The sequence below is a fragment of the Rutidosis leptorrhynchoides genome, chromosome 10 (assembly GCF_046630445.1).
Source record: "Rutidosis leptorrhynchoides isolate AG116_Rl617_1_P2 chromosome 10, CSIRO_AGI_Rlap_v1, whole genome shotgun sequence".
NCBI classification, from domain to species: Eukaryota; Viridiplantae; Streptophyta; class Magnoliopsida; order Asterales; family Asteraceae; genus Rutidosis; species Rutidosis leptorrhynchoides.
This window is the reverse complement of record NC_092342.1, coordinates 160,284,146-160,572,503: the sequence shown is the minus strand read 5'-3', so window position 1 is coordinate 160,572,503 and position 288,358 is coordinate 160,284,146. Positions and strand designations below refer to the sequence as shown.

Below are 288,358 nucleotides of genomic sequence, written 5' to 3'. Positions count from 1 at the left end.
GTTAATTCTTCATAACTCGTTGATACAATATACACGTTATTGATTCGAAATGATGTCCACAGTGATTCTTGAACTGACGGATTTTGTGATGTTATCGGTGTTGTTGATTCGGATGTTGACTGTACTGACGATGCTGGTAACGCTGACGGTACTGTTGATGCTGTTGGTAAAGCAAGTTTAGCTTGTTAATCACACACCATTTTTGTCAGGGTTTCTACTCTTCCTTCTATCATTTTGGTTCGCTTAACTGATTTATGGTTAGGGCTAGATTAGATAATCTCTAAGACTTTAGAGATTACATAATCGCCGCGGAATGTTTCTCCAATGAAGTTATGAATTAATACTTCGTCAGTTATTGTTGTTGGTACTCCTTGGTATCTATGGTGCGTATGTCGTTGATGCTCGTGGGACAGATTGTGAAGTTGAGGTTTACGACGCGGTTGTGGTTGGAGGTGGTAATGGTACTGTTGGCATTGATGATGGTGGTACTGGTTATGCTGCTGCTGGTGTTTGTAATCTCTGCACCATATTCTCCAAAGCCACTACCCGAGCGCGAAGCTCGTTGACTTTTTCTATTACACTGGGGTTATTGTCGGTTCGGACGAGCGGATAAATAAAATCTAAAATTTGATGTAATATATAATCGTGACGAGATACTCTGGAAATGAGCGAGAACATGGTGTTTCGGACAGGTTCACCGTTAAGTGCTTTAGGTTCTTCATCAAGAGGGCAATGTGGTGGATGGAAGGGATCACCTTCTTCTTGTCTCCAATGATTGAGGAGGCTACGAACCCATCCCCAATTAATCCAGAATAGGTGATGACTGATTGGTTGATCTATTCCGGTCACACTGCTTTCGGAGCTTGAATGAGATTCCATTTCGGAATCTGAGTGACTTAAACTGATGACGAATTCCATTTCGTACGATTGGATAAAGGATTTTTTTTTTCGATATGAAATGATTTTGGCTAACGGATGGTATTCTAATTACATAGAATATATATATATATATATATATATATATATATATATATATATATATATATATATATATATATATATATATATATATATATATATATATATATATATATATATAGATCAAAAGATTTCGTATATATGATTTAGCAGATATGCTAAGATATGAATTTTTATCTATGCACTATTCATGCAATCAATGAAGCAAGACGTGTCTTAGACTAAAAATGAAAAGCAGGTAATTTCCTGAGGATGATAAGTAGTTAATTTTCGACACAAAATGATAAGCAAAACTTTTCACATGCAGACACGGTCGAAGTCCAGACTCACTAATGCATCATATCGACTTATCAGTTAGACACACTAATGTTGACCTGGTTCGCTAAGACCACCGCTCTGATACCAACTGAAACGACACGTTCATATACATTATAAATGATTCACAATAGTTGATTACATTGCGAGGTATTTGACCTCTATATGATACATTTTACAAACATTGCATTCATTTTTAAAAGACAAAATTTCTTTACATCGAAAATTGACAGGCATGCATACCATTTCATAATATCCACTATCCAACTATAACTTAATTTAATAATAATCTTTGATGAACTCAATGACTCGAATGCAACGTTCTTCGAAATATACTATGAAAGACTCCAAGTAATATCTTTAAAATGAGCAAATGCACAGCGGAAGATTTCTTTAACACTTGAGAATAAACATGCTTTAAAGTGTCAAGCAAAAGGTTGGTGAGTTCATTAGTTTATCATAATCATTTATTTCCATCATTTTAATAGACCACAAGAATTTCATTTCTAGTTCTCATAAATATACGTCCCATGCATAGAGACAAAAATAATCATTCATATGGTGAACACCTGGTAATCGACATTAACTAGATACATATAAAAATATCCCCTATCATTCCGGGATCCTCCTTCGGACATGATATAAATTTCGAAGTACTAAAGCATCCGGTACTTTGGATGGGGTTTGTCAGGCCCAATAGATCTATTTTTAGGATTCGCGTCAATTAGAGTGTCTGTTCCCTAATTCTTAGATTACCAGACTTTAATAAAAAGGGGCATATGATGGAATTTGACAATCTTTTAAACAAACATGTTCTACATATTAACAAAGTTCATAAAACCCATTTTATGAAGATTAAAGTAAGCGGAAGCATGCAAAGCACATGTTATATTTTATCCATTTTAAAATACAAATTCCATAAATATATCAAGTCTTGAAGATATGCTTACAAGTATAAGAGCTAGTAAGAAGGTTATACCTACTCCAAGTTAGGAGGTAAAATTGGGTGAAGATGATGAAGAAGATGATGAACAAGAAAGCTTCTTACTTGAAGCCTCAAGCCTTGTATACCCACAAGCTACCAATAATCAACACCACTCTTGAAATGGTTAGGATTTTAGACACCAAGTATTAGCTTCAAACAAATTTTTGAACCCTTTTTCTTGCTTGAAATTTTCGGCCAAATGGAGCAAGAGAGGAGAGAAATGTTTTGCTAATTTTGAATATTACTTGTGAATGGATTTGAAAGGACCCGTTCATATACATTATAAACGATTCACAATAGTTGATTACATTGCGAGGTATTTGACCTCTATATGATACATTTTACAAACATTGCATTCGTTTTTAAAAGACAAACTTTCTTTACATTGAAAATTGACATCCATGCATACCATTTTATAATATCCACTATCCAACTATAAATTGATTTAATAATAATCTTTGATGAACTCAATGACTCGAATGCAATGTTCTACGAAATATGCTATGAAAGACTCCAAGTAATATCTTTAAAATGAGAAAATGCACAGCGGAAGATTTCTTTAACACCTGAGAATAAACATGCTTTAAAGTGTCAACCAAAAGGTTGGTGAGTTCATTAGTTTATCATAATCATTTATTTCCATCATTTTAATAGACCACAAGAATTTCATTTCCAGTTCTCATAAATATACGTCCCATGCATAGAGACAAAAATAATCATTCATATGGTGAACACCTGGTAACTGACATTAACTAGATACATATAAGAATATCCCCTATCATTCCGGGATCCTCCTTCGGACATGATATAAATTTCGAAGTACTAAAGCATCCGGTACTTTGGATGAGGTTTGTTAGGCCCAATAGATCTATCTTTAGGATTCGCGTCAAGTAGGGTGTCTGTTCCCTAATTCTTAGATTACCAGACTTTAATAAAAAGGGGCATATTCGATTTCGATAATTCAACCATAGAATGTAGTTTCAATTACTTGTGTCTATTTCGTCAAACATTTATAAAAGCGCATGTATTCTCAGTCCCCAAAATATAAAGGGTAAAAAGGCAAATGAAACTCACCATACTGTATTTCGTAGTAAAAATACATATAACATCATTGAACAAGTGCAAGGTTGGCTTCGGATTCACGAACCTAAATTAATTATATATAATTATGTGTTGGTCAATATTTGTCTAACAAATTAGGTCAAGACATAGAGTACCACAATCCTAATGCTCGAGACTAATATTCAAAAGTCAACAAAAGTAAATTTGACTCAAAATAATTTCCAAAAATCTATACATGATTAATATATAGTTTAAATATCATCATTTTATATTTTTAAATATTTTTAAAAGATTTATTAGAGTAATAATATAATTTATTTATTAATAAATAAAATTTTATATTAAATTTATGTAATAAAATATACTTTTATATATATTAAGTAATAAAATTTATAGGGTTCATTTAATGTCATAAAGATAATATGATAGGTATTATTAAAGTAAGTTATTACACGTAGTAAAATATGTTTGTATCACATATTTATTTGATAAAAATAATATCTATAATGATAGTAAGTAAAAGTTATATTATTTTGTAATAATAATTATTATTATAAAAATATCAATATTTATAATTACTAAGATGACATTATGATAAAACGATAATTCTAATTATGATAACTTTAATATTTACGATAATTTTTAATATTATCTTTAAAATAATAATAATAATAATGATATTTTATAGTAACAATGACATTTCTATTAAAATGATAATTTTTGTTAAAATGATAGTTTTAATACTAACGATACTTTTAATAATAATAGTAATGATAAAAATAATAAGAACGATAATTTTATCTAAATCAATATCTTATAATATTTTAATTTCATCATGATACTCTTACTCATTATTTCCTAATCGTTTCGTTTAAAAGCTTTTAATCGTCTTTTATATCGTGTTCATAATAATGATAATAATAGTAATCAAAATAATTAGGTGTTACAAATATTTGTTTTAATTACACTTATATTAATAATGATAGTTACTATAACATTATTAACGATAATACTAATAATTATCTTAATGATAATATAGTAATTATAATAATAACAATAACAATAACCATTTTTAAATAATGATATATATATTAATAATGATAATAATAATAATAATAATAATAATAATAATAATAATAATAATAATAATAATAATAATAATTGGATAATAATAATAATACTAATTATAACTTTAACGATAATAACGATAGTAATAATAAAAAAAATAACAATTTTTAATGATAAATCCCTTTTATTGATAAAGATAATAATAATGATAATAATAAGATAAAACTAGAACGATGATAAAAAACGACGATAATAATTATCATTTTTAATAAAAATATCGAAAATTCAATTGATTATAACTTCTAATCCGTTCATCGAACCCATTCGATATCTAAAGGAAAAGTTCTTAATTTTTTGCTAGCTTTCCAAGGACATGCATATCTTATACCTTATCTCAACCGCAAGTGTAACTAATTCAATATTCAACCTAACCTGTCTAAGGGCAATATCAAAAGTACAAGCATGCATAATCCTAAATACTTGAGCACTAGTCAGGGATACCCTATTAGTATGTAAAAGTTAAAGTATGAGTACTCACGTATCAATATTGAGATTCAATATTGCAGGAAAGGTACGTAGACGCAACGGAAATGATAAACACTATATTGACCTCACGAGCATACCCATGAACCATACTCAATCACCTCCATAGCTATAACCCATAATTTACTTAATCCTATCCTACTCGAAAAACAATTTCGAAATCACTCGGACAGCACTCCATCGTAATATTTTATGTATACTAATAATATCTTGAAATAATACGGAGTAAATATATATGTAAATCGATTGAGAGAGTTTAGACAAAAATATTTTCAAGTTTCTATGAAATAATGAAACCTATTGAATTCTATTTATAATAGATTTTTGAATTATTAAAGTGAATTATTAAAGTATGAATTATTAAAGTGAATTATTAAAGTATGAATTATTAAAGTGAATTATTAAAGTATGAATTATTAAAGTGAATTATTAAAGTTAAAGTAAAGTAAAAATAAAGTAAAGGTAAAGTTTAAGTATAGTAAAAGTATAAAACTATGTACGTATAATACGCGTATAAATATATATAATATTAATTTAGATCGTTATATATATTTAATAAAATAAAATATAAATATCGTTATCTTTATCATACTAGTTAAGTAATGAGTTGTCAAAAGTGGTTCTAGATATTTATAAAAGTTATATACATTTTAATAATAAAGTTCTTTTTAAACTGAAAATGTTTTTGTACGTTTGAAACTAAATAGATCAATCGAGTCTTTATGAGATTCAATCTTTCACTATCCTTTGTCTAGTTCTCAATGATTGACAATTTGTTCTTATTTATAAATCACTTTACCATTTTTCAAAAATTGTTAAAATGGAAAGATTTCTCAAATCAACGTGGGCCTTTCAATAGAGACTTGTAATCATAATTCAATATATCTGATAATTCAATCATTTGATCTTATCTTCTAATTCCATTGATAAACATTTTGAAACAGATACAATCATATAAAGTATTTAATCTAATATTTTGTTTACGTTTCAAGTTATAATATATATACACATATACATATATAATCATATTCGTTTAATGGTTCGTGAATCGTTGGAACTTGGTCGAGGTTGAATGAATGTATGAACATAGTTTAAAATTCTTGCAATTTAACTTAACAAATATTGCTTATCGTGTCGGAAACATATAAAGATTAAAGTTTAAAATTGGTTGGAAATTTCCGGGTTGTCACAGGATTAGTGTGTGAGAGAATGAACTTGCATGCCCTTAAACAAAGAGAAAGTTTAATGCCACACTCAAGCATGGGTGGCTTGTCTTGAGAGCCCAAAACCACCACCACCCATGCTCCCCCCCTTTTTTTTTTTTTTGCAACATCTTTTAAATACTTGTACATGTTGTTAATTACTTGCTATTATATTTTATAAATCCCTTTTATAAAATATAACTCCAATTAATAGTTTAAGTACTTATAAACCATCAAATATATTATTAAGCAAGTATAAAAGGGGTTGTAGCTTCTACTTTTATAATCTTTTTATAAAATGTAGAACACACATTAATTGTTTAACCACTTAAACAATTAAATCCATTATATATATAAATTATCCAAATAATTTTATCTCAAGTTATTTATATTTTAGAAAACCAATTTTCTAAAATTTAAGTGTCGAGTATTCACTTGATGATCCAATCGTTAAGATAAATACTTATAAGGTGTTGATAAGCTTGTTATTGGGTATGACCCGACTTGGATCATAACATGTTAGCCACATTAGTTTAATATGTCTCTTGGGCATATGAAATACCTTCAATCTCCCACTTGCACGAGAAACATAAGAAATTAATGCAAGTGATGGATACCACCTAACGACCGTCCATCACCCCTAATATGTTATGACTTAGTGCCATTCAATAACATCATCCCTTTCGAGTTCCCATCTTGAATATGATTAGGTGAATCTTTCAATATATCCTTTTGTCCTAGATGTCATGTTAAATCCAAGAGACATAGAATGATCACTCTCTTATAGATTTAACTTTATCAGGCCTTAGACATCTGACTCTCAACGAATAAGAGGGACAAATTCCATCTTGGCTACATACGTCCTGGACACTACACTTCGTACCATACCTGAAGCCTCCCTTATGAGCTACCTTTTCAGAATAGCGAAGGAAAGAATCAAGGCATGATATTCGGTGAATATCTGAACCCAATATGTATCTCAGGTCAGAGGATACAATGATATTCTCCTTTACTCAAGATTACATGTGATCAACCACAAAGGCTCCATACAGTAAATCTTGAGAGCGGGTCTTCCAATATTTGTGTCCCACAAATATCTATGAACCTTGGTTGCAACCTTGCCCCACATTCACCATTTGAATGTTAACCAATCCAAGTTCATAATAGTCTAGACCTCACACTTGTTCCCACAAATGTGATCAACTACGGAATTTAGTGATAATTATTTATTCATGGATAAAATATGCAAAATTGGAACATGACTCATAATTAAATTAATACCATAATTATATTAATGAGTTTGAACTAATTCGTTCCGTTACAATACATAAAATAGATCATTTCCAATCACTAGAATATCGAAGCCCTAATGCACAAACATGTCCCTCATGTTTTGGCCCATGTAAAAGCTTCGTGAGTGGATCCGCAACATTATGATCTGTGTGAACTTTGTGAATACATATCTTTCCCTTTTCAACGTCATCCCTGATGTAGTTGAATCTCCACTCAATGTGATGAGTCTTTTGATGAGCACGAGGTTCCTTGATTTGAGCAATCGCACCCTCGTTGTCACAAAAGATCTCAAGAGGGTCCTGAATGGAAGGGACCACTCCTAAGTCGTCGATGAATTTCTTCATCCATGCAGCTTCCTGAGCTGCCAGTGAGGCGGCAATGAACTCTGACTCTGTTGTGGATAACGCAACAACATCCTGTTTTGAACTCTTCCAAGAGACCGCACCACCATTTAACATGAAGACATAACCGGATTGTGATCGAGAGTCATCTCGATCAGTTTGGAAACTCGCGTCCACGTAACCCTTTACAGCGAGTTCCTCCTCACCAGACCCATATATTAGAAACATATCCTTAGTTCTTCTAAGGTATTTCAATATACTTTTAACAGCAACCCAATGACTGTTTTCTGGGTTATTCTGGTATCTACTTGTCAAGCTTAGAGCGCATGACACATCCGATCTAGTACATATTATTGCATACATGATAGACCCAATAGCAGATGCGTATGGGACATTTTTCATCCTCTCTTGTTCATCTTTTGTGGTGGGACACTGAGATGAACTGGGAACGGTTCCTCTTTGAATAGGTACCAAACCTTTCTTAGAGTTTTCCATCTTGAACCTTTTCAAGACCTTATCAATGTATGTAGTTTGACTAAAACCTATCAATCTTTTGGATCTATTCCTATAGATCCCTATCCCCAACATATATTGTGCTTCTCCAAGATCCTTAATGGAGAAGCAACTCTTTAGCCAAGTTTTAACTTCTTGCATTGTGGTAATATCATTCCCAAATAATAATATATCATCCACATATAGCACAAGGAACATAACAGAGCTCCCACTAGCTTTCTTGTATACACAAGCTTCATCACCATTTTTAATGAAGCCAAATTTCTTTGCCTCTTCATTAAAACGATGATTCCACATTCTAGATGCTTGTTTCAATCCGTAGATTGATTTCTTTAACTTGCATACCTTTTTAGGATTTTTCGAATCAACAAAACCTTCGGTCTGTACCATATAGACATCTTCCTCAAGATATCCATTTAGGAAAGCAGTTTTGACATCCATTTGCCATATTTCGTAATTATAATGAGCAGCAATGGCAAATAATATCCTAATAGACTTTAGCATTGCCACAGGTGAGAAAGTTTCATCATAGTCAACCCCTTGAGTTTGAGTGAAACCTTTCGCTACAAGTCTAGCTTTGTATGTATCCAAGTTTCCATGTATGTCGGTTTTCTTCTTGAAAAGCCATTTGCAATCAACTAGCTTGGAGCTAGGAGGTTGCATGACAAGTTCCCAAACTTGGTTTTTATACATGGATTGCATCTCGGCGTTCATGGCTTCCTGCCATTTGTCTTTATCAATCCTTGATAAAGAATCTTCATAGTTTGTCGGTTCATCCAAATCAACCGTATAGCAACCATCCACGAGAAAACCATATCTCTCAGGAGGATTACTAATCCTACTAGATCTACGAACGCTCTGTATACTTTGATCATCCACATGATCATTTTCAACATCCTCATGTTGAGTGCTAGTGTCAACCATTTGTGTATCATTGACTTTATCTTGAACCTCTACAAGATCTATTTTCCTTTCACCATCAGCTTTCATAAGGAATTTGGTTTCAAGGAATTCCGCCTTTCGAGCAACAAATACATTTTGCTCGGTCGGATCATAGAAATAGTATCCCATATCATCCTTGGGATATCCTATGAAGATACACTTTGTGGATCGAGCATGTAACTTATTAGCAACATGGCGCTTAGGATAAGCTTCACATCCCCATACTTTCAAGTATGATAGAGAAGGAGGTTTTCCAAACCACATCTCATGAGGAGTTCGTTCCACTTTCTTGGTTGGGGCCATATTTAAAATACGGGCCGCGGAGCTTAGGCAATAACCCCAAAATGATAGAGGTAACGAGATTTTTGCCATCATAGATCGAACCATATCCATTAGGGTTCGGTTCCTCCTTTCGTAAACCCCATTAAGTTGGGGTGTTCCGGGTGGAGTAAGTTGTGAGATAATCCCACAACTCCTAAGATGATCTTGAAAAGCATCGCTTAGGTATTCACATCCTCTATCGGTACGAAGTACCTTAATTGTCTTATTGAGTTGATTTTGTACTTCGTTTTGATATTCTTTGAATGCTTCAAAAGTTTTGTCCTTGTGTCTTAATAAGTAGACATATCCGAAACGACTAAAGTCATCAATGAAAGTAACAAAGTATCTTTCACCATTCCTAGTCATGGGCTTAAAGGGTCCACATACATCCGAATGTATTAATCCCAATAAGTCTTTAGCCCTTTCATAGGTCCCTTTGAAAGGTGCTTTAGTCATTTTGCCTTGCAAACAAGATTCACATACATCAAACGAATCTATTTCATTTGATTTCAAAAGTCCATTCTTTTGAAGTGTATGCATTCGGTTCTTGTTTATGTGACCAAGGCGACAATGCCATAAGTAGGAATCACTCAAATCCCTTTTGAGTTTCTTGGTGCTAGTATGGTATATTGAGCTACTAGATGATGTGTCATCATGAACCAATTCATAAATTTCATTTGAAGGCGAAGCCTTAAAATAGAATACATTATCTAAATAAACGTGGATATCATCATTAACAAAATTAAGATTAAAACCACATTGTTTCAAACGGGAAACGGAGATAATGTTTCGACATAAATCGGGTGCATACAAAACATCATTCAAAATAAGTTCCAAACCACTTGGAAGCTTTAACACAAAGTCTCCTTGAGCCTTCACTTGCACTTTGGCTCCATTACACATAAAGAGACTTGATGTTCCCGCTTGCTTGCTACTTCTTTTGAACCCCTGCAATGAATTACAAATGTGAGTTCCACATCCAGTGTCTAATACCCATGTGTTAGAAAAAGTAATACTAAGCTCTATATATACTATATATATATTACCTGAGGATTGCCACGCATCCCTCTTTTCCTTCAACTCCTTAAGGTAGACCGGGCAGTTTCATTTCCAGTGACCCATTTCACCGCAACCGAAACATGGGTCTTCCTTGGGGTTTGCTTGTCCGGCAACCTTTTACTTCTTGTTCTTGTTTTTGGTTGGGGTAACCATCTTCCCCTTTCCCTTGCCTTGATGAGCGGGTCCTTTCCTCTTAGCCGCCTTAGGCTTAGAGGTGTTGTTACCTTTGGACCCACCATCATTGATCATTAGCACGGGTGAAGCCCTTTTACCCATGCTAGTTTCGGCCGTCCTTAACATGCCATGAAGTTCACCAATGGTCTTATCCATCCCATTCATATTGTAATTAATTACAAATTGGTCAAACCTCTTTGACAAGGAGTTTAGGATAAGATCGGTGGCTAGCTCATTAGATATGTTGAGATTAAGATGGTTTGCGCGATCAATAAGGCTTTTCATTTTGAGGACATAAGAGGATACGGATTGGGTGTCATCCATACGACATGCATGTAGCGCTCGAACTGTTTCGAAGCGCTCGACATGTGCTTGTTGAAGGAACATCTCCTTCAATTGCGTAATCATGTCATATGCACTATGATGTTCGAAATCTTTTTGGAGTTGGGGTATCATAGTCCCAAGCATTAGGCAAGCGACTTGCACCGAATCGGCGCAATACTTGTCATAATAAGCCATGCCCTCTAGATCTTCCTCATCCGGTTGGTCGGGAATAGGGTCCTCCAACACATACGCTTTATCCTCAAGTTTGAGGACAATTCTAAGATTACGGAACCAATCCATAAAGTTCATATGGTTGAGTTTGTCTTTCTCGAGGAGAGACCTTAATGATAGGTTGTTTAGGTTAAGTGGTGCATTTTGCATGTTGTTGTTATTTGCGGCATCTACAAAATTAACAAAGTTCATTTAAGTATCGATTTTAAATTTAATAAACAACACCCTTTTATAATTAATTGTCTTATTAAATATTAGAATCCAACGGTAAATCAAATTTCGGTTAGGTGACCTTTATCCCGTTATTTGATTTAGCTAGGTAGTCATTTATATGACAATTGCAATCCTTTTGCAACTTCTAAATTATGGGATCATGCAATCCTTTTGCATGGCATATTTATCCCATCAACGCCTATTTGTTCCTCATGCTTCGGTGACCCTAAGTTCATGATTCCCAAATCAAGTCGTCCTACTTGTATAAACATGTAAAATCAACATACAAGTGGTTAGGTGACCTTTATCCCACAAGCATGCGAATTTTACCTTAACCATATTAGTTAGTTCATAATGGTTAGGTGACCTTTATCCCATTATGAGTTCCCTACTATGTTCAAGTGTTCCCACAAAAGGATGGCGTTTAACTTGTTTACCTTGTTTTAGTTAAGGGATTTTAAGTTTTCATAAATTCTAGTTTAAGAAAATATTTGCCATACACCAACATGCATTTGGTGTATAGTATATTATGAAAAACCAATTTTCATGTCATATTAGTAAAGCCAATTATATGATATAAACTATTTTATATACATTAACATCATGTCCTTAATAACCATTTATTAGTGTCCTTTTGTTGTTTTAATTATAACCAATTATAATGTCATTTTGCAAGTTGTAAATATGTGATTATCTTGTATCAACCAAGCATACAAACACAATAAACATGCAAAACAAACAAGTCCACAATCAAGCCAATTTGGTAGACATTTGTTTAGCCAAAACAAATGTCACCTTCTAAGGGTTATGACAAAGTAGGAGATTTATAATCTCCCACTTAATCTTGCATCCAAATGCTTCCAACTTGTGTTCATCTTCATCATCTTCATTCTTCATTCTCTTTACAAAAAAATATATCCTAATACATTTTTTCTAGAAAATGAAATTACAACCTAATCTATTTTACATACCAAACATAAAATAAATTACAAATGAATAAAATTACAAATTATTACAAACCAAATGAATGATTAATATTACAAACCAAATGAATGATTAAAACAACCAGATCATACAACCATTAAAACACAAGGTCTAGGCTTGATTGTGAACCATATCATACAACAAAATTTGACCAAAAAATAAGTTCCAAACCCATTTTGGAACCCCTAATTTTCGGCCAAAAAAGGATCCCACCCAAAATCCAAAATTTTTACATTCTAGTTTCATGCATGTTACTAGATTGTAAGATTAGTAGATTTAAAAGTCATAAACAAGAAGCATATTTCAAAGACCTTGGCTCTAGATACCATTGATGGAATTTGACAATCTTTTAAACAAACATGTTCTACATATTAACAAAGTTCATAAAACTCATTTTATGAAGATTAAAGTAAGCGGAAGCATGCAAAGCACATGTTATATTTTATCCATTTTAAAAGAAAAATTCCATAAATATATCAAGTCTTGAAGATATGCTTACAAGTATAAGAGCTAGTAAGAAGGTTATACCTACTCCAAGTTAGGAGGTAAAATTGGGTGAAGATGATGAAGAAGATGATGAACAAGAAAGCTTCTTACTTGAAGCCTCAAGCCTTGTATACCCACAAGCTATCAATAATCAACACCACTCTTGAAATGGTTAGGATTTTAGACACCAAGTATTAGCTTCAAACAAATTTTTGAACCTTTTTTCTTGCTTGAAAATTTCGGCCAAATGGAGCAAGAGATGAGAGAAATGTTTTGCTAATTTTGAATATTACTTGAGAATGGATTAGTGTGTGAGAGAATGAACTTGCATGCCCTTAAACAAAGAGAAAGTTTAATTCCACACTCAAGCATGGGTGGCTTGTCTTGGGAGCCCTAAACCGCCACCACCCATGCTCCCTTTTTTTTTTTTTTTTTTTTTTTTTGCAACATCTTTTAAATACTTGTACATGTTGTTAATTACTTGCTATTATATTTTATAAATCCCTTTTATAAAATATAACTCCAATTAATAGTTTAAGTACTTATAAACCATCAAATATATTATTAAGCAAGTATAAAAGGGGTTGTAGCTTCTACTTTTATAATCCTTTTATAAAATGTAGAACACGCATTAATTGTTTAACCACTTAAACAATTAAATCCATTATATATATAAATTATCCAAATAATTTTATCTCAAGTTATTTATATTTTAGAAAACCAATTTTCTAAAATTTAAGTGTCGAGTATTCACTTGATGATCCAATCGTTAAGATAAATACTTATAAGGTGTTGATAAGCTTGTTATTCGGTATGACCCGACTTGGATCATAACATGTTAGCCACATTAGTTTAATATGTCTCTCGGGCATATGAAATACCTTCAGCATATTCGATTTCAATAATTCAACCCTAGAATGTAGTTTCAATTACTTGTATCTATTTCGTCAAACATTTATAAAAGCGCATGTATTCTCAGTCCCAAAAATATAAAGGGTAAAAAGGCAAATGAAACTCACCATACTGTATTTTGTAGTAAAAATACATATAACGTCATTGAACAAGTGCAAGGTTGGCATCGGATTCACGAACCTAAATTAATTATATATTTATGTGTTGGTCAATATTTGTCTAACAAATTAGGTCAAGTCATAGTGTACCACAATCCTAATGCTCGAGACTAATATGTAAAAGTCAACAAAAGTAAATTTGACTCAAAATAATTTCCAAAAATTTATACATGATTAATATATAGTTTAAATATCGTCATTTTATATTTTTAAATATTTTTAAAAGATTTATTAGAGTAAATAATATGATTTATTTATTAATAAATAAAATTTTATATTAAATTTATATAATAAAATATACTTTTATATATATTAAGTAATAAAATTTATAGGGTTCATTTAATATCATAAAGATAATATGATAGGTATTATTAAAGTAAGTTATTACACGTAGTAAAATATATTTGTCTCACATATTTATTTGATAAAATAATATCTATAATGATAGTAAGTAAAAGTTGTATTATTTTGTAATAATAATTATTATTATAAAAATATCAATATTTATAATTACTAAGATGACATTATGATAAAACGATAATTCTAATTATGATAACTTTAATATTTACGATAATTTTTAATATTATCTTTAAAATAATAATTCTATTTAAAATAATAATAATAATGATATTTTATAGTAACAATGACATTTCTATTAAAATGATAATTTTTGTTAAAATGATAGTTTTAATACTAACGATACTTTTAATAATAATAGTAATGATAAAAATAATAAGAACGATAATTTTATCTAAATCAATATCTTATAATATTTTAATTTCATCATGATACTCTTACTCAATATTTCCTAATCGTTTCGTTTAATAGCTTTTAATCGTCTTTTATATCGTGTTCATAATAATGATAATAATATTAATCAAAATAATTAGGTGTTACAAATATTTATTTTAATTACACTTATATTAATAATGATAGTTACTATAACATTATTAACGATAATACTAATAATTATCTTAATGATAATATAGTAATAATAATAACAATAACAATAACCATTTTTAAATAATGATATATATATATTAATAATGATAATAATAATAATACTAATAATAATAATAATAATAATAATAATAATAATAACAATAATAATAATAATAATAATAATAATAATAATAATTGGATAATAATAATAATACTAATTATAACTTTAACGATAATAACGATAGTAATAATAAAAAAAATAACAATTTTTAATGATAAATCCCTTTTATTGATAAAGATAATAATAATAATGATAATAATAAGATAAAACTAGAACGAAGATAATAATAATCATTTTTAATAAAAATATCGAAAATTCAATTGATTATAACTTCTAATCCGTTCATCGAAACCATTCGATATCTAAAGGAAAAGTTCTTAATTTTTCGCTAGCTTTCCAAAGACATGCATATCTTATACCTTATCTCAACCGCAAGTGTAACTAATTCAAGATTCAACCTAACCCGTCTAAGGGCAATATCAAAAGTACAAGCATGCATAATCCTAAATACTTGAGCACTAGTCAGGGATACACTATTAGTATGTAAAAGTTAAATTGTGAGTACTCACGTATCATATTGAGATTCAATATAGCAGGAAAGGTACGTAGACGCAACGGAAATGATAAACGCTATTTTGACCTCATGAGCATACCCATGAACCATACTCAATCACCTCCATAGCTATAACCCATAATTTCCTTAATCCTATCCCACTCGAAAAACAATTTCGAAATCACTCGGATAGCACTCCGTCGTAATATTTTATGTATACTAATAATATCTTGAAATAATACGGAGTAAATATATATATGTAAATCGATTGAGAGAGTTTAGAGAAAAATATTTTCAAGTTTCTATGAAATAATGAAACCTATTGAATTCTATTTAAAATAAATTTTTGAATTATTAAAGTGAATTATTAAAGTATGAATTATTAAAGTGAATTATTAATGTATGAATTATTAAAGTGAATTATTAAAGTATGAATTATTAAAGTAAATTATTAAAGTATGAATTATTAAAGTTAATTATTAAAGTATGAATTATTAAAGTGAATTATTAAAGTTAAAGTAAAGTAAAAATAAAGTAAAGGTAAAGTTTAAGTATAGTAAAAGTATAAAACTATGTACGTATAATACACGTATAAATATATATAATATTAATTTAAATCGTTATATATATTTAATAAAATAAAATATAAATATCGTTATCTTTATCATACTAGTTAAGTAATGAGTTGTCAAAAGTGGTTGTAGATATTTATAAAAGTTATTTACGTTTTAATAATAAAGTTCTTTTTAAACTGAAAACGTTTTTGTACGTTTGAAACTAAATAGATCAATCGAGTCTTTATGAGATTCAATCTTCCACTATCCTTTGTCTAGTTCTCAATGATTGACAATTTGTTCTTATTTATAAATCACTTTACCATTTTCCGAATATTGTTAAAATGGAAAGATTTCTCAAATCAACGTGGGCCTTTCAACAGAGACTTGTAATCATAATTTAATATATCTGATAATTCAATCATTTGATCTTATCTTCTAATTCCATTAATAAACATTTTGAAACAGATACAATCATATAAAGTATTTAATCTAATATTTTGTTTACGTTTCAAGTTATAATATATATACACATATACATATATAATCATATTCGTTTAATGGTTCGTAAATCATTGGGACTTGGTCGAGGTTGAATGAATGTATGAACATAGTTTAAAATTTTTGAAATTTAACTTAACAAATATTGCTTATCGTGTCGAAAACATATAAAGATTAAAGTTTAAATTTGGTTGGAAATTTTCGGGTTGTCACAGCATTGCACGATCTTAAGTGTGGGGGAGGGGTGAATTCTTCACTTAATTGATTACCAGGATAAATTTTCAAAAATAGTGAAGAAAATAATAATAAAATTTGATACCCCATTAAAATGGTAAAATTTTTTAAAATTTTTCAAAGAGATAAAATCCATTTTTATAGCTAAGACTTGTCTTGTTGTAAATATTATTTTAAATTCCACATTTTTGTCTAAATTTTCTTTCGAAGATTCTGCGAAACTTCAGATATTTTTAAATTTTCTTGAGATGTAAAAATTTTTATCCGAGAATTAATCATGATTTAATGACTAAAGGTAGTTTGTAGTTGACGTGTAAGGTATTTTTCCTTAGTTGACTGTTAGGTTCCTTGTTAACTATGAGTATACTGAGAGTTCATTGAATTAATAATATGTAGTTTTAAATTTTAAACTGTTATGAAGTTGATTTAAGTAAACAAGGAGAAATTTAGGATGTGTATTGGTCTTTTTCTTTTACACCATTTTAAGCCACTTTACCCAGGTCCCTAGCACCCAGTATGCGTGCTAGAAACAAATAGTTACTGTAGAAACCTTAACCTTTTTAGGAACAACCTAATTAACCCAAATTCTCATTCCTAGCCCTATTTTTTTGGAAGTATAAATTCTTAGTTAAACTTATGTTTTTTCATTAATCTAATCTTAAAGCTAATAGAACTACTCTCAACTTCGATATCGGACTACTTGTTTAAGATAGGAAGTAAACGACAAATATTGTGAAACGATTGCAAACTTATAGGCACTACCATATGGCATAATAAGCATGGAACGCTGAGGTAGTAAAATAGTCCCAATGAGAGCCAACTTAGAAAAAATTGTCAAATGTAAAGCTAATGCTAAGCATGAAAGCAAAAGAAATAAAAAGTTAAAAGAGCCCAATGATGTGAAGACCCGTCCTAATCTATCCGGACGAAGTCCATATCGATTATAAACGATTCACAACAGTTGATTACATTGCGAGGTACTTGATCTCTATATGATACATTTTACAAACATTGCATTCGTTTTTGAAAAGACAAACTTTCATTACATCGAAAGTTGATGGCATGCATACCATTTCATAATATATCTATCTATAACTGACTTAATAATAATCTTGATGAACTCAACGACTTGAATGCAACGTCTTTTGAAATATGTCATGAATGATTCCAAATAATATCTCTAAAATGAGCAATGCACAGCGGAAGATTTCTTTCGTACCTGAGAATAAACATGCTTTCAAGTGTCAACCAAAAGGTTGGTGAGTTCATTAGTTTAACATAAATAATCATTTTCATCATTTTAATAGACCACAAGATTTCATGTTTCCATTTCTCATAAACATACGTCCCATGCATAGAGACAAAATATCATTCATATGGATTGAACACCTGGTAACCGACATTCACAATATGTATATAAGAATATCCCCATCATTCTGTGATCCTCCTTCGGACATGATATAAATTTCGAAGTACTAAAGCATCCGGTACTTTGGATGGGGCTTGTTGGGCCCGATAGATCTATCTTTAGAGTTCGCGTCAATTAGGGTGTCTGTTCCCTAATTCTTAGATTACCAGACTTAATAAAAAGGGTATATTCGATTAGATAATCCAACCATAGAATGTAGTTTCACGTACTTGTGTCCATTTCGTAAAACATTTATAAAAGCAGCGCATGTATTCTCAGTCCCAAATATATATTGCAAAACATTTAAAAAGGGAGCAAATGAAACTCACGCATATAAATATTGTAAAACAGTTAATAAAGCATTTGCATGTATTCTCAGCCCAAGAATGTAAAGAGTAAAAAGGGCAAATGAAACTCACAGTATTGTATTTTGTAGTAAAAATACATATAATGACATTGAACAACTAAACGATGCAAGGTTGTCCTCGGATTCACGAACCTATATCATTTGTATATTTATTAATACACATAACCGTAATCGAACAAATTTATTTATTATATCTTAAATTATATATTATATATTAAATTTGTGTATATATATCTAAAATGATTAACATCTATATAGTTATATTAATATATCCATATTTATTTATATACATTATTGTTTAGTGTTATATTTACAATCAATAGTTTGTTGTATGTATTTAAATAAATAATAATAGTAAGTTTGATTTATATAGTTATGTGAAATATTAGTATGTGTAATAAGTATATTTTATATACAAAATATTTATCTCTTTAAAAAAATAGTTTTTGATAATAATGATGATGTACTAATAATAATAACTTTATTAATAATAATACTAATAATTATAATGATATTAATCTTAATAATAATGTTAATAATAATAATTATAATACTTATCATATCAAAAACAATAATAATAATAATAATAATAATAATAATAATAATAATAATAATAATAATAATAATAATAATAATAATAATAATAGTAATAATAATAATAATAATAATAATAATAATAATAATAAATGAAGAAAGATAAGGCTACCTTAAAGGAAAATGGCCTAAAAAAATGTAATGCAGCTCCAGGGACTCGAACCCGTGACTTGTTGTATAACACAAAGACTTCCTAACCATCCGATCCATTCGAGTTTTCTGTTATAATTCCCGTCCCATAAATATATCACCCGTATTATTATTTTCTCTTGTTTCTCCTTCATTAATTTACACAGACCCAATCTAAAAATCCAAGTCTGATAACACAGTTTAATGGGCTACACATCCCCAAACAAGTTGTAATCCGATTCAGTAAGAGTCGAAGCCCACCCTTTAAAGATAAACCCTACTTAATACGCCTTCTGTGTACGTAGGTGGCCAAAAAGAAAGAAAAAAACAAACCGGTTTAAATAATTGAAAACATTAGCTGGAACCCATCCAACTTCCTCTATCGTTTTCATGATTATTCAGTAATCATTTATCATCTTTAATTGTTACTTTCTCTTCATTCTATCACCACATCTCATTCATTTCTTCATCATCTTCTTCCTTCATTAAATTATCATTCTTCATAATATTCATCGTTAAACTTGTCTTAAATCCTAACAGAAACATGTACGTAGTAGCAGATGAAGGAAAAGGGTATCGAGTGATTATAGTGAATGGGATGTTATTTTGGGTTGGTTATACGCTGCAAGTAGAAGGAAAACAGTAGTAAAATTACACGAGAGTTTAGAGTAGCAGAATTGTGTGTTAGGTTTCGATGATAGTGGTGACGGTATTCGTGGGTTTTAGAGAGAGAGGAGAGAGGTGGATTGTTAGAGGCGATTGTTGATGGTGGTACCTTGGTGGTTTGTTGGTGTTTCTGAGTAAATTGAAAGGACACAGAAAAATACAACAGTTTGCAGCTTTTGGAGTTCGTTGATTGATGTGTTGATGTTTTGTTTCGAACTAGAATCAAGAATTGAAAGTCGAGTAACATTAGATCGTTTAAGGTACGGGTCTCAACGAAGGTGGGTTAATATATATATATATATATATATATATATATATATATATATATATATATATATATATATATATATATATATATATATATATATATGTATATATATATATATATGTATATATATATATATGTATATATATATATATATATGTATATATATATATATATATGTATCTCATTCTTTGCATATGTAGATGTATATGAATATGAGTTAGATTGTGGTTATGAATTTGAAACAAACAGAAAGTTTAAGAGTGGTGATGGAAGTTGAAGATGGTGATTTGGGTCTCGGTGATGGTTCAATGGAATGAAGGATTTGAATTAGTTATGTTAAAAACAATGTTAACTCGTTTGATTTATTGCAATAGATAGTCAACAGATTATTTATCTGGTACAGAAATATAAATAAATGGAAAAAAAAATAGAAAGTTGAATGTGATTGCAAACCGATTTTGTTGGTATCTGTTTATCCTTTTATGTTTTTGAATCAATTTGGAGATATGGTTGAGAATATAGAATAGTTTGATTGATATCTCTAACAGATTTGTATTTTTCCTATTTTATTTAATTAACTAATATTAATGATAAAAAAATAATAATAATAATATTAAGAAAACCAATAATAATGATAATAAAAATAATAATGATATTTATATCATAATTATACCAAATAAGAATGATGAAAATAATAACTTTAAATAAAATGAAAAATTTTAGTAATCAAATTAATGATAAAACTTTTGACAATCATATTAACTACAATTATAATTTTACAAATAACAATGACACTAACAATGATAACAATAATATAAATGATAATTGTTAGTAGTAAAAATAATAATAATAATGACTTTTAATGATATTAATAACAAAGAAAAATATAATAATAATGTAACAAATTACTTGTATCAGATTACATATTATGTATTATAATTTTAATAGTATTATTAATACTGATATTAATATTAATATTTATCTTAATGAAATTAATATAACTATTATACCTTAACTTGTTTAAATAACCATCGAGCGTTACAATCGTTTATTACATGAATTCGAAACCAATTATATGTATTTCGAATATACTGTTATATATATATATATATATATATATATATATATATATATATATATATATATATATATATATATATATATATATATATATAGTTTAGATGCTAATTACATATTTTTTAAATCAATAAATTTAATTTTATTATATATTAACAAATAATATTCATATATATATATATATATATATATATATATATATATATATATATATATATATATATATATTATGACTATTTATTCGCGAATCGTTGGAAGTGGTCGAAGGGTAATTGATTACATGAATAAAATTTCAATGTTTTCTAGACTCTACATTACATACTTTTCTTATCGTATTGAAATCATATACAGATTAAGTTTAAATTTGGTCGGAAATTCCCGGGTCATCACAGTACCTACCCGTTAAAGAAATTTCGTCCCGAAATTTGAGTGAGGTGATCATGGCTAACAATAAAAATGTTTTCATGACGAATATGGGTTGATAATTAGAGTTTTATCATCATTGAATAATATAGATAAAATTTCGATTACGCGAAGAGTATAAGTGAAGCTATCACAAAAGATTGAGATAAGGTAATAGATATTCGTCTTTACTTTTGACGTAGTCCTGGTTGAATTTAGAAAATAGAGTGCGTCTTAACTTTTGACGTTGTCTTGATTGAATTCCGGAATTCAAGGAATTTAAAGAAAATCTTCAAAATCTAAAAGATTTGATTCTTCGGCGAGTAAGGAAATTAAGATCTCTATAATTAAATACGGTGATCTGCTTCGATTACTCTGTCTGATATTTCCATTATAAATTAAACTCTTCCATTCCATTATTCTCACCATTCCTATACTTTCCTTCTTGTTTCATACATCCAAAAGATTATGAAAATGTTCAATCCAGTTCTGATCCTTGTCCCCATCCTTACTATCATAACAATCATTCTCCTTTTCCAACTTCTACCAGAGGAATCTGCTTTCTTCTACCTTGCCCTTGGAATTATAATGTTTTTAATTCTCCCGTGTCATTATGTAGCGATAAACATTGATATACACGGTTTGTAATTCCTATGTTTGTGATCGGCTTTATATTTTCCTTTATTTTTTGGAGCTCCATGCTCTTGTTTTCTCTTCCCGACTCCAAGTCAAGCGAATAATGGTCCAGAATTTGTAGATATAGAGTTTTGAATGATTATAATGTTCTAAGCAGGGTGGAACGTGATATCACGATTTGATTTTCAAATTTATCAAAAATACAGACGATAGAACTATCAAGAATATATTCTTCTTGATATGTTCGGAGGTTATGTAGAATGAAAGAGTTATGTAATATGACACATGATGATGGTGTAATCTACTGTGAACCATCATCACGTTTCATTAGAAACTCAGCATGGCTTACTGTAATATAATCACGTTGATCAAGTGTCATTATATTATACTAACTCATGCATCAGTTTCCAACACTACTTCAAAAATATTCATATTTTAAGCTCGAAAGTTTACAGAATATAGAAATTAACAGTTTCTATATGAAGTAACATTGATAGCACGAATAGATTATTGATTTCAGATAAGAATAGTTATGAAAATATCTTCAGAAATATGGAGGATATTTATAATGAAAGATACGATGATATCTTGGAATTTCTAATATCGATGGATGATGAAGAAGATTTATCCGTAAGGTATTCGCTAAAGATTTCATCAGAAACAGAATCATTTGGATTATTTGAAGTCAAACTTATTCTTTGTGATTTATCCACGGCTTTCTTCATAGTTTCGCATAATCTGCTTTTCGGTACTAAATTTTCTATTGAATGTTTCCAATATAATGATACACAGGAAGCACGAAGAGGTATATAATTTTGGGCGAGAATATTTATGAAAATATCCTCATAATTATCGAAGATATTGATGATGATATTTTGGAATTTCTGAGTTCGATGGTTGATGAAGAAAGATTTTTCCGCAAGATTTTAACATGACTTAGGAGCAAGATATACTCTAAAGATTTCAACGGATCCAGAATTATCTGGATTCTTTGAATATAGGGTATGGTCCTTGTATTTGTCCTCGGTCTCCTTCGTGGTTAGCTCAATCCGTTTTTAGTTCCAACTTTTCTGAGCTTTTCCAACCTACTATTCTTTATCATCAAACTTCCGATGATTAAGGTCGTTTACGGTTGTCTATAATTTTTGTTGCTTCATTCAACTTTTTCAACATTCATAGTATTGATTTGTGACTGAGTGCTTTTCAGAATTTCAGAAGAGATCATAATTCTAAGAGATAAATGTTATACATATAATTGTTGATGTAGATATGATGTGAGTTTTCAAAGTACTGATTGCTGATTCACGGTAATTGATATGGCAGTTCTCGTTACAAGATGCGGATGAGTATATGATAAGGTTTCAATGCATAAATATAATGATTTGTCAGAGAGATTTAAGCCAAGAAGCAACCAGGATGTTGGTACATCTGCTGGTAATATGATGGAATATAAAAGATTTCACCGGTATCAAAAGGGTAATCGTATATATATCAGGATTATAGTATGACTACTTCGAATGAAAATTCGGAGTTGACTAACTGGAGCTGTGACAAAATTGGCTACTTTGAAAAGGGATCGCAAAATTATTTTTGCAAATTAATGCCAAAGGATCTAACGCGGCTACGTGTTAAACTTTTACTCAGTTACCGAGAGTTTCTCAGGTGTATAACTATATGCATAAATCTTTCCTTCCGTAGATAAAGTGCGGTTGATTCATCCTATCGATTGAGGTGTTTTCAAGAATCATGAAAGGTTTGAACGCAGATTGTAATCGTCAAGATACAAATGAAGTTTAAGATGAAATCAAGTGGCAAACTTGAAGAATTGTTTAGTTTCATATGTTATAATCAATATTTTAATTCATTTTTAATTGTCCAATGATGGCAGTCCACAGTCGATAGTCCACAATTAACAGTCCAATAATTCATATATATTTTAATATATAATATTTGAATTAATTAATACGTATCGTGACTCGTCTACATGTCTCAGACTCGATCACAACTTAAAGTATATATATTATAATAGAATCAACCTCAACCCTGTATAGAGAACTCGATCATTACTGCATATAGAGTGTCTATGGTTATTCCAAATAATATATATAGATGCGTCAATATGATATGTCAAAACTTTGTATACGTGTCCCGATATTTAAAGTGCGTAAAATAAATAACAGAAATTAAATGACAATAAATAAAGTGCGTAAAGTAAATAACAGAAATTAAATGACAATAAATAAAATTGCGATAATTAAATTGCGATAAATAAACTGCGATAAATAAAATGTAATCAGTTAGCTAAGAACAGTTAGCGTGGATCCTTAACAAAAATTTTCATAGTTAATTTCTCTGTTTCTAACAAATTTTATTTTGTCAAATGTTTTCTTCATTATGCCACTTGTTGGATTCTGATAAGACAAAATCCAAATATGAAATTGAATGAAAATGGTTATAATGCGGTGAACTGATACGTATATCTGTGAATGTAAGTAGGGTAGTAAATGATTGTTGAATCAGATTCGAAGAATGTACAATGTAACTTATTAATGTGAAGTCTAAGTATTCCTCGGGTATTACCTACCCGTTAAAAATATTTTCACCATTAACAGTTTGTACAAAAGAATTTTTAATTACAATCTTTTTGAAAACATACATATATATTTTCTTTAGATGTAATCATGGATTTAATGAGTCAATATGATATTAAACTCATTTGCTTTTTGGTTGGAACTAGAATAAATAATCTCTAAAACTTTAGAGATTACATATTCGCCATGTCGAACGAAGATAAATGAGGTAGAACGATACGTAGAATGAAGATCATACTCAAAGTACAGATGATGATATTGAAGCCTGGATTGTTGATGGTACTGGTGCTGTTATTGATGGTACTGTTGGTGCCGGTGATGTTGCTGAAGCTGGTACATTTTGCACCATATTCTCCGAATTGATTATTCGAGCGCGAAGTTCGTTGACTTATTACTCCAGGATGATTGTCGGTCAGAACGAGTGGATGAATAAGGTTCAGAATTGTGGATAGAATATAATCTTGTCGAGTTACCCTGTAAATGAGACTGAAAATGGTGTCTCGAACAGGTTCGCCGGTAAACGCTTCAGGTTCATTGTTAAGAGGTGAATTCGGTTGGTGAAAGGGATTGCCTTCTGCGCGTTTCCATTAATTAAGTCGACTACGAACCCATCAGATGAATTGATAATGGCTGACTGGTTGATTCATGCCGATGACGCTGTTTTCGGAGCTTAGGTGAACATCTATGTCAGAATAGCTGTCGGAATAACTATCGGAATAGCTATCGGAAGCTGAGGGACTCAAACTATTTGCAGGATTCATCTCGTACGATCAGATGAAGAATTTTCGATAAGAAATAGATTATAGGATGTAGATTAGTACCCTGCAATACATAATTTACATATGCATATATAATACTAAAATCCCATAAGTTACGGAGGAATCTACAGAAGTTGTCAGGCAAGGATAACAATAACAGATACGTTAAGATATGAATTTGTAGATACGCTAAGATACGAATTAGCAGATACGCTAAGATATGAATTTGTCTATACACTATTCATGCAGTCAATGCAGTAAAACGTGTCTAGATTAAGAATGATAAGCAGATAATTTCTTAAGGATAATAAGCAAATGATTTTCGACAAAAATGATAAGAAAAACTTTTGACATGCAGGCACGGCCGAAGTCCAGACTCACTAAAGCATCCTAACAACTTATCAGTTAGACATACTAATGCAGACCTGGTTCGTTACGACCACCGCTCTGATACCAACTGTGAAGACCCGTCCTAATCCATCCAGACGAAGTCCATATCGATTATAAATGATTCACAACAGTTGATTACATTGCGAGGTACTTGACCTCTATATGATACATTTTACAAACATTGCATTCATTTTTGAAAAGACAATCTTTCATTACATCGAAAGTTGACGGCATGCATACCATTTCATAATATATCTATCTATAACTGACTTAATAATAATCTTGATGAACTCAACGACTTGAATGCAACGTCTTTTGAAATATGTCATGAATTATTCCAAATAATATCTCTAAAATGAGCAAATGCACAGCGGAAGATTTCTTTCGTACCTGAGAATAAACATGCTTTCAAGTGTCAACCAAAAGGTTGGTGAGTTTATTAGTTTAACATAAATAATCATTTCTATCATTTTAATAGACCACAAGATTTCATGTTTCCATTTCTCATAAACATACGTCCCATGCATAGAGACAAAATATCATTCATATGGATTGAACACCTGGTAACCGACATTCACAATATGTATATAAGAATATTCCAATCATTCCGGGATCCTCCTTCGGACATGATATAAATTTCGAAGTACTAAAGCATCCGGTACTTTAGATGGGGCTTGTTGGGCCCGATAGATCTATCTTTAGAGTTCGCGTCAATTAGGTTGTCTGTTCCCTAATTCTTAGATTACCAGACTTAATAAAAAGGGCATATTCGATTAGATAATCCAACCATAGAATGTAGTTTCACGTACTTGTGTCTATTTCGTAAAACATTTATAAAAGCAGCGCATGTATTCTCAGTCCCAAAATATATATTGCAAAGCATTTAAAAAGGGAGCAAATGAAACTCACGCATATAAATATTGTAAAACAGTTAATAAAGCATTTGCATGTATTCTCAGCCCAAGAATGTAAAGAGTAAAAAGGGCAAATGAAACTTACAGTATTGTATTTTGTAGTAAAAATACATATAACGACATTGAACAACTAAACGAAGCAAGGTTGTCCTCGGATTCACGAACCTATATCATTTTTATATTTATTAATACACATAACCGTAATCGAACAAATTTATTTATTATATCTTAAATTATATATTATATATTAAATTTGTGTATATATATCCAAAATGATTAACATCTATATAGTTATATTAATATATCCATATTTATTTATATACATTATTGTTTAGTGTTATATTTACAATCAATAGTTTGTTGTATGTATTTAAATAAATAATAATAGTAAGTTTGATTTATATAGTTATGTGAAATATTAGTATGTGTAATAAGTATATTTTATGTACAAAATATTTATCTCTTAAAAAAATAGTTTTTGATAATAATGATGATGTACTAATAATAATAACTTTATTAATAATAATACTAATAATTATAATGATATTAATCTTAATAATAATGTTAATAATAATAATTATAATACTTATCATATCAAAAACAATAATAATAATAATAATAATAATAATAATAATAATAATAATAATAATAATAATAATAATAATAATAATAATAATAATAATAATAATAATAATAATAATAATAATAATAATAATAATAATAATAATAATAATAATAATAATAATAATAATAATAATAATAATAATAATAATAATAATAAATGAAGAAAGATAAGGCTACCTTAAAGGAAAATGGCCTAAAAAAATGTAATGCAGCTCCAGGGACTCGAACCCATGACTTGTTGTATAACACAAAGACTTCCTAACCATCCGATCCATTCGAGTTTTCTGTTATAATTCCCGTCCCTTAAATATATCACCCGTATTATTATTTTCTCTTGTTTTTCCTTCATTAATTTACACAAATCCAAAAATCCAAGTCTGATAACACAGTTTAATGGGCTGCACATCCCCAAACAAGTTGTAATCCGATTCAGTAAGAGTCGAAGCCCACTCTTTAAAGATAAACCCTACTTAATACGCCTTCTGTGTACGTACGTGGCCAAAAAGAAAGAAATAAAACAAATCGGTTTAAATAATTGAAAACATTAGCTGGAACCCATCCAACTTCCTCTATCGTTTTCATGATTATTCAGTAATCATTTATCATCTTTAATTGTTACTTTCTCTTCATTCTATCACCACATCTCATTCGTTTCTTCATCATCTTCTTCCTTCATTAAATTATCATTCTTCATAATATTCATCGTTAAACTTGTCTTAAATCCTAACAGAAACATGTACGTAGTAGCAGTGAATGGGGTGTTATTTTGGGTTGGTAACACGCTGCAAGTAGAAGGAAAACAGTAGTAAAATTACACGAGAGTTTAGAGTAGCAGAATTGTGTGTTAGGTTTCGATGATAGTGGTGACGGTATTCGTGGGTTTTAGAGAGAGAGGAGAGAGGTGGATTGTTAGAGGTGATTGTTGATGGTGGTACCTTGGTGGTTTGTTGGTGTTTCTGAGTAAATCGAAAGCACACAGAAAAATACAACAGTGTGTAGTTTTTGGAGTTCGTTGATTGATGTGTTGGTGTTTTGTTTCGAACCAGAATCAAGAATTGAAAGACGAGCAACATTAGATCGTTTAAGGTATTGGTCTCACCGAAGGTGGGTTAATATATATATATATATATATATATATATATATATATATATATATATATATATATATATATATATATATATATATATATGTGTGTGTGTGTGTGTGTGTATCTCATTCTTTGCATATGTAGATGTATATGAATATGAGTTAGATTGTGGTTATGAATTTGAAACAAACAGAAAGTTTAAGAGTGGTGATGGAAGTTGAAGATGGTGATTTGGGTCTCGGTGATGGTTCAATGGAATGAAGGATTCGAATGAGTTATGTTAAAAACAATGTTAACTCGTTTGATTTATTGCAATAGGTAGTCAACAGATTATTTATCTGGTACAGAAATATAAATAAATGGAAAAAAAATAGAAAGTTGAATGTGATTGCAAACCGATTTTGTTGGTATCTGTTTATCCTTTTATGTTTTTGAATCAATTTGGAGATAGGGTTGAGAATATAGAATACTTTGATTGATATCTCTAACGGATTTGTATTTTCCTATTTTATTTAATTAACTAATATTAATGATAAAAAAAATAATAATAATAATAATAAGAAAACCAATAATAATGATAATAAAAATAATAATGATATTTATATCATAATTATACCAAATAAGAATGATGAAAATAATAACTTTAAATAAAATGAAAAATTTTAGTAATCAAATTAATGATAAAACTTTTGACAATCATATTAACTACAATTATAATTTTACTAATAACAATGACACTAACAATGATAACAATAATATAAATGATAATTGTTAGTAGTAAAAATAATAATAATGACTTTTAATGATATTAATAACAAAGAAAAATATAATAATAATGTAACAAATTACTTGTATCAGATTACATATTATGTATTATAATTTTAATAGTATTATTAATACTGATATTAATATTAATATTTATCTTAATGAAATTAATATAACTATTATACCTTAACTTGTTTAAATAACCATCGAGCGTTACAATCGTTTACTACATGAATTCGAAACCAATTATATGTATTTCCAATATACTGTTTATATATATATATATATATATATATATATATATATATATATATATATATATATATATATATATATATATATATATATATATATATAGTTTAGATGCTAATTACATATTTTTAAATCAATAAATTTAATTTTATTATATGTTAACAAATAATATTCATATATATATATATATATATATATATATATATATATATAGATATATCTATATATATCTATTTATGACTATTTATTCGCGAATCATTGGAAGTGGTCGAAGGGTAATTGATTACATGAATAAAATTTCAATGTTTTCTAGACTCTACATTACATACTTTGCTTATCGTATTGAAATCATATAAAGATTAAGTTTAAATTTGGTCGAAAATTCCCGGGTCATCACAAATGAAGGCCAATAAGAGTGATGAGAACGAGAAAAAAGAGTTCCAATGAGAACCACACACTTTTAAAAGCTGTATTTAGAAAATAAAAGAGTCCAATGATGACCAACTGTTGTATAAATCTGGTTAAATAAACATTAGGACCACTTGTACTCCTTGGTCTGGTTAAGACTAATTCTTATAATAATAACTAAAATTTAATGATTAGACATCTTTTTGACTTTGCATTTTGCTTCCGCCTTTACACCAATTTTATATCTTGTGTCATGACCTACCCAATAACCCACCCTGGATGTGTCTAAATCCAAGTCAATTCCCCTTCGACACTTAGTTAAATTTTATGATTAGTTAATGATTTGCCTCTATCATAAGTATATAATGAAATGATATCTCTTGTGAAATTATAAAGTTGCGAGTTTTTCATAGTTTTTGAAATTTGATTTAGCTTAAATGTATTTTTAAGTTAATGTTTGCTTGAGAACAAGCAAAGCATAAATATTGAAGTTCGATAACTCCAAAATTATACACCACAAGATTTCATAGTTATAAATATTTCAATAAAGATATTCTATAAATATAGACCACAAGATTTCATAGTTATAAATATTTCAATAAAGATATTCTATAAGTTGTTGAGCGCTTCGGTAACCATACTTAACCATTAATGTGGCATATTCCCTTTATTATGAAATCTCCCTACACTATACCAAGTGTAGTAAAAACGAAGTACTATGCAACCGTTTACGATACTAGAGCGACTAGCCCGGTTGGGGTTGTTAAACCCGATAGATCTATCAATAGGATTCGCGCTTACATGTTCTTACAACATGTAAATATTAGTTACCAAACTATTAGGGAAGATATGCAAGGTGGTACAACTCAACGTAGAATATATTTTAAGTACTTGTGTCCATGGCGTAAAACATAAAATGCATGTATTCTCATCCCAAAATATTTTTAAAGTTTGAAAATGGGACTATATACTCACGGTAGTAAAAGTTTATTAATAATAAGTTTTCAACTTATTAAAAATATGGGCGTCGTCCTTGGATTCACGAACCTGTAACAAATATATATGTATATCAAAATATAATACAACTATTATTCATATCATATCTTCAATCACATGTGATTGTTTAAGATCATATTTTCAATCACGTGTGATTGTTTAAGTTTATATTTCCAATCACGTATGATTGTTTAAGTTGTCAAGTTAGAAGTCCAATGTTATTACTCCATAGTTAGTAGTACATAGTATACACGTGTTGTATAAGACTCAATCATGACCCACAATACCGCTATTGTAGTTACATGTATTGTGTATGTGGTGTCTTTTGATTTATCCAACGTATTGTGTAACCATAACATGTTAGAATATATGTATAATACAAGAAAAGTTAGCTAGGATATGGTTAGTATAGATTTTAATGAATCAATCCCGTAATCAAATTATCCATTTCTAACCAATATTGTTTTGCCCATAATTTCTTCGTTATAAATCCATTTTTGAGTGAATCAATTGCTATGGTTTCATAAAGAACTGTAATTTGTGAAACTAAACTGAAAAAGTGGTGGTTTATAGTTGGAGTTACAAGTTATAATCTATATTTGAAAGAGGTAGTCATTTCCGTCGAAAGAACGGCATCTTGATGACCATTTTGAAAAACATACTTCAATTTTGAGTTTAACCATGATTTTTGGATATAGTATCATGTTCATATGAAATATCATTTTCCCAGAAGAACAACTTTTAAATCAAATATTATGATAGTTTTTAATTATCCAACCCAAAACAGCCCCCGGTTTTACTACGACGGCGTATGTCCGATTTTACGGTGTTCTTCGTGTTTCCAAGTTTTAACTCATTAAGTTAGTATATCATATATATATAAAACATGTGTTAAGTTGTTTTTAAAAGTGAAGTTAGAAGGATTAACTTTGTTTGCGAATAAATATAGAATTAACTAAACTATGTTCTAGTTTATAAACTCTTATATAGATAGCTATAGACATATGAATTGAATAAGAGTTGAAGTAGAGTTTTTAGCTCAAGTTTAGAATGTAAAGTTGCTAGAAAGAAATAGTAGAATATAACTTGAGAGAGTTCTTGCAAGTGTGTGTGAAAATTGGAAGCAAAATTTGGAAAATGAATGTGTAAAAATGAGTTAGAAATGGTGCTTATTTATAGGCTTGAAAATTTGGGTTTTAGTAAAAATATCTAAGATAAGTTAAAATGTATTAAGTCATGGATGACATATTAAATTGATTAAGTCATGGATGACATATTACACAAATAATTGCAGATTTCTATTGGTATATACCAATAGTAAATACTTCTAGAAGCTATGTATAATACGGGTAAAAATACCGTATGAATGCGAGTAGAATTATTGAGGAAATTGAACGGTAATACGAGTATAGCTATCCTTTATATGTATTGGTATATTATAAAGTGTATTTAATACTTGTAAGAATGTATTTACACTCGTAATACTTTATATGTAAATAAATTTTAACATAAGTTAATTACGTCATTTAAATAGTAACATATATATTGTTCAAAAACTCTTTAAATTAGTAGTATATATATATATATATATATACATATATATATATATATACATATATATATATATATATATATATATACATATATATATACATATATATATATATACATATATATATATATATATATATATATATATATATATATATAATACTTTGTTAATATACATAATGAGATATTTAATTATCATATTTCAAGTTAAATATATATAAATCCATATATATACACAATAATTAAACAATTAAATCAAGTTATGACGTTCGTGAATCGTCAGAATAAAAGGGTGATCAAAAACTTGTGTAAAACTCTTTTCGGAGGTTCAAGAGTTATTAAAATTCAGTGCTTATCAAGTCGGAATAATTAAATCATGTAAATAGTATAATCAAGTAGTCGAAAAAATCCGGGTTGTTACACAGGGAGCTATACGGCTTGCCATCTGGCCGGCCACTATGGGAAACGGCCTGCCAATATTCGGGCACAATAAACGGCTTGCCCTGGCATATGGCCTTGGCATACGGCCTGCCAGCCGTATGCCAGGAAAATTTTGCCTATTTAAGGAGCTTTTTGCATTCCTTTTTACAAACACTCAATTTGTACTTCAATTTAGATTTTCAAGATTTTTAGTTAGTTTTTAGTAGTAGCTAGCTTAGCTTTTATTTTTCGGAGGATATCCCAGCGAGTTCCTGCGATCTCTGGCAGGTTTGTTCTGCTTTTTCAGCTTTTTATTCGAAACGCTTGTCTTATTAATTAAACATGTATTGTCATCATTTATGTTTAATAATGCGTTCTAATATTATCATGTTAGCTTAACTAGTATGTATGTTGCCATGATAGAATTTTGGGTTAGCGTAGTTATGTTAAATTAGTATGGTTACTATCGTCATACTGAACTTGTGATTCCAATAGATTTGTATGCTAGCATCTTAAGGATTGACCAACCTAGTTTGTGATCTGGACTTGTCCACCTATATGAACTTAGCTACTTCATAGGATTAAGACCCATGGTTATACTGTATCTAAAGATTCTATGAACTCGGTATGGTCAGAGTTCCCGAGAGGCATCTAATGCGCTTTTAGGACACGGAACTTAGGAATTGAGACATGAATGACCTAGTATGCCTATTGACTGTTCCAAAGAGACCTCTTAGGAGCTGTTAAGATCTAGTTATAGCCTTAACTGTGTGACCCAAACCTATTGCATGTTCTTGTTTGATTGTTGCCCTAGAATTAAGTCATATCAACTGTTTAGGTGCCTATTAGGTTTCTATCTGCTTTACTTTTAGTATATCAACTGTAATGTTGTATAATGTTCAGATTGGTATGATCTCATTAGTATAATGAAATGGTTGTTATTTTACATTAAGGTTTTGTCAACTTAACCCGACAAACTTCTTCCGTTTGTGATCAGTGTTCACTCAACACGGCACATTGTTATTCAGTTATCCAAACTGATAATGAAGGTTAGGATTAGAATTCAACTCACTAATAAACCTAGTGCTTTATTGAGGATAACATCCAAGGTATAGTTACCTTTCAATTATACAACCAAGTGACATACTTTTCACTACTCAATGAGAAATTCGAGAGTCTAGAGATAAGTAGGTATGTGTAATTGACTCACCCGACCATATCTACACTATTATAAGCATAGCTTTACCATAAACATAATTACCTTTCCCTAGTCCAAACTGATATCTTGGTCAATATTTCCCTGATCTGCTGAAATGTCCCGTTCTTATTGATTAAAAACGTTCCATATTAATTGATTTCGTTGCGAGGTTTTGACCTCTATATGAGACATTTTTCAAAGACTGCATTCATTTTTAAAACAAACCATAACCTTTATTTCATAGATAAAGGTTTTAAAAAGCTTTACGTAGATTATCAAATAATGATAACCTAAAATATCCTGTTTACACACGACCATTACATAATGGTTTACAATACAAATATGTTACAACAAAATAAGTTTCTTGAATGCAGTTTTTACACAATATCATACAAGCATGGACTCCAAATCTCGTCCTTATTTAAGTATGCGACAGCGGAAGCTCTTAATAATCACCTGAGAATAAACATGCTTAAAACGTCAACAAAAATGTTGGTGAGTTATAGCTTTAACCTATATATATCAAATCATAATAATAGACCACAAGATTTCATATTTCAATACACATCCCATACATAGAGATAAAAATCATTCATATGGTGAACACCTGGTAACCGACATTAACAAGATGCATATATAAGAATATCCCCATCATTCCGGGACACCCTTCGGATATGATATAAAATTCGAAGTACTAAAGCATCTGGTACTTTGGATGGGGTTTGTTAGGCCCAATAGATCTATCTTTAGGATTCGCGTCAATTAGGGTGTCTGTTCCCTAATTCTTAGATTACCAGACTTAATAAAAAGGGGCATATTCGATTTCGATAATTCAACCATAGAATGTAGTTTCACGTACTTGTGTCTATTTTGTAAATCATTTATAAAACCTGCATGTATTCTCATCCCAAAAATATTAGATTTTAAAAGTGGGACTATAACTCACTTTCACAGATTTTTACTTCGTCGGGAAGTAAGACTTGGCCACTGGTTGATTCACGAACCTATAACAATATATACATGTATATCAAAGTATGTTCAAAATATATTTACAACACTTTTAATATATTTTGATGTTTTAAGTTTATTAAGTCAGCTGTCCTCGTTAGTAACCTACAACTAGTTGTCCACAGTTAGATGTACAGAAATAAATCGATAAATATTATCTTGAATCAATCCATGACCCAGTGTATACGTATCTCAGTATGATCACAACTCAAACTATATATATTTTGGAATCAACCTCAACCCTGTATAGCTAACTCCAACATTCACATATAGAGTGTCTATGGTTGTTCCGAAATATATATAGATGTGTCGACATGATAGGTCGAAATATTATATACGTGTCTATGGTATCTCAAGATTACATAATATACAATACAAGTTGATTAAGTTATGGTTGGAATAGATTTGTTACCAATTTTCACGTAGCTAAAATGAGAAAAATTATCCAATCTTGTTTTACCCATAACTTCTTCATTTTAAATCCGTTTTGAGTGAATCAAATTGCTATGGTTTCATATTGAACTCTATTTTATGAATCTAAACAGAAAAAGTATAGGTTTATAGTCGGAAAAATAAGTTACAAGTCGTTTTTGTAAAGGTAGTCATTTCAGTCGAAAGAACGACGTCTAGATGACCATTTTAGAAAACATACTTCCACTTTGAGTTTAACCATAATTTTTGGATATAGTTTCATGTTCATAATAAAAATCATTTTCTCAGAATAACAACTTTTAAATCAAAGTTTATCATAGTTTTTAATTAACTAACCCAAAACAGCCCGCGGTGTTACTACGACGGCGTAAATCCGGTTTTACGGTGTTTTTCGTGTTTCCAGGTTTTAAATCATTAAGTTAGCATATCATATAGATATAGAACATGTGTTTAGTTGATTTTAAAAGTCAAGTTAGAAGGATTAACTTTTGTTTGTGAACAAGTTTAGAATTAACTAAACTATGTTCTAGTGATTACAAGTTTAAACCTTCGAATAAGATAGCTTTATATGTATGAATCGAATGATGTTATGAACATCATTACTACCTTAAGTTCCTTGGATAAACCTACTGGAAAAGAGAAAAATAGATCTAGCTTCAATGGATCCTTGGATGGCTCGAAGTTCTTGAAGCAGAATCATGACACGAAAACAAGTTCAAGTAAGATCATCACTTGAAATAAGATTGTTATAGTTATAGAAATTGAACCAAAGTTTGAATATGATTATTACCTTGTATTAGAATGATAACCTACTGTAAGAAACAAAGATTTCTTGAGGTTGGATGATCACCTTACAAGATTGGAAGTGAGCTAGCAAACTTGAAAGTATTCTTGATTTTATGAAACTAGAACTTTTGGAATTTATGAAGAACACTTAGAACTTGAAGATAGAACTTGAGAGAGATCAATTAAATGAATAAAATTGAAGAATGAAAGTGTTTGTAGGTGTTTTTGGTCGTTGGTGTATGGATTAGATATAAAGGATATGTAATTTTGTTTTCATGTAAATAAGTCATGAATGATTACTCATATTTTTGTAATTTTATGAGATATTTCATGCTAGTTGCTAAATGATGGTTCCCACATGTGTTAGGTGACTCACATGGGCTGCTAAGAGCTGATCATTGGAGTGTATATACCAATAGTACATACATCTAAAAGCTGTGTATTGTACGAGTACGAATACGGGTGCATACGAGTAGAATTATTGATGAAACTGAACGAGGATGTAATTGTAAGCATTTTTTGTTAAGTAGAAGTATTTTGATAAGTGTATTGAAGTCTTTCAATAGTGTATAAATACATATTAAAACACTACATGTATATACATTTTAACTGAGTCGTTAAGTCATCGTTAGTCGTTACATGTAAGTGTTGTTTTGAAACCTTTAGGTTAACGATCTTGTTAAATGTTGTTAACCCAATGTTTATAATATCAAATGAGATTTTAAATTATTATATTATCATGATATTATCATGTATGAATATCTCTTAATATGATATATATACATTAAATGTCTTTACAACGATAATCGTTACATATATGTCTCGTTTAAAAATCATTAAGTTAGTAGTCTTGTTTTTACATATGTAGTTCATTGTTAATATACTTAATGATATATTTACTTATCATAGTATCATGTTAACTATATATATATCCATATATATGTCATCATATAGTTTTTACAAGTTTTAACGTTCGTGAATCACCGGTCAACTTGGGTGGTCAATTGTCTATATGAAACATATTTCAATTAATCAAGTCTTAACAAGTTTGATTGCTTAACATGTTGGAAACATTTAATCATGTAAATATCAATCTCAATTAATATATATAAACATGGAAAAGTTCGGGTCACTACAGTACCTACCCGTTAAATAAATTTCGTCCCGAAATTTTAAGCTGTTGAAGGTGTTGACGAATCTTCTGGAAATAGATGCGGGTATTTCTTCATCATCTGATCTTCACGCTCCCAGGTGAAATTGGGTCCTCTACAAGCATTCCATCGAACCTTAACAATTGGTATCTTGTTTTGCTTAAGTCTTTTAACCTCACGATCCATTATTTCGACGGGTTCTTCGATGAATTGAAGTTTTTCATTGATTTGGATTTCATCTAACGGAATAGTGAGATCTTCTTTAGCAAAACATTTCTTCAAATTCGAGACGTGGAAAGTGTTATGTACAGCCGCGAGTTGTTGAGGTAACTCTAGTCGGTAAGCTACTGGTCCGACACGATCAATAATTTTGAATGGTCCAATATACCTTGGATTTAATTTCCCTCGTTTACCAAATCAAACAACGCCTTTCCAAGGTGCAACTTTAAGCATGACCATCTCTCCAATTTCAAATTCTATATCTTTTCTTTTAATGTCAGCGTAGCTCTTTTGTCGACTTTGGGCGGTTTTCAACCGCTGTTGAATTTGGATGATCTTCTTGGTAGTTTCTTGTATAATCTCCGGACCCGTAATCTGTCTATCCCCCACTTCACTCCAACAAATCGGAGACCTGCACTTTCTACCATAAAGTGCTTCAAACGGCGCCATCTCAATGCTTGAATGGTAGCTGTTGTTGTAGGAAAATTCTGCTAACGGTAGATGTCGATCCCAACTGTTTCCGAAATCAATAACACATGCTCGTAGCATGTCTTCAAGCATTTGTATCGTCCTTTCGCTCTGCCCATCAGTTTGTGGATGATAGGCAGTACTCATGTCTAGACGAGTTCCTAATGCTTGCTGTAATGTCTGCCAGAATCTTGAAATAAATCTGCCATCCCTATCAGAGATAATAGAGATTGGTATTCCATGTCTGGAGACGACTTCCTTCAAATACAGTCGTGCTAACTTCTCCATCTTGTCATCTTCTCTTATTGGTAGGAAGTGTGCTGATTTGGTGAGACGATCAACTATTACCCAAATAGTATCAAAACCACTTGCAGTCCTTGGCAATTTAGTGATGAAATCCATGGTAATTTTTTCCCATTTCCATTCCGGGATTTCGGGTTGTTGAAGTAGACCTGATGGTTTCTGATGCTCAGCTTTGACCTTAGAACACGTCAAACATTCTCCTACGTATTTAGCAACATCGGCTTTCATACCCGGCCACCAAAAATGTTTCTTGAGATCCTTGTACATCTTCCCTGTTCCAGGATGTATTGAGTATCTGGTTTTATGAGCTTCTCTAAGTACCATTTCTCTCATATCTCCAAATTTTGGTACCAAATCCTTTCAGCCCTATACCGGGTTCCGTCTTCCCGAATATTAAGATGCTTCTCCGATCCTTTGGGTATTTCATCCTTTAAATTTCCCTCTTTTAAAACTCCTTGTTGCGCCTCCTTTATTTGAGTAGTAATGTTATTATGAATCATTATATTCATAGATTTTACTCGAATGGGTTCTCTGTCCTTCCTGCTCAAGGCATCGGCTACCACATTTGCCTTCCCCGGGTGGTAACGAATCTCAAAGTCGTAATCATTCAATAATTCAATCCACCTACGCTGCCTCATATTCAGTTGTTTCTGATTAAATATGTGTTGAAGACTTTTGTGGTCGGTATATATAATACTTTTGACCCCATATAAGTAGTGCCTCCAAGTCTTTAATGCAAAAACAACCGCGCCTAATTCCAAATCATGCGTCGTATAATTTTGTTCGTGAATCTTTAATTGTCTAGACGCATAAGCAATCACCTTCGTTCGTTGCATTAATACACAACTGAGACCTTGCTTTGATGCATCACAATAAATCACAAAATCATCATTCCCTTCAGGCAATGACAATATAGGTGACGTAGTTAGCTTTTTCTTCAATAACTGAAACGCTTTCTCTTGTTCATCATTCCATTCAAATTTCTTCCCTTTATGCGTTAATGCAGTCAAGGGTTTTGCTATTCTGGAAAAGTCTTGGATGAACCTTCTGTAGTAACCAGCTAGTCCTAAAAACTGGCGTATGTGTTTCGGAGTTTTCGGGGTTTCCCACTTTTCAACAGCTTCTATCTTTGCCGGATCCACCTTAATACCTTCTTTGTTCACTATGTGACCGAGGAATTGAACTTCTTCCAACCAAAATGCAAACTTTGAAAACTTAGCGTACAATTCTTCCTTCCTCAATACTTCTAACACCTTTCTCAAATGTTCACCGTGTTCTTGGTCATTCTTTGAGTAAATAAGTATGTCATCAATGAAAACAATGACAAACTTGTCAAGGTATGGTCCACACACTCGGTTCATAAGGTCCATGAACACAGCTGGTGCATTAGTTAAACCAAACGGCATGACCATAAACTCGTAATGACCGTAACGTGTTCTGAAAGCAGTCTTTGGAATATCATCTTCTTTCACCCGCATTTGATGATACCCGGAACGTAAGTCAATCTTTGAATAAACAGACGAGCCTTGTAGTTGATCAAATAAGTCATCGATTCTCGGTAGTGGGTAGCGGTTCTTGATGGTAAGTTTGTTCAACTCTCGGTAGTCGATACACAACCTGAATGTACCATCTTTCTTCTTGACAAACAAAATAGGAGCTCCCCACGGTGATGTGCTTGGTCGAATGAAACCACGCTCTAAAAGTTCTTGTAATTGGCTTTGTAGTTCTTTCATCTCGCTGGGTGCGAGTCTGTAAGGAGCACGAGCTATTGGTGCAGCTCCTGGTACAAGATCTATTTGAAATTCAACGGATCGATGTGGGGGTAATCCCGGTAATTCTTTCGGAAATACATCGGGAAATTCTTTTGCAATGGGAACATCATTGATGCTCTTTTCTTCAGTTTGTACTTTCTCGACGTGTGCTAGAACAACATAGCAACCTTTTCTTATTAGTTTTTGTGCCTTCAAATTACTAATAAGATGTAGCTTCGTGTTTCCCTTTTCTCCGTACACCATTAAGGGTTTTCCTTTTTCTCGTATAATGCGAATTGCATTTTTGTAACAAACGATCTCTGCTTTCACTTCTTTCAACCAGTCCATACCGATTATCACATCAAAACTCCCTAACTTTACTGGTATCAAATCAATCTTAAATGTTTCGCTAACCAGTTTAATTTCTCGATTCCGACATATATTATCTGCTGAAATTAATTTACCATTTGCTAATTCGAGTAAAAATTTACTATCCAAAGGCGTCAATGGACAACTTAATTTAGCACAAAAATCTCTACTCATATAGCTTCTATCCGCACCCGAATCAAATAAAACGTAAGTAGATTTATTGTCAATAAGAAACGTACCCGTAACAAGCTCCGGGTCTTCCTGTGCCTCTGCCGCATTAATATTGAAAACTCTTCCGCGGCCTTGTCCATTCGTGTTCTCCTGGTTCGGGCAATTTCTAATAATGTGGCCCGGTTTTCCACATTTATAACAAACTACATTGGCATAACTTGCTCCGACACTACTTGCTCCGCCATTACTCGTTCTGACACCATTTGTTCCTTTCGTTCTGTTAACCCCTGGTCCGTAGACATCACACTTCGCCGCGCTATGACCATTTCTTTTACACTTGTTGCAAAATTTGGTGCAGAACCCCGAGTGATACTTTTCACACCTTTGTCATAGCTGCTTCTGATTGTTGTTGTTGTTGCAGTTATTATTGTTGTTAAGATGATTGTTGTGGTTGGTGTTGTTGTTGTTGTTGTTGTTGTTGTTGCTGTTGTTATTGTTGTTGTTGTTGGGCCGTTTGTTGTAGTTGCGATTGATGTTGCGATTGTTAGGATAGTTGTTGCGATTATTGTTATAATTGCTGTTGTTGTTGTATTGGTGATTCTTATCACCATTTTCCTCCCACTTTCTTTTGACTTGCTTCACATTGGCCTCTTCAGCAGTCTGTTCTTTAATTCTTTCTTCAATCTGGTTCACTAGTTTTTGAGCCATTCTACATGCCTGTTGTATGGAGGCGGGCTCGTGTGAACTTATATCTTCTTGGATTCTTTCCGGTAATCCTTTCACAAACGCGTCGATCTTCTCTTCCACATCTTCGAATGCTCCCGGACACAATAGGCACAATTCTGTGAATCGTCTTTCGTACGTGGTAATATCAAATCCTTGGGTTCGTAACCCTCTAAGTTCTGTCTTGAGCTTATTGACCTCGGTTCTGGGACGGTACTTCTCGTTCATCAAGTGCTTGAATGTTGACCACGGTAGTGCGTACGCATCGTCTTGTCCAACTTGCTCTAGATAGGTATTCCACCATGTTAACGCAGAACCTGTGAAGGTATGCGTAGCGTACTTCACTTTGTCCTCTTCAGTACACTTACTTATGGCAAACACCGATTCAACCTTCTCGGTCCACCGTTTCAATCCGATCGGTCCTTCGGTTCCATCAAATTCCAAAAGTTTGCAGGCAGTGAATTCTTTGTAGGTGCATCCTACACGATTTCCTGTACTGCTAGATCCAAGGTTATTGTTGGTATGTAGCGCAGCCTGTACTGCGGCTATGTTTGAAGCTAGAAAAGTACGGAATTCCTCTTCATTCATATTCACGGTGTGTCGAGTAGTCGGTGCCATTTCCTTCAAAATAGTTAAATGGAACAAGTTAATCATACAGAATATTAAGAGTAGTTAATAGTATTTCGTAGCAAAATATGAACTCATTTATAAAAGCTTTTTCTTCATATTAGCGTTTTATAAGTTTAAATTCGGGTAGTACCTACCCGTTAAGTTCATACTTAGTAGCTAATATACAATTCAACTACTACAATTCTATATGAAAAACTGATTATAATAATATTTCGCGTTCAAACTTTACACAATATTTTACAAACTTACAATACCGCTTATTTTACATATAGCATGAAATATAGCACATAATAAATTTGATACAAGATGGTTGTGAAGATAATTCTAGCTAGTACACAAGTCGTTCAGCAAAGGCAATAAAGACACGTAATTCATACGTCCAGAAACAAGTCATGCATTCTGGTTTTACTAGGATTACTTCCCATCCTTGGTCTTGTGGAACATAACCGTTATGGCCGTTGATAAGACAGCGTGTTGTAACGTCGTCAAAGGGACGAGGGTTACGTAATGTCCAACAGTCCCGTAACAATCTAAAAACCTCATTTCTTACCCCAATTACCGACTCCGTCACTTGTGGGAATGTTTTGTTTAATAGTTGTAGCCCGATGTTCTTGTTCTCACTTTGGTGAGAAGCGAACATTACTAATCTGTAAGCATAACATGCTTCTTTATGTTGCATGTTAGCCGCTTTTTCTAAATCACGAAGTCCAATATTCGGATATATTGAGTCAAAATAATTTCTTAACCCATTGCGTAAAATAGCATTTGGGTTCCCCGCAATATATGCGTCAAAGTAAACACATCGTAACTTATGGATTTCCCAATGTGATATCCCCCATCTTTCGAACGAAAGCCTTTTATAAACCAAGGCATTCTTGGAACGTTCTTCGAATGTCTTACAAACTGATCTCGCCTTAAATAGTTGTGCCGAAGAATTCTGACCGACTCTAGACAAGATTTCATCAATCATGTCTCCGGGTAGGTCTCTTAAAATATTGGGTTGTCTATCCATTTTGTGTTTTTATACTGTAAAATAGACAAGAGTTAGATTCATAAAAAAAAAAAATACTTATTAATACAAGCAATTTTTACATATATCATAAAGCATAAGCACACTATATTACATATATTACACCCCACGAATACAACTATCTTATTCCGACTCGCTTGTTTCTTCTTCTTCGGTTTTGGTTCGTTTTGCCAAGTTTCTAGGGATATATGATGTTCCCCTAATACGATCCGTCGTGATCCACATTGGTTTAGAAAAACCTGGTGGTTTAGAGGTTCCCGGGTCATTGTTACAACTTAAGGACTTCGGGGGTTGACGATACATATAAAGTTCATCGGAGTTGGAATTAGATTTCTCTATTTTTATGCCCTTTCCCTTATTATTTTCTTTTGCCTTTTTAAATTCAGTTGGGGTAATTTCTATAACATCATCGGAATTCTCGTCGGAATCCGATTCATCGGAGAATTGGTAATCCTCCCAATATTTTGCTTCCTTGGCGGAAACACCATTGACCATAATTAACCTTGGTCGGTTGGTTGAGGATTTTCTTTTACTTAACCGTTTTATTTTTTCCCCCACCGGTTCTATTTCTTCATCCGGTTCCGATTCTTCTTCCGGTTCCGACTCTTCTTCCGGTTCCTCTTCGGGAACTTGTGAATCAGTCCACGAATCATTCCAATTTACATTTGACTCTTCATTATTATTAGGTGAGTCAATGGGACATGTTCTAGAGGTAGACATCTATCACATAATATCAAACGCGTTAAGAGATTAATATATCACATAATATTCACATGTTAAAAATATATAGTTTCCAACAAAATTTGTTAAGCAATCATTTTTCAAGTAAACATGGTCGAAGTCCAGGCTCACTAATGCATCCTAACAAACTCGATAAGACACACTAATGCAAAATTCTGGTTCTCTAAGACCAACGCTCGGATACCAACTGAAATGTCCCGTTCTTATTGATTAAAAACGTTCCATATTAATTGATTTCGTTGCGAGGTTTTGACCTCTATATGAGACATTTTTCAAAGACTGCATTCATTTTTAAAACAAACCATAACCTTTATTTCATAGATAAAGGTTTTAAAAAGCTTTACGTAGATTATCAAATAATGATAATCTAAAATATCCTGTTTACACACGACCATTACATAATGGTTTACAATACAAATATGTTACAACAAAATAAGTTTCTTGAATGCAGTTTTTACACAATATCATACACGCATGGACTCCAAATCTCGTCCTTATTTAAGTATGCGACAGCGGAAGCTCTTAATAATCACCTGAGAATAAACATGCTTAAAACGTCAACAAAAATGTTGGTGAGTTATAGGTTTAACCTATATATATCAAATCATAATAATAGACCACAAGATTTCATATTTCAATACACATCCCATACATAGAGATAAAAATCATTCATATGGTGAACACCTGGTAACCGACATTAACAAGATGCATATATAAGAATATCCCCATCATTCCGGGACACCCTTCGGATATGATATAAATTTCGAAGTACTAAAGCATCCGGTACTTTGGATGGGGTTTGTTAGGCCCAATAGATCTATCTTTAGGATTCGCATCAATTAGGGTGTCTGTTCCCTAATTCTTAGATTACCAGACTTAATAAAAAGGGGCATATTCGATTTCGATAATTCAACCATAGAATGTAGTTTCACGTACTTGTGTCTATTTTGTAAATCATTTATAAAACCTGCATGTATTCTCATCCCAAAAATATTAGATTTTAAAAGTGGGACTATAACTCACTTTCACAGATTTTTACTTCGTCGGGAAGTAAGACTTGGCCACTGGTTGATTCACGAACCTATAACAATATATACATGTATATCAAAGTATGTTCAAAATATATTTACAACACTTTTAATATATTTTGATGTTTTAAGTTTATTAAGTCAGCTGTCCTCGTTAATAACCTAAAACTAGTTGTCCACAGTTAGATGTACAGAAATAAATCGATAAATATTATCTTGAATCAATCCACGACCCAGTGTATACGTATCTCAGTATTGATCACAACTCAAACTATATATATTTTGGAATCAACCTCAACCCTGTATAGCTAACTCCAACATTCACATATAGAGTGTCTATGGTTGTTCCGAAATATATATAGATGTGTCGACATGATAGGTCGAAACATTGTATACGTGTCTATGGTATCTCAAGATTACATAATATACAATACAAGTTGATTAAGTTATGGTTGGAATAGATTTGTTACCAATTTTCACGTAGCTAAAATGAGAAAAATTATCCAATCTTGTTTTACCCATAACTTCTTCATTTTAAATCCGTTTTGAGTGAATCAAATTGCTATGATTTCATATTGAACTCTATTTTATGAATCTAAACAGAAAAAGTATAGGTTTATCGTCGGAAAAATAAGTTACAAGTCGTTTTTGTAAAGGTAATCATTTCAGTCGAAAGAACGACGTCTAGATGACCATTTTAGAAAACATACTTCCACTTTGAGTTTAACCATAATTTTTGGATATAGTTTCATGTTCATAATAAAAATCATTTTCTCAGAATAACAACTTTTAAATCAAAGTTTATCATAGTTTTTAATTAACTAACCCAAAACAGCCCGCGGTGTTACTACGACGGCGTAAATCCGGTTTTACGGTGTTTTTCGTGTTTCCAGGTTTTAAATCATTAAGTTAGCATATCATTTAGATATAGAACATGTGTTTAGTTCATTTTAAAAGTCAAGTTAGAAGGATTAACTTTTGTTTGCGAACAAGTTTAGAATTAACTAAACTATGTTCTAGTGATTACAAGTTTAAACCTTCGAATAAGATAGCTTTATATGTATGAATCGAATGATGTTATGAACATCATTACTACCTTAAGTTCCTTGGATAAACCTACTGGAAAAGAGAAAAATGGATCTAGCTTCAATGGATCCTTGGATGGCTCGAAGTTCTTGAAGCAGAATCATGACACGAAAACAAGTTCAAGTAAGATCATCACTTGAAATAAGATTGTTATAGTTATAGAAATTGAACCAAAGTTTGAATATGATTATTACCTTGTATTAGAATGATAACCTACTGTAAGAAACAAAGATTTCTTGAGGTTGGATGATCACCTTACAAGATTGGAAGTGAGCTACCAAACTTGAAAGTATTCTTGATTTTATGAAACTAGAACTTTTGGAATTTATGAAGAACACTTAGAACTTGAAGATAGAACTTGAGAGAGATCAATTAGATGAAGAAAATTGAAGAATGAAAGTGTTTGTAGGTGTTTTTGGTCGTTGTTGTATGGATTAGATATAAAGGATATGTAATTTTGTTTTCATGTAAATAAGTCATGAATGATTACTCATATTTTTGTAATTTTATGAGATATTTCATGCTAGTTGCTAAATGATGGTTCCCACATGTGTTAGGTGACTCACATGGGCTGCTAAGAGCTGATCATTGGATTGTATATACCAATAGTACATACATCTAAAAGCTGTGTATTGTACGAGTACCCCAACTTAATGGAGTTTCTGAGAGGAGGAACCGAACCCTAATGGATATGGTTCAATCTATGATGGCAAGAAGCTCGTTACCTCTATCATTTTGGGGTTATTGTCTATGCTCCACGGCTCGTATTCTAAATATGGCTCCAACCAAGAAAGTGGTACGAACTCCTCATGAAATGTGGTTCGGAAAACCTCCATGTCTATCATACTTAAAGGTATGGGGATGTGAAGCTTACCCTAAGCGCTACGTCCCTAATAAGTTGAATACTCGATCCACGAAGTGTATCTTTATAGGATATCCCAAGGATAATATGGGATACTATTTCTATGATCCTTCCGAGCAGAATGTATTTATTGCTTGGAAGGCTGAATTCCTTGAAACTAAGTTCCTAATGGAAGGTAATAGTGAAAAGAAGATAGATCTTGAAGAGGTTCAAGATCAAGTAGATGATACACAATTGGTTGACACTAGCACTCAACATGAAAATGTTGAGAATGATCAAATGGATGATCAAAGTATACCAAACGTTCGTAGATCTGATAGGATTAGTAATCCTCCTGAGAGATATGGATTTCTCATGGATGATTGCTATGTAGTTGATTTGGATGAACCAACCAACTACCAATATGCTTTATCACGGATTGATAAAGATAAATGGCGGGAAGCCATGAACGCTAAGATGCAATCCATGTATGACAACCAAGTTTGGGAACTAGTTGTACAACCTGCTAGCTCCAAGTTAGTTGATTGTAAATGGATTTTCAAGATAAAAACCGACATGCATGGAAACTTAAATATACATATAAAGCTAGACTTGTGGCAAAAGGTTTCACTCAAACTCAAGGGATTCACTATGATGAAACTTTTTCACCTGTGGCAATGCTCAAATCTATCAGGATATTATTTGCGATTACTGCTCATTATGATTATGAGATATGGCAAATTGATGTTAAGACCGCTTTCCTAAATGGATATCTTGAGGAAGAAGTTTATATGGTTCAGCCTGAAGGTTTTGTTGATCCGAAATATCCTAACAAAGTATGTAAGTTAAAGAAGTCAATCTACGGACTGAAACAAGCATCAAGAATGTGGAATCATCGTTTTAATGAGGAGGCCAAGAAATTTGGCTACATTAAAAATGGTGATGAAGCTTATGTATACAAGAAAGCTAGTGAGAGCACTATCATGTTCCTTGGATTATATGTGGATAATATATTATTATTTGGAAATGATATCCCTATGATACAAGGTGTTAAAACTTGGCTAAAAAGCTGCTTCTCCATTAAGGATCTTGAAGAAGCACAATACATTTTGGGGATTAGGATCTATAGGGATAGATCCAAGAAATTGATAGGTTTGAATCAAAGTGCATACATTGAAAAGATCTTAAAAAAGTTTAAGATGGAGAACTCTAAGAAAGGTTTGGTACCTATTCAAAGAGGGACACTTCTCAGTTCATATTAGTGCCCTACCACGAAAAATGAACAAGAGAGAATGAAGAAAGTCTCGTACACATATGCTATTGGGTCAATCATGTATGCAATAATATGTACTAGACCGGATGTGTCATGCGCTCTTAGCTTGACAAGTAGATACCAGAATAACCTAGGAAACGGTCATTGGATTGCGGTTAAAAGTATATTGAAGTACCTTAGGAGGACTAAGGATATGTTTCTTATATACGGGTCTGGTGAGGAGGAACTCGCTGTAAAAGGTTACATGGACGCTAGTTTCCAGACTGATCGAGATGATTCTCGATCACAATCCGGTTATGTCTTCACGTTAAATGGAGGTGCGGTCTCCTGGAAGAGTTCAAAACAGGATGTTGTTGCATTATCCACTACAGAGTCAGAGTACATTGCCGCCTCATTGGCAGCTCAGGAAGTTGCATGGATGAAGAAATTCATCGATGACTTAGGAGTAGTCCCTTCCATTCAAGACCCTCTTGAGATCTTTTGTGACAACGAGGGTGCGATTGCTCAAATCAAAGAAACTCGTGCTCACCAAAAGACTCGTATCATTGAGCATAGATTCAACTACATAAGGGATGAGGTTGAAAAGGGAAAGATATGTATTCACAAAGTTCACACAGATCTTAATATAGCGGATCCACTCATGAAGCTCTTACTTGGAGCAAAACATGCAGGACATGTTTGTGCATTAGGGCTTCGATATTCTAGTGATTGGTTGTGATATGTATTAAGTATTGTAATGGAACGAAGTTGTTCAAACTCATTAATATAATTATGGTGTTAATTTATTTTGAGTTAAGTTCCTATTTGGCATATTTTATCCATGAATAAGCTATTATTCTAAATTTCGTAGTCGATCACATTTGTGGGAATAAGTGTGAGGTTTAGACTATTATGAACTTGGATTGGTATACATTCACAGGCTGAATGTGGGTCAAGGTTGCTACCAAGGTTTATAGATATTTGTGGGATACAAATATTGGAAGACCCGCCCTCAAGATTTACTAAATAGAGGCTTTGTGGTTGATCACATGTAATCTTGAGTAAAGGCGAATATCATTGTATCCTCTGACCTGAGATACATATTGGGTTCAGATATTTACTAAGTATTATACCTTGATTCTTTCCTTCGATATTCTGAAATATGGTAGTTCATAAGGAAGAGCTCAGGTATGATACAAAGTATATATCTAGGACGTATGTAGTCAAGATGAAATTTGTCCCTCTTATTCGTTGAGAGTCAGATGTCTAGGGCCTGATAAAGTTAAATTTAGAAGAGAGTGATCACTCTGTATCTCTTGGATTTAACATGACATCTAGGATGACAGGATAAATGAAAGATTCACCTATTCATATTCGAGATGGGAACTCGAAAGGGATGATGTTATTGAATGGCACAAAGTCATAACATATTGGAGGTGATGGACGGTCGTTAGGTGGTACCCATCACTTGCATTAATTTCTTATGTTTCTCATGCAAGTGGGAGATTGAAGGTATTTCGTATGCCCGAGAGACATATTAAATTAATGTGGCTAATATGTTTTGATCTAAGTCGGGTCATACCCAATAACAAGCTTACCGACACCTTATTCGTATTTGATCTTAGCGATTGGATCGTTGATTAAATACGCGATACTTCAATTTTAGAAAATGGCTTCTAAAATAATATTACTTGATGTGTATATAAATTATGGAATAATTTATATATTTAAGACTTAAATATTTATAGGTAAATAATTAATAATGTTATATTACATTTTTTTATAAATTGGTTCTATATAAAATGTACATAACTAAATATGGAAGCTTATAATATGGTTTTATAAAATCTATTTTTTTATAAAACATATTTTATAAAACCCATTTGTAAGTGGCATTGGAGTCTCAACTAGCATGCCATTTGACTAGCCTTTAAGTGGTTACTTCCATAGATTCCATGTGCATATGTACCAAGACTTCTTGGAGACACAAGACACATGCAAACACCTCAAAATACTTAAAAAAAAACTGCGCAAATCTCTCCATTGAGCTGCTGTCTGGCCATGAGGTTTGGAAGGCAAAAGAGGGTTCTTGAGTTTATTTTTGAAGCTCGTTTCAAGTGTCATTAAATCCTAACCAAAATCTAGGGTGTTGGTGCACAAGTTTGGGGTATAACAACTTGAGGTTTCATTCTTTTGGAGCTCCATTCATCTTCATCATCTTCATCACTCACTACCTAGCTTGAAGAAGGTATAAACTCCTTTCTTTCTTGTAGTTTCTAAATATGTTTCACAACTTGATCCTATTTGGGAATTAACTTTAAAAGGTTAGAGATTAACATGTTCAAAATGGTAATTTACATGCTTCTGCTATCTTAATTCTTAAATTGTTTTAAGTATATTATGAACTTGTTAAATCCCAACATCATATGCATAGGTTTAGAGGCGTATGCAAGAATTTGAAGGATTCTACCTTGTGGGTGACAGTAAGGTGGCGAATATGATACGTGACATGAAGGTGTGATGTCATCACTTGCATGACATCTACAGTGATGGTGTGTGTCGGCATCGAGATTGTGAAGTAGATTCTCAAGATTTTAGTGTACATGATCAATGATGAGGATGGTCATGTCTGTGGGAGAGCGACAAGTCTGTAGGAGGTTACCATTTTGGCGACGTGAGTGTGGAGCTGAATTCTAAGTGGGGAAGTTTTTACTGCCGCCCAAGAAAGCTCTGATGGTGGTATACCGAAAGAAGTGTTGGTATGTCCGTTCTAGACCTCAATAAGGATGCGAATTCCTAATGAGGTAGCGTGACGGGCTATTAACATGGGACTCGGGGTCGGCCGTTACGATCGTCGAGTTATGATTTCAGAAAGGTATGTGTAGAGTCTTTTGCGATGGAAATTAGTGGAGTGTAGGTCCTCATGATAAGGGTGATCAAGTATCACTAGAGTGTGGTAAATGGCCTAATGTGATCACTTAGAATCCTAAAGTAGGGGTTTGGTTATACCTTAATGGGTACATACGTAGCATAAATCCGGAATGTTGTGAATCCTAGAATTGTGATAGCGGGTGATTCTGTGTTTCGTGTTAAAGAGATTGATGTATTTTCTCTATTTAGGAATCGTGCTCGTGGGAAATCGTTAGTGGATTACTTCACTTTATGGACGATTATTAGATGTGGAGTGCCAGTTCCAATTGTCTCATATAGAGACATATAAATGTTACTTGATTACGAGGGTGTGTTCCCTTTATTATGAGAACTTGATTGCATTGGGATGCTGAGGTTTTCCTAAACTTACAGCCGAGGCAAGAGGCTCATCCGGTGTTAGAGGGAACATTATGGGTTGTATGTCTAATTGCAGAGTTAGTCAAGACGAATACACATCATGGGAGAATATCTAGTACAATAATAGCTTACATGCTAGTACTAGAAAGTCGCCATGTGTAATGTGTTGAATAGAATAAGAGAAGGAACCCCGTGTAATGGGGCGGTGAGTTATCCAGAGTGCGGTATAAACATGTTATCATGGAATGATTCTAGGATGAAAAAATCATTTCCAAGTAGGCTGAAGGGGGCTATTAGTATTCCAAGAGTGATTGTCAGGTGATATTTAAGATTTCACCAAGGAAGGGAACAGTCTGATTGTGGTGTTGGGAAAAGTCATTTCTCAGTTTAGAGACCATTCAGGATTTCCCGAAGTTGTTTTTGCTTGTTACCATCAATGGAGTTCCAATAGGGTGATAGCTTTGCGCTAGTATCAGAGCGCCACCGTAAGGAGTGCTTAATGATGGTGAACATCAATTTTATTTTTGGTATGGATGTAGGTAAGAGTGAGATTAACAGAGAACTACTAAATGTGGGTGAGGTAGGAAAAACTCCTATCTGAAAACAAATTAGCGACCTCTTAAGTTTTATGGGCGTGAGGCGTTGATACTTAGGGTATGATCGCGGCATAATCCTTCTCAATTTGGGATGATGCAAGACTTGGGTCACGCTATAGTGGGCTTGGTAGATCGCAATTGACCTGGGAGTTGTGAGAGGTAACTTATTGTAGAATGTTACTTGAGGAACTTGCAGGGATACATGGTGCCTTCTGTATTTCCTAGGCAGACATTTTGGTCATCGAAGTTTGATGCATTATCTATTATGGTGAGTCGTGTCAGTGAAAGCATGCTGGAAGTAGGAGTAATGGTCATTGTCGAAGGGTGCTTACGACTTTAGAGATTAGATGTCCTAAGTAGGATGGTTGAATTTGGTTCCGATTTGTGGTAAGTAGATGTGTGGTGCAGTAATACTTGCATATTTGTACTGGTGCAGTTCACGAGGACGTGATCCATTCTATGTGGGGGAGAGTTATAACAACCCATATTTTTTAGCAGTGTAGTGCGCCACACCAACTTATTGGTGCACCGCACCTGTGCTTGAAAAGGTGCAGGGACTGTTTTGCAAATGGCGTGAACTTGAGAATTTGAGTGTGATATTGCATGTGTTGGGTTTAACCCTCAAAGCTGATATGAGAGCTCATTTTTCATCATTTCTATCTTCATTAACACCCTCAATTCTAGAGTAAGAAAGGTCTTAGTGAGAGGAAACTCAAATTAGTAAAGAATGTGTTATTTGTCACCCAAATTGGAACTCGTTCCTTGTGTTGCAGCCATATAGCTTGATTTTGGCTCTTGAGGTAAACCCTATTTCGAATTATAATGTTTGATTTCGATTTTAGGTTAGGGTTTGAGTTGGTGATGAGTTATAAACCCCACTTCTTATGGTAATTTGGGGTTTTTGGTGTATATTAAGGTGGGTAAACCCTAATCATGTGGGTTTTAGGTCTAATGACAATTTTGGGGGTTTTGGTCTTTGAATTGAGAGATTACTTGTTAATAAACAAAAAATTGTTGATTTAGAGGTTCTTAAGAATTGTTTTATGTGTCAAAACTGTTGGGATTTAACAAGTTCCATTATGTATAAAACATTTTAAGAATCAATTAAAAGCGGAAGCATGTAATTACCATTTTAGAACATGTTAATCTTTAACCAATTAAAGTTAAATCCCAATTAGGATCAAGTTATGAAACATGCTTACAAACTACAAGCAAGAATAAAGAGGTTATACCTTCTCCAAGCTAGGTAGTGAGTGATGAAGATGATGATGATGAATGAAGCTCCAAAAGTGTGAAACCTCAATTAGTTATACCCCAAACTTGTGCACCAAAACCCTAGCTTTGGTTAGGATTTAATTACACTTGAATATGGCTTGCAAAAAAAAGTTTAAGGACACTCTTCACCTTCACAAAGGCCACGGCCTGGTCAGCTGAATTGGAGAGGATTAGTGCAGTTTTTTTGCAAGTATTTTGAAGTGTTTGCATGTATGTGTAGTCTCCAACATGTGTAGGTAAATATGCTTAAGGCATGGGAAGTAACTAATAAATAAATGCATGCTTACTTCAACTCCCATGCCACTTCCATGTAATAATATAAAATAGTTTTTATAAAATTAGATTTTATAAAACTAGTTTTTATAAACTAGATTTATATAAAACTAGATTTTATAAAATACATTTTATAAACTTGCATATTATTTGTTATGTACATTTTTATAAAACCAATTTTATAAAATGTAACATAACTTCATTAATTATTTAACCTATAAATAATTAAATCCTTATCATATAAATTATTCCATAATTTATATATATACACACATCAAGTAATATAATTTTAGAAAACCATTTTTCTTAAAATTCAAGTGTCGCATATTTAATCAATTATTCAATCGTTAAGATCAAATACCAATAAGGTGTCGGTAAGCTTGTTATTGGGTATGACCCGACTTGGATCAAAACATATTAGCCACGTTAATTTAATATGTCTCTCGGGCATACGAAATACCTTCAATCTCCCACTTGAACGAGAAACATAAAAAATTAATGCAAGTGATGGATACCACCTAACGACCGTCCATCACCCCCAATATGTTATGACTTTGTGCCATTCAATAACATCATCCCTTTCGAGTTCCCATCTCGAATATGAATAGGTGAATCTTTCATTTTATCCTTTTGTCCTAGATGTCATGTTAAATCCAAGAGATAAAGAGTGATCACTCTCTTCTAGATTTAACTTTATCAGGCCTTAGACACCTGACTCTCAACGAATAAGAGGGATGAATTCCATCTTGACTACATACGTCCTAGATATATACTTTGCATTACACCTGAGCTATTCCTTATGAACTACCATATTTCAGAATAGCGAAGGAAAGAATCAAGGCATAATACTTAGTTAATATCCGAACCCAATATGTATCTCAGGTCAAAGGATACAATGATATTCGCCTTTACTCAAGATTACATGTGATCAACCACAAAGGCTCCATTTAGTAAATCTTGAGGGTGGGTCTTCCAATCTTTGTATCCCACGAATATCTATGAACCTTGGTTGCAACCTTGCCCCACATTCAATCCGTGAATGTATACCAATCCAAGTTCATAATAGTCTAAACCTCACACTTGTTCCCACAAATGTGATCAACTACGAAATTTAGAATAATTACTTATTCATGGATAAAATATGCAAAATAGGAACATGACTCAAGATTAATAAATTAATACCATAATTATATTAATGAGTTTGAACCACTTCATTCCATTACAATACATAAAACAGATCACAACCAATCACTAGAATATCGAAGCCCTAATGCACTGACATGCCCTTGATATTTTGCACCATGTAAGATCTTCGTGAGTGGATCCGCTATATTAAGATCTGTGTGAACTTTGCGAATACATATCTTTCCCTTTTCAACTTCATCCCTTATGTAGTTGAAAACCCGCTCAATGTGACGGGTCTTTTGGTGAGCACGAGGTTCCTTGATTTGAGCAATCGCACCCTCGTTGTCACAAAAGATCTCAAGAGGGTCCTGAATGGAAGGGACTACTCCTAAGTCGTCGATGAATTTCTTCATCCATGCAGCTTCCTGAGCTGCCAATGAGGCAGCAATGTACTCTGACTCTGTAGTGTATAATGCAACAACATCCTGTTTTGAACTCTTCCAAGAGACCGCACCTCTATTTAATGCGAAGACATAACTGGATTGTGATCGAGAATCATCTCGATCAGTTTGGAAACTCACGTCCACGTAACCTTTTACAGCGAGTTCCTCCTCTCCAGACCCATATATTAGAAACATATCCTTAGTCCTCCTAAGGTATTTCAATATACTTTAACCGCAATCCAATGACTGTTTCCTGGGTTATTCTGGTATCTACTTGTCAAGCTAAGAGCACATGACACATCCGGTCTAGTGCATATCATTGCATACATGATTGACCCAATAGCAGATGCGTATGGCACTTTCTTCATTCTCTCTTGTTCATCTTTTGTGGTAGGACACTGAGATGAACTGAGAGGCGTTCCTCTTTGAATAGGTACCAAACCTTTCTTAGAGTTGTCCATCTTGAACCTTTTCAAGATCTTTTCAATGTATGCACTTTGATTCAAACCTATCAGTTTCTTGGATCTATCCCTGTAGATCCCAATCCCTAAAATGTATTGTGCTTCTCCAAGATCCTTAATGGAGAAGCATTTACTTAGCCAAGTTTTAACTCCTTGCATTTCCGGAATATCATTTCCAAATAACAATATATCATCTACATATAGTACAAAGAACATGATAGTGCTCCCACTAGCTTTCTTGTATACACAAGCTTCATCAACATTTTTAATGAAGCCAAATTTCTTGGCCTCCTCATTAAAATGATGATTCCACATTCTAGATGCTTGTTTCAATCCGTAGATTGACTTCTTTAACTTGCATACCTTTTTAGGATATTTTGGATCAACAAAACTTTCAGGCTGAACCATATAGACATCTTCCTCAAGATGTCCATTTAGGAAAGCAGTCTTGACATCCATTTACCATATTTCATAATCATAATGAGCAGCAATGGCAAGTAATATCCTAATAGACTTTAGCATTGCCACGGGCAAAAAAGTTTCATCATAGTCAACCCCTTGAGTTTGAGTGAAACCTTTTGCTACAAGTCTAGCTTTATATGTATCCAAGTTTCCATGTATGCTTGTTTTCATTTTGAAAAGCCATTTACAATGAACTAGCCTTGAGCCAGTAGGTTGTTCAACAAGTTTCCAAACTTGGTTGTCATACATGGATTGTATCTCAGCGTTCATGGATTCCTGTCATTTATCTTTATCAATCCTTGATAAAGCATCTTGGTAGTTTGTTGGTTCATCCAAATCAACCACATAGCAACCATCCATGAGAAACCCATATCTTTCAGGAGGATTACTAATCCTACCAGATCTACGAACGACTTGTGTATTATGATCATCCATTTGATCATTCTCAACATTTTCACATTGAGTGCTAGTGTCAACCAATTGTATATCATCTACTTGATCTTGAACCTCTTCAAGATCTATCTTCCTTTCACTATTTCCTTCCATTAGGAACTTAGTTTCAAGGAATTCAGCCTTCCGAGCAATAAATACATTCTGCTCGGAAGGATCATAGAAATAATATCCCATATTATCCTTGGGATATATTATGAAGATACACTTTGTGGATCGAGCATTTAACTTATTAGGGACGTAACGCTTAGGGTAAGCTTCACATCCCCATACCTTTAAGTATGATAGAGATGCAGGTTTTCCAAACCACATCTCATGAGGTGTTCGTTCCATTTTCTTGGTTGGGGCCATATTTAAAATACGAGCCGCGGAGCATAGACAATAACCCCAAAATGATAGAGGTAACGAGCTTCTAGCCATCATAGATCGAACCATATCCATTAGGGTTCCATTCCTCCTTTCAGATACTCCATTAAGTTGTGGTGTTCCAGGAGGAGTAAGTTGCGAGATAATCCCACAACTTTTAAGATGATCTTGGAAAGCATCGCTTAGGTATTCACCTCCTCTATCGGTACGAAGTACCTTGATTGTCTTATTGAGTTGATTTTGTACTTCGTTTTGATACTCTTTGAATGCTTCAAAAGTTTCGTCCTTATGTCTTAACAAGTAGACATACCCGAAACGACTGAAGTCATCAATGAAAGTAACGAAGTATCTTTCACCATTCCTAGTTATGGGCTTAAAGGGTCCACATATATCCGAATGTATTAACCCCAATAAGTCTTTAGCCCTTTCATAGGTCCCTTTGAAAGGTGCTTTAGTCATTTTGCGTTGTAAACAAGATTCACATACATCAAACGAGTCTAGTTCATTTGATTTCAAAAGTCCATTCTTTTAAAGTGTATGCATTCGATTCTTGTTTATGTATTCAAGGCGACAATGCCATAAGTAGGAATCACTCAAATCCCTTTTGAGTTTCTTGGTGCTTGCATGGTATATTGAGCTATTGTATGATGTGTCATCATTAACCAATTCATAAATACCATTCAAAGGCGAAGCCTTAAAATAGAACACATTATCTAAAGAAACATGGATATCATCATTAATGAAATTAAGATTAAAACTACATTGTTTCCAACGGGATACACAAATAATGTTTCGAGATAAATCGTGTGCATACAAAACATTTTTCAAAATAAGCTCCAAACCACTTGGAAGCTTTAAAATAAAGTCTCCTTGAGCTACTACGTGCACCTTAGCTCCATTTCCCATGTAGAGACTTGATGTTCCCACTTCTTGTTTTCTTCTTTTGAACCCCTGCATAGAATTGTAAATGTGAGTTCCACATCCTGTGTCTAATACCCATGTATTAGAAGAAGTAATACTAAGCTCAATGTATACCATATATACATTACCTGAGGTTTGCCCTGCATCCCTCTTCTCTTTCAACTCCTTCAGGTAGACCGGGCAGTTGCATTTCCAGTGACCCATCTCACCGCAACCAAAGCACGGATCTTCCTTGGGGTTTGCTTTACCAGCAACCTTTTGCTTCTTATTGTTGTTGGTTGGGGTAACCATCTTCCCCTTTCCCTTGCCCTTGCCTTGGTAGGCGGGTCCTTTCCTCTTAGCCACCTTTCGCTTAGAAGTGTTATTGGTTTTGGACCCGCCTTCATTGATCATAAACATGGGTGAAGCCCTTTTACCCATGCTTGCTTCGGCCGTCTTAAGCATGGCATGTAATTCTCCAATGCTTTTATCCCCACCATTCATATTGTAATTCATTACAAATGTGTCAAACCTCTTTGACAAGGAATTAAGGATAAGGTCCGTGGCTAATTCATTAGACACATTGCAGTTTAGACGGTTTGCTCGATCAATTAGGCTTTTCATCTTAAGGACATAAGATGAAACGGATTGGGAGTCGTCCATCCGACATGCATGAAGTGCTCGAACCGTTTCGAAGCGCTCGACACGAGCTTGTTGAAGGAACATCTCCTTTAATTATGTGATCATGTCATATGCACTATGATGCTCGAAATCCTTTTGGAGTTCTGGTATCATAGTCCCAAGCATGAGGCAAGAAACTTGCACCGAATCGGTGCAATATTCCTCCCAATAAGCCATGCTTTCCGTATCATCCTCGTCCGGTTGATCGGGAATGGGGTCTTCCAACACATACGCCCTGTCGACTAGTTTGAGGACAATTCTTAGATTGCGAAACCAATCCATGAAGTTCGTATGGTTGAGTTTTTCCTTTTCGAGGATTGACCTCAACGATAGGTTGTTGAAGTTGATTGGTGCGTTTGGGATGTTGTTGTTATTGGCGGCTATCTACAAAATTTAACAAAGTTGTTTAAGTATCAATTTTAATTTAACAATCAATACCCTTTAAATCCAATTGATATATATATATTAAATTTTAGAATCCAACGGTAAACCAAATTTCGGTTAGGTGACTTTTATCCCGTCATTTGATTTAGCTAGGTAGTCTTTATATGACAATTGCAATCCTTTTGCAACTTCTAAGTTATGGGATCATGCAATCCTTTTGCATGGTATATTTATCCCATCAACGCCTATTTGTTCCTCATGCTTCGGTGACCCTAAGTTCATGATTCCCAAATCAAGTCGTCCTACTTGTGTAAACGTGTAAATTTAACATACAAGTGGTTAGGTGACCTTTATCCCACAAGTGTGCCAAATTCACCTTAATCATATTAGTTTGCTCATAATGGTTAGGTAACCTTTATCCCATCATGAGTTCCCTAGTATGCCTAAGTGTCACACAATAAGGATGGCGTTTAACTTGTTTACCTTGTTAATAAGGGATTTTGAGTTTTCGTTAATTCTAGTTTGAGAAAACTTTCACACCATACACCAACATGCAATTAGTGTATGGTTTGTATGAAAATCCATTTTCATGTTTTGTAATTGAGCCAATTACATGATTTGATATAAACCATTTTATATGTGTTTTAATAACCAATTATTATGTGTTCTTAACAACCATTTATTAATGTCCTTTTGCCATTTCAATTTAACCATTTAAATTGTCGTTTTGCATGTTGTTAATAACGTCTAATTTAACCAATTAAATTTTTAGTTTGTTTGTTGTTAACTTGTGTGATTAATTTGTAGCTACCAAACATACAATCTATAATCAAACAACAAAACAACCACACATGCAAAAATAATATGTTCACAATCTAGCCTTTTGGTGGACATTTGTTTAGCCGAAAACAAATGTCACCGGTTAATGGGTCATAACACAAAGTAGGAGATTTAACATCTCCCACTAAATCTTGCATCCAAATGCATGTGTTCTTCTTTTGCTCCATCTTTTGCATCTTCATACTCTTTACAAAAAATATATCCTAATACATTTTTCTCTAGAAAATGAAAATACAATCTAATCTATTTTACATACCAAATATAAAATAAATTACATAACTAAATGAATAAATAAATTACATGCCAAAAGAATAATTAATATTACATACCAAATGAATAATTAATCAACCAAATAAGCATGCAACCAAACACATGGTCAAGGCAAGATTGTGAACATCAACATGCAACCAAATATGACCAAAGTGGAAGACCCAAAAACCCATTTTGGGTCCCCAATAATTCGACTAAAATGAAGATCCCACCCAAACCCTTTAATTTTTGCATTTTTCTATCATGCATGTACATAAAATGCAAAATATAGTGGGTTTGAAAAATCATCTCGAAGCATATTCCATCAACTTCAGCTCTAGATACCATTGTTGGGATTTAACAAGTTCCATTATGTATAAAACATTTTAAGAATCAACTAAAAGCGGAAGCATGTAATTACCATTTTAGAACATGTTAATATTTAGCCAATTAAAGTTAAATCCCAATTAGGATCAAGTTATGAAACATGCTTACAAACTACAAGCAAGAATAAAGAGGTTATACCTTCTCCAAGCTAGGTAGTGAGTGATGAAGATGATGATGATGAATGGAGCTCCAAAAGTGTGAAACCTCAAGTAGTTATACCCCAAACTTGTGCACCAACACCCTAGCTTTGGTTAGGATTTAATTACACTTGAATATGGCTTGCAAAAAAAAGCTTAAGGACCCTCTTCACCTTCACAAATGCCACGGCCTGGTCAGCTGAATTGGAGAGGATTAGTGCTGTTTTTTTGCAAGTATTTTGATGTGTTTGCATGTATGTGTAGTCTCCAACATGTCTAGGTAAACATGCTTAAGGCATGGGGAGTAACTAATAAACAAATGCATGCTTTCTTCAACTCCCATGCCACTTCCATGTAATAATATAAAATAGTTTTTATAAAATTATATTTTATAAAACTAGTTTTTATAAACTGGATTTATATAAAACTAGATTTTATAAAATACATTTTATAAACTTGCATATTATTTGTTATGTACATTTTTATAAAACCAATTTTATAAAATGTAACATAACTTCATTAATTATTTAACCTATAAATAATTAAATCCTTATCATATAAATTATTCCATAATTTATATATATACACACATCAAGTAATATAATTTTAGAAAACCATTTTTCTTAAAATTCATATGTCGCATATTTAATCAATGATTCAATCGTTAAGATCAAATACGAATAAGGTGTCGGTAAGCTTGTTATTGGGTATGACCAGACTTGGATTAAAACATATTAGCCACGTTAATTTAATATGTCTCTCGGGCATACGAAATACCTTCAAAAACTAAATATTGAGTTGGTTTGGTGTCAAAAGTAGGGTTTGGGTCTAGTTTTGGTGATTAAGTACATAAGTACTTGTATTGTGTTGTAAATTGGTGTCTTTAAATTTAATCATTACTTATTGGTGATTATGGACTAAATTTGACGTGTTTTGCGAGGTCTAGTGCAATTTGGGTCAAATTACACTTGTATGGAATAGTGTTTGGGAAGTGATTAGTGTACAATCACTATCTAGTTAGTGACTATGGGTCAGGACTTAGATTTGATCAATTCGATAGTCAAGTACAATATGGGTTAGAGTGTACATGTTAGTATGGGTTAGAATTACCACCGGAAGTGGTAATTGGGTTTGTGCTCATTTAGGTGTCTAAATGGACGAGTTTTTGGTGAGAAAGGTGAATCCCTAAGCTAACAGATGACTGTGTCAGATTCTATTATGGAGAATGAATCTTTATGTGTTTTGTATGCATATGTGTTATATAGGTGATTACTTGCTCGGATGAGATGACGGAGATCATGCTTACATGACACTCATGTGCATTATCGAGGGGAGTACGAGGTTATATCTACATGGGCATGGGTTGGAGGTTTGGACTATGAGTTGGATCACACCTTATGTGGACTATGAGTTAGACCACGTGTTTTGTGGTCTATGAGTGGAACCACACGGGAGGTGAACTATGTGTTAGACCACTAGAGAGGACTATGAGTTAGCCTATGTCTTTTTTGGACTTTGAGTTGGACCACACGAGAGTTGGACTATGTGGTGGACCACTTTAGTGGACTATGTGTTGGACCACTCGTTAGTAGCTACTAATTGTTGATAGGACGCCCATTCGATGCTTAATGTTATTCATACTAGTTATGAATAGGTATTGTGTTTGTGTGATTGGTATGCCAAATTTTTTATTGTTATGTGTTTAATGTTTAGTGATGATATGGATTCATATTTGTGTATGTATAATCTTATACTCACTAAGCGTAAGCTTGCCGTCTCGTCGTTTACTTATTTAGGTATCGGTTGACTTGGCGAAGGTATCTAGTGAAATGTCCCGTTCTTATTGATTAAAAATGTTCCATATTAATTGATTTCGTTGCGAGGTTTTGACCTCTATATGAGACGTTTTTCAAAGACTGCATTCATTTAAAAACAAACCATAACCTTTATTTCATCAATAAAGGTTTAAAAAGCTTTACGTAGATTATCAAATAATGATAATCTAAAATATCCTGTTTACACACGACCATTACATAATGATTTACAATACAAATATGTTACAACAAAATAAGTTTCTTGAATGCAGTTTTTACACAATATCATACAAGCATGGACTCCAAATCTCGTCCTTATTTAAGTATGCGACAACGGAAGCTCTTAATAATCACCTGAGAATAAACATGCTTAAAACGCCAACAAAAATGTTGGTGAGTTATAGGTTTAACCTATATATCAAATCATAATAATAGACCACAAGATTTCATATTTCAATACACATCCCATACATAGAGATAAAAGTCATTCATATGGTGAACACCTGGTAACCGACATTAACAAGATGCATATATAAGAATATCCCCATCATTCCGGGACACCCTTCGGATATGATATAAATTTCGAAGTACTAAAGCATCCGGTACTTTGGATGGGGTTTGTTAGGCCCAATAGATCTATCTTTAGGATTCGCGTCAATTAGGGTGTCTGTTCCCTAATTCTTAGATTACCAGACTTAATAAAAAGGGGCATATTCAATTTCAATAATTCAACCATAGAATGTAGTTTCACGTACTTGTGTCTATTTTGTAAATCATTTATAAAACTTGCATGTATTCTCATCCCAAAAATATTAGATTTTAAAAGTGGGACTATAACTCACTTTCACAGATTTTTACTTCGTCGGGAAGTAAGACTTGGCCACTGGTTGATTCACGAACCTATAACAATATATACATATATATCAAAGTATGTTCAAAATATATTTACAACACTTTTAATATATTTTGATGTTTTAAGTTTATTAAGTCAGCTGTCCTCGTTAGTAACCTACAACTAGTTGTCCACAGTTAGATGTACAGAAATAAATCGATAAATATTATCTTGAATCAATCCATGACCCAGTGTATACGTATCTCAGTATGATCACAACTCAAACTATATATATTTTGGAATCAACCTCAACCCTGTATAGCTAACTCCAACATTCACATATAGAGTGTCTATGGTTGTTCCGAAATATATATAGATGTGTCGACATGATAGGTCGAAATATTATATACGTGTCTATGGTATCTCAAGATTACATAATATACAATACAAGTTGATTAAGTTATGGTTGGAATAGATTTGTTACCAATTTTCACGTAGCTAAAATGAGAAAAATTATCCAATCTTGTTTTACCCATAACTTCTTCATTTTAAATCCGTTTTGAGTGAATCAAATTGCTATGGTTTCATATTGAACTCTATTTTATGAATCTAAACAGAAAAAGTATAGGTTTATAGTCGGAAAAATAAGTTACAAGTCATTTTTGTAAAGGTAGTCATTTCAGTAGAAAGAACGACGTCTAGATGACCATTTTAGAAAACATACTTCCACTTTGAGTTTAACCATAATTTTTGGATATAGTTTCATGTTCATAATAAAAATCATTTTCTCAGAATAACAACTTTTAAATCAAAGTTTATCATAGTTTTTAATTAACTAACCCAAAACAGCCCGCGGTGTTACTACGACGGCGTAAATTCGATTTTACGGTGTTTTTCGTGTTTCCAGGTTTTAAATCATTAAGTTAGCATATCATATAGATATAGAACATGTGTTTAGTTGATTTTAAAAGTCAAGTTAGAAGGATTAACTTTTTTTTGCGAACAAGTTTAGAACTAACTAAACTATGTTCTAGTGATTACAAGTTTAAACCTTCGAATAAGATAGCTTTATATGTATGAACCAAATGATGTTATGAACATCATTACTACCTTAAGTTCCTTCGATAAACCTACTGGAGAAGAGAAAAATGGATCTAGCTTCAACGGATCCTTGGATGGCTCGAAGTTCTTGAAGCAGAATCATGACACGAAAACAAGTTCAAGTAAGATCATCACTTGAAATAAGATTGTTATAGTTATAGAAATTGAACCAAAGTTTGAATATGATTATTACCTTGTATTAGAATGATAACCTACTGTAAGAAACAAAGATTTCTTGAGGTTGGATGATCACCTTACAAGATTGGAAGTGAGCTAGCAAACTTGAAAGTATTCTTGATTTTATGAAACTAGAACTTTTGGAATTTATGAAGAACACTTAGAACTTGAAGATAGAACTTGAGAGAGATCAATTAGATAAAGAAAATTGAAGAATTAAAGTGTTTGTAGGTGTTTTTGGTCGTTGGTGTATGGATTAGATATAAAGGATATGTAATTTTGTTTTCATGTAAATAAGTCATGAATGATTACTCATATTTTTGTAATTTTATGAGATATTTCATGCTAGTTGCCAAATGATGGTTCCCACATGTGTTAGGTGACTCACATGGGCTGCTAAGAGCTGATCATTGGAGTGTATATACCAATAGTACATACATCTAAAAGTTGTGTTTTGTACGAGTACGAATACGGGTGCATACGAGTAGAATTGTTGATGAAACTGAACGAGGATGTAATTGTAAGAATTTTTGTTAAGTAGAAGTATTTTCATAAGTGTATTGAAGTCTTTCAAAAGTGTATAAATACATATTAAAACACTACATGTATATACATTTTAACTGAGTCGTTAAGTCATCGTTAGTCGTTACATGTAAGTGTTGTTTTGAAACCTTTAGGTTAACGATCTTGTTAAATGTTGTTAACCCAATGTTTATAATATCAAATGAGATTTTAAATTATTTTATTATCATGATATTATCATGTATGAATATCTCTTAATATGATATATGTACATTAAATGTCTTTACAACGATAATCGTTACATATATGTCTCGTTTAAAAATCATTAAGTTAGTAGTCTTGTTTTTACGTATGTAGTTCATTGTTAATATACTTAATGATATGTTTACTTATCATAGTATCATGTTAACTATATATATATATCCATATATATGTCATCATATAGTTTTTACAAGTTTTAACGTTCGTGAATCACCGGTCAACTTGGGTGGTCAATTGTCTATATGAAACATATTTCAATTAATCAAGTCTTAACAAGTTTGATTGCTTAACATGTTGGAAACATTTAATCATGTAAATATCAATCTCAATTAATATATATAAACATGGAAAAGTTCGGGTCACTACATCTAGTTCTTAGACTAAATATTTAAGTGTTTCTTGAGCTTATGGCGGGATAGCTTGAGGATATTCGGACTCGGTTAGGGAATGGATAAATCCATGGGATCATGCTCTGAGTGTCGGTTGGGGTCGTTGAGTCTAATCGATGGTTTTGCAATTTGGGTTAATTTATCACTTGTTTTGTAACGGGCTGTGTAATGCCCATGATTATGGTTCGAAATAATATTGACGTATCTTGAAGTGTTTTGTGTAATACCCTAGCTTTTTCCGTTAATCTCTGTTAACTGTCCGTTATGAAAGGACCCGTTCATATACATTATAAACGATTCACAATAGTTGATTACATTGCGAGGTATTTGACCTCTATATGATACATTTTATAAACATTGCATTCATTTTTAAAAGACAAACTTTCTTTACATTAAAAATTGACAGGCATGCATACCATTTCATAATATCCACTATCCAACTATAAATTGATTTAATAATAATCTTTGATGAACTCAATGACTCGAATGCAACGTTCTTCGAAATATGCTATGAAAGACTCCAAGTAATATCTTTAAAATGAGCAGATGCACAGCGGAAGATTTCTTTAACACCTGAGAATAAACATGCTTTAAAGTGTCAACCAAAAGGTTGGTGAGTTCATTAGTTTATCATAATCATTTATTACCATCATTTTAATAGACCACAAGAATTTCATTTCCAGTTCTCATAAATATACGTCCCATGCATAGAGACAAAAATAATCATTCATATGGTGAACACCTGGTAACAGACATTAACTAGATACATATAAGAATATCCCCTATCATTCCGGGATCCTCCTTCGGACATGATATAAATTTCGAAGTACTAAAGCATCGGGTACTTTGGATGGGGTTTGTTAGGCCCAATAGATCTATCTTTAGGATTCGCGTCAATTAGGGTGTCTGTTCCCTAATTCTTAGATTACCAGACTTTAATAAAAAGGGGCATATTCGATTTCGATAATTCAACCATAGAATGTAGTTTCAATTACTTGTGTCTATTTCGTCAAACATTTATAAAAGCACATGTATTCTCAGTCCCAAAAATATAAAGGGTAAAAAGGCAAATGAAACTCACCATACTGTATTTCGTAGTAAAAATACATATAACGTCATTGAACAAGTGCAAGGTTGGCCTCGGATTCATGAACCTAAATTAATTATATATAATTATGTGTTGGTCAATATATGTCTAACAAATTAGGTCAAGTCATAGTGTATCACAATCCTAATGCTCGAGACTAATATGCAAAAGTCAACAAAAGTAAATTTGACTCAAAATAATTTCCGAAAATCTATACATGATTAATATATAGTTTAAATATCGTCGTTTTATATTTTTAAATATTTTTAAAAGATTTATTAGAGTAAATAATATAATTTATTTATTAATAAATAAAATTTTATATTAAATTTATATAATATAATATACTTTTATATATATTAAGTAATAAAATTTATAGGGTTCATTTAATATCATAAAGATAATATGATAGGTATTATTAAAGTAAGTTATTACACGTAGTAAAATATGTTTGTATCACATATTTATTTGATAAAATAATATCTATAATGATAGTAAGTAAAAGTTGTATTATATTGTAATAATAATTATTATTATAAAAATATCAATATTTATAATTACTAAGATGACATTATGATAAAACGATAATTCTAATTATGATAACTTTAATATTTATGATAATTTTTAATATTATCTTTAAAATAATAATTCTATTTAAAATAATAATAATAATGATATTTTATAGTAACAATGACATTTCTATTAAAATGATAATTTTTGTTAAAATGATAGTTTTAATACTAACGATACTTTTAATAATAATAGTAATAATAAAAATAATAAGAATGATAATTTTATCTAAATCAATATCTTATAATATTTTAATTTCATCATGATACTCTTACTCATTATTGTCTAATCGTTTCGTTTAATAGCTTTTAATCGTCTTTTATATCGTGTTCGTAATAATGATAATAATAGTAATCAAAATAATTAGGTGTTACAAATATTTTTTTTAATTATACTAATATTAATAATGATAGTTACTATGACATTATTAACGATAATACTAATAATTATCTTAATGATAATATAGTAATAATAATAATAACAATAACAATAACCATTTTTAAATAATGATATATACATTAATAATGATAATAATAATAATAATAATACTAATAATAATAATAATAATAATAATAATAATAATAATAATAATAATAATAATAATAATAATAATAATAATAATAATAATAATAATAATAATAATAATAATAATAATAATAATAATAATAATAATTGGATAATAATAATACTAATTATAACTTTAACGATAGTAATAATAAAAAAAATAACAATTTTTAATGATAAATCCCTTTTATTGATAAAGATAATAATAATGATAATAATAAGATAAAACTAGAACGACGATAAAAACGACGATAATAATAATCATTTTTAATAAAAATATCAAAAATTCATTTGATCATAACTTCTAATCCGTTCATCGAAGCCATTCGATATCTAAAGGAAAAGTCCTTAATTTTTCGCTAGCTTTCCAAGGACATGCATATCTTATACCTTATCTCAACCGCAAGTGTAACTAATTCAATATTCAACCTAACCTGTCTAAGGGCAATATCAAAAGTACAAGCATGCATAATCCTAAATACTCGAGCACTAGTCAGGGATACACTATTAGTATGTAAAAGTTAAATTATGAGTACTCACGTATCAATATTGAGATTCAATATTGCAGGAAAGGTACGTAGACGCAACGGAAATGATAAACACTATATTGACCTCACGAGCATACCCATGAACCATACTCAATCACCTCCATAGCTATAACCCATAATTTCCTTAATCCTATCCTACTCGAAAAACAATTTCGAAATCACTCGGACAGCACTCCGTCTAATATTTTATGTATACTAATAATATCTTGAAATAATACGGAGTAAATATATATATGTAAATCGATTGAGAGAGTTTAGAGAAAAATATTTTCAAGTTTCTATGAAATAATGAAACCTATTGAATTCTATTTATAATAGATTTTTGAATTATTAAAGTGAATTATTAAAGTATGAATTATTAAAGTGAATTATTAAAGTATGAATTATTAAAGTGAATTATTAAAGTATGAATTATTAAAGTGAATTATTAAAGTTAAAGTAAAGTAAAAATAAAGTAAAGGTAAAGTTTAAGTATAGTAAAAGTATAAAACTATGTACGTATAATACGCGTATAAATATATATAATATTAATTTAAATCGTTATATATATTTAATAAAATAAAATATAAATATCATTATCTTTATCATACTAGTTAAGTAATGAATTGTCAAAAGTGGTTCTAGATATTTATAAAAGTTATATACTTTTTAATAATAAAGTTCTTTTTAAACTGAAAACGTTTTTGTACGTTTGAAACTAAATAGATCAATCGAGTCTTTATGAGATTCAATCTTCCAGTATCCTTTGTCTAGTTCTCAATGATTGACAACTTGATCTTATTTATAAATCACTTTACCATTTTCCGAATATTGTTAAAATGGAAAGATTTCTCAAATCAACATGGGCCTTTCAACAGAGACTTGTAATCATAATTTAATATATCTGATAATTCAATCATTTGATCTTATCTTCTAATTCCATTGATAAACATTTTGAAATAGATACAATCATATAAAGTATTTAATCTAATATTTTGTTTACGTTTCAAGTTATAATATATATACACATATACATATATAATCATATTCATTTAATGGATAGTGAATCGTTGGAACTTGGTCGAGGTTGAATGAATGTATGAACATAATTTAAAATTCTTGCAATTTAACTTAACAAATATTGCTTATCGCGTCGGAAACATATAAAGATTAAAGTTTAAATTTGGCTGGAAATTTCCGGGTTGTCACAGTACCTACCCGTTAAAGAAATTCCGTCCTGAAATTTGAGTGGAAAGGTCGTGAATGATAATAAGTATGTTTTCATAATGCATACGGGCTGAAAATTAGAGTTTTATCATCAGCGAATAATTTGGATAAACAATCCATTTATATGAAGAGTACGAATGAAGCTAACATAGAAGAGTGAAATGAGTAAGTGTAGATTCATCTTATCGTTTGACGTAGATATGATTGATTCCCAGATTTCAAGGGATTTGAAGAAAATCTTCTTAATAAGATTTGACTCTCGGGTAATCAAGGGAATTAGGATCCGCTTTAAATGCGATCGTCCATTTTAATTGTTCTGTCGAAGATTTTCTTATAAATTCACCTCTTTCGTTTCCTTACAACTCACACCTTCTGTTGATGCATTTTATGCAAGTCCCTAGACATCTACCCACGTCCATTGCAGGTACAACAGTTTACAGGCCACCATGATTGCTCGTTATTATCCTATCCGTGTTTATTTGTGGTTACAGGAACTGCAGGAACGAGATTTGGATGTTTGACTATGTTAGACTTAGTCAGACATACGAGTGAAGCCTCACTAGTACAGCTAACAGGCTCATACGCACGGTTGATGCTGAGCTAAGTCACAATTACAACCTAAATGAGAAGACACGAGTGAGTAATCACCCGTACGGCTGATGAAGCCAACTCGTACTTGTGATGAATGAATCGTATGGGTGAGTCAACAGAAGGGGTATATAAAGTCTTATGTTCTTCATTTTAGGTTAAGCCTCTCATTTGTTACACACACTCAGATCTAGTGAGCTCCTCCGATTCTCTCTCAGTCCAAATCACCCAGGTGGTGAATAATAGCTCTAGGTGTTGATCGAATCACACTTGATTTAGTTGTGGTTTGACTAAATTAATCAAAAAAAACTTAACCTATTCACTAGAGGGTTTGATTCACTTATTCCGCCATTGTGTGAGTTAAATCTGTTGATTTCTAAGTTCCTAGTCATGTTTCATCACCTTCTATTCTTTCCCTCTTAACTCATATTTTAAAGTATTCATCAATATGCTCCATCCAGTTCTGATTCTCGATATACTTCTAACTTTCATATCGTTCATTCTTCTTTTTCATCTACTGCCGGAAGAATCTATTAACTTCTACTATACTCTTGGGTTTATAGTGTTTCTAGTTCTCCCGTGTCTTTATATTGCTATATGCATCGATATATATGGTTTATAATTTCTGGTTTGTCGTTGGGATTTATATGTTCCCTTATATTTCAAAGTCTCTGCTTCTGTCTTCTATAATCATTATCATTCACAGTTAATGCTCTCTTTTATTTGCTGCAATTTATACCCCAATTTCTATTTCGGAGTTTTGTCCTTTCGTTTCTTCTTCTTGCGATTAAGCACCGCTTGTAATGGTCCAGAATTCACAGATATGAATTTTGGAATGAACATTGTTAATGTTCTAGGAAGGAAATTGTGATGGCACGATCTTGACTTGTCAAATTACTAGAATACCTTGGAAAATGCCGAATCATCAAGAAATATTTTCTTGATATTTTAGAGGTTAAATAGAATACAAGAGTCGTATAACATAGCACATGATGATGTTATGATCTGTGAATCATCACATTCAATTTAGAAACTCAGCATGACTTACTGTAATATAATCACATTGATCAAGTGTCATTATATTATACTAATTCATGCTTCAGTTCCCAACATTACTTCAAAATATTCCTATTTTAAACTTGAATGTTTCAGAATTTAGAAACTAAAATAGTTTCTTTTATGATGTAATACAGATAGCGCGAAGAGGTAAATGATTTCAAATAAGAAAAATTAAGAAAATATCTTCAGAAATATGGAGGATATTTATAATGAAAGATATGATGATATTTTAGAATTTCTAATATCAGAGGATGATGAAGAATATTGTCCGCAGGGGTTTAGAGTCAGGAGCAAGGTATTCGTTAATGACTTCAGCAGGTACTGAATCATTTGGATCCTTTGAATTTAGGTTCAGTCTTTGTAACTTGCCCACAGCCTCCTTCCTACTTTGCTCAATCTGTTTTCCAGTTCTAAAACTTCTCTTTTTCTGCGCTTTGCCAGCACACTTCATCATTATCATCCAACTTTTACCGTTTAAAGTCGTTTATAGTTTTTGCTGCTTCATCAGCATTTTTTTTCCATTTTCGGAGAACCAATTCGTAGTTCGGAGTGTTTTTCAGAAACTTCACATTCAAATTAAGTCCAGAAGATAGACGTTATATAGACACATATAACTGTTGGCGTAGACATCTTGCGAGATTTCAAAATACTAATTGCTAATTCCCAATGATTCATATGGCAATTCTCATTACAAGATGCGAATGAGTAAATGATGAGGTTTCAATGAATAATTATAATGACTTTTTGGAGAGGCTAAAGTCAAAGGGTAATGAAGTTGTTGGTACATCTGCTAATAATGTGGTGGAATGTAAAAGGTTCCCTGGTAACGATGGTGTATATCTCAAGGTTATAATAAGGTTAGTCTGACTGAAAAAGTTGAAGTTGACTTGCTGGAGCTGTGACAAAACTAGCTACTTTGAATAGGAGTCTCAAAGTTATTTTTGCTAATAAATGCCAAAGAATCTGACGCGGATACGGTGTTTAAACTTTTACTTTGGTTTCAAGAGATTTTAGGGTACATAACTATGGGTAACATGTGGTTGGATCATCATCTCGATTGCTCATCATTCGAAGTGTCTTCAGAAATTTTCGAAGGGTTTGAACACAGATTGTAATCATTAACATACATTTGATGTTCTAACATAGTTTTGAAGTTAAAATATAGCTTGTGAAAGATGTAAGGATCTAAGAGTGATGATTTTGGTCATATCTCAAGTTGAATTTTGAGATTTCAAAATCAGAATATGTAATTAAATTTTGAATGAGTATGGTTGTTTTGATTTCTATAAAAGAATGTATATTGTTGTGAAAGTAGGAAGTATAATGGATGATTTGCTGAATCAGATTCGAAGAATGTAACATATTAATTGTGAATTTATATATCTCTCGGGTATTACCTACCCGTTAAAAAAATTTCACAATTAATATTTTGTACAAAAGAATTTTATTACAGTCTTTATGAAAATATATATATATATATATGTATATTTTCTTCAGATGTAACATAGATTTAATGAGTTAATATTAAATTAAACTCATTTGATTTACGGTTGAAACTAGAATTGAATAATCCCTAAAGGCTTTAAAAAGTACATAACTTTTACGCAGTATTTCTTTAATGACATTGAAATTATGAATCAATACTTCGTTATTTGTTGATGTATGATGTTCGGTTCGTGGAATTCTTGTGAATTTCGCAAAGTACGAATGATGTTATCTGAAAAGTTTCGGGTACATCGATGATGAAGTGTAAAATCAAATATATACTTGATTTATTATGAATTGGAATTTGTTGAATTGCGACAGAGATTGTAGTTAACGCTGGTTAAGTTGCGGTCGAAGGACGTACATTATTGCATATTTGTAATATGAATTAACCGAGTAGTTAAGATTCACACACAATAGCTTAGCACGGAAAGATTTATTTTAATATATATATATAATATACATATAATTTCTTTAGATGGAATGAGTTAATTCTTCATAACTCATTGATACAATATACACGTTATTGATTCGTAATGATGTCCACAGTGATTCTTAAACTGACGGAGTTTGTGATGTTATCGGTGTTGTTGATTCGGATGTTGACTGGACTGACGATGCTGGTAACGCTGACGGTACTGTTGATGCTGTTGGTAAAGCAAGTTTAGCTTGTTAATCACACACCATTTTTGTCAGGGTTTCTACTCTTCCTTCTATCATTTTGGTTCGCTTAACTAATTTATGGTTAGGGCTAGATTAGATAATCTCTAAGACTTTAGAGATTACATAATCGCCGTGGAATGTTTCTCCAATGAAGTTATGAATAAATACTTCGTCAGTTATTGTTGTTGGTACTCCTTGGTATCTATGGTGCGTATGACGTTGATGCTCGTGGGACAGATTGTGAAGTCGAGGTTTACGACGCGGTTGTTGTTGGAGGTGGTAATGGTACTGTTGGCGTTGATGATGGTGGTACTGGTTATGCTGCTGATGCTGCTGCTGGTGTTTGTAATCTCTGCACCATATTCTCCAAAGCCACTACCCGAGCGCGAAGCTCGTTGACTTCTTCTATTACACCGGGGTGATTGTCGGTTCGGACGAGCGGATAAATAAAATCTAAAATTTGATGTAATATATAATCGTGACTAGATACTCTGGAAATGAGCGAGAAAATGGTGTTTCAGACAGGTTCGTCGGTAAGTGCTTCAGGTTCTTCGTCATGAGGGCAATGTGGTGGATGGAAGGGATCACCTTCTTCTTGTCTCCAATGATTGAGGAGGCTACGAACCCATCCCCAATTCATCCAGAATAGGTGATGACTGATTGGTTGATCTATTCCGGTCACACTGCTTTCGGAGCTTGAATGGGATTCCATTTCGGAATCTGAGTGACTTGAACTGATGATGAATTCCATTTCGTACGATTGGATAAAGGATTTTTTTTTTCGATATGAAATGATTTTGGCTAACGGATGGTATTCTAATTACATAGAATATATATATATATATATATATATATATAGATCAAAAGATTTCGTAGATTACGGAGGACTTTGCGGGATATGTCAGGCAAAGTTTAAAGTAACAGATACGATAAGATATGATTTAGCAGATATGCTAAGATATGAATTTTTGTCTATACACTATTCATGCAATCAATGCAGCAAGACGTGTCTTAGACTAAAAATGATAAGCAGGTAATTTCCTGAGGATGATAAGTAGTTAATTTTTGACACAAAATGATAAGCAAAACTTTTGACATGCAGACACGGTCGAAGTCCAGACACACTAATGCATCCTATCGACTTATCAGTTAGACACACTAATGCAGATCTGGTTCGCTAAGACCACCGCTCTGATACCAACTGAAAGGACCCGTTCATAAACATTATAAAAGATTCACAATAGTTGATTACATTACGAGGTATTTGACCTCTATATGATACATTTTATAAACATTGCATTCATTTTTAAAAGATAAACTTTCTTTACATCGAAAATTGACAGGCATGCATACCATTTCATAATATTCACTATCCAACTATAAATTGATTTAATAATAATCTTTGATGAACTCAATGACTCGAATGCAACGTTCTTCGAAATATGCTATGAAAGACTCCAAGTAATATCTTTAAAATGAGCAGATGCACAGCGGAAGATTTCTTTAACACCTGAGAATAAACATGCTTTAAAGTGTCAACCAAAAGGTTGGTGAGTTCATTAGTTTATCATAATCATTTATTTCCATCATTTTAATAGACCACAAGAATTTTATTTCCAGTTCTCATAAATATACGTCCCATGCATAGAGACAAAAATAATCATTCATATGGTGAACACCTGGTAACCGACATTAACTAGATACATATAAGAATATCCCCTATCATTCCGGGATCCTCCTTCGGGCATGATATAAATTTCGAAGTACTAAAGCATCCGGTACTTTGGATGGGGTTTGTTAGGCCGAATAGATCTATCTTTAGGATTCGCGTCAATTAGGGTGTCTGTTCCCTAATTCTTAGATTACCAGACTTTAATAAAAAGGGGCATATTCGATTTTGATAATTCAACCATAGAATGTAGTTTCAATTACTTGTGTCTATTTCGTCAAACATTTATAAAAGCGCATGTATTCTCAGTCCCAAAAATATAAAGAGTAAAAAGGCAAATGAAACTCACCATACTGTATATCGTAGTAAAAATACATATAACGTCATTGAACAAGTGCAAGGTTGGCCTCGGATTCACGAACCTAAATTAATTATATATAATTATGTGTTGGTCAATATTTGTCTAACAAATTAGGTCAAGTCATAGTGTACCACAATCCTAATGCTCGAGACTAATATGCAAAAGTCAACAAAAGTAAATTTGAATCAAAATAATTTCCAAAAATCTATACATGATTAATATATAGTTTAAATATCGTCGTTTTATATTTTTAAAAATTTTTAAAAGATTTATTAGAGTAAATAATATAATTTATTTATTAATAAATAAAATTTTATATTAAATTTATATAATATAATATACTTTTATATATATTAAGTAATAAAATTTATAGGGTTCATTTAATATCATAAAGAGAATATGATAGGTATTATTAAAGTAAGTTATTACACGTAGTAAAATATGTTTGTATCACATATTTATTTGATAAAATAATATCTATAATGATAGTAAGTAAAAGTTGTATTATTTTGTAATAATAATTATTATTATAAAAATATCAATATTTATAATTACTAAGATGACATTATGATAAAACGATAATTCTAATTATGATAACTTTAATATTTACGATAATTTTTAATATTATCTTTAAAATAATAATTCTATTTAAAATAATAATAATAATGATATTTTATAGTAACAATGACATTTCTATTAAAATGATAATTTTTGTTAAAATGATAGTTTTAATACTAACGATACTTTTAATAATAATAGTAATGATAAAAATAATAAGAATGATAATTTTATCGTTTCGTTTAATAGCTTTTAATCATCTTTTATATCGTGTTCATAATAATGATAATAATAGTAATCAAAATAATTAGGTGTTACAAATATTTGTTTTAATTACACTAATATTAATAATAATAGTTACTATAATATTATTAACGATAATACTAATAATTATCTTAATGATAAAATAGTAATAATAATAATAACAATAACAATAACCATTTTTAAATAATGATATATACATTAATAATGATAATAATAATAATAATAATAATAATAATAATAATAATAATAATAATAATAATAATAATAATAATGATAATAATAATTGGATAATAATAATACTAATTATAACTTTAACGATAATAACGATAGTAATAATAAAAAAAATAACAATTTTTAGTGATAAATCCCTTTTATTGATAAAGATAATAATAATGATAATAATAAGATAAAACTAGAACGACGATAAAAATAACGATAATAATAATCATTTTTAATAAAAATATCAAAAATTCAATTGATCATAACTTCTAATCCGTTCATCGAAACCATTCGATATCTAAAGGAAAAGTCCTTAATTTTTCGCTAGCTTTCCAAGGACATGCATATCTTATACCTTATCTCAAACACAAGTGTAACTAATTCAATATTCAACCTAACCTGTCTAAGGGCAATATCAAAAGTACAAGCATGCATAATCCTAAATACTCGAGCACTAGTCAGGGATACACTATTAGTATGTAAAAGTTAAATTATGAGTACTCACGTATCAATATTGAGATTCAATATTGCAGGAAAGGTACGTAGACGCAACGGAAATAATAAACACTATATTGACCTCACGAGCATACCCATGAACCATACTCAATCACCTCCATAGCTATAACCTATAATTTCCTTAATCCTATCCTACTCGAAAAACAATTTCGAAATCACTCGGACAGCACTCCGTCGTAATATTTTATGTATACTAATAATATCTTGAAATAATACGGAGTAAATATATATATGTAAATCGATTGAGAGAGTTTAGAGAGAAATATTTTCAAGTTTCTATGAAATAATGAAACCTATTGAATTGTATTTATAATAGATTTTTGAATTATTAAAGTGAATTATTAAAGTATGAATTATTAAAGTGAATTATTAAAGTATGAATTATTAAAGTGAATTATTAAAGTTTGAATTATTAAAGTAAATTATTAAAGTATGAATTATTAAAGTGAATTATTAAAGTTAAAGTAAAGTAAAAATAAAGTAAAGGTAAAGTTTAAGTATAGTAAAAGTATAAAACTATGTACGTATAATGCGTATAAATATATATAATATTAATTTAAATCGTTATATATATTTAATAAAATAAAATATAAATATCGTTATCTTTATCATACTAGTTAAGTAATGAGTTGTCAAAAGTAGTTCTAGATATTTATAAAAGTTATATACTTTTTAATAATAAAGTTCTTTTAAACTGAAAACGTTTTTGTACGTTTGAAACTAAATAGATCAATCGAGTCTTTATGAGATTCAATCTTCCACTATCCTTTATCTAGTTCTCAATGATTAACAATTTGTTCTTATTTATAAATCACTTTACCATTTTCCGAATATTGTTAAAATGGAAAGATTTCTCAAATCAACGTGGGCCTTTCAACAGAGACTTGTAATCATAATTCAATATATCTGATAATTCAATCATTTGATCTTATCTTCTAATTCCATATATAAACATTTTGAAATAGATACAATCATATAAAGTATTTAATCTAATATTTTGTTTACGTTTCAAGTTATAATATATATACACATATACATATATAATCATATTCGTTTAATGGTTCGTGAATCGTTGGAACTTGGTCGAGGTTGAATGAATGTATGAACATAGTTTAAAATTCTTGCAATTTAACTTAACAAATATTGCTTATCGTGTCGGAAACATATAAAGATTAAAGTTTAAATTTGGTTGGAAATTTCCGGGTTGTCACACGTTAAGTATTTAACGGTGATTACTTTCGATTTCTTGTATTTAAATGATTTAAATGCATACTTGAACTCATGATGAACTTACATATTTAATATATAATTATATTAGCCGAAAAACTTATTTCATGTTTTGAAATACTGAGATTACGATACGCATCTGAAAACGGCAACTGAGGTCTCGAGAGACTGCGAAACGTCTGATTTTTGATAAAATAATTATTTTTATTAATTATTAATTTTAATAAAAACTTAATTAATTTATTATGTATTTAATGAATTAAACCCGGTGGGTTGCGTTTTAGCGATCGGTAGACGTTTCGGAATCACGGTACGGTTAACGAAATTTGAAACGGACCACTGCATGTACACTAGTAAGCAAAATGAGACCAGGAACCCCCCATATGGGCCATTTAGCTGACTCTCCCATGGCACCCCTTAATGGACTTAATTTTGTTTAGTGGGTCACAAATGCACTAGTTTAAGGCCCAATATGGAAATATAATTAGCAAAGTTTCAGTACGTAATTATGCAACAAAACAAAAACTGCAATTTGTGTGTTATGATGTGGCTTATGAACTTATGTTAGTTGGATAGAGAATTGAAAAACACATAAAATGGACTAGGATATCATAGTAAACGGATTTGTAAAAGTAGTTTTATGATTACTCGAATGCTTGTGCTACAACGTGTTGACTAGGAATTTGTTCATAGACCAAACGACTATTTAACATGCTTTTTGATAACCAACAGTTTGTTTTCTATAAAGTGCATGATTAGTACTTGATAATTCATGTAGACATCATATTCTAAATGTTTCTAGATATTCGTATATTCGACCCCGAAAATGGTGACTTGATTAGGATCGAATCTGTCTATTTTGCACCAATAAATGTCTAGCATGAAGTAGGAGTTGATTTGGACTTTGTGCTTATGGTATGTGGTATTTTGTATGTTACCTAGCATATCTTGTTTGTATTTCAAGCTCTGAATTGTAACAGCCTAGTTTTGGGCCTAGTAGTAATGACCTATTTACCCTTCTGTGTTATTATAATGATTTTAATAATTATGTGTTTTATAATTATTTTGTATGGGATAATGTGCGTTTTGTGACAAGGGTCACAAAACATATTTCCTTTTATGAATTGGACTTAGAATGAATAAGTTATTAAAGATTTTGGGTTTTAGATAACTGGTAAATACCCGTGTGTTAGACGGAAGAGCTTACCTATATGTGAAGAAACCTAAAATTAAATATATAAGCCTGTACTTTCATTACTTGCTAATTTTAGCAAGAACATAACCCTAAAACACTCTCTACTCTTTAAATCCTTAAAATCAACAAGTGCAAATTGAAGATTAAGTCTTGGTGTGTCTAATCCTTCGTGATTTCAGAATCAAAACAAGGTAAGTATCTTCAATTTTGCTGAATTCAAATGGGTTGTGAATGGATTTTGAAAAGGAAGCTTTTTATGTTTGATTCTTGCCTTGAATGTGTTTGTTATGCTTAATTGAGGTTAGAAATAGATTATATATGAGTTATATAGTGTTCTTGAGCCTTTGGATTGATCAAAACAAGCAGAAATCGAGTTTTAGGTGTAAAAAACTCAAAAATAGCGAGCTGGTGGTGTTTTTCAGCACCCACACGAGTGACAGCTTAACCATGCAGTTGAGAACACTTTTGAGGGCTCAACCATGCGGTTAAGGGCTCAACCGTACAGTTGAGGGCTTAACCACGCGGTTAAGCAGTGATCAGCTTTTGGTAAAATTGAAAACGCTGTAACTTTCAAACCGTAACTCCGGTTTTGACAAATAAACTATTGTTGGAATCGTCTTGAGGTCTACTTTCCAATGATAAGGTTTTAAAACACTAAAACAAATTTGAGTTGGGTAAAAAAGGTTGAATTGCAGGTGTGTTGTTGTACTTGCTCAACCGTGCGTCTGAGGCACTCACTCGTGCGAGTGAAGTGTCCATTCACACAAGTGAGATGCTAAACCGTGTGAGTATGTTTGATAATCACTAGTATAAGTGATAGGTCAGTCGTGCGAGTGAGGATACTCACCCGTACGAGTGATCATAGTCAGTCTCACGAGTGAGACCTCATCCGTGCGAGTGACAGTGTTTGTATGTTTGGGTCAAGTGCAATTTTGAACCATTTACTGTATTGCTGTGATATTTATTCTAATGTGTAACTTGATTGAAAAGTGTACTAACTAGAGAATTGATATTCTCAGGTGATAAACGGAAAGGTGAAGGCTCAGTGATATAAGACAACTGAGTACTTATGCTTCCAGATGAGTGGGATTATCTTTATGGATGTGATTATACAGTGCAAGTATAGTGATTCGTGTCATGCTTATAATTAGACTGTGTAATGAGTCTGTGACCAGTGCATTTGTAACGACCCAACTTTTTTGACTTATATTTGTGCTTATTACTTTCACGAAACTGCGTATTTGTGTGTACTGAGCTATATTATATCCTGGGATCATTATTCATGTTGATTACTTTTGTTTATATTTTAAAACGTGTTATCATGTACGTAGTTACTTAACTTGATCCTAGAATGCTTTTATGACCGTTAGTGTCACTGGACATTTAGAACGAGCTATGTACTATGTACACGATTAATTTTGGTCATAATTGGAATATTATCACTACGTAATACTAATTATTATTTTCTAATGACAATTACTTGGCTTATTGGTTGCTTAATTATGCTTAGTAATTTACTAATGTACACTAGTTAGTCTTGTTAGACTTTCTACCTTATTGGACTTAAGCCCACCCTACTCTAGTTATTGGACTTTTAAATTAGCCCAACTTTAATTAGTTTATGACCCATATAAATGTAAGACAAAAATCCATTAATATGAGTCAACATACTAGCATTTTTGTTAACCATTACCACACATGTTGCATGGGATCCCAACAAAAAGCACCACCTTTAGACCACCACTAAAAGCAAAAGTTGTCCCCCTTTTACCCCCCCCCCCCCCCCCAAAACCCACGGCTACCACCACCTTTCACCACTATAAATACCAAGCTCATTTCATCCATTTTACACTTAATCTCATTCTCATTTTACACACACTTGTTCTCTAATTCTCTCTCTAGTCTTTCTCACACTAAAAATTGTAAGTTTTAAATTTTCTTCTTCTTCTTCTTCTTCTCTTCTTCTTGTACACGACATCATCATCATCATGTGAAGATCAAGCTTTTTAGCTTCTTGAACTTGTTATATCTTGTAGATTCAAACTTTGATTTAAATCCTTCAAGAACATGAAAGATTCAAGCTTTCTAGCTTTGAATATTCATTACTTTTGTTAGATCTAAGTTTTCTAGCTTATGATCTCTTTATTTTGTTAAAAAGATCAAAACTTGTGTTTATGATCTTCATGAAACTTGAAGATCTAGCCTTTTGCTTTAAGGATCTTCAAGAACATTAAAGATCCAAGCTTTCTAGCTTAGAGTTTCATTATTTTGTTTAGATCTAAGCTTTTTAAGTTTATGATCTCATTACTTTTACTAGATCTTAGCTTGCTAGCTTATTGTCTCATTAATCTTGTAAAAATCCAAGCTTTCTAGCTTGGGGTTTCTTAATACTTGAGATCTAAGTTATTATTGTAGATCTCACTTACTTGGAACTTTTTTATGATTTTTATGGTGACAAAAATAAAGTCTTCATCATCTCATATGATGAATATGCATAAACTTGTGTCAAAAGGACAAAGGTTGAAGCTTTATTGTGTTTATGCAATAAAGGGACAACCTTGATGTTCAAAACTTGTAGAATGTTAGCTTTTACTCTTAGTTGTATGTTGATGGTTGAAACTTGGTCAAAGTGATGCTAAAACATCAACGAGTTGTACACTTGAAGCTTACACGCATCAAGGATGAGAACCGTGATGAGCATCAAGCACCAAGAATCCCACTGGAGCACTTGTTTTCTGTTTTTTAGGTATCTGATCAGACTCCTAGGGCTTGTGGAAAATTTATTTTCAGATATTTCGTTTCGAGTAGATGACTTTTCATTCAAGACTCACCTAAATCCAATATACGGTTTAGGATTTATAGCCTTCCTAAAATCACTACGCCTTTGTAACGACGTGCTGAAAAATTCTGACCTACTCGCGCTTGATCCGTCGCCATGGTCAAACGACATCGAGTTAGGATCTGAAAATTGGACAGTGGTTAGAGGACTCAGATACGGAGCCTTGGCAACTGACCAAGCGTCTTTTCGGTTTGTATAGAGGTCGTAGAAGCTGTCTGAAGTCAACCTTTCATTTCGATCTCTATTCTTGTTGAAAACTTACTTTATCTTTTACGAATGATGATGATGATGATGATACTTAAGAGTCAACTTATTTACTTTTAAACCCTTGGGGATAATATACTGACTTAGTAACCTTTGACTTAGGTTGAAGACCTTTCGGACCGACTTACTACTTGCATACTTTTCATATCGACTTGTACCCCACATTCACTGTGAGTTATAGCTCCCTTTTTTACTTTAACTATTTTTGGGACTGAGAATACATGCTCTTTTTATGTTTTACATACTAGACACGAGTACTTAAACTTTATATATGTGTGGGTGACATAACGGCACAAAGATTCCCCTTAGCTCGGTAGCGTTTAACTATTGGTTTATGAACCGGTAGACGCGAATCTTAGATATGGATCCATAGGGTTTGACATCCCCACTCGGGCTAGTCGCGCTAGCATTCAACGGGTGTTTAATACTTCGTAAACTTACGCACTTGCCAGGTGTACTTTTAGGGGGTGATATTACTTGCTAAGTCAGTTACCGGGTACCCACAGATAAGCATATACTTTTCATACTGTTTTGAATACGAAATCTCGTGGTCTACATTACATTACTGAATACAACAAACTATAGCTCACCAACATTCATGTTGACTTTTAAGCATGTATTTCTCAGGTGCTTAGACGTTGTTGCTTCCGCTGTTAGACTTGCTGTTATAGTCTTTGAAATGTCCCGTTCTTATTGATTAAAAACGTTCCATATTAATTGATTTCGTTGCGAGGTTTTGACCTCTATATGAGACGTTTTTCAAAGACTGCATTCATTTTTAAAACAAACCATAACCTTTATTTCATAAATAAAGGTTTAAAAAACTTTACGTAGATTATCAAATAATGATAATCTAAAATATCCTGTTTACACACGACCATTACATAATGGTTTACAATACAAATATGTTACATCGAAATCAGTTTCTTGAATGCAGTTTTTACACAATATTATACAAACATGGACTCCAAATCTTGTCCTTATTTTAGTATGCAACAGCGGAAGCTCTTAGTATTCACCTGAGAATAAACATGCTTTAAACGTCAACAAAAATGTTGGTGAGTTATACGTTTAACCTATATATATCAAATCGTAACAATAGACCACAAGATTTCATATTTCAATACACATCCCATACATAGAGATAAAAATCATTCATATGGTGAACACCTGGTAACCGACATTAACAAGATGCATATATATAAGAATATCCCCATCATTCTGGGACACCCTTCGGATATGATATAAATTTCGAAGTACTAAAGCATCCGGTACTTTGGATGGGGTTTGTTAGGCCCAATAGATCTATCTTTAGGATTCGCGTCAATTAGGGTGTCTGTTCCCTAATTCTTAGATTACCAGACTTAATAAAAAAAGGGCATATTCGATTAGATAATCCAACCATAGAATGTAGTTTCAATTACTTGTGTCTATTTCGTAAAACAGTTATAAAAACAGCGCATGTATTCTAAGTCCCAAAAATATATATTGCAAAAGCATTTAAAAGGGATTAATGAAACTCACTTTCACAGATTTTTACTTCGTCGGGAAGTAAGACTTGGCCACTGGTTGATTCACGAACCTATAACAATATATACATATATATCAAAGTATGTTTAAAATATATTTACAACACTTTTAATATATTTTGATGTTTTAAGTTTATTAAGTCAGCTGTCCTCGTTAGTAACCTACAACTAGTTGTCCACAGTTAGATGTACAGAAATAAATCGATAAATATTATCTTGAATCAATCCACGACCACGTGTATACGTATCTCAGTATTGATCACAACTCAAACTATATATATTTTGGAATCAACCTCAACCCTGTATAGCTAACTCCAACATTCACATATAGAGTGTCTATGGTTGTTCCGAAATATATATAGATGTGTTGACATGATAGGTCGAAACATTGTATACGTGTCTATGGTATGTCAAGATTACATAATATACAATACAAGTTGATTAAGTTATGGTTGGAATAGATTTGTTACCAATTTTCACGTAGCTAAAATGAGAAAAATTATCCAATCTTGTTTTACCCATAACTTCTTCATTTTAAATCTGTTTTGAGTGAATCAAATTGTTATGGTTTCATATTGAACTCTATTTTATGAATCTAAATAGAAAAAGTATAGGTTTATAGTCGGAAAAATAAGTTACAATCGTTTTTGTAAAGGTAGTCATTTCAGGCGAAAGAACGACGTCTAGATGACCATTTTAGAAAACATACTTCCACTTTGAGTTTAACCATAATTTTTGGATATAGTTTCATGTTCATAATAAAAATCATTTTCTCAGAATAACAACTTTTAAATCAAAGTTTATTATAGTTTTTAATTAACTAACCCAAAAGAGCCCGCGGTGTTACTACGACGGCGTAAATCCGGTTTTACGGTATTTTTCGTGTTTCCAGGTTTTAAATCATTAAGTTAGCATATCATATAGATATAGAACATGTGTGTAGTTAATTTTAAAAGTCAAGTTATAAGGATTAACTTTTTTTTGCGAACAAGTTTAGAATTAACTAAACTATGTTCTAGTGATTACGAGTTTAAACCTTCGAATAAGATAGTTTTATATATATGAATCGAATGATGTTATGAACATCATTACTACCTCAAGTTTAGTAGGTAAACCTACTGGAAGTGACAAGAAATGATATAGCTTCAAAGGATCTTGGATGGCTTGAAAGTTCGTGAAGTAGGATCATGACACAAAAACAAGTTCAAGTAAGATTTTTACTCGAATTAAGATAGTTTATAGTTATAGAAATTGAATCAAAGTTTGAATATGAATATTACCTTGAATAAGAAAGATAACCTACTGTATATAACAAAGTTTTCTTGATCTTAGATGATTACTTGGAATGGATTAGAAAGCTTGGAAGTAAATTAGTAAACTTGAAGGGATTTTTGAAGTGTTCTTGAAGTGTTCTTCCTATGATGATTATAGCTTGATTCTTGAAATGATTTTTGATGAAGATGATGATTAACTACTGGAAAAATACGTTCATAATAGTGTGTGTGTGTTGAGATAGAATTAGAAAGAGAATTGGAAGTGAAATGGAGTGAATGATGAGTGGTAATTGGTGAGTGGTGAGTGGGGTTAAAAGGAGTTCTAGTTAGTTGACTAGCTCATGGTAGAAGTTAAAATTGATTAGTCATACATGACATAATCAAGAGTGGAATCCCATGCTAGTTCCTATTGGTATATACTCATAGTAAGTACGTTTTGAAGCTGTGTATAATACGGGTAAGAATACGACTAGAATTCTTGATGAAAGAAAAGAATAGAAAAGTAACTGTAATCATTTTTGTTAAGTATGAGTGTTTTGATATATGTCTTGAAGTCTTCCAAAAGTATTTTAATACATCTAAATACACTACATGTATATACATTTTAACTGAGTCGTTAAGTCATCGTTAGTCGTTACATGTAAGTGTTGTTTTGAAACCTTTAAGTTAACGATCTCAATTAATGTTGTTAACCCATTATTTATTATATCTAATGAGATGTTAAATTATTATATTATCATGATATTATGATATATTAATATATCTTAATATGATATATATACATTTAAATGTCGTTACAACGATAATCGTTACATATATGTCTCGTTTCAAAATCCTTAAGTTAGTAGTCTTGTTTATATGTATATAACTCATTGTTAATATACTTATGGAGATACTTACTTATCATAATCTCATGTTAACCATATGTATATCCATATATATATCATCATGTCGTTTTTACAAGTTTTAACGTTCGTGAATCGCCGGTCAACTTGGGTGGTCAATTGTCTATATGAAACATATTTCAATTAATCAAGTCTTAACAAGTTTGATTGCTTAACATGTTGGAAAAATTTAATCATGTAAATATCAATCTCAATTAATATATATAAACATGGAAAAGTTCGGGTCACTACAGTCTTGGTGTTATAAACTTGCTGTTACAAGACTCACTGTGTTAGATTTCCGCTGCATTACTTAGAGATGTCTCAAGCATGGAAATTTTATTTTGCATTCACAACTTATGTTATTTTTGAATAATGGCGTTGTAATGACCTTTATGTCACGTACTTATGTTAATGTTTTCTATTCGTAGAAGCACGTTATCTTTTGAAAAACATTTAACGTTGGTAACGATGTTACCTTTTCATGAATTCAAAACTTGTTTTTAAACAGCATATAGTATTATACCGTATAATGGACCTGTTGTTGATGATCCGTATACGATGGTTTTGTACTGGGCATCACATTTGGTATCATAGCATCGGTTGTAGGGAATTAGGTTGCATTAGTACATCTTGATCGAGTCGAGAAGGATTCACTAATAGGACTAATCTACAACTTGCTTGTTTACTTATTTCTGCGAAACTGCTGCATGCTACTGCTTACTTTTACTGCTATGTGAACTTGCTGTATGCTACTGCTATTTTCTCGCTACTGCATGCTACTATCTGCTTTTGATTGCATGTTACTTCGGTATGATACTGTAAATATTGCCATGCTAAGCACTTCTGTATGTCTTACTGACATGGAAAAAGTTATTTTTCCTTGTTCAGATGTCTTACATGTTGCCCATGACCATTGACTTCGAGACTGACTCAGATACGTCTGCTACCTCTCCTACTATTGTTACTGACGCACCGCTACCCTCCGGCGACTCTGGAGATTCTTCTTCTAGAGATAGTAGACACGCACCTGAACTAATGGGAATCTCAGATAGAGACAAGGATCCCGAGGAGATCTCAGCTCCACCTAGCCCTAGACTCTCGGGGCCACAGCAACATTTCGATTATACTATGATCCTTGGGAGAAACGGGGATGGTCCCTTATGTAACGAGCATGGACATTGGGTTAGACGAACCGCTGACGGACGAGTCGTGCTGATTCCACCTGGCAGATACCGGGCCATGACCACCGGCCAGACGCTTTCTCCCACCCGTGATGTACCTGCACTACCTTCAGACGATTCAGACGGATCATCATTCGATGACACCGGCGAGGAGGATCCCGAGGAGGATTCTGAGGAGGACCCCGAGGAGGAGCCCGTGCAGCCACCCTCTACCCCGCCGAAGAAGCGGTACCGCTACGATGGTACTATTATTCCAAGGGTTAATGGAGGTAAGCCGTTCGTGAACGCACATGGACAGTTGGTTAGGGTCACAGCCCGTAAGCGGGTTGTGCCATATCTTGCCGATCCATTTGTGCGTAAGTTCGCCTGCACTGTGCCGTCTACTTCTAGTGATACATCTGCACCATCTGGACCATCTGCACCACCTGCACCGCCTGCCTCACCAGCATCCCCTACCATCGAGGAGCTGATAAGAGAAGTGCATGCCCTCCGTTCTCGGGTAACTGAGCTCGAGGACTAGGTGTCCCACATGATGGACATCATTTACCCACCCTCACCCTAGGATTGTTGTATTAGATTTCGTTATGTTTTCCGTTTATAGTTTCCTGTTTTTCATTCATGTATTGTACGAACCTTATGAAGTTGTATGCAATTTTCTTACTATGAATGGAATTATTGTTGTTGAATTTTTGTACGGCATTTTATTGCATGTTGGTGTTTGTGCTATCTGCTACTAGTTTACCATGCTTAGTTAACGTGTATTGTGTTGCTTCCATGTTGATTACCTTATGCTATGACGTTATCAATTGTTGATTAACGGATTTTGACTTAAGTTGAAATTTTTGTCTAGAATATCGATGGCGAGAGGAGCACCCACCACAGCGCAAATCGAGGAAATGATAGCTGCTCGAGTAGCCGCAGCTATGGCAAATGTCAACCCACAAGCTCCACCGGCTAACCAAAATGCTCAAAATGGGTGCACTTACAAGGAGTTCCAGAGCTGCAAGCCCTACAATTTCAGTGGAATAGAAGGGCCAGTTGGGCTAACGAGATGGTTTGAAAATATGGAATCGGTGTTCCGTGTGAGTAACGGCTCTGAAGTGAAGAAGACTAAGTTCGCATCCTGCACACTGTCGGATGGGGCTCTGACATGGTGGAACACACTCGCCCAGGCTCAAGGAATTGATGAAGCTTATGCAACACCATGGGAGGAGTTTAAGAGAGCTATGATCGAGGAATACTGCCCCAGAACCAAAATTCAGAAAATTGAAGCGGAGTTTTGGGAACTGAGGGTTGTAGGAACTGACCTTGATGGCTATAACTGAACGTACTTGGAGTTAGCCTTGTTGTGCCCCACAATGGTTACTCCTGAGTTTAAACGAATGGAATGGTATCTGTAGGGACTCCCCAAGGAAATTCAGGGAAATATCACTTCTTCGAAACCAGCAAATGTCCCGGAAGCTATGCGCATGGCGCACACCCTGATGAATCAAATTACCCGCCAAGAGCCAGCGAAGGAGAAATTAGAATCGGGATCTAGTAACGGGAAACGTAAGTGGGACGGCAACAAGGGTAAAGGTTTTGATCAGAACCCAGCTAAGAGGTATACTAACTTTAAGGGAAACAATGACTGGAGGAACCCTAACCCTAACTACAAAGGTAGCCTTCCTCAGTGTAAGAGATGCTACAAGCATCACACTGGATACTGCAACGTTGTGTGTGAGAAGTGTAAAAGGACTGGACACATCGGCAGAGATTGTAAGAGCACCACCCCAGCTGTGAGGACAAACCCTAATGGATAGAGTAAGTGCTATGAATGCGGTCAGCAGGGCCACTTCAGGAATGAATGTCCCAACAAGAAGAAGGATGGCGGGTCAGCACGTGGAAGAGTCTTCAACATGAATGCCAGAGATGCCCGCGAGGATCCTGACTTGGTTATAGGTACATTCACTATCAATAAACTATTAGCTTCTGTCATGTTTGATACCGGTGCCGATAGGAGTTATGTATGTAGACACTTTTGCTCTAAGATAGATTGGTCGTTAGTTTTTTGGAGGAGAGTATTCTTGTTGAGGTAGCCAATGGAAAACTTAAGAAAGTTGATCAAATTGGCCGAGGAGGTATAATAAACTTAGCTGGTGTGGATTTTGAGATTGATTTAATACCCATAAAGTTGGGGAGCTTTGATGTGATAGTCGGTATGGACTGGTTGTCCAAGGTAAAAGTAGAAGTTATCTGTGGAGAGAAGATTCTTCGTATACCTCACGAAGATGGTGAGCCACTAATTGTTTACGGAGAGAGACGTAGCCCAAAGCTGAACCTTATTAGTTGCATGAAGGCACAAAAGGTCATGAAAAAGGGGCGTTTTGCTATTCTAGCACATGTGAAGATGCCAGAAACTGAGGAGAAAAGCGTGGATGATGTGCGAATTATGAACGAATTTCCCACATCTTTCCAGAAGAGTTGCCCCGATTACCCCCACCGCGATCAGTGGAGTTTTAGATTGATCTAGTACCAGGAGCTACACCTATAGCTCGCGCACCTTATCCACTTACACCTTCCAAACTACAAGAGTTGCAGAGTCAACTACATGAATTGCTAGACCGTGGGTTTATTCGACCTAGTTCATCGCCTTGGGGTGCACCTGTTTTGTTCGTGAAGAGGAAGGACGGATATTTCTGCATGTGCATCGATTATCGAGAGCTGAACAAGTTGACAATCAAGAACCGGTATTGAAAGAACCCGTCCTAATCCATCCGGACGAAGTCCATATCGATTATAAATGATTCACAATAGTTGATTACATCGCGAGGTACTTGACCTCTATATGATACATTTTACAAACATTGCATTCGTTTTTGAAAAGACAATCTTTCATTACACTGAAAGTTAACGGCATGCATACCATTTCATAATATATCTAACTATAATTGATTTAATAATAATCTTGATGAACTCAACGACTCGAATGCAACGTCTTTTGAAATATGTCATGAATGACTTCAAGTAATATATCAAAGATGAACAAATGCATAGCGGAAGATTTCTTTCGTACCTGAGAATAAACATGCTTTAAAGTGTCAACCAAAAGGTTGGTGAGTTCATTAGTTTAACATAAATAATCATTTGATAATTTTAATAGACCACAAGATTTCATATTTCCATTTCTCATAAACATACGTCCCATGCATAGAGACAAAAATATCATTCATATGGATTGAACACCTGGTAACCGACATTCACAATATGCATATAAGAATATCCCCATCATTCCGGGATCCTCCTTCGGACATGATATAAATTTCGAAGTACTAAAGCATCCGGTACTTTGGATGGGGCTTGTTGGGCCCGATAGATCTATCTTTAGAGTTCGCGTTAATTAGGGTGTCTGTTCCCTAATTCTTAGATTACCAGACTTAATAAAAAGGGGCATATTCAGTTTCGATCATTCAACCATAGAACGTAATTTCGATTACTTGTGTCTATTTCGTAAAACAGTTATAAAAGTTGCGCATGTATTCTCAGCCCAAAAATATAAAGGGTAAAAAGGTAAATGAAACTCACCATACTGTATTTTGTAGTAAAAATACATATGACGTCATTTAACAAGTGTAGAGTTAACCTCGGATTCACAAACCTATATCATTTATGTATATATTAACACACATAATTGTAATCGTACAAATTATATATATATATATATATATATATATATATATATATATATATATATATATATATATATATATATATATATATATATATATATATATATATATATATATATATATATATATATATATATATTTATTAGTTATATCATTTTCATATTAATAACCTATATGTTTCATATAACCTTTTTATATATAAAAATATTACTTTTGTTATGTTACATGTATTAAATATATTTTGGTGTATATACATATATATATCGTTTGTTTGTTAAAATTATAATAAGATTAAAATAATATTAGTAATGGTAAAAATAATAATAATGATACTAGAGTTAGAATTGATACTTAAATAAAAATGATACATTTAATAAAATAATGATTTTTAATAATAATGAGTACTAATATTAATAACTATGAAAATAATAATTTTACCAACAATAATAATGAAACTAACATTTATATTTTTAATAACATAATAATAATAATTACTAATAACAATAACAATAATATTAATAATAAGTAATAATAATAATAATACCTTAGAAGCATTAAAAAGAATTAAATTGCCCGAGACGAGAATCGAACCCATAACCTCTCGAACACCCGCACCAACACCCAGACATCACGCTACTGCGTGTTTTTCTGATTAATACCCTTTCCAAAAACATTATAACTCGTTTTCTATTTCTTCCTATTTCTTCTTCTAAAAACAAAACCCCATTAACATCTTCATCATCATACTCTATTATCATGATTTCATTATCACATAATCATCTTCAATAACGCATCATCATTCGTTATTTTATGTATCACATCATCATCATTCGGGTTTTAAAAAAAATATTACCATTATCGTTTTTAAAAAAAAAAATATAACTCATCATCACCATCTTCACAATATCATATATCATGATCATATTCATCGCCAACCTTCATCGTTTTTCTTCATTATCATTCATTACGTTCATCACGGTCACCACCGTCATCCTCACTGTTCATCGTCTCCTTCCTCTGTCATCATCATTCTTTATCCTTTCATCGTTATTGTTACAATAAACGAAAGTAAACGAACCCCAGCAGTTGTTTAGTGAAATTCGATATTGAGCTCAACTACGAAAATAATATCAACAGTAATCGATCTTTTAGCAGTTCACAATGGTTTGCTTTTGGGTTTTATACATCGAAGCAGCCCAATATAAATACACAATCCATTAATAGCCCAATTCAAGATCCGCATAAACTGATTTAAAATAAAGAAATTTTTGTTCGTGGTTTTAGAATTCAATAACACGTCTCTATCTTCTTTACAGCTCATCACTTTATATTTACTTTAAACATCATCATTTATGATTATCATATCACTTATTATTTTAATTATTGTTACGGTTTTAGGAGAAGAAGCAAAGAATATGCGGTAGTAGCAGGTAATCGATTAGAAACAGGAACAACTGTAGCAGAAGTGAATTTACAGCGGTGGTTCTTGAGTTTCTTTTACAGTATACACAAATAAGCAGTAATAATGGTGGCTTGGTGATAGTGGTGTTGCCTGATAAAAATAGAAAAATAGAAATTGTTTGATATTGGATGGTGGTTTACGGTGACCTCAAGGCGGTTGCAGGTTATTGGTTCGATGATATTTGGTGATGGTTATTCAGCAAAACAGACGGTCGGATGCAGCTACAACGAAATCATACATTAACAATAACAACTTCGATTAATAAGAAAATCCATGTGATCGAAAGAAAATAATAAACAGAAGCGGTAACCAACGAGCTGCAGTAGTTTATAAGGATGGTGATGAAGATTGTAGGTGGTGGTTGAACACCACACATAAAATAACGAGTAGCAGGTATGGGTGGCTTGTGGTGGTGTTTTTGTTCGATCTACAAACAGAAACATAGCAGGAATTGCAGCAGCCTTTCGAACGTTCTAGTGGTTGTTTTACAGTGATGAAAGGTGGTGATTATTCGGTTGTCAAGGGTGACTGTGGTGGTCAACGGGTGGTAGTCATATGGTGGGAATGTGTACGCTCACGATGATAGGAGAAGGAAACAAGTTTGTGTCATATCTTATGCATCATGTAATGTTATATATATATATATATATATATATATATATATATATATATATATATATATATATATATATATATATATATATATATATATATATAACTATAAATATAGAATATAAATTATGAGTAAAACAACAACAGTAATAGTCACTTTAATAATTCAGACGGATTGAAATGAAACAAGTGGAATGATGTGCTTGATCAACAACTCCCATATTTAATTATATATCAATAAAATATTAATATATTATAATAATAATTCATATAAGAATCAGAGAATGAAATGTGTGAAAACAGTTAGCAGCCATTCATTTGGCTTATACTACCGACAGTTTATCCCGGATAGCTGTATCGTGTCCATTGCTAAACAGTTGTCGTATAAAAGTGTTCCTAAAATTCCCAAACTTTTAGAATAAATATATTTAATTATTTCACTCATTAACTGTTTGAAACCTAATCAAAAAGATTCGATAATTATTTATTTTCTGTTCCAATTTATATGTACGGGGTACTAGTATTTAATCTTAAAAAGAAAAAAAATATTTTCATGAAGCCTAAAATCTTCGTAATCGATTTACAGTTCAACTTTCATTTTCAATCTTCATACATATGTACTATATCATTATGAACACTAAAGAAATGTCAACCGAGTGTTACAGACGTTTACAGAATAGGTCAAAAATCATATTTATTCAATATGCTCTTTATATATATAAGAACAGTTTTAAATAATAAATTTTTACTAAGTAAATATATTTATTAATTATATATTTTAAACAATTAAATTTAATATAACAAAATATATATACGAAAGTAATATTTATATACCTACACATAATTATATATATACATATTTATAAACACTGGTTCGTGAATCATCGGAATTTGTCAAAGGGTAAATGAATACATGAACATAGTTCAAAATTTTTGAGACTTTAATGTTACAGACTTTGCTTATCGTGTCGAAATCATTTAAAGATTAAGTTTAAATTTGGTCGAAAATTTCCGGGTCATCACAGGTATCCCCTTCCCAGGATTGACGATCTATTCAATCAGCTGTAAGAATCCAGCGTTTACTCCAAGATTGACTTGCGTTCAGGTTATCACCACTTGAGGGTGAAGGAGAGCGATGTACTTAAGATTGCGTTCCAAACTCGTTATGGTCACTATGAGTTTCTGGTGAAGCCATTCGGTTTAACTAACGCACCTGCCGTGTTTATGGATCTCATGAATCGCGTATGCAAGCCGTACCTGGACAAATTCATTATCGTATTCATAGACGATATCCTAATCTATTCCAAAAGTGAAGAAGAACATGAGCAACATCTTCGACTCGTGCTTGAACTCTGGAGACAAGAGCAACTCTATGCCAAATTCTCCAAGTGTGAATTTTGGTTGAAGGAAGTCCAATTTCTTAGTCATATTGTGAGCGATCAGGGTATCAAAGTCGATCCCGCAAAGATCGAAGCCATCAGTAAGTGGGAAACTCCCACCACTCCTACTCATATCCGCCAATTTTTAGGCCTCGCCAGTTATTACCGTAGATTCATCGAAGGTTTCTCTCTGATTGCACGTCCTTTGACCGCGTTAACTCACAAGGGGAAGAAGTTCGTTTGGGAAACCGAACAAGTGTCGGCATTCCAAACACTGAAGCAGAAGTTAACCACCTCACCGATCTTATCCCTTCCCGAAGGCAGTGATGACTTCGTTGTATATTGCGATGCCTCCCGACAAGGATTTGGGTGTGTACTGATGCAACGAAAGAAGGTTATTGCTTATGCCTCTCGAAAATTGAAGATTCACGAGCGAAATTACACAACTCATGATCTCGAACTTGGAGCCGTTGTCTTTGTGCTCAAACTGTGGAGATACTATCTTTATGGAACTAAGAGTACTATTTTCACTGACAACAAAAGCCTCCAACACATATTCGATCAGAAGCAACTGAACATGAGACAGCGACGATGGATCGAGACGTTGAACGACTATGATTGTGAACTTCGTTACCATCCTGGCAAGGCAAATGCTGTAGCCGATGCTTTGATCCAAAAGGAGAGAATGGTACCTCTTCGTGTCCGCGCCTTAAACATCACCATCCACATGAATCTCAATAGCCAAATCCGTGTAGCCCAAGAGGAAGCTCTCAAATAGGAGAATATTTCTCATGAACACTTGAACATTCTCGTCTCTCGTTTCGAGGTTAAGGAAATTGGACTCTGATATTTTTCCAGAAGAATTTGGGTGCCTAGTTATGGGGATTTACGAAGCCTAATTCTAGACGAAGCCCACATGTCAAGGTATTCGATTTATCCAGGAGCTGGTAAGATGTACCATGACCTCAAGGAGAAATATTGGTGGCCAAACCTCAAAAGGGATGTTGCTACTTACATTGGAAATTGTTTAACTTGTTCCAAGATCAAAGCAGAACATTAAAGGCCATCCGGGTTACTTCAGCAACACGAAATCCCGCAATGGAAGTGGGAAGGAATAACGTTGGACTTCATCATGAAACTACCGAAGACGGTAGGCGGAGATGTTACCATCTGGGTTATTATTGACCGTCTTACCAAATTTTCTCACTTCCTAGCCATGAAGGAAACCGATACGAGGGACAAACTCGCGCAACTATACATAAAGGAAATTGTATCTCGTCATGGTGTACCCTTATCGATTATTTCAGATTGAGATGCCCATTTCTCTTCTAGATTTTGGCATTCTTTACAAGAAGCTTTGGGAGCACGTTTAGATATGAGTACCGCGTATCACCCGCAAACTGATGGACAAAGCGAACGTACGATTCAAACTTCGGAGGACATGTTATGAGATTGTGTTATTTATTTCGGGAAAGCTTGGGAAAAGCATTTGCCTCTAGCCGAATTTTCTTACAACAATAGTTATCACGCGAGCATTAAGGCCGCACCTTTCGAAGCCTTATATGGTCGCAAGTGCCGTTCTGCTATTTGTTGGGCCGAAGTAGGTGAAAGCAAATCACGGGGACCCGAACTCATCCATGAAACAATCGAGAATATTGTCCAAATTCAAGCAAGGCTCAAGACAGCCCGTGATCGTCAAAATAGCTATGCAGACCTTAAATGTAAAGATCTCGAATTCCAAGTAGGTGACCGCGTAATGTTGAAAGTTGCACCTTGGAAAGGTGTAATGTGATGACCCGGAAATTTTTGACCAAATTTAAACTTAATTCTTAATATGATTTCGACACGATAAGCAAAGTCTGTAATGTTGAGTCTCAAAAATTTTGAACTATGTTATGAATTCAATTGACCTTCGACCATTCCCGATGATTCACGAACCACTATTTGTAAATAGTTATGTGTGAATATATATATATATATATATATATATATATATATATATATATATATATATATATATACATATATATATATACATATATATATATACATATATATATATATATATATATATATATATATATATATATATATATATATATATATATATATATATATATATATATATATATATATATATATATATATATATATATATATAATTGGAAATATAAATTCGAAACATTTTATGTTGTTGTTATTAAAACGAATTATGAAACATAAAATAAAAATAGGATATTATAATAATTGTTATTTTACAACATATCTATATATATAAATAAAGTATGAGAATATATATTTTGTGATTTCGAATCTATTTAGTAAATGACAGTAACACTCAATCGCCATTCGATGGATATTACACAAGTTAAATTCAAACTTATATTATTTTAAAATAAACGGTGATCCGAAAATGAGTTATATAAATTATAGGCTTATTTAAAATATATTTAGAAACTATTTGTTGAATTTTAAAACTTTTTATATTTTAAAACTATTTGCTAATATATTCACACGTTTATAATTTTAATATTATTATTATTATTATTATTATATTAATATTATTAATTATTAGATTACTTTTAGTTATATATATACATCACTCATTGCGATACATGTTTGAAAAAAGGAACCATCACAAATTTCTGTTTCTTTTTCCTGCCTGATTGATACTTTATATTATGATATTTATTATATCTATTATATTACTTTTAGTCACTGTATTTGTATGTGTCATTTGTAGTTATAAATATAGATAACCTCCAACCAAAACCCCAACACTACCTTCATCTTCTTCGTCAATCACCATTATCAACAACCTGAGATCACCACCATTGCATCCTCCACCTCTCGTCCACCTCTTCACTAATACAAGTATCATCATCCGCAATCACCAATTAGAAACCCATCACCTCCTAAAACAAACCCACAACCTTTCAAACCACCACCTGTCATCGTGAATCACCACAACCCCATCTCCTTTGTTTTGTTTCGAAAACCCATCACCATATAACCATGGTGAAATGTCCCGTTCTTATTGATTAAAAACGTTCCATATTAATTGATTTCGTTGCGAGGTTTTGACCTCTATATGAGACGTTTTTCAAAGACTGCATTCATTTTTAAACAAACCATAACCTTTATTTCATCAATAAAGGTTTAAAAAGCTTTACGTAGATTATCAAATAATGATAATCTAAAATATCCTGTTTACACACGACCATTACATAATGGTTTACAATACAAATATGTTACAACAAAATAAGTTTCTTGAATGCAGTTTTTACACAATATCATACAAGTATGGACTCCAAATCTTGTCCTTATTTAAGTATGCGACAGCGGAAGCTCTTAATAATCACCTGAGAATAAACATGCTTAAAACGTCAACAAAAATGTTGGTGAGTTATAGGTTTAACCTATATATATCAAATCGTAACAATAGACCACAAGATTTCATATTTCAATACACATCCCATACATAGAGATAAAAATCATTCATATGGTGAACACCTGGTAACCGACAATAACAAGATGCATATATAAGAATATCCCCATCATTCCGGGACACCCTTCGGATATGATATAAATTTCGAAGTACTAAAGCATCCGGTACTTTGGATGGGGTTTGTTAGGCCCAATAGATCTATCTTTAGGATTCGCGTCAATTAGGGTGTCTGTTCCCTAATTCTTAGATTACCAGACTTAATAAAAAGGGGCATATTCGATTTCGATAATTCAACCATAGAATGTAGTTTCACGTACTTGTGTCTATTTTGTAAATCATTTATAAAACCTGCATGTATTCTCATCCCAAAAATATTAGATTTTAAAAGTGGGACTATAACTCACTTTCACAGATTTTTACTTCGTCGGGAAGTAAAACTTGACCACCGGTTGATTCACGAACCTATAACAATATATACATATATATCAAAGTATGTTTAAAATATATTTACAACACTTTTAATATATTTTGATGTTTTAAGTTTATTAAGTCAGCTGTCCTCGTTAGTAACCTACAACTAGTTGTCCACAGTTAGATGTACAGAAATAAATCAATAAATATTATCTTGAATCAATCCACGACCCAGTGTATACGTATCTCAGTATTGATCACAACTCAAACTATATATATTTTGGAATCAACCTCAACCCTGTATAGCTAACTCCAACATTCACATATAGAGTGTCTATGGTTGTTCCGAAATATATATAGATGTGTCGACATGATAGGTCGAAACATTGTATACGTGTCTATGGTATCTCAAGATTTCATAATATACAATACAAGTTGATTAAGTTATGGTTGGAATAGATTTGTTACCAATTTTCACGTAGCTAAAATGAGAAAAATTATCCAATCTTGTTTTACCCATAACTTCTTCATTTTAAATCCGTTTTGAGTGAATCAAATTGCTATGGTTTCATATTGAACTCTATTTTATGAATCTAAACAAAAAAAGTATAGGTTTCTAGTCGGAAAAATAAGTTACAAGTCGTTTTTGTAAAGGTAGTCATTTCAGTCGAAAGAACGACGTCTAGATGACCATTTTAGAAAACATACTTCCACTTTGAGTTTAACCATAATTTTTGGATATAGTTTCATGTTCATAATAAAAATCATTTTCTCAGAATAACAACTTTTAAATCAAAGTTTATCATAGTTTTTAATTAACTAACCCAAAACAGCCCGCGGTGTTACTACGACGGCGTAAATCCGGTTTTACGGTGTTTTTCGTGTTTCCAGGTTTTAAATCATTAAGTTAGCATATCATATAGATATAGAACATGTGTTTAGTTGATTTTAAAAGTCAAGTTAGAAGGATTAACTTTTGTTTGCGAACAAGTTTAGAATTAACTAAACTATGTTCTAGTGATTACAAGTTTAAACCTTCGAATAAGATAGCTTTATATGTATGAATCGAATGATGTTATGAACATCATTACTACCTTAAGTTCCTTGGATGAACCTACTGGAAAAGAGAAAAATGGATCTAGCTTCAATGGATCCTTGGATGGCTCAAAGTTCTTGAAGCAAAATCATGACACGAAAACAAGTTCAAGTAAGATCATCACTTGAAATAAGATTGTTATAGTTATAGAAATTGAACCAAAGTTTGAATATGATTATTACCTTGTATTAGAATGATAACCTACTGTAAGAAACAAAGATTTCTTTAGGTTGGATGATAACCTTACAAGATTGGAAGTGAGCTAGCAAACTTGAAAGTATTCTTGATTTTATGAAACTAGAACTTTTGGAATTTATGAAGAACACTTAGAACTTGAAGATAGAACTTGAGAGAGTTCAATTAGATGAAGAAAATTGAAGAATGAAAGTGTTTGTAGGTGTTTTTGGTCGTTGGTGTATGGATTAGATATAAAGGATATGTAATTTTGTTTTCATGTAAATAAGTCATGAATGATTACTCATATTTTTGTAATCTTATGAGATATTTCTTGCTAGTTGCCAAATGATGGTTCCCACATATGTTAGGTGACTCACATGGGCTGCTAAGATCTGATCATTGGAGTGTATATACCAATAGTACATACATCTAAAAGCTGTGTATTGTACGAGTACGAATACGGGTGCATACGAGTAGAATTGTTGATGAAACTGAACGAGAATGTAATTGTAAGCATTTTTGTTAAGTAGAAGTATTTTGATAAGTGTATTGAAGTCTTTCAAAAGTGTATAAATACATTTTAAAACACTACATGTATATACATTTTAACTGAGTCGTTAAGTCATCGTTAGTCGTTACATGTAAGTGTTGTTTTGAAACCTTTAGGTTAACGATCTTGTTAAATGTTGTTAACCCAATGTTTATAATATCAAAAGAGATTTTAAATTATTATATTATCATGATATTATGATGTACGAATATCTCTTAATATGATATATATACATTAAATGTCGTTACAACGATAAACGTTACATATATGTCTCGTTTCAAAATCATTAAGTTAGTAGTCTTGTTTTTACATATGTAGTTCATTGTTAATATAATTAATGATATGTTTACTTATCATAATATCATGTTAACTATACATATAACCATATATATGTCATCATATAGTTTTTTTACAAGTTTTAACATTCGTGAATCACCGGTCAACTTGGGTGGTCAATTGTCTATATGAAACCTATTTCAATTAATCAAGTCTTAACAAGTTTGATTGCTTAACATGTTGGAAACATTTAATCATGTAAATATCAATCTCAATTAATATATATAAACATGGAAAAGTTCGGGTCACTACAGTACCTACCCGTTAAATAAATTTCGTCCCGAAATTTTAAGCTGTTGAAGGTGTTGACGAATCTTCTGGAAATAGATGCGGGTATTTCTTCTTCATCTGATCTTCACGCTCCCAGGTGAACTCGGGTCCTCTACGAGCATTCCATCGAACCTTAACAATTGGTATCTTGTTTTGCTTAAGTCTTTTAACCTCACGATCCATTATTTCGACGGGTTCTTCGATGAATTGGAGTTTTTCGTTGATTTGGATTTCATCTAACGGAATAGTGAGATCTTCTTTAGCAAAACATTTCTTCAAATTCGAGACGTGGAAAGTGTTATGTACAGCCGCGAGTTGTTGAGGTAACTCAAGTCGGTAAGCTACTGGTCCGACACGATCAATAATCTTGAATGGTCCAATATACCTTGGATTTAATTTTCCTCGTTTACCAAATCGAACAACGCCTTTCCAAGGTGCAACTTTAAGCATGACCATCTCTCCAATTTCAAATTCTATATCTTTTCTTTTAATGTCAGCGTAGATCTTTTGTCGACTTTGGGCGGTTTTCAACCGTTGTTGAATTTGGATGATCTTCTCGGTAGTTTCTTGTATAATCTCCGGACCCGTAATCTGTCTATCCCCCACTTCACTCCAACAAATCGGAGACCTGCACTTTCTACCATAAAGTGCTTCAAACGGTGCCATCTCAATGCTTGAATGGTAGCTGTTGTTGTAGGAAAATTCTGCTAACGGTAGATGTCGATCCCAACTGTTTCCGAAATCAATAACACATGCTCGTAGCATGTCTTCAAGCGTTTGTATCGTCCTTTCACTCTGCCCATCAGTTTGTGGATGATAGGCAGTACTCATGTCTAGACGAGTTCCTAATGCTTGCTGTAATGTCTGCCAGAATCTTGAAATAAATCTGCCATCCCTATCAGAGATAATAGAGATTGGTATTCCATGTCTGGAGACGACTTCCTTCAAATACAGTCGTGCTAACTTCTCCATCTTGTCATCTTCTCTTATTGGTAGGAAGTGTGCTGATTTGGTGAGACGATCAACTATTACCCAAATAGTATCAAAACTACTTGCAGTCCTTGGCAATTTAGTGATGAAATCCATGGTAATGTTTTCCCATTTCCATTCCGGGATTTCGGGTTGTTGAAGTAGACCTGATGGTTTCTGATGCTCAGCTTTGACCTTAGAACACGTCAAACATTCTCCTACGTATTTAGCAACATCGGCTTTCATACCCAGCCACCAAAAATGTTTCTTGAGATCCTTGTACATCTTCCCCGTTCCAGGATGTATTGAGTATCTGGTTTTATGAGCTTCTCTAAGTACCATTTCTCTCATATCTCCAAATTTTGGTACCCAAATCCTTTCAGCCCTATACCGGGTTCCGTCTTCCCGAATATTAAGATGCTTCTCCGATCCTTTGGGTATTTCATCCTTTAAATTTCCCTCTTTTAAAACTCCTTGTTGCGCCTCCTTTATTTGAGTAGTAATGTTATTATGAATCATTATATTCATAGATTTTACTCGAATGGGTTCTCTATCCTTCCTGCTCAAGGCATCGGCTACCACATTTGCCTTCCCCGGGTGGTAACGAATCTCAAAATCGTAATCATTCAATAATTCAATCCACCTACGCTGCCTCATATTCAGTTGTTTCTGATTAAATATGTGTTGAAGACTTTTGTGGTCGGTATATATAATACTTTTGACCCCATATAAGTAGTGCCTCCAAGTCTTTAATGCAAAAACAACCGCGCCTAATTCCAAATCATGCGTCGTATAATTTTGTTCGTGAATCTTCAATTGTCTAGACGCATAAGCAATCACCTTCGTTCGTTGCATTAATACACAACCGAGACCTTGCTTTGATGCGTCACAATAAATCACAAAATCATCATTCCCTTCAGGCAATGACAATATAGGTGTCGTAGTTAGCTTTTTCTTCAATAACTGAAACGCTTTCTCTTGTTCATCATTCCATTCAAATTTCTTCCCTTTATGCGTTAATGCAGTCAAGGGTTTTGCTATTCTGGAAAAGTCTTGGATGAACCTTCTGTAGTAACCAGCTAGTCCTAAAAACTGGCGTATGTGTTTCGGAGTTTTCGGGGTTTCCCACTTTTCAACAGTTTCTATCTTTGCCGGATCCACCTTAATACCTTCTTTGTTCACTATGTGACCGAGGAATTGAACTTCTTCCAACCAAAATGCACACTTTGAAAACTTAGCGTACAATTCTTCCTTCCTCAATACTTCTAACACCTTTCTCAAATGTTCACCGTGTTCTTGGTCATTCTTTGAGTAAATAAGTATGTCATCAATGAAAACAATGACAAACTTGTCAAGGTATGGTCCACACACTCGGTTCATAAGGTCCATGAACACAGCTGGTGCATTAGTTAAACCAAACGGCATGACCATAAACTCGTAATGACCGTAACGTGTTCTGAAAGCAGTCTTTGGAATATCATCTTCTTTCACCCGCATTTGATGATACCCGGAACGTAAGTCAATCTTTGAATAAACAGACGAGCCTTGTAGTTGATCAAATAAGTCGTCGATTCTCGGTAGTGGGTAGCGGTTCTTGATGGTAAGTTTGTTCAACTCTCGGTAGTCGATACACAACCTGAATGTACCATCTTTCTTCTTGACAAACAAAACAGGAGCTCCCCACGGTGATGTGCTTGGTCGAATGAAACCACGCTCTAAAAGTTCTTGTAATTGGCTTTGCAGTTCTTTCATCTCGCTGGGTGCGAGTCTGTAAGGAGCACGAGCTATTGGTGCAGCTCCTGGTACAAGATCTATTTGAAATTCAACGGATCGATGTGGGGGTAATCCCGGTAATTCTTTCGGAAATACATCGGGAAATTCTTTTGCAATGGGAACATCATTGATGCTCTTTTCTTCAGTTTGTACTTTCTCGACGTGTGCTAGAATAGCATAGCAACCTTTTCTTATTAGTTTTTGTGCCTTCAAATTACTAATAAGATGTAGCTTCGTGTTGCCCTTTTCTCCGTACACCATTAAGGGTTTTCCTTTTTCTCGTATAATGCGAATTGCATTTTTGTAACAAACGATCTCCGCTTTCACTTCTTTCAACCAGTCCATACCGATTATCACATCAAAACTCCCTAACTCTACGGGTATCAAATCAATCTTAAATGTTTCGCTAACCAGTTTAATTTCTCGATTCCGACATATATTATCTGCTGAAATTAATTTACCATTTGCTAATTCGAGTAAAAATTTACTATCCAAAGGCGTCAATGGACAACTTAATTTAGCACAAAAATCTCTACTCATATAGCTTCTATCCGCACCCGAATCAAATAAAACGTAAGCAGATTTATTGTCAATAAGAAACGTACCCGTAACAAGCTCCGGGTCTTCCTGTGCCTCTGCCGCATTAATATTGAAAACTCTTCCGCGGCCTTGTCCATTCGTGTTCTCCTGGTTCGGGCAATTTCTAATAATGTGGCCCGGTTTTCCACATTTATAACAAACTACATTGGCATAGCTTGCTCCGACACTACTTGCTCCGCCATTACTCGTTCCGACACCATTTGTTCCTTTCGTTCTATTAACCCCTGGTCCGTAGACCTCACACTTCGCCGCGCTATGACCATTTCTTTTACACTTGTTGCAAAATTTGGTGCAGAACCCCGAGTGATACTTTTCACACCTTTGGCATAGCTGCTTCTGATTGTTGTTGTTGTTGCGGTTATTATTGTTGTTGGGATGATTGTTGTAGTTGCTGTTGTTGTTGTTGTTGTTGTTGGGCCGTTTGTTGTAGTTGCGATTGATGTTGCGATTGTTGGGATAATTGTTGCGATTGCTGTTGTTGTTGTATTGGTGATTCTTATCACCATTTTCCTCCCACTTTCTTTTGACTTGCTTCACATTGGCCTCTTCAGCAGTCTGTTCTTTAATTCTTTCTTCAATCTGGTTCACTAGTTTGTGAGCCATTCTACATGCCTGTTGTATGGAGGCGGGCTCGTGTGAACTTATATCTTCTTGGATTCTTTCCGGTAATCCTTTCACAAATGCGTCGATCTTCTCTTCCTCATCTTCGAATGCTCCCGGACACAATAGGCACAATTCTGTGAATCGTCTTTCATACGTGGTAATATCAAATCCTTGGGTTCGTAACCCTCTAAGTTCTGTCTTGAGCTTATTGACCTCGGTTCTGGGACGGTACTTCTCGTTCATCAAGTGCTTGAATGCTGACCACGGTAGTGCGTACGCATCATCTTGTCCCACTTGCTCTAGATAGGTATTCCACCATGTTAACGCAGAACCTGTGAAGGTATGCGTAGCGTACTTCACTTTGTCCTCTTCAGTACACTTACTTATGGCAAACACCGATTCAACCTTCTCGGTCCACCGTTTCAATCCGATCGGTCCTTCGGTTCCATCAAATTCCAAAGGTTTGCAGGCAGTGAATTCTTTGTAGGTGCATCCTACACGATTTCCTGTACTGCTAGATCCAAGGTTATTGTTGGTATGTAGCGCAGCCTGTACTGCGGCTATGTTTGAAGCTAGAAAAGTACGGAATTCCTCTTCATTCATATTCACGGTGTGTCGAGTAGTCGGTGCCATTTCCTTCAAAATAGTTAAATGGAACAAGTTAATCATACAGAATATTAAGAGTAGTTAATAGTATTTCGTAGCATAATATGAACTCATTTATAAAAGCTTTTTCTTCATATTAGCGTTTTATAAGTTTAAATTCGGGTAGTACCTACCCGTTAAGTTCATACTTAGTAGCTAATATACAATTCAACTACTACAATTCTATATGAAAAACTGATTATAATAATATTTCGCGTTCAAACTTTTATACAATATTTTACAAACTTACAATACCGCTTATTTTACATAAAGCATGAAATATAGCACACAATAACTTTGATACAAGATAGTTGTGAAGACAATTCTAGCTAGTACACAAGTCGTTCAGCAAAGGCAATAAAGACACGTAATTCATACGTCCAGAAACAAGTCATGCATTCTGGTTTTACTAGGACTACTTCCCATCCTTGGTCTTGTGCAACATAACCGTTATGGCCGTTGATAAGACAGCGTGTTGTAACGTCATCAAAGGGACGAGGGTTACGTAATGTCCAACAGTCCCGTAATAATCTAAAAACCTCATTTCTTACCCCAATTACCGACTCCGTCACTTGTGGAAACGTTTTGTTTAATAGTTGTAGCCCGATGTTCTTGTTCTCACTTTGGTGAGAAGCGAACATTACTAATCCGTAAGCATAACATGCTTCTTTATGTTGCATGTTAGCCGCTTTTTCTAAATCACGAAGTCCAATATTCGGATATATTGAGTCAAAATAATTTCTTAACCCGTTGCGTAAAATAGCATTTGGGTTCCCCGCAATATATGCGTCAAAGTAAACACATCGTAACTTATGGGTTTCCCAATGTGATATCCCCCATCTTTCAAACGAAAGTCTCTTATAAACCAAGACATTCTTGGAACGTTCTTCGAATGTCTTACAAACTGATCTCGCCTTAAATAGTTGTGCCGAAGAATTCTGGCCGACTCTAGACAAGATTTCATCAATCATGTCTCCGGGTAGGTCTCTTAAAATATTGGGTTGTCTATCCATTTTGTGTTTTTAAACTGTAAAATAGACAAGAGTTAGATTCATAAAAAAAAAATACTTATTAATACAAGCAATTTTTACATATATCATAAAGCATAAGAACACTATATTCCATATATTACACCACACGAATACAACTATCTTATTCCGACTCGCTCGTTTCTTCTTCTTCAGTTTTGGTTCGTTTTGCCAAGTTTCTAGGGATATATGATGTTCCCCTAATACAAGCCGTCGTTGTCCACATTGGTTTAGAAAAACCTGGTGGTTTAGAGGTTCCCGGGTCATTGTTACAACTTAAGGACTTCGGGGGTTGACGATACATATAAAGTTCATCGGGGTTGGAATTAGATTTCTCTATTTTTATGCCCTTTCCCTTATTATTTTCTTTTGCCTTTTTAAATTCAGTTGGGGTAATTTCTATAACATCATCGGAATTCTCGTCGGAATCCGATTCATCGGAGAATTGGTAATCCTCCCAATATTTTGCTTCCTTGGCGGAAACACCATTGACCATAATTAACTTTGGTCGGTTGGTTGAGGATTTTCTTTTACTTAACCGTTTTATTATTTCCCCCACCGGTTCTATTTCCTCATCCGGTTCCGATTCTTCTTCCGGTTCCGATTCTTCTTCCGGTTCCGACTCTTCTTCCGGTTCCTCTTCGGGAACTTGTGAATCAGTCCACAAATCATTCCAATTTACATTTGACTCTTCATTATTATTAGGTGAGTCAATGGGACTTGTTCTAGAGGTAGACATCTATCACATAATATCAAACACGTTAAGAGATTAATATATCACATAATATTCATATGTTAAAAATATATAGTTTCCAACAAAAATGTTAAGCAATCATTTTTAAAGAAAACACGGTCGAAGTCCAGACTCACTAATGCATCCTAACAAACTCGATAAGACACACTAATGCAAATTTTCTGGTTCTCTAAGACCAACGCTCGGATACCAACTGAAATGTCCCGTTCTTATTGATTAAAAACGTTCCATATTAATTGATTTCGTTGCGAGGTTTTGACCTCTATATGAGACGTTTTTCAAAGACTGCATTCATTTTTAAACAAACCATAACCTTTATTTCATCAATAAAGGTTTAAAAAGCTTTACGTAGATTATCAAATAATGATAATCTAAAATATCCTGTTTACACACGACCATTACATAATGGTTTACAATACAAATATGTTACAACAAAATAAGTTTCTTGAATGCAGTTTTTACACAATATCATACAAGCATGGACTCCAAATCTTGTCCTTATTTAAGTATGCGACAGCGGAAGCTCTTAATAATCACCTGAGAATAAACATGCTTAAAACGTCAACAAAAATGTTGGTGAGTTATAGGTTTAACCTATATATATCAAATCGTAACAATAGACCACAAGATTTCATATTTCAATACACATCCCATACATAGAGATAAAAATCATTCATATGGTGAACACCTGGTAACCGACAATAACAAGATGCATATATAAGAATATCCCCATCATTCCGGGACACCCTTCGGATATGATATAAATTTCGAAGTACTAAAGCATCCGGTACTTTGGATGGGGTTTGTTAGGCCCAATAGATCTATCTTTAGGATTCGCGTCAATTAGGGTGTCTGTTCCCTAATTCTTAGATTACCAGACTTAATAAAAAGGGGCATATTCGATTTCGATAATTCAACCATAGAATGTAGTTTCACGTACTTGTGTCTATTTTGTAAATCATTTATAAAACCTGCATGTATTCTCATCCCAAAAATATTAGATTTTAAAAGTGGGACTATAACTCACTTTCACAGATTTTTACTTCGTCGGGAAGTAAAACTTGACCACCGGTTGATTCATGAACCTATAACAATATATACATATATATCAAAGTATGTTTAAAATATATTTACAACACTTTTAATATATTTTGATGTTTTAAGTTTATTAAGTCAGCTGTCCTCGTTAGTAACCTACAACTAGTTGTCCACAGTTAGATGTACAGAAATAAATCAATAAATATTATCTTGAATCAATCCACGACCCAGTGTATACGTATCTCAGTATTGATCACAACTCAAACTATATATATTTTGGAATCAACCTCAACCCTGTATAGCTAACTCCAACATTCACATATAGAGTGTCTATGGTTGTTCCGAAATATATATAGATGTGACGACATGATAGGTCGAAACATTGTATACGTGTCTATGGTATCTCAAGATTACATAATATACAATACAAGTTGATTAAGTTATGGTTGGAATAGATTTGTTACCAATTTTCACGTAGCTAAAATGAGAAAAATTATCCAATCTTGTTTTACCCATAACTTCTTCATTTTAAATCCGTTTTGAGTGAATCAAATTGCTATGGTTTCATATTGAACTCTATTTTATGAATCTAAACAAAAAAAGTATAGGTTTCTAGTCGGAAAAATAAGTTACAAGTCGTTTTTGTAAAGGTAGTCATTTCAGTCGAAAGAACGACGTCTAGATGACCATTTTAGAAAACATACTTCCACTTTGAGTTTAACCATAATTTTTGGATATAGTTTCATGTTCATAATAAAAATCATTTTCTCAGAATAACAACTTTTAAATCAAAGTTTATCATAGTTTTTAATTAACTAACCCAAAACAGCCCGCGGTGTTACTACGACGGCGTAAATCCGGTTTTACGGTGTTTTTCGTGTTTCCAGGTTTTAAATCATTAAGTTAGCATATCATATAGATATAGAACATGTGTTTAGTTGATTTTAAAAGTCAAGTTAGAAGGATTAACTTTTGTTTGCGAACAAGTTTAGAATTAACTAAACTATGTTCTAGTGATTACAAGTTTAAACCTTCGAATAAGATAGCTTTATATGTATGAATCGAATGATGTTATGAACATCATTACTACCTTAAGTTCCTTGGATGAACCTACTGGAAAAGAGAAAAATGGATCTAGCTTCAATGGATCCTTGGATGGCTCAAAGTTCTTGAAGCAAAATCATGACACGAAAACAAGTTCAAGTAAGATCATCACTTGAAATAAGATTGTTATAGTTATAGAAATTGAACCAAAGTTTGAATATGATTATTACCTTGTATTAGAATGATAACCTACTGTAAGAAACAAAGATTTCTTTAGGTTGGATGATAACCTTACAAGATTGGAAGTGAGCTAGCAAACTTGAAAGTATTCTTGATTTTATGAAACTAGAACTTTTGGAATTTATGAAGAACACTTAGAACTTGAAGATAGAACTTGAGAGAGTTCAATTAGATGAAGAAAATTGAAGAATGAAAGTGTTTGTAGGTGTTTTTGGTCGTTGGTGTATGGATTAGATATAAAGGATATGTAATTTTGTTTTCATGTAAATAAGTCATGAATGATTACTCATATTTTTGTAATCTTATGAGATATTTCTTGCTAGTTGCCAAATGATGGTTCCCACATGTGTTAGGTGACTCACATGGGCTGCTAAGATCTGATCATTGGAGTGTATATACCAATAGTACATACATCTAAAAGCTGTGTATTGTACGAGTACGAATACGGGTGCATACGAGTAGAATTGTTGATGAAACTGAACGAGAATGTAATTGTAAGAATTTTTGTTAAGTAGAAGTATTTTGATAAGTGTATTGAAGTCTTTCAAAAGTGTATAAATACATATTAAAACACTACATGTATATACATTTTAACTGAGTCGTTAAGTCATCGTTAGTCGTTACATGTAAGTGTTGTTTTGAAACCTTTAGGTTAACGATCTTGTTAAATGTTGTTAACCCAATGTTTATAATATCAAAAGAGATTTTAAATTATTATATTATCATGATATTATGATGTACGAATATCTCTTAATATGATATATATACATTAAATGTCGTTACAACGATAAACGTTACATATATGTCTCGTTTCAAAATCATTAAGTTAGTAGTCTTGTTTTTACATATGTAGTTCATTGTTAATATAATTAATGATATGTTTACTTATCATAATATCATGTTAACTATACATATAACCATATATATATGTCATCATATAGTTTTTTTACAAGTTTTAACGTTCGTGAATCACCGGTCAACTTGGGTGGTCAATTGTCTATATGAAACCTATTTCAATTAATCAAGTCTTAACAAGTTTGATTGCTTAACATGTTGGAAACATTTAATCATGTAAATATCAATCTCAATTAATATATATAAACATGGAAAAGTTCGGGTCACTACACATGGAACCATCACAAACCCACTCCTATTATCGTTTTGTTTATGTTGCTACAACCACACATTCACCATCACTAAACCACTACTACATGTTTCTGTTTAAAGACCAACAAGAACCACTACCCATGACCACCCACTTCCTGTTGCAGCTACGTTTCTGTTGCTATAGATCGGCCAAAATGAGAAAACGAACCCAAACTCTTTTCTAATTGTTTCGTTGCTGCCTTTACACCACCACCGTCACTGACTACAACATATTCCTACAACTCCTTCCTGTTGTCCGTTCAAAGCAAACCCAATAAACTATACTATCTACTTTTCGTTGTTCGCCGCTATTACTTCTGTACCGTTGATGTTAAGCGAGGTGTATACGAAATAGTTATATTTTTACTAGGAAATACTATTAAATACGATACAATTTTACACAAGTTATTTATTTATTTATAGAGTGGATATACCTAAACCTTGCTACAACACTTATAGGCAGTGTACCTAATCGTACAGTAGTGTAGTTTTTAGTAAGTCCGGTTCGTCCACATGGAACTCGCCAAGTTTAACCTTATATTTTTAAAACTATATTTGTAAAAATATAAATATATATAAGTAGTATTATTATTATAAAAGGGGGTTTTTACCGTTTAATGACCGGTTTGTCGATTTTAAAAATTAAGTCGCAGTTAAAACCTAATGTAAAATATTAAAAATAAATATAACTTAATTTTAAGCGTAATGTAAATAACGATAATGAAATTGCGATAAATAAAAATGTGATAAATAAAATGATGATAAATAAAATTGCGATAATTAAAAGTGCAATTAAATATGAAATAAAGGAATTATGCTTATTTAAACTTCCATAATCATGATGTTCGACGTGTTGTTTTTAGTTTAGTACCATGGGTTAATTGTCCTTTGTCCTGGATTATTTGATATGTCCATACGGTTTTGTCCATAATAGTCCATAAGTCATAAATATAAAGTGCGAGAGTCTTCGTCAAATTATCCTTATACCCGAAGTCAAATATTCCAACTAACTGGGGATTCGAATTGTAACAAGGTCTTAATACTTTGTTTAATGAATACACCAGGTTATCAACTGCGTGTAATCCAAGGTTTTATTACTTTGTTAACAATTACACCAATTACCCATGAATGTAATCTACCCCTGTTTCAACTAGTCCATTAACTATTTAATCCAGTTCCGTGTCCGGTAAAATGAACAATTATTAGTATTTATAGATATCCCGCCCACCGTACCCAGTCATGCGTATGTGGTTATATATAAATACGTCAAATTATAAGTCTATATATTAAATTAACGAGGTATCATTTAGTTAATATAAAGCCTATTAATAGCCCATAGTCTAATTTCTACAAGTGTCGTTCTTTTATCCAAACCCCAATTATGGTACAAAGCCCAATTACCCGGTCTTTAATATTTTAGCCCAACATCATGATTACTTCAGCATTAAATAAGCATAATAATAACTTAGCTACGAGACATTAATTTAAAAAGGTTGAACACAACTTACAATGATTAATAATAGCGTAGCGTTACACGGACAGAATTTCGACTTACACCCTTACAACATTCGCTAACATACCCTTATTATTAAAATTAAAATTAAAATTAAAATTAAAATTATAATATATATATATATATATATATATATATATATATATATATAAATATATATATATATATATATAATACGAGTGAGAGATAAGAAGAGAAAAAGATGTGTTTGTTCGATCACCAAACTGCGAATTTATAGGGGTGTGGCCAGAAAAAGTGACCCATGCGATCGCATGGAAATTGCACTTCCAGGCCATGCGATTTCAGGGCCTGCTTTTCCAGCTCACATGATTTTGTTTACTTCTTGCCGACCGTTTAATAAATAAATATAATATATAAATAATTTTAAGAATTATTTAAATATTATATTATATTTATGTGCATAGTTGACTTGTATTTTTCACTCCGTTGCGTCGCGCGTTGAGAGTTGACTATGGTCCCTGTTCCATATTTTCGATGTACTTTGCGTTTTGCATCTTGTACTCTTGTAATTTTGAGACGTTTCTCACCAATAATTTGAACCACTTTGATTGTATTTTGTACTATTGAGCTTTTTGGTCATTTGCGTCTTCAATTCGTCGAATCTGTCTTTTGTCTTCACCTTTTATTATTTGAACGAATATTACTTGTAAATAGAATAATTGCAACTAAAAACTTGTCTTTCTTGAGGGATAATGCTGTGAAATATATGTTCGTTTTTAGCATTATCAACCGTAGATCTACAACAGAAATATGATGATACAGTATGGTGATAAACGAGTATGAAGTGTATGAAGAAGATGATGATGGTAAGTGAACGAAGATGAATAGAGATCAACGAAAGCTGCTACAGCCGTGATTATTATTTATTTATTTATTTATTTATTTATTTGTTAAAACACATCGAATACTATCATCAATATTTAAAACCTGCTACAACCTTATTATTGTTCGGGTCTGTTGCTAATTCGAATTCCTGTTTCCATCCTCATAATTATAAGCCTAACCATCACCAACAAAACCCACCTCCGATCATCAACATCATCTTATCAATATTACTATTTGAACCGCCACCTACTACTTATTATTGTTTTCTGTTTTGATTTAAAACGCAAAGATGATGAGACATGTTGATGAAGAAGACGAACAATGAATATTTTCTTCTTTTCCTGTTTACGGTTATAAAGGTAATCGAGCTGCTGGGTTTTTGTTTGGGACTGCTATAGATAGGTTAAATATTATGGACTTTTAGTAATTGGGATGCTGCGGCCCAATTAGAATAGTGGACTCTTAATTAGGCTAGTTTTCTGTTGGACCGAAGATATGGGTTAAATATAATTGGGTTTCATATAATATTGGAAAGATAGAAATGGATGAGTGGTTTGGGGTGTTAGCGGTTAAGCAAGAGGTCGCGAGTTCGAGCCCGGTCTAAGATAATTTTTTTTTAAAAAAGCTCCTAAAGGTAGTTTTCTGGTTATTATTTTTAATATTGTTATTATTATTATTATTAATTATTGTTGTTATTATTATGTTAATTGTTATTATCCCTAATATTAATAACATGATTATTATTATCATTAATATTAGGATTACTATCATTTTTATAAATATTATTATCATTATTACTATTATGTTTAACAAATGCATTATTATCGATAATACCATTAATATTATTAATATGATTATCATTACTAAGTATTGTTATTATTAAGAATTATTATCATTATTATCATGTTTACAAAAATTATCACTTTTATTATTATTATTATTATTAGAATTATTATTATTATTATCATTTCTATTAAAAGTATCATTATAACTACAATTATCAAAGTTATCATTTTTATTAAAACTATAATTTTTATTAAAACTTAACATTTTTAGTAAAGTTATTATCCTTGTTAAAATTATCATTTTGAAAATTAACATTTATATTATTATTATTATTACTACTATTATTACTATCATTATTATTATTATTATTATTCCTTTTAGTATTATTACAAATAGATATTTTTTTTACAATTATATTAATATTACATATTACTATATTCTATCAATAAAATATTATTAATTAAACTATATATTTTTATCATAAAGACCTTAATGTAAAGTTCTGATTTTATAAATAAATTATTAAACTACCTTAATAAGAAATTATTTTAATATTAATAAATGAATTTAATGAAGCATAAAACAATTATATCACTAATAATTATATATATATGTATTTGTTTGATTACCATTATAGGCGTTAACATATATATAAAGGATATAGGTTCGTGAATTCGAGGCCAACCTTGCATTGTTCCGTTCAGTCGTATGCATATTTTTACTACAAAATATCGTATTGTAAGTTCATTTGCTCCCTTTTACTCTTTACATATTTGGGACTGAGAATACATGCGCTGTTTTTACAACTGTTTTATTAAATGCCTTTGAAATCTATATTTTTTGACTGAGATGCTTTTATAAATGTTTGACGAGATAGACACAAGCAAAACATTCCTCGAATGAATTATTATTCAGACAGAAGTTCTGTGGATTATTATTGAATTAGTTGGACGTTATAATTGCCACTAATTGTTGTGAATATTTTCCCCTGATTATTATTGCTTGGTAACCTAAGAATTAGAAACGGGTATGGTCCTAATTCACGCGAATCCTAAAGGTAGCTACCGGGTTTAACACCCCCGCCCAGAATGTTCACTAGACGGAAAAGCTAGTGGGCGTGGTGTTTAGTACTTCGAAGTTTATATATTATACAGACAAGATGTTCTGTTTTTGGGAATATTATTGATGCGCATTATATGTTAAGGTCAGTTACCATGTTGAGCAATGAAATCAAATTGAATGTTATGTATCGGGAGAAGGATTTTTATACATAGGTTATGTGTATTAGTTTTGTGCACTAGATATGTGTACGGTTATTAAAAATCGCGAGTCAACATACGGGGGAGAAAAGGATACGAACATACTCTGCTAAGCATTATGAAAAACGGTTTTGTACACGAGATAGGTGTACTGTATTTAAATCTTGTGGTCTATCAAAATGATGAATTTTATTGTTTTATGATAAACCTATAAACTCACCAACCTTTTGGTTGACACTTGAAAGCATGTTTATTCTCCGGTATTAAAGAAATCTTCTGCTGTGCATTTGCTCATTTTAAAGATATTACATGGAGTCGTTCATGGCATAATTAGGACAGTACCTCGCAATGGGACCAGATGTTGATGATTTCATCCAGATGGATTAGGACGGGTCGCTTCATGTAATCCGTTTCAGAAAGCGTGGGAAGCTAAATCCGCGATATATTGGTCCTTTTGAAATCTTGGAGCGTGTTGGACCCGTTGCTTACCGTTTGATCTTCCGACCCAGTTGAGCTCTGTTCATCCCACTTTCCGCATGTCGAATCTGAAGAAATGTCTTCCGGAACCAGAACTAGTCATACCACTCGAGGAGCTTACGATTAACGACAAAATCCACTTTGTGGAAGAACCTGTTGAAATTAAGGACCGTGAGGTCAAAACCTTGAAACGCAACAAGATTCCAATTGTCTGAGTAAATTGGAATGCTAAACGAGGACCCGAGTTTACTTGGGAGCGAGAGGATCAGATGAAGCAGAAGTATCCTTACCTCTTCCCTACTCTACCGTCTACCTCAGCAAAAAATTTCGGGACTGCATATTACTTTCACAAAAAATTTTGTGCTTATTACTTTCACGAAACTGCGTATTTGTGCGTACTAAGCTATATTATATCCTGGGATCATTATCCATGTTGATTACTTTCGTTTATATTTTAAAACGTGTTATGAAGTACGTAGTTACTTAACTTGATCCTCGAATGCTTTTATGACTGTTATTGTCACTGGACATTTAGAACGAACTATGTACTCTGTACACGATTAATTTTGGTCATAATTGGAATATTATGACTACGTAATACTAATTGTTATTTTCTAATGACAATTACTTGGCTTATTGGTTGCTTAATTACGCTTAGTAATTTACTAATGCACACTAGTTAGTCTTGTTGGACTTTCTACCTTACTGGACTTAAGCCCACCCTACTCTAGTTATTGGACTTTTAAATTAGCCCAACTTTAATTAGTTAATGACCCATATAAATGTAAGACAAAAACAATTAATATGAGCTAGCATACTAGCATTTTTGTTAACCATTACCACACATGTTGCATGAGATCCCAACAACAACCACCACCTTTAGACCACCACTAAGCAAAAAACAAAAGTTGTCCCCCTTTTGTCCCCCCAAAACCCACGGCCACCACCACCTTTCACCACTATAAATACCAAGCTCATTTCATCCATTTTACACTTGATCTCATTCTCATTTTACACACAATTACTCTCTAATTTTCTCTAGTCTTTCTCACACTAAAAATTGTAAGTTTTAAATTTTCTTCTTATTCTTCTCTTCTTCTTGTACACGAGATCATCATCATCATGTAAAGATGAAGCTTTTTAGCTTCCTGATCTTATTATATCTTGTAGATTCAAACTTTGATTTGAATCCTTCAAGAACATGAAAGATTCAAGCTTTCTAGCTTTGAATCTTCATTACTTTTGTTGGATCTAAGTTTTCTAGCATATGATCTCTTTATTTTGTTAAAAAGATCAAAACTTGTGTTTATGATCTTCATGAAACTTGAAGATCTAGTCTTTTGCTTTAAGGATATTCAAGAACATTAAAGATCCAAGATTTCTAGCTTAGGGTTTCATTATTTTGTTTAGATCTAAGCTTTTTAAGTTTATGATCTCATTACTTTTACTAGATCTTAGCTTTCTAGCTTATGGTCTCATTAATCGTGTAAAAATCCAAGCTTTCTAGCTTAGGGTTTCTTAATACTTGAGATCTAAGTTATTATTGTAGATCTCACTTACTTGGAACCTTTTTATGATTTTTATGGTGATAAAAATCAAGTCTTCATCATCTCATATGATGAAGATGCATAAACTTGTGTCAAAAGGACAAAGGTTGAAGCTTTATTGTGTTTATGCACTAAAGAGACAACCTTGATGTTCAAAACTTGTAGAATGTTATCTTTTACTCTTAGTTGTGTGTTGATAGTTGAAAATTGGTCAAAGTTATGCTAAAACATCAAAGATTTGTACACTTAAAGCTTACACGCATCAAGGATGAGAACCGTGATGAGCATCAAGCACCAAGAAACCCACCGGAGCAGTTGTTTTCTATTTTTCGGGGTCTGATCAGACTCCTGGGGCTTCTAGAAAATTGATTTTCAGATATTTCGTTTCGATTATATGACTTTTCCTTCAAGACATTCCTAAATCCGATATACGGTTTAGGATTTATAGCCTTCCTAAAATCACTACGCCTTTGTAATGACGTGCTGAAAAATTCTGACCTACTCGCGCTTGAACCGTCACCACGGTCAAACGAAATCGAATTAGGATCTGAAAATTGGATTGCGGTTAGAGGACTCACATACGGAGCCTTGTCCACTGATCACACGTCTTTTAGGTTTGTATAGAGGTCGTAGCACCTGTCCAAAATCAGCCTTTTGTTTCGATCTCTATTCTTGTTGAATACTTACTTTATCTTTTACGAATGATGATGATGATGATGATACTTAAGACTTAACTTATTTACTTTTAAACCCTTGGGGACAATATACTGACTTAGTAACCATTGACTTAGGTTGAGGAACTTTCGGACCGACTTACTACTTGCATACTTTTCATATCGACTTGTACCTTTGGGACTGAGAATACATGCGCTTTTTATATTTTACATACTAGACATGAGTACTTAAACTTTATATATGTGTGGGTGACATAACGGCACAAAGATTCCCCTTAGCTCGGTAACGTTTAACTATTGGTTTATGAATCGGTAGACGCGAATCTTAGATATGGATCCATAGGGTTTGACATCCCCACTCGGGCTAGTCGCGCTAGCATTCAACGGGTGTTTAATACTTCGTAAACTTACGCACTTGCCAGGTGTACTTTTAGGGGGTGATATTACTTGTTAAGTTAGTTACCGAGTGCCCACGGATAAGCATATACTTTTCATACTGTTTTGAATACGAAATCTCGTGGTCTACATTACATTATTGAATACAACAAACTATAGCGAAATCTCGTGCTTCCGATGTTAGACTTGATGTTATAGTCTTGGTGTTATAAACTTGCTGTTACAAGACTCGTTGTGTTAGATTTCCACTGCATTACTTAGAGATATCTCAAGTAATGATACGCATAATGATCCGTCTCAAAATAGGAAAGCATCTCGGCAAAAATCTTACCCGGTACTACGCATCCCGGGTTGCCGACTCCTTTCTCGACATCCGTTTGACATCTTCCTGGATATTCTACCATGACGGATAAATGGCAAAACCAAGAATCCGGATGACATACACACAACCGCCACCATACAGCCGGTCATGACAATCATAATCAAGCGTCGCGAAACCAGTCATCATAATCACAACCGTGAAGAAACACATGGAACAAGTGTTCGGCGAAGACCCACCCGGCTAGACTGAGAGCACCGTGATGCCTTAACTGGAATCAACCTGCCTTCAGTACCATCATGGCATTCCAACCCAACACGAAGATATTCTCCCGGGACAAGCACTCTGTCCCGGAGAAAGTGCACTATCCCGGAGAAAGTGCACTACCCTTGAAAAGACGCTCTATCCCGGAATGACCACCTGATAACGGAACGAGCATGCAAGTAAGTTGCATGCCACATCAGCCCGCAAATCTAAGGAAGTTCGTTAGGATCTGTTATTCCCCACGAAAGGGACAGGTGCCACGTCACCCCTCGGGATTGACCAAGTTTGTTACAACCATGAAAGGGACATGTGCCACGTCACCATTCCCTCCTAAACACATATAAATACATAAACAAGATCTTTCATTCGCATAACACTGGATGCATTAACGTTACTCTGCCCAAATCAATTGAGGTAACATCACTCCAGTCGTTAAACCAATTCCAGCCGGTAGTCCGATCATCATCAGAATTAATCCTCACTCTTAGATATTAGCTTATTCGATTCCGATCGAATAAGGCTAATTCAATCGATTGTTTTAAGCCCTTGGATTCCAGATTCCAAATCGGGGTTTGCGCAATTATTGAAGTTAAAACATTCGACTTACTCGTTTTCCAAAATTAAGCACTCAAATCCGAAATCTAATCACACCTAACGATTTTAGTTTGATCAAATGGCGCTACCTAAAGGTATGAACAACACAGTGAAACCAAGTAGCGAAACGGAAAGCAAAAAAGGTACGAACGACGACGTTCATCCACCTTCGAACAAATGAAGCTCACCGCCGGTGGAACCACCTCAACCTCAAAAGCAGTCAATCGTTCACATTCACTCCAGTGACGCGTCGGGAGACGAGATGAATGTCTCCGACGACGATGAGGATACACATTAGGGATCACCGCTCGGTGGAGACATGTTGAAGCTCGGCACTCTTGGTCTCAAAACTGGTGGATCAATCGGCATCATATTGTCCCAGAACGACACCGACATGATCACCAAAATGATCTCAGTCGACATTGAGAAGCAAGTAATCGAAAAGCTAAAGTCCATGCGGAACGATAACAGTCTAGTAGAGAAGCAACAATCGCAATCTCTAGACATTCTGAAAACTAGCCCAATGTTAAACATCGGTGCGGCAAGCGAGGGTGTCACCAAGGCTGCCGCAAACGCATGGTTGACCGAGCTCCTTGTGCAGGTTGCGCGCCGGCATACAAATACTCCATGTTGCAACCTGCCATCCAGGGAACCGCACTTGAGAATCTGTTCGCCCTGATCATCGGTAACAAAGCAAAGCGACTGGTTGAAATGTCAGCAACTAGCCAAAAGCTCTGCGAACGAGTCGACGGTTGTACACTCCCTGCTAACATGGTCATACCGGTCACTTTGGGGGTGTACAATGGCAACACTGACCCGGATGATTTCCTGCAAATCTTCGAGTGTGCCATGAAGACCCAACATTGGAGCGATGAGGTAGCGTGCCATCTCTTTCTGACCGTCCTACAGTCGGCTGCCAGGGAATGGTTCGCAAAATTACCACCTAATGGAATCACGTGCTTCGCAGCCTTGTGGGAAAAGTTCCTCATTCAATATCAGAACCTCCTCCGACACACGTATACGCACCTGTATGCTCACAAAATACCAATGTACCTGGGAGAGAAAATTGAAAGCTTCATTACAAGGTATATGCTGGAGTGTCAAAAAATACCAGACTCCCGGAAACACAGCAGATTTCCAGATTCATAACATGCCTGGATAAAGATGCACACCCGTCACTCGTCTCTGAACTCCGGTAGAACATCTCGAGTACATTTGCAGATGCAGTGACGGTAGCGAGGCAGTACCAACACTCTGGAAGGGATAGACAAGCCGAGTATCACCAGGACGAAAAGAGTAGAGAAGAGGAAAGAAGAAGCGACAACAGGCACCGTCACGACAGCAGCAGGCACAGCGAAAGCCATCACAAAGGCCACAACAGTCACGGCAAAAGTCATGACAGCCATAGGCATGACAAGAGCAGCCGAAAGCCGTATGATAAAGGGTCTCTAATCGACAGCCTCTACAAAACTCCAAGGGAGATACTGTTAACGGAACCCGTGAAAGCAAAGTTTACTCTTTCAGCACCACTGGAAAAGCGTGACGGTCAAAAGTCAGACAAGTATTGCGAGTTACATGAAGACAATGGCCATTACACCGATGAGTGTAAGGCGATGATACGCGAAATCATCGCCAAGATCAAAGCAGGTGAACTCAACCGCTTGTTGTCAGGACGGAGGTTCAAAAAGGCTGACCCCAACAAAACATTTAGCTGGCAGAAGGAAGACGGTAAAAAGCGAGAGAAAGCGAAGGATAAAGTTGTTATCAACATGATCAATGTTCAGAAGGACGAGTTTTCCCCCACAGAATTCCTGGAAAGATGCTACCATCACTTTCCCGGGAATACCGACACGGTACTCGTGGGATGAACCGGTAGTCATTACCGGACTGATAGATGGATTCCCTGTAAACGAAATGTACACCGACACGGGAAGCAAAGTTGAAGTGTTATACGCTCATTGCCTTTCCCGGCTCCCGAAGTGTGTCGGAAGTAAGATGATACAATCTAACGCCATCATCTCTGGATTCTCTGGTCGCACTGAAGAAACAATTGGAAGGCTCAAGGCAACGGTCACGGTGGGTACTCGACCTTATCTTCGTAGTGAAGTCATAGACTTTTATGTCGTTAAATTTGTGGCTGCTATGAACGTGATACTAGGAAGACAATTCTTCAAGAAGTTTGGTGCTGTAGCGTCCACTGCTCATGGCATACTCAAGCTCCCAACCCAGCAAGGCGTGATAACGGTTCAGTCCACCCGACACCCTTTTCCCGGTAATGAAGACATTCGAGATAGGCAAACCACCGAATCATGGAAGACACCACATGTCATGGAGGAAGAGCGTGTTTATGTTCTTAAAAGGCTAAACTTTTTCTCCCCGATGGCACATCTGTAGTGACCCGAACTTTTCCATGTTTATATATATTAATTGAGATTGATATTTACATGATTAAATGTTTCCAACATGTTAAGCAATCAAACTTGTTAAGACTTGATTAATTGAAATATGTTTCATATAGACAATTGACCACCCAAGTTGACCGGCGATTCACGAACGTTAAAACTTGTAAAAACGACTTGACGATATATATATGGATATACATATGGTTAACATGAGATTATGATAAGTAAGTATCTCCATAAGTATATTAACAATGAGTTATATACATATAAACAAGACTACTAACTTAAGGATTTCGAAACGAGACATATATGTAACGATTATCGTTGTAACGACATTTAAATGTATATATATCATATTAAGATATATTAATATATCATAATATCATGATAATATAATAATTTAACATCTCATTAGATATAATAAACAATGGGTTAACAAATTAATTGAGATCGTTAACTTAAAGGTTTCAAAACAACACTTACATGTAACGACTAACGATGACTTAACGACTCCGTTAAAATGTATATACATGTAGTGTATTTAGATGTATTAAAATACTTTTGGAAGACTTCAAGACATATATCAAAACACTCATACTTAACGAAAATGGTTACAGTTACTTTCCCATTCTTTTCTTTCATCAAGAATTCTAGTCGTATTCTTACCCGTATTATACACAGCTTCAAAACGTACTTACTATGGGTATATACCAATAGGAACTAGCATGGGATTCCACTCTTGATTATGTCATGTATGACTAATCAATTTTAACTTCTACCATGAGCTAGTCAACTAACTAGAACTCCTTTTAACCCCACTCACCACTCACCAATTAACACTCATCATTCACTCCATTTCACTTCCAAATCTCTTTCTAATTCTCTCTCAACACACCCACACTATTATGAACGTATTTTTCCAGTAGTTAATCATCATCTTCATCAAAAATCACTTCAAGAATCAAGCTATAATCATCATAGGAAGAACACTTCAAGAATACTTCAAAAATCCCTTCAAGTTTACTAATTTACTTCCAAGCTTTCTAATCCATTCCAAGTAATCATCTAAGATCAAGAAACCTTTGTTATATACAGTAGGTTATCTTTCTTATTCAAGGTAATATTCATATTCAAACTTTGATTCAATTTCTATAACTATAAACTATCTTAATTCGAGCAAAAATCTTACTTGAACTTGTTTTTGTGTCATGATCCTACTTCAAGAACTTTCAAGCCATCCAAGATCCTTTGAAGCTAGATCATTTCTTGTCACTTCCAGTAGGTTTACCTACTAAACTTGAGGTAGTAATGATGTTCATAACATCATTCGATTCATATATATAAAACTATCTTATTCGAAGGTTTAAACTCGTAATCACTAGAACATAGTTTAGTTAATTCTAAACTTGTTCGCAAACAAAAGTTAATCCTTCTAACTTGACTTTTAAAATTAACTAAACACATGTTCTATATCTATATGATATGCTAACTTAATGATTTAAAACCTGAAAACACGAAAAACACCGTAAAACCGGATTTACGCCGTCGTAGTAACACCGCGGGCTGTTTTGGGTTAGTTAATTAAAAAGTATGATAAACTTTGATTTAAAAGTTGTTATTCTGAGAAAATGATTTTTATTATGAACATGAAACTATATCCAAAAATTATGGTTAAACTCAAAGTGGAAGTATGTTTTCTAAAATGGTCATCTAGACGTCGTTCTTTCGACTGAAATGACTACCTTTACAAGAACGACTTGTAACTTATTTTTCCGACTATAAACCTATACTTTTTCTGTTTAGATTCATAAAATACAGTTCAATATGAAACCATAGCAATTTGATTCATTCAAAACGGATTTAAAATGAAGAAGTTATGGGTAAAACAAGATTGGATAATTTTTCTCATTTTAGCTACGTGAAAATTGGTAACAAATCTATTCCAACCATAACTTAATCAACTTGTATTGTATATTATGTAATCTTGAGATACCATAGACACGTATACAATGTTTCGACCTATCATGTCGACACATCTATATATATTTCGGAACAACCATAGACACTCTATATGTGAATGTTGGAGTTAGCTATACAGGGTTGAGGTTGATTCCAAAATATATATAGTTTGAGTTGTGATCAATACTGAGATACGTATACACTGGGTCGTGGATTGATTCAAGATAATATTTATTGATTTATTTCTGTACATCTAACTGTGGACAACTAGTTGTAGGTTACTAACGAGGACAGCTGACTTAATAAACTTAAAACATCAAAATATATTAAAAGTGTTGTAAATATATTTTGAACATACTTTAATATATATGTATATATTGTTATAGGTTCGTGAATCAACAGTGGCCAAGTCTTACTTCTCGACGAAGTAAAAATCTGTGAAAGTGAGTTATAGTCCCACTTTTAAAATCTAATATTTTTGGGATGAGAATACATGCAGGTTTTATAAATGATTTACAAAATAGACACAAGTACGTGAAACTACATTCTATGGTTGAATTATCGAAATCGAATATGCCCCTTTTTATTAAGTCTGGTAATCTAAGAATTAGGGAACAGACACCCTAATTGACGCGAATCCTAAAGATAGATCTATTGGGCTTAACAAACCCCATCCAAAGTACCGGATGCTTTAGTACTTCGAAATTTATATCATATCCGAAGGGTGTCCCGGAATGATGGGGATATTCTTATATATGCATCTTGTTAATGTCGGTTACCAGGTGTTCACCATATGAATGATTTTTATCTCTATGTATGGGATATGTATTGAAATATGAAATCTTGTGGTCTATTATTATGATTTGATATATATAGGTTAAACCTATAACTCACCAACATTTTTGTTGACGTTTTAAAGCATGTTTATTCTCAGGTGATTATTAAGAGCTTCCGCTATCGCATACTTAAATAAGGACGAGATTTGGAGTCCATGCTTGTATGATATTGTGTAAAAACTGCATTCAAGAAACTTATTTTGTTGTAACATATTTGTATTGTAAACCATTATGTAATGGTCGTGTGTAAACAGGATATTTTAGATTATCATTATTTGATAATCTACGTAAAACTTTTAAACCTTTATTGATGAAATAAAGGTTATGGTTTGTTTTAAAATGAATGCAGTCTTTGAAAAACGTCTCATATAGAGGTCAAAACCTCGCAACGAAATCAATTAATATGGAACGTTTTTAATCAATAAGAACGGGACATTTCAGTTGGTATCAGAGCGTTGGTCTTAGAGAACCAGAATTTTGCATTAGTGTGTCTTATGTAGTTTGTTAGGATGCATTAGTGAGTCTGGACTTCGACCGTGTTTACTTGAAAAATGATTGCTTAACAAATTTTGTTGGAAACTATATATTTTTAACATGTGAATATTATGTGATATATTAATCTCTTAACGCGTTTGATATTATGTGATAGATGTCTACCTCTAGAACAAGTCCCATTGACTCACCTAATAATAATGAAGAGTCAAATGTAAATTGGAATGATTCGTGGACTGATTCACAAGTTCCCGAAGAGTAACCGGAAGAAGAGTCGGAACCAGAAGAAGAATCAGAATCGGAAGAAGAGTCGGAACCGGATGAAGAAATAGAACCGGTGGGGGAAATAATAAAACGGTTAAGTAAAAGAAAATCCTCAACCAACCGACCAAGGTTAATTATGGTCAATGGTGTTTCCGCTAAGGAAGCAAAATATTGGGAGGATTACCAATTCTCCGATGAATCGGATTCCGACGAGAATTCCGATGATGTTATAGAAATTACCCCAACTGAATTTAAAAAGGCAAAAGAAAATAATAAGGGAAAGGGCATAAAAATAGAGAAATCTAATTCCAACCCCGATGAACTTTATATGTATCGTCAACCCCCGAAGTCCTTAAGTTGTAACAATGACCCGGGAACCTCTAAACCACCAGGTTTTTCTAAACCAATGTGGAAAATAACGGCTCGTATTAGGGGAACATCATATATCCCTAGAAACTTGGGAAAACGAACCAAAACCAAAGAAGAAGAAACAAGCGAGTCGGAATAAGATAGTTGTATTCGTGTGGTGTAATATATGTAATATAGTGTGCTTATGCTTTATGATATATGTAAAAATTGCTTGTATTAATAAGTACTTTTTTTTATGAATCTAACTCTTGTCTATTTTACAGTATAAAAATACAAAATGGATAGACAACCCAATATTTTAAGAGACCTACCCGGAGACATGATTGATGAAATCTTGTCTAGAGTCGGTCAGAATTCCTCGGCACAACTATTTAAGGCGAGATCAGTTTGTAAGACATTCGAAGAACGTTCCAAGAATGATTTGGTTTATAAAAGGCTTTCGTTCGGAAGATGGGGGATATCACATTGGGAAATCCATAAGTTACGATGTGTTTACTTTGACGCATATATTGCGGGGAACCCAAATGCTATTTTACGCAACGGGTTAAGAAATTATTTTGACTCAGTATATCCAAATATAGGACTTCGTGATTTAGAAAAAGTGGCTAACATGCAACATAAAGAAGCATGTTATGCTTACGGGTTAGTAATGTTCGCTTCTCACCAAAGTGAGAACAAGAACATCGGGCTACAACTATTAAACAAAACGTTCCCTCAAGTGACGGAGTCGGTAATTGGGGTAAGAAATGAGGTTTTTAGGTTATTACGAGACTGTTGGTCATTACGTAACCCTCGTCCCTTTGACGACGTTACAACACGCTGTCTTATCAACGGCCATAACGGTTATGTTCCACAAGACCAAGGATGGGAAGTAATCCTAGTAAAACCAGAATGCATGACTTGTTTCTGGACGTATGAATTACGTGTCTTTATTGCCTTTGCTGAACGACTTGTGTACTAGCTAGAATTATCTTCACAACCATCTTGTATCAAATTTATTGTGTGCTATATTTCATGCTATATGTAAAATAAGCGGTATTGTAAGTTTGTAAAATATTGTGTAAAATTTTGAACGCGAAATATTATTACAATCAGTTTTTCATATAGAATTGTAGTAGTTGAATTGTATATTAGCTACTAAGTATGAACTTAACGGGTAGGTACTACCCGAATTTAAACTTATAAAACGCTAATATGAAGAAAAAGCTTTTATAAATGAGTTCATATTATGCTACGAAATACTATTAACTACTCTTAATATTCTGTATGATTAACTTGTTCCATTTAACTATTTTGAAGGAAATGGCACCAACTACTCGACACACCGTGAATATGAATGAAGAGGAATTCCGTACTTTTCTAGCTTCAAACATAGCCGCAGTACAGGCTGCGCTATATACCAACAATAACCTTGGATCTGGCAGTACAGGAAATCGTGTAGGATGCACCTACAAAGAATTCACTGCCTGCAAACCTTTGGAATTTGATGGAACCGAAGGACCGATCGGATTGAAACGGTGGACCGAGAAGGTCGAATCGGTGTTTGCCATAAGTAAGTGTACTGAAGAGGACAAAGTGAAGTACGCTACGCATACCTTTACAGGTTCTGCGTTAACATGGTGGAATACCTATCTAGAGCAAGTGGGACAAGATGATGCGTACGCACTACCGTGGTCAGCATTCAAGCACTTGATGAACGAGAAGTACCGTCCCAGAACCGAGGTCAATAAGCTCAAGACAGAACTTAGAGGGTTACGAACCCAAGGATTTGATATTACCACGTATGAAAGACGATTCACAGAATTGTGCCTATTGTGTCCTGGAGCATTCGAAGATGAGGAAGAGAAGATCGACGCGTTTGTGAAAGGATTACCAGAAAGAATCCAAGAAGATATAAGTTCACACGAGCCCGCCTCCATACAACAGGCATGTAGAATGGCTCACAAACTAGTGAACCAGATTGAAGAAAGAATTAAAGAACAGACTGCTGAAGAGGCCAATGTGAAGCAAGTCAAAAGAAAGTGGGAGGAAAACGGTGATAAGAATCACCAATACAATAACAACAGCAATTATAACAATAATCGCAACAACTATCCTAACAATCGCAACATCAATCGCAACTACAACAAACGGCCCAACAACAACAACAACAACAACAGCAACCACAACAATCATCTTAACAACAATAATAACCGCAACAACAACAACAATCAGAAGCAGCTATGCCAAAGGTGTGAAAAGTATCACTCGGGGTTCTGCACCAAATTTTGCAACAAGTGTAAAAGAAATGGTCATAGCGCGGCGAAGTGTGATGTCTACGGACCAGGGGTTAACAGAACGAAAGGAACAAATGGTGTCGGAACAAGTGATGGCGGAGCAAGTAGTGTCGGAGCAAGTTATGCCAATGTAGTTTGTTATAAATGTGGAAAACCGGGCCACATTATTAGAAATTGCCCGAACCAGGAGAACACGAATGGACAAGGCCGCGGAAGAGTTTTCAATATTAATGCGGCAGAGGCACAGGAAGACCCGGAGCTTGTTACGGGTACGTTTCTTATTGACAATAAATCTGCTTACGTTTTATTTGATTCGGGTGCGGATAGAAGCTATATGAGTAGAGATTTTTGTGCTAAATTAAGTTGTCCATTGACGCCTTTGGATAGTAAATTTTTACTCGAATTAGCAAATGGTAAATTAATTTCAGCAGATAATATATGTCGGAATCGAGAAATTAAACTGGTTAGCGAAACATTTAAGATTGATTTGATACCAGTAGAGTTAGGGAGTTTTGATGTGATAATCGGTATGGACTGGTTGAAAGAAGTGAAAGCAGAGATCGTTTGTTACAAAAATGCAATTCGCATTATACGAGAAAAAGGAAAACCCTTAATGGTGTACGGAGAAAAGGGCAACACGAAGCTACATCTTATTAGTAATTTGAAGGCACAAAAACTAATAAGAAAAGGTTGCTATGCTGTTCTAGCACACGTCGAGAAAGTACAAACTGAAGAAAAGAGCATCAATGATGTTCCCATTGCAAAAGAATTTCCCGATGTATTTCCGAAAGAATTACCGGGATTACCCCCACAGCGATCCGTTGAATTTCAAATAGATCTTGTACCAGGAGCTGCACCAATAGCTCGTGCTCCTTACAGACTCGCACCCAGCGAGATGAAAGAACTGCAAAGCCAATTACAAGAACTTTTAGAGCGTGGTTTCATTCGACCAAGCACATCACCGTGGGGAGCTCCTGTTTTGTTTGTCAAGAAGAAAGATGGTACATTCAGGTTGTGTATCGACTACCGAGAGTTGAACAAACTTACCATCAAGAACCGCTACCCACTACCGAGAATCGACGACTTATTTGATCAACTACAAGGCTCGTCTGTTTATTCAAAGATTGACTTACGTTTCGGGTATCATCAAATGCGGGTGAAAGAAGATGATATTCCAAAGACTGCTTTCAGAACACGTTACGGTCATTACGAGTTTATGGTCATGCCGTTTGGTTTAACTAATGCACCAGCTGTGTTCATGGACCTTATGAACCGAGTGTGTGGACCATACCTTGACAAGTTTGTCATTGTTTTCATTGATGACATACTTATTTACTCAAAGAATGACCAAGAACACGGTGAACATTTGAGAAAGGTGTTAGAAGTATTGAGGAAGGAAGAATTGTACGCTAAGTTTTCAAAGTGTGCATTTTGGTTGGAAGAAGTTCAATTCCTCGGTCACATAGTGAACAAAGAAGGTATTAAGGTGGATCCGGCAAAGATAGAAACTGTTGAAAAGTGGGAAACCCCGAAAACTCCGAAACACATACGCCAGTTTTTAGGACTAGCTGGTTACTACAGAAGGTTCATCCAAGACTTTTCCAGAATAGCAAAACCCTTGACTGCATTAACGCATAAAGGGAAGAAATTTGAATGGAATGATGAACAAGAGAAAGCGTTTCAGTTATTGAAGAAAAAGCTAACTACGGCACCTATATTGTCATTGCCTGAAGGGAATGATGATTTTGTGATTTATTGTGACGCATCAAAGCAAGGTCTCGGTTGTGTATTAATGCAACGAACGAAGGTGATTGCTTATGCGTCTAGACAATTGAAGATTCACGAACAAAATTATACGACGCATGATTTGGAATTAGGCGCGGTTGTTTTTGCATTAAAGACTTGGAGGCACTACTTATATGGGGTCAAAAGTATTATATATACCGACCACAAAAGTCTTCAACACATATTTAATCAGAAACAACTGAATATGAGGCAGCGTAGGTGGATTGAATTATTGAATGATTACGACTTTGAGATTCGTTATCACCCGGGAAAGGCAAATGTGGTAGCCGATGCCTTGAGCAGGAAGGACAGAGAACCCATTCGAGTAAAATCTATGAATATAATGATTCATAATAACCTTACTACTCAAATAAAGGAGGCGCAACAAGGAGTTTTAAAAGAAGGAAATTTAAAGGATGAAATACCCAAAGGATCGGAGAAGCATCTTAATATTTGGGAAGACGGAACCCGGTATAGGGCTGAAAGGATTTGGGTACCAAGATTTGGAGATATGAGAGAAATGGTACTTAGAGAAGCTCATAAAACCAGATACTCAATACATCCTGGAACGGGGAAGATGTACAAGGATCTCAAGAAACATTTTTGGTGGCCGGGTATGAAAGCCGATGTTGCTAAATATGTAGGAGAATGTTTGACGTGTTCTAAGGTCAAAGCTGAGCATCAGAAACCATCAGGTCTACTTCAACAACCCGAAATCCCAGAATGGAAATGGGAAAACATTACCATGGATTTCATCACTAAATTGCCAAGGACTGCAAGTGGTTTTGATACTATTTGGGTAATAGTTGATCGTCTCACCAAATCAGCACACTTTCTGCCAATAAGAGAAGATGACAAGATGGAGAAGTTAGCACGACTGTATTTGAAGGAAGTCGTCTCCAGACATGGAATACCAATCTCTATTATCTCTGATAGGGATGGCAGATTTATTTCAAGATTCTGGCAGACATTACAGCAAGCATTAGGAACTCGTCTAGACATGAGTACTGCCTATCATCCACAAACTGATGGGCAGAGCGAAAGGACGATACAAACGCTTGAAGACATGCTACGAGCATGTGTTATTGATTTCGGAAACAGTTGGGATCGACATCTACCGTTAGCAGAATTTTCCTACAACAACAGCTACCATTCAAGCATTGAGATGGCGCCGTTTGAAGCACTTTATGGTAGAAAGTGCAGGTCTCCGATTTGTTGGAGTGAAGTGGGGGATAGACAGATTACGGGTCCGGAGATTATACAAGAAACTACCGAGAAGATCATCCAAATTCAACAACGGTTGAAAACCGCCCAAAGTCGACAAAAGAGCTACGCTGACATTAAAAGAAAAGATATAGAATTTGAAATTGGAGAGATGGTCATGCTTAAAGTTGCACCTTGGAAAGGCGTTGTTCGATTTGGTAAACGAGGGAAATTAAATCCAAGGTATATTGGACCATTCAAGATTATTGATCGTGTCGGACCAGTAGCTTACCGACTTGAGTTACCTCAACAACTCGCGGCTGTACATAACACTTTCCACGTCTCGAATTTGAAGAAATGTTTTGCTAAAGAAGATCTCACTATTCCGTTAGATGAAATCCAAATCAATGAAAAACTCCAATTCATCGAAGAACCCGTCGAAATAATGGATCGTGAGGTTAAAAGACTTAAGCAAAACAAGATACCAATTGTTAAGGTTCGATGGAATGCTCGTAGAGGACCCGAGTTCACCTGGGAGCGTGAAGATCAGATGAAGAAGAAATACCCGCATCTATTTCCAGAAGATTCGTCAACACCTTCAACAGCTTAAAATTTCGGGACGAAATTTATTTAACGGGTAGGTACTGTAGTGACCCGAACTTTTCCATGTTTATATATATTAATTGAGATTGATATTTACATGATTAAATGTTTCCAACATGTTAAGCAATCAAACTTGTTAAGACTTGATTAATTGAAATATGTTTCATATAGACAATTGACCACCCAAGTTGACCGGCGATTCACGAACGTTAAAACTTGTAAAAACGACTTGACGATATATATATGGATATACATATGGTTAACATGAGATTATGATAAGTAAGTATCTCCATAAGTATATTAACAATGAGTTATATACATATAAACAAGACTACTAACTTAAGGATTTCGAAACGAGACATATATGTAACGATTATCGTTGTAACGACATTTAAATGTATATATATCATATTAAGATATATTAATATATCATAATATCATGATAATATAATAATTTAACATCTCATTAGATATAATAAACAATGGGTTAACAAATTAATTGAGATCGTTAACTTAAAGGTTTCAAAACAACACTTACATGTAACGACTAACGATGACTTAACGACTCCGTTAAAATGTATATACATGTAGTGTATTTAGATGTATTAAAATACTTTTGGAAGACTTCAAGACATATATCAAAACACTCATACTTAACGAAAATGGTTACAGTTACTTTCCCATTCTTTTCTTTCATCAAGAATTCTAGTCGTATTCTTACCCGTATTATACACAGCTTCAAAACGTACTTACTATGGGTATATACCAATAGGAACTAGCATGGGATTCCACTCTTGATTATGTCATGTATGACTAATCAATTTTAACTTCTACCATGAGCTAGTCAACTAACTAGAACTCCTTTTAACCCCACTCACCACTCACCAATTAACACTCATCATTCACTCCATTTCACTTCCAAATCTCTTTCTAATTCTCTCTCAACACACCCACACTATTATGAACGTATTTTTCCAGTAGTTAATCATCATCTTCATCAAAAATCACTTCAAGAATCAAGCTATAATCATCATAGGAAGAACACTTCAAGAATACTTCAAAAATCCCTTCAAGTTTACTAATTTACTTCCAAGCTTTCTAATCCATTCCAAGTAATCATCTAAGATCAAGAAACCTTTGTTATATACAGTAGGTTATCTTTCTTATTCAAGGTAATATTCATATTCAAACTTTGATTCAATTTCTATAACTATAAACTATCTTAATTCGAGCAAAAATCTTACTTGAACTTGTTTTTGTGTCATGATCCTACTTCAAGAACTTTCAAGCCATCCAAGATCCTTTGAAGCTAGATCATTTCTTGTCACTTCCAGTAGGTTTACCTACTAAACTTGAGGTAGTAATGATGTTCATAACATCATTCGATTCATATATATAAAACTATCTTATTCGAAGGTTTAAACTCGTAATCACTAGAACATAGTTTAGTTAATTCTAAACTTGTTCGCAAACAAAAGTTAATCCTTCTAACTTGACTTTTAAAATTAACTAAACACATGTTCTATATCTATATGATATGCTAACTTAATGATTTAAAACCTGAAAACACGAAAAACACCGTAAAACCGGATTTACGCCGTCGTAGTAACACCGCGGGCTGTTTTGGGTTAGTTAATTAAAAACTATGATAAACTTTGATTTAAAAGTTGTTATTCTGAGAAAATGATTTTTATTATGAACATGAAACTATATCCAAAAATTATGGTTAAACTCAAAGTGGAAGTATGTTTTCTAAAATGGTCATCTAGACGTCGTTCTTTCGACTGAAATGACTACCTTTACAAGAACGACTTGTAACTTATTTTTCCGACTATAAACCTATACTTTTTCTGTTTAGATTCATAAAATACAGTTCAATATGAAACCATAGCAATTTGATTCATTCAAAACGGATTTAAAATGAAGAAGTTATGGGTAAAACAAGATTGGATAATTTTTCTCATTTTAGCTACGTGAAAATTGGTAACAAATCTATTCCAACCATAACTTAATCAACTTGTATTGTATATTATGTAATCTTGAGATACCATAGACACGTATACAATGTTTCGACCTATCATGTCGACACATCTATATATATTTCGGAACAACCATAGACACTCTATATGTGAATGTTGGAGTTAGCTATACAGGGTTGAGGTTGATTCCAAAATATATATAGTTTGAGTTGTGATCAATACTGAGATACGTATACACTGGGTCGTGGATTGATTCAAGATAATATTTATTGATTTATTTCTGTACATCTAACTGTGGACAACTAGTTGTAGGTTACTAACGAGGACAGCTGACTTAATAAACTTAAAACATCAAAATATATTAAAAGTGTTGTAAATATATTTTGAACATACTTTAATATATATGTATATATTGTTATAGGTTCGTGAATCAACAGTGGCCAAGTCTTACTTCTCGACGAAGTAAAAATCTGTGAAAGTGAGTTATAGTCCCACTTTTAAAATCTAATATTTTTGGGATGAGAATACATGCAGGTTTTATAAATGATTTACAAAATAGACACAAGTACGTGAAACTACATTCTATGGTTGAATTATCGAAATCGAATATGCCCCTTTTTATTAAGTCTGGTAATCTAAGAATTAGGGAACAGACACCCTAATTGACGCGAATCCTAAAGATAGATCTATTGGGCTTAACAAACCCCATCCAAAGTACCGGATGCTTTAGTACTTCGAAATTTATATCATATCCGAAGGGTGTCCCGGAATGATGGGGATATTCTTATATATGCATCTTGTTAATGTCGGTTACCAGGTGTTCACCATATGAATGATTTTTATCTCTATGTATGGGATATGTATTGAAATATGAAATCTTGTGGTCTATTATTATGATTTGATATATATAGGTTAAACCTATAACTCACCAACATTTTTGTTGACGTTTTAAAGCATGTTTATTCTCAGGTGATTATTAAGAGCTTCCGCTATCGCATACTTAAATAAGGACGAGATTTGGAGTCCATGCTTGTATGATATTGTGTAAAAACTGCATTCAAGAAACTTATTTTGTTGTAACATATTTGTATTGTAAACCATTATGTAATGGTCGTGTGTAAACAGGATATTTTAGATTATCATTATTTGATAATCTACGTAAAACTTTTAAACCTTTATTGATGAAATAAAGGTTATGGTTTGTTTTAAAATGAATGCAGTCTTTGAAAAACGTCTCATATAGAGGTCAAAACCTCGCAACGAAATCAATTAATATGGAACGTTTTTAATCAATAAGAACGGGACATTTCAACATCCCGGTAGCAGAAGTTCAGACATGCTTCATAAGGCAGTAAAGGCGATTGCTGGCCGACGTCGCCGGTCAGAGTAGGAAAAATTATTTAATGAGAAGGATAAAACCCTTAATCTAACACTCAAATGTTCAAGGACCGAAAGTCGCGAGAGTTCCAACCGAGACAAGATAGCGGTTTGGGAAAACGAAAGTGGCTGAATGAAGCAACTGAAATTTCGATGGGTACCGTGGTTGAAATTGATCACCTCAACTCACGGTTATCTTGATTTTTATCTTTTTCTTGTAATAAAAGAACTGATGTATGTTTCTCCTTTTCAAGGAATCAATAAAAAGATTTTTACCATTTGCAATAACTTTGTCATTATGTTAATCACAACAATGTTTAAACAACTATAAACGGCTAGCGGCAAAACGGATTCCGACATCCACATAAGTCCCATGCACGTTCTTTTGTACCCCCTTTAGAGGTGATTCCCTAGCCCTCGTCGGTATAAGTTTATAATGATAAATGGCCAATGAGTAGATACCATAAACACGTGTGACTGCACGGTGTACACGCCAAAACTAACACAAATGTATTCTAGGCATACATACTATAGTGACCCGAACTTTTCCATGTTTATATATATATTAAATGAAATTGTTATTTACATGATTAAGTGTTTCCAACATGTTAAGCAATCAAACTTGTTAAGACTTGATTAATTGAAATAGGTTTCATATAGACAATTGACCACCCAAGTTGACCGGTGATTCACGAACGTTAAAACTTGTAAAAACTATACGATGACATATATATGGTTATATATATAGTTAACATGATTTTATTATAAGTATGTATCTCATTAGGTATTTTAACAATGAGTTATATACATAAAAAAAGACTATTAATTTAAGAAACTCGAAAATGATATATATAACGATTATCGTTATAACAACGTCTTACTAGGTACATATGAATCATATTAAGATATTGATACACTTGGTTAATTATGTTAAATGATAATTAAATATATTATTAAGTGTATTAACAATGAAATACATATGTAAAAATAAGACTACTAACTTAATGATTTCGAAACGAGACATATATGTAACGATTATCGTTGTAACGACATTTAACTGTATATATATCATACTAAGATATATTATATATCATAATATCATGATAATATAACAATTTAACATCTCATTTGTTATAATAAACAATGGGTTAACAACATTCAACAAGATCGTTAACCTAAAGGTTTCAAAACAACATTTACATGTAACGACTAACGAAGACTTAACGACTCAGTTAAAATGTATATACATGTAGTGTTTTAATATGTATTCATACACTTTTGAAATACTTCAAGACACTTATCAGAATACTTCTACTTAACAAATATTCTTACAATTACATCCTCGTTCAGTTTATCAACAATTTTACTCGTATGCACCCGTATTAGTACTCGTACAATACACAGCTTTTAGATGTATGTACTATTGGTATATACACTCCAATGATCAGCTCTTAGCAGACCATGTGAGTCACCTAACATATGTGGGAACCATCATTTGACAACTAGCATGAAATATCTCATAAAATTACAAATATATGAGTAATCATTCATGACTTATTTACATGAAAACAAAATTACATATCCTTTATATCTAATCCATACACCAACGACCAAAAACACCTACAAACACTTTCATTCTTCAATTTTCTTCATCTAATTGATCTCTCTCAAGTTCTATCTTCAAGTTCTAAGTGTTCTTCATAAATTCCAAAAGTTCTAGTTTCATAAAATCAAGAATACTTCCAAGATTGCAAGTTTACTTCCAAGTTTTCTAAATCCATTCCAAGTAATCATCCAAGATCAAGAAACCTTTGTTACTTACAGTAGGTTATCTTTCTAATACAAGGTAATAATCATATTCAAACTTTAATTCAATTTCTATAACTATAACAATCTTATTTCGAGTGGAAATCTTACTTGAAATTGTTTTCGTGTCATGATTCTGCTTCAAGAACTTTCAAGCCATCCAAGGATCCTTTGAAGCTAGATCTATTTTTCTCATTTTTAGTTGGTTTATCCAAGGAACTTGAGGTAGTAATGATGTTCATAACATCATTCGATTCATACATATAAAGCTATCTTATTCGAAGGTTTAAACTTGTAATCACTAGAACATAGTTTAGTTAATTCTTAACTTGTTCGCAAATAAAAGTTAATCCTTCTAACTTGACTTTTAAAATCAACTAAACACATGTTCTATATATATATTATATGCTTACTTAATGATTTAAAACCTGGAAACACGAAAAACACCGTAAAACCGGATTTACGCCGTCGTAGTAACACCGCGGGCTGTTTTGGGTTAGTTAATTAAAAAATATGATAAACTTTGATTTAAAAGTTGTTATTCTGGGAAAATGATTTTTATTATGAACATGAAACTATATCCAAAAATTATGGTTAAACTCAAAGTGGAAGTATGTTTTCTAAAATGGTCATCTAGACGTCGTTCTTTCGACTGAAATGACTACCTTTCAAAAAATGACTTGTAACTTATTTTCCTGACTATAAACATATACTTTTTCTGTTTAGATTCATAAAATAGAGTTTAATATGAAACCATATCAATTTGATTCACTCAAAACGGATTTAAAATGAAGAAGTTATGGGTAAAACAAGATTGGATAATTTTTCTCATTTTAGCTACGTGAAAATTGGTAACAAATCTATTCCAACCATAAATTAATCAACTTGTATTGTATATTATGTAATTTTGAGATACCATAGACACGTATACAATGTTTCAACCTATCATGTCGACACATCTATATATATTTCGGAACAACCATAGACACTCTATATGTGAATGTTGGAGTTAGCTATACAGGGTTGAGGTTGATTCCAAAATATATATACTTTGAGTTGTGATCAATACTGAGATACGTATACACTGGGTCGTGGATTGATTCAAGATAATATTTATCGATTTATTTCTGTACATCTAACTGTGGACAACTAGTTGTAGGTTACTAACGAGGACAGCTGACTTAATAAACTTAAAATATCAAAATATATTAAAAGTGTTGTAAATATATTTTGAACATAATTTGATATATATGTATATATTGTTATAGGTTCGTGAATCAACCAGTGGCCAAGTCTTACTTCCCGACGAAGTAAAAATCTGTGAAAGTGAGTTATAGTCCCACTTTTAAAATCTAATATTTTTGGGATGAGAATACATGCAGATTTTATAAATGATTTACAAAATAGATACAAGTACGTGAAACTACATTCTATGGTTGAATTATCGAAATCGAATATGCCCCTTTTTATTAAGTCTGGTAATATAAGAATTAGGGAACAGACACCCTAATTGACGTGAATCCTAAAGATAGATCTATTAGGCCTAACAAACCCCATCCAAAGTACCGGATGCTTTAGTACTTCGAAATTTATATCATATCCGAAGGGTGTCCCGGAATGATGGGGATATTCTTATATATGCATCTTGTTAATGTCGGTTACCAGGTGTTCACCATATGAATGATTTTTATCTCTATGTATGGGATGTGTATTAAAATATGAAATCTTGTGGTCTATTGTTACGATTTGATATATATAGGTTAAACCTATAACTCACCAACATTTTTGTTGACGTTTAAAGCATGTTTATTCTCAGGTGAATACTAAGAGCTTCCGCTTTTGCATACTAAAATAAGGACAACATTTGGAGTCCATGTTTGTATGATATTGTGTAAAAACTGCAATCAAGAAACTGATTTCGATGTAACATATTTGTATTGTAAACCATTATGTAATGGTCGTGTGTAAACAGGATATTTTAGATTATCATTATTTGATAATCTACGTAAAGCTTTTTAAACATTTATTTATGAAATAAAGGTTATGGTTTGTTTTAAAAATGAATGCAGTCTTTGAAAAACGTCTCATATAGAGGTCAAAACCTCGCAACGAAATCAATTAATATGGAACGTTTTTAATCATTAAGAACGGGACATTTCAGTTGGTATCCGAGCGTTGGTCTTAGAGAACCAGAAATTTACATTAGTGTGTCTTATCGAGTTTGTTAGGATGCATTAGTGAGTCTGGACTTCGACCGTGTTTTCTTTAAAAATGATTGCTTAACATTTTTGTTGGAAACTATATATTATTAACATGTATATATTATGTGATATATTAATCTCTTAACATGTTTTATATTGTGTGATAGATGTCTACCTCTAGCACAAATCCCATTGACTCACCTAATAATAACGTAGAGTCAAATATATATTGGACTGATTCACAAGTTCCCGAAGAAGAACCGGAAGAAGAATCAGAACCGGAAGAAGAATCAGAACCGGAAGAAGAATCAGAACTGGAAGAGGAGGAACCGGAGGAGGAAATAGAATCGGTGGGGGAAATAATAAAACGGTTAAGTAAAAGAAAATCCTCAACCAACCGACCAAGGTTAATTATGGTCAATGGTGTTTCCGCCAAGGAAGCAAAATATTGGGAGGATTACCAATTCTCCGATGAATCGGATTCCGATGAGAATTCCGATGATGTTATAGAAATTACCCCAACTGAATTTAAAAAGGCAAAAGAAAATAATAAGGGAAAGGGCATAAAAATAGAGAAATCTAATTCCAACCCCGATGAACTTTATATGTATCGTCAACCCCCGAAGCCCTTAAGTTGTAACAATGACCCGGGAACCTCTAAACCACCAGGTTTTTCTAAACCGTTGTGGAAAACGACAGCTCGTATTAGGGGAACATCATATATCCCTAGAAACTTGGCAAAACGAACCAAAACCGAAGAAGAAGAAACGAGCGAGTTGGAATAAGATAGTTGTATTCGTGTGGTGTAATATATGTAATATAGTGTGCTTATGCTTTATGATATATGTAAAAATTGCTTGTATTAATAAGTATTTTTTTTATGAATCTAACTCTTGTCTATTTTACAGTATAAAAACACAAAATGGATAGACAACCCAATATTTTAAGAGACCTACCCGGAGACATGATTGATGAAATCTTGTCTAGAGTCGGTCAGAATTCTTCGGCACAACTATTTACGGCGAAAGCAGTTTGTAAGACATTCGAAGAACGTTCCAAGAATGTCTTGGTTTATAAGAGACTTTCGTTTGAAAGATGGGGGATATCACATTGGGAAACCCATAAGTTACGATGTGTTTACTTTGACGCATATATTGCGGGGAACCCAAATGCTATTTTACGCAACGGGTTAAGAAATTATTTTGACTCAATGTATCCGAATATAGGACTTCATGATTTAGAAAAAGCAGCTAACATGCAACATAAAGAAGCATGCTATGCTTACGGGTTAGTAATGTTCGCTTCTCACCAAAGTGAGAAAACGAACATCGGGCTACAACTATTAAAAAAAACGTTCCCAAAAGTGACGGAGTCGGTAATTGGGGTAAGAAATGAGGTTTTTAAGTTCTTACGAGACTGTTGGTCATTACGTAACCCTTGTCCCTTTGACGACGTTACAACACACTGTCTTATCAACGACGTTACAACACACTGTCCTAGTAAAACCAGAATGCATGACTTGTTTCTGGACGTATGAATTACGTGTCTTTATTGCCTTTGCTGAACGACTTGTGTACTAGCTAGAATTATCTTCACAACTATCTTGTATCAAAGTTATTGTGTGCTATATTTCATGCTTTATGTAAAATAAGCGGTATTGTAAGTTTGTAAAATATTGTATAAAAGTTTGAACGCGAAATATTATTATAATCAGTTTTTCATATAGAATTGTAGTAGTTGAATTGTATATTAGCTACTAAGTATGAACTTAACGGGAAATGGCACCGACTACTCGACACACCGTGAATATGAATGAAGAGGAATTCCGTACTTTTCTAGCTTCAAACATAGCCGCAGTACAGGCTGCGCTACATACCAACAATAACCTTGGATCTAGCAGTACAGGAAATCGTGTAGGATGCACCTACAAAGAATTCACTGCCTGCAAACCTTTGAAATTTGATGGAACCGAAGGACCGATCGGATTGAAACGGTGGACCGAGAAGGTCGAATCGGTGTTTGCCATAAGTAAGTGTACCGAAGAGGACAAAGTGAAGTACGCTACGCATACCTTCACAGGTTCTGTGTTAACATGGTGGAATGCCTATCTAGAGCAAGTGGGACAAGATGATGCGTACGCACTACCGTGGTCAGCATTCAAGCACTTGATGAACGAGAAGTACCGTCCCAGAACCGAGGTCAATAAGCTCAAGACAGAACTTAGAGGGTTACGAACCCAAGGATTTGATATTACCACGTACGAAAGACGATTCACAGAATTGTGCCTATTGTGTCCGGGAGCGTTCGAAGATGAGGAAGAGAAGATCGACGCATTTGTGAAAGGATTACCGGAAAGAATCCAAGAAGATATAAGTTCACACGAGCCCGCCTCCATACAACAGGCATGTAGAATGGCTCACAAACTATTGAACCAGATTGAGGAAAGAATTAAAGAACAGACAGCTGAAGAGGCCAATGTGAAGCAAGTCAAAAGAAAGTGGGAGGAAAACGGTGATAAGAATCACCAATACAACAACAACAGCAATTACAATAATAATCGCAACAATTATCCCAACAATCGCCACATCAATCGCAACTACAACAAACGGCCCAACAATAACAACAACAATAACAACAACAACAACAACAGCAACTACAACAATCATCCCAACAATAATAACAAACGCAACAACAACAACAATCAGAAGCAGCTATGTCAAAGGTGTGAAAAGTATCACTCGGGGTTCTGCACCAAATTTTGCAACAAGTGTAAAAGAAATGGTCATAGCGCGACGAAGTGTGAGGTCTACGGACCAGGGGTTAACAGAACGAAAGGAACAAATGGTGTCGGAACGAGTAATGGTGGAGCAAGTAGTGTCGGAGCAAGTTATGCCAATGTAGTTTGTTATAAATGTGGAAAACCGGGCCACATTATTAGAAATTGCCCGAACCAGGAGAACACGAATGGACAAGGCCGCGGAAGAGTTTTCAATATTAATGCGGCAGAGGCACAGGAAGACCCGGAGCTTGTTACGGGTACGTTTCTTATTGAAAATAAATCTGCTTACGTTTTATTTGATTCGGGTGCGGATAGAAGCTATATGAGTAGAGATTTTTGTGCTAAATTAAGTTGTCCATTGACGCCGTTGGATAGTAAATTTTTACTCGAATTAGCAAACGGTAAATTAATTTCAGCAGATAATATATGCCGGAATCAAGAAATTAAACTGGGTAGCAAAATATTTAAGATTGATTTGATACCAGTAGAGTTAGGGAGTTTTGATGTAATAGTTGGCATGGACTGGCTGAAGAAGGTGAAAGCAGAGATCGTATGTTATAAAAATGCAATTCGCATTGTACGAGAAGAAGGAGAACCCTTAATGGTGTACGGAGAAAAGGGCAACATGAATCTACATCTTATTAGTAATTTGAAGGCACAAAAACTAATAAGAAAAGGTTGCTATGCTGTTCTAGCACACGTCGAGAAAGTACAAACTGAAGAAAAGAGCATCAATGATGTTCCCGTCGCAAAAGAATTTCCCGACGTATTTTCGAAAGAATTATCGGGACTACCTCCACATCGATCTGTTGAATTTCAAATAGATCTTGTACCAGGAGCTGCACCAATAGCTCGTGCTCCTTATAGACTCGTACCCAGCGAGATGAAAGAACTGCAAAGCCAACTGCAAGAACTATTAGAACGTGGTTTTATTCGACCAAGCACATCACCATGGGGAACTCTTGTTTTGTTTGTCAAGAAGAAGGATGGTACATTTAGGTTGTGTATTGACTACAGAGAGTTGAACAAACTTACCATCAAAAACCGTTATCCACTGCCGAGTAAAGGAGGATTTACGTTCTGGATATCATCAAATGCGAGTAAAGGAGGATGATATTCCAAAAACTGCTTTTAGGACGCGTTATGGTCATTACGAGTTTATGGTTATGCCGTTTGATTTGACTAACGCACCAGCTGTGTTCATGGACCTTATGAACCGAGTGTGTGGGCCATATCTTGACAACTTTGTCATTGTTTTCATTGATGACATACTTATTTACTCAAAGAATGATCAAGAGCACGAAGAACATTTGAGAAAAGTGCTAGAAGTATTGAGAAAAGAAAAACTATACGCTAAGTTTTCAAAGTGTGCATTTTGGTTGGAAGAATTTCAATTCCTCGGTCACATAGTGAACAAAGAAGGTATCCAGGTGGACCCGGCAAAGATCGAAACCGTTAAAAAGTGGGAAACCCCAAAAACTCCGAAGCATATACGTCAATTTTTAGGATTGGCTGGTTACTACAGAAGATTCATCCAAGATTTCTCCAAAATAGCAAAACCATTGACTGCATTAACGCATAAAGGGAAGAAATTTGAATAGAAGGATGAACAAGAGAAGGCGTTTCAATTATTGAAGAAAAAGCTAACTACGGCACCTATATTGTCATTGCCTGAAGGGAATGATGATTTTGTGATTTATTGTGACGCATTAAAGCAAGGTCTCGGTTGTGTATTAAAGAAACGGACGAAGGTGATTGCTTATGCGTCTAGACAATTGAAGATTCACGAGAAAAATTATACGACGCATGATTTGGAATTAGGCGCGGTTATTTTTGCATTAAAGACTTGGAGGCACTACTTATATGGGGTCAAAAGTATTATATATACCGACCACAAAAGTCTTCAACACATATTTAATCAGAAACAACTGAATATGAGGCAGCGTAGGTGGATTGAATTGTTGAATGATTACGACTTTGAGATTCGTTACCACTCGGGGAAGGCAAATGTGGTAGCCGACGCCTTGAGCAGAAATGACAGAGAACCCATTCGAGTAAAATCTATGAATATAATGATTCACACTAACCTTACTACTCAAATAAAGGAGGCGCAACAAGGAGTTTTAAAAGAGGGAAATTTAAAGGATGAAATACCCAAAGGATCGGAGAAGCATCTTAATATTCGGGAAGACGGAACCCGGTATAGGGCTGAAAGAATTTGGGTACCAAAATTTGGAGATATGAGAGAAATGGTACTTAGAGAAGCTCATAAAACCAGATACTCAATACATCCTGGAACGGGGAAGATGTACAAGGATCTTAAGAAACATTTTTGGTGGCCAGGTATGAAAGCCGATATTGCTAAATATGTAGGAGAATGTTTGACGTGTTCTAAGGTCAAAGCTGAACATCAGAAACCATCAGGTCTACTACAACAACCGAAAATCCATGAATGGAAATGGGAAAACATTACCATGGATTTCATTACTAAATTTCTAAGGACTGCAAGTGGTTATGATACTATTTGGGTAATAGTTGATTGTCTCACCAAGTCAGCACACTTCCTGCCAATAAGAGAAGATGACAAGATGGAGAAGTTAGCACGACTGTATTTGAAGGAAGTCGTCTCCAGACATGGAATACCAATCTCTATTATCTCTGATAGGGATGGCAGATTTATTTCAAGATTCTGGCAGACATTACAGCAAGCATTGGGAACTCGTCTAGACATGAGTACTGCCTATCATCCACAAACTGATGGGCAGAGCGAAAGGACGATACAAACGCTTGAAGACATGCTACGAGCTTGTGTTATTGATTTCGGAAACAGTTGGGATCGACATCTACTGTTAGCAGAATTTTCCTACAACAACAGCTATCATTCAAGCATTGAGATGGCGATGTTTTGTCATAACCCGTCCTTAACCATAAGAACGAGTTAGATAACGTATGATTTCATTGCGAGGTATTGACCTCTATATGCGACATTTTTAAAAGAACAACTGCATTTATTTTACATTACAAACCATAACTCTTATTTTAATACAAGCTTTAGACAATAAAAAGATGATTATCGTTTAGCGATAATCTTAGACTTACAAACTTTACATGTGATGATAACAATACGATTTCTAGCATATTTTACATTACAATTCCTCGGATATGCAGTTTTGTTTTTGACACAAATATGCGTACACATGATCTTGCTTAAATTCAACATGTTGCAGCGGAAGCTTTTAGTTATCACCTGAGAATAGACATGTTTAAAACGTCAACATAAAGTTGGTGAGATATAGGTTTAATGCCGGCAGCGGTATAAATATAGACCACAAGATTTCATATGTAAACATTTTAATAAAAATATTCTAAGTGGTTGAGCACTTGGTAACCATACTTAACATTTAATCACGTCGCATATTCCCTTTATTATGAAATCTTACTACACCGTACCAAGTGTAGTCACCGAAACGAAGTACTGTGCAACCGTTGAATACTGGTCGTCCAGTCCGGTTGGGGTTGTCAGGCCCGATAGATCTATCAACAGGATTCGCGTTTACAATACCGCTGTAAATAGTAGTTACCAAGCTACAGGGAAGTATGCCAGTGGTACAACTCAACGTAGAATATATTTTTCAGTTACTTGTGTCCATATCGTAAAACATAAAATACATGTATTCTCATCCCGAAATATTTAGAGTTTAAAAGTGGGACTATATACTCACTTTTGCCTTGAAGATATATATATTTTGACTTGGTCTCCGGTTGATATCACGAACCTATCCATATATAATATATCAATATATTTTCATTTTAAACAATCGTCACGTATATATACTTATAATACTTTTAATGTCTTCTTAGTCCGTAGTTAGCAATTCAATTTTAATGGTTCATATTTAGGTGTTTAATAAATAAATAAAACCCCCATCGAAATAAATAAAACCCCCATCGTATTCGTATTGGTCGGGATTAATCTTGACCCATGGTACCTATATTGTCAAGAAGACGTATTGCGTACAATCATGGGATCTTATGATTAATCTTCTCGTATTGTTTACGGGTGATCCTGAAATATATAAAATTAAATTATGAGTACATATATATAAAATATCATGGTATTTTAGAATGATGTGATTTATTTAATTTTTCTCCAATTATTTTCGTGGCTAAACTAGTTTTGGATATCCGATCTTGTTTTAGTCATTGTTTCTTCGTTACAACTCCGTTTTCGTTGGTTCAACTTGCCACTTCCTTGGATCGAGTCCTTCTTTAAGAATATGAACTGTAAATACCTTAGTTTGTATTCGAAATCACAGGTCATAGGTCAAACTTTGGTGAAACTTATGAAGTTAATCATTTTTCCTTATGCAAACAACATTAAATGATTATTTTTCTAAAAATACTTATACTTTGAGTTAAATCATGAAATTTTTATGTGTTATCATATTCATAGTAAATATCATTTTTCCAGAAAATAAACCTCCAATTCAAGGTTCAAAATAGTTTTTAATTATCCAACCCAAAACAGCCCCCGGTTGCACTCCGACGTCGTAAATTCAGTTTTTAAGGTGTTCTTTGAAAAACTAAGTTATACCTTGTTAAATTAGCATATATCTATGATATATTACAGGTCTTGAAGTATTTTAAAAGTTAAGTTAGAAGGATCTATTTAGTTTGCAAACAAGTTTGAAATCATTCAAACTATGTTCTTGTTGTTAAAATTGTATACCATAAAATAAGATAACTATATATATATGAATCGAATAAGGTTATGAACAAAGTTACTACCTCAAGTTACTTGGACAAGATTGCTGTAAAAGAGGAGTAAAAACCTAGAACCAAAAGAGTGATGGAGTTGGATGAAAGATTGGAAGCAACTTAAGACATAAACTTGAAATGAAAGTTGTATTTTTGTAGTGTTTTTGTTTGATCTTGTTATGGTGGTGTTTAAGGTGATTCTTGAGAGGATTTTTGCTGTAGTTCTTAGAGATACATGAAGCTAGTAAGTATGTGTTCCTAACTAGAGAAGTAATGTGGTAAAAATTGAAAATGGATGGAAGTATTTAAGGTGGTGGTGGCGTGATTTATGGTATACAAGGACAAGTTCACATGTTGTAATCTTGTGTAATTAGTCATACAATCATACAAAAGTAATTACCTTATACATAAGGCATGAACAAGGGCTGGTTGGTGGTGATTTTATGTGTATATACTAATAGTAAATACGTATAGAAGCTAGGTATGTTACGGGTACATATACCGTAGATATACGTATAGAAATCTTGTGAAAATGGAACGAGGATTCAAATATAGTTAACTTTTGTGAATATACTTATATTGTTTTATGTATTTAAGTTCTTAAAAGTGATTAAATACATTACATATACGATATATGTATAAACATTATAGGTTATAAGTATTTATATCAAAGAACGTTACGTATGGTTATTGTTTTGAAAACTTAAGTTAGTAGTTTCAAAATATACATATATCTTATTGTTATTAATACAAAATGAAATATTAAAACATCCTTAGATTATGTTAAATATGTATATATACATATATATACACAAACGTATAATTATCATATATTATATAGTTCGTGATATCATCGGTCAAACTAGACGGTCAAACGTTGTGTAAAACTCTTTTCAAAAACATAAGTCTCAACAATTTGGATTGCTTATCATGTTGGTAAGGTTTAATTTATGTAAATATTAATCTTATAAGTATAGATCACTCGTAAAAGTCCGGGTCATTACAGTACCTACCCGTTAAATAAATTTCGTCCCGAAATTTTAAAATTGTACCTATTTTGCGTCGTCGGGAAACAAGTGTGGATACTTTTGTTTCATTTGATCCTCTCGCTCCCAAGTAATCTCGGGACCTCTTCGTACATTCCAACGAACTTTAACGATCGCTATATTGCTCTGCTTGAGCCGTTTAACTTCACGGTCCATGATCTCGATTGGTTCTTCTATGAATTGTAGTTTCTCGTCAACTTGAATTTCTTCAAGAGGAATGGTGAGGTCTTCCTTTGCAAGACACTTTTTAAGGTTCGAGACGTGAAATGTATTATGTACTCTGGCGAGTTGTTGCGGTAACTCTAGTCGATAAGCTACAGGTCCGATGCGTTCGATAATTTTGAACGGGCCTACATACCTTGGGTTTAGTTTACCCCTTTTTCCAAAACGTATTACACCTTTCCAAGGTGACACCTTTAGCATAACCATGTCACCGATCTGAAACTCTAATGGTTTCCTTCGGACATCGGCGTAGCTCTTTTGGCGACTACGGGCTGTTTTCAATCTCTCCTTGATTTGTACTATCTTCTCAGTCGTTTCGTGTATGATCTCGGGACCAGTTAATTGTCGATCTCCTACTTCATTCCAACAGATAGGAGATCTACACTTCCTTCCATACAGTGCTTCGAATGGTGTAGCTTTAATGCTCGCATGATAACTATTATTATACGAGAATTCTGCTAACGGTAAATACTTATCCCATCCGTTTCCAAAATCGATCACACATGCCCTGAGCATGTCTTCAAGAGCCTGAATTGTTCTTTCACTCTGCCCGTCAGTTTGCGGATGATATGCGGTGCTCATATCTAAATGAGTTCCTAGGGCCTCCTGTAGTGATTGCCAGAACTTTGATGTAAATCTACTATCACGATCGGATATAATGGAAATAGGTATTCCATGCCTTGAAACAATTTCCTTTATGTATAATCGTAATAGTTTCTCCATTCTATCCGTTTCCTTTATAGGCAAGAAATGTGCAGATTTGGTGAGACGATCAACTATTACCCAAATGGTGTCATAACCCCAGGCAGTCTTAGGTAATTTTGTGATGAAATCCATGGTAATACCATCCCATTTCCATTCTGGGATTTCTAGTTGTTGAAGTAATCCTGACAGCTTCTGGTGTTCTGCTTTGACTTTGGAACAAGTTAAACATTCCCCAACATATGTTGCAACGTATGTCTTCAAATTAGGCCACCAATAATGCGTCTTAAGATCTTGATACATCTTTCCAACTCCAGGATGTATTGAGTATCTTGTCTTATGTGCCTCGTTCAATATCAACTTCCTTAATCCACCCAACTTCGGTACCCAAATACGATTTGCAAAATATCGAGATCCATCTTCCCGTATAACGAGTTGCTTCTCATACTTCTTCATTATTTCATTTCCTATATTTTCTTTAGTAAGTGCTTCTCGTTGAGCCTCTTTGATTTGTGAGTTGAGATTCATGCGAATTTTTATGTTCATCGCTCGAACTCGAATTGGTTCTCGTTCCTTTCTGCTTAAAGCATCGGCCACCACGTTCGCCTTCCCGGGATGATAACGAATTTCACAATCATAGTCGTTTATCAGCTCGACCCACCTACGTTGCCTCATGTTCAACTGTTTCTGATCAAAAATATGTTGAAGACTTTTATGATCAGTAAACACAGTGCATCTAACCCCATATAAGTAGTGTCTCCATATCTTCAACGCAAACACGACTGCTCCCAGTTCTAGATCATGCGTCGTATAATTCCGCTCGTGAATCTTCAATTGTCGGGATGCGTATGCAATAACTTTCTTTCGTTGCATAAGAACACAACCAAAACCTTGTCGCGAAGCGTCACAATATATTTCAAAATCATCGTTCCCTTCAGGTAACGATAAAATAGGCGCCGTAGTTAACTTCTTCTTCAGTAATTGAAATGCGTTCTCCTGCTCCGAGGTCCATTCGTATTTCTTCCCTTTTTGCGTTAATGCTGTCAACGGCTTAGCTATTCGGGAAAAATCTTGAATAAACTTTCTATAATAACCGGCTAAACCCAAAAATTGGCGTATCTGCATTGGTGTTTTAGGAGTCTCCCATTTTTCAATGGCCTCAATTTTAGCTGGATCAACCTGAATTCCTTTGCTACTAACAACGTGACCAAGAAATTGCACTTCTTTCAACCAGAAAGCACACTTAGAAAATTTAGCATATAGCTGTTCTTTTCTCAACAACTCTAATATTAACCTTAAATGCTGCTCATGCTCTTGCTCACTCTTGGAATAGATAAGAATGTCATCAATGAAAACAATAACAAACTTATCTAAATATGGACTACAAACTCGATTCATGAGGTCCATGAATACAGCTGGCGCATTCGTCAATCCAAACGGCATGACCAAAAATTCGTAATGACCGTAACGTGTCCGAAAAGCAGTTTTCGGTATATCTTCTTCTTTGACGCGTAATTGATGATAGCCCGATCTTAGGTCAATTTTCGAGTACACACATGATCCTTGGAGTTGATCAAATAAGTCGTCAATTCTCGGTAGTGGATACCGATTTTTGATAGTTAACTTATTTAATTCACGATAATCTATACACATCCTAAAAGATCCATCTTTCTTTTTAACAAATAGAATCGGAGCTCCCCACGGTGAAGTACTTGGTCGTATGAATCCACGATCCAGTAATTCTTTTAACTGACTCTGAAGTTCTTTTAACTCGGACGGTGCAAGTCTATATGGAGCACGGGCAACTGGTGCAGCTCCTGGTACTAAATCTATTTGAAATTCTACAGATCTAAATGGAGGTAATCCCGGCAACTCTTCCAGAAAAACTTCAGGAAAATCTCTTGCCACAGGCACGTCGTTGATGCACTTCTCTTTTTCTTTCTTTTCGACTTTATTAACATGTGCTAGAATAGCATAACATCCCTTTTCTAAACACTTCTTGGCTTTCAAACAGCTAATGAGTTTTAGCTTTGAGTTACCCTTCTCTTCATAAATCATCACCGGCATTTTATCCTTACAAGGAATGCGAATTGCCTTCTTGGCACACACAACTTCAGCTCCTACTTTGGACATCCATTCCATGCCGACTATTACATCAAAACTTCCTAATTCTACGGGTATCAAGTCAATTTTAAACGTTTCTCCAGCTAAATTTATTTTACAATCACGACAAATTTTATCGGCTTTAATTAGTTTACCATTAGCTAACTCAATCATGTACTTAGCATCTAGAGGTAATGATGAACAATTCAATTTAGTGTAAAAATTTCTACACACGTAACTTCTATCGGCACCAGTATCAAATATAATAGATGCTGATAAGTTATTAATGGTAAACGTACCCGTAACAAGCTCCGGGTCTTCACATGCCTCTCTAGCATTAATAATAAATGCTCTCCCACGTGCAGGTCCGATATTCTTCTCAGGATTCGGGCACTGGCTCTTATAGTGACCTTGTTTTCCACACCCATAACAAGTAATGGTAGCCAAAGCAGTTCTATTTGCATTGGTGGCAGGAGTCTTGGTACCATTTGTATTTGTAACGAGAGCCCTACAATCTTCAAAGATGACCCTTTCGATTACATTTGTTGCATACCACATTACAATAGCCAGAGTGATGTTTGTGGCATCGGTTACATAAAGGATTTTGTCCTTTGTAACCAAAGCTTAAACCACTACCCGCACCTTGCGTGATTTCTTGTTTCTTAAAAGATTGTTGTTGGTTACCTCGATCATAATTTCCATTCCACTTTCTTTTGTTACCTGATACCTTCACATCAGTATTGGATACTTTCTTATCCATGATGACCTGATCCATTAGCTCGTTTGCCATGGTTATAGCTTCATGAATTGTCTTAGGTTTCGATGCTGTAACATTTTCCTTGACCTTTTTGGGCAAACCATCTTTGTACATTTCAATCTTCCGTTCTTTGGTTGGAACCAATTCAGGACATAGCAAAACTAATTCCATGAATCGCTGATTGTAGTTGGTGATTTCAGTAGCAACAACCTTCAGGCTTCGCATATAGAGGTCAATACTTCGCTGATTATAGTGCACTCACGTTGATTAACATTATTTTGAATTCTTCCCATGGAGTATCATAAGCTACATCTCCTCCTACAGGCTTCACATAATTTTTCCACCACGTGAGTGCACTATCTTGTAAAGTGCACGATGCATACTTGGTCATGTCCTTTTCAACACAACCACTGATTTTAAACACAGTCTCCATCTTTTCTATCCACCGAGTTAAACCGATCGGTCCTTCTGTTCCACTGAATGATGAGGGCTTGCAAGCTTGAAAAGTTTTGTAGGTGCATCCTACACGAGGATTTGGGTTAACTGCAGCAGCTCTTGCAGCCTCGACCCATAACATTCTGTCGTTCACTCGCTGGTTGATGAATTCCTCGACTTCTTGTTCCGTCATTCGATTCAATCGCGCCATATTCTTCTATAAGAATGAAAAGAAAATAATTATTCACATGGAATATTATAGATGTAGTGTATATTTACAGTACATTATAGCTTATTAATAATATGAACCAGGTATTATTATAAAAGCCTTTTCTTCTTATTAGCGTTTTATAATTATATCTAGGGTAGTACCTACCCGTTAATGTCCATACTTAATAGCTTAGTACAGAACCAATTACTATCATCTAAATAATACTTAACCATGGAAAATTATTGCATTTCATACTTCACTATTTTACATATGCTTATCTTACATCGAACATTAAGCAAACCACACTAATAATATTATACAAAACATTATATGATCCCATGGTTTAATACGGCAGCGCATCGTTTGGTCTATTTTCAAGGACGTTTAGGTTCAAAGAATCGCTTAACGCTTATCCTGGCTGTTTGCCTATATTTTGGCTGTGGGGCTGAAGAACTGGATGCCGGGATAGAACGAATAGGAATAGCAGGAATAGGGGTGGTAGTGTCTAGTGGAGTTGGTGCCACATCATCCTCACTAAACTCGGGATTTGAATTTTCTAATTCATTAGCCTTTCATTTCTTTCCTAGTTCGAACTTGTCTTTTGTAATTTCCTGTATTTCTTCCTCGGGTTCACTTTCCTCCTCGGGTTCACTTTCCTCCTCGGGTTCACTTTCCTCCTCGGGTTCACTTTCCGGGTTCTCTATAGTCGGTTCATCCGGAATTTGTGAGTCTTCCCCAAAGATATTATTTTCGTCATCGGATAGGTTAATGACTGGAACACCATCTGAAGATTCTGGTTCGGAGTCGCTGAATGTGATAACAAGTTTTGAGCCCGACATCTATCACACAACAACTAACCCATTAGTACTACATAATATTTACATATAAATTTTAACCATCAATGATAAGCAATGGTTTTTAAATCAGACCCGGTCAAAGTCCAGACTTACTAATGTATCCTAACGACTTATCAGTTAGACACACTAATGCAAACCTGGTTCGCTAAGACCACTGCTCTGATACCACATGTCATAACCCGTCCTTAACCATAAGAACGAGTTAGATAACGTATGATTTCATTGCGAGGTATTGACCTCTATATGCGACATTTTTAAAAGAACAACTGCATTTATTTTACATTACAAACCATAACTCTTATTTTAATACAAGCTTTAGACAATAAAAAGATGATTATCGTTTAGCGATAATCTTAGACTTACAAACTTTACATGTGATGATAACAATACGATTTCTAGCATATTTTACATTACAATTCCTCGGATATGCAGTGTTGTTTTTGACACAAATATGCGTACACATGATCTTGCTTAAATTCAACATGTTGCAGCGGAAGCTTTTAGTTATCACCTGAGAATAGACATGTTTAAAACGTCAACATAAAGTTGGTGAGATATAGGTTTAATGCCGGCAGCGGTATAAATATAGACCACAAGATTTCATATGTAAACATTTTAATAAAAATATTCTAAGTGGTTGAGCACTTGGTAACCATACTTAACATTTAATCACGTTGCATATTCCCTTTATTATGAAATCTTACTACACCGTACCAAGTGTAGTCACCGAAACGAAGTACTGTGCAACCGTTGAATACTGGTCGTCCAGTCCGGTTGGGGTTGTCAAGCCCGATAGATCTATCAACAGGATTCGCGTTTACAATACCGCTGTAAATAGTAGTTACCAAGCTACAGGGAAGTATGCCAGTGGTACAACTCAACGTAGAATATATTTTTCAGTTACTTGTGTCCATATCGTAAAACATAAAATACATGTATTCTCATCCCGAAATATTTACAGTTTAAAAGTGGGACTATATACTCACTTTTGCCTTGAAGATATATATATTTTGACTTGGTCTCCGGTTGATATCACGAACCTATCCATATATAATATATCAATATGTTTTCATTTTAAACAATCGTCACGTATATATACTTATAATACTTTTAATGTCTTCTTAGTCCGTAGTTAGCAATTCAATTTTAATGGTTCATATTTAGGTGTTTAATAAATAAATAAAACCCCCATCGAAATAAATAAAACCCCCATCGTATTCATATTGGTCGGGATTAATCTTGACCCATGGTACCTATATTGTCAAGAAGACGTATTGCGTACAATCATGAGATCTTATGATTAATCTTCTCGTATTGTTTACCGGTGATCCTGAAATATATAAAATTAAATTATGAGTACATATATATAAAATATCATGTTATTTTAGAAAGATGTGATTTATTTAATTTTTCTCCAATTATTTTCGTGGCTAAACTAGTTTTGGATATCCGATCTTGTTTTAGTCATAGTTTCTTCGTTACAACTCCGTTTTCGTTGGTTCAACTTGCCACTTCCTTAGATTGAGTCCTTCTTTAAGAATATGAACTGTAAATACCTTAGTTTGTATTCGACATCACAGGTCATAGGTCAAACTTTGGTGAAACTTATGAAGTTAATCATTTTCCCTTATGCAAACAACATTAAATGATTATTTTTCTAAAAATAATTATACTTTGAGTTAAATCATGAAATTTTTATGTGTTATCATATTCATAGTAAATATCATTTTTCCAGAAAATAAACCTCCAATTCAAGGTTCAAAATAGTTTTTAGTTATCCAACCCAAAACAGCCCCCGGTTGCACTCCGACGTCGTAAATTCAGTTTTTAAGGTGTTCTTTGAAAAACTAAGTTATACCTTGTTAAATTAGCATATATTTATGATATATTACAGGTCTTGAAGTATTTTAAAAGTTAAGTTAGAAGGATCTATTTAGTTTGCAAACAAGTTTGAAATCATTCAAACTATGTTCTTGTTGTTAAAATTGTATACCATAAAATAAGATAACTATATATATATGAATTGAATAAGGTTATGAACAAAGTTACTACCTCAAGTTACTTGGACAAGATTGCTGTAAAAGAGGAGTAAAAACCTAGAACCAAAAGTGTGATGGAGTTGGATGAAAGATTGGAAGCAACTTAAGACATAAACTTGAAATGAAAGTTGTATTTTTGTAGTGTTTTTGTTTGATCTTGTTATGGTGTTGTTTAAGGTGATTCTTGAGAGGATTTTTGCTGTAGTTCTTAGAGATACATGAAGCTAGTAAGTATGTGTTCCTAACTATAGAAGTAATGTGGTAAAAATTGAAAATGGATGGAAGTATTTAAGGTGGTGGTGGCGTGATTTATGGTATACAAGGACAAGTTCACATGTTGTAATCTTGTGTAATTAGTCATACAATCATACAAAAGTAATTACCTTATACATAAGGCATGAACAAGGGCTGGTTGGTGGTGATTTGATGTGTATATACTAATAGTAAATACATATAGAAGCTAGGTATGTTACGGGTACATATACCGTAGATATACGTATAGAAATCTTGTGAAAATGGAACGAGAATTCAAATATAGTTATCTTTTGTGAATATACTTATATTGTTTTATGTATTTAAGTTCTTAAAAAGTGATTAAATACATTACATATACGATATATGTATAAACATTATAGGTTATAAGTATTTATACCAAAGAACGTTACGTATGGTTATTGTTTTGAAAACTTAAGTTAGTAGTTTCAAAATATACATATATCTTATTGTTATTAATACAAAATGAAATATTAAAACATCCTTAGATTATGTTAAATATGTATATATACATATATATACACAAACGTATAATTATCATATATTATATAGTTCGTGATATCAACAGTCAAACTAGACGGTCAAACGTTGTGTAAAACTCTTTTCAAAAACATAAGTCTCAACAATTTGGATTGCTTATCATGTTGGTAAGGTTTAATTTATGTAAATATTAATCTTATAAGTATAGATCAATCGTAAAAGTCCGGGTCATTACATGTTTGAAGCACTTTATGGTAGAAAGTGCAGGTCTCCGATTTGTTGGAGTGAAGTGGGGGATAGACAGATTACGGGTCCGGAGATAATACAAGAAACTACCGAGTTCACCTGGGAGCATGAAGATCAGATGAAGAAGAAATACCCGCATTTATTTCCAGAAGATACGTCAACACCTCTAACTGCTTAAAATTTCGGGACGAAATTTATTTAACGGGTAGGTACTGTAGTGACCCGAACTTTTCCATGTTTATATATATATTAAATGAAATTGTTATTTACATGATTAAGTGTTTCCAACATGTTAAGCAATCAAACTTGTTAAGACTTGATTAATTGAAATAGGTTTCATATAGACAATTGACCACCCAATTTGACCAGTGATTCACGAACGTTAAAACTTGTAAAAACTATACGATGACATATATATGGTTATATATATAGTTAACATGATTTTATTATAAGTATGTATCTCATTAGGTATTTTAACAATGAGTTATATACATAAAAAAAGACTATTAATTTAAGAAACTCGAAAACGATATATATAACGATTATCGTTATAACAACGTCTTACTAGGTACATATGAATCATATTAAGATATTGATACACTTGGTTAATTATGTTAAATGATAAGTAAATATATTATTAAGTGTATTAACAATGAAATACATATGTAAAAATAAGACTACTAACTTAATGATTTCGAAACGAGACATATATGTAACGATTATCGTTGTAACGACATTTAACTGTATATATATCATACTAAGATATATTATATATCATAATATCATGATAATATAACAATTTAACATCTCATTTGTTATAATAAACAATGGGTTAACAACATTCAACAAGATCGTTAACCTAAAGGTTTCAAAACAACATTTACATGTAACGACTAACGATGACTTAACGACTCAGTTAAAATGTATATACATGTAGTGTTTTAATATGTATTCATACACTTTTGAAAGACTTCAAGACACTTATCAAAATACTTCTAATTAACAAAAATTCTTACAATTACATCCTCGTTCAGTTTCATCAACAATTTTACTCGTATGCACCCGTATTAGTACTCGTACAATACACAGCTTTTAGATGTATGTACTATTGGTATATATACTCCAATGATCAGCTCTTAGCAGACCATGTGAGTCACCTAACACATGTGGGAACCATCATTTGGCAACTAGCATGAAATATCTCATAAAATTACAAAAATATGAGTAATCATTCATGACTTATTTACATGAAAACAAAATTACATATCCTTTATATCTAATCCATACACCAACGACCAAAAACACCTACAAACACTTTCATTCTTCAATTTTCTTCATCTAATTGATCTCTCTCAAGTTCTATCTTCAAGTTCTAAGTGTTCTTCATAAATTCCAAAAGTTCTAGTTTCATAAAATCAAGAATACTTCCAAGATTGCAAGTTTACTTTCAAGTTTTCTAAATCCATTCCAAGTAATCATCCAAGATCAAGAAACCTTTGTTACTTACAGTATGTTATCTTTCTAATACAAGGTAATAATCATATTCAAACTTTAATTCAATTTCTATAACTATAACAATCTTATTTCGAGTGGAAATCTTACTTGAAATTGTTTTCGTGTCATGATTCTGCTTCAAGAACTTTCAAGCCATCCAAGGATCCTTTGAAGCTAGATCTATTTTTCTCATTTTCAGTAGGTTTATCCAAGGAACTTGAGGTAGTAATGATGTTCATAACATCATTCGATTCATACATATAAAGCTATTTATTCGAAGGTTTAAACTTGTAATCACTAGAACATAGTTTAGTTAATTCTAAACTTGTTCGCAAATAAAAGTTAATCCTTCTAACTTGACTTTTAAAATCAACTAAACACATGTTCTATATCTATATGATATGCTAACTTAATGTTTTAAAACCTGGAAACACGAAAAACACCGTAAAACCGGATTTACGCCGTCGTAGTAAAATCGCGGGCTGTTTTGGGTTAGTTAATTAAAAAATATGATAAACTTTGATTTAAAAGTTGTTATTCTGGAAAAATGATTTTTATTATGAACATGAAACTATATCCAAAAATTATGGCTAAACTCAAAGTGGAAGTATGTTTTCTAAAATGGTCATCTAGACATCGTTCTTTCGACTGAAATGACTACCTTTACAAAAATGACTTGTAACTTATTTTTCCGACTATAAACCTATACTTTTTCTATTTAGATTCATAAAATTGAGTTTAATATGAAACCATAGCAATTTGATTCACTCAAAACGGATTTAAAATGAAGAAGTTATGGGTAAAACAAGATTGGATAATTTTTCTCATTTTAGCTACGTGAAAATTGGTAACAAATCTATTCCAACCATAACTTAATCAACTTGTATTGTATATTATGTAATCTTGAGATACCATAGACACGTATACAATGTTTCGACCTATCATGTCGACACATCTATATATATTTCGGAACAACCATAGACACTCTATATGTGAATGTTGGAGTTAGCTATACAGGGTTGAGGTTGATTCCAAAATATATATAGTTTGAGTTGTGATCAATACTGAGATACGTATACACTGGGTCGTGGATTGATTCAAGATAATATTTATCGATTTATTTCTGTACATCTAACTGTGGACAACTAGCTGTAGGTTACTAACGAGGACAGCTGACTTAATAAACTTAAAATATCAAAATATATTAAAAGTGTTGTAAATATATTTTGAACATACTTTGATATATATGTATATATTGTTATAGGTTCGTGAATCAACCAGTGGCCAAGTCTTACTTCCGACGAAGTAAAAATCTGTTATAGTCCCACTTTTAAAATCTAATATTTTTGGGATGAGAATACATGCAGGTTTTATAAATGATTTACAAAATAGACACAAGTACGTGAAACAACATTCTATGGTTGAATTATCGAAATCGAATATGCCCCTTTTTATTAAGTCTGGTAATCTAAGAATTAGGGAACAGACACCCTAATTGACGCGAATCCTAAAGATAGATCTATTGGGCCTAACAAACCCCATCCAAAGTACCGGATGCTTTAGTACTTCAAAATTTATATCATATCCGAAGGGTGTCCCAGAATGATGGGGATATTCTTATATATGCATCTTGTTAATGTCGGTTACCAGGTGTTCACCATATGAATGATTTTTATCTCTATGTATGGGATGTGTATTGAAATATGAAATCTTGTGGTCTATTGTTACGATTTGATATATATAGGTTAAACCTATAACTCACCAACATTTTTGTTGACGTTTAAAGCATGTTTATTCTCAGGTGAATACTAAGAGCTTCCGCTGTTGCATACTAAAATAAGGACAACATTTGGAGTCCATGTTTGTATGATATTGTGTAAAAACTGCATTCAAGAAACTGATTTCGATGTAACATATTTGTATTGTAAATCATTATGTAATGGTCGTGTGTAAACAGGATATTTTAGATTATCATTATTTGATAATCTACGTAAAGCTTTTTAAACCTTTATTTATGAAATAAAGGTTTTGGTTTGTTTTAAAAATGAATGCAGTCTTTGAAAAACGTCTCATATAGAGGTCAAAACCTCGCAACGAAATCAATTAATATGGAACGTTTTTAATCAATAAGAACGGGACATTTCACATACGAAGATATGAACTAGTTCAACTCAAGAAAAATGGATGCAATACACTTGAAATTAAAATTTCATTAGCTACGCATGATTCGTTACAAATCTTGACAGAAGTACACAACTACCACGGGACAACTGTTACAAAAATGGACATCCGTGATACATGCCCCGGATGCAAGGCAAATGCCCAATAAAATGACGAACTTATATTCTGGCAATTGATCAACCGACATACCCCCACCCGGCGTATGGATTCCGATCATCAAAATTAGGTATTCACTGCCGTCCACGCCATAGGAGCTTCCTGGAAGGTATTCGCTTTAAATCCCTGTCTTGCAAACAAGGTCAGATTCAAGATAATGCCTTCGTGAAAGCAAAAACGTATCGGACGCGCCAGGAGCAACAAGAACAAGACCAATGGCCCAATCACGGATGACGGGGCAGCACACCTTTTTCAAGGAAGACGGAAACTTAGATCTCGGCAGGACAAGCCGCCCTTTCTGGTTAAAACTGACCACGCAAGTATTACAAGTCGCAAGAGCTCGGACCTAACCAGCTCATGCCTCATCAACAAATGGGGCGGAAACAAACCTCAACATATCCGGGAAGAACCCCCTTAGGGTCAATATCTATGTGAACATATAGCTAAACATCAAACTCGGAGAACGATCGGACAAACTCATTCCTCCTGGTAAAGTCAGATTTTCCCTCAGCTAAATCTTCGACTAAACCAACAAGAGTTGCTCGGCACTATAAAGAGCACGAGCATATCATAACGGGTTTCTCATTTATTTCACACGAACAAACAAAAATAAAAAGTTAAAGGGATTCACAGATAACTTCCCAGTTACGATTGCAAAAGATTCCTTCAAGACAGAATACGCAGTATGAAGACAGAAAAATAAAAAGCGTATGTGTCACCAATACACTGTATAAACATTCATTTCAAGACAGAAGACAAACACAGATTATTTCATTGCTAAGAATGAAAGTTACACATACAAAAGTTGAAAACCCTAACAACCTAAAGCTTTCAGCATAAAGATATCGAGTCTCATACAAATAAAAGGAAACTCTCGTATATGGTCTGTCCAAGATCTCCCCGAAAAAGAAGAAAAGTGGGCACATATGTTGAAAGAAATTAAAAGCTCCCAAACGAGGAATCACCAACATGGCCCGACTGGTATTGGGAAGATCGCAGGACAGGGTAGCGTCCGACGGCCCCATAGGTCGACATTCGAGTCTCAAAATCAACCGGAAGCACAAGAAACAACTTTCGTTCACAAGGGATGTGCATAGCACGTCGTTATCCGAGCACAAACGAATCGTATTCCTCGAGCCCGGAAGATCGAACAACCCAGAGACCAGTCAGATGACGTAAGACGCATCGAACAACCACCGTCATCTGGTTGCTTCCAATCTATCCGCAGTTAAAGGCGGAATACGTTTGGAAAAATCCAAGGATTCGAAACAAATCTTCAGACCCAAATCGAAGCCTGAAACAAAACAAAACAACAATAAAAAGATAGAACAAGAAGAGAAGACAGAAAAAGAGAAGCACAAATGCTCACCAATGTCGTGGGTAAAATGGTTCAGCAAGTAACGGCAATGCCGTCCTTCTGGCATCATCAACAACAACAACAACATCAATAATTAATCAAGCAAAGAGGCTGTTCATAACATCAAAAGGCAACTTTCGAAGGCTGAGAACTTGTAAAAGTGAAGTAGTATTGAAGAACAGAAATGTAGAATAGTTGGAAGTACAAAAGTGAAAAACTTAGGTGAAAAGCAAGGCTATTTATAGCCACAAAGGAAACAAGAAGCAATGATGAAAGTGGTATACAATTACCCCTTGGAAAACGTTCCAAGATATCGATAAAAGGAAAAAGCATAAAAAGGAGGCGCATTCGCAGAAACTGTCTTTTCACACTGACAAACATTAAATGCACATCCAATCAGGAAGCGTGGCATTGTCTCGGAAGTTTGACGACGGTAACCGTTCTAGCTACCCTCATCAAACTGGGGGGACTTAATGATACGCATAATGATCCGTCTCAAAATAGGCAAGCATCTCGGCAAAAATCCTACCCGGTACTACGCATCCCGGGTTGCCGACTCCTTTCTCGACATCTGTTTGACATCTTCCTGGATATTCTACCATGACGGACAAATGGCAAGACCAAGAACCCGAATAACATACACACAACTGGCACCATACAGCTGGTCATGACAATCATAATCAAGCGTCGCGAAACCAGTCATCATAATCACAACCGTGAAGAAACACTTGGAACAAGTGTTCGGCGAAGACCCACCCGGCTAGACTGAGACACCGTGATGCCTTAACCGGAATCAACCTGCCGTCAGTACCATCACAGCATTCCAACCTGACACGAAGATATTCTCCCGGGACAAGCACTCTGTCCCGGAGAAAGTGCACTACCCCGAAAAAGACGCTCTGTCCCGGAATGATCACCCGATAACAGAACGAGCATGCAAGCAAGTTGCATGCCACGTCAGCCCTCAAATCTAGGGAAGTTTGTTAGGATCTGTTATTCTCCACGAAAGAGACAGGTTCCACGTCACCCCTCGGGATTGACCAAGTTCGTTACAACCATGAAAGGGACATGTGCCACGTCACCATTCCCTACTAAACACCTATAAATACATAAGCAAGATCTTTCATTCGCATAACACTGGATGCATTAACGTTACTCTGCCCAAATCAATTGCGGTAACATCACTTCAGTCGTTAAACCAATTCCGGCCGGTACTCCGATCATCGTCGGAATTAATCCTCACTCTTAGATATTAGCTTATTCGATTCCGATGGAATAAGGCTAATTCAATCGATTGTTTTACGCCCTTGGAATCCAGATTCCAAATTAGGGTTTTCACAATCATTGAAGTTAAAACATTCGACTTACTCTTTTTCCCAAATTAAACACTCAAACCCGAAATCTAATCACACCTAACGATTTTGGTTTGATCATCAAGCATGGAACTTTTATTTTGCATTAACAACTTATGTTACTTTTGAATAATGGCGTTGTAATGGCCTTTGTGTAGCGTACTTATGTTAATGCTTTCCATTCGAAGAAGCACGTTATCATTTGTAAAACATTTGACGTTGGTAAAGACATTACCTTTTTATGAATGCAAAACTTGTTATTTTACATACAACATGAAATAAGGCCCACGATGACCATAATACCAGGCAGTTGTTAGGACAATTCTAGTGAAACTCAAACTGTTCAGTGAAGGCGATAAAGACACGTAATTCATAATACCAGAAACATGTCATGCATTCGGGTTTTACTAGTACTATTTCCCATCCTTGATCAAGTGGGGAATAACCGTTGTGACCGTTGGCAAGGCAGCACGTTGTAACGTCGTCAAAAGGACGGAGGTTACGAAATATCCAACAACCCCGTAACAAGTTAAAAACCTTATTTCTCACCCCAACTATTGAATCTGTCACCTGTGGGAATGTTTTATTAAGGAGTTGCAATTCGATGTTGTTTTTCTCAATTTGATGAGAAGCGAACGTTACTAACCGGTAAACATAACATGCTTCTTTAAGTTGTATATTTGAAGCGCTTTCTAAAGAACGAAGTCCTATGTTGGGTTATGTGGAGTCAAAATAGGCTCTCAACCCGTAGCGGAAAATTGCATTAGGGTTTCCCGCACACAATGCCTTAAAGAAAACATGGCATAACTTAAGGTCTCCCCAATGCGATATACCCCATCTATCGAAGGAAAGCCTTTTATAAACCAAGGCATGCCTGGAATGCCTTTCAAATGCTTTGCAAACTAATTTCGCCATAAACAATTGAGCCGATGAATCCTGGCAGACTATAGACAAAATTTCATCAAACATTTCAGGTGGTAGGTCGTCTAAAATATTTGGTCGTTTATCCTTAACGTCCATTTTGTACTTTATACTGAAAAGAGACGAAAAATTAGATCTTGTAAAGGATGATAGAATAAAAACATCACAAGCAATTTTTACATACAACATAAAAGTATAAACACACTGCAATACATATATTACATGGCATGGTAAGAATAATTGACTTCAACTCTTTATTCCGACTCACTTGTTTCTTCTTCTTCAGACTCGGTTCATTTTGCTAATTTTCTAGGGATAAATGGTGCTCCTCTAATACGAGCCGTCCTTTTCACAAATGGTCTAGAAAAACCTGGTGACTTAGATGTTCCCGAGTTATAGTGATTTAAGAAATACGGGTGTTTACGATATATCCCATCGGGATATTTCATGTTAACATAGAGTTCATCTGTTTTGGACTCGGGTTTTTCTATTTTGATAGCTTTTCCCTTATTATTTTCTTTTGCCTTGTTAAATTGAGCCGGGGTAATTTCTATAACATCATCGAAATCCTCGTCGGGATCCGATTCATTAGAAAATTGGTAATTTTCCCAATATTTTGCTTCCTCTGCGGAAACACCATTGACCATTTTTAATTTTGGTCCATTGGTTGAAGATTTTTTTTATTTATCCGTTTTTCTGTGGTTCCTAATATTTCCTCCTCTAGAACCTCTTCTTCCAGTTCCTCTTCTTTCGGTTCCTCTTCTTCTTCCGGAATTTGTGAATCTTCTCAAAATACATTCGACTCTTCATTATTATTGGGTGAGTCGATGGGATTTGTACTAGAGGTAGACATCTATCACACAATAGCAAGCACGTTAAGAGATTAATATATCATATAATATTTACATGTAAAAATATATAGTTTCCAACAAACGTGTTAAGCAATCATTTTTAAAAAAAACACGGTCGAAGTCCAGACTCACTAATGCATCCTAACAAACTCGATAAGACACACTAATGCAAATTTCTGGTTCTCTAAGACCAACGCTCGGATACCAACTGAAATGTCCCGTTCATAACAATTATAAACGTTTCATATTAATAGATTTCGTTGCGAGGTTTTGACCTCTATATGAGATGTTTAACAAAGACTGCATTCGTTTTTTTTAAACAAAGCATAACCTTTATTTTATCGATAAAGGTTAAAACCATAACGTAGATTATCAAGTAATGATAATCTAAAAGATAACGTTTTACATACGACCATTACATAATGGTTTACAATAACATTTCACATCGATTTAAATCTCCGAATGCAGTTTTTAAACAATATATTACAAGCATGCTGACTCCAATTCTTGTCCTTAAATTAGCATGCAACAGCGGAAGCTCTTAATAATCACCTGAGAATAAACGTGCTTTAAACGTCAACAAAAATGTTGGTGAGTTATAGGTTTAACCTATATATTTTTCAAATCGTAATAATAGGCCACAAGATTTCCTTTCTCATAAATAGCCAACTGTATAAAAATCATTCATAGGTTTGAACATCTGGTAACCGACATTAACAAAATGCATTTAGAATATCCCCAAAACAGAACCACTCGTCTGTAGAGAAAAATTGAAGTACTAAAGCAGTTCAAATTCCCTGACTGGGGCATGTCAAAGCCCGTAGATCTACCTTTAGGATTCGCGTCAATTAGTGACAATTATAATAAACACTAATTCATAGGCTACCAAGTTCAACAAGGGCGATATCCGGTATAGCAATTCAACAGAGAATGTAGTTTCAATTACTTGTGCATATTTTGTAAAACATTTATAAAACTGCATGTATTCTCATCCCAAAAAGATATTAAATAATAAAAGTGGGACTATAACTCACTTTCACAGATTTCTAATTCGTCGAGAATTAGACTTGGCCACTGGTCGATTCACGAACCTATAACAAATATATACATATATATCAAAGTATGATCGAAATATATTCACAATATTTTTTATTACATTTTAACGATTTAAGTTTGTTAAGTTAACAGTCCAACGTTAGTAGTCCACAATTAGTTATCCACAGTTAGTAGTACAGAAATAAATCGATATATTATCTCGAATCAATCCACGACCCAGTGTATACAAGTCACAGACTCGATCACAACTCAAAGTATATATATTATTTTGGAATCAACCTCAATCCTGTATAGCTAACTCGAGCATTACCGCATATAGAGTGTCTATGGTTGTTCCAAATAATATGTATAGATGATGTCGATATGATATGTCAAAACATTGTATACGTGTCTATGGTCTATCTAGATTACGTAATATATGTTAGAATACATGTATAATACAATATAAGTTAGTTAAGTTATGGTTAGTATAGATTTGTTACAAAGTTTCACATAGCTAAAACAAGCAAAGATATCCAATTTTGTTTTACCCATAACTTCTTTGTTTTAAATCCGTTTTGAGTGAATCAAGTTGCTATGGTTTCATAATGAACTGAAATTTATGAAACTAAACAGAAAAAGTATAAGTTTATAGTCAGAAATACAGGTTACAAGTCGTTTTTGAAAGAGGTAGTCATTTTCGTCAAAAGAAAGACATCTTGATGACCATTTTGAAAAACATACTTCCACTTTGAGTTTAACCATGATTTTTGGATATAGTTTCATGTTCATAAGAAATATCATTTTCCAAGAAGAACAACTTTTAATTCAAATGTTATCATAGTTTTTAATTATTCAACCCAAAACAGCCCCCGGTTTAACTACGACGGCGTATGTCCGGTTTTACGGTCTTCTTCTTGTTTCCAAATTTTAAATCATTAAGTTAGCATATCATATAGATATATAACATGTATTTATTTGATTTTAAAAGTTAAGTTAGATGGATTAACTTTGTTTGCGAACAAGTTTAAAATTAACTAAACTATGTTCTAGTTATTACAAGTTTAAATCTTCGAATAAGATAGTTATATATATGAATCGAATGATGTCATGAACATCATTACTACCTTAAGTATAGCAGGTAAACCTACTGGAAGTGACAAGAAATGATCTAGCTTCAAAGGATCTTGGATAGCTTGGAAGTTCTTGAATTAGGATGATAACCTACTGTAAATAATAAAGATTTAGTGAGGTTGGATGATCACTTGAAATGGATTTGCAAGATTGGAAGTAAGTTAGCAAACTTGGAAGTGTTCTTGATGTGTTCTTGAGTTATTGATATTGCAATAAACATACATATATTTCGACGCACTGTCATTTATATTTCATATGCTTTTGTCGATTTCAAGAATATTTAATACCTATTTCGCAAGGAAAATGACTCAAGTGCGTATGAATGAAGAAAAGATGATAAAAGAGACGACCAATTAAATAAAATGATGATTTAAACAAAATACATATCAAGAATCGTTTATCCGAAATCGAGAAATGAAATTACAAGAATAAAAATACATATTCATGTATTCTCAAGATTCATGGGGTAAAATTGTAAGTAATGAAATAGATGAGGAGCAACATGTGGGGAAAAAGGAGAACATCAAGACAATTAATCAAACTCCTTTACAGTTTCAAGATGCTTTTCAATATTAATATATGAAACAGATCATGTCGTGTACTGGCTCAAATACAACGCATATTTATTGCCAGCTTTTATCCGACTTTGGAACATGGGATGGTTACTTTTGTGCCTAAACATATAATTCTTTTTGTTATTCTACATCTAAAGATCTACTTTACACATTAAAAAGAAGGAACAAAGGATACATCATGTCAAGATAAAGAACATAGGTGGCTCAACTATATCATAGTTTAATCAATACTTTCGGCTGGACCAAGAAAACATCTCAGATTCAGATGCAGTTTAACATATAATAATAAATCTAAAATATAATAGTAATTAATGGAATCTCAAATCTCATGATTTGAGATTATAAAGAGAAAGGTTTGTACTAGTTGAAAGGAGATATACAGAGAGAGTTACAAAACATATGCGACAACAATTTAGAATAGAACCTATCATTATTCATCTTTTAGCTACTGTCTCAATTTATATTCGACTACTCCATATCATTTGAGTTTTATTTTTACTTCAGTTCCGTATTAATTTTAAAGTTCAAGAATTAGGATAGTTTCAATATTAAGGGTGGTATTGTTCGAGTTGCAAGAATGTTGTTATTGTAATTTTCTACCATTTGAAGTTAATGAAAGTGAAGATTTTCGTAAGTTTGTTATAGTAAAATTATTGTTATCATTTTTTATCATTATCATTATTGTTATTATTATGTTTCTATATTTATATTTTTATGTTCGTCCTATTATAATGAGTAGCTAAGTTCCCATAGTGTTTACTTAGATGTAGAGCCCTAGTGAAATGGATTGTTATCTTTTGTAAATACTAAAATGTAGCTTAAGTATTTTTAACATTGAGCTTTGTCAAAAGAACCATTGTTATACGATTAGATATTTAATCCTTATCACTTAATTTGTTAGATATAAATAGCGAAAGTTATTTGTATTAATATAAATTAAACTTTAACACTAAAAGTGATTTAGACGAACTCATGGATAAGTTATTAACACTAATTTAGAAATAAGGTTCGGTGGTTTGGGTAATATCATTAGTTATATAATCATGAAATTGTAAAAAGGGAAACCGTTACGATTTAAGGTGTTGGCAAAGGTCAAAACTAGGTTAGGTCTCAATTTAAATACTTGGGAAATAGTAAACTATCTAAATAAGATCAAATGAAAATTAGATTTAATTTAGTTAGTTGAAACTTTATATATTCGAAAGAAAATATAAAGTTGTATATTAAAACATTTTAATAGGACTTAAATTCAAAACAATCCATGGATCTAGAGGTGAAACATTTAAGTGAACACTCCCATTTATATATTGCAAATTATTATTATTATTTTTACGTATTATTATTCTGAAAATTAAATTATAAATCAATCTCCTTCAGTTTAAATTACGTACTGTTTATTACTGTCCAACCAACGCACGCGAATCGTGTAGATTTATACGCGGAACGCGTATGACCATTCGTGAATTTTAATAATTTTTAATATATTTCCAATCCTAGTTTAATCCCTTTGAATATATATTTTCTTAAATATTGTAATTTTTGTTAATTCCCTTTTACATTCAATAAATTAATCTGGTAATTTTAATTAATAAGTAGTTTAATAAATTTAAGTTAAGTTGTATTCTATTATTACCTTGCAAGATAAATTCCTAATCCAAAACCTCCTTTAAATTATTTTAACATCAAAAACTATTAAAAACCATTAAACACTCCATCTCCCTATGGAACGAATCGGATTTACCTATAAAACTAAACTACGCGGATAGGACTAGTTGCCTATATATGTGTGAAATCAACCCGAGTTCATTAAAACACCATATATACAATAAATCAATTCGTGTAACAAAACAACTCAAATCCGTTCATAAATAAAGGTTACGATTCAACACATCAACTTTTTGGCGCCGCTGCCGGGGAGTTGGCAGTTAAATATATAGATAATTTTTCTAATTCGTAGTAGTAGTTGGATTTGTACGTGGACTGGGTTATTGGAGCCAAACAGTACCCAATTATATTGGGACCAAATGAATCCTGCCCCTCTGCTGCATCTTTTGGCTATTCGAAACGTGAGCAAAATCAGAAGGAAAATCTGTTTATTTAAAGGTTTTTATCATTGTTTTTATGTTATTCGATCCTTTTGTAGGAATTCAATTCCTAGAAAAGCTTTTGGTGTTGTGATTGAACAATAGAAATTAATGCATGAATTTACGTTCTTCCAACACTGATTTAACTCCTTCATATCTTGAACCCGAAAGGGAATTTCACGAACGCTTAAGAGCTCAAGATGTAGAGTCTCTCGCTGAGGGTTTAGAATCGCTTTCATTGGATTCTAACTCTGAACCAGTTATTCAACCAGTCATAGAGCCAGTTATTAAAGAAGAAGAAGAGATGGCTGCTACAAATCAAACGATGGATGCATTAATAAGGGCAACAAGAACAGGTCAAGGCCACGCAATTATTCAGCCTACGATGTCTGACGGTTTCAAAATAAAGGGTCAATTTCTTCACATGGTGACTAATACATGCCAATTCGGTGGAGCTCTGAATGAGGATGCTAACGAGCATCTTCGTAAGTTTGTAAGCATTTGCAAGCTATTCAACATCAAGGATGTCACCGATGATATCGTATGTTTAAAAATCTTTCCATGGTCATTAAAGGATGATGCAAGAGATTGGCTAGACTCATTACCAGAAGGTTATATCGAAGATTGGAATGATATGACGGACAAGTTTTTGTCAGAGTTCTTCCCTGCTTCAAAAGCAGCAAAGTTGCAAAGTGATATAAATCACTTCAAGCAAAAGCCTAATGAGACTCTTTATGAAGCTTGGACCCGATTCAATAAAATGCTTAGGGTATGTCCTCAACACGGGTTGAATACATTCCAAAAGGTCCAAATATTCTATAAAGGAGTCAATGTGGCTACTCGAAAGGATATTGATGTTGCAGCAGGAGGATCAATCATGAAAAAAACGCCCGAAGAAGCTCACACAATCATTGCCGATATAGCAGCACATTCTCATAATTGGCATCAAGAGATGGAGTTCTCTCGATCAACAACTGTTGCTAGTATTGAAAGCAACAATGAAATCATTGCTTTAAAAGTTCAATTGGCAAATCAAGGAAGGCAAATTGAGAAGGTGACCAAGGAAATGCATGCTATTAGGGTAGGGTGTGAATTGTGCCAAGGTCCTCACCTTATTAGAGATTGTGATCAAACAACAATGGAAGAGCAAGCGAATTTCTTAGGTTACTTGTGAAAAGGTGAAATGAATTTCAACGATTTTCCGGCAGTTGAAGCAATGAACAGAAAATATCCTCCACTTAACAATTATCAAATAGGAGGACCTTCGGGTTCAAACAATAGTACTTACCAAGGAGGAAATCCGGTTTACCTAAATAACCGGAATTTCTCAAATCAAAATCAAAGAAATGCACCACCGGGTTACAATCACCTAAACAACCGAAATCAACCTCAATGAAATTACCAAAATAATTTCCAACAAAATCAACCACAACCACAACCAAAGCACCTATACACCCATAACCTGAGAAGAAATCCGGTTTAGAAGATCTTTTGAGAGATTTTATGGTTAAGCACGAGCAAACTGCGGAACTTCAAACTCAGCAAATTCGAAATCAACAAGTTACAATACAGAATTTAGAAAGAGATGTTGGAAGGATCTCACAGTTACTAGCTGAGAGACCACCAGGCGCTCTCCTCTCAAATACTCAAGTGAATCCCAACAACAGTCAAACAAGGAATGAGCAAGTAAATTCCATAACTACGAAAAGTGGGTTAACCATTAACCCCGATATTCCAAAACCTCCTGTTCGTGTTCCTATTCCTAACGAAAAAGAGTCTTCGGTGGAAGAAGATAAGGTGCCAACCACAAGTGCACCTAAAACTCAATCGCCATTAAAAGAATACAAACATCCAATTCCATATCCACAACGTTTGAAGAAATATAAATTACAAGCACAGTACAACAAGTTTGCCGAAATGATTAAGCAAATTTGTATCAATGTACCACTTGTAGATGTTTTTGCGGGTATGCCAAATTATGGAAGGTTTATCAAGGATCTCATAGCCGATAAAGGTAAATATGAAGAAATTTCAACCACATTCCTTAATGAGGAATGCTCGGAAATTTTAGAAAAGCAAAAGATGCCACTGAAACTAGGAGATCCTAGTAGTTTCATTATTCCGTGTCTGATGGGAGATTCAGTAATGTACGATGCATTAGCTGACTTAGGCGCAAGTATTAATCTTATGCCACACTTCTTATACTTAAAACTAAACCTAGGTGATCTAAAACCAACTAGGATGTGTATATGCCTATCCGATAGAACTTTTAACTATCCTATTGGTATTGCCGAAAATCTACCGGTTAAAGTTAATCGTTTAATATTTCCTGCCGATTTTGTTGTCCTTGAAATGGAAGAAGATAGCAAGGTTCCCCTAATTTTAGGGCGACCTTTTCTAAATACCGCCGACGCGATTGTGCGTGTTAAAGATAAAAAACTTAGTCTAGGTGTAGGGGAAGATAGAGTTACCTTAAACATAGATAAAGCTATGAAACAACCTATCCCCTCCGATGATGAATGTTATAAAGTAGACATTCTTGATTGTTGTGTTGAAAAAGAATTACAAGAATTACTAAATGTCGACACCTCAAACTTCACCCCAATGAGTGAAAGTAATGAATTTGATGTAGAGCTTGAACTTGAAGAATTGTTGAAAGTAGTCATCGATGAAGATTGCTTTGAGGAAGAAATTCTCAATGAAGATGAAACTTTTGAAGAAATTACCGATGGTAATAGGTTTCGGATAAAATCTTCCTTGGAAGAACCACCAACCTTGGAACTTAAAGAACTCCCGGAACATTTGGAGTATGCTTATCTCCAAGGTACGTCACAATTAGCTGTTATAATTTCATCAAAACTCTCCGATGACGAAAAGGGTAGGTTAATGTCCGTTCTAAAAGCTCACAAAAAAGCAATTGCTTGGAAACCAACCGATATTCTAGGGATTAACCCCGCTTATTGTACTCATAAGATTCTAATGGAAGAAGATTTTAAACTCGTGGTACAAAGACAACGAAGGTTAAACCTTAACATGAAAGAAGTTGTCAAGAAGGAGGTTATCAAGTTACTTGATGCCGGGTTAATATACCCTATATCCGATAGCCTATGGGTTAGTCCTGTTCAAGTGGTACCTAAGAAAGGGGGTACAACTATCATCCTTAATGATAAGAATGAACTCGTTCCTACAAGAACAGTCACTGGTTGGAGAGTCTGTATAGACTACCGTCGTTTAAACGACGCCACAAGGAAAGATCATTTCCCACTTCCTTTTATTGACCAAATGCTAGAACATTTAGCGGGAAAGGAGTATTACTATTTCCTTGATGGATTCTCCTGTTATTTTCAAATTCCCATTGATCCAAAAGACCAAGAGAAGACAACATTACTTGTCCATTTGGTACCTTCGCATACCGACGAATGCCGTTCGGATTATGCAACGCGTCAGGCACCTTTTAAAGGTGTATGATGGCAACCTTTCACGACATGATAGAAGGAAGTATGGAAGTCTTTATGGATGATTTCTCTATTTTTGGAGACTCCTTTGATTCATGCCTTTCAAACCTCAAGCGAATGTTAATTCGTTGTGAGGAATCAAATCTTGTTTTAAATTGGGAAAAATGCCACTTCATGGTGAAGGAAGGCATTGTTTTAGGACACAAGATTTCTCGAGATGGAATGGAAGTAGACAAAGCTAAGATCGATGTAATCTCAAAGCTTCCTCCTCCAACTAACGTTAAAGGAATTCGTAGTTTCTTAGGTCATGCGGGATTCTATCGACGATTCATAAAGGAATTTTCCAAAATTGCTCGACCCATGACTAAACTTCTTGAGAAAGATAGTACATTTGACTTCAATGACGAATGCTTACAAGCTTTCTCCATTCTAAAAGATAAACTTACGAATGCACCTATAATAGTATCTCCCGATTGGTCCAAACTAATGTGTGATGCTAGTGATTTCGCACTAGGAGCCGTTTTAGGACAACGCCAAGATAACAAATTTCAACCAATAGATTCTGCAAGTAAAACACTAACAGGAGCACAATTCAACTATACAACTATCGAAAAAGAACTCCTTGCAATTGTATTTGCTTTTGATAAATTTAGATCATATCTTGTGCTATCCAAAACGATTGTTTTTACCGATCATTCAGACCTAAAGTACTTGCTGAAGAAACAAGATGCAAAACCTAGATTGATACGTTGGATTCTTCTCTTACAAGAATTTGATATAGAAATCAAGGATAAAAAGGGTGCTGAAAATCTCACTGCTGATCACTTGTCTCGTCTTGAGAATCCCAACCTAGAAAAACTAGATGAGTCAGTTATTCGAGACACTTTTCCCGATGAGTTTCTAATGAGAATAGAAACCGAATTTTAAGTTCCATGGTTTGCGGATTTTTGCAAACTATCTCGCTGCAGGAGTATTAATTAAAAACCAAACGTACCAACAAAAGAAGAAATTCTTTGCTGATTTAAAGTTTTACTTCAGGGAAAACCCTAAACTTTTTCGAATAGGAGCGGATCAAGTTATCCACCGATGCGTATATGGTAAAGAAGCTCAACAAATATTGGAGCACTATCATCAAGGCCCAGCTGGTGGTCATTTCGGACCTAGCTATACAGCTAAGAAGGTTTTTGATTCAGGTTTTTATTGGCCAACCATTTTCAAAGATGCACACCACATGGTTAAAACATGTGATGCATGTCAAAGATCCGGTAACATCTCAAAAAGGGACGAAATGCCACAAAAAGTCATTCTTGTATGTGAAGTATTTGACATTTGGGGTATTGACTTCATGGGTCCATTTCCCGCATCAAATAAATGCAAATACATCCTTGTGCCAGTTGAATACGTTTCTAAATGGGCCGAAGCAAAAGATTTACCCACAAATGATGCCCGTGTTGTTGTGAACTTCCTAAAAAACCTATTTTCACGTTTTGGGATTCCAAAAGCATTAATCAGTGATCGTGGAACTCATTTTACAAATCAATTACTCGAGAAAGTACTTAAAAATTACGGAGTTAATCATCGTTTCTCAACTTCTTACCACCCTCAAACGAGTGGACAAGTTGAAAACACAAACCGAGGTCTTAAACGAATATTAGAATGAACAGTTAAGAATAATCCTAAAATCTGGCATCGAAAGTTAGATGATGCACTTTGGGCATTTAGAACTGCATTCAAAATGCCCATTGGTACTACACATTTCCGATTAATTTATGGTAAGGCGTGTCATCTACCTGTCGAAGTTGAACACAAGGCATATTGGGCTCTAAGAGAATGTAACACTACCCTTGTGGAAGCCAGAGAAAACCGATTCTTACAACTTAATGAATTAGAAGAATTAAGACTACAAGCTTATGAAAACTCTAAAACATACAAACAGAAAACTAAGAGATGGCACGATGCACGATTAAAAGAAAAGGAAAGAATTCAAACAAGGGGATAAAGTATTAGTTTTCCAATCATGTTTTAAGTTTTCACCTGGGAAACTTAGGTCCCGGTGGACTGGGCCATATATAATAAAACAGGTTTTTCCATCTGGATATGCAGAGTTATATAGCAAAGATGGTGGAACTTTCAAGGTGAACGGTCATCGACTCAAGTTATACTTTAACAGAATCAACACTACGGAAAGAGACGAAATCACCTTCTACCCTAAGGACAAGTAAATTTGGGGTAACTTTAAGGTTTTCAACTCCATTCTCGATCTTTAGTTTTATCTTTAAGAGTGAGGTTTGTTCAGTCTTTCCCTAGCAGACATTAAAGAACTAGTCTTATCCCTCCATTCTACCTTTTTATTTTCTTTTCATTTTTATTTATTTATTTATTTATTTTATTTATTTTTATTTTATTTCCAAGATGCGCGATCAATATGTCTACAACCACTTCTTTTTGATGTGCGATAATATTTTACCGAGGGATGTGGTATTAGATATAAAGAGTAGATGCAATCAGGCAAGAAAAAAAATAAGGCAAGAACTTAATGAGAAAAATTATGCAAAAGGCAAATCAAAATCAGCTAAGAAGCGTCGAGCGCGTCATTTGGGCAAGTGTGTAAAATGTGGAAAACCGACTCATTACGGAGATTGCCCAAAGAAACAAACGGACTCTAATTACGAATACGTAACCTTGTGCCGAGAAGGGCCTTTTAAATGTTCAGAAGAAAACCTCTTAAACCAACGAGGGTACGCCTACGAAGCTATGGGGAGTGAAATGGTACGACTCTACTACGAGGCGAGTCAACGCGGTTTCACCCTCTAAATCTTTTTCGTAGCCAATTGTATGTTTGTGTGTGTTTGTGTTTTGGTGTATTTTAGTTTGTATTTACTTGTTGTGTGTTTTTTTTTTTTAAAAAATGGTTTACCATTTAAAAATTGATGAACCTTGAGTTCAACCTGTTTTCATTGAAAACGATAATGTAAGTGTTACAACTGAATTGTCATTCTTCAAATTGCACGAAATTTCTTGTTGGATTCATAAGATATCTATTAAATAGTAAACCACAAAAACAAAAGATAAAATTTGAAAAATTATTTCTACTAAAAATATACCTTTTTATCAATAACCGTAAAAATATATAACTTGTAAACTTTGTCGTGGATAACGATAGGTGTAACAACCGAATTTATCTCTACCTAGTCGATAGGAAACAAAGTTTTAAGTTTGAAAATTAGTTGGTTTAAAAGTATACAAAAAAAATATAGTGTATTTTAAATTCATGTAATTTTTATTTTTCACATACTTGTTTTAAAATTTTAAAACGTTAATCTTTTTAACACAAAAATAGAGTGTTTTATTTTATTTTAATTTTATTTTCGAAAAATATTAAAACTTTAAGTTTTAATGCATTAAAATTTATAAATTGAATTTAAAAATTTATACACGGATAAAGACTAGGTCTAACAACCGAAATTTTTGTTACTTCAAATATAAATTTTATAAAGGATATTTCATAATTTTAATCAGTTATAAGTTATATAAAAAATAAAAAATAAAAAATTATAAAAAAAATTTAATTTTAATGGTGTATTTTTAATATTTTCTTTTGCTTTTATTTAAATATACAAAAAATTTAAGTGGGGGGTAAAATTTTGTACTCTTAAAGTACAACCCCATCTTTTGTGTGATTAACATGTTTGTTGACAGGTACTTATGATGATGATGCATTCGACATAACGAAACACCAGATTTATATTGTGATAAAGGGATTGGATATATTCATACGATAAGCATTTTACGATCTCCTATTTTTAACCAAAGAAGTTCTAACTTCCTTTACACTTTTTGTCCTCTCAAATTTATACATTATTATCTGATTTTATGTAATGAGGACATTACATAATCTTAAGTGTGGGGTGGGGATATATAAATTCTCGAGAACTTATAACTTGGTCATTTTTACGAAAATTTTGAAAAATTTTAAACAAATATACATAAGTTATTTGATTAAAACATCTAAAAAGAAAACCAAGTGTAACGGAATTTATAAACTCATATGTTTAGAACTATTTATCACGAGTTTCTATGAAGTTTATTGCAGATATCATTGCTTTGAAATGTATAAACCTGAGTATCCATTTGATGCGAGTAATAAAGGATGAATCAAGTCCATCCTTAAAGGAAGTAAAGTCTTCCAAGTGTCGTTTTACTTGGTATAGCATACTTCCTAAACTATATCATTTCATACTAATATCATATCACGATATAAAAGTACCGTGGGAAGAGATAGTCTTGAACTTTCAAACCCGAAAATAAACTTGGTAGGGTAAATCTGAGTCGTTATCCAGTGCAAGATCGATTACGGTGTATAAGCTAGAGCAGGATCTGTCCCGCGCGATAGCTCAGTCTTCGCAGTTTTAACTCTTGAATTGAAATGTACAAATTGTCATAAAAGACCGATAGAAATATCGCGTCAGGGGGCGCCCGGTTAAGAGTTCCATGATACTACAATCATGGGGGCGGATAGCTTGCTAATCGCCGACTGAGACTTCAGTTTTCAGTTACCCTCAACCGAAATTTGAGGTTAAAACCGGAAAACGTGTCTAGTTTAAAAACTAGCATGACATTTTAAAAAATCATAAAACGTTTTCCTAAGATCCAATTTTCCCTAAGGATCCAAATTTTTAAACCTTAATCACGAGTTTCAACTTTGTTTCTGTTGTCAGAATTTCATTTCGTGTAGTGTGCGTGTGATCCAATAAATATTGTGTAGTGTTTCCAATGTGTTTCATAAAGCGTGTGTTTTCGATCTGTGTGGTGTGCGTTTGTAAAAAAAATTGAAAAAATATTAAAAAAAGAAAAAAAAATGAATGAAAAAGTGTGATTCATGTGGAATATTGTATTACAAACATTTCGATTATTTTTAAGTTTAGTATTACTTGAGGACAAGCAATGTTCAAGTGTGGGGTATTTTGATATTGATATAAACATACATATATTTCGACGCAATGTCATTTATATTTCATATGCTTTTGTCAATTTCAAGAATATTTAATACCTATTTCGCAAGGAAAATGACTCAAGTGCGCATGAATGAAGAAAAGATGATAAAAGAGACGACCAGTTAAATAAAATGATGATTTATACAAAATACATATCAAGAATCATTTATCCAAAATCGAGAAATGAAATTACAAGAATAAAAATACATAGTCGTGTTTTCTTAAGATTCATGGGGTAAAATTGAAAGTAATGAAATAGATGAGGAGCAACATGTGGGGCAAAAGGAGAACAGCAAGACAAATAAACAAACTCCTTTACAGTTTCAAGATGCTTTTCAATATTAATATATGAAACAGATCATGTCGTGTACTGGCTCAAATACAACGCAAATTCATTGCCAGTATTTATCCGACTTTGGAACATGGGATGGTTACTTTTGTGCCTAAACATATAATTCTTTTTGTTGTTCTACATCAAGAGATCTACTTTACACATTAAAAAGAAGGAACAAAGGATACATCTTGTCAAGATAAAGAACATAGGTGGCTCAACTATATCATAGTTTAATCAACACTTTCGGCTGGACCAAGAAAACATCTCAGATTCACATGCAGTTTAACATATAATAATAAATCTAATATATAATAGTAATTAATTGAATCTTAAATCTCATGATTTGAGATTATAAAGAGAAAGGTTTGCACTGGTTGAAAGGAGATATACGGAGAGAGTTACAAAACATATGCAACAAAAATTTAGAATAGAACCTATCATTATTCATCTTTTAGCTATTGTCTCAATTTATATTCGAGTACTCCATATCATTTGAGTTTTATTTTTACTTCAGTTCCGTATTAATTTTAAAGTTCAAGAATTAGGATAGTTTCAATAATTAAGGGTGGTATTGTTTGTGATAAAGGGTATTATTGTTCGAGTTGCAAGAGTGTTGTTATTGTAATTTTCTACCATTTGAAGTTATTGAAAGTGAAGATTTTCGTAAGTTTGTTCTATTAAAATTATTGTTATCATTTTTTATCTTTATCATTATTGTTATTATTATGTTTCTATATTTATATTTTTATGTTCGTCCTATTATAATGAGTAGCTAAGTTCCCATAGTGTTTAGTTAGATGTAGAGCCCTAGTGAAATGGATTGTTATCTTTTGTAAATATTAAAATGTAGCTTAAGTATTTTTAACATTGAGTTTAGTCAAAAGAACCATTCTTATACGATTAGATATTTAATCCTTATCACTTAATTTGTTAGATATAAATAGCGAAAGTTATTTCTATTAATATAAATTAAGCTTTAACAGTAAAAGTGATTTAGACGAACTCATGGATAAGTTATTAACACTAATTTAGAAATAAGGTTCGGTGGTTTGGGTAATATCATTAGTTATATAATCATGAAAATGTAAAAAGGGAAACCGTTATGATTTAAGGTGTTGGCGAAGGTCAAAACTAGGTTAGGTCTCAATTTAAATACTTGGGGAATTGTAAACTATCTAAATAAGATCAAATGAAAATTAGATTTAATTTAATTAGTTGAAACTTTATATATTCGAAAGAAAATATAAAGTTGTATATTAAAACATTTTAATAGGGCTTAAATTCAAAAGTGAACATGGATCTAGAGGTGAAACATTTAAGTGAACACTCCCATTTATATATTGCAAATTATTATTATTATTTTTACGTATTATTATTCAGAAAATTAAATTATAAATCAATCTCCTTCAGTTTAAATTACGTACTGTTTATTAATGTCCAACCAACGCACGCAAATCGTGTAGATTTATACGCAGAACGCGTATGACCATTCGTGAATTTTAATAATTTTTAATATATTTCCAATCCTAGTTTAATCCCTTTGAATATATATTTTCTTAAATATTGTAATTTAAGTTAATTCACTTTTACATTCAATAAATTAATCTTGTAATTTTAATTAATAAGTAGTTTAATTAATTTAAGTTAAGTTGTATTCTATTATTACCTTGCAAGATAAATTCCTAATCCAAAACCTCCTTTAAATTGGTTTAACATCAAAAACTATTAAAAACCATTAAACACTCCATCTCCCTGTGGAACGAATCGGATTTACCTATAAAACTAAACTACGCGGATATGACTAGTTGCCTATATATGTGTGAAATCAACCCAAATTCATTAAAACACCATATATACAATAAATCAATTCGTGTAACAAAACAACTCAAATCCGTTCATAAATAAAGGTTACGATTCAGCACATCAGTTATCGTTTTGTAAGTTGGTTTATGTATGGATTTAAGAGCTAGATTGAGCTAGATTTTGATGAAGATGATGAAGAACACTTAGAACACCAAGAGAAAACTTGAGAGAGATGAGTTTGATTCAATAAAATTGAAAAATGAAAGTGTTTAAGAGTGTGTAAGTTCACGTGAATGTTGGTGTATCATATAGGCTCATTTAGTTTGTAATTTTGTGACATATTTCATGCTAGTTTCCAAATGATGGTTCCTACATGTTTGATTACTCACTAAGGGCTGCTAAGAGCTGATCATTGAAGTGTATATACCAATAGTATGTACGTATAGGAGCTGTGTATTGTATGAGTATGAATACGGGTGCATACGATTAGAATTGTTGATGAAAATGAATAAGAATATAATTGTAAGCATTTTTGTTAAGTAAAAGTACTTTGATATGTGTCATGAAGTCTTTCAAAAGTGTACTAATACATCTTAATACACTATATGTATATGCATTTTAACTAAGTCGTTAAGTCATCGTTAGTCGTTACATGTAAGTGTTGTTTTGAAACCTTTAAGTTAACGATTTCGTTAAATGTAACTAATCCCATTATTATTATATCTAATGAGATGTTAAATTATTACATTATAATGATAACATGATGTACTAATATATCTTAATATGATATATAAATATTAAGACGTTATTACAACGATAATCGTTACGTATAGATATCGTTTTGAATTTCTTAAGTTAGTAGTCTTGTTCTATGTATAAGGTTCATTGTTAATATACATAATGAGATACTTAATTTGAGACGACTTGTCCTAATCCATAAGGACGAATACAATAACATATGATTACATCGCGAGGTATTTGACCTCTAAATGATACATTTTACAAACATTGCATTCGTTTTTAAAAGATAGACTTTCATTACATCGAAAGTTAATAGGCATGCATACCATTTCATATTATATCAACTATCAATGACTTAATAATAATCTTGTTGAACTCAACGACTCGAATGCAACGTCTTTTGAAATATGACACGAATGACTTCAAGTAATATCTTTAAAATGAGCAAATGCACAGCGGAAGATTTCTTTAATACCTGAGAATAAACATGCTTTCAAGTGTCAACCAAAAGGTTGGTGAGTTCATAGGTTTATCATAAACAATAAAATTCATCATTTTTGATAGACCACAAGATTTAAAATACAGTACACCTATCTCGTGTACAAAACCATTTTTCATAATGCTTAGCAGAGTAGGTTCGTATCCTTTTCTCCCCCGTAGGTTGCCTCGCGATTTTTAAATAACCATACACATATCTCGTGCACACAAAAAACATACACATAACCTGTGAATAAAATCATTCTCTTGATACATAACATTTATTTTACATTCATTGCTTGGCTTGATAACCGACCTTAACATATAATGCGCATAAATAATATCCCCAAAAACAGAACATCTCGTCTGTATAATATATAAACCTCGAAGTACTAAACACAACACCCACTAGCTCTTCCGTCTAGTGAACATTCTGGGTGGGGGTATTAAATCCGGTAGCTACCTTTAGGATTCGCGTGAATTAGGGCCATACCCGATTCTAATTCTTAGGTTACCAAGCAATAATAATCAGGGGAAAAATATTCACAACAATTAGTGGTAATTATCACGTCCAACTAATTCAATAATAATCCACAGAACTTCTGTCTGCATAATAATTCATTCGAGAAATGTTTTGCTTGTGTCTATCTCGTCAAACATTTATAAAAGCATTTCATGTATTCGCAGTTCAAAAATATATTTCAAAAGCATTTAATAAAGCGGTTGTAAAAACAGCGCATGTATTCTCAGTTGAAAAATTGTAAAGAGTAAAAGGGAATCAAATGAACTCACAATATTGTATTTGGTAGTAAAAATACATATGACGAAACTGAATAATGAAGGGTTGACCTCGGATTCACGAACCTATATCATTCATATATGCATATTCATTAATACATATAATCGTAATCGAACAAGTTTATATATTATATCTTAAATTATATATTATACATATTTAGTTTGTGTATATATTAAAAGTGATTAATATTTATATAGTTATTTTAATATATATATATATATATATATATATATATATATATATATATATATATATATATATATATATATATATATATATATATATATATATATATATATATATATATCTGATTAGTATTATATGCTTATCTTATTATATATGAATATTTATATAAAGATTGTTAATATAATTAATTTATACTTATATGTAATATTACCTTTAAGTATGTTTTTATATATATATAATAATATTAATAATAGTAAATGAAAGTTGTATTTGATTATAATGATAATATTAATAATAACATTACTTATAATAATGATAATTATAATAAAATCCATAGTAATAATAATAATAATAACTATATTGATAATGATAATATCAGCAAGTTTTAATATAATGGAAAATTTAATAATAATAATGATGATAAAAATAATAATTTTGATGTTAATACTTAATGCCTATCAATAATAGTAATTATAACAATCTTTTTACGAATGTTAATCTTAATAGTAATACTTTTGTTAATAATAATAATACGTCTAAAATGATACTGATTCTAATATTAATGATAATATTAATGGATATAATACTTATAATAATACTAATGATAATATTAATAATAATAATACTACTTAATATTAATACCAGTAATGATGATAATATTAGTAGTAGCCATAATAATAATAATAATTATAATTGTAATTATAATTATGATAATAATAATAAATGGTAACTAATACTTTCATTGGTAATAATAATAATAATAACAACTATAATACTAGTGATAATTATAATACTTAGTAAATAATAGCAATAATTAATAATCAATCATAATAACAACAACAACAACAACAACAACAACAACAACAACAACAACAACAACAACAACAACAACAACAACAACAACAACAACAATAATAATAATAATAATAATAATAATAATAATAATAAAAATAATAATAATAATAATAATAATAATAATAATAATAATAATAATAAAAAGAAATAAATGAGTATACCCTTAAGAATCTCCTCTAAAATGAATTGCCCATGACGGAGCTGGAACCCGAGACCTCCCGCTCACGCACAAACACTCTTAACCGTGGAACTGTTTCAGTTTTTCTGAATTTATATCAGACCCAAAATACTTAATCCGCATTATTCGTTTCTCTTAACATTATTTCCTGGCCCAGTTTTGTTTTGGCCCAAGAATAATTCATCAAGCCCAATGGGCCTGACTTGAGTCTGCTTAGTTAAATAGGAAAAATAAACTGCAGCAGCCTAGGATTGAACACAGGACCTCTTGTTTACATACAAACACCCAGAACCACTCCTCCATTCTCGTTTTTCTGATCTTATTAGTATCATAACTATATTTAACCCGATACATTCTGTTTTCATAATTCTTCTTCTTTACAAACCCAGAACTATTCATCCTTGTCAACATCTTTCATTATCCCCGTCGCATTAGTGCATAATATCATCATATTCTTTATTAACATCACTATTATGATCATATTTATTCTTTTCATCATCACTCCCGTAATTATTTCTCCTAAAGATCATCATTAAAAATATATCATCATCATCCTTTTTTTTCATTTCGTATCGTCATCTTCATCGTTCACAAATGAGTCGTGTCTCTATAATAGTTTTTAGTGGTGTTTTCGGTTATGGTTTCGCAATGAAGCAGAAAGAAAAAATATATATATATAACATTTCGAATAAAAATTAACGCTTTCAATGGCTTCTGTTTCCAACTAGACGACTTCTAACGCGAATGGAAATAGGCAGATGGGTAAGAATGACTATTGTGAACGAGAAACTGTGTCTAAAGCTCCATTACTACGAAGATCATGAAGGTGTATTTCCGGTGATGATACAGTGGCCATTTATGGTGGTTGTGATAATGAAGGATTTTGATAGGGAGAAGATGGTGATGGTTTGGTCCGGCGGTGGAGGGGGTTCGTGACAAGAAACTGAAAAAAATGAAGGATGGTGTGCATAAGATGGTGGTTTGAGGTTATTAAAGGTGGTGTTTGGTTTACGATTAAGACAGAAAAGATCAACAACTGGTTGACGATGGTTCGGGTGATCGGAAAAAAGAGAAACCCATTGAGTTCCCTGTAAATCCATTCACTCACTTGACCTCGTGTGCAAGATATTACCCATTAACTCGTTTAACATGTTTTTACCTTTTTTATTTGATGGTGATTCAAGGTGGCAGTTGGAAGAGGGTGGTGGTTCGTGACTCGTGAGTCTTGGTTGGAGATGGTGGTGATCGACATGGTGAGGGTGGCGGATGGTAGTATTAGAGAGGGTGATGGTTGTTTGGTTTCGATTGCTCAACAGAAGAGATAAAGAATCAATGTAAATGGGTTGTGTGGTTTTTGTGGGTGATATATCCTCTGCATAATATGATATATAATATAGATGATAGAGGATAGATAGAATATAAGTTAAAAGTAAATACAGTATCCTAAATTATATGTCTAATTATTCCATGTGCAGAAAGATGAAAACAAGTCTCTTTACCTTTTTCCAATTAATAATTCTCTCGTGAATGTTGATTGTTTCTATCCTACCGACAGTTTTCACGGACTGTGTATCGTGCACTATTTGAAATCAGTGGCGGATAAAAGTCTTCGAAAAATCTAAAATTTTTACAGTAATTATAGTTATTTATTTCAGTCATTTTGGTATAAAATTCGATCATTAATTTATTAAATAAAAATTACATCAACTGTCCCTCTCATTTATGGGTAAAATATAAAAAATGTTAAAATTTTACAAATAGTTCCTAAATATATTTTTAATAAGCCTAAAATTTATAGAACTCATTTTCGTATCACCGTTTATTTTAAAATTACATAAGTTTGAATTTAACTTGATTAATATCAATCAAAACATCAAACGAGTATTACAATTAGTAAATATTTATTTTTAATATACTTTATTTATATATAGAGATATATTTTAAATAATAATTATTATAATATTCTATTTTTATTTTATTAATTAATTTTTTTTATAACAACAACATATAATACTTCAAATTATATTTCGAATTATTATTTATATATATAGATACACACATATCTATTTACAATTAATTGTTTGTGAATCGTAGAGAGCAGTCGAAGGTCAATTGAATATATGAAACAGTTCAAACTTTTTAAGACTCAACCTTTCAGACTTTGCTTATTTTGTCAAATTCATATAAAGATTAAGTTTAAATTTGATCGGAAATTTCCGGGTCGTCACAGTACCTACCCGTTAAAGAATTTCGTCTCGAAATTTGATTGGGATGGTCATGGCTGACAATAAGTATGTTTTCATGACGCGTATGAGCTAGAAATTAAAGTTTTTATCATCAGTGAGTAATATGGATAAAACAATTCATTTATGTGAAGAGTATGAGTGAAGCTATCACCAAAGAGTGAAATGATTAAATGCAGGTTTGTCTTAACCGGTGACGTAGTCACGGTTGATTTCTTGAATTCAAGGGAAAAGATAGAACTATCAGGAAGATATGTTCTTGATATGTTTAGAGATTAGGTAGAATGTAAGAGTCGTGTAACATTGCACATGATGACGGTAGGGTCTGTGAATCATCACGTTCCATTAGAAACTCAGCATGACTTACTGTAATATAATCACGTTGATCAAGTGTCATTATATTATACTAACTCATGCATCAATTTCCAACACTACTTTAAAATCATTCATAATTCTAACTCTATGTTTTCAGAGATTTAGAAACTAAAACAGTTTTCTTTTATGATATATCGCAGATAGCGCGGAGAGATAATTAATATCGAGCAAGAATATTTATGAAGATATCTTCAAAAATATAGAGGATATTTATAATGAAAGATACGATAATATCTTAGAATTTTAGAATCAAATTGTGATGAAGAAATTCATTCACGATGATTTAGAGCGATTAAGGAGCAAGGTATTCGCTAAAGATCTCATAAGAAACAGAATCATCTGGATTCTTTATGTACAAGTTTAGTTCTTGTGATTTGTTCAGAGTCTTCTTCGTGGTTTGCTCGATCCATTTCCCAGTTCCAACTTTTCTGAGCTTTACCAACACACTATTCTTTATCATCAAACTTTTTACGGTTACGGTTGTCTATAGTTTTTGCTGCTTCATTCAGCCTTTTCAAAATTTAGAGTATTGATTCGCAGACTGGTTGCTTTTCAGAATTTCAGGATGGAAGATCATAATTCTAATAGATAACTGTTATATGTATACATATAACTGTGGATGTAGAAATGTTGCGAGATTCAAAATACTATTTGCTGATTTCTGGTAATTGGTATGGCAATTCTCGTTATAAGATGTGGATGAATATACGATAGGGTTTTTAATGAACAATTATAATGGTTTTTTGGAGAGACTTAAGCCAATGAGTAATGAGGTTGATACTAAGTTTACTGCTAATGTGGTGAGATATAAATGGTTTCCTAGTAACGAGGACGAAAGGGAAACTTATATATCAATGTTATAATAGGCTAATCCGAATGAAATTCGAAGTTGATTTATTGAAGCTGTGACAAAATTGGCTACTTTGAAGAGGGATTGTAACGTTATTTTGGGTAATAACAACGCCAAAGGAGCTAGCACAGATACGTGTTAAACGTTTACTCAGGTTCCGAGAGTTTTTTAGGTGCATAACTATATGCATCAATCTTTTCTTCTATAGATGAAGTGCGGTTGGTTCATCCTCTCGATTGAGGTGTTTTTCAAGAATCATGAAAGGTTTGAACGCAGATTGTAAGTGTCAAAATACCAATGAGGTTTAAGATAAGATCAAGTGGTAAACTTGAAGAAATGTTTAGTTTCATATGTTATAATCAATATTTTAATTCATTTTAATTGTCCAATGTTATTAGTCCACAGTCGATAGTCCACAGTTAACAGTCCAATAATTCATATATAGTTTAATTTATAATATTCGAATTAATTAAGAAGTATCATGACCCGTGTACATGTCTCAGACTCGATCACAACTCAAAGTATATATATTATTGTAGAATCAACCTCAACCCTGTATAGAGAACTCTAGCATTACAGCATATAGAGTGTCTATGGTAATTCCAAATAATATATATAGATGCGTCGATATGATATGTCAAAACCTTGTATACGTGTCCCGATATTTAAAGTGCGTAAAATAAATAACAGAAATTAAATGACAATAAATAAAGTGCTTAAAGTAAATAACAGAAATTAAATGACAATAAATAAAAATGCGAGAATTAAATTGCGATAAAATAAATTGCGATAATTAAATTGCGATAAATAAAATGTAATACGGAATTAACAGTTAGCTAGGAACAGTTAGCTAGGATTTTGTTAGCGTGAATTCTTAACAAAATTTCTCGTAGTTAATTTGTTTGTTTCTAACAAATTTTATTTTGTCCAATGTTTTCTTCATTATGCCACTTGTTGAATTCTGATAAGTCAGAATCCAAATATGAAATCGAATGGAAATGGTTATTCTGCGGTGAACGGATTCGTATAGTTGTGGTTGTAAGTAGGATAGTAAATGACTTGTTGAATCAGATTCGAAGAATGTACAGTGTAACTTATTAATGCGAAATCTAAATTTTCCTCGGGTATTACCTACCCGTTAAAATATTTTTACCATTAACAGTTTGTACAATAAAATTTTTAATTACAATCTTTATGAAAACATATATACATATATATTTTCTTCTGACATTAATCATGGATTTAATAAGTCAATGTGATATTAAACTCATCAGATTTACGGCTAGAACTAGAGTACATAATCTCTAAAAAATTAGAGATTACATAATCGCCATGAAGAACGAAGATAATTGATGTAGAACGATACGTAGAATGATGATTATACTCGAGGTATAGAATGAGATGTTGAGGCGTGTGATGTTGAAACTTGGGTTTTTGGTGGTACTGTTGGTGCCGGTGATGTTGTTGAAGCTGGTACATTTTGCACCATATTTTCCAAGGCTACAACTCGGGCGCGAAGCTCGTTGACTTATTACTCCGGGATGATTGTCGGTAAGAATGAGTAGATGAATAAGGTTTAGAATTGTGGATAAAATATAGTCGTATCGAGCTACTCTAGAAATGAGGCTGAAAATTGTGTTTCGGATAAGTTCGCCGGTAAGTGCTTCAGGTTCTTCGCCAAGAGGGAAATTTGATTGGTGAAAAGGATCGCCTTCTTCACGTCTCCATTGTTTAAGTCGACTACAAACCCATCGCCAATTCATCCAGAATTGGTGATGATTTATTTTGTTGATCCATTCCGGTTATACTGCTTTCGAAGCTCAAGTGTGTTTCCATATCATAATAGCTGTCGGAATTCGAGGAACTTGAACTGGTTGAGGGATTCATCTCGTACGATCAGATGAAGGATTTTTGATAAGAAATAGATTATAGGATGTAGATTAGTATCCTGCAATATATAATTTACATATGCATATATAATACTAAAATCCCATAAGTTACGGAGAAATCTACGGAAGCGGTCAGGCAAAGGTAACAATAACAGATACGCTAAGATATGAATTTATCTATACACAGTCTATGCAATAGAGGCAGTAAGACTTGTCTAGACTTTAAGGATGATAAGCAAATAATTTTCAACACTAAATGATAAGCAAAACTTTTGACATGCAGACACGGTCGAAGTCCAGACTCACTAATGCATCTAAACAACTACTAGTTAGACACACTAATGCAAGACCTGGTTTGCTAAGACCACCGCTCTGATACCACATGAGACGACCCGTCCTAATCCATAAGGACGAATACAATAACATATGATTACATCACGAGGTATTTGACCTCTAAATGATACATTTTACAAACATTGTATTCGTTTTTAAAAGATAGACTTTCATTACATCGATAGTTAACAGGCATGCATACCATTTCATATTATATCAACTATCAATGACTTAATAATAATCTTGTTGAACTCAATGACTCGAATGCAACGTCTTTTGAAATATGCCATGAATGACTCCAAGTAATATCTTTAAAATGAGCAAATGCACAGCGGAAGATTTCTTTAATACCTGAGAATAAACATGCTTTCAAGTGTCAACCAAAAGGTTGGTGAGTTCATAGGTTTATCATAAACAATAAAATTCATCATTTTTGGTAGACCACAAGATTTAAAATACAGTACACCTATCTCGTGTACAAAATCATTTTTCATAATGCTTAGCAGAGTAGGTTCGTATCCTTTTCTCCCTCGTAGGTTGCCTCGCAATTTTTAAATAACCGTACACATATCTCGTGCACAAAAATAATAGACACATAACTTGTGTATAAAATCATTCTCTCGATACATAACATTCACTTTACATTCATTGCTTGGCTTGGTAACCGACCTTAACATATAATGCGCATAAATAATATCCCCAAAAATAGAACATCTCGTCTGTATAATATATAAACCTCGAAGTACTAAACACCACGCCCACTAGCTCTTCCGTCTAGTGAAGATTCAGGGTGGGGGTGTTAAACCCGGTAGCTACCTTTAGGATTAGTTCAAAAACTTCATGTATTAGGGCCATACCCGATTCTAATTCTTAGGTTACTAAGCAATAATAATCAGGGAAAAAATATTCACAACAATTAGTGGCAATTATCACGTCCAACTAATTCAATAATAATCTACAGAACTTCTGTTTGCATAATAATTCATTCGAGGAATGTTTTGCTTGTGTCTATCTCGTCAAACATTTATAAAAGCATTTCATGTATTCGTAGTTCAAAAATATATTTCAAAAGCATTTAATAAAGCAGTTGTAAAAACATCGCACGTATTCTCAGTTCCAAAAATGTAAAGATTAAAAGGGAATCAAATGAACTCACAATATTGTATTTTGTAGTAAAAATACATATGACAAAACTGAACAATGAAGGGTTGACCTCGGATTCACGAACCTATATCATTCATATATGTATATTCATTAATACATATAATCGTAATCGAACAAGTTTATATATTATATCTTAAATTATATATTATACTTATTTAGTTTGTGTATATATTAAAAGTGATTAACATTTATATAGTTATTTTAATATATATATATATATATATATATATATATATATATATATATATATATATATATATATATATATATCTGATTAGTATTATATGCTTATCTTGTTATATATGAATATTTATATAAAGATTGTTAATATAACTAATTTATATTTATATGTAATATTACCTTTAAGTATGTTTTTATATATATAATAATATTAATAATAGTAAATGAAAGTTGTATTTGATTATAATGATAATATTAATAATAACATTACTTATAATAATGATAATTATAATAAAATCCATAGTAATAATAATAATAATAACTATATTGATAATGATAATATCAGCAATTTTTAATATAATGGATAATTTAATAATAATAATAATAATGATGATAAAAATAATAATTTTGATGTTAATACTTAATGCCTATCAATAATAGTAATTATAACAATCTTTTTACGAATGGTAATCTTAATAGTAATACTTTTGTTAATAATAATAATACGTCTAAAATGATACTGATTCTAATATTATGATAATATTAATGGATATAATACTTATAATAATACTAATGATAATATTAATAATAATAATACTACTTAATATTAATACCAGTAATGATGATAATATTAGTAGTAGCCATATTAATAATAATAATTATAATTGTAATTATAATTATGATAATAATAATAAATGGTAACTAATACTTTCATTGGTAATAATAATAATAATAACAAATATAATACTAGTGATAATTATAATACTTAGTAAGTAATAGCAATAATTAATAATCAATCATAATAATAACAACAACAACAATAATAATAATAATAATAATAATAATAATAATAATAATAATAATAATAATAATAATAATAATAATAATAATAATAATAAAAAGAAATAAATGAGTATACCCTTAAGAATCTCCTCTAAAAAGAATTGCCCATGACGGAGCTCGAACCCGAGACCTCCCGCTCACGCACAAGCACTCTCAACCGTGGATCTATTTCAGTTTTTCTGAATTTATATCAGACCCAAAATACTTAATCCGCATTATTCGTTTCTCCTAACATTATTTCCTGGCCCAGTTTTGTTTTGGCCCAAGAATAATTAATCAAGCCCAATGGGCCTGACTTGAGTCTGCTTAGTTAAATAGGAAAAATAAACTGCAGCAGCCTAGGATTGAACACATGACCTTTTGTTTACATACAAACACCCAGAACCACTCCTCCATTCTTGTTTTTCTGATCTTATTATTATCATAACTATATTTAACCCGATACATTCTGTTTTCATAATTTTTCTTCTTTACAAACCCATAACTGTTCATCCTTATCAACATCTTTCATTATCCCCGTCGCATTAGTGCATAATATCATCATCTTCTTTTTTAACATCACTATTATGATCATATTTATTCTTTTCATCATCACTCCCGTAATTATTTCTCCTAAACATCATCATTAAAAATATATCATCATCATCCTTTTTTTTTTTCATTTCATATCGTCATCTTCATCGTTCACAAATGAGTCGCGTCTCTGTAATAGTTTTTAGTGGTGTTTTCGGTTATGGTTTGGCAACGAAGCAGAAAGAAAATATATATATATATATATATAACATTTCGAATAAAAATTAACGCTTTCAATGGCTTCCGTTTCCAACTAGACGACTTCTAACGCGAATGGAAATAGGCAGATGGGTAAGAATGACTATTGTGAATGAGAAACTGTGTCTAAAGCTCCATTAATACGAAGATCGTGAAGGTGTATTTTCGGTGATGATACAGTGGCCATTTATGGTGGTTGTGATAACCAAGGATTTTGATAGGGAGAAGATGGTGATGGTTTGGTTCGGCGGTGGAGGGGGTTCGTGACAAGAAACCGAAAAAAATGAAGGATGGTGTGCATAAGATGGTGGTTTGAGGTTATTAAAGGTGGTGTTTGGTTTACGATTAAAACAGAAAAGATCAACAACTGGTTGATAATGGATCGGGTGATGGGAAAAAAGAGAAACCCATTGACTTCCCTGTAAATCCATTCACTCGCTTACCCATTAACTCGTTTGACACGTTTTTCCCTTTTTTATTTGATGGTGATTCAAGGTGGCAGTTGGAAGAGGGTGGTGGTTCATGACTCGTGAGTCTTGGTTGGAGATGGTGGTGATCGACATGGTGAGGGTGGCAGATGGTAGTGTTAGAGAGGGTGATGGTTGTTTGGTTTCGATTGCTCAACAGAAGAGATAAAGAATCAAAGTAAATGGGTTGTGTGGTTTTTGTGGGTGATATATCCTCTGCATAATATGATATATAATATAGATGATAGAGGATAGATAGAATATAAGTTAAAAGTAAAAACAGTATCCTAAATTATATATCTAAATATTCCATGTGCAGAAAGATGAAAACAAGTCTCCTTACCTTTTTCCAATTAATAATTCTCTCGTGAATGTTGATTGTTTCTATCATACCGACAGTTTTCACGGACTGTGTATCGTGTACTATTTGAAATCAGTGGCGGATAAAAGTCTTCGAAAAAATCTCAAATTTTTACAGTAATTATAGTTATTTATTTTAGTCATTTTGGTATAAAATTCGATAATTAATTTATTAAATAAAAATTACATCAACTGTCCCTCTCATTTATGGGTAAAATATAAAAAATGTTAAAACTTAACAAATAGTTCCTAAATACATTTTTAATAAGTCTAAAATTTATAGAACTCATTTTCGTATCACCGTTTATTTTAAAATTACATAAGTTTGAATTTAACTTGATTAATATCAATCGAAACATCAAACGAGTATTACAATTATTAAATATTTATTTTTAATATACTTTATTTATATATAGAGATATATTTTAAATAATAATTATTATAATATTCTATTTTTATTTTATTAATTAATTTTTTTATAACAACAACATATAATACTTCAAATTATATTTTAAATTATTATTTATATATATAGATACACACATATCTATTTACAATTAATTGTTCGTGAATCGTCGAGTGCAGTCGAAGGTTAATTGAATATATGAAACAGTTCAAACTTTTTAAGACTCAGCCTTTCAGACTTTGCTTATTGTGTCAAATTCATATAAAGATTAAGTTTAAATTTGATCGGAAATTTCCGGGTCATCACATAATTATCATTTCATCATGTTAAACATATATATATGTTCACATATATAATATCATGTCATATACATGTTATAACTTTCGTGAATCATCGGACAAACTGGGTGGTCAAACGTTAACACAAAATTCGTTTCAGTTAATCAAGTCTTAACAAGTTTGATTACTTAACATGTTGGAAACATTTATTCATGTAAATATTAATCTCATATAATATATAATCATGGAAAAGTTCGGGTCACTACACTGTGGCTCCGGAAGTCTAGGGCTGGGTGGTGTTGGAATCTCCTCGGGATCCTCGTCTCCGTCTGAGATATCCATCAGGTCAAGCGCGTGTCCACTATCTTCGGAAGACGAATCGCCAGAGTCGCCGGAGGATAGCGGTGAATCAGCAATAATAGTAGGCGAGGTAGCAGATGTATTTGAGTCACTCTCGAAGTCAAAGGTCATGGGCGGCATGTCTGACATCTGAACAAGGAAAAATAACATTTTCCATGTCAGTAAGACATATAGCAAGCACGAAATCAGGCACTACAGCATCCTAACAGTACATAGCATGGCAATCGTAATGGTATCAAACAAAAGTAACATGCAATCAAAGATAGATAGTAGCATGCAGTAGTGAGAAAGTAGCAGCATAAAGCAAGTTCACATAGCAGTAAAGGTAAGCAGTAGCATGCAGTAGTAGTAAGCAGTAACAAGTAAACGAGTAAGTTGTAGATTAGTCCTATTAGCGAATCCTACTCGGCTCGGTCAAGACTCACTAACGCAACCTAATTCCCTACAACCAATGCTCTGATACCAAATGGGACGCCCCGTACAAAACCATTATGTACGAATCGTCAACAACAGGTCCATTACACGGTACAATACTACATGTTGTTTTAAAACAAGTTTTGCATTCAAAAAGGATAACATTTTACAAAAGATAACGTGACACAAAGGTCATTACAAAATCATTATTCAAATAACATAAGTTATGAATGCAAGATAAAAGTTCCATGATTGAGACATCTCTAAGTAATGCAGCGGAAGTCTAACACATTGAGTCTGTAATAGAAAGTCTATAACACCAAGACAGCAAGTCTAACAGCGGAAGAAACATTGTCTAAGCACTTTAGAAATACACGCTTAAAAGGTCAACAAGAATGTTGGTGAGCTATAGTTTGTATTCAGTAATGTAATGTAGACCACGAGATTTCGTATTCCAAAAAAGTATGAAAAGTATATGCTTATCCGTGGGCACCCGGTAACTAACTTAACGTAATAATAATACCCCCTAAAAGTACACTTGGCGAGTGTGTATGTTCTCGAAGTATCAAACACCCGTTAAATGCGAGCGCGACTAGCCCGAGTGGGGATATCAAACCCTATGGATCCATATCTAATATTTGCGTTCATCGGTTCAAAAACCAATGATTAAAAGTTACCTACTAAGGGGAATATTTCTTCTGGTATGTAAAAACATAAAAAGCGCATGTATTCTCAGTCCCAAAAATAGTAAAGTAAAAAGGGAAGCTATAACTCACAGTGAATGTGCGGTAAGGTCGATATGAAAAGTATGCAAGTAGTAAGTCGGTCTGAAAGGTCATCAACCTAAGTTAAAGGTCACTAAGTCATTATATTGTCCCAAAAGGTTTAAAAGTACGTAAGTAAAGTCCTAAACATCATCATCGTCATCATCATTCGTAAAAGATAAAGTAAGTTTTCATCAAGAATAGAGATCGAAATAAAAGGCTAACTTCGGACAGCTGCTACGACCTCTATACAAAGCGAAAAGACGTGTGGTCAGTGGCCAAGGCTCCGTATGTGAGTCCTCTAACCGCTATCTAATTTTCAGAACCTAACTCATTTTTGTTTGACCGGGGCCACTGTTTAAGTGCGAGTAGGTCAGAATTTTCAGCACGTTGTTACAAAGGCGTAGTGACTTTCGGAAGGCTATAAATCCTAAACCGTATATCGGATTTAGGCGAGGCCTAAATGAAAAGTCATCTACTCGAAACGAACTATCTGAAAATAAGTTTTCAAGAAGTCTAGGAGTCTGATCAGACCCCGAAAAACAGCAAACAAGTGCTCCGGTGGGTTTCTTGGTGCTTGATGCTCATCACGATTCTCATCCTTGATGCGTGTAAGCTTCAAGTATACAACTCTTTGATGTTTTAGCATCACTTTGACCATGTTTCAACCATAAACACACAACTAAGAGTAAAAGCTATCATTCTACAACTTTTGAACATCAAGGTTGCCTCTTTATTGCATAAACCCAATAAAGCTTCAATCTTTGTCCTTTTTACACAAGTTTATGCATCTTCATCATATGAGATGATGAAGACTTGATCTTTATCATCACAACAATTATAAAAAGGTTTCAAGTAAGTGAGATCTACATTAATAACTTAGATCTCAATTATTAAGAAAACCCTAAGCTAGAAAGCTTGGATCTTTACAAGATTAATGAGACCACAAGCTAGAAAGCTAAGATCTAGTAAAAGTAATGAGACCATAAGCTAAAAAGCTAAGATCTTTAATAAAATAATGAAACCCTAAGTTAGAGAGCTTGGATCTTTAATGTTCTTGAAGATCCTTACAGCAAAAAACTAGATCTTCAAGTTACATGAAGATCATAAACATATGTTTTGATCTTTATAACAAAATAAAGAAATCATAAGCTAGAAAAACTAGATCTAACAAGTAAATGAAGATTCAAAGCTAGAAAGCTTGAATCTTTCATGTTCTTAAAGGATTCAACCACAAGTTTGAATCTACAAGATATAACAAGATCAAAAAGCTAAAAAGCTAGATCCTTTAATGATGATGATGATGTTGACATTGAGAAGAGAAGAAGAAGTAGAAGAAAATTTAAAACTTACACTTTTTAGAGTGAGAAAGACTAGAGAGAGAATTAGAGAGTAAGTGTGTGTAATTTGTAAATGAGATCAAGTGTAAAATGGGTGAGGTTTGTGTGGTATTTATAGGGGGAGTAGGGGTGGTGGCCGTAGGTTTAGGGGGAAAAGGGGGGGACAACTTTTTCTTTTTGGTGAATGGTTGTCTAAAGTGTAACATCCCAGTTAACACGTTTCCTGTAGCATGATATTGTCCGCTTTGGCCGTAGGCGCACGGATTTTTCTTGGCAACCACACACGACGAGCACTTTCCCAGGAGGTTGTCATACCCCGTCCAAAATCTTCCGAATGAATACAATAACACATGGTACCATCGCGGTGAACTGACGTCTAAATGCCATGAACGACTCCATGTAATATGAGCAAATGCACAGCGGAAGGTTTCTTTCATACCTGAGAATAAACATGCTTTCAAGTGTCAACCAAAAGGTTGGTGAGTTCATAGGTTTATCATAAAACAATAAAATTCATCATTTTGATAGACCACAAAATTTAAATGCTGCATGGTACAAATGGGCCCGAATCCTATACCCACCTGTAATGTACATGCGATATCTTTTAAATACAGTACACCTTTCTTGTGTACGAAACCATTTTTCATAAATCTTAGTAACCGTACACATATCTCGTGCACAAAAATAACATACACATGACCTTTGTATAAAATCATTCTCTCGATACATAACATTCATATCAATTGATGGCAATTATCATGTCCACATAATTCAACGGTGGCAATTATCATGTCCACATAATTCAACGGTGCCAATTATCATGTCCACATAATTCAATAGTATTCCGCAGAACTTCTGTCTGCATAATAATTCATTCGAGGAATGTTTTGCTTGTGTCTATCTCGTCAAACATTTATAAAAGCATTTCATGTATTCGCAGGTCAAAAAATGTATTTCAAAAGCATTTAATAAAGCAGTTGTAAAAGTAGCGCATGTATTCTCAGTCCCAAAATGTAAAGAGTGAAAGGGAGCAAATGAAACTCACGCATATAAATATTGTATAACAGTTAATAAAGCATTTGCATGTATTCTCAGCCCAAAAACGTAAAGAGTAAAAAGGGAGTAAATGAACTCACCAACTGTATTTTGTAGTAAAAATACATATAACATCTATGAACAAGTGTAAGGTTGGCCTCGAATTCACAAACCTATTATTCAATCATGTATATTAATACATGTAATGGTAATCGAACAATTATATATATTATTAATGAAATTATTTGTTATTTTGTATCATGTGTTTTATTAATAACTTAATTAGATATATTTATCTTTATATAGATATTTAACATTTATTATAAAAGTATTAATATGGTTAGGTTTTATTTCATAAATATATTTTTATATAAAAAATCTTCATTTGATATATTAAAAGCACTAATAATAATAATGATAAAAATAATACTAATTATGATAAAAATTATGGTAATTCTAATAATAATAATAATGAAAATTTTAATATAATGAATAAGATAGTACTAATAATAACAATTGTTTGTAATGATAATACTAATAACGTTTAATGATAATACTAATAATTATGATATAATTTTGTTAATAATAATAAATAATCTAACAATACTAACAATAATAATAATAATAATAATAATAATAATAATAATAATAATAATAATAATAATAATAATAATAATAATAATAATAATAATAATAATAATAATAATAATAATAATAATAATAATAGTAATAAATAAACTACCTCAATGAAGTAGCCTCAAAAATATGCACAAGTCCGGGTTTGAACCCGCGACGTCCCGCTAACCACAATAACAACCTAAAAGTCTTCGGTTCATAAACCTAAATCATAACCTCACGATCATCAATAATAATCAGCAATATCTTAACCGATCTTCATCATCATTAACTTATTATTTCGAGTATCATTATTCATTATCATATATCATATATCATCATGTGTATCATCACCACGATATCATCCTCATTATCATACCCTTTTAACACCATCATCATAACCATCTTTAACATCATCATCTTGCTCATAATCAATCTATCACCCATAATCAATCTATCACCCATATCATCACCTTCGTCATGTATCACTATCCTTATTATCACATCGAAATCATATCTAATATCATCATCTTATATTATAATTATCATTCCTATAATCATATTCATCATCCTTATAGCCTAACATGTTAAATACCTTGAAACCCATTTAATAATTCAAAAGAAGCCCAAGTTACCAATCCATTTATTTAGAAAGAGCCCAACTCAAAAATTATTTATACGGCCCACTAACTAAACGAGTTTAAGGCCTAATTCAAAATTCATCCTAGTTAAACACATATACGAGGCTGCTGTAAATGGAACTTAGGATTCCAAGAAACACTTCATTAATCCTGACCCCATTCGTGACCCTCTCCCAATCACGTTGTTTTCATCTAATCCACTTGCATATATGTAATATAGATCATATCATTGTTTTAGTTAATTTGTCCACACACACACCCCCCATTAATAAGCGATTTTGAGTTGGGTTTTTAATTCGAGGTTCGATCGAAACAGAAGGAAAGAAAAATAAAAAAACGCAGGTTGCATTGGTTGTCTCGATGGGAGTTGGTTGTGAGTTTGAAACAAAAATAAAACAGGTTCAAATGGGTTTTGGTTCGATTCATTAAACTAACAAGAAGATATTACGGTCAGTAATTTTTATCCCATCATCAAAATCATGATCATAACCTAATCATCTAAATCTCGCCATCGTTATCTAATCATCTTCTTCTTTGTTTTAACAGCAAAATAATAGAAACAGAAAGGCAGTAATGACAACGATGAGGTTTTGTGGTTGTACAACAGAAAAATCGAAACATAGTGGTAAGGTAGTTATAGATTGATAAGTTTTGGTGATCCAAGGTTACCTCATAAGCCTAAGAGGGCCAAAATTAATGGCACGATTATGTTCCTGGCCCACGATCTTAAAACAAATGGAAACTCACAGGTTTTACTCGATTAAGATAATAACACAGCCCCACAAGTTTTACTCGATTTGAATTCAATACACAGTCCCACAAGTTTCTTTTTCTTTGGATAACAAGTGGGGTTTTCTTATTCTAAAGTTGTCGGCCATTTGAGGAAAAAGAGCACTAAAGTATCCACCATGAATTCATAATTTAATCCACAACTCATTCAATAATAGTTTATTATTTGAAGAAGGTTTGCGGTAGCATGCATATATGCTTGATTAAACTTAAAAGAGAACCGTGATAATGAGTGGAGAAAAGCACAAGTTGTTCCGGTGGTATTACGGGGATTGTGACAGAAACATATACTATGGAAGCTGTAGAAGACTTGATGTTCGAACGGTAGGATATGGAGATCGAAAAATAAAAGGTTGCAGCAGGTTTCATGATATTGTGTGGGTTTCTTGTGGATTGAAAACAGAAACAACTACAGCAGAAACTGTCTTCACAGCAGTTTGGGTCTAATTGGTTTCGATGGTACTCTAAAGGGTCTAGTGATGATCTTGGTAGTGAATTAACAAAGAAGGCGGTGAAGGTGATGTAGGTTGTTTTCAAGGTGGATGCAGGTGGTTGTGTTGACGGTGATAGTGGAGTTGAAGGTGGTGATGATGTTCATGTAACAGAAAATGAAAGAAGCAAAAGAGATATGGATGATAATGGTGATAGTTGTTCGAATAAGTCTACACAATCTAAGATATTCGATTGATATATGGCTGAAGGAGTCGTCGACAGAATCAATTTAGGAGCAGATAAGGATAATAAAAATATTTAAAAGGTTGATTAAGATTGTTAACAAATTTTTTTGTGTTCCACAGATTATATTCGATATGCTAACAGTTGAAAGACATCAAAAAAAATTCCTAACAATCTGATTACGATGGGAAACAGAAATACGTGCCTTCTTGTATTTAAATTTATTTATATCAATTGTTTGTATATCTAAATACTTTTTTATGTATTTATATAGATATATACAGTTGTATTTGGTATGTATATATGTATTTATACAAACCTGTATGTATAAATCTGTTTATATATATATATAAAATTCCTAATCTGGTAATTACAAGTATAAATATGTTATTATTTTTAATTATGCGATATTAAAATTATTCGTAAATAGTCTAGTAATATTAAATCATAAAAAAATGTTAATATCAACAATAGTGCAAATTTTAATAAATTTAATTAATGATAATAATAATCTTATTAATGATACAAATAACAATACTAGTTATATTAATATTAATATTATTATTGATAATAACACAACTTAGATCTTATATATATTTTATTTTAGAAGTACTAATACAAATATTAATATTAGGATTTTCAATATAAAAAAATGGATTATAATGGTAATAATATTAATATCTTAATTATATTCAAATTTGTAATTTAATATAATATTATGTATGATTTATGTAATATTATTTTATGCGATGACTTTTACTAAATAGTTGATATTTATATATTTATATGTATTTTATAGTAACATATATATTTAGATATATTCATAATAACTTAATTATTCTATTTACGATTAATGATTCGTGAATCGTCGAGAGCAGTCGAAAGGTAATTGATTGCATAAACATAGTTTCAAAATTTTCGAGACTTAATATTACAGACTTTGCTTATCGTGTCGAAATTATATAAAGATTAAAGTTTAAATTAGGTCGGAAATTCCCGGGTCATCACAGTACCTACCCGTTAAAAGAAATTTCGTCCCGAAATTTGAGTGAGGTGGTCATGGTTAACAATAAAAATGTTTTTATAATGAATATGAGTTGATAAATAGAGTTTTATCATCATTGAGTAATATAGATAAAATAATTCGATTATTCGAAGAGTACGAATGAAGCTATCATAAAAGAGTGAAATGAGTAGGTATAGATTCGTCATATCTTTTAACGTAGATAGGATTGTTTTCCAAATTCAAGAGATTTGGAGAAAATTTTCGTAATAAGATTTGATTCTTCGGTAATCAAGGAAATTAGGATCCGCTTTAAATGCGATCATCTATTTTGATTTCTCTACCGTATATTTGAAAGGATCCATTCATATACATTATAAACGATTCATAATAGTTGATTACATCACGAGGTATTTGACCTCTATATGATACGTTTTACAAACATTGCATTCATTTTTAAAAGGCAAACTTTCTTTACATCAAAAATTGACGGCATGCATACCATTTCATATTACATCCAACTATAATTGACTTAATATTAATCTTGATGAACTCAACGACTCGAATACAACGTCTTTCAAAGTATGTCATGAATGACTCCAAGTAATATCCTTAAAATGAGCTAATGCACAGCGGAAGATTTCTTTAATACCTGAGAATAAACATGCTTTAAAGTGTCAACCAAAAGGTTGGTGAGTTCATTAGTTTATCATAATCAATCATTTCCGTAATAGTAATAGACCACAAGATTTCAGTTTCTATAAATATCCGTACACTCGCGAGTGTATAAAAGTATTCTATAAGTTGTAGGCACCCGGTAACAAGCCTTAACGTTCATGTTTTACCCTCTGAAGTACACCAGATCAGGTGTGTTTAAAATAACCTCGAAGTACTAAAGCATTCCATAGTCAGGATGGGGTTTGTCAGGCTCAATAGATCTATCTTTAGGATTCGCGCCTACCGTACATAGACAAGTAGTTTAATGTTACCAAGCTAAGGGTATATTTCTGGTTTAAACCCACATAGAATTAGTTTTAGTACTTGTGCCTATTTCGTAAAACATTTATAAAACAGCGCATGTATTCTCAGCCCAAAAATATATATAAAAAGGGAGTAATGAAACTCACCATACTGTATTTCGTAGTAAAAATACATATAACGTCATTTAACAAGTGCAAGGTTGGCCTCGGATTCACGAACCTATATTAATTATATATATTTATATGTTGGTCAATATTTTTCTAACAATTTTTGGTCAAGTCATAGTGTACCACAATCCTAATGCTCGAGACTAATATGCAAAAGTCAACAAAAGTCAACTTAACCCAAAATGACTTCTAAAATTTATACGTGTTTATTATATAACTTAACTATAGTCATTTTATATATTTAAATATATTTATTAGATTTTATAATAATAAAAGTCATTTATTAATAAAAATTTATATTAACGTTTATATATGATAAAATATACTTTTATATATCTTAAGTAGTAAAATTTATAAAGTTCACTTAATATCGTAAAACTATAGTGGTAAGTATTATTAATGTAATTATATTACGCGTGGTGAAAAATATCTTTGTATCCCCTATTTATTTGATAAAATAATAATGATCATAATAATAATAAGTAAAAGTTGTATTATTTTGTAATAATAATTATTATTATTCTATAAAAAAATAACAATATTTATATTTACTAAAAATGTTATTATGATAAAATGATAATACTAACATAATAGTAATAATGATATTTTATAATAACAATGATATTTCTATTAAAATAATAACAACGATAGTAATAATAATCATTTTAACAATAATACTAAAATTCAGTTGACTATAACTTCTAATCCGTTCATCGAAACCATTCGATATCTAAATGAAAAGTTCTTAATTTTTCGCTAGCTTTCCAATGACATGCATATCATATACCCTATCTCAGTAGCATATGTATCTAATTCAGGATTCAACAAACCTATCTAAGGACAATATCGAATGTACAAGCATGCATAATCATATATACTCGAGCACTAGTCAGGGATACACTATTGAAATATAAAAATTAAGTTATGAGTGCTCACGTATCAATATTGAGATTCAATATTGCAGGAAAGTACGTAGATGAAACGAAAATGATAAACGTTAGGTTGACCTTACGAGCAATACCCTCGATCAATACCCATAACCTCCATAGCTATAACCCATAATTTCCTTAGCTCTATCCCGTTTGAAAACTTATTTTAAAATCGACTGAATATAACTCCGTCGTAGTATTTTATGTATACTAATAATATCTTGAAATAATACAAAGAAAATATATATATGTGTAATTCGATTGAAATAGTTTAGAGAAATATATTTTCAAGTTTCTATGAAATAATAAAACCTATTGAATTCTATTTATAATAGATTTTTGAATTATTAAAGTGAATTATTAAAGTATGAATTATTAAAGTGAATTATTAAAGTATGAATTATTAAAGTGAATTATTAAAGTATGAATTATTAAAGTGAATTATTAAAGTATGAATTATTAAAGTGAATTATTAAAGTGAATTATTAAAGTATGAATTATTAAAGTGAATTATTAAAATATGAATTATTAAAGTGAATTATTAAAGTATGAATTATTAAAGTTAAAGTAAAGTAAAAGTAAAGTAAAGGTAAAGTTAAAGTATAGTAAAAGTATAAAACTATGTACGTATAATACGCGTATAAATATATATATAATATTAATTTAAATCGTTATATATATTTGATAAAATAAAATATAAATATCGTTATTTTATCATACTAGTTAAGTAATGAGTGGTCAAAAAGAATAGATTTCTTAAATCACAGTGGACCTCATAACATAGGCCCGTAATCATATCATAATGTATCTGATAATTCAATCATTTGATATTATCTCTTAATTCTGTCAATAAATATATCGAAACAAATACGTTCATGTAAAGTATCATATATCTAATACTTTGTTAATGTTTTCATTTAATATTATATATTATATATACATATATATATACACATAATTGTTCGTGAATCGTCAAACACGGTCAAAGGATAATTGATTACATGAATGTAGTTCCAAACTTTTTGAGATTCAACATTACAAATTCTGCTTATCGTGTCGGAAACATATAAAGGTTAAGTTTAAATTTGGTCGGAAATTTTCGGGTCGTCACAGTACCTACCCGTTAAAGAAATTTCGTCCCGAAATTTGATCGAGGTCGTCATGGCTAACTATAAAAATGTTTTCATGACGAATATGAGTTGATAAATAGAGTTTTATCATCATTGAGTAATATAGATAAAACAATTTGATTACGCGAAGAGTATAAGTGAAGCTATCGCAAGAGAGTGAAATGAGTAAACGTATATTTATTTTAACCGATGACGTAGTTATGATTGATTTCCAGAATTCATTGGATTTAAAGAAAATCTTTGCAATAAGATTTGGTTCTTCGGCGATTAAGAAAACCATGACCTTCTTTGATTAAATGCGATAATCTGTCTCGATTTCTCTGTCTGATATTTTACTATAAATCCACCCCCTTCGTTTCTTTATTTCCACAGCTCACACCTTCTAGTCTTTCTCCCCAATTCATACTTTAAAGCATTCGTTAATATGCTTCATCCAGTATTGATTCTTGATATACTCTTAACTTTCATATCTGTCATTCTTCTTTTTCATCTACTACCGGAGGAAGTTATTTTCTTCTACCATTACCTTGGGGTTATTGTGTTTTTCATTCTCCCGTGTCTTTATATTGCTATACGCATTGATATACACAGTTTGTAATTTCGAGGTTGTTATCGGGCTTTATATTCTCCATTATATTTCGGAGCTTCATGCTTTCATTTTCTCTTCCCAGCCTTAAGTCAAGCGGATAATGGTCCAGAATTTGTAGATATGAATTTTTGGATGAACATAGTTAATGTTCCAAGAAGAAAATCGTAATGGCACGATCTTAATTTGGCAACTGACCAGAATATCTGAAAATATAGAGCTATCAAGATGATATGTTCTTAATATGTTTGGAAATTGGGTAGAAGGTAAGAGTCGTGTAAATAGTACATGATGACGGTATGTTCTATGAATCATCACGTTCCATTAGAAACTCAGCATGACTTACTGTAATATAATCACGTTGATCAAGTGTCATTATATTATACTAACTCATGTTTCAGTTCTCAACACTACTTTAAAAACATTCCTATTTTAAATTCGAATTTTTTTTTCTTCAGAATTTAGAAACTAACACAGTTTCTTTTTATGTTGTAACGCAGATATTGCGAAGAGATAAAAGATTTCGGATAAGAATAGTTGTGAAAATATCTTCAGGAATATCGAAGATATTTATAATAAAAGATACGATAATATCTTAGAATTCTTAACATAGATGGATGATGAAGAAGATTTGTCTGTGAAGGTTTAGAATAAGAAGTAAGGTGTTTGCTAACGATTTCAGTAGACACTGAAACATTTGGATCCTTTGAAGGCAGGTTTAGTCTTTGTGATTTGTCCACAGCCTCCTTCATGGTCTGCTCAATCCATTTTCCAGTTTCAAACCTTCTCTTTTTCTCAGCTTTACCACCATACTATTCTTTATCATCAAACTTTTGACTGTTAAAGTCGTTTACAGTTTTTGCTGCTTCAACAGCATTTTTCCAATTTCGGAGAACTAGTTCATAGTTTGGGATGTTTTTCAGAAAATTCACATTCGAAGTATGTAAGTCTAGGAGATAGACATTATATGTATACATATAACTTTTAACGTAAAATTGTCGCGAAATTCAAAATACTGATTGCTAATTCCCAGTAGTTGGTGTGACAATTATTGTTACAGGATGTAGGTGAGTACATGATGGGGTTTTAATGAATAAGTATAGTGGATTTTCGGAGAGGCTTAAGTTGAAGGTTAATGAAGTTGTTGATAAGTTTACTGCTAATGTGACGAGATATGAAAGGTTCCCCGGTAACCATGATGAAGGGTTTATTCGTATAAACAAATGAAGGTGATTTGCTGGAGTTGTGACAAAACTGACTATTTTGGAAAGAGATTGAAAAATTATATTTGGTAATAAATATCAAAGGATCTGACATGGATACATGTTAAACTATAACTTTGGTTTCGAGAGCTTTTCAGGTGCATGACAGTGGGTAATGTGTGGTTGGATAATCATCTCGCATGTCTTTAGGAATTTCGAAGTGTTTGAACACATATTGTAATTGTTAATATACATATGATGTTCTAAGATTTTGAATGATACAAATATTTTTGTGAGTTCCATGAATAGAAATGAGGTTCTAGGACAGTTTTGAAGTCAAAGTACAGTTTTGAAAGATGTAGGAATCTAAGAGTGATGATTTCGATTATATCTTGAATCGAATTCTGAGATTTTAAAATCAGAATATGTAATTAGATTTTGAATGAGTATGGTTGTTTTGATTTCTATAAAAGAATGTATATTGTTGTGAAAGTAGCTAGTATAATGGATGACTTGCTGAATCAGATTCGAAGAATGTAACATATTAATTGTGAATTTATATATCTCTCGGGTATTACCTACCAGTTAAAAAAAAATTCACAATTAATATTTTGTACAAAAGAATTTTATTACAGTCTTTATTGAAATATATATGTGTATATTTCTTCAGATGTAAAATAGATTTAATGAGTTAATATTAAATTAAACTCATTTGATTTATGGTTAAGGCTAGGATAGATAATTTCTACACTTTAGAAATTACATAATCGCCGTAGAATGTTTCTCCAATGAAGTTATGAATCAATACTTAATCGTTGTGGTATTCCTTGGTATCTACATGGCGTATGACGTCGATGCTCGTGGGACAGATTGTGAAGTTGAGGTTTGCGATGCGGTTGTTGTTGGTGGTGGTAATGGTACTGTTGATGTTGTTGATGGTGGTACCGGTTATGCTGCTGGTGCTGCTGCTGGTGTTTGTAACCTTTGCACCATATTCTCCAAAGCCACTACCCGAGCGCGAAGCTCGTTGACTTCTTCTATTACACCGGGGTGATTGTCGGTTCGGACGAGCGGATAAATAAGATCTAGAATTTGGTGTAGTATATAATCATGACGAGATACTCTGGAAATGAGAGAGAAAATGGTGTTTCGGACAGGTTCGCCAGTAAGTGCTTTAGGTTCATTGCCAAGAGGGCAATGTGGTGGATGAAAGGGATCACCTTCTTCTTGTCTCTAATGGTTAAGTAGATTACGAACCCATCCCCAATTCATCCAGAATAGATGATGGCTAATTGGTTGATCCATTCCGGTCACGCTGCTTTCGGAGCTCATGTGGAAATCCATATCGGCATAGCTGTCGGAATCCGAGGAACTCAAACTGGTTGAGGGATCCATCTTGTATGATCAGGGAAAGAATTTTTTTGTATGAAATAGATTGTAGAATTTAGATTTGGTATTCTTCAATACATAATTTACATATGTATATATAATACCAAAATCCCATAAATTACGGAGGAATCTTTGAAAGATGTCAGTCAAAGTTCACAGTAACAGATATGCTAAGATAAGAATTCGTCTATACACTATTATGCAATAAATGTAGGAAAACGCGTCTAGACTTAAGAATGATAAGCAGGTAATTTCCTAAGGGTGGTAAGTAGATGATTTCAGACTAAAAATGATAAGCAAAACTTTTGACATGCAGACACGGTCGAAGTCCAGACTCACTGATGCATCTTAACAACTATCAGTTAGACACACTAATGCAAGACCTGGTTCGCTTAAGACCACCGCTCTGATACCAACTGAAAGGATCCGTTCATATACATTATAAACGATTCACAATAGTTGATTACATCGCGAGGTATTTGACCTCTATATGATACGTTTTACAAACATTGCATTCGTTTTTAAAAGACAAACTTTCTTTACATCAAAAATTTACGGCATGCATACCATTTCATATTACATCCAACTATAATTGACTTAATATTAATCTTGATGAACTCAACGACTCGAATGCAACGTCTTTCAAAGTAATAGACCTGAGAATAAACATGCTTTAAAGTGAGAATAAACATGCACAGCGGAAGACCTGAGAATAAACATGCTTCAAAGTAATAGACCTGAGAATAAACATGCTTTAAAGTGTCAACCAAAAGGTTGGTGAGTTCATTAGTTTATCATAATCAATCATTTCTGTAATAGTAATAGACCACAAGATTTCAGTTTCTATAAATATCCGTACACTCGCGAGTGTATAAAAGTATTCTATAAGTTGTAGGCACCCGGTAACAAGCCTTAATGTTCATGTTTTACCCTCTGAAGTACACCAGATCAGGTGTGTTTAAAATAACCTCGAAGTACTAAAGCATCCCATAGTCAGGATGGGGTTTGTCAGGCCCAATAGATCTATCTTTAGGATTTGCGCCTACCGTACATAGACAAGTAGTTTAATGTTACCAAGTTAAGGGTATATTTCTGGTTTAAACCCACATAGAATTAGTTTTAGTACTTGTGCCTATTTCGTAAAACATTTATAAAACAGCGCATGTATTCTCAGCCCAAAAATATATATAAAAAGGGAGTAATGAAACTCACCATACTGTATTTCGTAGTAAAAATACATATAACGTCATTTAACAAGTGCAAGGTTGGCCTCGGATTCAAGAACCTATATTAATTATATATATTTATATGTTGGTCAATATTTGTCTAACAATTTTTGGTCAAGTCATAGTGTACCACAATCCTAATGCTCGACACTAATATGCAAAAGTCAACAAAAGTCAATTTAACCCAAAATGACTTCTAAAATTTATACGTGTTTATTATATAACTTAACTATAGTCATTTTATATATTTAAATATATTTATTAGATTTTATAATAATAAAAGTCATTTATTAATAAAAATTTATATTAACGTTTATATATGATAAAATATACTTTTATATATCTTAAGTAGTAAAATTTATAAAGTTCACTTAATATCGTAAAACTATAGTGGTAAGTATTATTAATGTAATTATATTACGCGTGGTGAAAAATATCTTTGTATCCCCTATTTATTTGATAAAATAATATTGATCATAATAATAATAAGTAAAAGTTGTATTATTTTGTAATAATAATTATTATTATTCTATAAAAAAATAACAATATTTATATTTATTAAAAATGTTATTATGATAAAATGATAATACTAACATAATAGTAATAATGATATTTTATAATAACAATGATATTTCTATTAAAATAATAACGACGATAGTAATAATAATCATTTTAACAATAATACTAAAATTCAGTTGACTATAACTTCTAATCCGTTCATCGAAACCATTCGATATCTAAATGAAAAGTTCTTAATTTTTTGCTAGCTTTCCAATGACATGCATATCATATACCCTATCTCAGTAACATATGAATCTAATTCAGGATTCAACAAACCTATCTAAGGACAATATCGAATGTACAAGCATGCATAATCCTATATACTCGAGCATTAGTCAGGGATACACTATTGAAATATAAAAGTTAAGTTATGAGTGCTCACGTATCAATATTGAGATTCAATATTGCAGAAAAGTACGTAGACGAAACGAAAATGATAAACGTTAGGTTGACCTCACGAGCAATACCCTCGATCAATACCCATAACCTCCATAGCTATAACCCATAATTTCCTTAGCTCTATCCCGTTTGAAAACTTATTTTAAAATCGTCTGAATATAACTCCGTCGTAGTATTTTATGTATACTAATAATATCTTGAAATAATACAAAGAAAATATATATATGTGTAATTCGATTGAGAGAGTTTAGAGAAATATATTTTCAAGTTTCTATGAAATAATAAAACCTATTGAATTCTATTTATAATAGATTTTTGAATTATTAAAGTGAATTATTAAAGTATGAATTATTAAAGTGAATTATTAAAGTATGAATTATTAAAGTGAATTATTAAAGTATGAATAATTAAAGTGAATTATTAAAGTATGAATTATTAAAGTTAATTATTAAAGTGAATTATTAAATCGTTATATATATTTGATAAAATAAAATATAAATATCATTATTTTATCATACTAGTTAAGTAATGAGTGGTCAAAAAGAATAGATTTCTTAAATCACAGTGGACCTCATAACATAGGCACGTAATCATATCATAATGTATCTGATAATTCAATCATTTGATATTATCTCTTAATTCTGTCCATAAATATATCGAAACAAATACGTTCATGTAAAGTATCATATATCTAATACTTTGTTAATGTTTTCAGTTAATATTATATATTATATATACATATCTATATACACATAATTGTTCGTGAATCGTCGAACACGGTCAAAGGATAATTGATTACATGAATGTAGTTCCAAACTTTTTGAGATTCAACATTACAAATTCTGCTTATCGTGTCAGAAACATATAAAGGTTAAGTTTAAATTTGGTCAGAAATTTTCGAGTCGTCACAATATTTTACTATAAATCCACTCCCTTCGTTTCCTTACAACTCACATCTTCTATTCTTTCTCCTCAATTCATACTTTAAAGCATTCATCAATATACTTCATCCCATTCTGATCCTTGATATACTTCTAACCTTCATATCTGTCATTCTTCTCTTTCATTTACCACCGGAGGATTTTATTTACTTCTACTATTATCTTGGGGTTATAGTGTTATTAATCTTCCCGTGTCTTTACGTTTCAATATGTATTGATATACACGGTTTGTAATTTATGTGTTGTTGTCGAGCTTGATATTTTCTTTTATATTCAAGAGTTCCATACTTTTGTCTCCTCTTCCCGACTTCAAGTCAAACGAATAATGGTCCAGAATTCGTAGGTATGGATTTTGAAATGAACATAGTTAATGTTCTAAGGAGGGAATCGTAATGGCACGATCTCGATTTGGTAAATTATCAGAATATTCGGAAAGATAGAACTATCAAAAAGATATGTTCTTACTATGTTTAAAGATTAGGTAGAATGCAAGAGTCGTTTAAATGGCACATGATGATGGTATGTTCTGTGAATCATCACGTTCCATTAGAAACTCAGCATGAATTACTGTAATATAATCACGTTGATCAAGTGTCATTATATTATTCTAACTCATGCATCAGTTACTAACACTACTTCAAAAACATTCATATTTTAAATTCGAAGGTTCGCATAATATAGACACTAAAACAGTTTCCTTTTATGATATAATACGGATAGCACAGAGAGATAATTAATATCGAACGAGAATATTTATGAAGATATCTTCAGAAATATTGAGGATATTTACAATGAAAGATACAATAATATCTTAGAATTTTAGATTCACGTGTGATGAAGAAATTCATTCACAATGATTTAGAACAATTACGGAAAAAGGCATTTGCTAAAGATTTCATCAGAAACAGAATCATCTGGATTCTTTATGTACAAGTTTAGTCCTTGTGATTTGTTCAGAGTCTCCTTCATGGTTTGCTCCATCCCGTTTCAAGTTTCAACTTTTCTGAGCTTTGCCAATATACTGTTCTTTATCTTTATACCTTCGACGGTTAAGGTTGTGTACAGTTTTTGCTGCTGTATTCAGCTTGCATAGTTTTTGCTGCTGTATTCAGCTTTTTCAGAATTTAGAGTATTGATTTGTAGACTGGGTGCTTTTCAAAATTTCAGAGTGGAAGATCATAATTCTAAGAGATAAGGGTTATGTGTATACTTATAACTGTTGTTGTAGAAACGTTGCGAGATTCGAAATACTGATTGCGGATTCTCGGTAATTGGTATAACAATTCTTGTTATAAGATGTGAATGAGTATATGAATAGGTTTTAACGAACAACTATAATGGTTCTTCGGAGAGACTTAAGTCAATGAGTAATGAAGTTGCTGCTAAATTTTCTGATATTGTGATGGGGTGTAAACGATTTCCCGGTAATGATGACGAAAGGCAAACTTATAATTCAAGGTTATAATAAGGCTAATCCATCTGAAAAATTGAAGTTGACTTTGTTGGAGCTGTGACAAAATTGGGTAATTTGAAAAGGGATTGCCAAGTTATTTTCGATAATAACAACACCAAAGGAGCTAGCACAGATACTTGTTAAACGTTTACTCAGGTACCGAGTGTTTTTCAGGTGCATAACTATATGTGTAAATCTTTTCTTCCGTAGATGAAGTGCGGTTGGTTCATCCTCTCGATTTAGGTGTTTTCAAGAATCACGAAAGGTTTGAACGCATATTGTAATCATCACGATACAAATGAGGTTTAAGATGAAAATCAAGTGGCAAGCTTGAAGAATTGTTTAGTTTCATATGTTATAATTAATATTTTAATTCATTTTAATTGTCCACTGTTGGTAGTCCTCAGTTGATTAGTCCACAGTTAGCTAGCATTTTGTTAGCGTGGATTCTTAATAAAATTTCTCATAGTTAATTTGTTTGTTTCTAACAAATTTTATTTCGTCAAATGCTTTCTTCATTATGCCACTTGTTAGATTCTGATAGGTCAAAATCCAGATACGAAATTTGAATGGAAATGGTTATTCTGTGGTGAACGGATTCATATATCTGTGGATGTAAGTAGGATAGGAAATGACTGTTGAATCAGATTCGAAGAATGCACAGTGTAACTTATTAATGTTAAATCTAAATATTCCTCGGGTATTACCTACCCGTTAAAATATTTTCACCATTGACAGTTTGTACGAAATAATTTTTAATTACAATCGTTATGAAAAAATATATATATACATATATTTTTTCTTCAGATGTAATCATGGATTTAATGAGTCAATATAATATTAGACTCATTTGATTTTCGGTTTGAGCTAGAATAAGTAATCTCTAAAACTATTAGGATTCACATATTCTTCGCAGAATATTAATGAATTTATGGATCAATACTTCATTGTTCATTGTTGTTGGTACTCCTTGGTATCTATGGTGCGTATGATATTGATGTTCGTGGAACAGTTTGTGATGTTGAGGTGTGGGATGCGGATGTTGTTGTTGGTGGTACTGTTGGTGTCGGTAACGTTGCTGAAGCTGGTACATTTTGCACCATATTTTTCATGACTACAACTCGGGTGCGAAGTTCGTTGACTTATTACTCAGGGATGATTATCGTTAAGAATGAGCGAGTGAATAAGGTTTTGAATTTGAGATAGTATATAATCATAGCGAGATATTCGGAAAAATGACGGTGAAAATGGTGTTTCTAATAGGTTCACCGGTAAGTGCTTCAGGTTCTTCGCCAAGAGGGAAATTTGGTTGATGGAAAGGATCGCCTTCTTCTTGCCTCCATTGATTAAGTCGACTACGAACCCATCAGATGAATTGGGGATGGCTGATTGATTGATTCATTCCGATGACGCTGTCTTCAGAGCTTGAGTGGGACTCCATATCGGAATCCGAGGGACTTGAACTAGTTGTGAGTTCCATTGCGTACGACTGAGTAAAGGATTTTTTTTTCTTTTCGATATGAAATGATTTTCGGATATCGGATGATATTCTAATTACATAGAATACCTATACATAGTACAGAAGATCCCGTAGATTACGGAGGAATTTACGGAATATGTCAGGCAGAGTTTACAGTAACTGATACGCGGAGATATGAATTAGCAGATATGCTAAGATATGGATTTTGTCTGTACACCATCTATGCAATAAATGCCATAAGACGTGTCGAGACTGAAAATGATAAGTAGATATTTTTCGACAAATGGTGGTAAGCAAAAACTTTTAACATGCAGACCAGGTTCAAGTCCAAACTTAATAATATAACCTAACAACTACTAGGTCGAAGTCCAGACTTCACTAATGCATCCTAACAACTAGCTGTTAGTCACACTAATGCAGACCTGGTTCGCTAAGACCACCACTCTGATACCACATGTCATACCCCGTCCAAAATCTTCCGAACGAATACAATAACACATGGTACCATCGCGGTGAACTGACGTCTAAATACCATGAACGACTCCATGTAATATGAGCAAATGCACAGCGGAAGGTTTCTTTCATACCTGAGAATAAACATGCTTTCAAGTGTCAACCAAAAGGTTAGTGAGTTCATAGGTTTATCATAAAACAATAAAATTCATCATTTTGATAGACCACAAAATTTAAATGCTGCATGGTACAAATGGGCCCGAATCCTATACCCACCTGTAATTTACATGCGATATCTTTTAAATATAGTACACCTTTCTTGTGTACGAAACCATTTTTCATAAATCTTAGTAACCGTACACATATCGTGTGCACAAAAATAACATACACATGACCAGTGTATAAAATCATTCTCTCGATACATAATATTCATATCAATTGGTGGCACTTATCATGTCCACATAATTCAACGGTGGCAATTATCATGTCAACGTAATTCAACGGTGGCAATTATCATGTCCACATAATTCAATAGTAATCCGCAGAACTTCTGTCTGCATAATAATTCATTCGAGGAATGTTTTGCTTGTGTCTATCTCGTCAAACATTTATAAAAGCATTTCATGTATTCGCAGTTCAAAAAATGTATTTCAAAAGCATTTAATAAAGCAGTTGTAAAAGTAGCGCATGTATTCTCAGTCCCAAAATGTAAAGAGTAAAAGGGAGCAAATGAAACTCACGCATATAAATATTGTATAACAGTTAATAAAGCATTTGCATGTATTCTCAGCCCAAAAACGTAAAGAGTAAAAAGGGAGTAAATGAACTCACCAACTGTATTTTGTAGTAAAAATACTTATAACATCTATGAACAAGTGTAAGGTTGGCCTCGAATTCACAAACCTATTATTCAATCATCTATATTAATACATGTAATGGTAATCGAACAATTATATATATTATTAATGAAATTATTTGTTATTTTGTATCATGTGTTTTATTAATAACTTAATTAGATATATTTATCTTTATATAGATATTTAACATTTATTATAAAAGTATTAATATGGTTAGGTTTTATTTCATAAATATATTTTTATATAAAAAATCTTCATTTGATATATTAAAAGCACTAATAATAATAATGATAAAAATAATGCTAATTATGATAAAAATTATGGTAATTCTAATAATAATAATAATAATGAAAATTTTAATATAATGAATAAGATAGTACTAATAATAACAATTGTTTGTAATGATAATACTAATAACGTTTAATGATAATACTAATAATTATGATATAATTTTGTTAATAATAATAAATAATCTAACAATACTAACAATAATAATAATAATAATAATAATAATAATAATAATAATAATAATAATAATAATAATAATAATAATAATAATAATAATAATAATAATAATAATAATAATAAATAAACTACCTCAATGAAGTAGCCCTAAAAATATGCCCAAGTTCGGATTTGAACCCGCGACGTCCCGCTAACCCAATAACAACCTAAAAGTCTTCGGTTCATCAACCTATATCATAACCTCACGATCATCAATAATTATCAGCAATATCTTAACCGATCATCATCATCATTAACTTATTATTTCGAGTATCATTATTCATTATCATATATCATATATCATCATGTGTATCATCACCACGATATCATCCTCATTATCATACCCTTTTAACACCATCATCATAACCATCTTTAACATCATTATCTCATCCTCATTATCGATGTTTTCATTTTTATCATCTTGCTCATAATCAATCTATCACCCATATCATCACCTTCGTCGTGTATCACTATCCTTATTATCACATCGAAATCATATCTAATATCATCATCTTATATTATAATTATCATTCCTATAATCATATTCATCATCCTTATAGCCCAACATGATAAATACCTTGAAACCCATTTAATAATTCAAAAGAAGCCCAAGTTACCAATCCATTTATTTAGAAAGAGCCCAACTCAAAAATTATTTATACGGCCCACTAACTAAACGTGTTTAAGGCCTAATTCAAAATTCATCCTAGTTAAACACATATACGAGGCTGCTGTAAATGGAACTTAGGATTCCAAGAAACACTTCATTAATCCTGACCCCATTCGTGACCCTCTCCCAATCACTTTGTTTTCATCTAATCCACTTGCATATATGTAATATAGATCATATCATTGTTTTAGTTAATTTGTCCACACACACACACCCCATTAATAAGCGATTTTGAGTTGGGTTTTTAACTCGAGGTTCGATCGAAACAGAAGGAAAGAAAAATAAAAAAAACGCAGGTTGCATTGGTTGTCTCGATGGGAGTTGGTTGTGAGTTTGAAACAAAAATAAAACAGGTTCAAATGGGTTTTAGTTCGTTTCATGATATTGTGTGGGTTTCTTGTAGATTGAAAACAGAAACAACTACAGCAGAAACTGTCTTCACAGTAGTTTGGGTCTAATTGGTTTCGATGGTACTCTAAAGGGTCTAGTGATGATCTTGGTAGTGAATCAACAAAGAAGGTGGTAAAGGTGATGTAGGTTGTTTTCAAGGTGGATGCAGGTGGTTGTGTTGACGGTGATACTGGAGTTGAAGGTGGTGATGATGTTCATGTAACAGAAAATGAAAGAAGCAAAAGAGATATGGATGATAATGGTGATAGTTGTTCGAATAAGTCTACACAATCTAAGATATTCGATTGATATATGGCTGAAGGAGTCGTCGACAGAATCAATTTAGGAGCAGATAAGGATAATAAAAATATTTAAAAGGTTGATTAAGATTGTTAACAAATTTTGCTGTGTTCCACAGATTATATTCGATATGCTAACAGTTGAAAGACATCAAACAAAATTCCTAACAATCTGATTATGATGGGAAACAGAAATACGTGCCTTCTTGTATTTAAATTTATTTATATCAATTGTTTATATATCCAAATACTTGTTTATGTATTTATATAGATATATACGGTTGTATTTGGTATGTATATATGTATTTATATAAACCTGTATGTATAAATCTGTTTATATATATATATATATATATATATATATATAAAATTCCTAATCTGGTAATTACAAGTATAAATATGTTATTATTTTTAATTATGCGATATTAAAATTATTCGTAAATAGTCAAGTAATATTAAATCATTAAAAAATGTTAATATCAACAATAGTGCAAATTTTAATAAATTTAATTAATGATAATAATAATCTTATTAATGATACAAATAACAATACTAGTTATATTAATATCAATATTATTATTGATAATAACACAACTTAGATCTTACATATATTTTATTTTAGAAGTACTAATACAAATATTAATATTAGGATTTTCAATATAAAAAATGGATTATAATGGTAATAATATTAATATCTTAATTATATTCAAATTTGTAATTTAATATAATATTATGTATGATTTATGTAATATTATTTTATGCGATGACTTTTACTAAATAGTTGATATTTATATATTTATATGTATTTTATAGTAACATATATATTTAGATATATTCATAATAACTTAATTATTCTATTACGATTAATGGTTCGTGAATCGTCGAGAGCAGTCGAAAGGTAATTGATTGCATAAACATAGTTTCAAAATTTTCGAGACTTAATATTACAGACTTTGCTTATCGTATCGAAATTATATAAAGATTAAAGTTTAAATTAGGTCGGAAATTCCCGGGTCATCACAGAGGTCACCCATCCTGGTAGTGCCCTCGCATGAGCACGCTTAAGTACAGAGTTCTCACGGGATCTGCTGCGCTTGTGGTCCTAAAACGCGTCATGCTAGGAAAGGTCTCCATACCCTTATAAGGCATGCTTCGTTCCCCTCTCCAACCGATGTGGGACAGATGTAACACTGGTGTTACAATCCTCTACCCTAATAGGACAAAACGTCCTCGCTATGCACGTTTGGTCCGGGGCCTGGCTCTGATACCATCTCTAACTAGTGGGGACGCATGCCTTCCCAGCTAACCGCCTGGTGACCACTGAGCATACCTCAGACACTGATTTTACGGCCCTGCCTCTCGGCAAAGCCAACCATATTCGGACCGCGATGAGTAAAAGCCAATGCTTCATCACAGGTAACACTGTGAGAACCCCCTGTACGATTAAGCCGACGACACAGCTTAAACTAGCTCTGATACCATCTATAACATCCCAGCTAACACGTTCCCCGTAGCATGATATTGTCCGCTTTGCCCGTAGGCACACGGATTTTTCTTGGCAACCACACACGACGAGCACTTTCCCAGGAGGTCACCCATCCTGGTAGTGCCCTCGCAGCAGAGTTCTCAAGGGATCTGCTGCGCTTATGGTCCCAAAACGCGTCATGCTAGGAAGGGTCTCCACACCCTTATAAGGCATACTTTGTTCCCCTTATCCAACCGATGTGGGATGGATGTAACACGGGTGTTACATAAAGTTGGTGCTTATGTTGGGATCCCATGCAACAATTGTGATTTTGGTTAACAAAAATGCTAGTATGTTCCCTCTAATAAATGGGCATTTGTCTTACATTTATATAGGTCATAAACTTATTAAAATTGGGCTAATTAAATAGTCCATTAGCTAGAGTAGGGTGGGCTTGAGTCCAACAAGGTAGAAAGTCCAACAAGACTAACTAGTGAGCATAAGTAAATTGTTAAAATAACCCTAGTAATTGTTAAAATAACAATTAGTATTACGTAGTCATAATATTCCAATTATGACCAAAGTCAAACGTGTATCAAAATACATAGCTCGTTTTCAACGTCAAGTGACACTAACGGTCATAAAAGCATTCGGGGATCAAGTTAAGTAACTAAGTACTTAATGGCACGTTGTATGGTATAACTAAGGTAATTAATCATGAAATAAGATCCCAGAATATAATATAGCTTATTACGCACAAATACGCAGTTTCGCACAAAGTAACAACCACAAAAGCAAGTAGAAAAAGTCGGGTCGTTACGTTACGTGCCTATGAGGACTCTCAGATTGTTGAACATCAGGTTAATGGGGCATTTAAGGCAAAATACATATCAATGAAACGATATTTATAGTTGGTTAAAAAGGTTTCAAAGAATTTGGAAACTTTGCAAGTTGTGCAAATATCAAGAAATAAAAAAAAAAGCAGATGTATTGAGAAAATTGGCAACATTAATGTTTGATCATTTACAAAAGAAGGTTTTGTGGAAGTTTTGAAAGATAAGTCAATTGATGAAAAAGTGTTAATAACAACCATTGCAGAAGAGCGACAGTGCTTGATGACTCCTTATGTTAAGTATTTGCAGGACGGAACACTGCCAGACGATGTAACAGAAGCAAGACGGATAAAGGTAACTGCTCCGCTCTACGTATTGGAGAACGGCGTGCTCTACAGAAAATCTTTCAATGGTCTAAATTTGAGGTTTTTAGCACCACAACAAGTTATAGATGTGGTAAAAGAAATGCATGAAGGTTTGTGTGCTGTGCATTCTGGTTATAGAACAATTGTGGCATGGATTATGCGGCAAGGATATTATTGGCAAACAATTTATAGAGATACTGCAGAAGTAATCAAAGCATGTGATGCATGTCAGCGGGACGGAACTGTGCAGCATTTACCGAAATATGATTTAATATAAGTTTCATCTGCCTGGACATTTTATAAGTGGGCAATTGATATAGTGGGACCATTCCCAAGGAGTGTTGGAAATGCAAGATTTTTGATGGTTGCAATTGATTTTTTCACTAAGTGGATAGAGGCAAAGGTGCTAACACGGATAACCGGCAAAAACATGAAAAAGTTTGTTTGGAACGATATTGTATGCAGATATGGTTTGCCAAACGAGATTGTAAGTGATAATGGAAAATAGTTCGCTGAAAATACGTTCAGAAGTTGGTGTGAAGAGTTAAGTATTAAGCAAACGTTTACCTCTGTTGCTCACCCACAGGTAAACAGCCAAGTTAAAGTAACAAACAAGGAAATTGTAGCTGGCATAAAGGCTAGACTCGGTTTAAATCTGACAAAATGGGTAGATGAAGTACCATATATTTTGTGGGCTCACCGTACAATGCCAAAATGGAGTACGGGTGAGACGCTGTTCAGCTTGGTGTATGGTACTGAGGCAGTCATACCAGCTGAAATTTGTGTACCAATGCATAGAGTTCTAGTATTTGATGTTGAAAACAACTCATCCGTTTTGAGTGGAAATTTAAATTTGTTGGAAGAGAGACGTATCATGGCTGCTATCCGTCAAGCGGATGCTAAGTAGTGAATGGCAAAATATTACAATAAAAGAGTAAAGCATGTGCAATTCAAATAAGGAGATTTTGTGTTAAGGTATAATGAAGCAAGCAGACAAGTAAAATAGGGGAAGTTGGGGCCACGATGGGAAGGTCCGTACAAGATCATAAAGGCACATCCAAATGGGTCTTATACCCTTGCAGCGCCCACTGGCGAGGAAATGCAGCGAACATGGAATGTAATGAGTTTAAAGAAATTTTATGCATAGTATTGCATATTCAAGTAGCTTGATCAACTAATTTGAATGTGAGATGCAATCATAAATGTAAAAGTTTCTTTAAGTAATAAGAATTGAAATAATTATTCTTATAGCACAATATTCATATTTCTATCCGGCCAAGGATTTTTATCAGATGTCACAAAGCTGTGTGTCATCCCTGCCTACAGAAGAGAAATTTTTTCTCGGTAGCAGAAGTTCAATCATACACGAAAGGTAGAATTGGCAGCGGATGACGTACTGTCATTCCCTGAGTTAGAAACTATTTGTAATGATCCTACTACATCAGTTGATGACATTTTGAATTTCAAATTGTAATATCTAATGCTTTAATATGTTTTGAATGCGAATGCAAAATAGATATATATATATATATATATATATATATATATATATTTTATTACTTTGTATTATTTGTTCCAAAGCTTTACATGCTTGATTGTAAGAATCAAATACACTGGCTAGCCATGTATTATTTTAAGGTTTTTTACATCATGACGGTCGTATATACAATATATTTCCTGGATGCTCAGCGGAGTTGTTCAGTTTGCTCCCTAATACTTTGACCCTATCTATAGCATCTGGTTTCAGTTGTGAGGTAATAGCATCAAGCTGTGGATCAGGAAAATTAGGCACCTTTTTCTTTAGTGTATCAAGAAACCTTATCCTTTCAGCGTCTAACGCAACAGTAATAAATTCATCGAACGGTTTGGTTAGTGCTTCAGAACTAAACGCTTTCTTTACAATCTTTGCGATACCTGTAGCAAGACATCTAGTTTCGTTGTTGCTTGTCTGTAGTTGTTCTTTTAAAGCTGTTTCAGAACTGGTCAACATTTCAATTTTGTGCACATACCATTTCTCTTTCGTCTCTAGCTCAGTCGTACGAGCTTCTGCAACACACTTTGCAGCAATTGCAGCATCTAGTTTAAGTTTGGCAGTTTTTGCCAAATCAAAAAACTTTTCAATTCTCTCTGATTTATCTCGATATACTTGATTAGAACGCTCCAAGCGTTTCAAGTTGTCAAATTCTGAGGCAATGTTCCAGATAATGCCTTGCGCTCGAGATTTACGAGCATCACTCTCGGATAAACTTTCAAAAAAATTGACAAGTTATGTTGACACTGTCGCTTCAAGATATTTCATAAACTCTGCATAGCTACCCGGAGGACCCGTAAGGAATGCCTACAGCCCGGCTATATCTTAGTTGGGAGGCTGGTTTGTGAGCTACTTTCGCCTATCATATTACGCTGAACGGGAGGTAGAAGAGCGAGACTTTTCTGTGGTCCTCCTTCAGAAGGTGTAGTTAAATCAAGACAGCATTTATTATTTATAAACTTTTTCCAATCCAGATATGATGATTCAAAATTCAATAAGGGATATCTAAGTGGGTCAACATTATAGTAGCCCACATTACTGGGAATGTGAAAAAAGCTAAAAAGGTTTTCTTCTACAATGCATTCAAAAGAGAGGTTACCAGTAGAACGGCGTTTGCGTGAGTTTGTACAAGTCAAGGATGACTCATCCACAGGCTCATTATAGAAATGCTTTTCTAAAGCTTTTCATCAACCATATTTTCAGAGGAGAATTGCAGCTCATCATACTTTATATGACGCAGAGCGGTGAGCGGAGTAATCACCGAAACAACAAATATTCACTATAAACATAATGAATGATAAACAACGTTTATCAATTTTAATATACCTTTGTTTTTTAACATCACAATAGAAACACCACGTGCTACATCATTCCACTCTGCGTTAATTGAGCATAGAGCTAACATATGCTCTGGATAACGCATGTCAGGAATTCTCTCCTTCATCATCATATTCAACAATTTTCGTTCATCTGCTGACAGTCTAGGATAGGTAATTTTGGGAGGTTCGAGTAAGGTACGCCAATACCGAGCTTTTGTGGAAGTGTTGGGAATTGTATCGTTGTTGATGAAGAAAAAGGTATTTTCCAATCTTCTAAAACGTCACTAGAAGTAAGAAAGAATCTGTTAAAATTCGAGATACAGAACCATCCTTTATCATAAGATTTAACAGTAGCAAGATGATAAAAGAGGCGAACAGACGGCGTGATATTGCGAGCGTTACAGTACATCTCAAAAAGCATGATTTTCCGAATTGACATTGGTTCAAATTGGCCAATGCTAACACCGTAAAAGCTGCAAACATTCAAATTGAATGTTGTTAAAGGAATGCAAAGAATGGAGTAAAATAATGAACGACCATAGATGGCAACTTTGCCAAAAGGGGATGTGATGCACCCTCATGGGGAAGTGGTATTACGGCGTTGGCTCTTTTGACAACCCGAAAATTTCCGACCAAATATAAACTTTATCTTTATATTATTCCAACACGATAAGCAAAGTTTGTTATATGTTCATACATTCATTTAACCTCGACCAAATTCCAATGATTCACGAACCAGTAAATGAACATATATGATTAGGTATGTATATGTGTATATATTATAACTTGAAAATGTCAACAAAGTATTTAAACGAATAATACTTTACATGAATGTGTTTGTTTCAATATGATTAGCGATGGAGTTAGAAGATAATATCAAATGATTGAATTATCAGATACATTGAATTATGATTACGAGTCTCTGTTGAGAGGTCTACTTTGATTTAGGAAACTTTTCCTTTTTAACGGTATTCGGAATAATTGGTAAAGTGATTTATTAGAAGGAACAAAAGTGTCAATTAATGAGAACTAGACAAGGGTTAGTGGAGATTCTCGTTTGATTTTCAATTTATGCTTTACTATAATTGTCTCGTGACTTTTGATAAGATAAACTATTAGAATTGTATATTAATTAACGTGGAAGTAAAATTGTAGAATATAGATAACTATTAGAATTGTATATTAATTAACGTGGAAGTAAATTAACGTTTTACATTAAAATGATTTTATACGTTTATCTAACCTTTAGACTTTATATCACGTTGCACCAACAAATGTTAAAAACTTGAATTTTATTAAAAGTATATTTAATCTTACTTTTTGATAATGCTAAAAACGAACATATATTTCATAGCATTATTCCTCAAGAAAGACAAGCTTTTAATTGCAATTGTTCTATTTACAAGTGATATTCGTTTAAATAATAAAAGGTGAAGACAAAAGATAGATTCGACGAATTGAAGACGCAAATGACCAAAAAGCTCAAAAGTACAAAATACAATCAAAGAGGTTCCAATTATTGATAAGAAACGTCTCGAAATTACAAGAGTACAAGATTCAAAATGCAAAGTACAAGATATTAAATTGTACGCAAGGACGTTCGAAAATCCGGAACCGGGACCAGAGTCAACTCTCAACGCTCGACGCAACGGACTAAAAATTACAAGTTAATCATATATATAAATATAATATAATATATAATTAATTATATTAATTATATATATATTATATTTATAAAATAAATCGTCGGCAAACAAAGAGCCAAAAGCTGGTGAGCTGTATTTACAAACTCCGCGACTCGCGGAGTTTGAAGGCAAAATGGGCCGCGAGTCGCGGAGACCCAAAGTTTGAAACTCCCTATAAAGCCAACCGAATTCTGATCATTTTTACTCACTCATATATCCACCTCTCTATCTATATCGTATATATTTATATTTATATTTATATTTTAATTTTAATTTTAATTTTAATTTTAATTTTAATCCTAATAATAAGGGTATGTTAGCGAATATTGTAAGGGTGTAAGTCGAAATTCTGTCCGTGTAACGCTACGCTATTTTTAATCATTGTTAGTTATGTTCAACCTTTTTAATTTAATGTCTCGTAGCTAAGTTATTATTATGCTTATTTAATCCGAAGTAATCATGATGTTGGGCTAATTACTAAAATTGGGTAATTGGGCTTTGTACCATAATTGGGGTTTGGACAAAAGAACGACACTTGTGGAAATTAGACTATGGTCTATTAATGGGCTTTATATTTGTTTAACTAAATGATAGTTTGTTAATGTTAATATAAAGATTTACAATTGGGCGTCCCTATAAATTACCATATACACTCGATCGGACACGATGGGCGGGGTATTTATATGTACGAATAATCGTTCATTTAACCGGACACGGGAATGGATTAATAGCCACTAGAATAATTAAAACAGGGGTGAAATTATGTACAAGGACACTTGGTATAATTGATAACAAAATATTAAAACCTTGGATTACACTCAGTCGACATCCTGGTGTAATTATTAAACAAAGTATTAAAATCTTGTTACAGTTTAAGTCCCCAATTAGTTGGAATATTTAACTTCGGGTATAAGGATAATTTGACGAGGATACTCGCACTTTATATTTATGACTGATGGACTGTTATGGATAAAAACCAGACGGACATATTAAATTATCCAGTACAAAGGACAATTAACCCATGGGCATAAAACTAAAATCAACACGTCAAACATCATGATTACGGAAGTTTAAATAAGCATAATTCTTTTATTTTATATTTAAATTCCTTTATTTTATATTTAATTGCACTTCTAATTATCGCATTTTTATTGTTATTGCACTTTTAATTATCGTACTTTTTAATTATCGCAAGTTTATTTTATCGCACTTTTATTATTCGCAATTTCATTATCGTTATTTACTTTACGCTTTAATTTAAGTCTTGTATTTATTTTTAATATTTTACATTTGGTTTTAACTGCGACTAAAGTTTTAAAATCGACAAACCGGTCATTAAACGGTAAAAACCCCCCTTTATAATAATAATATTACTTATATATATATATATATATATTTGTATTTTTATAAAAGTAAACTAATATAGCGTTAAGCTTTGTTTAAAAAGATTCCCTGTGGAACGAACCGGACTTACTAAAAACTACACTACTGTATGATTAGGTACACTGCCTATAAGTGTTGTAGCAAGGTTTAAGTATATCCATTCTCTAAATAAATAAATATCTTATGTAAAATTATATCGTATTTAATAGTATTTCCTGCTAAAATTAATAGCTATTTTATATACTACTCTGCTAAAACATCAAGTATTTTTGGCGCCGCTGCCGGGGAACTTCTTAAACGCCGGAAGCGCAACGCTAATATAAAAAAAAAAGAATTTTAGTTTACTTTTATTAAAATTCGTTTTTATAAAAATACGTTTTTGATTATTCAAAAATATAAAAAGAAAAACAAAAATATAAATATTTTTAGGAGTTTGATAAATATTTTAGTTTTATAAAGTTTCTTTAGTTTGTAAAAATATAAGTTTTATTTAATTTATTTTATAAATATATTTTATAAATATAAAAAAACCGAAAAAATAAAAAAAATTTAATATATATAAATCTATTTTTAAGATATTTTTAAAAATTATAAAGTAAGTTCTATTTTTATTTAAGTTTTTAATTATAATTTTTTATTATACAATATAAACAGAAAATATAAAAACAGAAATTAAAAAAAAAAACGTCGAATAAAAAACGTACCTGAGTTGATTTTGGAACCCCGCGACTCGCGGAGGTTTGCTGCTTGAAATACCACGACTCGCGGAGCCACTTTGACACGGGTACACAGAACCCTAATCAAGCATTAATTACGGGTAATTATTATAATTATTAATATAAAACCCTAATTAGGTTTTAATTAATTATTTATTTTAGTTTTTATTATTATTTTGTTTAATTAGTTTAAATAAAATATAAAATCAATAGTTTTAATAAATAAATAATATAAAAATAATATTTTTATAAAAATTGTACTTTTTACAACTTTTAGTGTATTTTTATATTTTGTCCCTTTTCAATCGTTTTAGCGTAATATTTGTATTTTTAGCTCATATTTAGTTTTAAACTTAGTTTTTGCCATAGTTATTTTTACTTCTAGATTTTTAGGCTTTCCCGTCGAATTCCTTAAGTGCTTTTTCTTTAGACTAAGATTTAGGTGCTTTAGAATTTTGCAACGCCTTTTTAAGTTTTAGTTTCTTTTTTAAGTTATTTTCATTTGGGATTTAGTTTTTCCTGTAAGCTTTAATATTTTTAGACGCTTTTTACCTATGTATCAATTATCATTCCAATTAGTAATCTCAATTTGCGATTATAATTTTAAGTTAGTTGTAGTAATAAGGTTAGGTTAGTCAAGTATTTTTAAGTTTTATAAGTTTCTTTTATTTTTCCGTCACCTTTTATTTTTCAACCAATTTTTCTTTTTCGACCTTTTTCCGACGAACTCTTTTTCTTTCTTATTTCTCGCTATTCTAGTTTTAGGACATAGATTTTTATTCTACTTCTTATCTAAATTTCTTAAAATTACGAAAATTTATTTTAAGTGGTTAAATTGATAGACATCAAAATTTTCTGGTTCGTAGTAATAGTTGGATTTGTACGTGGACCGGGTTATTGGAGCCAAACAGTCCTCAATTATATTGAGACCAAACGAATCCTGCCCCACTGCTGCATCTTTTGGCTATTCGAAACGTGGGAAAAATCAGAAAAGTCTATTGATTGAATAACTTATTATAATTTTTCTTTCCTTTTAAAAACTAATAGGATATTCAGTGAATGCACCGAGCAAGACGTTCACCACCTTTTGTACGTTCACCACCTGTAACTAGATCAAGACATTTAGCAAATATTACTGCCGTTGATTTTTCTTTAGAATCGTCATCCAGTCGACCAAGTACTTCAGTTCAAATTTCCGATAATCCATTTTTTGAACCCGACCTCACAATTGAGAATCCGGAGAATATTCAGGAACGATTCGTAGATCCTGAACCACTAATCTTTCCTCCGGAACCACCAATCATTCAAACAGAGATTGTTGAAGAACGAACCATTAAATCAGAATCCTCTAGTGATTCCGATTCAACAAATTCAATTATGGAGAATCTGGAACCTTTAAGTATGGAAGACCGAATGAGAGCTAAACGCACTGGCCAAGGTCACGCAATTACTCATCCAGACATTAATGCGCCAGATTATGAAATCAAAGGACAAATTCTACACATGGTGACTAATCAATGCCAATTTAGTGGTGCACCGAAGGAAGATCCAAATGAACATCTACGTACCTTTAATAGGATCTGCACACTATTTAAAATCTGAGAAGTGGAGGATGAACAGATATATCTCATGTTATTTCCCTGGACTTTAAAGGGAGAAGCCAAAGATTGGTTGGAATCGTTACCTGAAGGGGCGATTGATACATGGGATGTTTTAGTTGAAAAATTTCTTAAACAATTTTTTCCTGCATCTAAAGCCGTAAGACTTCAAGAAGAAATTGTTACGTTTACACAGAAGCCAAATGAAACTCTATATGAGGCATGGACAAGATTTGGAAAGTTGTTAAGAGGATGTCCGCAACATGGTTTAGACACCTGTCAAATAGTACAAATATTTTACCAAGGATGCGACATCACTACAAGGAAAGACATAGATATAGCAGCTGGTGGTTCTATTATGAATAGCAGCTGGTGGTTCTATTATGAAGAAAACCGAAACTGATGCTTACAAAATTATTGATAACACTGCTTCCCACTCACATGAGTGGCACCAAGAAAAAGATATCGTTAGATCATCTAAAGTAGCTAGAGCCGATTCTAGCCATGACTTAGATTCCATTTCCACAAAGATAGATGCTATGGAGAGACGAATGGAAAAGATGACTAAAGATATTCACTCAATACGAATTAGTTGTGAGCAGTGTGGAGGACCACATTTGGCAAAAGATTGTCTCAGTATTGAATTAACAATGGAACAAAGAGAGAATATTTCATACATAAACCAAAGGCCTGGAAATAATTATCAGAATAATTATCAACCGCCAAGACCAATTTACAATCAAAACCAGAATTACAACAGAAATATTCCATACAACAACCAACAAGGTCCTATCAATCAACAAGTATCCAATAATACTTACAATCAGCAAAGACCTAATTTTCAAAACAAACCACCACAACAAACCGATGATAAAAAGCCGAATTTAGAAGATATGATGACAAAGTTAGTTGAAACTCAAACACAGTTTTTCACATCTCAGAAACAAACTAATGAACAAAATGCTCAAGCATTTAGAAATCAACAAGCTTCTATTCAAAATCTGGAACAAGAAGTAAGTAACCTAGCAAGGTTAATAGGTGAAAGAAAACCGGGAAGTCTACCTAGTGATACAAATGCTAACCCCCGGAATGAAACAGCTAAAGCCATTACCACAAGAAGTGGTACAACGCTTAAACCACCTGAAATACCTGTAACTTCTGATGAAGCTATTCCTACTCCACAAGAACCACAACCTGATCAAGATAAGGAAAAAGAACCGGTAGTTGAAAAGGTTAATGATGATAACACAGCTAAGGATAAACCTTATGTTAAACCATACCAACCACCACTTCCTTACCCGAGTAAAATGAAGAAAGAGAAACTTGAAGCCGAGCAATCCAAATTCTTGGATATGTTTAAACAGATAAATGTAAATCTTCCTTTCATTGATGTGATTTCAGGAATGCCTAGATATGCTAAATTCTTGAAAGATCTAATTTCAAATAGAAAGAAAATGGAAGAACTCTCGGCTGTTACTATGAATGCTAATTGTTCAGCAGTGCTGTTGAATAAGATACCAGAAAAATTATCTGATCCAGGAAGTTTCACAATTCCATGTTTTCTGGGTAGTCTTAGTTCAATAGAAGCATTAGCAGATTTAGGTGCTAGTATAAATCTAATGCCGTATTCACTATACGCTAAACTAAACCTTAGAGAATTGAAACCAACCAGAATAAGCATACAACTAGCCGATAGATCAATAAAATATCCTAGAGGGATAATGGAAAACATGCTAGTTAAAGTTGGTACTTTAGTATTTCCAGTAGATTTTGTTGTTCTAGACATGGAAGAAGATTCTCAAGTTCCTCTCATATTAGGAAGACCATTCTTAAACACGGCTAAAGCAATGATAGACGTGTTCGGTAAGAAACTGACCCTAAGTATAGAGGATGAGAGTGTTACCTTTTCAGTTGATAGAGCAATGCAACAACCACAATCTGCAGATGATACATGTTATTATATTCAAACTATAGATGCACATGCAGAATTATTAGAAGAATTTCCAGAATTACAAGGAACAGGAGAATGTTCTTTAGGAGAAGGTAATGAACCAATTGATGAAGCTGAAATGTTAGCTACACTTATAGCTAATGGATATGAACCAACAACAGAAGAAATTCAAATGCTAAAAGAAGAAGACAGATATCGATACAAATCATCGATAGAAGAACCTCCGAAATTAGAGTTAAAGCCACTTCCAAACCATTTGGAATACGCTTATTTACATGGTGAATCTGAATTACCTGTAATAATATCGTCTTCTCTTACTGAAAATGAGAAATCACAACTCATTTCTGTGTTGAAAGCTCATAAACCAGCCATTGCATGGAAGATTCATGATATTAAAGGAATAAGTCCTTCGTATTGCACACATAAAATCCTTATGGAAGAAGGTCATAAAACGTATGTGCAACGCCAATGAAGACTAAATCCTAATATGCAAGATGTAGTTAAGAAAGAGATTATTAAACTGCTAGATGCAGGTTTGATATATCCAATCTCTGATAGTCCATGGGTAAGCCCAGTTCAATGCGTGCCTAAGAAGGGTAGCATGACTGTCATTACAAATGAGAAAAATGAGCTTATTCCTACTAGGACTGTAACAAGATGGCGTGTGTGTATTGATTATAGAAAATTAAATGATGCCACCAGAAAAGATCACTTTCCCTTACCTTTCATAGATCAAATGTTGGAAAGATTAGCCGGAAATAGTTACTATTGTTTTCTAGATGGATTTTCCAGATATTTTCAAATTCCAATAGCACCCAAGGACCAAGAGAAAACCACATTCACATGCCCTTATGGTACATTTGCTTACAAACGCATGCCATTTGGACTTTGCAACGCCCCTGCAACCTTTCAAAGGTGTATGATGGCGATTTTTCACGACATGATAGAAGAATGCATGGATGTTTTCATGGATGACTTTTCAGTCTTCAGTAATACATTTGAATCATGTCTAGTTAATCTTGAACGAATGCTTATTAGATGCGAACAATCAAATCTAGTTCTTAATTGGGAGAAATTCCATTTCATGGTTATAGAAGGCATCGTTCTTGGACATAAAATTTCAAAAGAAGGAATTGAAGTGGATAGAGCTAAAGTAGATGTAATTGTTAAACTTCCACATCCCACCAATGTTAGAGGAGTTAGGAGTTTTCTAGGGCATGCCGGTTTTTACCGACGTTTCATAAAAGATTTTTCTAAAATTGCCACTCCTATGAATAAACTCCTAGAAAAGGATGCTCCATTCATCTTTTCAGATGAGTGTATCAAATCTTTTAATATTCTTAAAGAGAAACTCACTAATGCGCCGATCATGATAACACCAAATTGGAATCTACCATTTGAACTAATGTGCGATGCAAGTGATTTTGCAATGGGAGCCGTTTTAGGACAAAGGATTGAAAAACGATTTCAACCTATATATTACGCTAGTAAGACGTTACAAGGAGCACAAACGAACTATACAACTACTGAAAAAAAACTCCTTGCTATTGTCTTTGCTTTTGACAAATTTCGATCATATCTCGTTCTAGCAAAAACGGTGGTCTATACCGACCATTCTGCTCTTAGATACCTATTTTCGAAACAAGATGCTAAACCAAGATTAATCCGTTGGATCTTACTCTTACAAGAGTTTGATATTGAAATCCGAGATAAAAGAGGAGCAGAAAACCTCGCCGCTGATCATCTTTCTAGTCTTGAAAATCCTGAATTAGAAATTCTAAATGAATCGGCCATACAAGACAACTTTTCTGATGAATATCTATTGAAGATAGATTATAAAGAAATTCCATGGTTTGCAGACTATGCAAACTACTTAGTTTGTGGATTCCTTGAAAAAGGATTATCGTACCAAAGACGAAAGAAATTCTTCAGTGATATAAAACACTATTTTTGGGAAGATCCACATCTGTTTAAAAGTTGTCCCGATGGAATAATACGCTGATGTGTATTTGGAGATGAAGCTAGTAAAATATTAAACCATTGTCACACAGGACCAACAGGAGGGAATTATGGGCCTCAACTAACAGCAAGAAAAGTTTATGATGCTGGATTATATTGGCCTACAATTTACAAAGACGTACACCTTCTTTGCAAATCCTGTGATGCTTGTCAAAGGGCCGGAAAAATAAGTCAACGTGATGAAATGCCACAAAATGTCATCCAAGTATGTGAAGTATTTGACATTTGGGGTATTGACTTTATGGGTCCATTTCCAAAATCTCATAATAATCTCTATATTCTCGTAGCCATTGATTATGTATCTAAATGGGCGGAAGCACAAGCTCTCCCAACTAATGATGCACGAGTTGTAGTCAACTTTTTAAAACGTCTTTTTGCAAGGTTTGGAATACCGAAAGCTTTAATAAGTGATCAGGGTACTCATTTCTGTAATAATCAACTTGAGAAAGTTCTTAAAAGATATGGAGTAACTCATAAAATCTCCACCGCATATCATCCACAAACAAGTGGACAAGTTGAAAATACTAACCGAGCTTTAAAACATATTCTAGAGAAAACCGTAGGATCAAATCCGAAGGAATGGTCCATTAAATTGGAGGATGCACTCTGGGCTTTTAGAACAGCCTACAAAACTCCAATTGGAACCACACCTTTTAGACTTGTTTATGGAAAAGCATGTCATCTTCCAGTAGAAATTGAACACAAAGCATTTTGGGCTTTGAAGACATGTAATCTTGACTTACATGAAGCCGGACGTCTACGATTAAGTCAACTAAACGAATTAGAAGAATTAAGACATGAAGCATACGAAAATTCGTTAATCTATAAAGAAAGAACGAAGAAATGGCATGATAAAAGAATCAGAAGTTCAAAAGAATTTAAAGAAGGAGACAGAGTTCTTCTTTTCAATTCACGATTCAAGCTATTTCCTGGAAAATTGAAATCAAGATGGTCTGGACCATTCATAGTAAAAAGAGTTTTCCCATACGGAACGATAGAATTAATAAATTCAAATGGGATTGAATTTAAAGTTAATGGTCACAGAGTTAAACACTACATAGATAGTCCGATGGAAGTCGACAATGAAGTTAATCACAATTTCGACACCACAGCTAACTAAGTGTGGGGAGAATCAAGTCTTTAAAGGATAATATGTATTTCTGTTAGAGTTAGATTGTCTGTTTTCGTGTAGTTCTCGAAAATGGAACCCGAATGGTCTTTCCCTAGCAGACCCTAAAGAACTAGTCTTCTTCCCCCATTCTGAATTTTTATTTTTTTAGGTTTTTACAAAATGAAGACTGCCTGTGAACTAAACCATGGTCTAATGCTACACGCTTTGATCACTAAACGTAATAATGACACACTACCAAGTGAAATAGTATCAGTAATCAGAGAAAGAATGGACGGAGTTAGTAAAGAATCCAGATGCGAAGATAATAAGTTACAATTTGGTAAAGGAAAATCAAAATCCGCAGCAAAAAGAAGAGCACGGCACCTAGAAAGATGTCACAAATGCGGAAAATGGTCACATGGAGGTAAATGTTCAAATAATCAAACCTATTCAAATACCGAATTTGTTACTTTATGCAGAGACGGACCGTTCATATGTTTAGAAGAAAAGACACTGAATGCTCGAGGTTACGCCTATGTAGCCATGGAAAACTAATTAAACCGACTATCTTATGAATGGGATAGATCATATAACTAAGAAATCTATTTCACAGGTAAGTCTGTACAGTCTTTATTTTTATTTTTATTTTTAACCTTTTGATAATAAACGCTAATTTGTTCGCTAAAAAGTATTAAATTGGTATTAAATAAAATTAGGTTTGGCGACCGAAATTATTGATATCATTCAAAAATTTATTACATCACTATGAAATTTAACGTTTATTCTTAAGGTATAAATATCTTTAATCAATCAACCCAAAATATTTCAAAAATTCGTCATGAGTTAAATTAGGTCTTGGAACCGAAATTACTTTACCGAAAAGAGGGGCGCATATTTTTGATAATATTTGATTGATAAATGTGGGATAAAAAGCCAAAAAGAATTTTAATTTTATTTTTACCATGTTTTTAAAATTAATATTTAAATCTTAAATTAATATTGCAAACTTTGTAAAAACAATATATTTAAAAATTGTAAATATTTGAAAAATTAATATAAGTTTGGTGTGAATTTATAATATGAATTTTTAAATTAAGATTGGTGTGAATTTTTTATTTTTAAAATATGAATTTTTAATTTTATGCATTTTAAATTGTAAGTTTGGTGTGAATTTTTAATATTAATTTTGAATTTTATATTTAAATTGTGTGAATTTAAAAACAAAAATTTACTTTATCTCATTAAGTTAAAAATATGATTTTTAAAATTCGTCGTAAGTTGAAGACTAGGTCTTTAAACCGAAATTGCTTTACCCGTGGGAGGGACGAGAACTTTTATTATCATTATTTTTAATTTTATTGAATTAAAGTATGCCAAAAAAATAAAAAAACCCAAAAATCTTAGCTTTTAAAACAATCGCTACAAAAAGAAAAATTTTAAAATTTTGTCGAAGGACGGACTAGGACATCGATCCGAAACGACCTCGTCCTAAATAACAGGGGAAACAAAATTTTAAAATTAATTACTTAATTGTTTTAATTAGTATAAGTTATAAAAAAAAAAATACCAAACTCCGCGACTCGCGGAGTTTGAAGGCTTAAACCCCGCGAGTCGCGGGAGGACCAAAAATCAGAAAAAAAATAAAACGCAGAACTGATCAGTTGCACACCACAAAACTCACAAACACAGCGAAGAACAGCCGAAAACACTGCCGAAAATACACGAAAAAACACCCCCAAAATCACAATTTTTAACCGTTAATCATCAAATCTTTTACTAAAATCATGTTGAGAAGGATGCTATCAAGGAATTACTCAAGAAAAACGGTAAATTTCTACACCTAAACACCATTTAATCCGAAATTTGGTGTTCTTGAGCAATTTTTCCCCCAATTTGATTTTGATGCTTTTTAGTGTAATTATTCTTAAATTGTTTATGTATTATGCTTGTATAACCTAGATTGATGCTATTTAACATGATTAGAAGCCTTAAACTTCAAATTTAGAGTAATCTAGGGTTTGTGTTCTTGAGCAAATTTGGGGCTTTTTGATATAAACAGGTTATGGCCGATTTTTGTCATGAATTGTTGCTAAATTAAGTAGTGTAACATGTTTAGGTAGTTAAATGATCCAAACTTTGAGTCTAAACATTATTTTGAGAATTAAAGTGGACTTTTTCAAGTCTAAAATTCATGAACTTGATTTTTGAGAGATAATGCCATTTGAAACTTGTTTAATTGCTAGTAATGATTATTTTGACATGTTATTTGAGTTGAATGCTTATGAACTTGGCGAACATTTTCGTATATGCTTATTTGAAAAAGTGTAGATTTGATGAAAATATGAAAATGAGCTTAAGTTTGATATAAATTGATCATGTCATTGTAATTATTTTGATTGATGATTTTGCTGACACTAATGCATATTTGGATGCACAAAAATTGTGTTTGATGTGTTTTGCAGACTGAAAGGGGTGAATCTTCATCCCAAGCTCGCAATACTCCTGCTGAAAATGCGGAACAACAGGAGGTGGATAACTACTACAAGCAGGATATACCTCATCCAGTCATGACATTTTCTGATATGCACTTGGAAGATTTGCACCCAAACCTGAGATTTGACAGACTTTGGATAGATTATCCAAAGTATCAAAGGGGGTTGCATACTCTTCATTCTAAAGTTGTTGAGGTACCTAGGGTCATAGAATGGGGACCATTAGAAGCTGTAGAATTGGCCGGGCCAATTAGGGAATTACTTGCACAGAGGTATGGTAATTCTACTTTTAATGACTGGGTACGTTTATTCACCATGCGTAGACCTGTATATAAAGTATGGTGTGAAGAATTGTTGTGTAGTATAGAATTAAATGATCGGGTAGCTAGTTTAACCGATCGATCTTTTATTAGATTTTTGTTAGGAGGTTCGATGCGCCACATGTCTTTACTCGACATGGCTCAGGCTTTACGTATATATACGCCTGAGGAGTTAGCATCTGCCGATTGTAGAGGGTTGATACTAAATGGTAGAAAGATAGATGAAAATTTTGATACACACGGTGTATGGAGTCAAATGACAAGCCATCACCGATTCAAAGGGGGAAATTACTCTTATTTAGATATAGATAGAGCTGAATTAAGAGTGATTCATAGGTTTTTAGCTAATTCGATTACACAAAGAGGTAAGAATAAGGAAAAGGTAAATGAACAGGATTTGTTTTACCATATGTGTATTCGAGACCCACAAAGCGCTGTAAGTATACCTTATTGTGTGGGTTATTATTTATCAGCTATGGTTAGGGGGATGAGACCGCATAGCATAATAGGAGGTGGTATTTTTATTACTTTGATTGCTGAATATCTCGGTGTGGATATAAGTCGGGGAGGATTATTAGTCGAAGAACCAGAACCCCGCGATACTATAGGTTTAAATGTATACCATGGTGCGAAAGTTTTGAAGAGGCGAAATAACGCCGCGGTACAATACCATGGTAGACATCCACAGGTTGAGAGAAACCAACAGCAAGGTAATGTAGGAGGGGGAAATGAGATGCAAGAAATGCAAAGGTTTATAGCTTCACAGGAATACGAAAATGCTAGACAGAGAGCATTTAAAGATTGGCAAGTTCATCAAAACCAAATCATAGCTCATTGCCAACATATAGGTAGAAACTATATTCCTACACCAAAACCCATATTCCCTCCCTGGTCTATAGAGATGTAGCCACCGTATCCTACGTATAACCCTGCCGAAGCATTTTATAGCACCTATGGTTATGCATGGAACCCCTATTGGTACAAGTATCATCCCTAGTCTACTTAGTTTTATTTATTTTGTAATTTGTAATGTTGATACGTTTAATACTTATGTTAATATTGTAATAGTTTTTATAATTTTCTAACTTTTATTCTTAGATTTTAATAATTTTTGAATGTGGGGTAATATACCAAACTTCAAAAATATGTATATATGTTTGCAGTTTATCTTATGTACACAACAGGGTAAAACAACGTATTTTTAAAGACTGGCATTAAGTTCAGCAAAAGCAACTAATTTTGACGACAAGATGCAAAATATATGTGAAATAATAACAAGACGAAATGAACAAATGATGTGCACCATTTATCATTCAGCAAATAAACGCCAATATATTTGGAAACTTTGGTAAAAATTTAATCATTTTCACACAAATCACCCTCAATAATTTAAATTGTTACTGATTTCTTGCAAATGAGGGCATTGCAAGATCTTAAGTGTGGGAAGGGGTTAAATTCTTTCGGATTTTAAAATTTTTATCTTAAACACTGGTTTACCATTAAAAATACTAGTAAAGAAGTAGTTGTATTAGAATCTAGTGCTCTCTGATAATAAAGAACAGCCCTAGTCTTATATACTGACTACCCAAATCTAGTAAAATTTTTCAAAATTTTCAATTAAATGAACTCAAAATCATGTTTATACATATTTATGAACGATAAAACTAGGTTTTAACACCGAAAATATTGTTACCTCAGAAAGGACATAAATTGAGAAACAAACCAAAATGTTAAAATTCATTTAAAATGGAATAGAGGACGATAAAAAGGAAAATAAAAGCCAAGTGTGGGAAAATTTACCAAGTTATTCAAAACATATATCACATATTTTTGTACAAATAACTGAAAATACTTTTACTTTGAACTAAACTAAAAAGTTTTACCTGATTTACTGTAAGAAAGATGGATCTACACGATGAATCAATTCCATCATTAAAAGGAAGTAAAGTCTTCCGAAAAAGACACGCGCTTCTTGATTTAGGTCAAAAAGTTGTCGTCCAGAACAGCTGTAGGTTGACGAAAAATCTAGAAAAGTCATCACTAAAATCAGCAGGAAATCCATGGACCTCAGCATCAAACAGGGTCGCCAAGTGGTCAGATTTATCCTAACCATGAGAAGCATTTATCTCGTACAATGGGGGGACACCGTGCAAATTAGCTTGATAAGACTAATGAATCAGATCCCCAGAAAGGATAATCTCCTTAAAGATTAAAAATCAGCTTTTAAGACTGATATTACTCAATCCTTGAGATTGACCTTAAAGATTGAGAATTCAAACTCATGGAATTCAATGATATCTAAACTCGAGCTTGAACGAGAAAATATTTTGATCAAAATTACAAACCAATTTGTTTTCTGAAAACCCTATTCTCAATGCGTTCATTACCATTGAACGTAAAATCCTAGGAATTCACCTGGAATTCATTAGGTCACCTGAACCAAATCGGGTGTCAACCGTAAGAACGGTGGTTGCATAGCATGGTCAAAGACATGACCTTGTGCCAGACCAAAAAATCATAAGGGTGAGCTTTACTATTGCTCCTACCAAGGATAGTAATTGCATCCAACACGTTATAGACCATAATTAAAAGCATGTCAGGGGACATTGCCTTAACAGTTGCTTGTTCAACGCTTTCCTTTACAACCGGACGGTAGTTTACCGAAAGGTAATATACGGGACAAGTAAACTGGACGTGTTACTTTCCTAATACAAGGTTAGCAAGTGGGTGACACAAAACCACAAGTTTTGAGCTAAAATTTTCAAATCTGAAACCCACCAAACCCACAAAAATATTTTGCAAACACCGGTAAAGGGTTATTCCGGAAAACTTATCTAGGGTAAAAACTAGATTTAATTTTCAAAAGATCAAATGTTTTCATAAAGATCCAATTTCCTTAATGGATCTAAATTTTTATAGTCATGTGGGACGGTAAACCATATCGTTACTACCATTGTTTATACCGCCGTATAGAAATCACTGATGTACAAAGTGTGAAGAATAAAGAAGTGATTCTAGTATTTCAAGACGATATTGCTTGAGGACAAGCAACGCTCAAGTGTGGGAATATTTGATAATGCTAAAAACGAACATATATTTCATAGCATTATTCCTCAAGAAAGACAAGCTTTTAGTTGCAATTGTTCTATTTACAAGTGATATTCGTTTAAATAATAAAAGGTGAAGACAAAAGACAGATTCGACGAATTGAAGATGCAAACGACCAAAAAGCTCAAAAGTACAAAATACAATCAAAGAGGTTCCAATTATTGATAAGAAACGTCTCGAAATTACAAGAGTACAAGATTCAAAACGCAAAGTACAAGATATTAAATTGTACGCAAGGACGTTCGAAAATCCGGAACCGGGACCAGAGTCAACTCTCAACGCTCGACGCAACGGACTAAAAATTACAAGTTAATTATATATATAAATATAATATAATATATAATTAATTATATTAATTATATATATATATTATATTTATAAAATAAATTGTCGGCAAACAAAGAGCCAAAAGCTGGTAGCTGTATTTACAAACTCCGCGACTCGCGGAGTTTGAAGGCAAAATGGGCCGCGAGTCGCGGAGACCCAAAGTTTGAAACTCCATATTAAGCCAACCGAATTCTGATCATTTTTACTCACTCATATATCCACCTATCTATCTATATCGTATATATTTATATTTTAATTTTAATTTTAATTTTAATTTTAATTTTAATCCTAATAATAAGGGTATGTTAGCAAATATTGTAAGGGTGTAAGTCAAAATTCTGTCCGTGTAACGCTACGCTATTTTTAATCATTGTAAGTTATGTTCAACCTTTTTAATTTAATGTCTCGTAGCTAAGTTATTATTATGCTTATTTAATCCAAAGTAATCATGATGTTGGGCTAATTACTAAAATTGGGTAATTGGGCTTCGTACCATAATTGGGGTTTGGACAAAAGAACGACACTTGTGGAAATTAGACTATGGTTTATTAATGGGCTTTATATTTGTTTAACTAAATGATAGTTTGTTAATGTTAATATAAAGATTTACAATTGGGCGTCCCTATAAATTTCCATATACACTCGATCGGACACGATGGGCGGGGTATTTATATGTACGAATAATCGTTCATTTAACCGGACATGGGAATGGATTAATAGCCACTAGAATAATTAAAACAGGGGTGAAATTATGTACAAGGACACTTGGTATAATTGATAACAAAATATTAAAACCTTGGATTACACTCAGTCGACATCCTGGTGTAATTATTAAACAAAGTATTACAATCTTGTTACAGTTTAAGTCCCCAATTAGTTGGAATATTTAACTTCGGGTATAAGGATAATTTGACGAGGATACTCGCACTTTATATTTATTACTGATGGACTGTTATGGACAAAAACCAGACGGACATATTAAATTATCCAGGACAAAGGACAATTAACCCATGGGCATAAAACTCAAATCAACACGTCAAACATCATGATTACGGAAGTTTAAATAAGCATAATTCTTTTATTTTATATTTAATTTCCTTTATTTTATATTTAATTGCACTTCTAATTATCGCATTTTTATTGTTATTGCACTTTTAATTATCGCAAGTTTATTTTATCGCACTTTTATTATTCGCAATTTCATTATCGTTATTTACTTTACGCTTTAATTTAAGTCTTGTATTTATTTTTAATATTTTACATTTGGTTTTAACTGCGACTAAAGTTTTAAAATCGACAAACCGGTCATTAAACGGTAAAAACCCCCCTTTATAATAATAATATTACTTATATATATATTTGTATTTTTATAAAAGTAAACTAATATAGCGTTAAGCTTTGTTTAAAAAGATTCCCTGTGGAACGAACCGGACTTACTAAAAACTACACTACTGTACGATTAGGTACACTGCCTATAAGTGTTGTAGCAAGGTTTAAGTATATCCATTCTCTAAATAAATAAATATCTTATGTAAAATTGTATCGTATTTAATAGTATTTCCTGCTAAAATTAATAGCTATTTTATATACTACTCTGCTAAAACATCACTTTTCTAAAACATTTTACAATATAACAACTTCTACTATTATAACCTTTGTAATAAAATGATTGGAATATAAAGTAATTAGAATATTAAAACATCTTTGTAAACGTTTTTATATAAATAAAGTATATCAATTTTAAACTTTAAAGATACAAATATTATGAAATAATATTTCTTATTATTTAAATGATTTCAGGATATATGAATTTGAATATTATTTGTTTTGAAAAACTATATATAAATATTTTCCCAAATTTATATTTCGAAATAAAAATATAAAAAAAAATATATTTTAACTTAATCATAAAACGTCCTAATTTAAAATAATATATTTTGATAAACAACGAGTCACTGATTTATAGAAGCAAATGACCACAAAGCTCAATTTTATAAGTTACAGTTTTTATATGGTAAATTATAGATGATTAATTAAGTCTAATTATTTATAATAGGTACACGTCGTGTAACATAAAGAGCTAGCTTTCTAAGCGTACGAGAATGTGTTCAAGAAACCGAAACCGAGACTATAGTCATGTGACAACGTACAATTCATTGGAACTACAATTACAAATTAACTATGCACTTAAATATAATATAATATATAATTAATTATATAAATAAAATATATTATATATTAAATATTATAAACGTCCGCAGCCCACGAGGGAATTAAGTGTGAGTTGGATTGGTAACCTCCGCAATCGCGGTACTTTTGCCCACATAACCTCCCAGTCGCGGAGCACTTGGGTCTAAAAGTGGCCTATAAAAGCCTCGAGCGCGTTTCGGTTTCAATCCATATCTATCTCTCTATCTTTCTAATGTACTCCGTAATTAATTATTTATTTTACATTATTATTAATAAAGATTATTATTATTATTAATCTTATTATATTAATATTAATAATATTATTATACATAAAATACTACGACAAGGTCATGAGCGAGTATTTTCAAAACTGGTTTTCGAGTAGGATAGGGCTAAGGAAATTATGGGTTATAGCTATGGAGGTGATGGATATGGTTCATAGGTTATGCTCGTGAGGTCAATCTAGTGTTTATCATCTCTGTTGCATCTACGTACCTTTCCTGCAATATTGAATCTCAATATTGATACGTGAGCACTCATAACTTAACTTTTATACATTAATAGTGTATCCCTGACTAGTGCTCGAGTATATAGGGTTATGCATGCTTGAAATTTTGATATTGCCATGAGATAGGATATGTTGAATCTTGAATTAGTTACATATGCGGTTGAAATAAGGTATAAGATATGCATGTCGTTGGAAAGCTAGCGAAAAATTAAGAACTTTTCATTTAGATATCGAATGGTTTCGATGAACGGATTAGAAATTATAGTCGATTGAATCTTTGTATTATTATTGGAAATGATTATTATTATCGTCGTTATTATCGTCGTTATAATTTTTATCTAATTATTATTATTATTATTATTATTTATTATTATTATTATTATTATTATTATTATTATTATTATTATTATTATTATTATTATTATTATTATTATTATTATTATTATTATCTTTATCAATAAAAGTATTATCATTAAAAATTGTTATTTTTACTATTATTAATATCGTTAAAGTTATAATTAGTATTTTTATTATTATTATTATTATTATCATCAAAATAGTTATTAGTATTAATATTATCGTAATCTTTATTATTATTAGTATTATTTAAACTAATATTAGTAAAACTTAATTACTATGATTACTATTATTATCATTAAAATGAACGCGATATAAAAGACGATTAAAAGTTATCAAACGAATCGAATAGAAAAATAATGAGTATGAGTATCATGATGAAATTAAAATATTGTAAGATATTGATTTAGATAAAATTTTCGTTCTTATTATTTTTATCACTATTATTATTAAAAGTATCGTTAGTATTAAAACTATCATTTTAACAAAAATTATCATTTTAAATGAAATGTTATTGTTATTACAAAATCTCATTATTATTATCTTTTTAAATAAAATTATCATTTTAAAGTTAATATTAAAAAGTACCGTAAATATTAATGTTATCATAATTAGAATTATCATTTTATCATAAAATCATTTTTAGTAAATATAGATATTGATATTTTATTAATAGAGTAATAATAATAATTATTACAAAATAATACAACCTTTACTTATTATTATTATTATAATGTTATTTTATCAAAAATAATTATGTAATACAAATAATATAGTTACCTTAATAAAACCTATCATATTATTTTATAATATTAAATGAACTTTAAAAATTTTATTACTTAAGATATATGAAAGTATATTTTTATATAAAGTTTTATTTATTAATAAATGAATTATAGTAGTTACTCTAATAAATCTTTTAAAAATATTTGAAAATTTAAAATGACGATATCTAAACTATATAATAATCATGTATAAATTTTGGAAATCATTTTGAGTCAAATTGACTTTTGTTGACTTTTACATAGTAGTCTTGAGCATTAGGATTGTGATACACTACGACTTGACCTATATTGATAGACAAATATTTATCATTATATAAATATATATACTTAATATAGGTTCGTGAATCCAAGGCCAACCATGCATTGTTCAATGTCGTCATATGTATTTTTACTACAAAATACAGTATAGTGAGTTTCTTTACTCCCCTTTTAAATGCTTTTGCAATTAATATTTTTGGGACTGAGAATACATGCGCTACTTTTATAAATGTTTGATGAAATAGACACAAGTACTTAAAATTACATTCTATGGTTGGATTATTAACCGAATATCGCCCTTTAAGTCTGGTAACCTAAGAATTTAGGGAAATGGCCCCTGATTGATGCGAATCCTAAAGATAGATCTATGGAACTTAACAAGTCCCATTCGGGGTACGAATGCTTTAGTACTTTGAGATTATTATACATACGAGAGGTTCTGTTTTGGGGATATTCTATGCATTAAGTTAACGTCGGTTACCAGGTGTTCAATCCATATGAATGATTTTTATCTCTATGGCGTGCGAAATGCGTGATATGAGATTAAGTTTATGAGAAATTGAAATATGAAATCTTGTGGTCTATTAAAATTATGGAAATGATTGATTATGATAAACTAATGAACTCACCAACCTTTTGGTTGACACTTTAAAGCATGTTTATTCTCAGGTGTTAAAGAAATCTTCCGCTGTGCATTTGCTCATTTTAAAGATATTACTTGGAGTCGTTCATGGCATATATCAAAAGACGTTGCATTCAAGTCGTTGAGTTCAATAGATATTATTATTAAGTAAATGACAGATTGGGTCATTTATAGTTGAATATTATGAGATGGTATGCATGCCTGTCAATTTTTGATGTAAAGAAAGTTTATCTTTTAAAAACGAATGCAATGTTTATAAAACGTATCATATAGAGATCAAATATCTCGCAATGTAATCAACTATTGTGAATCATTTGTAATCGATATGGACTTCGTCCAGATGGATTAGGACGGGGTGCTTCAGTTGGTATCAGAGCAGTGGTCTTAGCGAACCAGGTCTACATTAGTGAGTCTGGACTTCGACCGTGTCTGCATGTCAAAAGTTTTGCTTATCCTGTTGTGTTGAAAATTTTCTACTTATCATCCTTAGGAAATTAACTGCCTATCATTCTTAGTCTAGACACGTCTTGCTCCATTGATTGCATGAATAGTGTATAGACAAAATTCATATCATAGCGTATCTTCTAAATCATATATTATCGAATCTATTACTGTAAACTTTGCCTGACATGTCCCGTAAATTCCTCCATAATCTACGAAATTTTTTTTGCTCTATATATATAAATATTCTATGTAGTTAGAATATCATCCAATATACGAAGATTATTTTATATCGAAAATTCTTTATTCAATTTTACGAAATGGAATTCGTCATTAGTTCAAGTCCCTCGGATTCTGAAATGGAATCCCACTCAAGCTCCGAAAGCATTGTGACCGGAATGGATCAACCAATTAGCCATCATCTATTTTGGATGAATTGGGGATGGGTTCGTAGCCTCCTCAATCATTGGAGACAAGAAGAAGGCGATCCTTTCCATCCACCACATTCCCTCTTGGCGAAGAACCTGAAGCACTTACCGGCGAACCTGTCCGAAACACCATTTTCTCTCTCATTTCCAGAGTATCTCGTCATGATTATATACTACATCAAATTCTAGACTTTATTCAAACCGACAATCACCCCGGTGTAATAAAAGAAGTCAACGAGCTTCGCTCTCGGGTAGTGGCTTTGGAGAATATGGTGCAAAGGTTACAAACACCAGCAGCAGCACCAGCAGCATAACCAGTACCACCATCATCAACGCCAACGGTACCACCACCAACCACAACCACATCATAAACCTCAACTTCACAACCTGTCCCACGAGCATCGACATCATACACCCTATAGACATCAAGGAATACCACAACGATGAAATATTAATTCATAACTTTATCGGAAAAACATTCTACAGCGATTATGTAATTTCTAAAGTTTAGAGATTATCTATTCTAGCTTTAACAGTAAATCGGATAGAGAAGAAACCCTGACCGGAATAGTGCGCGAGTTGCAAGCAACACATGTTACACAAGCATTAACAACAGTACCGTCAGCATCGTCAGCACTAACAGTACCGTCAGCACCACCAGTACTAGCAGTACCATCGACATCACTAAAAGTATCATCGGCACCAGCAACGCCTACAACACCACAAACTTCGTAAAATCTATAACCACCAAAGATAATGACACCACTATCATCAACGGATACATTATGAGTTATGAAGTATTGACTCAGTTCTACTGAAGGATTTATATGTATATCTTATATATAAATTTTGAAACTATAATAAAATCTTCCCGTACTAAGCTATTACGTGTGAATCTTAACTACTCAGTTAATTCATATTACTAATATGCAATGATGTACATCTTTCGTTGACAACTTAACTATCGTTAACTACAATCTCTGTTTCAACAAATTATGTTTCATAGTAAACCAAGTGTACTATTCAATTACATGCTTGATTTTACACTTTCATCATCGATGTACTCAAAACTTTTCAGATAACATCATTCGTACCTTGCGAATTTTACGAAAATTCCACGAACACCCACATCGTGCACCAACAAATAATGAAGTATTGATTCATAATTTCAATTACATTGAAGAAATACTCCGTAAAAGTTATAGAAGGATTATTCAATCCTAGTTTCAACCGTAAATCAAATGAGTTTAATTTAAACTCATTAAATCTATGCTACATCTGAAGATAATATACACAATTATATTTTCAAAAGACTGTAGTAAAAAAATAAAAATTATTTTGTACAAAATATTAATTGTGAAATTTTTTTAACAGGTAGGTAATACCCGAGAGATAAATAAATTCACAATTAATATGCTACATTCTTCGAATCTGATTCAGCAATCATCAACTATACTCACTATTTTCACAACAATAAACGTTCTTGTATAGAAATCAAGACAACCATACTCATTCTAATCTAATTACATATTCTGATCTTGAAATCGTAGAATTTAATTCGAAATATAACCAGAATCATCACTCTTAAATTTCTATATCTTTCCAAGCTATATTTTGACTTCAAAACTGTGCTAGAACATCATATGTATATCAACGATTACAATCTATGTTCAAACCCTTCGAAATTCCTGAAGACACTTCAAACAATGAACAATTAAGATGATGATCCAACCACATGTTACCCACAGTTATGTACCTGAAGAACTCTAGAAACCAAAAATCATAGTTTAACACGTATCTGTGACAGATTCTTTGGCATTTATTAGCAAAAATAACTTTGCGATCTGATGTTATGCGAGGTGTATACGAAATACTTATTATTTTTACTACGAAATACTATTAAATACGATACAATTTTACACAAGTTATTTATTTATTTATAGAGTGGATATACCTAAACCTTGCTACAACACTATAGGCAGTGTACCTAATCGTACAGTAGTGTAGTTTTTAATAAGTCCGGTTCGTTCCGCAGGGAGCTAGCCAAATTTAATACTATATTTATTTTAAACTATATTTGTATAAAAATATATATATAAGTAATATTATTATTGTTATAAAAAGGGGGTTTTACCATTTAATGACCGGTTTGTCGATTTTATGTCTTAAGTCACAATTAAAACCTAATGTAAAATATTAAATATAAAAATAACTTAATTTAAAGCGTAAAGTAAATGACGATAAATAAAAATGCGATAATTAAATTTACGAAAATTAAAAGTGCAAAATATTAAAGTACGATAAATTAAATGACGATAAATAAAAGTACGATGAGATATAAATTAAAGGAATTATGCTTATTTAAACTTCCGTAATCATGATGTTTGACGTGTTGATTTTAAATTTATTACCATGGGTTAATTGTCCTTTGTCCTAGATTATTCAATATGTCCATACGGTTTTTTCCATAACAGTCCATCAGTCATAAATATAAAGTGCGAGTGTCCTCATTAAATTATCCTTATATCCAAAGTCAAATATTCCAACTAATTGGGGATTCAAACTGTAACAAGGTCTTAATACTTTGTTTAATGAATACACCAGGTTATCGACTGCGCGTAGTCCAAGGTTTTACTACTTTGTTAACAATTACACTAATTACCTTTGAATGTAATCCACCCCTGTTTTAATGAGTCCATTAACTATTAATCCATCCCCGTGTCCTGTCAAATGAACAATAATTCGTATTTATAAATATCCCGCCCACCATACCCGATTAAGCGTATGTGGTTATATATAGATACGTCAAATTGTAACCTTTATATTAAATTAACGAGGTATCGTTTAGTTAATATAAAGCCCATTAATAGCCATAGTCTAATTTCCACAAGTGTCATTCTTTTGTCCAAAATCCAATTAGGGTACAAATCCCAATTACCCCGTCTTTAATATTTAGAACAACATCACAATTACTTCGGCTTAAATAAGCATAATAATAACTTAGCTACGAGACATTAATTTAAAAAGGTTGAACATAACTTACAATGAGTATTAATCACGTAGTGTTACACGGACATAATTTCGACTTACAAACTTAAAAAATTCGCCACTATAACCTTATTATTATTAACTTAATATTAAAATTAAAGTTATAATTATAATTATAAATATAAATATATATCAGAGAGTGAGAGAGATAGTTGATATTGTGTACTCAAACTCGGCAGAAAACGTCACAAATTATAGGACTTGGCCAAGTAAAGTAAGCCATGCGATCGCATGGATTTTACTCCTCCAGGCCATGTGATCGCATGACCCCCTGGGACAGCTCACATTCACTTGTCTTCTTGTTTGCCGACTGTTTTTATTTAATATATATAATATATATATATATATAATTTTATGAATTATTTATATATTATATTATATTCATGTGCATAGTTGACTTGTAATTTTAGGCCCGTTGCGTCGCGCGTTGATAGTTGGTTCATGTCCCGGTTCCGGATTTTCGAACGTCCTTGCATACTATTTAATATCTTGTACTTTGCGTTTTGCGACTTGTACTTTTGTAATTTTGAGACGTTTCTCATCAATAAATTGAACCTCTTGGATTGTACTTTTGTACTTTTTAGCGTTTTGGTCATTTGCGTCTTCAATTCGTTGAATCTGTCTTTTGTCTTTACCTTTTATTATTTAAACGAATATCACTTGTAAATAGAACAATTGCAACCAAAAGCTGGTCTTTCTTGAAGGATAATGCTATGAAATATGTGTTCATTTTTAGCATTATCAAATATTCCCACACTTGAGTGTTGCTTGTCCTCAAGCAATATAGAACTTGAATATAACTTTACAAGAATCACTTCTTTATTCTTCACACTTTGTACATCAGTGATTTTAATACGGCGGTATGAACAATAATAGTAACGTTGTGGTTTACAGTCCCACATGACTATAAAAATTTAGATCCTTTAAGGAAATTGGATCTTTATGAAAACATTTGATCTTTTTGAAAATTCAATCTAGCTTTTACCCTAGATAAGTTTTCCGGAATAACCCTTCACCGGTGTTTGCAAAATGCTTTTGTGGGTTTGGTGGGTTTCAGATTTGAAAAATTTAGCTCAAAACTTATGGTTTTTGTCACCCACTTGCTAACCTTGTATTAGGAAAGCAACACGTCCAGTTTACTTGCTCCGTATATTACCTTTCGGTAAACTACCGTCCGGTTGTAAAGGAAAGCGTTAAACAAGCAACTGTTAAGGCAATGTCCCGTGACATGCTTTTAATTATGGTCTATATCGTGTCGGATGCAATTACTATCCTTTGTAGGAGCAATAGTAAAGATCACCCTATAGTTTTTCGGTCTGGCACAAGGTCCTGTCTTCGACCATGCTATGTAACCACCGTTCTTACAGTTGACACTCGATTTGGTTCAGGTGACCTAATGAATTCTGGTGAATTCTTAGGATTTTACGTTCAATGGTAATGAATGCATTGAAAATAGGGTTTTCAGAAAACAAATCAGTTTGTAATTTGATCAAAATATTTTCTCGTTCAAGCTCGAGTTTAGATATCATCAAATTCCATGAGTTTGAATTCTCAATCTTTAAGGTCAATCTCAAGGATTGAGTAATATCAGTCTTAAAAGCTATTTTTGATCTTTAAGGAGATTATCCTTTCCGGGGATCTGATTCATTAGTCTTATAAGCTAATTTGCACAGTGCCCCCCATTGTACGAGATATGTAGAGACTCGTCCTAATCCACCTGGACGAGGTCTTCATCAGATGGTCCCATTGTGAGGTTCTGACCTCTATATGCCATAACGACTCCATGTCTTATCTTTAAAATGAGCAAATGCACAGCTGAAGATTTTTTTAGTACCTGATAATAAACATACTTTAAAGTGTCAACCAAAAAGGTTGGTGAGTTCATAGGTTTATTATAAAACAATAAAATTCATCATTTTGATAGACCACAAGATTTAAATGCTGCATGGTACAAATGGGCCAGAATCCTATACCCATCAGTAATGTACATGCGATATCTTTTAAATACAGTACACCTTTCTCGTGTACAAAATCATCTTTCATAAATCTTAGTAATCGTACACATATCTCATGCACAAAAATAACATACACATAACCTGTGTATAAAAATCATTCTCTCGATACATAACATTCACTTTTCATTGCTTTCATAGCTTGGCTTGGTAACCGACCTTAACATATAATGCGCATAAATAATATCCCCAAAAATAGAACATCTCGTCTGTATAATAATCCTATAAACTTCGAAGTACTAAACACCACGCCCACTAGCTCTTCCGTCTAGTGAACATTCTGGGTAGGGGTGTTAAACCCGGTAGCTACCTTTAGGATTCGCGTGAATTAGGGCCATAACCGATTCTAATTCTTAGGTTACTAAGCAATAATAATCAGGGGAAATATTCACAACAATTAGTGGCAATTATAACGTTCAACTAATTCATAATAATCTAAAGAACTTCTGTCTGCATAATAATTCATTTGAGGAAAGTTTTGCGTGTGTCTATCTCGTCGAACATTTATAAAAGCATTTCATGTATTCGCAGTTTAAAAATATATTTCAAAAGCATTTAATAAAGTAGTTGTAAAAAGAGCGCATGTATTCTCAGTCCCAACAGTAAAAGGGAGCAAATGAACTCACGATACGATATTTTGTAGTAAAAATATGCATACGACGGAACTGAACAATGCAGGGTTGGCCTGGGATTCACGAACCTATATCAATTATATATATATATATATATATATATATATATATATATATATTAACACATATAATTGAAATTGAATAAACTTATATATTATTATTAGTGATATAATTGTTGTATTAATAAACTATATGTTTCATTAATAACTTAATTGCATATATTTATTTTATATACTTTAATTACATAATTAATATTTATCATAAAAATATTATTATAGTTTTGTTAAATATATTTTATATAATTAATTTTTATTGTAATAATAATAATAATAATAATAATAATAATAATAATAATAATAATAATAATAATAATAATAATGATAATGATATAAATAAAATATACCATAATGTATCATTAACATCATCATGGATCATCTATTATCGAAACCGTTTCATTCGTTGCGATCACCATCACGTTCATCATCATCATCATATGTATCATCATCATATCGTCACCTTATCATATTCATGATTATTATCATCTTGCCATCATAACATCCATCACCTCGGCTCATCATTATGTTTATTTTATTATAACTCTTATTGTGGTTATCTTGTCACCGAAGAAGAAGAACATGCAGCATCACGTCGTCAAGCAACCAAAGTTCTTGAGCTGATTTTGGATTTATTTAAATTAATGTATAATGGGCTTCGGCCCAATGCTGCATCAAATGCCCAATAAGCCTGATCCAATACCTTATCGTGGGTTGTTGCTATGGCCAAAAAAAACAAATAAATAAAACACAACCCAACACAAAAGCCCAAGTGATAAATTGTTGGGTTTGATCGAATCATTTAACAGGAACAAAATTTATGCTTTTGAACTTGGGATTCGAAATACAAACAGGAGCCGTCATTATCATATTTTTTTTCGTCCTTATTGTTCTCAAAATAGAAAACCAAAACTAACAGCAGTTTCTTATTATTTTAGCTGTAATCGAGTAACAGAGACAGGTTGATATTTATGGGTTTTGCAACAGCCTTGTTCGACATCATATACAGATATGCAGATACAGGGACGAACCTTACAGTGCAGTTGGAGAGTTACATTGTGGTTGTTTTCACGGTAGGTTGATGATAACTAGGATCGTTCGAGCAGTAGCAGTAATAAATAAAAAGATATATTGGGTTCGCAGGTGGTGATGAGTTCACAAGGGAAGATCAAGAAAGAAAGTGGATAACCCTCGAACCTTGATGATGGTGAGTTTGATGATAGGGTGAACGTTGGGTGTTTGTTTGAATCGAACAAGAATCCATTGTAGCCGCTTTACGATTTACAGTCTTGTGTGGTTGGTTTTCAGCAAAACGTCAAGTAACCGGTGTGTGCTGTTTGTAGGTGATAGTCGATGGTTGTTTACAGTGGTGGTTTTGGGATTAAATTCGAACAGAAACAAGGACACTAGGTTGGCGGTTAATGGTGTTTATAGGTGGTGGATAAGGTTTGTTGTGGTAGTGTTTTCAGCTGTAAAACAGCAGCAACAATGGCTGTTGATTGGCCTGTTTGAGCAGTAATTTGATGGCGTACGTTGCCGGTTATAAAGCAAGTTAATAGCAGTAGTAAAAACAAAATAGTCGATGGTTTCTTGTTGGGTTTGTAAATGAAAGTAGGAATAAAAACATGATATCGATGGTGGTGTGTGGTTGTTCACGATGGTAATATATAACGGTTTTGAAACGATGAAGAAAGGTGGTTCGCGATATAGTTGTGGGTGTTGGGTCTAGGCACAAGAAGTAAAAGAAGAAATTTAATTGTTTTAATCTTTGTGGGTTGGTGTATGTTGGACAGAAAGAAAAACAATGAAAGAAAATATGAAAAGGGTGATGAATTGTTTGGTTAATTTGATGTGGTGATCGAGCTATTTGAAGGGATGGAATGTTTTATGATGGAGGTTTGAGTGGTTCACTATGGTGGTGATACGGGTGGCGTTGGTTGGATAGTTGACAACAAGAAACAGAAAAAAAAACTTAGGTGATGGGTGACGATTTGATGGAGGAAGAAGAGATGGATGGTTGTATGGTTGATATATGCATATGTGATACTCATGCATATGTATATATAATATATGTAGAGAATGAAATAATTGTGAAGAAGTCAAAAGCAAAAACAATAAAAGAGGATTATAATTCCAATCTCGTGACATTCAGTTATTTGTATTCAGCCGACAGTTTCGCGGATATCATTTCGTACTCCGTTGCAAATTAGTGGCGGACAAAAGTCTTCAGAAAAATCTCAAACTTTTAAATTAACTATATTTATTTATTTTGGTCATTATGGCATAAAATTCAATCATAAATTATTAAATAAAAATTACATTAATTATTCACTCCCAACCCCCAAGTAAAATATAAAAAGTTTTAAAATTTGACAAACAACTTCTAAATATATTATTAATAAGCCTAAAATTTATAAAACTCATTTTCGGATCACCGTTTATTTTAAAATCATATAAATTCGAATTAAACTTCTCTAATATCAATCGGAATATCAAACGAGTATTACAATCATTTAATATTTATTTTTAATATACTTTATTTATATATAGAGATATATTTTAAATAATAATTATTATAATATCCTATTTTTATTTTATTAATTTTTAATAACAACAACATATAATACTTCAAATTATATTTCAAATTATTATTTATATATACGTACACACATATCTATTTACAATTAATTGTTCGTGAATCGTCGAGATCAGTCAAAGGGTAATTGATTACAGGAATTAAAATCCAAAATTTTTGAGATTCAACATTACAGACTTTGCTTATCGTGTCGAAATCATATAAAGATTAAGTTTAAATTTGATCAGAAATTTCCGGGTCGTCATAGTACCTACCCGTTAAAGAAATTTCGTCCCCGAAATTTGATAGAGATCATCATGGCTGACAATATGTATGTTTTCATGACGAATCTGAGTTGTTAAATAGAGTTTTATTACTATTGAGTAATATAGATAAAACGATTTGATTACTCGAAGCGTACGAATGAAGCTATCACTAAATAGTGAAATGAGATAGACAAGTTTCATCATAACTTTTCACTATTCATGGTTGAATTACGGAATTCAAGAGATTTAAAGATAATCTTCGAAATCTATATCAGATTTGATTCTTCAAAAATTCAGGAAATTAGGATCTCTTGAATTAAATATGGAGATCTGTCTTGATTTATTTATCAGATATTTCACTATAAATTAACTTCTTCCATTCCATTACTTTTACAACTCTCATCTTTTATACTTCAATTCATATTTCCGAAACATTTGTAAAATTATCAGAAATCACTGGAAAAGATATAACTATCAAGAAATATATTCCTGATTTTGTTTAGAGATTTAGTAGAATGTAAGAGTCGTGTAACATGACACATGATGACGTTAGCCGTTAGGGTCTGTGAATCATCACGTTCCATTAGAAACTCAGCATGACTTACTGTAATATAATCACGTTGATCTAGTGTCATTATATTATACTAACTTATGCTTCAGTTCCCAACATTACTTCAATATCATTCATATTTTAAATTCGAATAATTTTCAGAATTTAGAAACTAAAATAGTTTATTTTCTGCTGTAACACTGATATCACGAAGAGATAAGCAATTTTAGATAAGAATAGTTATTAAAATACCTTCAGAAATATCAAAGATATTTATAATGAAAGATACGATGATATCTTAGAAATTCTAATATCGAAGGATGATGAAGAAGATTTGTACGTAAGGGTTTAGAGTCAGGAGGAAGGTACTCGTTAATAACTTTAGCAAACACTGAGTCATTTAGATTCTTTGAAGGCAGGTTTAGTCCTTGTGATTTGTTCAGAGTCTCCTTCTTGGTTTGCTCAATTCATTTTTTAGTATCAAAATCTTTTAGCTTACTCCATTCTTTATCATCAAACTTTTGGCCGTTTAGACCATCTAAATTTTTTCTGTTTCCTCTGCATTTAATGCTACAATATCTGAATCATCGGTTATCAATCCAAGGTGGTTTCAGGATAATTGTATTTTTATATGATTAAACGCTGATGGTAATATGGTAGAATATAAAAGGTTCTCCGGTAACAGTAAAAGAGCACGCATATAAATCAAGGTTATAATAAGGTGGTTTCGAACGAAAAGTCAAAGTTGACTTGTTGGAGCTGTGACAAAATTGGCTAAATTGAAAAGGAATTGTAAAGTTATTTTTGGTAACAACAACGCCAAAGGAGTTAGCACAGATGCGTGTTAAACGTTTACTCAGGTTCCGAGTGTTTTCGAGTGCATAACTATATGCATTAATCGTTTCTTCCGTAGATAAAGTGCGGTTGGTTCATCCTATCGATTGAGGTGTTTTCAAGAATCATGAAAGGTTTGAACGCAGTTTGTAATCGTCAAAATACAAATGAGGTTTAAGATAAAATCAAGTGGCAAACTTGAAGAAATGTTTAGTTTCATAAGTTATAATCAATATTTTAATTCATTTGAATTGTCCAACGTCATTAGTCCACAGTTCGTAGTCCATAATTTGTAGTACAACAATTCATATATAGTTTAATATATAATATTCGAATTAATTAATATGTATCGTGACCCGTGTACATGTCTCAGACTCGATCACAACTCAAAGTATATATATTATTGTAGAATAAACCTCAACCCTGTATAGCTAACTCAAGCATTACTACATATAGAGTGTCTATGGTTATTCCAAATAATATATATAGATGCGTCGATATGATATGTCAAAACCTTTTATACGTGTCCCGATATTTAAAGTGCGTAAAATAAATAACAAAAATTAAATGACGATAAATAAAATTGCGAGAATATAAAATGCGATAATTAAATTGCGATAAGTAAAATGTAATCAGTTAGCTAGGAACGCTTAGCAAGGAACAGTTAGCGTGGATTCTTAACAAAATTTCTCATAGTTAATTTGTTTGTTTCTAACAAATTTTATTTTTTGTCCAATGTTTTCTTCATTATGCCACTTGTTGAATTCTGATAGGTCAAAATCCAAATATGAAATTGAATAAAAATGGTTATTATGCGGTGAACGGATACATATATCTGTGTATGTAAGTAGGATAGTAAATGACCGTTGAATCAGATTCGAAGAATGTACAGTGTAACTTATTAATGTGAAATCTAAATATTCCTCGGGTATTACCTTCCCGTTAAAATATTTTCACCATTAATCGTTTGTAAAAAATAATTTTTAATTACAATCTTTATGAAAATATACTTACATATATATTCTCTTCAGATGTAATCATGGATTTAATGAGTCAATATGATATTAAACTCATTTGATTTACCGTTAAAACAAGAATATATAATCTCTAGAACATTAAAGATTACATAATCGTCATGTCGTACGAAGATAATTGATGTAGAACATCATGTAGAACGATGATTATGCTCGAGGTACAGATTGTGATGTTGAGGCGTATGTTGTTGTGGTTTGTGTTGTTGCTGGTGGTACTGTTGATGCCGTTGATGTTGCTGAAGCTGGTACGTTTTGCACCATATTTTTCAAGGCTACAACTCGGGCGCGAAGCTCGTTGACTTTATTACTCTGGGATGATTGTCGGTAGGAACGAGCGAATGAATAAGGTTTAGAATCTGACTTGTGATATAGTCGTGGCGAGATACTCTGGAAATGAGAGAGAAAATGGTGTTTCGGATTAGTTTGCCGGTAAGTGCTTCTGGTTCTTCACTGAGAGGGCAATAAGGTGGATGAAAGGGATCGCCTTCTTCTTGTCTTCAATGATTAAGTAGGCTACGAACCCATCAGATGAATTGGGGATGGCTAATTAATTGATTCATTCTGGTGACGCTGTTTCCGGAGCTTAGGTGAACATCCATATCAGAATAGCTGTCGGAATTCGAGGAACTTGAACTGGTTGCGAGTTCCATCTTGTGTGGCTGGATAAAGGATTTTCGATATGAAATGATTTTCGGATATCAGATGATATTCTAATTACCTAGAATATCTATACATAGTACAAAAGATCCCGTAGATTACGGATGGAATTACGGGAACGTGTCAGATAAAGTCTACAGTAACAGATACGCTAAGATATGGATTAGCAGCTACGCTAAGATATGAATTTGTCTATACACTATTCATGCAAACAATGCAGTAAGATGTGTCTAGACTAAGAATGGTAAGCAGGTAATTTCCTACGGATGATAAGTAGATGATTTCCGACTAGAAATGATAAGCAAAACTTTTGACATGCAGACACGGTCGAAGTCCAGACTCACTAATGCATCTAATCAACTATCAGTTAGACACACTAATGTAAGACTTGGTTCGCTAAGACCACCGCTCTGATACCACCTGTAGAGACCCGTCCTAATCCACCTGGACAAAGTCTTCATCAGATGGTCCCATTGCGAGGTTCTGACCTCTATATTCCATAACGACTCCATGTCTTATCTTTAAAATGAGCAAATGCACAGCGGAAGATTTCTTTAGTACCTGAGAATAAACATGCTTTAAAGTGTCAACCAAAAAGTTTGGTGAGTTCATAGGTTTATTATAAAACAATAAAATTCATCATTTTGATAGACCACAAGATTTAAATGATGTATGGTACAAATGGGCTGGAATTCTATACCCACCTGTAATGTACATGCGATATCTTTTAAATACAGTACACCTTTCTCGTGTACGAAATTATCTTTCATATATCTTAGTAACCGTACACATATCTCGTGCACAAAAATAACATACACATAACATGTGTATAAAAATCATTCTCTTGATACATAACATTCACTTTTCATTGCTTTCATAGCTTGGCTTGGTAACTGACCTTAACATATAATGCGCATAAATAATATATCCAAAAACAGATCTCATCTGTATAATAATCATATAAACTTCGAAGTACTAAACACCACGCCCACTAGCTCTTCCGTCTAGTGAACATTCTGGTGGGGGTGTTAAATCCGGTAGCTACCTTTAGGATTCGCGTGAATTAGGGCCATACCCGATTCTAATTCTTAGGTTACCAAGCAATAATAATCAGGGGAAATATTCACAACAATTAGTGGCAATTATAACGTCCAACTAATTCATAATAATCTACAGAACTTCTGTCTGCATAATAATTCATTCGAGGAATGTTTTGCTTGTGTCTATCTCATCAAACATTTATAAAAGCATTTCATATATTCACAGATCAAAAATATATTTCAAAAGCATTTAATAAAGCAGTTGTAAAAATAGCGCATGTGTTCTCAGTCCCAAAAATATAAAGAGTAAAAGGGAGCAAATGAACTCACGATACGATATTTTGTAGTAAAAATATGCATACGACGGAACTGAACAATGCAGGGTTGGCCTGGGATTCACGAACCTATATCATTTATATATATATATATATATATATATATATATATATATATATATATATATATATATATATATATATATATATATATATATATATTAACACATATAATTGAAATTGAATAAACTTATATATTATTATTAGTGATATAATTGTTGTATTAATAAACTATATGTTTCATTAATAACTTAATTGCATATATTTATTTTATATACTTTAATTACATAATTAATATTTATCATAAAAATATTATTATAGGTATGTTAAATATATTTTATATAATTAATTTTTATTGTAATAATAATAATAATAATAATAATAATAATAATAATAATAATAATAATAATAATAACAACAATAATAATGATAATAATGATATAAATAAATTATACCATAATGTATCATTAACATCATCATGGATCATCTATTATCGAAACCGTTTCGTTCATTGCGATCACCATCATGTTCATCATCTTTTCATCATCATCTTCATATGTATCATCATCATATCGTCACCTTATCATATTCATGATTATTATCATCTTGCCATCATAACATCCATCACCTCGGCTCATCATTATGTTTATTTTATTATAACTCTTATTGTGGTTATCTTATCATCGAAGAAGAAGAACATGCAGCATCACGTCGTCAAGCAACCGAAGTTCTTGAGCCGATTTTGGATTTATTTAAATTAATGTATAATGGGCTTCGGTCCAATGCTGCATCAAATGTCCAATAAGACTGATCCAATACCTTATCGTGGGTTGTTTCTATGGCGAAAAAAAAAAAACACAGCCCAACACAAAATCCCAAGTGGTAAATTGTTGGGTTTGATCGAATCATTTAACAGGAACAAAATTTACGCTTTTGAACTTGGGATTCGAAATAGAAACAGGAGCCGTCATTATCATTTTTTTCGTCCTTATTGTTCTCAAAATATGAAACCAAAAGTAACAACAGTTTCTTATTATTTTAGCAGTAATCGAGTAACAGAGATAGGTTAATATTTATGGGTTTTGCAACAGCCTTGTCCGACATCATATACAGATATGCAGATACAGGGACGAACCTTACAGTGCAGTTGGAGAGTTACATGGTGGTTGTTTTCACGGTGGGTTGATGATAACTAGGATCGTTCGAGCAGTAGCAGCAATAAATAAAAAGATATATTGGGTTCACAGGTGGTGATGAGTTCACAAGGGAAGATCAAGAAATGTGACGACCAAATGATTGAATTATCAGATACATGATGATATGATTATGGGCCAATGTTATGAGGTCCACTGTGATTTAAGAAATCTATTCTTTTTGACAATATTCGGAAAATGGTAAAGTGATTTATAAGTAAGAACAAATGTGTCAATTAACAGGAACTAGACAAGGGTTAGTGGAAATTCCTATTTAATTTCCAAGGCATGTTTTATAATATTTTCCTCGTGACCTTGATAAGATAACTATGTTAACTTTCATTTTATTTAATATGAAAATAAGAACGTGGAGTGTAAATAACTTAGATGTTGGATATCGACAAGTTAAGTAACTCGACATTTTTCATTAAGATGATTTCATACGTTTATTTAACCTTTGGACTTTATCTCATGCTTCACCAACAGACTGTAATTTAAAAATTTGAAACATATTATGAATATATATAATTCTACTTTTCTAAAATGTTTTATGATATAACGATTTCCATTATTTTAACCTTTTAACAAAATGATTCTTAAATATATTTAGTTTTGGAAAACAAAATTATCATATTTATTTGATTAGTTTCAAAAGTACAAAAAAACGTTTTCAGTTTAAAAAGAACTTTATTATTAAAATGTATATATCTTTTATAAATATCTAGAACCACTTTTGACAACTCATTACTTAACCAGTATGATAAAGATAACGATATTTATATTTTATTTTATTAAATATATATAACGATTTAAATTAATATTATATATATTTATACGCGTAGTATACGTACATAGTTTTATACTTTTACTATACTTTAACTTTACCTTTACTTTACTTTTACTTTACTTTAACTTTAATAATTTACTTTAATAATTCATACTTTAATAATTCATACTTTAATAATTCACTTTAATAATTCATACTTTAATAATTCACTTTAATAATTCACTTTAATAATTTATACTTTAATAATTCACTTTAATAATTCAAAAATCTATTATAAATAGAATTCAATAGGTTTCATTATTTCATAGAAACTTGAAAATATATTTCTCTAAACTCTCTCAATCGATTTATATATATATATATATATATATATATATATATATATATATATATATATATATATATATATATATATATATATTTGCTCTTTATTATTTCAAGATATTATTAGTATACATAAAATATTACGACGGAGTGCTGTCCGAGTGATTTCAAAATAGTTTTTTTGAATGAGTCGAAGCTAAGGAAATTATGGGTTATAGCTATGGAGGTGATGGGTATGGTTCATTGGTATGCTCGTGAGGTCAATCTAGTGTTTATCATCTCCGTTGCGTCTACGTACTTTCTTGCAATATTGAATCTCAATATTGATACGTTCGTGAATCCGAGGCCAACCTTGCACTTGTTAAATGACGTTATATGTATTTTTACTACGAAATACAATATTGTGAGTTTCATTTGCTCCCTTTTATATATATTTTTGGGACTGAGAATACATGCGCTGTTTTTATAAATGTTTTACGAAATAGGCACAAGTACTAAAACTAATTCTACGTGGGTTTAAACCAGAAATATACCCTTAGCTTGGTAACATTAAACTACTTGTCTATGTACGGTAGGCGCGAATCCTAAAGATAGATCTATTGGGCCTGACAAACCCCATCCTGACTATGGGATGCTTTAGTACTTCGAGGTTATTTTAAACACACCTGATCTGGTGTACTTCAGATGGTAAAACATGAACGTTAAGGCTTGTTACCGGGTGCCTACAACTTATAGAATACTTTTATACACTTGCGAGTGTACATATATTTATAAACAGAAATCTTGTAGTCTATTACTATTACGAAAATGATTGATTATGATAAACTAATGAACTCACCAACCTTTTGGTTGACACTTTAAAGCATGCTTATTCTCAGGTATTAAAGAAATCTTCCGCTGTGCATTAGCTCATTTTAAGGATATTACTTGGAGTCATTTATGACATACTTTGAAAGACGTTGCATTCGAGTCGTTGAGTTCATCAAGATTAATATTAAGTCAATTATAGTTGGATGTAATATGAAATGGTAAGCATGCCGTCAATTTTAGATGTAAAGAAAGTTTGTCTTTTAAAAACGAATGCAATGTTTGTAAAACGTATCATATAGAGGTCAAATACCTCGCGATGTAATCAACTATTGTGAATCGTTTATAATGTATATGAACGGGTCCTTTCAGTTGGTATCAAAGCGGTGGTCTTAGCGAACCAGGTCTTGCATTAGTGTGTCTAACTGATAGTTGTTAAGATGCATTAGTGAGTCTGGACTTCGACCGTGTCTGCATGTCAAAAGTTTTGCTTATCATTTTTAGTCTGAAATCATCTACTTACCATCCTTAGGAAATTACCTGCTTGTCATTCTTAAGTCTAGACGCGTTTTCCTACATTTATTGCATAATAATGTATAGACAAATTCTTATCTTAGCATATCTGTTACTGTGAACTTTGATTGACATCTTTCAAAGATTCCTCCGTAATTTATGGGATTTTGGTATTATATATACATATGTAAATTATGTATTGAAGAATACCAAATCTAAATTCTACAATCTATTTCATACCAAAAATTCTTTCCCTGATCATACAAGATGGATCCCTCAACCAGTTCGAGTTCCTCGGATTCCGACAGCTATGCCGATATGGATTTTCACATGAGCTCCGAAAGCAGCGTGACCGAAATGGATCAACCAATTAGCCATCATCTATTTTGGATGAATTGGGGATGAGTTCGTAATCTACTTAACCATTGGAGACAAGAAGAAGGTGATCCCTTTCATCCACCACATTGCCCTCTTGGCAATGAACCTGAAGCATTTACTGGCGAACCTGTCCGAAACACCATTTTCTCTCTCATTTCCAGAGTATCTCGTCATGATTATATACTACACCAAATTCTAGATCTTATCTATCCGCTCGTCTGAACCGACAATCACCCCGGTGTAATAGAAAAAGTCAACGAGCTTCACGCTCGGGTAGTGGCTTTGGAGAATATGGTGCAAAGGTTACAAACACCAACAGCATAACCAGTACCACCATCAACAACATCAACAGTACCATTACCACCACCAACAACAACCGCTTTGCAAACCTCAACTTCACAATCTGTCCCACGAGCATCGACGTCATACGCCATGTAGATATCAAGGAATACCACAACGATGAATTATTGATTCATAACTTCATTGGGGAAACATTCTACGATGATTATGTAATTTCTAAAGTTTAGAAATTATCTATCCTAGCCTTAACCATAAATCAAATAAGTTTAATTTAATATTAACTCATTAAATCTATATTACATCTGAAGAAATATACACATATATATTCCCATAAAGACTGTAATAAAATTCTTTTGTACAAAATATTAATTGTGAATTTTTTTTTTAACGGGTACGTAATACCCGAGAGATACATAAATTCACAATTAATATGTTACATTCTTCGAATCTGTTTCAGCAAATCATCCATTATACTCCATACTTTCACAACAATATACATTCTTTTATAGAAATCCAAACAACCATACTCATTCAAAATCTAATTACATATTCTAATTTTAAAATCTCAGAATTCGATTCAAGATATAACCGAAATCATCACTCTTAGATTTCTACATCTTTCAAAACTATACTTTGACTTCAAAACTATCCTAGAACCTCATTTCTATTCATGAAACTCACAAAAATATTTGTATCATTCAAAATCTTAGAACATCATATGTATATTAACAATTACAATATGTGTTCAAACACTTCAAAATTCTTAAAGACATGCGAACTAATGATCCAACCACACATTACCCACTGTCATGCACCTGAAAAGCTCTCGAAACCAAAGTTATAGTTTAACACGTATCCGTGTCAGATCCTTTGATATTTATTACCAAATATAATTTTTCAATCTCTTTCCAAAATAGACAATTTTGTCATAGCTTCAACAAATCACCTTCATTTGTTTATACGAATAAACCTTATTATAACAATTACCCCTTCATCATTGTTACCGGAGAACCTTTCATATCTCGCCACATTAGCAGTAAACTTATCAACAACTTCATTAACCTTCGACTTAAGCCTCTCCGAAAAGCCACTATACTTATTCATTAAAACCCCATCATGTACTTACCTACATCCTGTAACAATAATTGTCACACCAACTACTGGGAATTAGCAATCAGTATTTTGAATTTCGCTACAATTTTACGTCAAAAGTTATATGTATACATATAACGTCTATATCCTAGACTTACATACTTCGAATGTGAATTTTCTGAAAAACATCCCAAACTATGAACTAGTTCTCCGAAATTGGAAAAATGCTGATGAAGCAGCAAAAACTGTAAACGACTTTAACAGTCAAAAGTTTGATGATAAAGAATAGTATGGTGGTAAAGTTGAGAAAAAGAGAAGGTTTGAAACTAGAAAACGGATTGAGCAGACCATGAAGGAGGCTGTGGACAAATCACAAAGACTAATCCTGCCTTCAAAGGATCCAAATGATTCAGTGTCTACTGAAATCGTTAGCAAACACCTTACTTCTTATTCTAAACCTTCACAGACAAATCTTCTTCATCATCCATCTATGTTAAGAATTCTAAGATATCATCGTATCTTTTATTATAAATATCTTCGATATTCCTGAAGATATTTTCACAACTATTCTTATCCGAAATCTTCTATCTATTCGCAATATCTGCGTTACAACATAAAAAGAAACTGTGTTAGTTTCTAAATTCTGAAGAAAAAAAAATTCGAATTTAAAATAGGAATGTTTTTGAAGTAGTGTTGGAAACTGAAGCATGAGTTAGTATAATATAATGACACTTGATCAATGTGATTATATTACAGTAAGTCATACTGAGTTTCTAATGGAATGTGATGATTCATAGAACATACCGTCATCATGTACTATTTACACGACTCTTACATTCTACCCAATTTCCAAACATATTAAGAACATATCATCTTGATAGCTCTATATTTTCGGATATTCTGGTAATTTGCCAAATCAAGATCTTGCCATTACGATTTTCTTCTTGGAACATTAACTATGTTCATCCAAAAATTCATATCTACAAATTCTGGACCATTATCCGCTTGACTTAAGGTCGGGAGAAGAGAAAATGAAAGCATGAAGCTCCGAAATATAATGGAGAATATAGAGCCCGATAACAACCCCGAAATTATAAACCTTGTATATCAATGTGTATAGCAATATAAAGATACGGGAGAATGAAAAACACAATAACCCCAAGGTAATGGTAGAAGAAAATAACTTCCTCCGGTGGTAGATGAAAAAGAAGAATGACAGATATGAAAGTTAAGAGTATATCAAGAATCAATACTGGATGAAGCATATTAACGAATGCTTTAAAGTATGAATTGGGGAGAAAGACTAGAAGGTGTGAGCTGTGGAAATAAAGAAACGAAGGGGGTGGATTTATAGTAAAATATCAGACAGAGAAATCGAGACAGATTATCGCATTTAATCAAATAAGATCATGATTTCCTTAATCGCCGAAGAACCAAATCTTATAGCAAAGATTTTCCTTAAATTCCATGAATTCCGGAAATCAATCATAACTACGTCATCGGTTAAAACGAATATACGTTTACTCATTTCACTCTCTTGCGATAGCTTCACTTATACTATTCGCGTAATCAAATTGTTTTATCTATATTACTCAATGATGATAAAAATCTATTTATCAACTCATATTCGTCATGAAAACATTTTTAAAGTTAGCCATGACGACCTCGATCAAATTTCGGGACGAAATTTCTTTAACGGGTAGGTACTGTGACGACCCGAAAATTTCCGACCAAATTTAAACCTAACCTTTATATGTTTCTGACACGATAAGCAGAATTTGTAATGTTGAATCTCAAAAAGTTTGGAACTACATTCATGTAATCAATTACCCTTTGACCGTGTTTGACGATTCACGAACAATTATGTGTATATAGATATGTATATATAATATATAATAACTGAAAACATTAACAAAGTATTTGATATATATGATACTTTACATGAACGTATTTGTTTCGATATATTTATCGACAGAATTAAGAGATAATATCAAATGATTGAATTATCAGATACATGATGATATGATTATGGGCCAATGTTATGAGGTCCACTGTGATTTAAGAAATCTATTCTTTTTGACAATATTCGAAAAATGGTAAAGTGATTTATAAGTAAGAACAAATGTGTCAATTAACGGGAACTAGACAAGGGTTAGTGGAAATTCCTGTTTAATTTCCAAGGCATGTTTTATAATATTTTCCTCGTGACCTTGATAAGATAACTATGTTAACTTTCATTTTATTTAATATGAAAATAAGAACGTGGAGTGTAAATAACTTAGATGTTGGATATCGATAAGTTAAGTAACTCGACATTTTTCATTAAGATGATTTCATACGTTTATTTAACCTTTGGACTTTATCTCATGCTTCACCAACAGACTGTAATTTAAAAATTTGAAACCTATTATGAATATATATAATTCTACTTTTCTAAAATGTTTTATGATATAACGATTTCCATTATTTTAACCTTTTAACAAAATGATTCTTAAATATATTTAGTTTTGGAAAACAAAATTATCATATTTATTTGATTTAATTTCAAAAGTACAAAAAAACGTTTTCAGTTTAAAAAGAACTTTATTATTAAAACATATATATCTTTTATAAATATCTAGAACCACTTTTGACAACTCATTACTCTAACCAGTATGATAAAGAGAACGATATTTATATTTTATTTTATTAAATATATATAACGATTTAAATTAATATTATATATATTTATACGCGTAGTATACGTACATAGTTTTATACTTTTACTATAATTTAACTTTACCTTTACTTTACTTTTACTTTACTTTAACTTTAATAATTTACTTTAATAATTCATGCTTTAATAATTCACTTTAATAATTCATACTTTAATAATTCACTTTAATAATTCATACTTTAATAATTAACTTTAATAATTCATACTTTAATAATTCACTTTAATAATTCATACTTTAATAATTCACTTTAATAATTTATACTTTAATAATTCACTTTAATAATTCAAAAATCTATTATAAATAGAATTTAATAGGTTTCATTATTTCATAGAAACTTGAAAATATATTTCTCTAAACTCTCTCAATCGATTTATATATATATATATATATATATATATATATATATATATATATATATATATATATATATATATATATATCTATATATTTGCTCTTTATTATTTCAAGATATTATTAGTATTCATAAAATATTACGACGGAGTGCTGTCCGAGTGATTTCAAAATAGTTTTTTTGAATGAGTCGAAGCTAGGAAATTATGGGTTATAGCTATGGAGGTGATGGGTATGGTTCATTGGTATGCTCGTGAGGTCAATCTAGTGTTTATCATCTCCGTTGCGTCTACGTACTTTCTTGCAATATTGAATCTCAATATTGATACGTTCGTGAATCCGAGGCCAACCTTGCACTTGTTAAATAACGTTATATGTATTTTTACTACGAAATACAATATTGTGAGTTTCATTTGCTCCCTTTTATATATATTTTTGGGACTGAGAATACATGCGCTGTTTTTATAAATGTTTTATGAAATAGGCACAAGTACTAAAACTAATTCTACGTGGGTTTAAACCAGAAATATACCCTTAGCTTGGTAACATTAAACTACTTGTCTATGTACGGTAGGCGCGAATCCTAAAGATAGATCTATTGGACCTAACAAACCCCATCCTGACTATGGGATGCTTTAGTACTTCGAGGTTATTTTAAACACACCTGATCTGGTGTACTTCAGAGGGTAAAACATGAACGTTAAGGCTTGTTACCGGGTGCCTACAACTTATAGAATACTTTTATACACTTGCGAGTGTACATATATTTATAAACAGAAATCTTGTAGTCTATTACTATTACGAAAATGATTGATTATGATAAACTAATGAACTCACCAACCTTTTGGTTGACACTTTAAAGCATGTTTATTCTCAGGTATTAAAGAAATCTTCCGCTGTGCATTAGCTCATTTTAAGGATATTACTTGGAGTCATTCATGACATACTTTGAAAGACGTTGCATTCGAGTCGTTGAGTTCATCAAGATTAATATTAAGTCAATTATAGTTGGATGTAATATGAAATGGTAAGCATGCCGTCAATTTTAGATGTAAAGAAAGTTTGTCTTTTAAAAACGAATGCAATGTTTGTAAAACGTATCATATAGAGGTCAAATACCTCGCGATGTAATCAACTATTGTGAATCGTTTATAATGTATATGAACGGGTCCTTTCAAGAAAGAAAGTGGATAACCCTTGAACCTTAATGATGGTGAGTTTGATGATAGGGTGAACGTTGGGTTTTTGTTTGAAGGGAGGGAAGGTTTTATGATGGTGGTTCGAGTGGTTCACTATGGTGGTGATACGTGTGGCGTTAGTTGGATAGTTGACAACAAGAAATAGAAAAAAAACTTAGGTGATGGGTGACGATTTGATGGAGGAAGAAGAGATGGATGGTTGTATGGTTGATATATGCATATGTGATACTCATGCATATGTATATATAATATATGTAGAGAATGAAATAATTGTGAAGAAGTCAAAAGAAAAAACAGTAAAAGAGGATTATAATTCCAATCTCGTGACATTCAGTTATTTGTATTCAGCTGACAATTTCGCGGATATCATTTCATACTCCGTTGTAAATTAGAGGAGGACAAAAGTCTTCAGAAAAATTCCAAACTTTTAAATTAACTATATTTATTTATTTTGGTCATTATGGCATAAAATTAAATCATAAATTATTTAATAAAAATTACATTAATTATTCACCCCCAACCCTCAATTAAAATATAAAAAGTTTTAAAATTTGACAAACAACTTCTAAATATATTATTAATAAGCCTAAAATTTATAAAACTCATTTTCGGATCACCGTTTATTTTAAAATCATATAAGTTCGAATTAAACTTCTCTAATATCAATCGGAATATCAAACGAGTATAACAATCATTTAATATTTATTTTGAATATACTTTATTTATATATAGAGATATATTTTAAATAATAATTATTATAATATCCTATTTTTATTTCATTAATTTTTAATAACAACAACATATAGTACTTCAAATTATATTTCGAATTATTATTTATATATACATACACACATATCTATTTACAATTAATTGTTCGTGAATCGTCGAGAGCAGTCGAAAGGAAATTGATTACAGGAATAAAAATCCAAAATTTTTGAGATTCAACATTACAGACTTTGCTTATCGTGTCGAAATCATATAAAGATTAAGTTTAAATTTGATCAGAAATTTCCTGGTCGTCACAAGACAGATCCTCTCATGGTTAGGATAAGTCTGACCACTTGGCGACACTGTTTGATGCTGAGGTCCATGGATTTCCAGCTGATTTTCGAGAAAACTTTTTAAGGTTTTTCGTAGCCTCTACAACTGGACTGGACGACAACTTCCTGACCTAAATCAAGAAGCGCGTGTCTTTTTCTCGAAAGACTTTACTTCCTTTTATATTCCATTTATATTACAATAAACTGGGTAAAACTGATTAATATCGTTCAAAACAAAAGTATCTTCAATTATTTGTACAAAAATATGTGATATATGTTCTAAATAACTTGGTAAATTTTTCCCACACTTGGCTTTTATTTTCCTTTCTTTGCCTTTTTATTCTCCTCTATTCTATTTTAAATGAATTTAAGCATTTTGGGTTGTTTCTCATTTTATGTCCTTTCCGAGGTAACAATTCTTAACACCTAGTTTTATCATTCATAAATATGTATAAACATGATTTTGAATTCATTTATTTGAAAATTTTTAAAAAATTTTACCAGAATTGAGTAGTCAGTATATAAGACTAGGGCTGTTCTTTATTATCAGAGAGCACTAGATTCTAATACAACTACTGCGTTACTAGTATTTTTAATGGTAACCAAGTGTTTAAATTAAAATTTTAAAACCCAAAAGAATTTAACCCCTTCCCACACTTAAGATCTTGCAATGCCCTCATTTGCAAGAAATCAGTAGTAATTTAAATTATTGAGGGTGATTAGCGTAGAAAAATGATTAAATTTTACCAAAGTTTCCAAACATATTGTTGTTTGTGTTGAATGATAAATGGTGCACATCATTTGTTCATTCTGTCTGTTGTTACATCATACTTGTTTTTCATTTTATCGTCAAAATTAATAGCTTTTGCTGAACGTAATGCCAGTCTTTGAAAATGCGCTGTTTTACCCTGTTGTGTACATGAGATAAAATACATACAATACAAATATAAACATGCATGGTAATTTGAAATGAGACTTAATATCCCACTTTCAAATTACGAAAATGAAATATTAGTACAAAATAATAAAAATATAACACATTACATTAAAGTATCAAAATGTTAAATGTTTAGCATAAATAGATAAAAATAATAAAAGAGAAGACATCACCAATGGAACACTATTGATTTGGATAGGGGTTCCAGTTCATATAATCGTTCGGGTTCAATGGTTGGTGATAGGTGTTCTGGTATGCTTGATTGGGGTCGTACATGTCATAGGGTGGTCGCATGTCGGGCTGATGCGGTGGATAGTAAGTAGGTCGAGTCGGGATGTAGTTATTTGGTACCTAATATGATAGCTGGCTTATGATTTGGTGCTGATGAACTTGCCAGCTATGGTGTTGGCGTCGCCTGGAAGTCTCATACTCATTCGCGGCTTGCCACTGCTCATACCGATGATGCCTATCCTCATTAGTCATTTCTACCTCATCTATATGATGGAAAATGTCAGTAGCACTATCCCTAATGACATCCCTAATGTCATCTGCTTCCTCCATCTCCTCATCTGAACCCCTCTCTACATGTGGATGGCGGCCCTGATATTGTACTGCCTGATTGCATCTCCTAGTCAATACATTTGCACCTTGATAGACTTGCAAACCTAAAGTCTCGTCCTGTTCCCTACATACCATCATCGGACCCCCTTGATCCCTATCTACACCTAAATACTCTCTAATGAGAGTAACAAAAATACCTCCTCCTATTATTCCCCCTTCCTGTATACCTTCCACCATTTTAGACAGATAAAAACCAACACAGTAGGGGATATTAACAAAGCTTTAGTGTTTCGAACGCACTTAAGGTAAAATAAATCATGTAAGGTCATTTTATCCTTATTGTTACCTCTTTGTGTAATCGAGTTTGCTAAGAATCTATATATTATACGAAGCTCGGCTTTATTAATATCTAAATAGGAGTGTCTTCCTCCCCGCGTAAACACATTAAAATTTGACATACGCCTTCAGATGGCGTTAGCGTCAAAATTTCTATCTACCCGCTCACCTTGATAAATCAAATTTGTACAATCAGGTGATAGTAATTCAGCGGGAGTGTAAATCTGTAAAGCCCTGGCCATGTCCAGCATGGACATCCTGTACATCCTACGGCCAAGTAAAAATCTAAGAAAACTCTTATGGTCTAACCTATCTACATCTTTATTGAAAGCTATAGTACTCATTAGCTCAACACACCACTCTTTATATACAGACCTACGAGTGGTAAATAAACGTTCCCAATCGGAAAAGGAAGTGCTGCCATACCTTTGGATTAGATGCTGCTTAACTGGGTTAGCTAGGTGGACCCTTTCCAAAGGCTCCCAATCTATTACCCTTGGAACTTCTACATTTTTGGTCCAAAGCTTAAATTTGTTACTTTGGTACGTCCGGTAATCTCTCCAACTTCTATCAATCCTTAATTTGGGATGCAATTGTTCTTCATGAATTGTTGGGTGTTCTATTATATGGTGAACGGGAAATACTACGTAGCCAATAAAAAATTGTTGCTCCGACTCATAGTATGGCACGCGTTGATCATAATGTTGTTGTTGTTCAGGTTGTTGTTCCTGTTCGTGATATTGCATCTCTGCTGTGGTTCCGGATCAGGTTGCCTAGACGATGATGCACCGTCCGTATATGTATTTCTCTGCAAAACACATTAAACACAAAATTTGTGCATCTAAATATGCATCAGTGTTAGCAAAATAACAAATTAAAACAATTACAATAACATGTTTAATCCATATTAAACTTATACTCATTTTCATATTTTTATCAATTCTACAATTTTTCAAATAAGCGTATATGAAAATATTTACAAAGTTCATATGTTTTAATCTCAAATAACATGTTAAAATAATCATTACTAGCAATTAAACAAGTTTCAAATGGCATTTATATCAAATTAATCAAGTTCATGAATTTTAGACTTAAAAAGTCCACTTTAATTCTCAAAAATTATGTTTAGGATCAAAGTTTGGATCATTTAACTACCTAAACATGTTACACTACTTAATTTAGCAATAATTCATGACAAAAATCGACCATAACCTGTTTATATCAAAAAGCCCCAAATTGCTCAAGAACACAAACCCTAGATTTCTAAAATTTTTAAGTTTAAGGCTTCAAATCATGACAAATAGTATCAATCTAGGTTATACATGCATAATATACTAATAATTTAACTCTAATTACACTAGAAATTAACAAAATCTAATTAGGTAAAAATTAGCTCAAGAACACTAAAATTCAAATTTAAAGAGTTTTAGGGGTGAAATCTTTACCTTCCTGCTTCCCTATCTGAGAAAAGACATGATTATAGCGGATTATTATAAGAAATTTGGTGAATTTTGGTGAAAAATGGCGAATTTTTTAGAGGGTTTTGGGATGTTTTCGTATATGTGTGTGTATAAATGTGGGAGACAGAGAATAGTCGACTGGCCTTAACACTCTCTCCAGCTTTTTGATGCCATGCGATCGCATGGTGGTGTAGGCTAAATCCCATGCGATCGCATGGGGTCCCTGCTCTTTTTTTTTATATAAAAACCTTTAACTTATAAAACAAATAATTAATTTTAAAAATTTGTTTTCTTTTAGAATGAGGGCATTTCGGATCGTTGTCCTAGTTTGTCTCTAGATAAAAATTTTAAAATTTGTCATTTATAAGCATTGTTTTAAAAGCAAATATTTTTGGGTTTTTTTAATGTTTTTGGCATACTTTAAAACAATAAGATTAAAATAAATGATAATAAAATTTCTCGTCCCGCCCTCGGGTAAAGCAATTTCGGTTCAAAGACCTAGTCTTCAACTCACGACGAATTTTAAATATCAAAATTTTAACTTAATGAAATAAAGTAAATTTTTGTTTTTAAATTCACACCAAACTTAAATTTAAAATGCATAAAATTAAAAATTCATATTAATATTATTAATATTTTTATACATTAATTTTACAAAGTTATATTGAAAATATTAATTGTTAAAATATTTAAAAACTTAAATATATTGATTTAAAAAGATTTACCATAATAATTTAATATTAATTTAAAAAAAGGTAAAAATTAAAATTAAAAATCTTTTTGGTCTTTTATCCAACTTTAATCAATCAAATATTAATAAAAATATACGTCCCTCTTTTGGGTAAAGTAATTTCGGCTATATTACCTAGTTTTACTCCTGACGAATTTCTGAAATATTTTGGATTGATTGATTAAAGATATTTATACCTTAAAAATAAACGGTAAATTTCGCAGTGATGTAATAAATTTTTTGTATGATATCAATAATTTCGGTTTCGCATACCTAATTTTATTGAATATCAATTTAATACTTTTTAGCAAACGATTCAGCGTTTATTATCAAAAGGTTAAAAGCAATAAAAATAAAAACAAATAAAGAGATAGAATTCTCAGAGACCTGCTTTAGCTGACTCATAGGAGAGTCGTGTGATTTGGTTTTCCATAGCTACATAAGCGTAGCCTCGATTCTTCAATAACTTTTCTTCTAAACATATGAACGGTCCTTCTCTGCATAGAGTAACAAATTCGGCATTTGAATATGTTTGATTGTTCGAATATTTACCTTCATGCGATCATTTTCCGCATATATGACATCTTTCAAGGTGTCGTGTTCTTCTTTTTGTTACGGATTTTGATTTTCCTTTACCAAAATGTGTTTTATGATGATCTTTCCTGAGTTCTCTCCTTACTTCGTCCATTTTGCCTCTTATAAAAGATTCTAATTCACTAGGAAAGACGTTATTATTACGTTTAGTAATCATAGCGTGTAGTAGTAGACCATGGTTCAGATCAAAGGAATTCTTCATCTCGTAAAACCTAAAAAAAAATAAAAATTCAGAATGGAGGGAGAACACTAGTTCTTTAGGGTCTGCTATGGAAAGACCATTCGGATTCCATTCTCGAGAACTACACGAAAACAGAAAATCTAACTCTAACAGAAATACATATTACCCTTAAAAAATGTGATCCTCCCCACACTTAGTTAGCTATGGTGTCAAAATTGTGATTAACTTCATTTTTAATTGGACTATCAACAACTTGTCTATCTCTGACTTTTGCTTTAAGCCAATTGTTGATTTCCTCTGTAACTTTCACAAATTCAACTAACATTGATTTTTATTTAGGCGACAAATTGGATACTAATCGGTTACATAACTTAAAATTTCCATTAATCCTGGCATTTTGAATCCATTTAGGAAGTATCTTTGTTGAACTATTGAAAACGGGTTCATCTAATTTCATATCAATAACAGGGTTCTTTGTTATCGGGTTATCATTAAGTGTTTCTTCATCTTCCCCACACTTAGGAATTTCTATTGGTTCAACAGTTTTGGTTGGTGGAGATCTAAACTTTCGATTCACAAAGGTAACCGATTTGTTACCATACCTAAATGTCATTCTACCTTCTCTTACATCAATGAATGCCTCGGTGGTTGCTAAAAATGGACGACCTAAAATTAGAGGAATATCAAGGTCTTCCTCTATATTAATAACTATAAAGTTTGCAACAAAGGTCAAACTTCTCACTTTAACAAGTAAATTATTGGATATTCCAACCGGGTGTTTAATGGTTTGATCAAATAATTGAACACTTATTTTGGTTGGTCTTAATTTACCCACTCCTAATCTTTTGTATAAGGAAAGAGGTATAACATTTGCACTTGCTCCTAAATCTACGAGTCCATTATACATGGCACCATCATTAAGCAAGCAAGAAATGATAAATTCACCTGGGTCTCCTACTTTAGTAAGTAGAGTTGGTTTGTTAACCTTTTCCAAGTGGTCTTTTCTTGGTTCTTTCACTTCTACTTGAACTTCTTGTTCACAATTTTCTTCGTTTCTTGGAATGGGAGGTTTGTATAGGAATTCTTCTTCATCACTCCAATTTGAAGCTTCCCCATCTTCCAATTTTTGTTTTTCATATGTTGTTGATAACATATTTATGTTTTCATTCTGAGGGTTTTCTTGAGTGGTGAAATTATGATTAACTTCATTGTCAACTTCCATCGGACCATGTATGTAATGTTTAACTCTGTGACCATTTAACTTTAAATTCAATCCCATTTGAATTTATTAACTCTATTGTTCCATATGGGAAAACTCTTTTGACTATGAATGGTCCAGACTATCTTGATTTCAATTTTCTAGGAAATAGCTTGAATCGTGAATTGAAAAGAAGAACTCTGTCTCCTTCCTTAAATTCTTTTGAACTTCTGATTCTTTTATCATGCCATTTCTTCGTTCTTTCTTTATAGATTAACGAATTTTCATATGCTTCATGTCTCAATTCTTCTAATTCGTTTAATTGACTTAACCGTAGACGTCCGGCTTCATGTAAATCAAGATTACATGTCTTCAAAGCCCAAAATGCTTTGTGCTCAATTTCTACTGAAAGATGACATGCTTTTCCGTAAACGAGTTTAAAAGGTGTGGTTCCAATTGGAGTTTTGTAGGCTGTTCTAAAAGACCAGAGTGCATCCTTCAATTTCATGGACCATTCCTTCGGATTTGATCCTACGGTTTTCTCTAGAATACGTTTTAAAGCTCGGTTGGTATTTTCAACTTGTCCACTTGTTTGTGGATGATAAGCGGTTGGTATTTTTATGAGTTACTCCATATCTTTTGAGAACTTTCTCAAGTTGATTATTACAAAAATGAGTACCCCGATCACTTATTAAAGCTTTCGGTGTTCCGAACCTTGCAAAAAGATGTTTTAAAAAGTTGACTATAACTCGTGCATCGTTAGTTGGGAGAGCTTGTGCTTCTGCCCATTTAGATACATAATCAATGGCAATGAGAATGTAGAGATTATTATGAGATTTTGGAAATGGACGCATAAAGTCAATACCCCAAACGTCAAATACTTCACATACTTGAATGACATTTTGTGGCATTTCATCACGTTGACTTATTTTTCTGGCCCTTTGACAAGCATCACAGGATTTACAAAGAAGGTGAGCGTCTTTGAAAATTGTAGGCCAATAAAATCCAGCATCGTAGACTTTTCTTGCTGTGAGTTGAGGCCCATAATGCCCTCCTGTTGGTCCTGTGTGACAATGGTTTAAGATTTGACTGGCTTCATCCCCGAATACGCATCGGCGGATTATTCCATCGGGACAACTTTTAAATAAATGTGGATCTTCCCAGAAATAGTGTTTTATATCACTAAAGAATTTCTTTCGTTTTTTGTACGACAACCATTTTTCAAGGAATCCATATACTAAGTAGTTTGCATAGTCTGCAAACCATGAAGTTTCATTATAATCGATCTTCAAAAGATATTCATCAGGAAAGTTATCTTGTATGGTCGATTCATTTAGAACTTCTAATTCAGGATTTTCAAGACGAGAAAGATGATCAGCGGCGAGATTTTCTGCTCCCTTTTTGTCTCGGATTTCAATATCGAACTCTTGTAAGAGTAAGATCCAACAGATTAATCGTGGTTTAGCATCTTGTTTTGAAAATAGGTATCTAAGAGCAGAATGGTCGGTATAGACAACCGTTTTAGCTAGAACGAGATATGAACGAAATTTGTCAAAAGCAAAGACAATAGCAAGGAGTTCTTTTTAAGTAGTTGTGTAATTCGTTTGTGCTCCTTGTAACGTCTTACTAGCGTAATAGATAGGTTGAAATCGTTTTTCAATCCTTTGTCCTAAAACGCCTCCCATTGCAAAATCACTTGCATCGCACATGAGTTCAAATGGTAGATTCCAATTTGGAGTTATCCTGATCGGCGCATTAGTGAGTTTTTCTTTAAGAATATTAAAAGATTTGATGCATTCATCTGAAAAGATGAATGGAGCATCCTTTTCTAGGTGTTTATTCATAGGAGTGGCAATTTTAGAAAAATCTGTTATGAAACGTCGATAAAAACCGGCATGCCCTAGAAAACTCCTAACTCCTATAACATTGGTGGGATGTGAAAGTTTAGCAATTACATCTACTTTAGCTCTATCCACTTCAATTCCTTCCTTTGAAATTTTGTGACCAAGAACAATGCCTTCTCTAACCATGAAATGGCATTTCTCCTAATTAAGTACTAGATTTGATTGCTCGCATCTAATAAGCATTCGTTCAAGATTAACTAGACATGTTTCAAAAGTATCACCGAAGACTGAAAAGTTATCCATGAAACATCCATGCATTCTTCTATCATGTCGTGAAAAATCGCCATCATGCACCTTTGAAAGGTTGCAGGGGCGTTGCATAGTCCAAATGGCATGCGTTTGTAAGCAAAAGTACTATAAGGGCACGTGAACGTGGTTTTCTCTTGGTCCTTGGGTGCGATTGGAATTTGAAAATATCCGGAGAAACCGTCAAGAAAACAATAGTAACTATTTCCGGCTAACATTTCCAACATTTGATCAATGAAAGGTAAGGGAAAGTGATCTTTTCTGGTGGCGTCATTTAAAATTCTATAATCAATACAGACACGCCATCCTGTTACAGTCCTAATAGGAATAAGCTCATTTTTTTCATTTGTGATGACAGTCATGTCACCCTTCATAGGTACACATTGAACTGGGCTTACCCATGGACTATCAGAGATTGGATAAATTAAACCTGCATCTAGCAGTTTAATAATTTCTTTCTTAACTACATCTTGCATATTAGGATTTAGTCTTCGTTGGCGTTGCACATAGGTTTTATGACCTTCTTCCATAAGGATTTTATGTGTGCAATACGAAGGACTTATGCCTTTTATGTCATGAATCTTCCATGCAATAGCTGGTTTATGAGCTTTTAACACAGATATGAGTTGAGATTTTTCATTTTCCGTAAGAGAAGACGATATTATTACAGGTAATTCAGATTCACCACGTAAATAAGCGTATTCCAAATGGTTTGGAAGTGGCTTTAACTCTAATGTCGGTGGTTCTTCTATCGATGATTTATATCGATATCTGTCTTCCTCTTTTAGCATTTGAAGTTCTTCTGTTGTTGGTTCGTATTCATTAGCCATGAGTGCGGCTAACATTTCAGCTTCATCAATTGGTTCAGTTCCTTCTCCTAAAGAACATTCTCCTGTTCCTTGTAATTCTGGAAATTCTTCTAACAATTCTGCCTGTGAATCTATAGTTTGAACACAATAACATGTATCATCTGCAGATTGCGGTTGTTGCATGGCTCTATCAAGTGAAAAGGTAACACTCTCATCCTCTATACTTAGGGTCAGTTTCTTACTGAACACGTCTATTATTACTTTAGCCGTGTTTAAGAATGGTTTTTCCTAAATGAGAGGAACTCGAGAATCTTTTTTCATGTCCAGAATAACAAAATCTACTGAAAATACTAAAGTACCAACTTTAACTAGCATGTTTTCCATTATCCCTCTAGGATATTTTACTGATCGATCGGCTAGTTGTATGCTTATTCGTGTCGATTTCAATTCTCTGAGGTCTACTTTAGCGTATAGTGAATACGGCATTAAATTTATACTAGCACCTAAGTCTGCCAATGCTTTTATTGAACTAAGACTACCCAGAAAACATGGAATTGTGAAACTTCATGGATCTGAAAGTTTTTCTGGTATCTTATTCAACAGCACTGCAGAACAATTAGCATTCATAGTAACAGCCGAAAGTTCTTCCATTTTCTTTCTATTTGTGATTAGATCTTTCAGAAATTTAGCATATCTTGGCATTCCTGATATCACATCAATGAAAGGAAGATTGACATTTATTTGTTTAAACATATCCAAGAATTTGGATTGCTCGGCTTCAAGTCTTTCTTTTCTCATTTTACTTGGGTAAGGAAGTGGTGGTTGGTATGGTTTAACATAAGGTTTAGCCTTAACTGTGTTATCTTCATTAACCTTTTTAACTACCGGTTCTGTTTCCTTATCTTGCTCAGGTTGTGGTTCTTGTGTAGTAGGAATAGAGTCATCAGAAATTACTGGCATTTCAGGTGGTTTAAGTGTAATACCACTTCTCGTGGTAATGGATTTAGCTGTTTCATTCCAAGGGTTAACATTTGTATCGCTAGGTAGACTTCCCAGTTTTCTTTCACCTATCAACCTTGCTAGGTTCTCATTTCTTGTTCCAGATTTTGAATAGAAGCTTGTTGATTTCTAAATGCTTGAGCATTTTGTTCATTGGTTTGTTTCTGAGATGTGAAAAACTGCGTTTGAGATTCAACTAGCTTCGACATCATGTCTTCTTAATTTGGCTTTTTATCATCGGTTTGTGGCGATTTAATTGGAAAAATAGGTCTTTGCTGGTTGTAAGTATTATTGGATACTTGCTGATTGCTAGGACCTTGTTGGTTTATATATGAAACATTCTCTCTTTGTTCCATTGTTTGTTCAATACTGAGACAATCTTTTGTCAAATGTGGTCCTCCACACTGTTCACAACTAATTCGTATTGAGTGAATATCTTTAGTCATCTTTTCCATTCGTCTCTCGAAAGCATCTATATTTGCGGAAATGGAATCAAAGTCATGGCTAGAATTGGCTCTAGCCACTTTAGATGATCTAACGATGTCTTTTTCTTGATGCCACTCATGTGAGTGGGAGGCAGTGTTATTAATAATTTTGTAAGCTTCAGTTGTGGTTTTCTTCATAATGGAACCACCAGCTGCTATATCGATATCTTTTCGTATAGTAATATCGCATCCTTGGTAGAATATTTGTACTATTTGATAAGTGTCTAAACTATGTTGAGGACATCCTCTCAACAATTTTCCAAATCTTGTCCATGCCTCATATAGAGTTTCATTTGGCTTCTGTGTGAATGTAACAATTTCTCCTTGAAGTCTCACAGCTTTAGATGTCGGAAAGAATTGTTTAAGAAATTTTTCAACTAAAACATCCCATGTATCAATCGCCCCTTCAGGTAACGATTCTAACCAATCTTTGGCTTCTCCCTTTAAAGTCCAGGGAAATAACATGAGATAGATCTGTTCATCCTCAACTTCTCTTATTTTGAATAGAGTACATATCCTATTAAAGGTTCGAAGATGTTCATTTAGATCTTCCTTCGGCGCACCACTAAATTGGCATTGATTAGTTACCATGTGTAGTATTTGTCCTTTGATTTCATAATCTGGCGCATTAATGTCTGGTTGAGTAATTGCGTGACCTTGGCCAGTGCGTTTAGCTCTCATTCGGTCTTCCATACTTAGAGGTTCTAGATTTTCCATGATTGAAATTGTTGAATCTGAATCACTAGAGGATTCTGATTTAATGGTTTCTTCCTCGACAATGTGTGGATGAGTAATTTGTGGTTCAGGAGGATTGATTAGTGGTTCAGGATCTCTGAATTGTCCCTGAATATCCTCCGGATTCTCAATTGTGAGGTCGGGTTCAAAAAATGGATTATCGAAAATTTGAATTGGAGTACTTGGTCGACTAGATGACGATTCTAAAGAAAAATCAACGGCGACAATATTGGCTAGATGTCTTGATCGAGTTACAGCTGGTGAACGTATAAAAGGTGGTGAACATTTTGCTCGGTGCATTCACTGAATATCCTATTAGTTATAAAGATAAAAATTATATAAGTTATCAAATTAATAGACTTTTCTGATTTTGCCCACGTTTCGAATAGCCAATAGATGCAGCAGGTAGCCAGGACCCTTTAAATCGGAAGCCCACAACTCGCCACTCACAAATCAAACTATTACTACGAACCAGAAAATTTTGGATGTCTATCAATTTAACCGCTTAAAAAAAATTTCGTTGAAATTTAAAGAAAAAAAACTATGTCCTAAAAACTAGAGCGTCGAGAAATAAGAAAGAAAAGAGTGCGCCGAAAAACGTCGAAAAATAAAAGGTCGAAAAATAATAATAAGAAAGTAAAGCGTTGAAACTTAAAAGTCTAAAAACTAAAAATTAAAACTTACGTCTAAAGGTATTAAAGCTTAAAAGGAATTCTATATCCAAAACGCCAATAACTTAATTAGGCACTAAAATCTATTAAATACTAAAGCGATAAGCGACGTCGTAAAATTCTAAAGCACCTAAATCTTAATCTAAAGAAAAAGTACTTAAGGGATTTTACGACAAAGCCTAAAAATCTAGAAATATCAAATAAACTACGGCAAAATACTAAACTTAAAACTATATAGCGAACAATAAATATAAATTACGATTAAACCATAAAAATATACAAAATATAAAAATAAGCTTAAAGTTATAAAAATGGGAGATGATTCTCACACACACTTTTTTGATCCTCACACACTAATTGAGTATTATTAGAAGAGTAAAAGGTTAAAATAGGTGTGTGAGGATAAAAAAAAGTGTGTGTGAGAATCATCCCCCTATAAAAATATAATTTTTATATTATTTATTTTATAAAAGTATTAATTTTATATATTAATAAAACTAATTAAAAACTTAAAACTTAAACTTAATTAAAAACTAAAACTAATTATTAATTAACATAACCCTAATTCTAAATAATTAATAATAATAATTACTAAACCAAACCTTAATCCTGTCGTCCTAGGTACCAAACCTGTCAATCAGTCTCATGCGACTGCATGAGATTTAGTTGCCTGGGCCATGCGATCGCATGGCTTCGGGTTTCAGGCCTGTTTGTTTGGGCTGCTATAGTTCTCGGCCTAGATTCTTTTTAATTATTTTTTTCTGTATCTAACTTATAAAATATTTATATAAAATAAATAAAAACTTATAATTTAAAAACTAAAATAAAAAAATAGAAATACTTTATAATTTTATATATTTTAAACAAACTCTTAAAAATATATATATTTTGTTTTTCTTTTTATATTTTTGTATTTTTATTATTTAAAACGTATTTTTACAAAAAGAAATTAAAACTTAATAAAAATCTTTTTTTAATAGCGTTTCGCTTCAGCGTTTAAGATGTTCCTCGGCAGCGGTGCCAAAAGTACTTGATGTTATGCGAGGTGTATACGAAATACTTATTATTTTTATGATAAATTACGATAAATTTAAAGTACGATAAATTAAATGACGATAAATAAAAGTACGATGAGATATAAATTAAAGGAATTATGCTTATTTAAACTTCCGTAATCATGATGTTTGACGTGTTGATTTTAAATTTATTACCATGGGTTAATTGTCCTTTGTCCTGGATTATTCAATATGTCCATACAGTTTTTGTCCATAACAGTCCATCAGTCATAAATATAAAGTGCGAGTGTCTTTGTTAAATTATCCTTATATCCGAAGTCAAATATTCCAACTAATTGGGGATTCGAACTGTAACAAGGTCTTAATACTTTGTTTAATGAATACACCAGGTTATCGACTGCGTGTAGTCCAAGGTTTTACTACTTTGTTAACAATTACACCAATTACCCTTGAATGTAATCCATCCCTGTTTTAATGAGTCCATTAACTATTAATCCATCCACGTGTCCGGTCAAATGAATAATAATTCGTATTTATAAATATCCCGCCCACCGTACCAGATTAAGCGTATGAGGTTATATATAGATACGTTAAATTGTAACCTTTATATTAAATTAATGAGGTATCGTTTAGTTAATATAAAGCCCATAAATAATCCATACGTCAAAGTATCGTTCTTTTGTCCAAACCCCAATTATGGTACAAAGCCCAATTACCCCGTCTTTAATATTTAGCCAACATAACGATTACTTCGGCTTAAATAAGCATAATAATAACTTATCTACGAGACATTAATTTAAAAAGGTTGGACATAACTTACAATGAGTATTGATCGCGTAGTGTTACACGGACAGAATTTTGACTTACAAACTTAAAACATTCGCCACTATAACCTTATTATTATTAACTTAATATTAAAATTAAAATTATAACTATAAATATAAATATATATCAGAGAGTGAGAGAGATAGTTGATATTGTGTATTCAAACTCGGCAGAAAACGTTACAATTTATAGGACTTGGCCATGTACAGTAACCCATGCGATCGCATGGATTTTACTCCTCCAGGCCATGCGATTGCATGACCCCTGTGACAGCTCACATTCACTTGTCTTCTTGTTTGCCGACGGTTTTTATTTAATATATAGTATATATATAATTTTATGAATTATTTATATATTAATATATATTCATGTGCATAGTTGACTTGTAATTTTAGGCCCGTTGCGTCGCGCGTTGATAGTTGGTTCATGTCCCGGTTTCGGATTTTTGAACGTCCTTGCGTACTATTTAATATCGTGTACTTTGCGTTTTGCGGCTTGTACTCTTGTAATTTTAAGACGTTTCTCATCAATAAATTGAACATCTTGGATTGTACTTTTGTACTTTTTTACTTTTTAGCATTTTGGTCATTTGCGTCTTCAATTCATCGAATCTTTCTTTTGTCTTTACCTTTTATTATTTAAACGAATATCACTTGTAAATAGAACAATTGCAACCAAAAGCTGCAACCACCACCCATTTGGTGCTATTTTTGCAGTTACAACTGTCGCCACTCCATCACCTACAACCCACGAACACCACAACCATCACCTGCAGCCTTCAACTTCCTGATTCTGTTTAATCCGTAGTAAACAACCATAAAACGTCATTGTTGCTGCTGTTTGAAACCGAGATGAAGAAAGATTACGTGATGTAAGGATGATACAATAAATGATGAAGATGGGAAGAAGACGATGAATAGTAATTTGAATGATGATGATATTCTGTTACGAACATAAATGAATGATGATGATGCCGTTTAGCATATGATAATGATGAGATTAAATGATGATAAAGACTGTGATAAAGAAGAAGTTACGAAGAGGAACATATTGAATGATCATGATGTGATACAGTAGAGTGATGTAGAATAACGTTAATGATGATGATAACAATCATGAGCATGATGATGTGAGATGTGGAAGATGACGTCATAAAGATGACAAGATGATGATATTATTTTAACTGTGATAAATGATTATGATAATATATAATGATGATAATGAGGCCTGATGATCTTAACGATGATGATGGGATGATTATCTGATGGTGATCGAGGTTGAAGAAAGATGATGAGGTTCATTTAGGATAATCATGAAGATGAGAAATGGTATTATGTTGATGATATATGGTGATGATGTTTTAAAATAAAATAATGAATAGCTTCGTACGTGTTAATTAAATAAACCTACAACTTATTACAAGAATGTAACAAGCGGTTCAATGGTTTGGTTTGTTGTCAAGTGAGCGAGAGGACCAGTCGATTCTAGGCTGGAACATATTTTTTTTCCTTTTAACAATAAATCTGGTTGGGCCTGCTATTGGGCTACGTATCTTATGTTGTTGGGCTGAAGAGGGAATAAAGGGAAATAGAAATACGGGTTAAATAGAATTAGACAGGGAACTAAACCAGAAACGCAAGGCAGAGGGACTGGTTGGATTTGTTGTGGGTTTAGCAAGAGGTCGAGGGTTCGAGCCCAAGCAGGCCCAACGTAGTATCTTATTCCTATTATTATTATTATTATTATTATTATTATTATTATTATTATTATTATTATTATTATTATTATTATTATTATTATTATTATTATTATTATTATTATTATTATTATTATTATTATTATTATTATTATTTATTAATTATTATGATTATCATTATTATTATCATATCATTATTAATATAAGTATAATTATTATTTTAATCATTAATATTAAAAAGTATCATTTTTATTATTAAAATTATCATATTAGTTATTAGAATTATAATTAAAAGTATCATCGAAAGTATCATTATTATTATTTTTATCATTATTATTATTATTATTATCTTTATAAATATTAATATAGATATTAGTATTATTATTATTAGAAAGTCATTATTTTTATAAATATTATTATTACTCTTATTATTATTATTATTATTATTATCATTTATATCAAAATTTACATTATTATTAATATTATTATTTAGATTTTTATTATTATGAATATTATTATTATTAGTATCATTATTACTTTCATATTAACAATATTATTATAATAAATAAATATTTTCTATATAAGAGTATACTATTTACAACTACCATAATACATCTAATTATATATATTAAGATTATTTATATAAATATTTACATATAACAAATTATTGATTTTTAATATAATATTAATCATATGTATATATAAAACTATATAAATATTAATTTTATTAATTATATACAAATTAAATATATAAGATATATAATCTAAGATATAATATATAAATTGTTTGATTACCATTACATGTGTTAATATACATAATTGAATATAGGTTCGTGAATCCGAGACCAACCCTACACTTGTTAAATACAGTATGGTGAGTTCATTTGCTCCCTTTTTACTCATTACATTTTTGGGCTGAGAATACATGTAATGTTTAAATAACTGTTTTTGCAATACTTATATGCGTGAGTTCATTTACTCCCTTTACTCTTTACATTTTTGAGACTGAGAATACATGCGCTATTTTTACAACTGCTTTATTAAATGCCTTTGAAACATATTTTTGAACTGTGAATACATGAGATACTTTTATAAATGTTTGACGAGATAGACACAAGCAAAACATTCCTCGAATGAATTATTATGTAGACTGAAGTTCTGTGGATTATTATTGAATTAGTTGGACGTTATAATTGCCACTAATTGTTGTGAATATTTTCCCTGATTATTATTGCTTGGTAACCTAAGAATTAGAATCGGGTATGGCCCTAATTAATGCGAATCCTAAAGGTAGCTACCGGGTTTAACACCCCACCCAAAATGTTCACTAGACGGAAGCGCTAGTGGGAGTGGTGTTTAGTACTTCGAAGTTTATATGATTATTATACAGACGAGATGTTCTGTTTTGGGGATATTATTATGAGCATTATATGTTAAGGTCAGTTACCAAGCCAAGCTATGAAAGCAATGAAAAGTGAATGTTATGTATCGAGAGAATGATTTTATACACAGATTATGTGTATGTTATTTTTTGTGCACAAGATATGTATACAGTTACTAAGATTTATGAAAGATGATATCGTACACGAGAAAGGTGTACTGTATTTAAAAGATATCGCATGTACATTACATGTGGGTATAGGATTCGGGCCCATTTGTACCATGCAGGATTTAAATCTTGTGGTCTATCAAAATGATGAATTTTATTATTTTATGATAAACTTATGAACTCACCAACCTTTTGGTTGACACTTGAAAGCATGTTTATTCTCAGATATGAAAGAAATCTTCCGCTGTGCATTTGCTCATATTAGAGATATTACTTGGGGTCATTCATGACATATTTCAAAAGACGTTGCATTTGAGTCGTCGAGTTCATCAAGATTATTATTAAGTCAATTATAGTTGGAGGTATTATGAAATAGTATGCTTGCCATCAACTTTCGATGTAAAGAAAGTTTGTCTTTTAAAAATGAATGCAATGTTTGTAAAATGTATCATATAGAGGTCATTTACCTCGCGATGTAATCAACTATTGTGAATCAATTATATTGTATATGAACGGGTCCTTTCAGTTGGTATCAGAGCGGTGGTCTTAGCGAACCAGGTCTTGCATTAGTGTATCTAACTGATAGTTGTTTAGATGCATTAGTGAGTCTGGACTTCGACCGTGTCTGCATGTCAAAAGTTTTGCTTATCATTTAGTGTCGAAAATTATTTGCTTATCATCCTTAAAGTCTATACACGTCTTACTGCCTCTATTGCATAGACTGTGTATAGATAAATTCATATCTTAGCGTATCTGTTATTGTTACCTTTGCCTGTCAGCTTCCGTGGATTCCTCCGTAACTTATGGGATTTTAGTATTATATATGCATATGTAATTATGTATTGTAGGGTACTAATCTACATCCTATAATCTATTTCTTATCGAAAAATCCTTCATCTGAACGTACGAGATGAATCCCTCAACCAGTTCAAATTCCTCGGATTCCGATAGCTATTCCGATATGGAGTTTCACCTAAGCTCCGAAAGCAGCTTCACCAGAATGAATCAACCAATCAGCCATCCCCAATTCATCTGATGGGTTCGTAGTGTACTTAATTATTGGAGACAAGAATAAGGTGATCCTTTCCATCAACCGAATTCACCTCTTAACAATGAACCTAAATCACTTATAGGCAAACCTATCCGAAACACCATTTTCAACCTCATTTCCAGGGTAACTCGTCACGATTATATTCTATCGACAGTTCTAAACCTTATTCATCCACTCGTTCCGACCGACAATCATCCCGAAGTAATCGAAGAAGTCAACGAGCTTCGCGCCTGAGTAATGATTTTTGGAGAATATGGTGCAAAATTTACCAGCTTTAGCAACATCATCGGAACCAACAGTACCATCAGTAACAGCACCAGTACCACCAACAACCGAAGTTCAACATCTCACACCTCAACATCTCATTATGTACCTCGAGCATAATCATCAATCTGCGAATCGTTCTACATCATTTATCTTCGTTCGACATGGCGATTATGTAATCTCTAATGTTTTAGAGATTATATATTCTTGTTCTAACGGTAAATCAAATGAGTTTAATATCATATTGACTCATTAAATCCATAATTACATCTGAAGAAAATATATATGTATATATGTTTTCATAAAGATTGTAATTAAAATTTTTTTCGTAAAAAGTGTTAATTGTGAAAATATTTTAACGGGTAGGTAATACCCGAGGAAAATTCAGATTTCACATTAATAAGTTACACTGTACATTCTTTGAAGTTGATTCAACAGTCGTTTACTATCCTACTTACATCCACCGATATACAAGTCTGTTCACCACAGAATAACAATGTTCATCCAATTTCATATTGGGATTTTGATTTATCAGAATCCAACAAGTGGCATAATGAAGAAAACATTTGACAAAATAAAATTTGTTAGAAACAAACAAATTAACTAAGAGAAATTTTTTTAAGAATCCACGCTAACTGTTCCTAGCTAATTGTTCCAAGCTATCTGATTACATTTTATTTATCGCAATCTAATTATCGCAATTTACATTCTCGCAATTTTATTTATCGTCATTTAATTTCTGTTATTTACTTTACGCACTTTATTTATCGTCATTTAATTTATGTTATTTATTTTTACGCACTTTAAATATTGGGACACGTATACAAGGTTTTGACATATCATATCGACGCATATATATATATATATATATATATATATATATATATATATATATATATATATATGTATATATATATATATATTATTTGGAATAACCATAGACACTCTATATGCTGTAATTATCGAGTTCGCTATACAGGGTTGAGGTTGATTCTATAATAATATATATACTTTGAGTTGTGATCGAGTCGGGTCACGATACGTATTAATCAATTCGAATATTATATATAAAACTTTATATGAATTATTGGACTGTTAACTGTGGACTATCGACTGTGGATGAATAATATTGGACAATTAAAATGAATTAAAATACTTATTATAACATATGAAACTAAATAATTCTTCAAGTTTGCCACTTGATTTCATCTTAAACCTCATTTGAATCTTGACGATTACAATCAGCGTTCAAACCTTTCATAATTCTTGAAAACACCTCAATCGAGAGGATAAACCAACATTACTTCATCTACGGAAGAAAAGATCGATGCATATAGTTATGCACCTAAAAACTCTCGAAAACTGAGTAAATGTTTAACGCGTAGCTGTGCTAATTCCTTTAGCGTTATTATTATCGAAAATAACTTTGCAATCTTTTTCCAAAATTAGCCAATTTTGTCACAGCTCTAGCAAATCAACTTCGACTTTCATTCAAGATTAGCCTTATTATAACCTTGATATATATGATGCCCTTTTCATCATCGTTACCGAAGAACCGTTTATATTCTACCACATTAGCAGTAAACTAACCAGCAACCTCGTTGCTCCTTGGCTTAAACCTCTTCGATAAATCACTATATCTATCCATTGAAATCCTATCATAAACTCATCCACATCTTGTAATGAGAACTGCCATACCAATTATCGGGAATCAACAAATCTGTATGGTGAGTCTCGCAACGTTTCCATATCAACAGTTATATGTATCCATGTAACATTTATCTCTTAGAACTATGATCTTCCATTCTGAAATTCTGAAAAGCACCCAGTCTGCGAATTAATACTCTGAATTTTGAAAAGTTGAATGAAGCAACAAAAACTGTAAACGACCTCAACAGCCAAAAGTTGATGATAAAGAATTGTATGTTAGCAAAGCTCAGAAAAAGTTTGAAACTGAAAAAATCTGATTGAACAAACTACGAAGGAGTCTCTGAACAAATCACAAGGACTAAACTTGTACATTAAGAATCCTGATGATTCTGTTTCTGTTGAAATCTTTAGCGAATACCTTGCTTCTGACTCCAAACTCTTGCAGACAAATTTTCGTCACCATCATTCGATATTAGAAATTCCAAGATATCATCGTATCTATCATTATAAATATCCTCCATATTTCT

The 288,358-nt window shown here is 32.7% G+C and overlaps 2 non-coding genes across 2 annotated transcripts; one reads left to right on the top strand and one right to left on the bottom strand.

The window, feature by feature from the left end:
- Positions 1-227,422: 227,422 nt before the first annotated feature.
- LOC139873938 (small nucleolar RNA R71) lies at positions 227,423-227,529 on the bottom strand. Its single transcript, XR_011767648.1, has one exon. It is a non-coding gene; the product is annotated as a small nucleolar RNA R71 (small nucleolar RNA).
- A 51,071-nt stretch (positions 227,530-278,600) lies between these two features.
- Positions 278,601-278,707, top strand: LOC139873909 (small nucleolar RNA R71). The gene has a single exon (XR_011767619.1). It is a non-coding gene; the product is annotated as a small nucleolar RNA R71 (small nucleolar RNA).
- The last annotated feature ends 9,651 nt before the right edge of the window (positions 278,708-288,358 follow it).